We start from the raw sequence: 286983 nt of genomic DNA on the forward strand, positions 1-286983 counted from the left end.
TTTTGAGTGATATTGTGCTGGATGTAATGAAACATAGATGCAGTTTTAGACCTCTTTCAGCCAACTGTCTCCATTTTTCTTTTGCAATATGACAACCATGACCATGTGCCTTCATATAAATCATGCAGTCCAGCTGAGAGATGGTTTGGTTTTCTCTTGGCTGCATTAAAAGCGATTTTATACAGAATGAATGGAAAATAGTGTGAGCCACAGGAGGTTAAGAGGGAGTGTAGACAGTCAGTAAGTCAGTCAGTCAGTCTAATGTACAGACAACAGCGGTGGTAAACTGTCAGTCAGTAAAAACAGAAGGGAGCTTTCTTCCCTTTTTCCTGACAGGCTGCTGCAGCAGTGACAGAGGAAACCAGTATGGAGGAAGTCATCTGCATCTAAATAAAGACCGCCAATGGCTTTGTCAGAGTCCATTAAGCAAATTGCCATATTTGATGAATGTGTGCACCATCTCTTTTTGTCCTATCCATTCGTAAAAATCAGCCTGAAGCAAAAAAGGCTTTTGTTTGCTTTTCTAAACAGTGAGGAGACACAATGAGATGTGAGGAAAAAAAACCCTCCACTGAATATCCTTTTGATGCAAATTATGATTGATTCGTGCATTGTATGATGCATGAGATGTGTTTCCTCATATCAGGTGTACAATGATATAAAATCATTCAAGGCTATATAGATCTGTTTTGATTACAAATTGAAAATGTATGATTACCTTTGCATGGATGCTAAATGACACAATTATCGCTTTCTCTTGTTTAATTATTTTTCTTTTTTCTTGGTTTGCACAAACGGCAAACTTCCAACTGATTGCTCGACATTGTATGTTGAATGCAGCTAATTTGTGCTCCTTCTCCTCATAATTAAGGTGCTAAATTGTTGCTGCGACTCTGTGGCTTCATTAGAGGCAGGTCTCTTTTATCTGTCAAAACTGAAACAGCTCCAGGTTAATAGCCACAGTCACTCAGTCTACTTATTCAGCTCTGCTGCTTCCAGAAAGCCTAATTTCCCATATCTGCAGCACTTAATCTCATTCTCCAGCACACTGTGTTTGGTTAGACTGCAAAGCAGAGATGACAGTCCTTTACATATATCAGGGCTTTCCAAGGGTTGTTTCTTTCCATTATATCTATTTTACAAAAAATGTCCCTTTGTACCCAATAATCTCTGATACTGCGAAATAAATACTAATATTTATGTAGCGCTTTTAAAAAAAAAAGTGTGACAAAGTGTTTTACATTAAAATAAAGTTTCAATAGTACAATTAGTGGTTATTTGAATATAAGAAGGTTGGTTTTACAGTTGGTAAGGCAAAATAATGCATTAGATATCATTACCTTGGGTTATGGAAAAATTCTGATGCCCATTCTTCATTATTTTATGGTGATTTCAATTATAATGGAAATAGAATAAAATGGGTAAAAAAAAATGAAAATGAAAATCAAGATGATCAAGATGTTCTGCGACCGCCATGTACACATACACCACGCAGGCTGAAGGCATGTCGAGAATGACTGAGAAGTAGTTATTGAGCCCGGACCTTAACTCTGCACAAACTGATTAGATTGCAGCTTGCTGTAGTCAATGTGATGGGAGTGAGGTCTTTTGACCGAGAGTGAACTGGGTGACACAGCTGCATTAAGTCTGGGGTTCCCTTGGCTGGCTGATATTGATAAGGGATGGCTGAAGGAGCTGAACTATATCTGTGTATTTACCAGAGAGAATTTGCTGATGGTTGTTGATTATCAACATTTGATGGATTGAAACTGGTTTTACAGCTGGTCAGACAAAATAATGCATTTGAAAACATCATCTTTAGTTATGAAAAATGTTGATGCCCATTATTCATAGTTTTTTGGTATTGTACAGATCAGAAATTAATTTAGAATGGAAATAGCTGTTAGTTACAGCGAAACAAAAATCTTAAGAATCAATATAGATAACAATACTAATAAATTATTTGTAAAATATAGTGCACAAAGAAAAAAAACAGGAAGAGGCTAAATATTATTCCTGTAAATGTGCGATTAAGGTAAAAGCCAATAAACAACATTAAAAAATGAAAACACAAGCAGAACCGAGGTATGAACTGTGAATCCAGGTGTTATAACCTAACAACAAACAAAAATGTGCTCATCTCACCTTCAAAGCTGTCATCAACACCCCCCCTACACTGACATTAAAAACACTATCAGGACCTCCAAGAGATTGGCTGACATGCTATCTTGACTGTGCCTTCAATACTGATAATTCAATGTGATACCTTGTCCTGGTTGGAGAACAAAAAGCCCTGGGGCAGCAGTGGTGGAAGGGGAGAAGGAAAAAATAAGAAGTCAGATCAGACCTATTAAGTGGATTACGAGTTATCTGCTGCACAGCGTGTAATTGGTTTTGTGTTATCGTTGGAATGTCAGATAGATGCTAATTGAAAAGCCAGTTTGTTGGAGGGTAGACAGTCTTCAGAGGGTTGGGTTGTGGTTTAAAGGTCTTGTTTCAGATAGCCTCCCCAATGATTATAGATAATAGACTGCTTCTCCTGAAGCTTGCTTTTTTTTCTCAGATATAATTCCCCCAGCCAGTTTTCTGCCAATTTCATCCTCCTTTACCTCCCAAGTCTTATGAGACAAGAACTCAATGTGGTGGTAATATTATGTTTCATTCTGAATTTAAGATTTTACTTGTAATTTTTATTGGTCTGCTGCATTCCTATGTACCTGACAAAAGCAATATCTTTCTGAAGCCACAGTGAGTCATGAAGCAAACACTGGAGTCCCTGCAATCTATTTTGTGGGGCTACTGTTATTTTCATTTTTCTGTCTTGTATGAAAGGTGTCTTGATGCAGCCATGGAGTTTGAGAAATAACTGTGCTCATTCAGACAGAGAGTGCAGACTTCAGACAATAGCTGCCAAGTTGTCTGATTTTTGGCATACAGGTCTTACATGGCAGCAGTTGATTTATAACTACTAGGCTTATTTGGCCATGACCAGGGCAAAAGAATAAATGATGAAAAATGCTTCACTCCAAAACCCAAGGCACATAATCCTAAAATCTCAGATAAGGCTAAAGAAAACAAAACATCTGTGGTGGCTGCTTAGAGGTTCAGTGCCTGCGTCTCACATTGTCAAACCTCAGAAACTGCGGCTCCCCAATCCTTTTGATAATGACTGACTGCATGCACTCGGAGACACGCACAGGGATTTCTCAGAGGTCGAGCAGCCTCATAGTGAAGCTTCTCACGTTAGCTCTCTGTGTCCTCAGAGTGCTACAGATGGCACAAAATGAGCTGTGAAAATGGAGCATGAAGCTGTGATCTTTGGCATGCAAACGCAGAGAAAGCTGAGGTGCTCAACATGCAGCTCTGCCTCAGTTTTTCATCTCTCACATCTGCACATCTCTGTTGACTGCTGTAACAGGGAGTGAGTGTGTGTATATAGTGACCAAAGAAATCCTGCCAGGCTCACTGCTGACAAATAATTTCTAAAAACAGAACTGTTTCAGAAGGTAGTGCCTGCTTTATGCAAGTTGCCTATTGAGCACAGTAGGATTGCTGCTGCTGGCTGCTTTTTCAGTGTTGATGGGTGCAGATGGGATGTTTGCAGTTTGGCTGCAAGGAGAAGAAATGCCACGGAGGCTGCTGATGCATGCTGCTAGAACATGCATTATTCAAAGATTGAATGCAGTAAAGATGATGTGCCTGACTCACACTGGAGGATGGACTGCCACCACAAGCCGTTATAGTCAGCCATTTCTCTGCAAAGCTGCTCAATCAGCAAAACTTTTCATTTAAAGCTTTAGTTTTCTAAAATCTACCTGTAACCTGTAACAGTGTATTTGGTATCTATAAAAACCAAACAAACAAGCAGCAAAACAGCCTGTGATGCTGTTATTTCTTAGTATAGGCACTGGAATAGTGATGCAGCTGGGTTTCTGTTTACCCCAGAACAGAGAGGATCTATTCGCACTCCCAGCAGTAGATGTCAGCTACCATTTAGGGTGTAAATGCGGAAAATGAAGGTTAATTGAATTAGCCTCGTCTGTAAAGTGAATTGGAATTGATTGTCACATTCACTTTGATTCTGTTGGGTATGCTTTTATCACCAAATAGTGTTAGCAGCAAACCAGGCATCTGTAGGCTGAGCTAATCTTCTTTGCTTCAGTGCTGAAAGGTACCCTCCAGTCCATAGTATTACACTCACAGTGATGTCCGTCTAAATAGTGACATCCCAAAATGGAGGGATTGGCTTGGTGTGTGAAACACGACTGAAAGAATTTAGGAGTCCACATTGCTGTGTGACTTCCTTATTGTACCTGGCAACAAGCAGCTCCTAATAGATTCTATTTCTATCTGAACTGATTAATAAAACTAGATAACAAACAGGCTACCTGACAGAAGCCGGTCATTTTAAGTATAAAACGTATCAACTGCCTGCCAGCTTGCCTCTGTGTTGTATCATGTATCTGCTGGTGGAAAGGTGAAACACTGCAGCCAGATAAGGAGTCAAAGTGAATAGTCAGATCTGGTGAGAACTGAGTGATAGTGTGCAGGTTAAAAGAAGTATACACATGTAGGTTAAAACTCTGGCTTCAATTGGCTGAAATGTTGCGGTCTTAATTACATTCAATCATTTCAACGGAATCTAAAGGGGGATATTTCTATGATGCACATGTTGACTATCTCAGCGGATTTCCCTTTTCAAACCAAATCCAGATGTATTTTAGCCTGTTATTAACAGACACATGCTCATAACGAATATATAGGTCTGTGCACACTCCATTGGGGACTGTTCATTGCAAATTAATGAGCATAGACCCCTCAAAAAATTTCCCCTCGGGGATTAATAAAGTAACTACCTTACCTAACCTAACCTAACCTAACCTAACCTAACCTAACCTAACCTTTAAACTATTGAAGCAGCCTCTGACCACCATTTGACGTTTGTTGCGCACCGCAACCACAAAGCTGCTCAAAGTAAATAACAGTGAGCCTTTCCAAATGTAAGCAGAGTGCAAAGCCATGTCGGTAAATTACAGTGCCTTGCAAAAGTATTGACCCACCTTGGCGTTTTTCCTATTTTGTTGCCTTACAACTTGGAATTAAAATTGATCTTTATTTGGATTTCATGTAATGGACATACACAAAATAGTCCAAATTGGTGAAGTGAAATGAAAAAAATAACTTGTTTCAAAAAATTCTAAAAATAAATAATGGAAAAGTGGTGTGTGCATATGTATTCACCCCCTTTGCTATTAAGCCTCTAAATAAGATCTGGTGCAACCAATTACCTTCAGAAGTCACGTAATTAGTTAAATAAAGTCCACCTGTGTGCAATCTAAGTGTCACATGATCTCAGTATATATATACACCTGTTCTGAAAGGCCCCAGAGTCTACAACACCACTAAGCAAAGGGCACCACCAAGCAAGCGGCACCATGAAGACCAAGGAGCTCTCCAAACAGGTTAGGGACAAAGTTGTGGAGAAGTACAGATCAGGGTTGGGTTATAAAAAAATATCCAAAACTTTGAACATCCCATGGAGCACCATTAAAGCCATTATTAAAAAATGGAAAGAATATGGCACCACAACAAACCTGGCAAGAGAGGGCCGCCCACCAAAACTCACAGACCAGGCAAGGAGGGCATTAATCAGAGAGGCAACAAAGAGACCAAAGATAACCCTGAAGGAGCTGCAAAGCTCCACAGCGGAGATTGGAGTTTCTGTCCATAGGACCACTTTAAGCCGTACACTCCACAGAGCTGGGCTTTACGGAAGAGTGGCCAGAAAAAAGCCATTGCTTAAAGAAAAAAATAAGCAAACACGTTTGGTGTTCACCAAAAGGCATGTGGGAGACTCCCCAAACATATGGAAGAAGGTACTCTGGTCAGATAAGACTAAAATGGAGCTTTTTGGCCATCAAGGAAAATGCTATGTCTGGCGCAAACCCAACACCTCTCATCACCCCGAGAACACCATCCCCACAGTGAAGCATGGTGGTGGCAGCATCGTGCTGTGGGGATGTTTTTCATCGGCAGGGACTGGGAAACTGGTCAGAATTGAAGGAATGATGGATGGCGCTAAATACAGGGAAATTCTTGAGGGAAACCTGTTTCAGTCTTCCAGAGATTTGAGACTGGGACGGAGGTTCACCTTCCAGCAGGACAATGACCCTAAGCATACTGCTAAAGCAACACTCGAGTGGTTTAAGGGGAAACATTTAAATGTCTTGGAATGGCCTAGTCAAAGCCCAGACCTCAATCCAATTGAGAATCTGTGGTATGACTTAAAGATTGCTGTACACCAGCGGAACCCATCCAACTTGAAGGAGCTGGAGCAGTTTTGCCTTGAAGAATGGGTAAAAATCCCAGTGGCTAGATGTGCCAAGCTTATAGATACATACCCCAAGAGACTTGCAGCTGTTATTGCTGCAAAAGGGGGCTCTACAAAGTATTGACTTTGGGGGGGTGAATAGTTATGCACGCTCAAGTTTTCTGTTTTTTTGTCTTATTTCTTGTTTGTTTCACAATAAAACATATTTTGCATCTTCAAAGTGGTAGGCATGTTGTGTAAATCAAATGATACAAACCCCCCCCTCCCCAAAAAAAAAATCAATTTTAATTCCAGGTTGTAAGGCAACAAAAAAAGAAATACGCCAAAGGGGGTCAATACTTTTGCAAGGCACTGTAAGTGGCACCCTTTGGGTCTGAAGAATGAAGCCAATGTGCAGCTGTCAAAAACTGCTGTTCCCTAAATCGCCACTTGATGCTGGCTCCAAAAGCGAGTGAATCTCTACAAACCTCCATGTTAAAATGTCCAACTTGACAGCAGAAACAAACAAACTGTTTTGGTCTCAACAGCTAAACTCCCCATTTGTGACAACTACACTGGGGCTGAGTTTTTATATAACTCACCTGTTTAAATTGTATTAAGGTTTAAAGTTAAAGAATGGAGCTGCTTTGAGTTATCGGTGAGTGCTGTCACAGCCGGCTAACTGCCTCTAGGTTGCAGCAACCAGGCTACATTTGGCCCGCCTCAGGCTACACCCGTGCACCACCTCTTTGCCTATTTCTGGATTAGCTGTAAGTAAGGCAGAGCCAGGCGCTGACAAGATGCCGATGGCAAGAAACATCCAGAACTGAGCTTCAGAACTTGTGACATGAAAGTGACATCACAGAAGCTATGTCCATTTTTTTTTTAAATATATATACTCTATGCTGTAAATCACCACAGCAGACTTTTGAGGCATTGTTCTCTGTCTGCTACCGTTGCCACAACTGTTCATATTGCTTCCTTCAGCTCTACCACTACATTTCAAAACAAACGCTTGACTTCAACGTCATTACCGTTCGTCACCCCCACTGGTCGCTGATTGGTCTGCGAACCTTTATGCAAACAAGGTTTCAAGACTTCAATCATTGCAAAGACTGAAGCTTTCGGCAAAAGGCAGTCCCTCCAGGAAATGGCAATCACAATAATTAATGCAAATTTAAGCCCTCAAGCAATATTTGTCAGCTTGCAATTTTGCAAAATTCACTTGATCTTTCCGCAAAATAAATTCTAAACAGAAACTTTGCTGAAAGTGTTACGGCATAGTAATATTTTCAAAGTAGCTTTTCCAACCAAAACTAGCTTTATTAACAAAAATTACTCCCCATTTACTCCCTGCTTGCTAATCAGAAAAACTGAACAAGTGGGAAAACCGGATGTGACGAGCATTGTGGGAAATTTGTTGTTATTATTGGAATAAGGAATGTGTGTTAAATTAGTTTTATACACACTTCAAGTTGTAAGACACTGCACTTGTGCACACAGTGTATATTGAAATAATATTAATTAAATAGCATCTATAGATCTTATTGTGACAGCAGATTAAGCCTTCTTATTCTAAATTACAGTCACAGATTTTGTGTTTTGTAAAACTGTCACTTTTTATTTCATTTCTTTGTAACTTTAACTTTAAGTTTAAACTTTCTAAGTTAAATATGTTGTAAATAAATTTAAAAAAAGATAATAACAAAAATATGCCTGTGATATTCAGTATGCTTACTATCAAAGAAAGTGATTACATGAAACTCTTTATCAGGTGTTAGAAAAACAAAAAGCAGGTGACAGGATATAAAAGGTTTTGGAAGACAGCAAACCGGTTGGTCTGGGTTGTGACTCTGTAGGAAAATGGAAGAAGGCAGAGTTTTGTTTTTTGGGATTTTATTTTGGGGATTTTGTGGGTGGTCTGCTGAATTTGATTTATTATTCACTCTGCAAATGTAAAGCCAGTATTCACTCTCCTCTTAACCGAGGCTTTGTCTCCCATCTACTCGGGATGGAATGCTCTGGTTCCTAAATGTCTTCACGAGCCGTTTGTAACCTTGTCTGTCTGCTATACTGCTGGGGCCGTGTACCTCAGGTTTATCATAGCTTTTTCTCAGATACAGCTGCTTGCTGTGGGAAATGAGGGGGTCCTGTAACAATAACCCATAACAGTAAAATTGCAGGCTGTAAAATAGTTGAGGGGAACCGCATATGATTCTTTGTGGGTTCATCACTACGAAACCTTTCGCATTAAATAAAGTTATTTCCTCCATGGTTAATATAAAATATTGATTAGAACAACTTTAAGGCTATGCCTGTCACACTGCAGAAGGGATTCTGCAAATTTGTTCATGAGCTGCAGAATATTAGAGTATAAAAGGTTTTACCAACACATCACCATGACATCAAGCTTGCAGGTTAAAAAAGCAGGTTGAATTCTTTTCATGTTTTATTTGGACTTAAAGGCCTGCAAAATACCTAATACACAGTTCCCAGGTACCAGAGTTTAAACTGAACAGAATATAGAGCTCATCTATTTTTACAACACACTGTTAAATAAGTGAGCAAAGGGCACAATGAGCTTTTAGCCTGGAAATGAAGCATAAATACACAATACATATTATACTTTTAGTGAGGTTGCTGTGCACCGGATACTGAAACAATGAAATGTAATGTTGTGTATCATATGAATGCAGAGAAATTGTAATTTCTGAATATAGTGAAACACTCAGTCTTTCATACAATGTGTACTGCAGGCTCTACTGCTTGTGACGAAAAAAACACATTTATTTTGGGAAATCTGACCTCATCTAAAATCGAATTAATCAATCATGAAACAGTTCAGCAGTTGCAGAATAACTGGGACTTTTGACTTAATTATTTTATTCATTTATTCATTAATTAGTTTTTAACAAATGTAATATACCATTACATACTTACATACTGTGGTCCACAAAATAAACAGGACTTGTAGACACACTTTCCTGTGACAGTTTCCACAAAAATGCACACCAGGCATCATAATATATTGTATTATGAGACAGCAGGTATTTCTGTTGCTCTGTACTTGTTTAACCCTCGTGTATCAGAGAAATTATTTATTTATAAGTCATTTGATTTACCAATTACATTTTCTGGGGCAAGATTTATCGTGGGGATTTCATAATCATAAACAGAAAATGTGGACCAGATTATATATTGATGAATCAATCATGTATACATATGGAAAGTATATGGTTCACTTTGGTTTGATAGCCACATTTATATTTATCCTTACCACTTTTCAACATTTAGGTTTACTCCTCCCTCTTTCTTCCATTTCCTAGTTTTGGACCAATAGGAATGCAAACAGCTAGAGAACCATCAGTCCACTCAACTCACTAACGCAACACAATACAGGTGTGTAAGCCCCTGCTGCTGATGACCCTTAAGAAAACCTATGGCTGTGTTCAAAATGTACACTCGTTCCCTATATAGTCCACTACATAACGCATCAGCCATTTTATAGTGCTGTTCGAAATCTCAACGTAAAATTGTGTTCACTACATAGGGCACTTAAAGTATCCCACAATGCATCATGAATAGAGTGAGAACAAAGATTGATATTGTCTGGTGTTTCCACTGAGCTGTCAAAGCTTTTTTTGCTCACATTTTTGTATGAAATGGTAATTGCTATGTTATATTATCATATTTTTCAAGTTGAACTGCCACAGTTAAGTATATTTAGACAACAAAAACAGGTTGGGATTCAGGAAAGATTTCCAGGAGAGACTGCCAAACCAAGTTGTGAACATAACACATCATCACCTTTCGTTATGGTGAACTTCAGCTGCTTATTGTGTCCAGAAGTTATGAAGTAACATTATTATTAATTTGGAGCTGTGCTCCTGGCTGCTTGTAAATCCTAGTCCAACATTTATGTTCCTTTTTAGCTCTGTTTTAGTATCTCCTGATGAAAATATTTGGCTCATTAGCTTTAGCTTGTGGCTAACTGTGTCCACCTGGTGTTTGATCTTGGGGAGGCATTGTACTGCTGGGTTTTTACAGCTTTTTTTTGTGTGCCTGTAAACAACTTCCTGCTGCAGCCATTGACGCTCTGAAAGCAGTGAACCAAAGCAGTAAAGTTGTGAGCCCGACAGCTAATTAAGCTGAAACTCTTTATCAAGTTCTGTAAAGCTCAGGGGAGCTGTCGATTCAGGTGATAATTCTCTGTACAAACGACCCTCATTCACACTGTCACAGAATTGACTGCAGCTGCTTTTAAGTAGGTATGTCCTGTCTCCTGTCACTGTTTGGCAGTGAAACCTTAATCTTTACAGAAAATTAACCAACATGTGAACAATTAACTGATAAGTTCAGTGTTATAATTGTCTTTGACCTTTGACCTACCCATTGACTATATGAAAGTAGATGCTGCTTCCAGGTCTGAAAATGAGGCCAACGTGGAAGTGCCAGAAACTACAATACCACCGAGAGCCACTAAGGGTTGGCTCCAAACATTCTCCAGCTCCATTGACTCCTATTAAACTTCTGCTCATTATATGCAAATTTGATAAATTTTTAACAGAAGATCTTATAGTGTTATTAGCCAAAGTCTCCTTTTCCTATTAGTTTTCTGGAGGTTCATCTGAAAATAATCCCATCATTAATTAGAAAATAGGCCTCAAAAAGCTGTAGCTGGGTTTCCAATCAGATCAAGTCAGATCCACTGGTCGCTCTTCCCCAGCTCGTCCAAATATAATAATAATGAATGAATAACAGTTTCTCAGTATTTTGACCTTTTTTAGGTCACTACGAGTTTTTGCTGTTTTAAACCCTTTGTGAACAAATTTTCACATGACATATGATCTTTTTAACCATTTTACAGGATTTTAACTATTTATGAGCATGAATTGACTGTTTTAAAGTTATAACAGATCATTATCATTTCCACTTGACACAGCAGCGGCCAAAGTCGAGGCTTTATAACGGCCGTTCACAAATCAATGGGTGACACCACTATTGGTTGCCTCTTGCCTTTACCACCACATATTGTCCATCAGCAGTAATATGAAACCAGAAATAAGAATCATGGTGTCATTGTGCAAATGTTCCATTTCTTACAAAATGTATTTGCTGTATTCCTTGCATGAAAAAGGGAATTCCAGGCTACAAGAGCCTTCCTCCCCTGCACAGTTTTACACGTGGGAGTATCTTTAAGTGTGTTACTTCACATCATGATTCAACAGAACATATGGCAAATTATGCAAGATGTTCATGTATCTATTTTGTGCTCCATGAGTGATGTCCTGAAAGCCCTATTTCGAAGATTACTGGATGGCTATTTAGTGTCATAGAGAACGACAATCAAGCCTTTCCAAGAGGGATCACTAGCTGATTATCAATGAAGACAGACTGACTAAAGAGCTTGTCCTCCTCGAGGCCACCACGCTTTCCTCCCCTCCCACCCCACCCTCGTAGCCGCCTCCAGTGCTCTGAACCCTACATCCCTGAAAGTTCAAGGGAAAATCAGCCGTCATCAATCACTAATGCAAATGAGCAGCGCAAGCTCTCTGGAGCAGCTTAGCCTGTTGAACATCACACGGCACAATTAAAACCTCTGAATGCAAATCATCTTCAGTAGACTACTAAATGAAAAGAGCCTTCCTTTCAAGAGTGCTCCATAGTGGCAAGCTTTTCAAAGCCTCTTGCCCATGTGTGTAGTTTAATGATGAAAGTCAGGGAGGAGGCTGTGTCAGAGGGAGACTGCACCCTGAACGGCAAGGTTGTTACCATGACATTTAGCAACAATATTAGACTCATGAGGATGCTGTAACACGTTGTTTCAAAGCCTTTATGGTGCAGTGGAGGATTACAGTTTCATTCCCATTTAGATATTCATATGTAGCCCTGCTCTGCATCCCCCCTCCTCTAACGGTTTCAAAGTGGAACACATTAGGTAAAACACTACTAATTAAAAGAAGTACCTGTAGGGACTTTTTTGATTCTGGTGTTGTAAGTCTGTTAATTTCTTAAAGTCTTTGACCTTTTCTGCCTTTGCGGCGAAGTTTGGGAGCAAGGTAAAACACGTCTCGAAGGACTCTGGCCATAACTAAGTAATTTAAAAAGGGCTCCATAGGCTCTAACCTTATTATTCCTGCCTTTTAGAAATACTTTCAGATGTTCTTAAGCACTCAAGGATGGGCGAGAAAGCCTGTTGAAGAGAGAGAGTCTGAATAAATTTTACTTTACTGTACGCTGAGACATTTTGAAAGCTAAAAGTTATTCTTATTAGGAGTAGCTTTGTTTTGCATCCTCTGTAGCAGCTTTGTTCTTTCTAGCTTCAGGGTGCAGCATTTTTTTCATGCTGATTTGCACTCAGTGAACCTTGCTGCACATGACGTACCATACCGTATAAAACATGGTAACTGTGTTTTCCAGGGACAGAGCCGCCCGCACTGGGCTTATATACTCCAGTCCTTCCTTTCTTAAGGGGATAAGTGTAAGCGTTATGATTCTGAAATATTAACCAAAGCAGACAGTAATTTCCACAAGTCTCTTAACATCCTAGTAATTTTAAGTGGTCAATTTCTTAAAAGAATTGTTCAACATTTTGGAAAATATACATCAGTAAGATAATCTAACTCTCATGCCTCCTTGCTTAGTTAGTGTAATGTTAACTTTCCTATCTGTGCAATGACACAAGTAAAAAGAATTTGCCCAACAGCACTTCTGAACCCATATAATTAACACGTGTGTGTGTGTTTCCAAATGAGCCATAAACCAAAGATTATAAATGACAAGTTTTCCGGAAGCAGTTCCTTAGGTCTTGTTGCCTGGCAACCAAGAAAAACTTTAGGAAAATCTAAACTAAAAACAAATCTGGTCATCCATCATTAAAATCACAAGTTGTCCTCTTTTTTTTAATATCAAACAAACGTGATATAAATGTTAACTAGTGGGGATTTGATCTCATCTGCTTTTCCCACTATTAGTTACATCCTCTCAGGCACTGGGCTGCCAACTCTATATCTAGTTATAATCTAGGTATCAGATTGGTATTCAGCTCATACTCTGTGTTCATCTATGGGAATCTTTATTTGAAAATCAAAACTCTGCATTCCTGACAGTTTCCCGGTTTCCTAATATGAATAACTGAATTGACTCAAAAGAAAACATCTGACAGTTACACCAAACTTACCCTAATTTGTTTAAGGTATTTTACAGTGCTGTTAATGTCCTTCTTCATATTGATTAATAAATTGGGTGCTCGTCACATATGTATGGTGATCTGTATGTTCAGTATGTAAAGCAGTTTGACAATCCACACGGTTATGAGTGTTTTTTTAAAAAGTTGTCATTTCGGCAGCCACGTCCTTTTATAGATGTAATTTACAAAAAAAGAATAGCCTTGTCGGACACACATCTGTTAATTAATCACTGGAGTATAAAAGATAAAGTTCATCCTTGTTGTTAGAGGCCAAGTAATGAGGCCATCCAGTGAAAACTGTATTTTAATGGCGACCAAGCACAAAGTCTCCCACACAGCTCAGGACAGTTGGAAGCAGATCACCTGTAGATCTAGTCCCTCCTGTAGAGAGGACCACTGTGTATATTTATCCATCAAAAAGTACCAAGTGACTAATTGGTACGTGGTTTGTGTGGTTGGGGGGGTTGGGTGTGTACGGGGGGCATGGGGGTGCATGCATGGACACTGACATGAATTAAAATGGTCAGCTTGTTTCCCATCACTTCCATATTTAGCAAACCTTGCAGCATCTTCACACCTTGGTTAAAATGAAGGAAAAGGCCGGAGCTGAAGATGTTACTGTGATTATCTTCTTTTGTGCTCTGAAAGAATCTCTTAAAGTTGGATATTATTCTTCTCCTCTGCGGCGGGTAGAATTAAAATGAGCCCCAGATGAATTAGCTGTGCAGTTTGGAGATCAGTGGCACCTGTAATCAATACGTTTACTGCCCCGAGAGCCAGGTTTTGATGGGCAGAGACGGGCCACAGATGAGAATATAGCAGCCAATCTAAAGGCACCGATCCAACATGCCATCTGCTCACGGAGGGAAAAAGGCTGCACGGTAAATCAGAAGCTCTCATCACCTTCACAATGCCCTCAGCCTTTCCCAGTCTGGGGGAGGGGGACTGTTTGAACTTGTGGCCTGCAAACTGTGACAAATGCTGCAGCGGAGGTGATTATCTTTGACTTTCATCCATTTGGGTCAGTGAATATGTTATTGACAGTACTGGTGGAGACGGGAGGACATGAACTGTTTCTTATTTTATTTATTAGATTATTACTTTTTTGGCCACTTGACCCGGGGGCAAAAAGATGTAAACATAACTCGGACAATCATCACCCCACAAAGTTAAAATAGCAAACAGTTTCCTAGTTATACATCCAGCAGACTGGTAACAACATTATCATTCACTTGTAGTTGTGTTCCAGCTAACCTCGTTAATGCATATCAAATATTCACTATTCTTCTTTCTTTCTTAGTTTCCAACAGCACCTAAGGAAAATATCTGTCTCCTTTCCCAATAAAGGCTCTATTATTTCTCCAGCTAGTCTCTAAATTTGACCATCATTTAGGATTTTAGAGTTTAAATTGCCTTCAGTAATCAGTAGAGTTGTGGACTTTAAAACCAAAACAATGATCTGAACGGTGCTCAGTAGAGCTGATGGGAGGTACAGAGTTGACAATTCTCTTTGGGTAAATAAATAAAACTTGATTAGTCTGGCATTAAAAGCATCAAGCATCAAACCCATGCCTTCCTACACCTGCCAAAATAACTAATTAATCCCATTCTCAGCTTCAGTCACATCCATAAAGTACAATCTCTTTTTCATGTTCAAAATCATGTTTTCCTTGCTCTGTTGGCGGTCTTCTTGTAAGTCTCTTTCAGTTTGTCCCTGAAGCTTTCGCTCCGTTTCATATGGCCAGTTAGTCTCACCTGAGGCAGAGGCGACACCGGGCTTAGTCTGAGGCGTTGATAAATGGGATAGCCACTCAAACTGTCGAGGGACACTGTGTGATTCAAACAAGTACAATAATGTGGCTGCTTTTTATTTTTGTTTTTAGCTCAGGGCGAAGGGATGGGCTCAAGTTGAAGTCTGCTGCGATGATATTACACTGATGATAGTGAATAGTTATTCACTATCTTGTCAGACACCTGGGAGATTATCATCAAATTTACAATTAAAAATCCTTGAGGGTTTTTTCCTTTTTAATGTGTAAATCACCCTCAAAACATTGTGCTTCATGTTTTTAATTTGTTCTTAGCCAAAATCAATGAAAATACTTTCACTTAAAAGTAAAAACAAACAAACAAGCAATGTCGCTTTACTTGTCATGCATAGAAGAAATTGATATATAATAGCCACAGTTGTTGTTGGGGGAGTGGCTAGCTCAGTCGCCTTACAGCAAGAAGATTCAGGGTTCGAGCTTCGGCTTGGGCTCAGTTCAAACCTTAACTGGGGCATGGGCCTTTCTTTGTGGAGTTTGTATGTTCTCCTCATTTCTGCGTGGGTTCTCTTTGGGTACTATGGCTTCCTACCGCTATCCCAAAACATGCATGTCAGGTTAATTGGTGATTCTAAATTGCCTACAGCTGTGTTGGCCCTGTGATGGAGTGGTGACCTGTCCAAGCTGTACCCCACCTTTGCCCAAAAGTCAGCTGGGATAGAGCCCCCCCCCCCCATGACCCTGTTCGGAATAAAACGGGTTAGATAATGGATGGATGTACGGACAGTGATGTAAACACTCATTGCATCCTTATGCTAACCAGCATAGAAAGATCCACTATTGCAAGTCCTGATTTTACTGCAGCATAAAGTGCTCAGATTTGTTTCAACAAATAAAATAATCTAATTTATTCAGATTGAATTATTTATTTCTGCTGTTCTTGACATGTAAATAAAAGTATTATATATTTGTACCAAAATTAAAGCATAGACACTGTGACGTGGCCGAGGCCATCAGCTTCACTTCTGTTGGACTTACTCTATCCCTTCCCCTGTGCACTTCTTACTGAGCCTTTGGTAAATAATTACGCAATAATTATTTACCCAAGGCTGCGACATTCATTAAGGATCCTGTAAAAAGCTGTCAAATGCATGCATTTAGTAACAGTCCAACCTCTGTGACTAATCTCAATTTAAAAAAAAGCATCATGTGAAAATGGGAGGCAGTGATCTTACGCTGCCTCTAACAGCCGTTAGTCTCATAGAGGAAGAAAATTCATGCTGGAAAATGACTCTCCCTCCCACCCGAGATCAGATATGTTGATTTTTCTGAGGGAAATAAACACTCTGGCAGCTCGCTCTCACTCCCACGCAGCCAAATTAGCTGTCACCAAGGACATTAAGCTGTCATCTTGCGAGGTTCCTCTCAAACATGTTTGCAGCATACTGTTCACTAGTATCTGAACTGTGTATGCCACAGCTCATGATGCCATTTTAGAAGTTGATGTATAAAGGATAGTTTGTCTCTGCTCAAATAACTGATGGAATAGAGTGATAAATACATCAATATGATGTCATGTGTTGTGTACAGTCGTGCTGTCCCTAGCTGAGTGTACAACCGACTGCAGCAAAGCAACACCAAACCTTATTGTCCATCTTACACAACACCACTACAGAGCTAGTGCTTGAAGATAATTTGCTCCCTGCGTGCAAAGATGAAGTGCACCTCATTGTGCATACTAATGGCCCACATAAGGCTTTCAAAATGACAGAATAGCTCTGTTTTGGAGATGACAATTTGAAATTAAAATTAGTTTCAGTTTATAGATGGCTCTCTTCCATCATAGCACTGGTAATTATGTTGATGTATTAAAACAAAACAGTAAACAAAGCTAAATTGGTCTCAGGTCTCACCGGTGTTGGAAAATGATTCTTTTTCTGGCTGCAGAGCTGGATGTTTGTTTTACTGCACAAGTTTGTGCTCTGCGACAGCTGGAAAAAAAAACTGTTATTTCATTCCTCATAATCTGAATCATAGTGAGCACAGCGAGATGTTTGTTGTCTCAGAAGTGAAGGTAAAACAGATGGCTCTCTGCTGCTGCTTGGTCCTCATCTGTTGTAACTTTGGCCTGTCAACCAAATGTGTGGTAGTGCATACACAGCAATCACAGGTAGTTTTCACACTTGGTTTGAGCCCTATTGAAGTTCAGACTTCTAAAGGCAGAACTAACACTGTCTTCAGATGTAAAGTGTCATGTGAAGATGGGTGTATGACAGTGTGATAACGGCTTGCCATTTTCTCTGCAGCTCTGGCATGATTTTGTGTAGAGGACAGTGGCAGAGTGGCTCGGTCACTGAAGGAGATCAGATTTACGAGGGGCAATTGAAAAGTTCAGAGAATGCTCCTGTTGCACGCGAACTGTGAGGCAAAGGAGACCCATGAAATTCTTCAGAAAGCCCTCGTTGATGAAGCAATGAGTCAGGCGAGGTGTTTTGAGTGTCGTTTGAGTTTCAAAACATTCATGGAGTTGTGCACCAAATTCATCCCTCAGGGTCAGACTGTCAATCCAGAGTTTTACTGTAATGTTCTGAGGCGTTTGAGGGAAAGCACTCGGTGCAAACGACCTGAACTGGAGCACGATGGCTCTTAGTTTAGTCAACATGACAACGCTTTTGCTCAAGTGTATACTCCCCAACAACACAATCATCCCTTCCCATCCCCCTACTCACTGGATTTGGATGCTTCTTTCTGTTCCCCAAAACTTTGACACAAACTTTTATGCACTCTGCTAAAATTTTAGGTCCTTGGAGAAATCACAAATGCGCACCTACCAGTGCTCACAAAAACATCTGTACCTCAGGTGCTGATGTTGATCAGGAGATAAAACTTGGAATAACTCATGAAAGTTATAATTTCCTGTGCTCCATGCATGTCGTGGTGCTGTGCGCATACATGCTGTATGGCATGGAACTTTCTGATTACCCGTCATAAAATGATAGCAGCTTTTGTTACATTACATTTCATTTAGCTGACGCTTTTATCCAAAGCGACTTACAATAAGTGCATTTCAACCATGAGGGTACAAAACCCAGAACAACAAGAATCAAGAAAATACAATTTTCTTCAAGATAGCCAAACTACAAAGTGCTCTCAGTAAGTGCCATTTTGAGTGCTACTAAAGTTCTACTGTTCAAGGTAAAGTCTGAAGAGGTGTGTTTTTAGTTTGCGGCGGAAGATGTACAGACTTTCTGCTGTCCTGATGTCGTTGGGGAGTTCATTCCACCATTTAGGAGCCAGGACAGCAAACAGTCGTGATTTTGTAGTGTTTAGCTCACAGTGAGGGAGCAACAAGCCAATTGGTAGATGCAGAACGGAGTGAACGGGCTGGGATGTAAGGTTGGACCATGTCCTGGATGTACACTAGACCCGATCTGTTCACAGCGCGGTACACAAGTACCAATGTTTTGAAACGGATGCGGGCGGCTACTGGTAACCAGTGAAGGGAGCGGAGGAGGAGTAGTGTGAGTAAATTTAGGAGGTTAAAGACCAGTCGAGCTGCTGCATTCTGGATGAGCTGCAGAGGACGAATGGCACTAACAGGGAGACCTGCCAGGAGGGAGTTACAGTAGTCCAGACGTGAGATGACCAGAGACTGGACCAGAACCTGGACCGGAGCCTGGACCGGAACCTGGACCAGAACCTGCACTGCCTTCTGAGTGAGAAGAGGACGTATTCTCCTGATGTTGTGCAGCATGTATCTACAAGAACGTGTTGTTGCAGTAATGTTGGCAGTAAGGGAGAGTTGACTGTCAAGTGTCACACCGAGGTTCTTAGCAGTCAGGGTCGGGGCTAACACAGAGTTGTTAAAGGTAGTAGTCAGGTCATGGGTGGGAGAGTCTTTCCCTGGAAGGAAGAGCAGTTCAGTCTTGTCAAGGTTAATTTTCAGGTGGTGTGAGGACATTCACTGAGAAGATGTCAGTCGTTGTTGAAGGACATCACATAACACTTTTCAAATAAATACATTTATCATAGTTTTTCAAACCTGACAAAACTTTTATCACAGGCGGCAGACAACTTTAAAGTTTTTAGCTATTGGTGGTCGGTCCACCGCTTGAGTTGTTGAGATATTTCAGTCTGAACCACTTGATGGACAGCCATTACACTTCATTCATGCTTATAAGAGAAAGAATCCCACTGACTTTAGTGATCAACTGATGTTTTTTTTTTCCTTTTAGAGCCAACAGCAGGTTGATATTCTGTGTTTGTAGTGATGTTTCCACAACTGCTGGATTGATGATCATGGGAATTTGTATACACATTAATGTAGTTTTAAAGATAGATCAGTTTGGTCATCATTCACCTTTCCCTTTAGGGCCACTTCATTACTTGAAAAAAGTTAGATGAGAAGATCAATAACACTCATGTCTGTCATTGTAACAGTTGGTTAGCTTATTTTAGCATAACAATTTGAAAAATGCTTAATTTGAACTACATCAACTTTTAAACGAATCATCTGTAGCCTGGTATTTATTTGAGAGGCACAAGAGGTCTATCACCAATTGATTATTGATCTTCTCAAATAACAACAAAACAAATTCGCAATTTTTCAAAAGTTGTCAATTTTGTCCGTATTGTGTGAGCATGTTATCATGTTGATGTTAGCATTTAGCTCAAAGCAAAGCTGTGCAATTTCACTTAGAGCTCCATTTAGTTGCAGCTGTGGAGCTATAGATCACATGATCTTAATGGTGACTGCCCAGTTGTCAGAAAAATTTTGATGTTAGTTTCTATATTTCCCTTTTTTTTCAAGCCAACAGAGACTTTTCAAGGTTTCTAAACAATGTTTAAACATCTGTGCTCTCTCTTATATTAAATACTGAGAACTGGTGTGAAAAATCTTCAATCAACATGTAATATTAGAATATTATAAACAAAAGCAGAGTTCATTTTTAAAATGATCAATCTGATGCTGTAATCTAAACCACACAGCATTCAGCAGTAAGTCATAAATCACATTGGCTTCCTTTTTCATCTCTGGAGTGATTCACTTCCTGGAAATAATATACAATATCCATGACGTCCCACATCCTGAGACTATATTGTGTGAAGCTCCTGGTCGTTCATCTTGAGACCAGGTGGGAAAAGGTCGAATCAGTTGTGCTGGCGGCTCGGCTTGTGTCAGGCTGAAGACACTGATCTGATAATGCCCTCATTAGCCGGCCTCAGCCCAATGGAAACCACAGCCAGGAGCAGGAAATCTGCTCTGCTGGTGACAGCTGCCGCCTCAGGGCCGTCACGGGCCAGATGAGCTCTGGATGGCATCTCACGCATCTCTGGGCTCCATCAGTCATAACTTATCTGTGCAAGAGAGAAAGGCACAAAGTTAGGAGGGTGCTGGTGTTGAAGGATTACTTTGTTTTTTCTTTGAATCAATGTTGATTAACGTATAGCACATACATGTTGCATGGCATGTAACATGCACATGCATATGTGGATGCTGTGTTGTCAAATGTGATCTTCTTTCTCACATATCAAATCTTCCTTTTTACATAAAAATGGCAGGCCGCTTTCTTCTTCTCCTTTTTACAACGCCTCACATGGATTTGAAAGGAAAATCACACCAGCACATCTGGTGCTTGAGCTTGAGCTTCAAGTACAGACAGTATAATATCCAAATATAAAGCTCCACTATGGCAATAATCCAGCGGCAGCTGCATGTGTACTGTCTGGGTAAGGCTGCTTTGTTTCTTCTGTGACAAAGATCAGTTTATAGCCACAGAGTGAAACTGTGGAGGAAGAAAGTTCACTCCTACCTCTCTGACTGATGGGTTTCTGAATTTATTTCTGCTATCAGCAAAGTCAGCATGAAGCGGTGCCCCCTGAGTCTGTATGCGGACATGTTTGATGCTCCAGCATGATGCTGCCACCCTTCAGCTGAGGAGAAAAAGCACCAAAAAAAAAAACCGCAGATAGTACAACATTTTCTTTATATAAAGTGAAGTACAGATACAAGTATTTTAATAAGATGGGTTTGGTTGAACAAAAGAAATTTAAAGATGTTTACTTGGGCAAAGGGGACAACTTATTTTCTGTAATTTCATAGACTATGCCATATAAATTGTCAACAGATTGATAATGAAAATTATCATTACTTGCAGCCCTAGTAATTTATACAAAAACGTACACAAAAGTTAATTGTATTAATTGATGAACAATTTGAGTATTTTAACAGTATTTTATTATAAAGGTGACATAATGAAAGATATGATTTGGGATTTTTTTTTTTTAAATCACATTGTAAATTTGTGCTTTCATGTCTGAAATACTGGAGAAGGACTTGTCTCACTGTTGTTATGCCCTGCGCCAGTAATAGCCATAGCCAGTGGCATAATGTTTTCAGATTGTTGTTCTGCGAATCAGTTAGGTTCCCAAAACGTCTGTGATTTTCTCTAATGTGTTCAATAGATGAAGACATTTATTTTCCATGAAGTGAAACAGGTCAAAGGATGTTGAGTTGCATGCCCTGAATAGCAGACAGACATTCCTTGGCCTTACTGAGAGACAGTGAAATGAGGGTAACTATAATGCTTTCAGAATTGTCATTGCTATTGAATGTGTATAAACTCTTTTAACCTTCTTCCCATCTCAGCTGCCTGCAAGGTTGTTTTTTTTTCCTCGTCACCCACAACTAATGCAGTCTGACAATCATTCATGGCCGTGTCACTGTTGTGCCTCTTTTGGGACATCCGAGCATATGGGCAGGATTAACAGCAGTGAGCCTATACATCTGCTGATAAGCCATCCTCATCGTTTTTCAATCTTCTGCCCCTCAAGATTCCCTCGTACAGTAAAGCCTTGCAAGAAGATAGATAGGCAATTCCTGATCACCCATCTGTCATTTCCAGCAGCTATCAGCACAAAATCTGAGCTCACAGCGAAAACTAAGCTATTTCACATGAATTTCAATGATGCCACATTTTAGTAAGAAAAGATTTGTTTTGAGGGGAATACAAATATTTTTAGGGATTAATTACAATTTAAATAATAAAGTTTTGACGATGAGAGGTCACTTTGCAGAGCAATGCCCTAAATGAAGACCGGTACGACGGGGCACCCTGCAGTCTAGATGCTGGTGGTGGAGCAGAGTGAGCGATTACTGATGGAAACTTTGGTTGAGACTTCTTGTACAACCAGAGGATTGAGGTGGTGTTGATGACGAGGGTTGAATGCATAGATATAGTCTTCGGGTCTGAAAAGTGAAGCCAATGTGGAAGTGCCTTTAAGTGCAATGAGCCACCAGGGGCGGGCTCCAAAAAAAACACACTCTTCTTCAAAAAGCATAAACTTCTCTGATGAAATACAAAGGTTGTTTTTTTTCCCAGCATGTCATTATCGTATCATTAGCTAAATTCTCTCCATCTGACCAGTGTTTTGGTGATCCGTCTGAAAATAATTATTAAAATAATTTATTCGTGCATTCAGGTTTCCAGTATGGATGGGTGTAGTGTCCTCAGATTCTCTGTCATATGCATTGATTGATCCTCCCCAAACCCTCCTCCACTTCAGCCTGTAGAGTTCTCGTTTGAATATTTAATATTACCACCAAAATTTGCTCAAAAAATCAAGATGGGGATGACCAGAATACCAGAGTTGAGGCTTCAAAACATCAGTTCACAAATCATCGGGTGACATCATGGTGAGTTGCCAACTGGTTGAACAAAAGAAGGTCTGAAAACTGAAAACTGAATGACGGCAGCTCGATCGGTCCATAATTTACCCCTAGAGGAATAAAGACAGAAGAGGAAAAAACAGATCCTCCTCACTGAATTTCTGCATTAGCTTCATAATATTTTTCGTTAAATCCTAGAAAAGGCCTAACAACCTAAATGGTATGTTTTCTGTCATCTTGTTCTTTCTGAAGTACTATTGCACTAAAGAAAGCAGTAAGGCTGAGAGGAAAACCATGTAGTGAGTCATACAGTAGGCAATGAAGCTCCCGCTGGAATTCGCTCAGCCAGCTGGTTTTAAAGGAAGGTGTTTCTAAGACATCTCAAGACTCATGTATGGTTTATTTCCTTTGTTGTTTTTGCTTTCAAGCCAACAGCAGGAAAAATGTGTTGAAAATTAAACATTACTTTTTGGGGTTTTTTAATCTGTTTTGGTACTGAACATCAGTGAATTAGCATGTTGATTATGTAGACTAAACCTGATGAGGGGTTGCTTTAGCTTTTGCTGGCACACCATGATGACCGTGATTGCACACGGCATCCCTGGAGCTCTTTGCAATAGTAATTTGGCACATTTCTGACAGCTTGTAATTGGAAGTGAAGGTTGGACTGTGGTGTGAAAATTTAATTGGGTGATGTAAATTTAGTGTGGGCTGACTTTGGCAAAAATCTTTTGAAGACATAAACAACAGAGAGCTGAAGTCCAGTTTCAGCTGTTGTTGTTTTTTTTCAAGCTTTATTACATACATTTTGACATTCATTTCAGTGATCTCAAAGGCTTTTCATTCATTAGGTGGAGTCCATCAACTACTGATAATAAACCAAAAAAAACTCCTTATGGACAGATTATTTTGTTGGCTGTGCAACACCAAATTTAGCATGTTGAGAGAAAAGAAGACTGTCCTCCTTTAAACAAGCTAATAGGTTGTTCATGTAAGCAGCCTATTACAAGCCAAAGTTATGCTCTTTTGTGGCATGTCATTATGAGAGTAAAGGAGGAAATGACAAGTCATAGTTATGGAGCCACAAAATATGTGTAGGGAGGAGGTCGGGGTCGATGGAAGAGCCGACAAACCATTGGACTTCGATGCGGGAGAGGCCTGTTTGTTTCATGTTTCAAGCTGATAGGCAACTTTTAGCTTTGTCCATTCTATAACCTTAAGGGCTGAACTGTTATTGTAACCACCACAATCCAAGTCGGCTATTTTAATCCAAATGCTGCTCTTTCCCAAAACCTTTGGAGAGCATTGCTAACTTTACCTCAGTTCATTCTTCCTCGCTAGCAGTGGCAATAATGTTAGCTATTTAGTCCTGTTTGGGTAAGATTTGATTGTGGAAGCTCTGTGCTGTCATCCTCTGACACTTTTCATGTTCTCTTTGTGCGTTTTTGTCAGTTTAACATTACCGTGAGAAACCAACTGTGAGGTTGTTGGTAGAATTTCTTCCTATGCTTGAAGCCAACAGAGAATAGCAGGCACATGAGAATGGAAATAGCGTCATGTCTGGGTAAAGTAGTTTATTTATAGCCATTATCATTCACTCAAGAAATCTAATATGGAGATGGAAAAATAAGTAGGCCTACTGGCATCTTGAAAGATTTATCAGTACGCCAAGGAATAAAATGTAGAAGCTCCGGTACTGCATACCGGTGAGTAATGGCCCAAACCGAGCCCTGCCCAAAACATAACCAAGTCAGTTTTGTGTCTGAACGTAGATGCGCAGAGTAGAGGCAAATGTTGATGTGGTCATTCAGGTTGGAGGACTTTGGACAAAACCTTTTATCAACAACCCATGAAAGCTCTGATTTAATCACATTATTGTTCAAAAAGGCACATAAATGAGCCACACTGCTGTAACTTATTTTGACTTAATTACTCATTAAAGCTAATAAAGCACCTAATGTGTATTAATCTGCAGTGGAAAATCACTTGGTTATTTGTTTTTATTGAAACAACATACTTGAGACATTGTAAAAATTGTATATGTCACATATTGTAGGAGACAGTAGATAAGGCTGACTGACAATCATATGGGTAAAAAACTCAAAGTATAAAGATGATTACATGGTTGATTTTGGTGTCTTGGTTGACAATAAGGAAAATTTTCAAATAACAGAAACCTGATCAACATGACTAAAATAAGACAGGACTCCACACAAATTAAACAGTTTGTTAAACACCTGAACATCACTGAGGATGTTTGTTGTATTCTGAAGAGGTACGGTGGTTCATCAAATGCTTGTGCGCCCTAGGTTTATGTCTTCTGAATTATATGTGCCTTGGTTAGGAAATACTCCTGGGATTGAAGACAACTAAATATGAGAATAAAATCCTCAAAGCAATAAATCTGATCTTAATTTTTGTGCATGCAATATGTGTTCCCAGCAGAGATGGGAACTTCACACAACCTTATTATTGCCCTTTGCAGTCACAGTTACAAAAATATCACCTCCTATGCTTCATTTTGGTGCCTTTGTAATATTGAAACAAGTGCACCGCAGCTATCTGCAGGTGTTTTTAATGCATTGCTGTTAAATATGAGGGAGATTTTTCCTCATTCTCCATAGATTTTTACCAGCAATAAAAACAACTTCAGTGTCGGAAAATTTAAAGAGAAAATGAAGCTTCATTAGCAAATGATTTGTCTCGTATTTGATTATGTTAAAGCATATTCTTGCTAGCCAGACAGTGTGGGAGACATGTCTCTACACGTCTTTGCATTGTAAACATTCACATCAGAGTGTGAGGGCATTGCCAGAGAAACTGTGGTACTGTGCACTTCTTTGTCTCCCCTGGGTTACCCAGCACAGCATTGACAAGGCTTGTAGTTATTCCTGCTCGCTCATTCATGCAACCTCTCTTCTCCCCTCTCTTTCTCTTGCCTTACATATCTCCCAATATTCCTCTCCCCGTCTCCCTCACTTGCTCTCTCTTCTGCTTCCCATCCCCTGTCTTGCAGACCCATTCATCCATGGCTACTACATTGGTGGCTATAGCCTGTGTGCCATGCCTGATGCTCATAGGCTGCTTTCAGATCCCTGTCTCACCCCTAAGCAACAGCACAGATTAAATACTTAACTTTATTCATTTTTTTTCTCTTCCACCCTCTCTCTGGTCAGGCATTAAAAATTCATCCACTCTGTGTTGTGTTAAAAGCACATTACGCAAGACTCTAAATATACCCCCTCCCATCCAGGATCCGTTTGTCCCTCTCTGCCTTTACATCTGTGCTCTGTCTGTCTGTACCTGTGTGTACGTGTGTGTGTGTGTGTGTGTGTACGTGTGTGTACGTGTGTGTGTGTGTGTGTGTGTGTGTGTGTGTGTGTGTGTGTGTGTGTGTGTGTGTGTGTGTGTGTGTGTGTGTGTGTGACACACTGAGGGCTTTTTCATTGCTCTGATGCTGCATCTGTTATGTCTGTCAAATCCCATGGGCCAGCCAGCTCAGCAAAGTCCCTCAGGTGGCTACAGGGGGTTACAGCAGACTGACAAACACACTGGGTTAAGTAAGGACCGCTCAAATCAACAGACACACTTTTAATGCAACACACACTGATTTTACTTTTGACCACGATGCAGGTCTGCCACAAGAAAAATAGTTTTTGTGTCTCATTTAGTGTAGTGCTCTCATCTCATCCACCCCTTAAAGGTCCTGATAGCTGCAGAGTTTAACCACTCACTGTGAAGCAGTTTTATCATGTGGAGATGGACATTCAGAGACATGCCGTGTGCATCAGTCTCTCCCCAGGCTGCAAGTCTGCCCCATGCAACAAAAGCTGACAGTTGAACCGTTTGATGCTGCCTCCTGGGTGAAAGGCCTCTGTAATTGGTTGCCATTACAAAACTGTACACCAACCTCTATGATGGCAATGAAAAGAAAGAAAAGAAACATGGTCCCATCATGTTTTGAAATCCAGAGTCTGCCAATGAGCAGACACAAGAAATGAGAACCATGTATGTGTCTAATGTGTTAATTTTTCCCTCAGTGTGGTGTTCTTTGCTCTCTCAGTTAGTGTCTAATTATTTTTATCTGTGCAGTACAACGGTTTTCATTTGCACTTAATTGCTCAGTAAAAAAAAAACATGTCTACTGAACTGTTCAAAAACCTTTTATCCCCTTTTCAAGAGCTGTTTTTTATGTTAATGATTTATATACTTTGTGGTCCTTACATGATGTTGGGTTTACTGCTCCAATATGAAATATTTTTAATTCCCTTTATTGGATAAAATACAATGTGTAACTAATAAGTGTGGAGAATCCAGATTAAGCAGTGAAATGTTGAATCGTTTCACTGCACAGCTAAATACCAAAAAACACACATACTCACTCACACACACACACACACACACACACACACACACACAGTCCTCTGGTGTGCTGTGCAGTTTCTTTCTGTATATTTTGGAGTGCATGAGTTCAGTAGATCTAACCATGATGAATATCACAAGCTGGGCTTTGACAGAATAAGGGTTTGTTCTGTTTCTCCAATCCGCTCCAAATATGACACCTCATGCTTGCCAGCGCATCTCCGTAGACAACACCTGCCAGCTCTTCCCGCCAGCCTGCACTGATGTGTGGCATCCCTAACTCCATCACGATCGTGAACACAACACCTGCGATCTACAAAGTTGAGGAAGCTGCCAAGTTCCTCCCATGGTGAGTCATGTCTTTCCCCTCTTCCATCCGACCTCCTTTTTTTGTCACCTCTTGTCACGATCTGTACCAAGTGTGTGTGTGTGCAAAGTGTGACACTGGGAGGAACTGTTTCACTTGGTGGCTGCACGAAGCTAAAAAAACCAACAACAACAACAACACAGCATCTATTTGAAAACCTGCAAATACATTAAATAAGACCACCAAGCCCGGAAATGAATGAAGATGCAAGCAAAGGCAAGAGAGTGTAGGTGCTCTGCTGCAGTGCAATGCCATGAGCATTTATTAGCAAGAAGCAACACAGTAGAGGAACATCTGGTCCCTTGAGGCCAATTCGTCTGCTTGAGCACCTTGCGTATCCAGTGTCCCCTCTCTCCTCAGCAGAAACCATACTGACTGACAGTAGTTTGCTGCACGTTGGTCTGTTCCCTCTCCCCATGGGTCTAATTTGTGCAAGCTGCTTTTGAATTGTTGCAAAGAAGATGCAGGAACAAAGCCAGCTGAGGGGGCTGGGCCGTGCTGGGCCTGCTGTTCCTCTGTGCCCTTAGTTCTGTTGCCAATTCGTCTGCATTCTTCTGTTCTTCTCTGCACTCCTTCCTCTTTTCACCCCAAAGTGTCAGCCTTGTGTTCCTACTGTTTGCTGATATAATGAAGAGAAAGGTGAGCGGGTGAAGAGGTTAGTGGGGTAAATCTCAGTGCATGACTTTATGCGTCTCAAAGTGAACTACCAAAAGAATGTGAGTCACCAATAAACTGTAATTATTTTGCATTGTATTTTATTTATTTGACCTTTATTTAACCAGGTAATATCAATTGAGAACCAATTCTCATTTACAATGATGACCTGTCAGCACAGTCCTGAGGTGCATGTTTTTTGATGATGGGAGGAAGCCGGAGAACCCGGAGAGAACCCACGCAAGCACAGGGAGAACATGCAAACTCCTCACAGAAAGGCCCAGGACCGGATTTGAACCCAGAACCTTTTTGCTGTGAGGCGACAGTGCTAACCACTGCACCACCGTGCCCCCCATACTTGAATTAGTCATTAAACAGCTTCATCACGGTACATAGCAGTGGTTCAACTACCTCCCTGGTCTTTATTTGTTTATATATAAATATATATTTATATATCTATATATATTTATAAATATATATATATATATAATGTCAATTTTCAGTTGCATTGGCATGGCATTTGCAGCAGGAGCTAATGATATCCTTCAAAGGCTTGTACTAAGCCATGACTCAGAGACTCTGTTCCTTGAGGCAGGTCCCTGCTTTGCAAGTACAAGTATTACACTGTAGTTATTTTCTCTACAGGGAACAGGATGAATCAGCAACATCTGAACTCTGCAGAAAAAAGTCTGGGGAATGAGCTGAGACCTTCAAAGTGTCAGTTTAAAAAAAAAAAAAAAAGACAACCTGTCTGTTTGTCAAGTGAAGATTAGTCACCTGCAACTTTAAAGAAGGCAGACTGCAGAGTTTTTCAGCAATAAGTGTGTCATTCTTGTGCCCAAGGAAAGAGGTTTGACTTTGTATGAAAGCTTTTACACCTGAATCCCCCGTAGCAAGAGAGGGAACTTTTTCCTGACTCCCACGCCATAATGACATGCCAATTTACAACTCCCCAAGAGAGGAATTAAAGTAGTTTTAGCATAAAAACTGCCATCTTTAAACCAGGAATATGGTTTGATCAAATGCTGAAAACTCTTCACGGTAAAACTTTAGCATTTGGAATCTAGAATCATCTACCCTTTAGTAGAAAAAAAAAAAAATCACTTGTTGTTATGTCAAATTACTTCCTGATGACTATTAACAAAGATGAAGGCTTTACCTGAAGTTGTTCTGGGAATTTGATCTGAGAACTTCTGAGAATTTTAGATCCCAAATATTAAAATGGTGGGGATTGGATTTGGAGCAGCATGTTTGAAATTCATAACTGAGTGTCTGGCCTGTTCATACATTTTGAATATGACATTGCCAAAATAAATCTGTCCTCAGTGGTTATACAGTACGGAGCCAGTGGCCAGAGAGAGAAAAAATAAATAAATAGTGCGCACAAAATACTAAATAATGCCCAAGAATTACTAAATCGTGTGCGCGAAATAGCATTTTGTTCCCATGTTTTAATTAATTAATTTGCATGTTTTCATTCATTTTTACCCATGAGATAAGTTTATATAGAGAGGCACAGCACAACAGGCTTTCTCCTCTCAGTGTGACGTGCAATGCACCTGCTCCAACTGTCAGTTGACCAACTTTAAAGTCGACAGCATCCTCAAAGCCTTTTACTAACAAGAATCCTTTGCATCCCTTACATTACAGCTGTCCTTAGTTAACAGAGTTGTTGTCAGCGTAGCCACCACAGCCAGTCTGACTAATTGATGACAGATATGGATATGATCGGTATTAAACGGCATGTGCAGCTGGATTGTAAAAAAACTATCGACTAGTTTTCCTCAGGGCTCATTTCAGACGAGCCGAAGATAGATAATAGTGAGAAAACCTCTTATGATATATATATATAATCAATATATATATATATATATATATATATATATATATATATATATATATATATATATATATATATATATTAATCAACTCGGTTAACTAAGGACAGCTGTAATGTAAGAGATGTAAAGGATTATTGTTACTATAAGGCAATTAACAATGATATTGAGAGTTTGTTGATTATATTGTTGGAAATATGCTAACTTTGAGGATGTTATCAACTTTACAGAGGGTCAATTGACACTTGAAGCAGGTGCAGTGCACTTCCTACTTCGAGGCGACAGCCTGTTGTGCTGTGCTGTCTCTCTCTATGTAGCCTAAACTTATCTCGTGCGCACAAATTAATCAAAATGTGGGCAGGATACCGTAAATTGTGGCCTTGATTTAGTATCTTGTGGCCTCAATTTTCTATCTCGTGGCCTCAATTTAGTATTTCGTGCACATGAATTAATTAAAATGTGCGCATGGTACAGCAAATTGTAGCCTCCATTTAGTATCTCGTGGCCTCAGTTTAGTAATTCGTGCGCACGACTAAATTCTACGGCCACTGTGGGGCTCCATAATATAGCATGATAGAAATCTTGATACACATATACTGAAGAATTATAATTATAATTATAACATTGTAACACAATAATAACACATTATTTGCCAAAATGCTATGCTATCTTGATCTGGGAACATGTGAACAAAAATAAGTCAGAAAGGGAAATATACATATGTATAGTCCTGCAATGGTTTTAAGCAAACTCCTCTGATAAAGAAACTTATTTGAAAGCGACCTGATCCACCAGAATCTATGCTTGTTTATATATTAGTAATTTGTTTTGCCAAGTGTTGAGGAGAAATGTAATTGCTCTCTAGATTATGTATAGTAGTAACTTTTTTCAATTGCTGTCTTTGCGCAGCACATAAATCAGGATTTAGAGTCAGTTTTAGCTCCAGAAAGGGTGTAGGGTGTAACGTTTAGCCCTTTGATTTGATTTGCACTCGTTAATAGGAGGGGCACGAGTCCAATTGGACAAACTATTAATTAAATTAAACAAAAATCAGTCAAAAATAATCTGAAACATTAATTCTCATAAGAAATTTAGTGCTTTGATATAGTCAGAAAAGTATTACTGACAACATTTAGCTCTAATTAAGGATATTGAGTATTATTATTACCAGCATTACAGGACTGCTCACTTTCAGTTTTACTTCTGATCACACGGGTTTAGATAATACCATAATCTGGTTAAAGTGTTGGCTTGATAAGAGGCTGGCTGATTAACTAACTGCTATTTGTTTTGTCCTATCAGACACCAAGTATATTATTGTAAATGATAGAAACAATGGCCATAACCATAAAAAAAAAACATCCAAGTTGCAATAAACTCTAAGAGGTCCTTTTTAAAGGATAATTCCAGGGTCCCACATTTTTAATTAGAATATGATGTTGCAGTGTCGAGTGTTCATATTAAACGTCGCCAAAGTTTAAACAAATTTAGTAAACATAAAATGAATTCCTTTGAGAAAAAAACTTTAGTTTTAGAGGTCTCTGAACACTCATTTGGCAAAGAGGTGATGTCATTTTGTTACAGATTTCTTCACATACAGATCAAGTTATCTACTCCAGGCACAGCACACCATGCAGTACAGAGACACGCCCATTACACACTTAGTGTGTCTTTAATACTAAAAGCAGTTATGCTCAAGCAAAGATTCAAAGCCAAAAGTCTGTCAAACTGCAGTCTCGCACATTTGTAAACTTATTAAGAGGAGCAAATATAGAAAAAACCTTTGTATAGGACTTGTGATGCGTGTGCTTGTTGAAAGTGATTCAATCCACTGCTACGCTGTAATCTTTGTTGCTGCAGACATTCCTGCTGTCCACTCTGATGGTCAGGATCAGATTTGGGCTCTAAAGCAGATAGATTTGAATGGTTGCCATTTACAATCAATAATGAGAAAATATCTTGGTTAGTAGGTTTTGAGTTTTCCCTCAGCATGCTTCCTGGAAGTTGGCCAATGAAAACACAGTGGGCTTTTAGGAAAGCAGTGGCTTAAAGTAACAGGCGCTTGAAAGGCTTTTTTCAGACACACTATGAACTCAGGGGCTGCATAAAGGGATGATAAATAAAGTTGTTTTTTTAATGCTGCATCTTGCAACGCTAATCTAGTAGAGTCCTAAAAGAGAAATAAAAAACAACCAAAAGAGGAATTTCACCATCAGAACCACCGTTTCTGTTGTAAAAATGTGTCTGTTTATGTAGTGAAAGGAGCAGTTATTTTCAAAATCTCTGTTTCAGACCAGACATACCAAAGAGAAAGAGCATTGTCGGTCCCTGTTGCTTAAAAGGGGAAAGTCCTACAACAACCAGAATGCTTTTTAATCTGTTCCTTCGAAGGCTGCTCCTCACTGCCGCTATTGCATAAGCTTGACCGACTTTTAAAGGAAAATTCCTGCGGGTAAGGTCAATTCAAAGATGTTTGCAGGCAAATGAAAAGGGAGCTCTCAGTACAGTCACTATGTAAGAACATAATATATAAACCATATCGAAACAGTTCCCATTTTATGATAGAAAGCCTGTTAAATAATTGGTGTTCTTGAATCCTAAAAAACAAAGAATTACAGCAGATGTTTTTGATTGTGTCCTAATTTACAGTGTAGGCTGTAAATTGTGTTACAGCAGGCCGATATGTCTAGTCTTTATGTTTTACATAATGCAGGATATAAATACACCCACACATACACATCCTTATGTATTACAGAGGCTGAATTGTAAAGCACAGCAGCCCACAGGCTTATTCCTTTGAGAGCCGTTTCCCCTCTTCCTCCATTTTCAAACTTTTGTACTTTTCTTTTCATTAGTGTGAATCTAAAACAGTTGTGGGTGGTGGCAGAAAGGAAGAATAAAACAGCTGGAGCCTAATCTGTTTTTTAAGAAGTAATGTGCCTGTTGATGCCAAAAATGTCAGCAGCACAACATAAAAATTCACCTACTTTCACAAGACATGGGTGAGAGAGTAAATGAAAGCCAGAGAGATGCTGAGAAGCTTATTACAACACCTGTAATGATCCATGATAGTGCAAAATGGGGCATAAATCAAAATGCATATCCAGCTAAAGAGATTTAGAAATTAAATTGGTTAATAGAGTGTGGGAATAAACTGTGGAAAAAGTTGCATCAAATTTCACCATGCAGGCAGAACTGACAATAAAAGTAGAAGTCCTGCTGTGAAGCTGAAGCGTTTGCCTTAGAGTCTCCTGCCTTGTCTGTGAATGAAAAAAGAAGAGCATCAGGTAAAGGATGTAATGTAACTGATTTTTAATAAAAGTTGTGAGACATTTGTAATACTTAATGTATCTTATACTTATCTTTTCCCTACAAAGTCTCAGTGTTGAGTGATTGAGTGAAGGTGCTTCTTGTTCTTATTTCTCTCCTAGAAATTAGACGTATGCAGTTCCTGTTTTACCGAGGTGTCAGATGTTCTAGACTTTACACACTTCGCACTTCTGTATGACATCCCAGTCATGCTTGTTTTTGTTTTCCTACTCACAGATTTATAGCTCCAGCCTGCCTTTATAATGATTTCAGAAACAAAATGAGACATCTGCTAACAATGGTCCCGTGTGTCTGTTCTCCACAATAAGCGGATGCGATGCATGATGTCATCCACAAAACAAAATGAGCCTGACATCTCACATCTTAGTGGAAAAAAAATAACCTGGCTGCTGTGCCTGGGAAATATGACGAGATATTCGAGGGTAAAAACATATCACTCAGGGCAAATCTCCAGGCTCTACTCAAGAAATTACATAATACGGTGTAATTTATGGGATTAACGGAGACTAATTAAAACAGAGACCCTGAAGGAAGGTTGTTGTTTTTGTTGTCTGACTTGTCTTATTCCCATGCAGTGCAGCTGTGCATTGTGAAGACACCCGAGTGACACAGACAGTAACAGTTCAGTCTTCATTAAGTACTTTTCCAGACAGGGACCATTCTGAGTCAATATCTGCCGCTTGACATCATTGCTTCATGGCAACCTTTGCGACATGCCTGCATGCATCCGGAGGTGTTGAGCTGGTGAAGGTGGCAGAAATACAGACAGGATGGTTTGACAGGATGGATCCAAATTGAGAGAGAGATGATGGGTGATGATTATGTGGAGTGAGAAGGATGACAGCAGGCCCAGACGGTTACCAGACATCTCTTGACTTGGCGTTTTGTCAGTTTGAAAGGACACGCTGCCTGCCGTCACTTTGTGTATGTGTGTATGTGTGCATGCATGCTTTTGGAGACCTGGTGGTGAGTAAAACTTTGTGTCCCGTCATTTCGGATTTACATCTAATTACACCAAATTAATTCAAGTGATTTGCGTGCATGTCTGTCTTTGCAAGAGTTGAACATGCAAGTGCAGACACACCTCTGAAGGTTGAAGTTTTTCAACTTTGACAATGTCAGACATGCTGATAAATGCAGAGCAGCATGGAGTTTTTTTTATCTGGGTGTTTTGCTGGGGGCTAAAAGGAAGTAGAAAAAAGAGCTTCCCCACAACATACTGAAGTATGAATGGACCCAGGCTGTAATTTAATTTGTGCAGAAATCCTGATCATTGATCCTTCTGCAGAAGTATAATTTTGTCTGTTTGTGTGTGTGTGAATGTTAAAATGCAAAGATATGTCCTGTGGTATTTCCTCAGATAGGTACTGTGAAGAAAAGCAGACTGTATGGTTCTGCACACATGGATTTGCAGGTTGATCTGTGGATAACAAAAGATTGAAGTAGTCAGGTGCTGGGAGCAGGAGTGAGAGGAGTCCGTGATCATCCATCACTGTCCTCGGGGTTCATTTGTCACGCTTGTGGAGGGGGAAAGAAGGACTGTCACTTTCCATAGAGGAGAGGCGTCTTTGTGTGGGCAAGATGGCGCTGGCAGGGAGCCAAAAGGCAGCAGAGGTTAAGACATGGACGGAGTCTCTTTTATTTGGACCTGGCTGCATCCACCACCCAAATGCTCTTTAGTCTGAGAGAGGAGGCCTTTGTTCCTGCTTTGCATCAAAACACCTGCATGGAAACCTTTGACTTTGGTCGGCTACAACACAGGCTTTATTCACAGCAGCCTCTGAACCAGATACCAGTTAAGTGCTAAACAGCCAAATTTCTCTGCCATGTTATTTCCGGCAGCGGTGCCCCAGCTACCCGTCTGCCTCTTATGGTGCTCACGGGATGCAGAGAAGAGTCTGCTGGGTTCCCTCAGAGATGACTGCTGCCTCCTAAATAATTTAGTGCAGCCACAGAAAGCTTGGAGCGGTGAAGGACAGAGGCACTTACTGAGCAAAACTTATGGTACTGTATCTGCCAGCTATCTAAACCCACTGACCTTCTGTCGCTATGCACAGTTCTGTGTGGTAGTTTGAAAACTGTGTTTCATGCATCTGTCTGTGCAGGGCTGAATAAACTACCCTGCAAGTGGTAAATATCACAACAAATGGCTGGCGGCTTTTAAGTGAGATATACTTTGGTTTACACAAATATCTTTCATATAGGGCAGAATGTCATGGCTGCAAAAACACTCTGATCAGGAGACTGACAAAGAACTAGTTCTGGTTTCACTACAAAAACATGGTGTAACTGGGGTAGGTCAAGATTTGACTTGCACAACCTGATGATTAAATAGTGCAAGTATCACACATGCAGGAAATGTAAGTGAAAGTTGGACACCGTGTGGACACAGTCGGGGTGCATCGACTGGCCTCCTACAGTGGTGAGGATGAGGGGGTAAAAAGAGGAGGTTGAATAAAGGAAGTTGAATCAAGATGAGAGAGGATGGAAAAAAGGCAACTTTTGGCTTTTAATTGAAAATAAGCAAAGGTTTTGAAACATGTTTTCCTACTGTCTCGTTATCAATACTATATGTTTATGAGTGTTTGTCTAGGATACGGGTGGGATGGGATATTTTTTAAGTTTGTCTGTGTGACTTTTATGTGTATTCACATATGCCTTTGTAGCCCCATGCCTATTATTTTGATTAAGAGAGCTTTGCAGGGTTTGGCTAAAAATGACATCTTAGCAATTAGCAATTAATTTTAATTAATTGTAATTGTGCTGGAAATGGAGAGTAAACACAGAGAAACAGAGACAGGAAATGAAGACAAACTAGCAGCATCAAAATCAGAGGAATTAACAAGCAGTGCATGCAGAGCATCATGCTGTTGTCGCAGATGAGGATGTCCGGTTGGACACTAATGTCTTCAACATAAACAACCTTGCAGACACGTGTGGAGTTTATTACAGCTCGGGGTTCCTGCAGTGATTACAGCCTGAAGTATGTGACTCAGAACATGACTCACATTGTTTATTTCAACTCCTTTAAGAAATAGTTCAACATTTTGGGAAACGTGTCTGTTTGCTTTCTTGGCAAGAGCTAGATAAGAAGATTGATTTCCCTTTCATGTTGGTATTTGTGAAACTAGCCAGCAGCAATAGTTAACACAGAAGTGTGACCAGTTACCAGGCAACAAACAACTATTTTAGGTTATTAGTCCTGATATAAGTAAAACAGCAAATTTAGATTTTTACTCTTTATTTTATTAGTACTCCAGAAATCATTACAAGATATAACCGAGGCAGATTTTGTTACTTTTAGACATAGCCGAGCTCGCTTTTTCCTGCTGTTTTCACTCATTATGTTCGGCTAAACTAGCTTCAGTGACATATGACCCACATATGACTGTATACGAGAGTAATGAATATGGCAATGAATACACAAAGGCTATTTTCTACACTGTCAAACTATTCCTTCATGAGAACACTGACATGACTGCATCTGGGTTACTTCAGCTTGTTTGGAAAATTTACATTTCTGCTTGTCTAATTTCATTTCGACCAGCGTATCAAAGGATTAAAATACGTTTTAAAAAATTGTTTTATCAAATATGGGAACACAGGTCAATGCTAATTTCACAAAAACAAGCACATGGCTTCATATGACCACACTATTATTTTCCATCTTTCAATCTTATGAAGATGCAGCTGAACTGAAGAAAAGATTGTATAAGTTACCATGTGACCCTGACCTTGTGGAAAGTAGAGAAAGAATATATAAGGAAGCTTTGAAGAATCTCATGTGTTAGATGTTTGTCTCCCAAACTTGAAATGTCCTTGAGGGAACAGCTCTGCCTTCAGTCCAGCTTCTCCATCTATTATAAGTGGTGTCAATCTAAACAACATGCAATCTTTGACATTCATATCAAGACTCAAACCCGCCTCACCTCACAACAACCAGCAGCCACACTCCCACCCAGTAATCCCACAACAAAGAAGAAAATCACATTAATGCACCGAGGAACTGGAGGTCTGGTATCAGCCTATGACAGCTGAGGCGAAGGGGCCTGGCTATCATTTACATGCTAATGGTGTTGGGGGAGCCGATTAGAATGGGGCCGGGGTAAGGGGCTGCGTCGTGCTGCTGGTTGAGCAGCCTTTAGGAGGGGGCCGCGGCGCTGCACAGCACAGCAGATACAACCCCGCGGTGTGGAAAACCATCTGGTGGTCCTCATCTGGTCCAGCCTGCAAGGCCATTTACACACTGCTTAATCAGACGTGTCTGCTGGACGCTCCTTCTCTCCTCTGGCGCACACACACACATACTGCCGGGCCTCTTTTCAAACACAAATTAGCCCGTCTTTCTCTGTTGCTGCTGAGCTGCTGGTGTCGTGCACCTGGCTTTGGTCGACATTATTAAATGTTTCATCGTTTGGAGCTCCTGCTTGTCCATTGTCACTGACAGCATTTAGTTGAGCAGCAGCTCTTATTTGAGGACATCCTTGTGTGTGTGTGTGTGTGTGTGTGTGTGTGTGTGTGTGTGTGTGTGTGTGTGTGTGTGTGTGTGTGTGTGTGTGTGTGTGTGTGTGTGTGTGTGTGTGTGTGTGTGTGTGTGTGTATTAACATGTCTTACTGAGAGCAGGATTCAAGGCTGGAATATAAGCAACCTTTATTTCTCTTCACCCCTCTTACTGTGTGGTGTAGGTGTATTGTCCTCTATTTAGATGCAATTCAAAAGGTTGATGTGGGTGTGCTGTAACTTAGCTATCCAGAGCAAAGAAAGCCAAGAATAGCCACACAGAGCTGTGATTGAAGGACACCGGTAATAGCGGCAATCACCTGTGAAACAACCAGTTATTGTGTATGGTTAGGTGAAAAAATAAAGTCAGTGGTATTTCAGAGACTGTCTGAGGACAATACAAACATTATAACTTTTATTGTTGCTTTTTCTACTTCAGTTGAAGGATGATGTGTTTTTGAAGACCACATTTTCCTTCAAGATCTCCACACACATTAATGGATCCACAAAGCTTGTCCTCGGGTGCCATTATGGTTAAAACCTCATAATGCAATAATTCCCCCGAAACCCATGTTTTTTACGCTTGACAGGCAGCGGGCATTTAGCTTTAGAAAGCTTATCTTCCTTCTTTTTTTTTCAGTCATATCTGCTAGAAGCGATCTAGACCCGGCGTTGGCCTATTTCTGTCCCACTATTTTGGCCAATCCTTTAGAAAGTATTAAACAGAGGAGAACAATGCAATTTTTGAGAGTCAGTATTATAAAATACTCTCCCAGATGAGAGCCACATCTGTCCAAAGTGTTGCAAGAGAGGACCGTAGTGACATCAATCGTGTGAAAATAGACTGTGATAGTAATCAGTCATAGACTGACTCAGACAGATAGGAAATAAGAGTTTTATGATGTTACAGTGTCTTTATGTCACATCTGAAACTTGTCTGTAGTTCCATCATTGTCCATCATGCGGCCATACCTCCTTTGGCATGAGTTAAGTGTTACTGTGTGTTGTCATCAGAGTTTGAGTGATCATAAACCCCACTGGATACTCAGGCTATCTGATTTTGATGAATTCCTCAAGTGGTTTTAGCATGAAAAAAAAAACAAATTGCTCTCTTTCATTTAATATTCTGATAAAATGCTCAGTATCTAAAATGGCAGCACAACAACCTTTCCCTATTGACATCAAACTCAATTTCCATGACTCATTCCTTTCCAAATAAATCATGTCGTCTATTTGGCAGCTCCAAAAAAGATTCAGACAAGAGAGAACTACATCATTGATCCTGTTTTCACACAAACCTTAGAAAGTGGATGCAGCTCTCTATCTGTGATAACTGTACTTAATGTGCCATTTGTCCTGTTTGTAAAATAAAATACAACTCATGGGAGAAAAGACGCACAAATTCACTTCACTAGCTTTCAAGTTTGAAAGCCAACGGAGGCTTCCCGACATCCTCTAACTCTGTGATGTGATTAGGATGGATTCAGAGTTCCCTTCAGTGCACAATAAAAGACACAACTACTCATTTAATGGCTGCTATTAAATACCTTAAAACTGCAGAATATTAAGAGGACAATAGATCTCTTTCAACCAGAAGTATGATGTAAATGTAAACTACTTTGATTCATTCATTATTGTGAATGATGGTTGCAATTTCACTTAACAGTGAAGGGAAAGTCCTATACTGAATGTGTTGCACATTTTATCCAGTGTTTCATCCAACCACAGAATGATCAGTGAACGCAATAAACCACAACAAAGACAACTATCACCTGAACATACCACTGAGTCATTCTGCCATCAGAAAAGAAAAAAAAAACACCAGTTTTTCACCAGGGGTAATGAAAGGATGAATCACCAACTAGCTGTGAGCAACAAAAAGGGAGTACTTTTAAAAACAGCTCTGTCTATCGACACTATAAAGCTTAAAGGTGCTGTCTGCAGTTAGCAGGGAGAAAGTCAAGCTCTGTGTCTAAAAGGAAAAAGTGCTCGAAATCCATTTCAAAGACGAGGGCAGACACTGACGAAAAAAGTAATGAATATTTTACAGGCAGGGAGCCCAGCGCTGCACTCCAGGTGACACTCTCATGTTTATAGAGCTTATCAGAAACTCATCACCCACTGAGTACTGCCAAGGCAAAGCCATGTGTCTGATTGTTTATCAGCAGACTGCTGGAGGCTTCCCCGTCACCTGCACCTTCCATCAGGCCAATCACGAGGACAGTGTGCTGTAAATTCAACTTAAATGGCCCTTTTGAAATGAACTGAGTGCTGCTGTAGAAGTACAGCTTCTTCTTGGCTGTAGGAGGAAGGTATACGCCTGCTATATGCTGCTGGTTCCCTGTTGGGAGCAGATATGGATTTCTATGATGTGAACTGTCAAATTATAAATGATATTAATTCCTTAACATCCAGGTTTTGCCCATAATTTTTCCCACAAGTATTTTAAAGTTTTTTAAGGCATCTTGTTCAACTCTGTCGGACAGTGTGACATACTGTGTACATGAATATTCTTTACCAGCTTGTTCCAGCTCGTCATTTACACTGTACTGTGTTATATTCAAACTCCAGACTGTTTCTTATAGCCTACAATATAGCTCTGCCACTTGAAACAAAGCTCAACTGTTCAGCATGACCTGCCTCAGGCCACTGACCTATTGTAGGTCAGTTGGGTTTCTCCCTTGCATGCATTGCTCTTTTCCATTTTTACTACATATCAGCCATCTTTAGAGACCACATCTTTTATGCCTTTCTGAGAACAAATCTCTGACTTGTAAAAGTTATTTTTGGTGCTGTGGTGGTGCAGTGGTGAGCACTGCCACCTCGCAGCAAGAAGGTTCTGGATTCACCTCCAATTTCTGTGTGGAGTTGCATGCTCTCCTGTGCCTGCGTGGGTTCTCTCCGGGTACTCTGGCTTGCATGTCAGGCTGATGATTCTGAAAGAAAATTGCCCGTAGGCTTGAATGAGAGCATGAATGGTCTTTGTTTCTGTCTGTCTCTATGTGTTGGCCTTGTGATGGAGTGGCAACCTGTCCAGGTGGTATTCCTTCATCCAAAGTAAGCTGTGATAGGCTCCGCCCCCCGTGACCCTGTTCAGGATAAAGCAGGTATAGATAATTGATGGAAATTTTGTAGATGTTGTAATCAGTGTTTTTACACCCAAGTGCAATGGGGGTTTCTCCTTGAGACAGAAATACTAACCAGGCTAAGGGTCTCTGAAGACCTAGAAGTAGATATATTCTAATAAGAGATTATAAAAACACATGTATTTGAGAGATAAGGCTGTGAATGAAAATGATCCCAGTCCTGCAAACATGCAGTCACACATGAAGAGAACTGTTTTAACATTTTGGAGGGTTTCCTTGCTGTTCCCTGTAAGGAAATGTATTTGAATCCTTCTAATCTTTCTCTTCCTGCTCAGGTGAGGCCTTGCTGGTTCCCCATGTTTTCATTTTGTAACTTAATGTCTCCTCTGAGTATTTGTGTTCTGTTTGTCTTGTCTTCCACCCTGGAGAGAAAAGGCAATTGTTTGAAATTAAAAGGAAACCTCCTCAGGAAGGTAACGTGTTTGTGCACACATCAAAAATGTAAAAAGTGGAACTGACAACATCTCTACAGCTTGTGTGACTCCAGCTGTGCCAACCCTGCATGTGAAGCAGTCCTTGAACAAGGGCATTTTTTGATTTGGTGTGTATCTTCCTGTGTGTGGTTGTGTGCTCTCACTGCTCAAGGTGCCTGCCAACTGAATGACTTTGCTGCGAGGGATTAACAGAAACGGTGATGTCTTCATGAAATCTGTCTGTAGCGTTTGAGAAAAATCATTTCAAAATGTTGAACTACACACAACTATCTGCGTCTGCACAAACTGGCGCGCGCACACGCTCAAATGCACATGCGGAGTCGGTCCCAAGACTTTACATGTGCTTGCATCATCATCCTTTTTAATTGAGCTTCCTCTCCTCTGCCCGTCACTGCTCTTCCTCCACACATTTTCTCTCATTTTTTCTCTTTCTCCTCTTCATCTCCCACTCCATGTTGCTCTCCAGCATTCACTTGCACACTCCTCCTCATCACTGAGCAGGAAAGTGAATGTACATTTATATAAACTGATTAGCATTTCATGCCAGCCGTGGTTTTCTCTCTGCACTAGCAGAGTACAAAGAATCGATAGACACAATGCAAGGAGAAAAGAGAAGCATGGAGAAATCAATCTCGGCTTGCAGTCAAGGTGAGAAAGACACTTGCATGGTCTCTCATAAAGCCGGCTGCTAGACAAAGTGTGGAGAAGACTGTCATAGAATGAGGCCCAGAGGACATAGCAGGGCTTTGCCTCTATCGTCAGTGAGGATCAGTCGGAGGGAGCTTGTGTGTCGGAGGTGGAGGAACACGACTCGAACCAGAATTTTATATCTTATATAAAACGGAGGCACAGATCCTTTTTTTTTAAACTGTGTCCAGTCTTAACTCTTCCTCTGCAACTTGCTCACCTTGGTTTTATTTGTATTTTTATTATGTTTTCAGTGCGGCGCAAAGCACTTTAAGTACAGGTTTTAAAAGAGGGAGTGTGAGAAACAAGAAAGAGGAACATTCCTCAAGACATCTCAGAGGAGACAACCACAGCTGAAGAAATTAATCAATTCAAGTGTACTTCTCACTTTACTCTGCTATTCCACCCAATCTCTGGAGAGTATTAGTCATCTCTATGTCATGTAGAGGACATTTGAGTGCATTTAAAAAAATATTTTAATATTTTCTTTGCAGAAAATGTCCACACTGGCCACAATAGAGTTTTATTAAGATTTATTCATATGAAAATAATATAACAATAATAAGAACATAAAGCATGTTTTAAACTGCATTAAGAGGGACTGTGTTCAGTGTTATATCAAGGGCTGTATCTGAATAAAAAACACTATTTCAAAAGCTGATACAGAATTTATCTGCTTTTTGAACACACTGAATCAAAAACTTAGTTAAATTGGATTTAGGCTTGAGGGATTTCTGCAAATGAATGCAGTCATGCAAAATTACTTTTTTTTTTTTTTTTTTTTTACATCTCGTGCTTATAGCATTGCAGCAATACATATTTGTGAACATTTTAAGTGATCTTTACTGATAATTCTCATGAAAATAAATCTATAACACTGAAATAAAATTAAACAGACCCAGCCCAGCTTCATTTTACTAACTGACTAATAAGGGGCTGTCTCGTTTCCTGTTCTATCATGTCAATCACAACATCACAATACGTATTCAGCATCCTATCTCATACTGTAATCTCCTTTTTAAAAGGTGTGACAGTTTCTGCCCCGTAGCACAAAATAACTGTGACATACTAGTCTAGCCTAACTTGAATGTCTTTCCCAGTATCTCGTCAGTCACCACAAAAAGACATTTCACTATCAAAAGCCCCAAAAGCAAATAACAATGCAGGTTTATTATTATTATATAGGTTTATATATATATATATATATATATAAATTAGATATATTCCTTCTGCATTACGTGTCTTACTATTCTCTAGTGTGACATCATCCCTCCTACTTTTGTCATTGTAGCTGAGCCAGAGACACGTCCTTGCTGTTTAATTTCTTGGCTGCTAATAGAGGTCACTACAAGCCATGTTTTGCTTAACACTCAATTTAACCTAACCCTGAACAGCGCTGCAGTTCTATTCAGCTTGACCAGAAACGAGGTGGTCTGAAGAATAATGTGCTAATGTCAGATAAATGGTTTGGGAAGGGTTATGAGGGTATCCTTGGTCCTCTCTGGCAGGTTCAGTGCAGGAATGTGCTTCTGTGGTAATCCTTGATTGTCAAACACTGACCTACCTTCCTACTGTCGTGATGGTGTCACTAAAGTGCAGACAAACTGTGGGCCAGTAATCTTTTCGTTATTGTGATAAAAGCAGGTGCATCCCAGCAGCTCCGAGCTGAGCAACTAACAGGTTAAAAGGCTGATGTGCTTTAAAGGCCCATGAGAGGTAGCTGGGCTTGTAGTTATTATGTTGAAGTGTCAGAATTACTAATGTGTGGGTGAAGCCACTGACCAGGAATGGCATGCTTATCTGCCACTTGAATGCTGGATTAGGCTGAAATCTGACAGATTGACGACTGGAGAACACTAAGAAATAACTAACTGCTAATTATCATCATGAAACACACTCATACCACCTTTGTTCATACACAATTTAGCTCCAGTAATATATACCTAAAGAGAAGTTTCACCAAAAACTCTGCCATTTTTTCTTACTTTCCTCTGAAGTGCACCTACTCTAGATTAGTTTTGTATTTTAGATGTTTCACCGTATAACCATGTTGAGAAGGCCTTTTTGGTCCTCTGTGTATGTAGCTTAGTATTCTTGTGCTTCCTCCTTTTATTGTAATAAGTTCTAGAGTTTCACTTCGTGCAGGGGATGTGGACTAAGGCTGTGTGAGATTGTAGGCGTATAGTCCTCGACCACCTGCAGGAAAACAAATTCAACTCAAAACAACCCGGCAAAGCCCTGCTGACACATTAGAGGGGAGTTTGTTTCCTATTGGTCCATTGGTTCCTATTGAATCCTCGAGTTTTATTATCAATAATGCCATTCAGCTATGCAGATCTTTATCACAGATGGTGTCCGTGTCGATGCCTTGCCGGTTACACAGTTGTTTCGATCTTTTCGATGATCTCTATCATAGACTTGGAGGGAGAGAGCAGAGAACAGTCGTCCTGATCCCAGAGGCTGCCGGGGCTGGAGTTTCCATCTGTGCTCAACTCGTCATCGTCGTCCTCCTCGCTCTCCTCCTCACAGGACTCCAGGTAGTGCAGACCCAGTGCGTTGATGCCGGAGTCCTCGGAGCTGGACGGAGAGGAGCAGTGGTCCATTTTGGGTCCTTTTACCTTATCCACAGGGGAGGGGTGTTTGTGTTCACTGTACACCTGCTGGGCTGGCTGCACAGGTGCAGGTGTGTGTTGGGTTGGCGCCGTCGGCTTGACTGGTTGCAGAGGCTGACTGGGTTTTTGGGGTATTTGAGGTGTGGCTGGAGCAGGCGGAGGAGGGGTAGCAGGACGAGGCGGTTCTGGCAAGGGAGGCGGGGGGCGCTGCACGTAGCACATCTTCCCGTTGATGCGTTTGACAATGTAGTCATCCACAAACAGGTCCGCGATGACGCAGTACTTGGGCGACTCCAGGTGAGGGGGGGACTGGAAGCAGGGGGCGAGTTTCAGGAAGCGCTCAGCCAGAGAGACGGACAGGTTGATGGTGCTACTGCACTCTGAGCCAACAGGCGGCACGGTTGTGCTGGGCAGCTGGCACACATTGGTCATGGGCTGGTACACGTACTTGCCTAAAGGTGGACAAAATGCAGAAAAACATGAACTCATTAAAAACAGCAATCATATATTTAATTTTAAGGCTTTTATTATCAATATTGTTATTTTTACAATTTATCCATTGCCTAAAAGTGGTTGCAAAAATTACAAAAACCCACAAAATCTTGTCACTTATTATAACTTGAACCTGCAGTTCCCCTTAGCTCTAAAAAGTGTTGTAGCATGTTCCAGCTCATTGCTTTGGTTGTATGGCCTGAGACTTCACTGTTTACTCTCACCTGCATCTCTCAGTGCATCATTAGCTGCTTTCAACACAAAATCCCTTAAAATCTCTTAAAACCAACTGCACTTCCTGCAAAGCACCAAACGACAGACCGACAAGGTTAGCGACTCGCTGGTGTGGAGTGTCTAGCAGGTAATGATCCAGATATTTTTTTACAGGAGCTGATGAAAACCAACACAGGTTTAAAAGAAGAGAGAATATTAGACTCATTGTATTCAACAGGTAGACAGAAAGAAGAATCTCAGTAATGTCTTCAGCCAACATGGAGCAGCATTACCATTCACTGTTTGCTAATATGTTCAGCATATCAATTTAAAAGGTGATCAAATGTTTTGAAGAAGACTTAAGCTTTGATTCTGGTCCTTGGGAACTTTGAAATCTGTCTCAACTTTCAATCTATATATAAATATATAAATATATATACATATTTGTTTTCCTGTTGTGCCAACAAATCTGTTCTATTGTGTTCTGATCAGAGGGAACCTGAGATCGCACTCAGCTGTGCGCATCAGGAGTCATTTGCTGCACCTGTGATGTTCTGCCTCACCTGATGGCAATCAGCCTGTTGGAGGTTATATAAAGAGGTTGGGTTGCAGTGTCGTTTTGTGTGCGTCTCCAGAGGGTCAACACCTTCAGTTGGCTCTCTGGTTTGCTTTGTGTGTGCGCGTGTAAAGTTATTTTTCTTTTTCTTTTTCTTTATTGCAACAGTGTGGGAGGTTGCCACCTTTAGCCTCAAATCCAAATTTTGTTCCCCTTCCCAGAAATTACCAACTTTGTTTCTTTGAGTCCAATTCTTTTGTCTTTCTATCATTTTATAGATTTAGTGGGCAACTCCCACAGTCTCCTTTCCAGTACCTGACGGACCCTACTTTATTGCTTTGTGGGTTTATTGTGTTTTTACCCCTTATCACATGCAGGTCTCCTCATTAGTTTCCAAACTAGTGATCCCTGTTTAGCAAGTTTTGTGTGTTTGTAGATTTAACAGTATATAAAACAAAACACAAAATATAGATTTGAATAAATAAAATGGAAAACATGGCACCACATTGAAAAATTCCAGCAGCAGTAAATCTATTTATGCTGAAATTTGCAATTGATATTCCCATCCCAACCAATACAATCAAAATGTTCTCTTCCTGTAATACATCAAAGTACATTTTATGACTCCTGGAGACATCAAACAACAAACCTCATGGGTCATGGTGGCTAACAGAGCAACATTGTAATAACAAAAATAATAGTACAAATATAAACATATTTAAAAATGTGTTTTCAGTCAGCCAAGTACATGATCTCTGATTTGTGTGTCTGAAGTAGCGCTGATTTACATTAGGACACAATGGATCCCAGTGGTGTAATATATAGTGTCACATGAAATCTCAACGAGATAAAAGATATCAATTTGTTCTGGAAAGTGGCCATAGAGCATACACAACACGTTGCATGGGAGTGATGCCTCCCATTTTGGCAACTCGTGTACTGGTGGTGATGGTGCAAAAGAACTGCTCCCAAATGTTACTCATTGTTTGCAGCCCGCTGCCTCAAACTGTGAGCTACGCCTGAATAGCGTAGCTCAGATGTGTGTTTAACTGGCTCCCAGGAGAGGGAGAGAAACTACAGAAGATGACAGGCCTACGCATCACTTCCTCTCACTCCGTGTCCTTGTCTTTGTTTCACTGGCTGGGAGATCCATTCAATCAAAATCTTTTCCCAGGTTACACTAAAATACATAAAACTACTTCAAAGCAGGGGAGTGGCTCTTTTGTGTTGTTGAATGGACAAAGTGAGTTTAATGCTGAACAGACGTATTGTTTTAGCGAGAACTCGCAGTTTTAGTTCAACAAATCGTCTGCATTGTCGTAGAATAGCTTTAATTCTTGTCCTCTTCATTGTTAAATGACAGTGAACTGATGAAAAGAAGTTGTGACTGAAGCTTTGTGTCAGTCTACTTTTGTAAATATTGTTAACATAAAACACAGGAGCTAATGTTGATGCAGACAAATAGGAAGCAATAGAAGCCGCTCTGTTTTAATGAGACAAACTCAATGGTCCATGTTCAGACAGAGACGAGCCCATTCAGGCAGACAAGATAGCTGCAACAAATGAGAACTAAAGCTTTGGAAGGCAATGTGTTGACATTTTAGTTTTAGCATATAACATCTAATTGCATTCATCCATCTGGAGTTTCAAATACCAAGAGCAATACTGGGGGACAGACAGATGCACACTCAGGCAACACAACAGACAGACATATGGAGCTAACTCAACACCAACACCGGTTGTCTTTAGTAGCCTTGCAGAGAAAAACACAGCCTGCATGTCTATGAATTCACAAGGTGTCTGCACTTAGTTAAAAATATCACTGTTTCTGTGAGCCCTGGAGGACAGACCGTGTACGATTTATCTCACTTACGGTACTCTGGCAATAAGACGAACAAAGGATCTTAGTGGGAGGCAAATGCGTTTCTCTCTTTTGATACTATACGCTCTTAAAAAAAAGTTGTAATTAAAAAAATACAGCTCAACGTACCGTGTTAATATAAAGAAAAATGTGTACAGATTTTTCCCAGGTGTTTTAGCCCTTTTATATTGTTTTAGCTGGAGTGTTTGTGAGCATTTTTTTTAACGCTACCATTACCAGATCAGCAGGAATATTTTGCTATGCTAATTTTGAGATATCGGAAATACAAAGTCAGAATTGGTGTCATTTTCTATAGTCACTCCTTCTAAATTTTATGGTGGTATATCTGAAGATAAAGTCGTCATTATTTAGATATTAGGCCTGAAAAAGCGGATTGTTTGTGGGGGTGTCTGTTTGATTGACAGCCAGGTTTCCGCTATGGGCGGGCGGGCGGGCGTAGTATCATAGATCGAGTCATACTGTATGCACCACTTGCCTCCTGAGCTCATCCAAATGCAGTTACTTTTTATTAACTGTCCAAAGACATGGTTGTGGTTACAGTTGTGATTATTAACTTTTTCAGAGAAGAAATTTTGGTATATGCTACAGAGGACGCGCTGTAATTTTAGAGACATTCAGCTTAAGGATGAACAGAAGTGTCAGCGAGTGAAACGGAGAGTAAACTGTGTAGATTTATAGAATTTTCCGATTTAGAGTTGAGGGAAATGTCAGTAAACTTACTGTAAAAGATCCATTTTCCTATAGATTTTTTTGTTTGTTTTTTCTTGCAGTGTATAGGACTTTAGGGCTGTAAGCAACAAGGGCAGGGAAAAAGAAGACCGCAATTAAAAATGTATACAGTGCACCATTTAGGATATTGAATGAAAATAAAGTCGGTGCTGGGATGTAGACCAGGGGCTTTGGTGAGAGTCATTACATTTAAACACAACTTGTGTTTGCTCATGAGATAACTGTACTTGGTGCCTTTTTATTAATTTTAAGTTCCTGTGTCAAAATGCTGGTTGCTGCAAAAGTCTTGCAGCTATGTATCAGTCTGGAGGAACATAAATACATAAATGAACTGAATAAACAAAGCTAGATCGATGAGCAAATGTAGATTTGTGATTTTGTGTCTATATATACGCTGATCACTGAGAACTGAAAGCAACATCAGCTTACAGCCAGTGAACTATATCGGTGCAGCTTTATTGATGATGAGTTGTACCCTTGCATGACAGTGCCAGTCATTTGGTGGCCTCTGCACTTGCCCCACTGCCCTTTGTGTGCATTTTTAGCACCACATTAAACAAAGAACAGATGTCCTCACAAGGAAAAGACAATTGGAAAAATTCGCTGCAGGAGCTCGAGCAAACTAATGTTTTGGGAAGACATTTTACATTGAAGGATAATGTCAAAAAATATCAGGCACTTTTCTTTTTGTCTGTGTATCCCATGAAAAGACCAAATACAACAATGCGTGCATGGTCATTGTAATGAAGGATCGTGGCATCCAGTGTACCGTTGCGGTTCATTGATGTCTTTAAAGTTTTTGGAAAACAATGGAATGAACAACAGACTAATGGTCTACAACAGGCTGTGCCTACACAGGCAAAACTTGTCAATAGGATCAATTCCTTGCTGTGTTTGGTCTGTTTGTGGGATTTGCTTCTATAGGAAAACAGTTGCAGTGTTATTCTAACAGTGACGGTCAAAAGACTAAATAAAAAAGCATCGGCTGATGATGGAGGTACATTTAATTGGTCTTTTGTTTTGTGGTGTTTTGACTCATTGCCCGAGATAACTGGCCAAACACACGTCGTTGAAAGATATTTCTCGTCCTGCTACAAATTAAGACTGACAGAATACAAAAAACATCAGCCATCTGTAGCAGCATCAACAGTAAATGTCAGATTTTTTTTTTTTTTTATCAGCTTCGCACAAACAGACACAATTTTTTCTACTGACAGCAGCCTCCATTTAACAGCCGCAGGACACGCTGCACTTAGAGAGGAGAATGACTCGACTGAAAAACCTTTCATCACAATACAATTAAATACCTCTAAAAGCAACAAGTTCACCTGAGGACTGATGAAAGGCGTTCTGGCGCATGTAGGACAGCATTCGCTCGAGCAGTTTCAAATAAGGCAATAATGAAATAACAGCTTCTCCCTACAGAATTGTGATTTTGAATGAAGGATTTTTGTGAGACTCCCCCAAAACAATGACCCTATAGGTCTTTTGTGAAGCAGCTTATGACAACCCACAGCTATGTTTTAATGTTAAACTAGCTCTAGTGGTCATAAATAAAGACAATCCGTTCAAATGATGTCTATAGTGAGGTTTTTTTTGGAAGGAGTGGGCGGGTTGGTTGGATGGACAGATGTAGATAAAACAGCTGTTCGCTTCCTGTTTCCAACTACGAGTCTGTTGGCTACAATTTTTCAAAACTGCGTCAACTGTTGCCGTGATGAGAAGGCTGCATAACTTTAGGGAAGTAACAACTTTAATGCACAACACAAATGTAAGTGATCATTTTAATCCAAACCATCATCCTTCCCTCACCCTAACAGTGTTGTTTTTGCACCCAACCCTAACCAGTGGCGCTAATTCAAAAAAATAAAAATAAACCTCCTGTGGATCTAATTTGAGGATTGAAACAAACAACCTCTGTGTGTTGGAGGATTCAATTGATATTTGCAATTATAAAGCATTGGATATGACTCCATCCTCTACTTTTTAAGTTGTGAAATTAACTCTGTCGAGAGAAATACAAAAAGGTATCTATAATATATTAAATAGAAAAAAAGGCATCTTGAGATTATTTTCGTTCTTATTTAGTTTGATTAATATGTTGGAACAAGTCGATAGAAAATGTAATAAAAGATATTTCTAGTGAAATTCCAGATGTTAATAAGAAAGTGGGAGAACAAGCAGCTCCTATCTGGGAAGTGCAGATTGCTCTCTAGAGAATAAGTGGAGTCCTCCTCTGCTACCACCCGTCTCCATTTTGCATTCCTCCTCTGCTCTCTCCAGGGCCCGTGGCTGGCCCAGGGCTGCACAGTCTGCTATAACACAGGAGAAAGACTCTGGAAAATGCTGCATGCAGCCCGTCAGTCCCTCACTCTTCTTCATTGAGCTTCAACATTACTCTGTCCAGATATCAACTCTTCTGTCGTCCTACAGACTGTAGCTGGTTCGTTGTCGACAGGCTCAACACGTCAATTTGAATGAACACGACCAACAAAGACTTATATCAAAGCTTCAGTCCAGACTGAGTCATTAACAACCCCCTCAGTTGGATGTCTGAGCTGAAGCCAGCAGTCTTTACGTGCTCTAAATGCAACATACTAGTTCAAATCAGCTTGTTGGCAAAACCCAGCGAACAAAACAATTATTTTAGCGCATTGTTATCGTTCTTCATTACAGCTGCTGCACCCAGTCGGCCAGAGCACGGCCCGCTCTCACATCCGCTCGTCTTTGTGTTTAAATCTGTCCCACAAAGGGGCTGCAGTCGGGGCAATAACATAAGCTTCAGGTTTCAGTGAGGAGTCTGTCTGAGCCAGCATCATGTGAAACTCCTTTCCTGTTTCCTGTTTCATGCCTCCAGAGGCTGTTCCTGATTTGCAGTCACTTACAAGTCCATTGTTTACCCCCGTGATCAGTGAAAAATGCTGGTCTGATGTGGGTTTTTTTCTGTGCACAGTAAAGAGGAAAGCTTTAAGAGTTCTCCAATGATTTAAACTTTGCACTTCCTCGTCAGAACCCTCCCATTACCCAAAATGCAATTCAATTGACAGTTTGGTCAAATGGCGATTGCAAGCGCGTGGTTACAACATGGGAAGTGGTGTGCACGCTATGCTTAATGTTCCAGTGATGAAGTCATGAGAACACTGTTGCTAGGCAACAGCAGCATGGACACCGCCTGCAGGCCACGGAGGCTAACAATTTAGCAAGCTAGCGGCTGGGTAACATAATGAAGGAAATGGAAAGGTATACTGACGGAGGGAGGAGATGAGGCCGTTGGGAACAACAACATTTTCCTCAGACATATCATTTAAATTGTGAAGTAAAACTTTATATGGCTAAAATGACAAAATATGAACTGATCATCCAATGATATAAAAAAAATTTTTTTAAAAACTTCCACGGCCTCCGCCATCTCTAAAAACTTTTGCAAACACATCACAACTTGTGAACTCTGAGCTTTCAGAAGATTAAGAGAGAGAGAGGGACATTCATTTGGACTCTTCTCGTAAACAAAGTTAACATGACCCCATTTTGAAGGCAGCAGGAGATTTAAGTTTATTATTCAAGTATCCACGAGCAGCGATGAGCAGCGACGAGCAGCAGGCTCCAGAGGTTCTCACTTCTTCCTCAGGCAACTAATTCCCTCCCTGGCAGATGCACACACCAACGGCTGCAGACACCACGGACGCATAGTAATTCTGCTAAGACTACATTTCAGGATGAATTCCCAAACTTTGGGGGGAAAAAAATTCCACAAATTGTTGTACCTTCTGCTTGTTTTAAAGATTAATTGTTCACACGCAGGTAGCGACTGACCTCTTCACTCAAATTTGGCATCCATTATGGTTTCCCAGCAGGTTGGTGCCCTTGTAGTATAGTGGCTGCATGGACTAGTCGGTGCCGTCGCAACAACTTGGTGTACACGTGTATCCACACATAGCTCGTGCGTTCACCCTCTGATGAATACATTTACATCATGTGGACTCTTACTTACTCGGGGAGGCAGAAAGTATAATACCAGCGTAACTCCACAACTTCAACCGCCATTCACTCCAGTGATGTCACTGGAGTGAATCTATCAGACTTCACTCGGCTCCTTCTGAGCCACAAAAGGCTTCAAACTATTTCTTTTTCACGTGTACAATTTTATTCATCAAAACCTGTAAACACACTTTAACATAGAATTTGTGGAATTCTCCTTTGAGTCTTTTCAACGAGAGATTTGTAGTCATTTTCTTGAAGTTAGTCTTGCACATATTTGTACATTTAAAGATATACTCGCCACTTAATCCCTCTGTCAATACTGGCCGTGAATGGATCTCTACAACAATCTCTAATGATCCCAATTAGGCCATTCTCTGTTCTTCAGCAGTGATTTATCGATGCTTTATCGACCAATCAGCCAACTAAGCCTATTTCACGGCAGACATTTAGACTGTGGGAAAAGCCCAGGTGCTACCAATAACATTAACAATGGCTCTGCTCTAAGGAAGCGTTCCAGTAAGCCACAACAGAGAGACAGTGGTTCAACATGAATGACGCTCTGCACTGAAACACCTGAGCAGAATTCAGCCATCGTTAACATTTTTATACCTGTGCTGCCTGTGACTTGTCAAATTGAGTTGTTGATGAAAAAGCTTGCAGTTTTTGTCATTGTTAATGCAAAACAGAGGAAGCTAGCAAAATTAATAACCATGACATCAAACCATCTGAGAGATAATCCGGACAAACATTTTGGATTCCACATCATACATGACAAAAAGTGGATAAAAGTTCAGGTTGTTGTCTGCTATTTCGAAGGACATTACCGCAATGGAAGCAAATATTAAGTTACTACAGTTAAAAAAAATTACGAAATCATTCAAAACTTTTTGGGAAAAGTGACCTTTGATCCTGTAAATATGCATTCTAAAGTTTAAACTTCAGCACACTATATTAGCCAAATCAAGTAAATATATTTCCCAGTTAGTCTTTTCTCTTCTCTTTCTTGGACAGTGTCTCTTCACTGTGATGGCAGATTGTAACGCAAACAAGGAATGGGTTGACATATTAACATAGACTTGAGAAATTCCAAATCTTTCCATTAAAACGGAGGAGCAAACTTGCTGAACATCCGTGCTGGTGCTGCTCTGCTTTCATCAGCAACAAACCAGCAGTTAAACGGATCGAAGTGTTGTGGCTCCCAAACGTCAATCAAAAACATCCCCTCAGGCCTGTGCTGAAAATGTATTGATCCTTCAATAATAGGTGAAGCTTTTTATGATTCAGCATAGCGATAAATCTTGAACAGGCCACCAAATCAATCAATATAGGGCAATGCTATATATCCAATAAACCTCCATATTTCCCTTTTAGAAATGGTTTCAAGCCACAGCTGCATGGTGTGACTGATGAGACTGCTGAAGAAGTCTGACAAAGATCCCACTGTCTTGTATCTACATGAGAAGTACAAGTTCTAACGTTTGAAATTAGTGCTGACAGAGTACAAGCAGACTGACAAGACTGCTCAGGACTCATTATAAACTCTGTAAGACTTTTTAATGAGTAATTCATTGCTCTGCTTGGTAATTGTAATCAGCTAGCAGAAGATAAAATGAGAGAAAAATCATTCAGACCAGGTGGTTCCAGTGCTGCTGTGAGCAAAAGCTCTCATCAGACATGACATATTGGCGGTGACACTAAACACAGCTAATTACTGCTAATGAGAGGCTTGGACTGATGTTGTCACCAGCTGGGAACACTGCCTCCACCTACAACCAATTCCAGTTTCTCCCCCATTTTCTCTGCCAAAGGTTTTAACAATGCTTCACGGCAGTGGAAACTATTGAAGGACTGTCAAAGTAACAGCATCATTTTAAAGTCATTTGAGCGCTGAAAACCAAAAAGAAGGCATTATGTAGCTGTTCAGTTTGCAGAGGCAGGAATTAAGTCACAGGTAATCACTCCTACACTGCTCCACAGGTGAGATAATGGAAAAGATTTGTGTTTTGAGCATTTAAATGCTGAGCCAAGCCTTCCAACACACTGACCTTTTGTATTTGTTTTCCTGGGAATCGATAAAAAATGTAATTAAAAAGGCAGTCTAGCAAGGCTCCCTGTGGTGAATGTACAATTACCAGCCTCAGAACAAGTTTATACTCCCTCGACAGTTGTAACATTCAAAATGGAAACATGATGAGATAAAGGCGTCACAACATTTGGCTCTTTGAATCCAGCATCATCTCCAGCAGGAAGGGTGTGAGCCGAGCAGGGAGGCATTGCATGCAGACACACGCTGGGTTACTTTTCTCATTGGGTGCCCTGGTTCTGCCTGATTCAGCAGTCTAAACTGGTTTATTTTAACTGTGGTGCATGACTGTCCTGCCAGGGGAACCTGTGAATTGCAGTGGAAAGAGATGAGAAGGTGAGAGGCTCTATTATGAGGTGGCTGGTTCTTCTTCCGACAGCATAACAAGCCTGAATGAAATGATGAGTACAAAGAGCTCCATGTCCATTTTGAGGCACATTTTCAACTGGTGATTATTTCAAAACAGAAAGGAGGAGCAAGTCTAAATGTTTACAGATGATGTAACTCTCAAAGGGCTTTGCACGGAATCCCTAACGCCGTATGTGGCTTGTAATAAACATGGGAAAGAATTCATCATTTTTCTGCCACATCTCATATTTCAAATCGCTTGGCTCATTCTGGACGGAGGCGGGCATCTAAATCCAATGATTACACTGCAAAGATTACAATGTGACTTGTGCGGTTGCACACTATAAGCCCTGAGTGACTGGTGCAGAGTGGATGGTGATTGTGTTTTACACTGATCTGAGGATTTTCAGGGCTAGCCAGAGATGGGGATAAATTAGGCCAGCACAAAGAGACAGACATCCTGTCAGGTTTAGGCAGAGCCATTGGAATTCTACTGTGGTGTCAAAGTGTCAGGTCGAGAAAGGTTCAAATAGAGAGAAAGGGTCTGAGGTACACTAATGTTGGAAATGCCACCGTCACATCTCAAAGTGAAAAGAAAATTGTCCGTGTTTGAGTGGAGCTGCAGCCTGATACTCTATTCCCAACAAGGCCCATTTAACAGTCAATATAAACGAAATTACTATTCGACCACAGAGTTCAGTTAATATCAACAAACATTGGCATTGTAACTGAAGAATAGCTGCTGATTTAGACTGAGTGCATGATGGTGCGTGAGCATGTGACGATATTGTGACCATGGCATTGAAAATCGACTTTAAAGGAGGAAGCTGGTGTCGTGTAACATTTTTTCTCACTGTCAACAAACACCATGAAAAAACTAAACCAAAATTGTATTACTCTAATGCTTTCCTACTTTACCTTCCTGTCTGCAACACTCAGCCCTGAGTCCTTCCCAGGGTCTCCTGAGTGAAGATGTAAATCTTTAAAAATGGGTCACAAAGACATTGTTGTGTTTACACGCAAAAAAAAAAAAAAAAAGGCTCCACTTGAAAGAAATTGAGTAAATAGTGGATTTTGTTCGGGACTATTTTCAGCTGTGGATTAATACCCATTTTCTGCCCTAGTGAGCACAGCATACAGTGCCAGTGTTTCATGTACTAAAGGAGAGATGAGTTTTAAATAGTTTTTGGACAACAGTGGAGGTCTGTGGCACAGTAAGCTATATCAGGCTTCAGCTACATGGACAGCAATTTCCTCATAGTAGCATCAATCCCTGGCTGGTTTGGGCCTTTCATGGGAATTGTGGGTGGTGAGAAAGATGCAGACTATCACAAGACTTACCCTTCAAAACAGAAATGAAAGTGATGATTCAGCTTTGTGATGTCAAAGTCATCAATTTGACACAGCCAACAAAACGAGTAAAAATAAAAGCAGATAAATAGTAGTAAATACTCAAATCATAATCTGAAAACTGATTTCTCTGTTTATGAATTGCTCAGCCTCCATTCTTTAGACGGCATAAACTATTCATACATGGGCGTCTGCTGGAAGGTTTGACTCCAACCAAGCATAAATAAGATAAAGTTGTTTTTTATCATTTCAATAAATACAGTAAGACTTTATAATCTATTTAGAAGTTCTGTGAAACATAAAATAAAATCACTTTCTCCTGGGGCAGAAAATGTTCCCTCAGCCCGTCTCAGGTGCCAATTTGGTGGCCTTTACATAACGTGTTACATTTAATATTTTGTTTATCACTTAAATTTATCCACATCTAGACATTTCTGCAACATGTTTCCCCTTTTTAGCTGATATACAGTAACAGTGTGGTCTTAGACTGAACTAATGCTCCTAAATTCACAACATGAAAATTATATTCAACATATATTTGCCTTCATTATCAATGAGATTGTTTTTAAGTTACACAGATCGCTATTAAACCATGAAAAACAAACTTACAGTGACACCAGCCCAAGTGGCAGCACCAGTGCAGCTTGAAGCACTTCCCGTGGCTGTGCGTAGCGCAGATGGAGAGTCCATCACAAGGCAGGAAGTCTGGTCTCCCTGCGCAGCTCTTCGCCAAAGCCTGCGCCTCGTCCAACTTCTCATTCTTCGGACACTTACGTGCTCCCGAGGCGGCCATGCCAACATTTCCTGGATCAGAAGCCTAATCTGAGCGAACTACAACATACGCGTCAGGGACCGAGCCGAGGTTTACGGTCCACGCAGCCCAGGAAGCTTTTCAACTGGGTAGACAGACGCGAAACACGGTGCTGGATCTCTGAATCCAGAGGAGCGCGGTTAGTGTTCATACAAAGGGAGGCAACATATCCGGTGAAAGTAGAAAATTGCCAATTAGCGAGTTTGTAATGTCATATTCAAAGCCTCCCACGATCGTGATCCTCACATCGCTCCATCCTCCTCTCGCGTCGGGAAGCTCCTCTGTGCCCTGGTGACGCGCGTACGGAACAACGGCGCGCATCTGAACTTCATCACACAACGGGAGGAGTCCACAAACACAAAGCCAGCTGCTCTGCGCACTTCAAACAGACACCCAGGCTTTCATCAGTCCCTCTAAAAACTTCAAACGATCAAAGTCTGAATCTGAAATTGTTCCAATTCTCCAATTCACCTGAAAGTATTGCTTTGAAAAGTGGCTTTAATTCAGGAATGTCTGCTTCATAGTTAAACATCTTTTACCTTATAGATTTTTACATATATGTGGTCATGCATTAACCTGCAATTGAGCAATAAAAGGTCACAGAAATAGTGTAGTAGCAGACAAAATGGAGCATTTCGGTGCACAATCCAGCTGCTCAGTGTTGAGTCTTCACCGCTAGGTGGCAACCGTAACATCTGCTCAATGCTGGACTTGAGAATGAGCCACTGATTTATATAAAAGCAATTTAGAGCTGTGTGTCTCCCTCGGCTCTCTTCTGTCACTGCTGCAGCTGAGTCAGCAGAAAACATAAACCCAAGACGCACAACACAATAAAAGCAGCTTTTCCACTCTCCTCCAGAATATTTCCCTGATGAAATAAATGATAGGAGATGTCATCATATGAATTAAGGTCAGAATGACAAATCAAACATAATGAATGCTCTACAAAGTGTACTAGCTTCAAACAACCAATTCAGGAGAAATCACAAAGAGCACTACATGACTATATATCGTCTCTTTATTAAGGTATCAGATCACATTGCATATATAATAAATGTACAAAATTGTATTATCTACGAATGGTTTACTAAAATTTTGGTAATTTTAAAAAACAAGGCTTAAAAGCAGAATCTCATATTACAGAACAAGGCAATATATTCACATCGTTGTATCACAGTATTCATTATATTCCACTATAAAGTGAATCAACACTTCTGTACAATTTACTTCCGCCCAGTTCAACATCGTTGCAAATCCTGTCGTGTTTAGTTCTTTTGACACTGATAATAAAGAAGTGTTTCTTTCAGCTGTTACAACCTTTGCATTATACTGAAAGTTGTTTCTAGTATTTTGTCTACCCCAGTGCACAAACATAAGGGAGAGAAGATATTAGAAACAATAATATAGTCAATAGATTGTAGAGGAGGATGTTGTCAAACCTTCTCTCCATCATGAACAGCGTCTCCCGCCCTGTGCAGTGTCCTGATTATCCAGACGAGCATGTTCAGACTGAATGACTGATCTGAATGACTAAATGTGTCAGTGAACGCCCCAGAAGGTCCTTCATGTCTGTGGCCATCCAGACATTCAATTCATTCCCTTTCTACTGAAGATTTTAAAACTGAAATTACTTACATTTCTCATTCAGTTTACATATACAATTCAATGGGTGTTAATACATTTGCATGTTTCCATTTTCCACGTTTTGCATAATGCGATTCTACCTTGCATTACGTTTGAGCACTTATACGTTTTTTACTCACTTTATTTTCATTGTTGCAAGAGGAAATATTTTATTAATATTTCCTCTTTTCCAAACTCTGTATTGAGCAGCTGTAGAAATAGAAATCAATCAGCATTATTAGGTCCAAATGTGCAATATATATGTTCAGGTCATGTGACTTATCATTTGTATCAAAATCCAAAATGGCAGCCTAGTAGCCCAGAAGACCTAGTATTATTACTTTTCATATTTTAGGGGATACATATATTTTTTGGGGGGATGGATGATGAAGGATTATTTTCTTCTCGTTGAAGAATAATGAATGACATTTTCACAACTTTGATAAGCAAGCACAGAATGCCATGTATCCTGGAGGATACATTGCCCAGATAAAACAATTACTCAGATATATTTATGATTTTAGGCCTATAATCCACAGATAATCAATAACATAAAGGTGTGAAACACTGATTACTCTTTAGTTCAGTTTTTATGTGTATTGATTAATTCACCAGTGTACACGTTTTAAGTGAATTTCTGTCAAAGGTTTTTACAGTGCAAGAAAAAGGGAGGTGATTGTCTATGATTGTGCCACCTGATGGCTCATCAAATTCAGTGGGAACCAGTGAGGAAGATGAGCTGTGTATACAGGGACAGTGTCAGGATGGCAACTGCACCAGGGACAATTTGAATGCCATCTGTAGTAATCAGACAGAGGAGGGAGAAAATCAGAACAAATGAGGGAAGATGAATATGTAATGATAAGAGGAGTATTGCAAAAGATCAAGTGGTTTTGTTATGCATGTTATATAATATATGTCTGTTTGCAATTGACGTGTGTTGGGAGTGAAGGGCAGGAACCTCCTTCATCTTTTCCAAAAAAACATGGGGTCAAAGATTTTTGTGTGAGCTGGTGAGTCGGGTTTTATGTAGGAAGTCTACATTTGATGGTGCTACTCGACCTCTGGACGACGAGTGTGGGTTAGAAGCAAATGTTCTGCAGCCGTGGAGAAGCACCAGATACACCTCGGACTGCATCGTCTACTTCGACAAATCTTTCACATCGTTGAGTTTGGTAACTCGTCTTTTTAGAGTTTATGGGCCTCAGAAGTTGGAGTAAAAGAACTACTCGACGGGTCGTACATTGGAAGAGGAAGAGGCAGCCTTGACTTTTGTGTAGACAACAATGAAAAGCTCATTGCGGACCAACACCGTAAGAGTCACCTTGGTGAGCTCCGTGTTTCTGTCGACCCTGTTGGTCACTGAAATGATACTCCAAAGAGGAAAAGAGAGGAAGATAAGTGTGCCAAGCCCAAAGATTGGATCTGGGTACAACACTCACAAGAAAGGAGAGGATTTGGGTGATACAGTATGATTGCCTTTTCTCCAGCAATGTCCAACCAGCAGTAGTTGGGCATATTTTGACGGATGGTTGGCATTGCTGTCAATAACGCATTGACACATTGTCACTTGTCAAAATGCTCACAACTTTTTTCTTAGCCTCTATTGCTGATACGATATTTCTAGCGTACCACACCACAGAGAAGACTGTAGTATAAAAACAGGAATATGATGTTTTGTTTCAAAATGTAATGGCTCGTTGTTGTCAAAATATTTAAAAAGTTGTCACACGAACTATAAAAAAAAAAAAAAGGCATAAAACTGTCAAATTTATACCCTAATGCACAACGTATCTCCGGAGATGCAGAGTGTACATAATAAAGCTCTTATTGTGGAAAAATCATAAAATTGTGTTATTTTAACTTGGATAGATCAGAAAATAGCAGTTAATTAATTTTGCTGAATTAGGATTAAAGCTGGCTGTGGAGTGTCTTCATGACCTCCCTCCACTTGTTAACAGGTGGGCTGCCACTTGCCACCAGCTTCCTGAGCAGGCTGCAGGGTTGCAGGTTGGGCACGTCAGGGTGAGCCCGGTGGTAGTGCTCCAGCCTCTCCAGAACCTTGGTCAGCCCCACAATGCTAGCGTAGAACATGGGGCCTCCGCGGTGCCTCGGCCAGCTGTAGCCAGACACGTAGATGACATCGATGTCTTCAGGTCCTGCAGCTATTCCATCCTCCAGGATGCGGAAGCCCTCATTGATCAGGGCGTAGAGGCAACGCTCCAGCACCTCCTGGTGGTCTATGCGGCGCACCACCAAGCCATGCCGGGCTCGGTACTCCTCCAGAAAGCTGTGCAGCCAAGGGTCAGGCTTAGCAAGATGACTGCCGGGTTTGTCATACCGATACCATCCCCGGCCAGTTTTCTGACCAAACCGTCCCTGCTCACAGAGCAGGTCTCCCAGCGGGCTGTACCTGCAGCCTCGTCGGACTCTCGCTTGCCGTCCTGCGGTCGCATGAGGCACCACCAGCCCGTCAGCCTGCCTGACCCTCCAGCCCACGTCGAGCCCAGACAGGTCGGACATTCTGAACACACCCATCGCAAATCCAAACTCCTCCAGAACTCCATCTACCAACTCAGGCGTGGCTCCTTCTTCCAAAAGGAAGGAAGCTTGTTCCAGGTACGGCTTCAGCATGCGGTTTCCGACAAAGCCCCGGCAGTTTCCAACTGCCACACTGACTTTGCCCATTTTCTTCCCAAGTTGCATGGCAGTGGCCACAGCTTGTGGAGATGACCTGGGCCCATACACTACCTCCAGCAGCTCCATTACGTGGGCTGGGGCAAAAAAGTGCATCCCAACCACCAGCTCCGGGTTGCGGGTTTGAGCAGCCAGGTGGTCTATGTCTAGTCCAGAAGTGTTTGTGCACAGGTAGGTGCCTGGTTTACAAACGGCAGACAGCTGCTGAAAGACCTTCTCCTTCAGTGCCATGTCCTCAAACACGGCTTCGATGACCAGGTCGACATCTGCTAAAGGCTGGATGTTGTGGCTGTACCTGATCTTATCAAATGCAGGTTTCACCCCGCGTCTCTTCGCCCCTCGCTCCAACATGCCTGTTATGGCCTGCTTTGCCTCCATCAACTGCTTCTCATGGGTTTCAACGGCCACCACAGACAGCCCAGCCTGCACAAGGGCAACGGATATCCCGCTTCCCATCGTGCCAAGACCTTGAAGCACAAAATCACAATTTGACAAAAGAAAAAATGCCAGAATCACCAGTCATGCAAAGACCATAACATTTCTGAGAAACTGCAAAAAAAAATACAAATAATAACAAGTCAAACTTTTTTGTGCAGTTCTATACTATATATAGTTTTCAGTCTAGCAGCATAATGTTTTTTCAAAGCTTGCAATTTTAATGCACAAGCTGCTGAGCCTCATATCCAGATTGTCATACATCCAATCTTCCCTGCAGGGAAGAGAGCTCATCTATCAAAACTCAGCTGAACTGTAAATGAGGGCTTAGTTTCCATAGGCAACGTGAATTTGGAGATGCCACACAGATAGCTTGATGAGTCAATGTGCTTGTATTAACTGAAAGCTCAGGACAAATAGCCATTAAAATCCCCAAAGCTCTTACCAATGACAGCTGCTTTATGTACAGGCCTGGGCTCGCTGGTGTCCCAGCGGTCTCCACTGGGCATGCTCCACCTGCCGACGGCTCTCTGAGCGAAGAAGCAGTACTGCAGAGCACGGGCCTGGCCTGAGGTGAAGAGAGTGGCCATCAGCTCTTTCTCCCGCTCCATACCCTGAGCGTAGGGCAGGGTGGCAGCTGCACGCACCGCCTGGACGCATGCAACCGGTGCTATGGCTCCACGGGCAATCCGACGCACCTTCCACATCGCTCCCTCCAACAGAGCGTCCACATCAGCGGGGCGTGGGCACGGAAAAGTGCTTATACGACGAGCATCCAGTGATTGTCCTGAAAAAGAAACATGGAAGAAGTGAGGAATGACCGTTTACTTTTATCTTAGTAACTTCTGCTGAATCAAAAATCTGCTCTGTAATTACCTTTCTGTACATGTAAATCTGCATGATTATATGTTGGGTTTTTTTTAACCTAAAAGTGCCTCCTGGTTTTCACCGATACTGCTTTTTTCCACTTTCTTGAATTTGTCAAATGGCACTCTGCAAGTCTGGGTATAATTGTTTTTTCAGGTACACTCATCCACTCAATTACTAGATACCCCACTAGCTCCTACCAGCAGAATGATTTGACAAACAAACCATTTCCAGATAATGGGAGGGACCCCGGCAGTGAAGTTACAGTTCACCTTGAATAACACAGATCTGAAACTAAATGAAAAGTAACAATTTGGTTCTGGGAAAACAAGTCGGTAAATTTTCAACTCCGAGAGCAAAGCGGGGGAAATTGAAATTTTTTTTGTGATTCTCAGGCCTTTGAGCAATGGTACAATACCAGAGCAATTTTCCAGGTGAAATTACAAGGGAATATTTAATATTAGATCCAAAACTTTGCAACACGAGACTTCCTGCCTGCTGTGATTTAAGCCTGGGAACAATGAAATGACGAAGATGGCCACTCTGCTACAGCCTTGTTAAAAGCATTTTAATTCCTATTCCTGTGTCCTCTGACATGATTACATGAGACCGTAGTGAGAATTACACTCAGCTGTGGGTCCAGAGCCAGAAACTGGGTCACCACGGCAAAGCTTATAGGGACAGCAGCCACATATGATTAATAGTATCCACTTAGTCCAATAACAAACTATTTTGTCGAACACAGTATATTATGAATGAAGAGTGGATGGTGGATGGTGAAAGTCATTTTGGACCAGTTAAATGCTTATTCTGTCTATAATGTTATGTATGAGGTGCTGTGTGCCAGTGCAATGTGATTCCAGTGTAATTTAGGAGAGCATTATTGCAGCGGTTAATCTGTAAATGGTTGAGCTGTGGATTTGTTGTGCAGCGATTGGGAATCCTGGCTATCCTGACAGATGTAGAGGGCAGATGTTGCAACTACTGCGGTAAAAAAAAAAGTTAATCTCGTCACCCACGAGAGACTCGAACACTGCGTGTGTGTGCGCGTGTGTGTGGGGGAAGTGTGTGCGCATGAGGCAATACATGCCTCTATTTAAGGGCACAAATTGCTTTTTGCATTAATATGAAACCATGTGTTAGTGGTGTGGTAGACTACTTTTATTCTCATCAGCTATGCATCTCTAACAATTGCATTTGGTTTGCAAATATAGAAACACATTGACCATTTAAAGGTCCCACATTTTATATATTAATTCAAGAATATTTACTTTTTATAATATAAAACCGATCTAAGTGCTATATGAATACTGTAAAAGTATCAAGACGCATAGTACACAGAGAAATGCATATAGCCTGTATTCAGTAACTGTGCAATTTGGACTTTTCCTAAATTTGTGATGTCACAAACTCACAGTCTTGTCATAGGTCCGCCCTCAGCACAGCTCTGTCACTGTCAATTTTTTATGTTGAAGAAAACTCATTACGTCATAGAGCTAGAAAGCTACAAGACCGAAGAAAACCTGTGATTGGTCTGGATGTGCATCAGTCAGAAAAGAGTCAGCCAATCAGAAAAGAGGGTCATTGATAGCAATGTGCCTTAAAGACACAGAAACAAAACAGCCTGTTTTTGTAATTACTCCAAAGAGAAGCTTAAGGAAGGAGATGCAACATTATATTCAGAGGGTCGTTGGTACTTAAGAGCATTAAATAATCTTCTTGTGGTTTTAATGCCGTCAAATAAAACGACAGAAAATTGTAAAATGTGGGACCTTTAACGCCGCGGCTGATCAACACAAGACTGAAATATCTGTTAAAATCAACACAAATTCGGTCCCAACTCCTCAAATCTACCATCTTGTATGCTGTTGACTTCTCTGTCTGACTCACTCTACGCCTCAGCTGTACTAACAACACTCACTTCCTCACCCACTCAGAGTCATCCTGGCAGTACAGTGTGGGGGAAAAAAAAGCATGACTGCAGTCATCTTTTTGATTGTAAAATGTTGTTTTACATGTGACCCTACAGACTTCACGGCTGATTTTGTTTTCATAGATGGCGTAAGACTGTTTGTTAAAGGCACAATACAGGACACTAACAGGTTTCCTGCAAACTTAAATGCCTTAGAAATGAGCTGTAATTGACAGGAAATTTTGCAGTAAAAAGCTGAAGGGGACATCTCTGAAAAACCCACAGCCAACAGTATAGTCCTGAAAATATAATGTCACGCGGGGTTTGTTTCATGCAGAAGAATCAAAAGCTCTTGTACAACCAAGGCTCCACTGAACAAAATGCAACTTCCCCTCCTGTTTTCTAACACACAAAACCACACAGCAGAGTGGGTGGTGTGTGTATTAGTCCACAATACCAGAGGGGATTTAATACTCAAATACTCAAAACAATAAAGGGAATAGTGCATTTTGCTAAAAGTCCTTCATTGCTTCCTTGCTAGGCGTTTGGTGAGAAAATGTATCCCACTCTCACATTTACAGTACATGTTAAGTATTAGACTTCAGCCACAGACATAAAGTGTGGAAACAGGTGGAAAGAGCTCACCTAGCTTCCCAAAAAGTAAAACAAGACCTCTAAATCAGAAAATAAAATGTATATTAATGTCTACTGTAAAATTGTTTTGGAGAATAACATCACTTTCTGCATAATAGGAGCTGTGAAAATATGACATTAAGTCATAAAAGATCCAGCTGTTATTTAAAGAGCAAACTACAACCCTGTTTCTGAGAAAGTTGGGACATTGTGTAAAATGTAAATTAAAAACAGGATGCAATGATTTGCAAATCTCATAAACCCTTATTTTTATTGCAAATAGACAACATATCAAGTGTTGAAATGTTATTGTTTAATGAAAAATATTTCCTCTTTTTGAATTGGATGTCAGCCACATGTCTCAAAAAAGAAAAAGCACCTGATGGAACATCTCACAATTAATTATGTTAATTGGCAACAGATCAGCAACATGATTCTGTATAAAAAGAGAATTTCAGAGAGGCAGAGTCTCTCAGCAGTGAAGATGGGGAGAGGTTCATTACTCTGTGAAAGATTGTTTGGGAAAATAGAGCAACAATCTGTTAAAAAGAATAATGTTCCTCAACTTAAAATTGCAAAGAATATGTGGATTTCATCATCTACAGTTCATAATATCATTAAAAGATTCAGAGACTCTGGAGAAATCTCTGAACACAAGGGACAAGGCTGAAAACCAATATTGGATGGTGGTGATCTTCGGGCCCTCAGGCATTAAAAACACATTATTCTGGAGTGGAAATCACTGCATGGGCTCAGAAACACTTCTGAAAACCATCGTGTGTGAACACAGTTCATCGCTGCATCCACAAATGCAGCTTAAAACTCTCCAAAGAAGAAACCAGAAAGAAACATGATCTAGAAACACCGCAGTTTTCTCTGGACCCGAGATCATTGAAGATGGACTGAGGTGAAGTGGAAAACTGTCCTGTGGTCTGATGGATCACAATCTGAGATTCTATTTGGAAGTCATGGACGCTGCATCCTCCAGGTTAAAGAGGAGAGGGACCATCCAGCTTGTTATCAGCGCTCAGTTAAAAAGCCAGCATCGGTGATGGTACAGGGATGCATTAGTGCACATTGCATGGGTAGCTTGTACATCTGGATGGAAGCATTAATGCTGAATGATCCACTGATAAACTGGCCTCCTGCAGTCCAGACCTGTTTCCAGTTTAAAAGATTTGCCGCAATATTCAAATGAAAAATACGACAAAGGAGAACACGGACCGTTGAGCAGTTAAAATTGTATCTTAGGCAATTATGAGACAACTTTTCACTTCCAAAACTTCAGAAACTGGTCTCTTCAGTTCCCAAACGTTTACAGTGTTGTAAAATGAAAAAGTGATGCAGCACAGTAGTCAACATGATCGTTTACCAACTTTTTTGAGACGTGTTGCTGGCATCAAATTCAAAATAAGCATATATTTGACCTAAAACAATAACATTTCTTAGTTTCAACACTTGATATGTTGTCTTTGATCTATTTGAAATTAAATATGGTTTTATGAGATTTGCACATCATTGCATTTAGTTTTTATTCACATTTCACACAGCACCCCAACGTTTTTAGAAACGGGGCTGTAAATCAATGTTTTATTTTTCATTAAAGTTGGACTCACTGGTGTTGACAGTGTTATCACTATCTAGCAAAGCTGAATGGATTATTCTTTACATAGACTGAGAAATCATTCCTCCGTAACTGCAGGGATGCGGCACACTTTGACAATCCATTCAATGGTTAAACGAGTCTGATTGTTGTGCGCAGGGCGATTCTCGTCCTCCTAAATGACTGCTGGTGAGGGCCCATTATTAATATTCAAGGGAAGTTTGTCCCTTTTCGCCCTTCTGAATAATACAGCAAAAGCAGTGAAGACATCAGAGCACATCTGACAGAGCCATGAAACATTTATGGCTGGTGTGTTTTTTGCTTCCTTTGTCTTCCACAACGTAAATGCTGACACTTCTTGATGTCAGACTTGCCTAAAATAACCTCTCTATGAGGAATTTCTCTTCCTTCCACTGAGTTCATTTTTTTAACCAGCGAAGAGAGAATGTATTTTATACCAGAGCGTACTTTGCGCTGTTTTTTGGGGGGTTTTGTATCTCACCTGCGACACTGGAGGCAAACTTCACAGCTGCATCTACAGTGTTGTGATCAGTAACCTGATCTACTATTCCAAGTAGCAGCGCCTCAGCAGCAGTCACATGACGACCTGTCAGAAACATCAAGGCTCTATGTGAGTGACGTGGGAAATCTCTTAGATCATGAATAATATAAGCTCAGATGCAAACCTTATATTGACAACATCCCCTGTCTGATTCTGGCCCTCATCAGATAAAATAACAATGACACAAAATAGAATAGAATGAATTTAAAAAAAAAAAAGTTTATAAAGTTTAGTACAGTTTATATAAATAGATTTGTTACGAACATTTCAGATAATCCTGATCTGAGGAGTGCGCACGTTAAAACTTAACACATACTGACCTCTGCTGGTCATCAGTGTCTTCTATTAACTATGGTTGCATTCTTGTGTTCATGCTTACAGGGTTATGTGTAACAGACTGCTCTGCCAAAGCATCATTAAAAATGAATCTTAATCACTTTAACACACAGGGGCTTCTATATGTGCAGCTGCAACTAAAATACAAAAATGTGTGTCAGAAAGGAAGTGTTTGGTGACTTCTTCATATTTTAGTCATGCTTTCCTATAGCTGGATCAGTACTCTTAAAACATGTATTACGCAACACTACAAAAGTCCGACAAAGGTCATCTATCTTTGCTACCTGTGGTGATGAGGTCTAAAGCAGCTGGGACACCGATGAGCCTTGGCAGACGCTGGCTTCCCCCTGCAGCTGGCAACAGACCCAGAGTCACCTCTGGAAGACCCAGTTTGGCCTGCGAGGACACAAAGGCACAAAATGTGACGAATGGACAGTACTGAACAGTGTTGGTTTGCATGATATTCACAGAAACGACTTTCTATATCTAATAAATGTATTACAAGTAATACATTGCCTATATCAGTGACAAAGACAGTCAAAAAATGTATGGTGGATAAACTACAAATGAGACTGTCGTGTTACTTCCAGATGAGTACTGATGGTTATGGAGGGGAAAATAGATACCGTTAAATTTCAATTTTTTTTTTTTCTGGACTGACACAGATTAACTATTTCTAACCCCTTTGAACAAACAGAAATATTGAGACACGATTAATGAAAAGACAATTCTGCAGTCACTTTGCAACACGCAAGATAAAACTGTCAGTTAGACACTGATGCAGCTCAACACTGACATAAGAGAGACACTGACCGAGAGAGACAGAGATATCTGAAGCATGAACTAACTTTAGAGTGTGCGATTCGATAATGACAGCCAAGTGCTAACTCGAGGCCTCCGCCTAAAGCGACCCCCTCTATGGCTGCCACCACCGGCTTGGCTGCAGCCTCGATGGCATGGATCATCGGTATCAGAGGAGGGCCAGTCATGTTTGTCCCGAACTCCTTGATGTCGGCCCCTGTTACACAAAAAAGAAACGAGGAGGTTGAAACACAGACAGAAATGACACACTAATATGAAGAGCATCTGGTTCCACAAGGACGTTTGCTCCTGATTTGGTCTTTTAAAAGGTAGATTACACAGAATGGATGGATGACGATTTTCATCAATCAATTAATCATTTCAGTTATTTTGTCAAAAATGATTTAATGTCTTAGCTTCTCAAGTGCGACTATTTTCTTTTCTTTTTTTGTGTGTTGAACATGTTTGTGTTTTAGACTCTTACTCTATTTTTTGACATTTTACAGACTAACACTAATCTAATCAGTGAGAAAATAATCAGAAGGGTAATCAGTGATAAAAAACAAAAATTTGTGGCAGCTCCAGTGCAGATTATATTCTTCTTTAGCTCATGTTTATTAATATTGAATTATTTTAGTTAGTATTCCATTTGTTATTTATTAATCGTGCATTGATAAGGAACATTTCTTGGACCTCCCAGTGCAATGGTTTACTTCCTATTTTGTGGTCATGTGTTTCCATCTGCACCCGTTAATGCTGTGATTGCAGCAATTCTACATGTTCCAATTTGTTCCAGTTTCCAGTTTGTGGAACAGGTGTGTAATATCCTCTCTTGTTCCATCACATTTCCTCCTTCCATGACAGCTTCCTGCATTAAAACGTCTTTGAGTGTCTTGAAAAGTGCTATATAAATAAAAATGATTATTATGACTAAGTGTTTGTTAAATCACAATAGCACAACTTGAATTATAAAGTTGAAAAATAAACAGAAAAGACAACCTCCGGACACATTTGCTTCTGAAACTCAATGAAAATGACAGATATGCATGTGCATGTGTCAATATTGTGATGTTATGGGAAAATAAATGTCCATACCCCCACAGAAAGTTCCCTTCTGGCCACAGATGACTACAGACTTCACCTCTGGCTCCCTGAGCGCTCTCTCCATCATGTCAACAATGCCTTGCCTCACCCATGCACTGGATTAAAAAAGAGGCACATGTTTTTACTTACCTTTTTATTACTTTTATTATTATTATATTATACATTATTTAACTGTTATTAGTTCATATTACGGGACAGTAAAACCTCTCTGCTAACAGCCCTTATTCCCAAATTCAAAATTAGAATTAATAGCTATGAGATTCAGAGATATGGCAAACACTATTAACAATCTGAATTCCACAAAATGTTAAGTGAAATCAAACTGAGAAATTCAGATCTGCTTACTCTCTGTAGTTGCACCCTCGAAAAATCACAACTCATGTTTGATAAATTAATCTTTAATAATGAAAAAGTGCATCACGGAATCAGTTAAATTCATTATTTAGAATATGGCATATATTATATATGGAATAAGCCTGTAAAATGGGTCAATGGTGGCCTAAATGAAGAGCAAACTGGATGAATTTGTTTGGGGAAAGTGCTCCTCCATCACTGCATGAACTTATGTGCCCTTGAGCAAGCCAAAGTGCTCCAGTAGAGCTGCCAGTGGCCAGCAGATTTTAGCACTGTGTGGTTGTATGTGTCGTACTGCGTAGATTGGAGGTGTGAGTGTAACAGTGTGTTTCTGAAAAAGTAAACAATACTCTCAGTTAAACATCCATGAGTAAAGGATTAATTACAGCCTTCTGCTGTGGTGCAAACATATTTCAGAGTGTACAGTCGACCAGCTGGGTCTGACATGTCTGTCTGTGGACACTGTATGTAGGATGAACCTTGTTCAGGTCACTGGTGGAAGAGGAAATCTGATTTTTTTTTTTTTTTTAACTTAAATTATAAGTAAGGTTCTGCATTAAAAGTTAAACTAAAAGTACATTAAATTACTTAAAATGATCATTCATCATAAATTATTATTCATTATGCAGCCGAACGGTCACTGTCAGAGACTTAAGGCTCTGATCTGATCATTACTAATGCATGTAATCAATGTGAGCAGGTCAAGGTCCTGTTTAACAATAACATCCTTTAATCAGTAACAAAGTATTTTAAGCTATTGTGCAGTGAAATGAAAAGTGCAATACAACTCTCTAAAATGCAGGTTAATAAGTATAAAGTAGGATAACATGGTAATATTCATGTAAAGAAAAAGTATTTCAAAATCACACTTGACTACAGCTCTTAGGGGCATTTACCAAGTGACAAACTGACGCAGAACAGTTTTCTTGTGGTAAAAAAAAAGTCGAGATATTCTCTCTTCTTCTGTCTTTATTTATGTGCACGTTTTGTACAGCTACATGCATATGTAATGCACTTATGAAATATTAGCCACATCCACATTTGCCCTTGACGATCATCCTGGGAAGAATAAAGAAGCTCTGCAGCGTTGTTCTTGACTCACCTGAGAGCATTAACAGGAGCATTTTGAAGAGTAATCAGGCCAACAGACCCCGAAACACTGAACTGAGCCATGGTGTCCAAACAACACGTACAAATGTCGCACTTCTTGTTGGTGAGCAGACTGAACTTTGAAACTTGAGTCCAGCCAGCAGCAGGACTTCATCCCCTTTATCACGCTTTCTCTCTTCTTCTTCTTCTGGTTTCCTGCTTTAAAGGGCGGTTAACGGCAAACACTCGGAGCACTACCGCCCTCACCTGGACTGGAGGCGAGAGACATCTTGCTTTATCTCCTTCCTTTGTGTTATTAATGTGCATTAAAATGTTGACTATAAATCATTTATTATGGGTCAATAACATTATATCGTTCAGCTCATACATCACTATCATACCCCTCGACCGCTTCACACCGCGGTCCAGTAGGTGGCGGTAATGCACCTGTAAACTGACTTTGCCAACGGTCCTTAAAACTGAGGAGAAGAAGAAGAGGGAAGACCAAGCAGGAGGTAAACACTTGTCCCGGCTGACCAACAAAACAGGAATATGCGCTCACCACTCGTCGGATTGATCGCTGTTGTGGTCGCAGCCAGCTTGTACCTGTATTCGCTGTCCCTGTACCTCCCTGCGGGCCCGCGGACACGTCCTCTGCCCGGTGCCGAGACTGAACATGTGGATACGGCGGAGTCCGAGCAGCCCTCTGAAGAGCCAAGCAGGTGACTGACGTGAGCCGTCAGCTGTCAGCCAGAGAAGATAATACACGAAAACAAAAGAGGGCTTATAGAAGCGATTTAAAAAAAAAATAAATAAAAAAAAAAAAAAGCCTTTGTGTATTTAAATTGCCCCCTGCTGTATCTCTAGTTGGCTCATGTTAGCCACACAGAGCAGTTTTCTGAGTCCTGATACGCAGGTTATCTAATAATGTGTTTTTTTTAGAAGCATTAACAGGCGCTGAATTTAGTTTCCACCCGACCAGCCTCAGAAAGGTTCAGTATGTGGTCGCACCTCTTCAGGAAAAGTGGGCTTGTTGTGACCGATGGTTGTTGGTGTCATTCTTTGGTAGTTTCTGTCAGCTGTCAGACCTGCAGCAAGTAAAGAGTGGTTGTTGTTGTTGTTGTTGTTTGTTTAAAAAAAAAACACGTTTTTTTTTTTTGTTTGTTTTTTTTCATTGGTTAATCCATCGCTGCGTGCTTTTATCTGATGCTTATATGGGCCTAAATTGCACGAATTAAATTCAATATAGAGGATAGTTTTTATACTGCTTGGAGATACTGAAAAAAAATTATAATTATTGGCCAAGTCCTGCCTGCTGGAACAGATGTTATATTGCTTTCTGGCTGGTATTAAAAAGTAGAGCCCAACTGATATTGGATTTTTAAATCTGATACCAATATTAACAAAGAAATCGACTGAAATGAGTTTATCAAATACTTGTGACAAAGATATGTAATAATGGCAGGGTGTTTTACAGTTGTGATAATTATTGTCCAAAATGGTGTCAGGTATTTAGTTATCGACTATTTTGTTGTCAATGTTTGAATATTTGCGAACAAAATTATATTTTTCATACCATGTTGGGAAATGATGGAAGAGTGAATGATGTGATTTAACTTGAGTTTGGATGTTGTCAGGTTGAAGTTCCCTTCAGATTTGGACGAGCTGCGGGAACTGGCTGAGCTCTTGCAGTTTTACAAGACGGAGCACACTGGATATGTGCTGCTTCTCTTCTGTAGTGCCTATCTCTACAAGCAGTCCTTTGCCATACCTGGATCCTCATTCCTGGTGAGCAAAACAAAACTACAAAAATACCCTCTGTGCTGATGCTGGATGACAAGACAGGCTTTTCTTAGGTTAGATGCCTTAACACATGATTTAATATATTTAATTTCTGTGGGTCAGATTTAGTTTTGGCTTTTTTTTTTTGCATTTTTGAATCGTTTTAAAGAAATATGAGCACATGGATTGAAATTGACTAAAAACTGGTAGGTGTGAATAAAATGATGCTTGCATGCATTATCAGGGAAAAATGAAAAGGCACTTGACCTGTGTGTGTGTGTGTGTGTGTGTGTCTTTTCTTTAAAGACAAAGGATACAAATATTCAGATAATGCAAATGGCAGCGGGATGTAAGACTCCTTTATTTTTTCCCGGTGCTGGAGTCTTGACTGCTCTCCGTTTCACTTCTTTATTTGTAATACTTTAATCACGCTGTCCTCACAACTGTGTGCAGCGCAGAAAAAAAGCCCAAACTACATGCAGGCTGAAGTGGATTATTCAACGTGTCTATTCAACAGTGTTACATCACAGAGTATTTCTCTCCTTCCACATGTAGAGAAACTGTAGTTTTGCATGTCACAGCTGATTGATGTGTGTTAAACACATCGTGATGCCGTCTAGTGACGCAGGCCTTTGGTCTCGTCTTGTCTTTGTGCAGAACATTCTCGCAGGAGCTATATTTGGAGCATATCACGGACTGCTGCTTGCCTGTGTGCTGACAACTGTGGGCTCAACCATTTGCTACTTCCTCTCCCAGGCCTTCGGTAAACGTTACATCGTAAACCTCTTCCCTGAGAAGGTCTCCATGCTGCAGAGGAAGGTACATCTGTGCCACCATGTAAACAGAACTCGAGGCGACAAATACAGAAACCACATATGTCAAACATGCAAACTTGGAAAGCAACGCTGCACCAAGATAAAGTGTCAACATTCAGCCGTTCTCTCGGGGACATGCGTCTTCTCAGTGATGGAGGGAAACATCTTCACAATGTTGACTGTGTGGAATGTAAACAGTAAAGATGAAAAACACCAAACCGCTAACAAGAAATCACTGGTGTTTTTCTAAATTCAATGCAAATATACCTCTCGCAAAGAGGAGTGGATCATCATGTAGTGAACCTTTTTCATATTTAATTTTCCGTACACACTTTTTTACACATAGAATCTGATTTATTAATTTCTTCTTGTCCTTGACCAGACCCAATGGTAGATAGGAATAATCACAGACAACTGATTTTTTTTTTTTTTTTTTTTTAAATCAGCACTCATCTCTAATGTTAAGCATGTAATGCAGCAGTTCCCTGGCCAGTTGCAACACCATCAAAAGATGTTTTTTGATCAGCTAACCCACACATCACTCTTAATACAATAATCTGACATCGGATGTTTTGACGATGTGCTGCCACCAAAAAAACTGAAATTACTAACAAAAATATGCATCCACTGTGTGCCTACATACGTGTTTTCCTCTCTGTCTCTTCCAGGTGGAAGAGAACCAGGACTGTTTGTTCTTCTTTCTGCTTTTCCTGAGATTCTTTCCAATGACTCCCAACTGGTTCCTGAATATGTCTGCCCCCATTGTCAACATCCCCATCACCTCCTTCTTCTGCTCAGTCTTTATTGGTAAGCACAGATGAGCTGATTGATGACTTGTCAGTAAATGATGTACCTGCAGACTCTCCACGTTCATCCTAATGTACATCATGTACTCCGTAAGGCCACGCTCTAAATCTAAACGGTGTGGCCTGAAGTCCATCATGATAACTAGGCAGAAGAAAGGAAACTAAAATAGATTCTTGAAGTGATTAAATCACGACTCAAACAGCCACTACAAAGATTATATCACAAGTTTCAAATATTTGTGTTTCCTGTCGCACCGTATGTATATTGACTGTATCTCTGAAGATGGATTTACTGTTGGGGTTTCAGTGCAGCTCACGTGCACCTCCTTAAAAAAGCTTTGGTCAACTGTGGTTGGTCATCTTGTTTTACCACAAGTATCAATGGCAATAAAGATTTCTGATAGTGAAGCAGGTTGAAAAAAGGATCAATAATCTTCACCTTTTCATCCAGCAAAGACATCCCACCTGCAAACCTCTTTCAAGCCTTGAATGTAAATGCAGCTGTTGCCTGGAACAGTCTCATAATCAGTACTGAGACGAGAACTCATTTATTGTTGGGGAAAGAATAGAAACACAAAAAGACCTGATCATGTATACATCCCTTCTTGTTCCTGTGGTACTTATCTGTTGGTCAAATCTGCCATTCATGTATGCTGTGCATGCATCAATCCAACTGGAATGTCAACATTGTTTCTCTGACATATTAATAGTCTTTGTGCTGTTTGTGACTAGTGCACCTGCAGTGTGGGAACAAACTCATGACAGACATATTATTTAGGATTCAACCACTCCCCGCAGCAGTGTCTAAAGCCTGATTTCTATGGTGGAAAAATCCCCTAAGCACTTGTAGTGCAGCAGTAAACATGGTTCGTTTTGGAGGGACTGCACTTCCAGCTTTAGGAGACATCGACAGTAGCTTTGTCCCTAGAAAGTTGGAATGCACCTGTGTTGGACAAAAACATCTGCCAGGGGAATATTTGCATTAAATTGAATGTGTGATGGCACCAACAAAATCACGGAAAACGGGAACACATAAGTTCAAACACCAATACCATGAAATTATGTTTTTCACCTTCTGCTGTTTTCTTAGGCCTCCTGCCGTACAACTTCATCTGCGTCCAGACAGGCGTCATGCTGTCTGAGGTGTCGTCGCTGGATGACTTGTTCTCTTGGGATCGACTCTTGCAACTGTTGGCTATTGCCTGCATGGCCCTGTTGCCCGGCGCCCTCATCCGCCGCTTCAGTCAGAAAAGTCTCAAACTGGACATCCCAGCAAAAAACGGACTCGTCGCACACAAGAAGGTCCAGTGATCTGTTCCGGGAGTGACTTTGTTCATTGGTGTTTTGATTCCTCCTGAAGTGGAGAGCGAATGTATTTCAAGTTGTGACTTTATCTGAAGAGCTTTACTTTTACGGAGCCGCCCGGAAATGGAAAGGGGTCGACGCTATTTGGAAAAAGGATCAGACTGGCACATCAGGATTTGAAGAAGTATTTTATGTTTCCAAATGTTGGTGTTTCTGTGCCACAACAAAGAGAGAGGGAAGAATTTTAGAGTATCTTTGCTCTTGCGCTCGTGTTGTGCTGCAAGAAGAGTTTTGATTTTATATAAACAGCTTGTGTTCAAAGTGCCTGTCGAGCAGTTTTAGACTCCAACTTCTACCTCCAACACGGACATGTGGAAAAAATGTTGTAAATGTTAAAGGTTTGTAGAGACTAGAGGGTTCAGATGATTGCTTTGTTGGGTTTGTATAAATAATTTAATTTGTAACTGAAATACTGATTGTGTCTGCAGCATTTACTATTCAACTTGAAGTGTTTTGTCTCTTGTTTGACAATCCCATTTTACAATTTGAGTACAATCTGTAATAAAAGATAAACTGTCGGGCAGTTTTGTATTTAGGGTCATTTAGGAACCAGAGTTTGGCCTCTGACAAATCACAATTCTATGTTCACAAGTCATTTTAGCCTCTTTTCCACTAACAGTATCGGCCCAGTTGGACTCTCACAGTTTTTTTTTCTTTGGGCAAAAGTTGTGGCTTGTACCTGCAACTATTTTTGGTTTCACCTCGATTAGGGTTCCAAGCAGGCTGAGCTGATGACACCGCAGATCACTGATTTGTTGCATGGCAACCCCCAAAACCACACTGTGGTATATTCAGGGGTGAAGACGTTCCTCTGTTTGTCTGCCAGACAAAGGACCCAGCATGTGTGTGCATCATGTTAGTAATGATTGCAAAGCTTCTCTGTAGTACTGCAGTGGAAACCAAAATCCAGAAAAGTACTAATGAAAGTAGAGTAGAGTCGATGCCAGCAGTGGAAAAGAGGCTTTTAAGTAACCAGTTTTTGAGGCTAATTGTGAAGGCCTCTTTACTGTGAAGATATTCCACTCGATTCCTTTTTGTGCAGTTAATCCAGACAGTGTGAAGCATTCGTGCTGCAACAAAATCCTTCTTCCTGCCTGTTTTCATGCTCCATGTGTCTTTAAACTGCATAAAGTGTCATATCCCAGCTCTTTCTTCATGTGGGTTAAGAAGTTAAATTTGAGGTCTGCAATTATTTTTTGTTCTGTGAATTCTTTTAAATGTAATGTGATTCACATTAATCAACAGACGATAATTTTGTGCATAGCCAAGAGCTGGAGCAGGACTGTTTAAAAATGGCCAAATGTTTTCCCCAGGCGATGTAGTCCCAATGTATGAATGATGTAACTCACAGTTCTGCTGTGACATTTGTGGCGCCTTTTAATGGTGGAGGTGTAAAAGCTTTGAAATAATGAAATGTGAAACATGTGTAAACCGTTTTTTTGCAAATATTCTTTATTGCTCAGATCCAGGTTGCTCAGCAATACAGTTCACTCACAACTCAAAACAACAGCATGGCTGTTACCAGAAAGGCATGGATCCACTAGATGTGTTAAAAATGGATCATATGTCTGTCCAGTTCACAGTCACCAATTACCTTGAGGTGTTTGGGACCTTTTGGCCTGTAGGAAATGTAGGACTTGTGACCTACTGAGGAAACAAAAGGAATCTCCCAAATGGTGAAATGCAGTGAAGAAATGGATCCATGTAAAAACCACTATTCAAAGTCTAGTGCTATATGAAGTGTAGTACATACTGGATCGCCTGCAACAGTCTCATGCAATGCTTTGCATTTTCTCAGTTAACAACAAGATAGGACAAAAAAACACTGCTGTGGTTCTGCATACATTTGATCAGATTAAAACCTTCATCACCTAATCCATCGGGTTTTTTTTGGATGGTGTTGAATGCCCTCTGTTCTGTTCAGTCCCAAAGGCAGAACACGTTTTATTATATATTTTCAGACCTGGATACTCTGTCCACCTTTCTGCTTGTCAAACAGGCATATTTACTTTGCATTATTTTCCAATTCCGAAATCTGCTCAAAATCCTAGCTACGAGACTTTTCAACCACAATTTAACAGCTAGTATAATTGGTAGTGATCTAACAGGAATGAATATTAAAGAATCTCATCTACTGCTTCAGACTACATTATTTAATCAGTGTAAATGACAAGAAAACCAGATCAACAGAAAACAAAATAAAGCCTAAGCTATGCAACCACTGTGTGATATGACTAACAACACTGTACACCCTCAGTGATGTGTGTAATTGTGGTTTTCTGGTTCTGAAAATAAATGCCTAGCAACACCCCACAAAACCTAGAAACACCAATCCTTGGAAGTAAAAAGAAAAGGTTACTATCATCTCGACAGGTTTCGCACTCAGTCTGCGGTTGTCTTGACAACCGGGACGCTCTTCTCGCAACGCCACAGTGAAACCGAACCAGCAAGCGAGGGAAAACCTGCTCTTATAAAGAGCCCAAAACACAAGAGAGAGACAGAGGTCTGAAGAGTCCTCTGCAATGCAAAGAAAAGAGCCGCAACTTCAAAACCGCTCTAAAAAAAATAAAAAGACTACTCCTGACAGTCAGACAAGCCGTTAAGTGACAAACTACAATTTCCAGTGCTACTGTGAAAAGCCATTTCTTCCTAGACATGCCCTACTAAAGTGAAGCAGACCACCACAGGAGTCATGCGCTTGATTAGAAGCACCGTACTGCATTTATGTGGGTATAAGGTCAGGGTAAATCAAGTCTGGTGAGCTATATCATCATCATCATCAGTATGAGGTACTGTACCGGCTGTGGGGAGGCTTGCTGAAAACAGCCTCAGGCATTGTGTGAGTTTGTTAGACCTTTTATGTTTTAGATTTTTATTTTTTTTTAGCACTGCTAGTCTGTGTTCAGTGGGACAAAAATTATCCACCTCATCTGATGACAAAAGTCTGCCCTTCGAGAATAGAAATCAGCTCTAAACAGTTAAAAGAACTCCACAGACAAACACTAACTTTCACTAAAGTTAGTTACCCTAACCCTATTCATTTATTTAATTCCTTTGCCCTACATTGGTTTTTAGTAACTAAAGTCCGTCTTGGTTTCAGAGAGGTAATTCTGAAATGCACAGCACAACAACAAAATTCAAATAGACTGATGAGGAAAACCATTTAGAGGTCAGTTTGAGGGAAGCTGTGACGCTCTAATCTTCCCTCACAATGCAAGTGCAGACTTGGTAAGTGTTATAGAGAGACAGAAAACGATGCATTTATGTGTGACTCTATTGTACATGTTTACAGATATACAGTTATCTTGTCGTACACAGTGACATTTCAACGACTCGAGCTGTTCTACATTCTACACAGAAGACTTAAGGTTTTACACCATGTTCAAGAGTCCTGTCAGTGTACTTTTAAAATCAACCCCAGAGTATGTTATCAAATAGAGCTGGTAAGATTGGGTTGGGTTGTTAAAAAAAAAAAAAAAAAAAAAAAAAAAATTCCACAAGTGAATAAACTTCATTGCTGTTTTTTTTTTTTTTTGTTGTTGTTTTTTTAAAGTCTCAAAAAAAAAAACCTGGAGGTACAGTTGGGGAAAAACAGGAGGTACAGTTGGTTAGTTTCTGTTTATATCAACTGATTTAGTCTTTCTTTGATGGTGAAATCAGTACACAACATCCACATTCAGAACCACATCGGGCAGGTATGTACCCCTTAGATCCTGCTCTATATTTCCTTTCTAGCAAAATCGACTTGGAAATCCCTTGACGTGTATTATTTAAGAGGTTGTATGGCGTCCAGGCAAACACAATCCAACAGAGTTGACTACGGTTTACAAAGTTTCACTAGTCGGCTGGACCTGAAGAGTGTAGAGATTACTGTAGATCTTTTCTCTCTTTTTTTTTCATTAAAAAAGAAAATTAAAAATGCTCAAAATGATCAGTTAACAAGGCATACAAAATGTGGAAAAAGGGGAAATGAAAGATTGGACTGAGGTACCCTGAAGCCTGAGGTAGATCACAATACTGACATGCGCACTGTTCACATCCTGACCAAAGTTAACGCGGTGGTTCACTTTACTGTTCTCCTATTTTTTCAGGTTTTTATTTATTATATTATTATTCATAGTCTAGTTTTCAAGAAAATAAACACTTCCCTTCAAAATAATATGGCAGTGTCCCACTGAGGAAAAAAAAGAAAAGGACTTTGTTTTCTTTTTGTTTCTTATCAATAGCTCTCATCACAAAATAGGAAAAAATAGATTCATAAATATTACTCTCTCTTTTTATATATATATACACACGCACACAAACACACACACGGAGGAAGCTGTGCGTATTGGCAATAACCTTGTGTCTGATAGATGAAGCTGATGGGTGATGTCGGAAAGGTGACAAAATAAGGCAACAAGCTTCCGAGGTCTCCAAAGTATAACACGAAGGGACACCAGGACCTGCATGTCCAGCACTCGCAGAGCAGTCGGCCAGCTCGCCAAAACAAAACAACAGAAAAGTGAAAGCAACAAGCGAGAGTGAGGATGACAATCTGTGTGTCGTGTGCCGCTGGCCTGGCCCGCTGGACACAGCAGGGGGGGTTGATATTTTTCTAAAAAGGCTGCATATTGTACATTCACAGCTGTCATGCCATTTTAGAAAACTCCCTGACAAAGATTGGGTTAAAGCCAAACGCTACTGCGGTCACGTTTGCGGTCGTGTGTGTACCACAGATCATACGGTGCCTCCCTATGAACCACCCCGACCCCAACCCTCCCCCACCCTCTAACCCCGAAACGTTTCCTCACTGCCACCCCACCCACCCAAAGGTCTGCGCCATCCCCCCCCCCCCTCCCCCTCCCCCCCTTGAGCCCTCGGCTCACATTTTGTGTTGGCCCTCGTGAAGTCCTCATAAGGCCGAACGTGTGACGGTGCACATTCAAAACGACTGGTTGCCCGTTAACAAGCAAAGGTGCCTTTTTTTTTTCTTTAAGACGTCCATTTTCGCTCTGATTGTTAAGGAGAATGCCTTTAAGGGCATCCTTTGATTTATCTTTTTTTAAGGGACAACAAACATGATTATAGACATTGTCTTCTGTACAGCATGGGAGAGTGACACTGGTTTAAAAAAAAAAAAAAAGAATCCCTCTGTTGCATTTAACCTCTCTTGAGCAAAAGTGGCAGTCAGTTCAATGTTATCAAAAGGCTACGAAAAAAAAAAAAGATTCTCGACAACAAATATTTTTATCCTATTAAAAAAAACAACACAATGCCAGATGAGAGAGAGTGATGAGAAAGTGAAGCAGAAATTAGCAGAAAAGAAAGAAACAATTTTTTTTAAAAGTGTAACATCAGACATGAATGGTGAGAGACATTTGAAAGGGACGTTATCTTTTGCGTTGGCACACACACAGGCTTGTCACAAAGAACCATTCACCATATTTACTTATAGGGGTTTTCTTTTTTGGGATTTCAGTGGCCTAAACTGGGAAGAAACAGGAAACTGCTTTGTGTGGCTCTCACAGCCCGATTAATCTCTGGAACAAGCAAACTAGTAAAAACTACACCAAGTTGTACTGTCATTTTGATAGAGAAATAACAGTGCATCCTCTCTATGTGTATCAATATACTTTCCTACTCTGTGTTAATACTGCTTAGGATCTTTAATCTCAAAATCTAAACATCTCAAACGCTTGTGAGAGAAGGTGTCCATTGTCACTTGCTCTCGTTCTAACCCAAAATATCAATCACAATGCCTTGTATATGTTTGTGTTAATAAAGTTGCTGTTTGTTAGGCCTATGTTAGTCCAACTAAAGAGATAACGTTATGCAGGGCGACTGACTATTTCCTGTATTATCTTTTTAAATCGTGAAGACAAGAGTTCCCAAATTCTCTGCCATTTCCACCTGTCTTGTAGATTTATATATTTTTTTGGTCTTTTTATTTTATTGTATCAGTACGGTTTCTCCCACTCTATCTCCTCTCACAGGGCTGGCAGTGCACACATTGCCCTCAGCCTTTGGCTCTCACTTGTTTCCCCCCTAGCGAAGTTCTTTGGTTTTGATCCCGGTGCTGCTGGTCTGCCCTGCACGTCCCCCTTGACCTTGGCCTTAGTCTGGGTAGGTCTCTGTCCGTTTGGGAGGGCTACATTCATTGGCTGGTGCCCACTGGAGCCACCTCGCTGGTCACTTGGAGTGGTGCGGTGATACGGCGGCGCCCTGCTGGTGCTTCTGTTCCTGCTGTTTGACCTGCTGAATGATCTCCCGGATCTTCCTCTGTGCAGTCTGCCGGAGACATACAGTATTAATTAAGTGCCAAAATAAGGCAAGGTTTAACAGGAGAATAATGAACAATGCAAAGGGAGGGACCGACACAATAGTACAGATTTAACTAAGCCCTTTATGTAAAATATATCTAAGAGACCGATTGTGACTGTTAAGCGGTGAGGGGGATGGGCTGAACTTTGCTTCTTTTGTTCTTTCCATTTGTTTTCCTGTATTCATTTCCTGCAATTATCCCACTGTCTGTTGTATCATTACAAGCTTGTGCCAGTCTAAGTGAACAGTGTGAAACTAATTTAAACACAAGTCACACAAAAAATTAAAAGAAAAATAAACAAAATTTAAATGACAAAAAAAACCTAACTGCACATAATTTTCATCATCAGATTTTGTTCAGTTGCCATGGAGATGGAGCTGCAAGTTGCGTAGCTGCTATGATTTCACTCGTTTGTGAACAGATTCATCTCCATGACAACTGAGCAAATCCGTCTGCTCATGAAGACCAAGTGATATAGTTGAAAGTCTGGGAAAAAGCTCCCAAGGGGAGCTAACATTGTGATTTGTTTTGCAAATGCTCATGCACCTGTGATATCACCCACACAGGTGTTTTCGCTTGTGTTGCCTGATCGGAGATCCAGTCTGGGTTTGATTGACAGCTCCCTCAACTTCCTCACACCTGTTGCAGTGGCACAATTTGGCACTTTTTGTCTTTGTTTTTAGTTTATGGAATCCAGTGGCATCATATGCAGTAATTCTCAACATAACTCGGTTCACCTTCAACCTGAGCAGACTTCTAATCAGCCAGATAAATAGCAACAACTTAAAACAATTACCTACCTCAATTATGTTTTTTTTTTTTCTTGTAAGTTCTAGCGTTTACTTTCAATTTCCTTAAATTTTTGGAACTCATATACACGTCCACAGTTACACAACGTGTGTTATGAGTTTAATTTACATATCTAGACCCCCTTACACCTACTCATGTGTCTACTTTTTGGCTGATTAGGTCTCTTCTTGAGGCTCCAAGGTAGGACAGCTTTTCATTTCAGTTGGTTACAGTGAAACAAATTACAGTGCCAGCTGAAATTAACAATAAATATTAATAATTCTGCGTGCGTTGCCACCTCCCTGGGCAGGTGCTGATTGGAGGGTCATCAGCTGCAATGAGCTGCACCTGGACGCTGCCTGTGCTCTGCCTTAAAAACCCTCCTCATTGTACAGTCGGGTTCTCTGGAGGGAAGTTGCCTCACCCCAGTAGAGCAGATAACAGTTTTTGACTTTTTTTGTATTTCTTTTTTTTATTTCCTTTGATCCAATTTTTGCCGTTTTTAAAATAAATTACTTTTTTAGCTGCCCTCTCGCACTGCTCCCCTTCGCTTGTTGCAGTCTTTGAGCTGGGCTGTGACAACCCTGGCAGCCAAAATGAGCACTGACACAAAACAAAATCTAAGCATGCTGCAGCTCAACAAAGACACATGAGCATAAAGATAGTCCCACAGAGAAACATACTTAGGCATGTTCTGTGATAACGCCACACATTCCCACTCAATTAAGACTGTTGAGCCTTTTCACTACAGCGTTAAGTGCAGCCCTGCACTTTTCACTTACTAACAAACAACACCTGTGTTGATTTAGTTTTGTGTACCTGGCTGGCAAAGAAATGGCCACTGATTTTCACAAAAACCTCGTCGTTCTCGTCAGGAGTTTGGTCCCGCGGTACGATGACCTCTGCGCTCGTGAGGTTCTGCAGCTCGTTAACCTGAAACAGACGCAAGAATCCAGAAGTCAGAATCCTGCTTTGAATTTCACCACCGACCTCACTTACAAAACACAGACATTACTCACTGACAGTTAACGTATCAAATTAGGCTCAGCTCAAACAACCTTTGATGAAACCGCTCAAACAACCTTTGATGAAACCACACAAAAACAGTGACATTTGAGGTGCACCAAACATAAGTGTGGAACTGTCACTCATGTAAATATAAATGAATAGTAGCTCATTTCAATAAAAAGTTGCAGAGACTGTTGTCCAGGCAATTTTCTCCCAACAGAGTTCAAACTATAATCTTCTAGAGGCTAATAAAGAAGCTGAACAAACACCAGCTTTCTATTCTTTCCTGTTACCGTTATGTTTAACCCAAACTTTTGAAATAATTACGGAAATCCAAACTGTAAAGTGCACTGTTTGATTTAATAATAATAATAATAATAATAATAATGATCCAAAAAGGCCATGTGCTTTAGTGTCATTTAAACAGTTGAAGTAAAGTAAATGCAATGGTTCGATAAGTATCTACTCACCGTCTTGCCACCTTTACCGATGACCCTGCCAGCTGCTGCTGAGGGAACCTTGATGTGCGTCTCCAGTTTGACCTCCTCCTTCGCCGTGAAGAAGTTCTCCTCTTTCAGCTTCCCAAATATCCGACCTTGGGCCTGGAATACAGAGGAGGGTTTGAGACAAGGAGAGACTGGGAAAAATGGGGACACACAGTGTTCCACTAATATTTGCTATAATGCAGGACACAATTATAATAAAAAAAATAATTAAAAAAAAAAAAGGATATGAACTCAGTTTTTTTTATCTACATTTCAGAATAATATGCTATTTTTCAAAAATATTTCTGCACACATTGGGTAAGTGTTTTTACCTTAAACTGAGCTTCAGGGGTTCCAGTAATGATAACCATCCTCTCGGTAACGTCTGGGCTCTCAGCGGGGGCGATCTGATGCGAACATACAGATTCATTATAGAGACAAATGAGAAGCGTTTGGCCCAATTTATTTAGTTTAACTTCATGCAAAGCATTCAACCACTGAAACATCTAAGGAGGCAACAATTTCAACAATATATCTATAATTCAAATAAATTAATTTCCTCTAAATACGTTATCCTGATGCTCAGCTCACTGTCAACTCCCCTTTCCCCTTTTTTTAATTATGAAAATGGCCTCAAGCTGTGGTCCATGAAGAGCTGCTGACTCAGTCGGAACACACTCCCAACTTAATAATGTCTCCTTAATGAGTGGTGTGAGGCTTTGAAAAATGCAATCCATGTTTAACTCACATTCTTGGACTCAACCCTACAAGTCGATTAGAGACCCTTTGAGCGCCTCTTTCTACCTTCTCAATTAAGTCCACACACCACTGAGACCGATAAACACACCTTGATAGAAGCTCCAGCAAAGTGGGCAAGTTGTTTGATGTGCTGGCCCTTCTTGCCGATCAGGGCCCCGACTGCCTGAGTTGGAATAAAGAGGTAGACGACCTCCTGTTCTGGAGCCTGTTGCTGGGGGGAAAAAAACACACACACACAGGAAAGAAAGTTCTACCTTTACCAACTTGTGGTGGGAAAAAAACATTCAAAACTATTTCAAACTGTTGCAAACATTTTAATTTAAATCATCAGACACATGGAGGAAAAAAAAAAGCCCAAAACGTTGACAGCACATGCAAGGAAAGCTAAATTAAGCTCTCTTCAAGGGTTCTCTCTTTATGTAAACATTGCCCTCTGGACACGTCTGAATGGAATATTTCCTATTAGGGGTGCTGGTTGCCCTGTGTTTTTGTTTTTCTTAGCATGGTAACACTCATGTAGTTGAGGTTTATAAAGTGAATGTTTATGAGCCACGGGATAACTCTGGGCTGAAAAGTCTCCTTCCAGAAATATTTGTGGTGTTGTGGTGGGCGATGGTGAACAGGAATGCCAGACTCGCTGTCATAAACAAGACACAGACTGAGGTGTTATTTACAGCTCCCTCTCAGTTTGTGTTATCTTCCTTTGTCTGTTTTGCAGCAGGATTCATGGAAGTGGATGGATTTTACCCATGTCGCTTGCAGAATGCAAGTTTTTTTGTTTTGTTTTTTTGTTTATTTACAAAAGAGGAAGAAAAGTGTTGCACCTTAAGCGTACGGCTTACCTAAAGCTTCTCGAGTGCAAAAATATGGTTTTAACCTACCCCAAGCAATACAAATAATTATCTAGAAGCACAAACAACAACAAAGGAAAGTCTCTGATCACCAAGGCAACACTGACTGTAGTGCAGATTTGAGGGAACATACTGAGTGCTGGTGGGGGATGGCACTTGCTGGAGGAACCCCGTACAGGCCACTGAGGTGTGAAGAGTGACTCTGAAAGTGAAGTGACACGCAGGCCGATCAGATGGCATGAAAACACACACACACACACACACACACACGCCTTAAAGGACAACATGCACGTACACGACTCAAGCTTTGATTAGGGGGAATTTCAGGGCAGAAACTCACAACAGTGAATCACACACAGACTTTACTATGAAGCCCGCAAATGCATTCTCAGACACTGTCTCACACCACTTCTGCTCGCCCTCGTAAGGCAGTGAGAGGAGACTTTGTTTTACAGGCATACTGACTCATCTATGGAGATGATGGGGGATTTCTGGTTGTTTCAAACTGTGTACAGCATCATGCAGGAAGACCCGAGTCAACACTGTATTGTTTTTTTTGTTTTTTTTAAAAAAGCACTTCAGGTGGAAGCGGGTTTACCACGTTAGAAACAAATTGCTTTATCAAGTCAAAAGTAATCCCTGCATTTGAGCGGGTAAAACCAACAGTGGGAAAGTCATTCCAGAAGAAGCGTTTTTCAAAAAAATATTTTTTTCCTCTCCACACCTTTTATGGCTGTGTGCAGAGGTCTTCTGTGGAAAAAACAGTGTGTACTCACTAAGAATGGGTTGTATCCTGCTGGTGCCACAGGGGGCACTGCACCACGTGGTCCAGCAGCAGGGGGCAGCACCGGCAGACCAGAGGAGAAGATGCCCAGAGCGTTCAGGTTCAAGCCTGGGATCAGGTTGGCCTGTTGCTGTGCAGAGGAGCAGAGGCAGAGTTCAGTCACCAGAAAGTTAAAAGACATTGATTCCTTATTAAATATAAGGATCATGAGTTTTTAATAGGAGTAGATCAGATTTTAAACCTGGAATTTTTTTTTTACAACACCAGGTATCCCAACTGGTTGTGGTTCTGGCTGAACTTATGTTAAACTTATGTTTGATGTCACAAGAGGATGCTGACCACCACAGAGAGCTTAACTTACAAAAAAATCAACAGCTAATTATATGCAGAGAAAATGTATAGAAAACCCAAATGGCTCCTTCTAAGCATAATGATAAATACCAATAATTTCCCATACTGATTTAAGAATAATAATTGAGCCCTAAAATTAAAGTTCATATCAAATGTAGTCCAAGAGATGATGAGTTATCTAACATCATATATTTAACACAATATATGATGTGTGTTAAATAAGTCCTGACAAATGTAATGTGTATAGCTGAGGCTCGTAGTCAGCAACAGTTATGCAGTTATAATGACTGAGGGATTGCTCAAATTATTAAGAAAAATGGGAAACATTCTCTGCTCAGTTTCACAAATGAAATAAATAAAATAAGCATTTGCTGTTTCACTCTCATTTTGATGAAAATATTTGCGTTTTATAGGGGATTTTTTTTTTGGACAACAAATGGAACATGAATGTTAACTTACATTCTAGGAAATTGTAACAGGCATTTTTCACTATTTCATACACGTATCAAATTATCTTCAATCAATTAATAGCAAACAATTTATTTAAAATATTAGTTTGCTGCAGTCCTTGTTGTGTAAACTGTCTCCTAACAGTACCACCATTCACCATCAGTGAAAGTTTTTTTCTTTTTTTTATGTGGGCCAAGAACATGTCCAACATATTGAGCCAATGGACATTTTAAAAGCCACCGAAGTAAAAAAAAAAAAAAAAAAGAAAGAAAAACAAAGTCACATCTTGAAGTAGGGTGATTTGGATTTAGGAAAAAAAATTATGTTTTGGGGGTAGATGTTTTTTACAGGACAGTTTGCTGTTGTAATGACTCCATAACAAAAATTCTTCTCTCGAAGCCAAGTCAACTATTCTGGTTTCACGGCCATGACGAGACATGGGGTCTCCCTTTTACTTCCTTGTTCCCTCGAAGCTTTGTGTAATATCCACAGTGACACGCTAGATGGCCCTCACCACTTACTGCAGAGGCAACGTTCAACCGGACAGGTGCCGGGTCTAACTTGTAGCAGCCACAACAATTTGATCACATGCTGCGTGATACTTCTTGATGATTAGTTTAGAGCAAATATGTATTCTGTCAAAATGAAGGACAAACTGATGTGATAATGTAAAAGTAGCCAAAAGAAAAGCTGAGCAGCTACTGCAATTTTAATTCTGTGTCTCCCCACACGTTCACCATGAAAACCGTCATCTTTGTTAATACAGTCACTTTAACAGCAATAATCTTTGTATTTCTGAAGTGTAAAAGCAGTGTGTGATATCATGACTATCTCTCTTCCTTCGGAGGTCGACCTCTCTGGCTGCACAGCTAGTGATGTCATCGGGCCGGTGTGAAAGGGGAGCTGGGTGAGAGCGCGGCCTACAGATATCAGATGGATGCTGGGAAACGCAGTGTGTTACAGCAGGAACACAGACACACAGCAGGGAAGTGAGCATGAGTCAGACGCTCTGTGAAACACTCGACTCACTGATGAGCTATGTGGCGATCGTTTACTGTTATCCATTTACTGAGCCGGTGTTACTAATGCTGGTGGTTAAATGCACTGAATGGGGAAGGCGATATTCACTGGCTGTATATCATCACTCCTCTCTGTTGTTCACCTGTCAGCTTGTGTGAGTCAACTTAGGATCATCACCACATGCAAACGCGCACACACAAACAATCAAGAGGCCTCCAGATGGGAACTTTAAAGCTCACGTTTATAGCAGCAATGTCGTTCTCGTAGGCTTCCCTCAGTTTCTTCATGATCTCAGCCTCGGCTTTACAACACGCCTCCAAGCTGCCCTTCACCGTGATGGTCCTCTCAGGGTTGTAAATGGTTAAGTCTTGTAACCTAATAGGGATATCATACACACACAAATGAGTACTGTATATATGCAAATAGAAGAAGAGAAGAAAAGAAGATAATTCAGGTTCTGACTTTGAGTTCCCAAATATGGGTCAAGCACAAGAAACTCTGGACACTACACCTCCCATAATGCATCTCAACAGTTTCTTTCAATATGTTGCGTTCATGTCGTTTGAGATGAAAGGAAGAGATGGGAAGTTTCCAGTGTTAACATCTAGTGCGTTCATGTCTTTCTTTAGAACTTAGGTTGAGTGATAGTTAACCTGAATGTGCACTAACAGAATAAGAGTAAATCCATTTCAATTTGGGTTTAATTATATTGAACATAAGACATCTATGTTTGGTTAGTTTTTATCCTTATAGCACCAAGCTAGATGTATTGGAGCTTTCCTGATGAAATTATGACTGTTGGTGTGGATACTATTTACAGAAACTCACAGATATGATGGTTCGGAGTCTCCAATGTCCTAACTATGAACCCTGGTGACATCATAAGGATTATTTTCTTTTCTCCAGAGACATAGAAGATATTTTCCTACTCTCTTTACAGGCTGAATACTACTAATGATGAGTTACACCGTTTTGTATGTGTTAAATTGGTGGAGTGCACCTTTAAACAACTAGTATGTCAAGGTCAACAGGAAAATAGCAGCACAGTGACGGATGAAATGGATTCATCTATCCAAGCGAAAACACTGCAGAAAGACTTCATTTGATGTTTTAGTTTTGAGTCGGTCTGCATTTCAGAGTTTGAAAAAGTTTTAAGCCTGAACTGAAAAACTCAAAATCTCTTGTACTGACAGCTGTTGGCACATTTTTGCAAAACGCATATTTTATGGTTCAGCAAAGTTGATGCTCACTTAAATAAAGAGACAAAGTTTTGCTGTTATCACTTGTTATGGGAGACATTGAGCAGGTGACCTGACCAGAGCACTACTAAAAAAATTCAACTCCAAATAGTCTGTTACACGAATTAAAGATCCCAGTGATGCACTAATAACCTTCCCATCTTTCAGCCACTGTCAGTTAGAATCGGATGCAGCCCCCCCTGTGACCCTGTACAGGATGAGGTGGGTATCGATAATGGAAAGATGGATGGATGAATCAAAGAGGCGGTCGCTCCATGAACCAGTGAGCCTGGATGTTAAACAGATGTTAACACCTTTGGGCTTTTGAAGCAGAAACAATCTCTGTTGGTGAACACAAAGAATTTCACAGAACCATCAGCTCTGAATGTGCTGTTTGCATTACTCTAAAAGGCGGTCTCCTTTTCTCTCTCTTTATGTTTCTGGCTCTTTCTCAAGGCTCATTAGGTCCTCAGAGCGCACAGAGACAGAGCAATTCATTAGCCCAAAATGAACGAAGGTTGGTGAGCACAGTCCGTAAAATGGGGTGTAATCACCACCTCTGTAATATCATGTTCTGTCGAGAAGGAGGTGTAATCAACTCTTCACGTTTGCTCTCCAACAACTCAGTTAAGTGAAACCACATGCTGGGAGGCTAATGAGCATGCAGGAATACATGATGCAGCAGCAAGAAGCTGAAATTGTTGTCTGTTATTTGTTAATTGGTTGAATTAGTCATAGTCAAAACCTCTGGGTCTTTGAAATCATCCTGAATATAGTTGCTGCTCCACAATGACACGCATGCAGTCACCCTGTGTGGGAGCAGCGTTGATCATGTGACGAGTGTGGCGCTGGCGACTTACGAGGAGATGATTATCTTGGTCCCTGTCTCCTCCTCGATCTTCTTCAGGTTGCGGCCTTCTTTCCCAATCAGCCGACCCACGAGGCTGTTGTGGGCAAGGATTTTCAGAGGGATGTCCTCCGTCCTACACACACACACACACACACACACACACACACACGCACACACACACACGCACACGGGTTAGGTGAGCTGATAAGAACAAAAGCTTTCAACCATTTTTTTTTTCATCATCAAAGTAAAAAGAGGACCCAAACTCACGACAAAGGAGGCAAAAAAAAAATTGCCTGATTGTTTAATTCCTCGTAATGTCATACGACAGTCTTTGACTTTCTTCAGGACAGAACATGTGAATTGCCAGTAATTATCGGAAAAAGAGTGTTCAATGTACACTTGAGTTCATGGATTGAAATGAACTGCTAAACCAGCAAAACAACGACAACATGTATATTAAGTGATTAGTTAAAATAAAGTTTCTAATAATACTGCCTCTTGTCAAAGTCAACACATTGTTGCATATGAAACAAAGGTTTGACCCTGAATCACTTTGTTACATCCCATAATCCAGTCTCAGGCTGCTGATTTTTGGTAGATCTAAAAATATTCGGGAGGAAAACAATTGTGTAAACTGTGCAATCTGGGTGAAATGGAAAGTGAGGCTCATTATCTTTGGAACAGCGCAAATTATGTTTGTCTAACAGAGTTAATTTTCCATGACTGACAAAACCCTGAAATATTCTGGAGTACAAATGGGTTAAAAGAAATCAGGAAGAGGAGGGGAGATGAACAACTTAACCCCTAATAACTAATGTTTGAAAGTTTCATTGTAGTCAATAAATGTATGAATAATAAATCGATATGTATTTGAGATGAGTGAATGATTTCTTTCTGTTTTCAAACTCAATTCAACTATAACTAACTCTGTGTAGCTAATGTGTGGAGATGGTACCGTAATGTGTATTTGAAACGGGAGGAGTATAATTTCTGTATAATCTATATTTCTGCTTTGTGGTACAATTGCAGGGTGTGTATGTGGATTAAGGTTGTGGTGGGGTGTGGTGGCGGGTAGCCAGGATGCTCGGGGGTTCTTTTAGGCTGAGTCGTAGACTTTCTGGTGGCGTGTGTGTTTATGGGTAGGGCAGGGGTGCTATAATCTATAAGCATAGATCTGCTCTGTAGGGTGAAATTAACATGGGGTGAGCCGTGGAGCAAGTGAAGGGAGATGTCAGTTGGGGAAGGTTTGGAGGCCACGTTTGGAGGTTTCAGTTTCACTGGATGTAGACTTGATGAAATGACAGGGCGGCCGGGGTGACAGGTTCATTTCTGCAGGTGTGGCACCCAGGCAGAGCAGACGGGTGTTATCTAGTTGACACAAGGCGGAAGTGTGGACGTCATAGTGACTTTTGAGAGCAGGATTACTGATATAACTGAATGAGGTGCATCAGACCAGCTGAGTGATTTTTGTTACATCACACTAAAGTGACTTACACCAAGTGCATTCACACTTGATTAGAACAAGACGTAATAGAAAAGTAATGCATTTCATTCAACCTTTACCCATTTTTCTTCAATACAGTTTCTTGCTTTCTTGCTGATAGACTGATGAGAAGATGAGAAGTACATGATACCACTCTCGTCTTAATACAGCAACTATGAAACTACAGCCAGCAGCCAATTGTCTTGGCTTGGCATAAAGACAGAAAATCAATGAAAAAAGTCAGCCTGACATTTCCCACAGGTAACAAAATCCACCTGCTATTCCCTGTAAAGCTTAGTATTTAAAATGTTCAAATGTGAATTGTAATTTCTAGACTTTGGCAGATTAAACAAACTAATTTATCAATCTGGGAGTTTTAGATTACAGCACTTGTTTTCTTGGCATGAATGTCTTCATGTGGCCTTCATGTTTTAGGATGTCAAGTCATGGCACTTTGACAGGGAACAAACAGAAATGTTACCATGGCAAAATGTGACATTTTTTATTTGAACCTAATTTTCAAAATTGTTCGGACATTATGAAGCCTTTCTCATCAAACAGTCGGAAACATTTTCTGGTGAAATCAGAGGCCTGTGAATGCACAAACACAAGGCATGATCAAAAAGAGTGATGTTTACCATGATGTCTCATTAAAAGGCTGTGCAACATTTTTAGATTCAAATCTAGGAATGTAGGCTGTAACATGAGGAAGAGCAGCCGCCTTTACAAACAACACACTGACAAATAAATCCAAACACTAGTATTATGTATTAAAGGTTTCTCAAATTGAGCAGAAGTTCAAAGACTTTAAAAGGGGCAGTTAAAAGTGTCAAGCCCAATTAGACACACTGGCCTCGTTTCCTAAATGCTAAGCTGTGATCACGTATTAGCCTATGTAAGTGTGTCGTGTGCACTGTTTACTGTGTTAGTGGTCCATGCGAGAGAATGCACAGAGTGAGATTAAAAGGTGTGCAGGCAGGTTAAAGGATAGGATTACAGTCTTGCAGACTTTATGGTTAATCGCCCTGTAGGATTGTATACACGCTCCACATGAGCACGTCTGAGCAGGTTTATGAGCATGCTTGAAAATGTTTGTGGACGCCGGGAGTGCAGACTCACGTCTTGGTCTCGTTGGCCTCCTTCTGCATGATGTCCAGGATCATGCGACAGGCGCAGGAGCAGTTTTCGGGTGTTGAGTGGATGGTGATGGGTTTTTCTGCTGCCCCTGCATTTTCCTTCCGATGAATGTCCACCCTGAGAGAAGGAGTGAGACAGATATGAAGATTACAGAGCAGATTAAATCAAAATTTAATTTGTAAAAAAAAGTGCTTCACAAGCCAAAGGAACATAAAAGAAAGACAATTAAGGCAACAAAACTATTATTATGTGCTACCTAGCGTTATACTTAACATCATTAAACTTGAATGAATTCAACAAAACAACCAAAATTAAAAGCAGCAGGACCGAGGTGGTGTTGCTTACTTGGACTGTGTCTGTTTGGTGACATTTTTTATGGTAAGGCCTTCCTTGCCGATGATGGCTCCCACAAACTGAGTAGGCACGAGCATACGCAGGGGGAAGTCGTGTTGTCTGGGGCGTGGAGAGCTGAAGCCTCCTGACGGCCCGGGCTGAGGGGTGCCCTGGTCCCGGGAAGACCGCCCCCCACGCCGTGTGCGGGGACCCTGGACGGGTGGAGCAGCATCCACGTCCATGATATATGACACCTTGAAGGAGTAGTCGTCGAACTGGTGTCCTGTCAACTTCTCAATGGCTCTGGAAGATGAAAGAAAAGGAGGAAGTGTCAGGAAGAGAGAGAAAAATAAATACATAAATAAACACAAGGATTTAGAGATATCAGTTACAAGTTTTATGATTTTGTGAGAAGTGGATTGCGGATTTAAAATACTGACTGATGAATTTAAGCCTCTGATATACTTGCTTTTATTTACGTTATTTTACACATGATGGGGACCTCATATATCTTGCTTTCCTTCATAGCGGAGGCTATGTGCATCCAAATAAAATCTACAAAATGCATTTGATCATTGGAGATCTCAGTGTCTCAGGATGTGAAATATGGCCAGCAGCATACAAATCAAGCAGCAACAACAACAGAGCTAATACTATGTCCAAACTAAGGAAGCTCATTTTTTTTTTAAACGCAAATTTCCAAGTCATTTTTGCCCAAATCTCTGCCCACACTGGAACACCTGAGCAACAGTTACCAAAACTGTACTACACAGGCGACATCTGATTAAAAGCAGACAGAAACATTAAAAAAAATAAAAATAAAAATAAAAAAACTATTTTTTTTTTCCCTCATTTATATCTCATATTTCACTCACTGCTATTTGATGGAAAATACTGATATTTACAATGAGAGATCACAAAGAAAGCTAGAGCCTGCCTTCTTGACCCGAGCACTACACACTCACCAGCAGTGACTGGGTTAGCTTACTTCATTTAGGCTCATGTTTTCGTCATACACACACCAGTGCCAGACATTTCAAAACTACTCAACGCGAGGATTGTTTTCAAAATGCTCAGTTTCTAAGTAAGAAAAGGTGCGGATGGACGACCGAGGTAGAGAGGAAAATTTTGCCAGCTTCATGTGGATATATTGTTGCTACATTTTAATGCTGTCATCTCTACAGCAACAATGAAGTAACCTCTTTGCGTGTCACCATGTTTACACATGCTTACGTTATAATCACAAGTTCTTACGGAAGTTATTCCTGTTTTGTTCCCGAGTGAATCGGTCCTGCTCAGACCTTTTTGGAAATACTTTTTAATCCTCCAGGTACACACAGAATACATGTGCAAATATGTGAACAATGCTGCTCGAATTGCAGCTTCTTGTCTGTGCAAGTATATCATGAGTCTTACTCTTGGTACTTGGCTGCATCAGTGTCATTATTTGTGCTGCTTACACTTTAGCTTCCTCCTTGGTTCCGTATGTAACATTCACCACAGCTGTTTCTGTATCAGTGTTCACTGTAAAACAATGCAGAGAGAGAAAGAAAATGTGAGATACGGTAAACAAAGGTTGGGCCACATTTACACAAGCACATAACAGGTCTTTGTTTCTGCTGTAGGTGAGTCAGACACGCGTCCAGGTTCCCGTGGTGACCCAGGGACCCACTTGTCTGTGTGAATCCATTACAGCCATCACCACACTGGCTTCCCTCCAGACCCTGCTGCTTCCTCTACAGACAGGAGCTGCTCAGCACAATAGCCTCTCTGCCACTTGCACAATAACAGATTTAGGTTTGACACGACAGCCTCAACTAAGCAAGTAATCTGTGACAAAGTGCAGCGCACAACCAAGACACACCGTGGCAAGATTTGTAGTCCTGTATGGCTTAGTGAGGAAAGAGCATCTCGGAGGGTTTGATTCCTGCTGGGATTCTTTAAACGAGTGAAGCGTAAGGTGTCTTTGACTGTGTCCATTGTAAAGGACATGCAATGAAACCACAAACTTACAATATACCAAATAATTCATTTGTCGATCGACAACTATTTTGATACCGGGTTGATCATCTTGATGATTTTTCAAGCAAAAGAAAATTTAAAGCTTCGAAATTCAGGTGGTGAATTGTGGGAATTTGCTTCTTATTTTCTTATGATACGTAAAAACTGATAATTAATAATCAATGGTTAATGAAATAATCAATAGTTGCACAGTAGCTACAGGTTTTCAAAAGACCTGCTGGCCTCTGAGTACTGAGACTGAACTGCAAAATTAGTTTAATCTCTAGTTGTTTGTAAGAACAAGGAAAAATGTTGTCATGTCAAATGTTTTGTATTTTTGTTATTTACTTGAGTTGTGCGTACATGTTTCCTCAACCTAATATATCTCAGTTTACTTCGGTGTGTATTCTCCTTCTTTAACAACATAATACCTGTATGCAAATGTGTAATGCTGCTTGAGTTAACTGACAATGTCAACTTAAAGCCTTGCTTTGATCTGCAGTTATTATGAACTAATAAAAACGCATTCAAATTTAAAAGCCCTTCAGCGTTTCAGTAGACTGAAACTCTTTTTCTTCTTAATAAGGCTTTATTGTGCAACATTTCCAGAAACTTCTTGATTCAAATCTTACAATCCCACTTTAGATAAGTAAACCACAACAACCATTGAAAGAGCAGAATTATATTGTTGAATCTATTCAATTAAATTGATGGAAATATACAATACTGACTATTGCATCTAAACTTGCCACCCCAGAGGTTACACAACCTTAGAAACAGCAACAACTTAAGCACATCGCTGGCTGTAGGTGAAGAGAGCAGCAGTGATAGTGATAGCAAAAGAACACGTTTTTAGAAAGCCAGCATTATTGATGAAATGTCCTGTGGTCTACTAAGGCTTCTGTCAGAACAGACAAAGGCATCTCTGCTCAGTCAATGATGGATCTCTGTTTGTCAAAATGCTATATGTCAAAAATTAGGTGTCTTTAAAGCTTCGTAATTGTAAGGGCAGTTGTTAAAGTTTACAGAAAAGATGTTGTCTGCGGATGCTTTAGACAGACGAGCTCAAAAATCCCATTGCAACATTTAACAATTCAACCACAAGAACAAAAACATGGCAATCATCCGTATAAATTAGTCAAGAGATGCCAAGTACATTGCCAATATTGCAGAAGTAGTCCAAATATTTCAGAGGGGACTGTTTTCTCGGGAGCTGCGTCAGAAGTAAAAACATGTGCCAGCGAGTAACAATGAAAACTTCCAAAGCTGCTGGTGTGCAGCCGACAGCAGGTTCGGAAGGGTTAACTCCAGTGAGAGTTCCCAGCTGGCTCAGAGAGGGCGAGTGGGCAGAGCCTGGCACGGTGCCTGGCACCGGCACTCACAGCCAGCTCTGCCCCGCCCCTGCCCTGCCCTGCCCGGCTACCGGCAGCCCTCACCATGCCACACAGGAACATGGGTCTTCTCCAAAACCTCACCGTCTATAACCGGAGCACACGGACCAAGGCAGAGGAAAGTGACAGGAGGTGGGCAGACAGTAAGCCGGAAAGAGACCACAATTAAGAGGGGACAGATACAGAAGCGAGGTGGCTCCATTGATCATTCTCTGTAACTAGTGATGTCTGAAGATCCGGGCGGAGAAATAAAGGAAGAAGAGGAAATGCTGCTTTAGTGTCTGGTACAGAGTGAAGTAGGCTGTTTTATGGCAGCGTTTGGGGAACTCTGTGAGGGAGTCATCTCTCCGCTGGGTTCTCTTTCAGCGCCTGTCATGACAACAGTGGGTGGTTTTTGGTCTTGGCTGTTTTGAAACACAGAGACAGTACGAGTGTGAGTGTATCTTTTATGTGTTTGTTTCTACCCGAGCAAGTCTCTACTACTCATGCATGTGCGTGTAGACGGCAAAAGATTTGTAGGGATAGGTCTTGTGCTGGCTACCCTGTACACACACAAACACACACTCCATCAGACAGTGCAAAAAGCCTCACCACAGGCGCCTACAGCGTCCTCCCCCATTACCACGATGCACCTCCCCGAAAGAGACGCAACACGCAAACACGTACAGGCATAAACACACACGGACACATTACTACTGAATGTCTGCCATGTCTGCCCACTTCAATTCATACGCTGAGGCCAAGGGGACCCGTGGCAGTACACAGTGCTTATTATAGAGGCTGCATGTGATTCAAACGCTCGTCTCCCTGGGTCAAACTTATAAGACGCATGCACGCACACAGACAGACAAGATGATAAAGGCTGATTCATATCCAAAGATGGGTTATGTTTAGATAATGGCCGTGTGGGATGATGGTAACGAGGATGAGAAGTCACACTGGGAGACTTGACTCACTGGGAGGTCTGTGTGTGTCTTGCTAAATAGACACATGTGCATTGAACAGTTGGAGCCAGAGGAAGATGACATGTGCAGCAAACGGGGGAGGAGAAGAGTTACCTTGTTCCACGTTTTCTACAGTACCATACTGAGCTAGAAGGCCGTCCAAAACCTAAAGGGGGGGAAACAAGAGTGTGAGTTAAAGACACAACTACTGATTCAAAAGCAGTAAAACACACACACACAGGTCTGGTGCTACGAGAGTTAATGTGGGCCAATGTTCAAGTAGCAAAGTAGAAAGACGAAGTAATAGAGAACTAGAGGACTCGTTGATCTTTTGTAATGAAGCAAATTACAATAAATCCGAGTCTGGAACATAACTTTTAACCTCTCACTCTTTTAATCATGTCATTTTGTTGCAGCTTATTCCTTCGCAATGCTTTGATGTTACAAGACCTGAGAATTAGTACCACTGTGTCTAGCTCCTAATAATATTTATAAAACAGTGGTGGAAATGCATAGTCTTTCTGGAAACTCGACTGGGTAAAAACTCGGCTAATGTCAGTCGAGTGACTGGAGCTTGTGCAGACTTGCTGGAAATAGTAGGACAAGGAGAGAGCTGAATGGCATCTGAGATCACAGCTCAAAGTTGGGTCGGTGCATATTATAGATATCATGAGCTGCCATCACGCAATATTGGTAGAACAGAAAGAACAAGAAATACTTCTGTTTTTCAGACTGATCTGGAACAAAGCATGAACATTGCTTTGTTCCAGATCAGTTGCTGTGTTCGGAGATGAAAAGCCTAAATTTGTGATGTATAAATTGCAGGTGCAAACAAAGTACAGCTGCTTTTTAATGAACAGAATTCAGGTAAATTAAGATGAAGATTGCAATGCCAGTGTGAGCATTATGGTGTGAATGTGGCATGAGGGAGAAACCAAAAACGACAATAATGTAAACAGGTGCAGCGCTGGTATTCTTTGTAGAATTTTGAATGATAGTTATTTCTGGCATGTAGTTATGATCCAATGAGAAACACAACATACAATCACTTACATTTAAAAAAAAAATGCAGACTGGAGTTTTGCGTTTAAATCAAAACTCTTTGGCTCAAATGCATGTTTTGAAAGAAGGTCGTATGTTTTATTATCAAACTTTTTTTATATGGAAATAAATTGCAAGAGCTGTCAAATAATTGCGGTCAAAATTTAAATAAAAGTCCAGCGCTTTGGTTGGTTTTGGACCACGGTTTGCCAGGCTGCATTGAAATTTTATGAAAAAAAATGATCTGGTAATTTGGCATAGTCTGTCAAAAACATATAGAAACTATTTTATACACCAATGTTGATATTTTTAATTCCCATGCCCAGTTTTGTGAGTCTTTCTGGGAGCCTGCAGACATCCTGCAGATGTATAAACCCAAAGAGACATTCGAGAGTTGGCAGGCATGAAGACGGGGAGACTCTCACGCAGAGAAAACCAACATGGACCCCAGCGAGGTTACAGATGTTGACATACATATACACACACACACACACACACACACACACACACACACACACACACACACACAGTAACAAACACTGACGTAGATGTAAGCACACATTCAGATGTAAACACAGACACTGAAGTTTAGAGAAAAAAAAAAAGGCCGGTGACTCATTGTCAGGAAACTGGTTTATGTGCTACCTGGTGCTGCTCAACTGAGCTGCACGCACGCACGCACTCTCTCTCTCACACACACACACACACACACACACACACACAAACAACTGACCTCCCACTGTAGATGAGGGGGAATGTTCCGGATCTGGATCTTCCGACTCCTGCAGAGATGAGAGACACAGACGGAGTGGATTTAACAGACCTGAACCACAAACTCACAGTCGCTTACAGTTACAGTCATCTGTTGTCTTTACAGCAAAGGCAGCGAACTTCACTCTATATATAGAGCATGTTTATATCTGTACACAGTACATTTGCCGAGTCAGCAGCTGAGCAGCAAAGACATTTATTTTACGAGGGCAGAAATGCAGAATCAGAGCTGTGTTATATGTACAGTATGTAATTTCACAGTTAATGCAACGTTAACTTTTTGCAACGCCCACAGCTCGTTAGACAGTATCACCAGTCAAAGGACTGCCGTGGAGGTGAGGGCGTTTATTGGACAGCAGATAGTGATTCTTGGTAACACCCTCCTACGAGCGCTATTCTTTCTGCTCTCACTGCGAGAAGTGAAACTGACACAAATGACGTGAAAAAACTAAATCTCATAGACCACACGGACGAGCTTCCTTCATCCTAAGTGAAGCAATCGGCGGCTCAGAGGATGTGTTTTTGGTTTGAATTTTAGAGAACAAAGGAAACAGAAAGGAGCCACACCAACCAGTATACAATATTCATTTATTCCTTGCAAATTTATTAATTTGTTCCTTGACAGTTCATCACTAAATTTTGTATTCATATGCATTTAATTTGTATCCCTAATTTCTGTTGTCCACATGGCAACTGTTTCCTTGCAATTCAGTTTTCATTAACAATTAACAAAGATGTTCGGATCCAAAGAGGATTTGAACAAGCTTAAACCACATTTTCTTTTGTTCTTTACAAAAATCTATCGGTCATAAAGGACAGATCCATGGATATACAAATGGGACAGAGATCCCTCTCTGCCTGGTCGTTTTGGGATCCTGAGCTTCCACACAGCGTTTCTCTGCCTCCAGTGAGTGTGTCAGCTCAAACAGCAAAGCCACACAAACCGCCCGTGACCACAAGCTGTTAACAACTACATTAACGTGAGAGAGTCCAGCTATGCAACGAGGGCTGCTGATGAGGGGCTGGAGGAGGGAAAGTCTCACTGCCGAGCTAACATATTCCAAAATGTTAAATTAAAGAAGTATTTCAGTGCTCAAATAGGAGGCATTAGAGATTAAAGGTTGCAGATATAGAAATGAAGTGGAGGAAATGTAATAAGATGCGATAATAGGGGGTGGATTAAAGTTCAGGAAGATTCTCCACGCAAAACACAAACAAACACCCCCGTCCTACATCGTTGCTGTGCCTTGTGCACACATGCTCACGCACTGACACACAGAGAGGAGGACAGACAGGAGGACAGAGAGGAGGACAGAGAGAGGACCACGCTGGCAGCTGGACATGAATGAATGAATGAATGAATGACTCTTTCTGATTGTGCTTCTCAAGGAAACACAGTGTCTCATGGGTTTGGGACAAACTCTCTCCTCCTCTTCCTCTCCTCACCCCTCCTCTCCTCTCCTCATCTATAAATCCAAACTTTAAGCAGTATTGTTAAAATACTGGGAAGTAAATTAACAGACTGCTATTACTGACCATAAGCCAGCGACATAAAACACAAACTTCAGGTGTGCATTAATTTTAGTCTAGAAAGTGCCAGTATCCACATGTAAACTACATAAATACATCTCTCACTATAATGCCTCTTTATCAGTGACTTAACATCAGTTTAAAAGCTGAATACTTTTATACAAGTGGGAAAATGAATGAAGTCTGGTTTCCTCTATAAAGTGTCTCCCCCTAGAAACCAACAGAGGACACAAAAGCTCAGAAAAACAAAACAAAACCCTGACAATTCCCAGCATGTCCTACCACACAGTGGCCTGCGAGCTCTCTGTCATTGATGGCAGTTTAAAGCCAGTTGCTTGATGAAAGATCTCTCTTGGCAACCAGTATCCAAACACGGGTAAACCAAAAAAAAGAGAAAAAGTCAGTGTGTCCCACGAAAACACATCACCTTCTTCAGCGTAGTAAACAACCCCCTGCCATACAAAAGCAGCCAATAACTGAGAAACATTTAAGACCAACTCAAAACCTCACAACAGCCCCAAATCCTGGCAATTCTAAGCTGCCAAATAAGGAAACTAAAAGCTCCTTTCATTCAGAGTCGTCTGCTTAAATAGCCTGTGAATTCTGAGGGCCTGGTTCTCTATTGTGTTTTTGATCATTAATTATGTCAACTGTAATCTTGATGTAATGTTAGAGGCTGAGCTGCAGCACAGTAATGCCGTCTTTTTAATGGTAATAGGCACCTTTGTGAGTTTGCTGATTCCCTGACGACAGAGCAGAGTTTGGTGTAAACTCTGTATGTTCTTCAGTGTTTTCTAAATAACATAAAGTCACTTTGACACATTAATAAAGCTTCCAAATTAAGCTGAACCTCCACATCTTTTCTTGTGTTTTCTTCTCTCAGGCAAACTCATGTTTTAAAGGCCACATGCTCGTCTGTCATTCTGAAATATGCAGCAGCTTGCTGAAGGGACGGCTCGTGGAAAAAGTGACAGTGCCTCCTGACAGTTCTTCAAGGTCTCATTTTCAGCATGCTTGTGGCCAATGGCGAACCATAAGATCACTGCTTTCTGTCTGTCTGCCTGCCTCCAGGGCAGGGAGAGGCCCACAATACATGCCACCCTGCAACATATACTGTTGGCCGTCTGCAGTGTACCAGGTTTAGGTGCCGACTTCAGCTGTACGTCCTCAGGTCATACGTGTTGCTTTATAATCAGGGGAAAAACCCAGTGGTAATATATGTAGCGGCAGGCATTAGCTAATGTCTCCTGTTTGTTTGCATTCAAGGTGAACCCAGTGCCCTTTCTCAGCTCCTCCTTCCCCACGTCCCCAATGCACTGAAGTAGAAGATACAGACTGAAGTCAACGGTTACTTAATGTTTGTTGAATGTAACCAAGCCGTCTGCTGTTGGTTTGGAGTGGCCTGCCAAGAGAAAAAAAAAGAGCCTCTCAATTTCGGCCTTTAAATACATGAGGTTGGCCACGTTCATTTGAATAGCTAATATTTACTGCACCCACCTGTACAAGGTAAGAAACCGTGTCTGCGCACAGGCGTGCATACTAATACGTACATGCATGCAGACCAGTCGGAGGAATTTTAACCTCTGAGAGGGCGGGCGGACAGAGGAGTGAGAAAGAGAGAATTCACCTCCCGCTAGAAGTTTGCAGGGTTCCTAAAGATGAAACTCTGATCACCTACATCAAAAACTGAGGATGAATTATACATTTAAAACCTATTTCTCTTTTAAACCTTTTGCAGTGTTTTTATCCCTTCTGATGTTTCCTTTCGATTAACATTTTAACACCTCTGTGTCTCAGGGCTGCAGCGGCTCATCTTACTACCTGTCGAGATCATGTGGCTGTGACTAAAGAACTGTTAGGAACAGAGAGGCCACGATCAGTTGATTTATCTAATAGTCAGCAAACAGAAAACTGATCAGCTATTGTGATAATTGATTAATTAGCAAATAAAAGTGTAAAAGTGTGAGACTTGGTTGTTTTTCTATTTCTTACAATATAGAAGCCAAAGTCCAGCATGCATGAGTCACAGGGCTGCATGTGGACAGCACAGACTGAATAAAGAGCGCATGTCTGTCAATGCAAACGGTCGAGGGCTTTGAAATTATACTCTCTTTGGTGGAGGCTAAGAAGAGTTGGACAAGACGTCGACGGCAGACTGGAAAAAAATTCCACCACAAATGATAGATGTGAGATTAACATAAAACATTACACAACTTAAAGTACAGGCTGCTTTTACAAAATACCATTTTTATTTTTTAAATGGGAGATTATCAATCAAATCTCGACATATAACAACAAACTACCACATATAGCCAGTTTTTCAGAGTTCCAGACATACTGTATGTACAGCAGCATTTCACTTGGATAAAAGTAGTAATGTAAACAAAAATACTTTTTGAGCAGCGAGCAAAAGAACTCATAATGCAAAATAGCTCCAATTACTACTTTTTGTATGTTTACTTTTAAAATTGGTATTTAAATAAATTAAAAAAAAAAAATGCATTAAGTTTAATAAGCTGGTCATATTTTTTACATGTGAACATGCATTTAATTGATACCATGGATGACCTTTAAAATATAAAAGGTAATGGGAAAGAAACTTAATTCTTCTTGAAAATCTTTCACACGCTCAGTCAGTATGAACAGGACATGATCGCCACAATTCAATTTGTCATAAACTCTGTGTACTTTGTTCCTGAAACGCCCACACAAAAATCAAAGTCACTCATGTCATTAAAAACTCCCTAAAACACAGTAACAGTGTTGTTTTTTCCAGGCAACTTTTGGAGTTCCTTAATTGAGGGCAAAACCTTTTTTTTTTTTCTTTTTTTTTTTTTTTTAAGAGAAACTTACAGGAGTGAATAATTAAACATTTCCCACTCTGCTCAAGGATTCTATCTAATGAGGCCTTTAAAAAGCCTTGTTTACCTTCCTCTCCCCGCTCCGTGCGGATGCCCGGCCTGTCAGAGACGGTTCACAAGGCACGCTGTCCTGCGCCCAGCGGGGAGGCTCTCTGGACGAATAAAAAGACATCCCAAATAGCCTTTCAGTCAGGCTTATCCGCAGCATGCTGCCTCACAAAACTCCCACAAATGTCTTTGCGCACACAGCCACTCCTGCAACACACCTCACACCTAATTGTGTGCAAAATTCACGTGAATGAAGTTTTTTTTTCTTCACTTAACAGTCATTTCCATCTCTCTTGCATCCATTTATCTGTCAACGCTCTAACTGGCTGATTCTCCGTGCCAACATCTTTTATTACAAAGGCCACACCTTTGTTTTCCACCAATATAGGAACATATTGGCTGCTTAATGTTTAAAGATATTATTTGAGACAAGATGAACAATATCACTGAATCCCTTTTCTGACAGAAAAACTAAATCCTTAATTTTTTTTTTGTCACCTCTCTTTTCTTTCCTTCTTTATCTGCCAGACAAAAGGCTTTGTTACAACTGAAGGCCATGCTTGAGGACACAACAGACACAGGAAGTTCCCATCAATCCAGAAACAGTTTGACAAAAGACTTCATATTACACAGAAGACACCTGATAATTTTCAATGCGAAAGACGATCTGGCCTCCATCGCGGCCATACTATGCGGATAAAATAGGAAATGAAAACCTCCGCGGTCATAAATCACACTGCAGGCATGTGATTATGCACCTATTACTTGCTCATATTACAAATGCAGTGGCATATACTGTCGATGCAACACTAATGTCTCTGCTTCTTTCATGTGTGGTAGTGTAGTGCTGAGTGCAGCATAATGTGATCATCTAACGATCAGCTGCATTTGCAGCTACAAGTGTACGTATGGGAGCTCCTCTGGCTTTCACATCATCAGTCTGCGCTGTAAATCTTAAAATAAACAGTATGGTTTTTTTCACTTCATTTATAACAGCTCAAACTAACAAAGACAAAACTAGAAGTGCTATATTATATGGGTCAGTGTGGGTGGGTTGGTCAAATAGCCCGGTGGTCCTTCGGCACCAACCACAGACTCGTTTAATCTGAATTAACCCAATTTCTGGTCTTGACCCTTAAGCTCTTAAGCGCCTAAATGCCCTGAAATCTCAGCGAGGAAGCAACAAGTCAACAATATATTAGGAGACCCTTCTGTGCGGACCCTTCTGATGTCCCCCTGCTCCTCTTTTCAAACTCTGGCGGTGTCCCACTGCGTCCCACTCTCTGCTGCTGGATTACGACCGAGCTCAGTCCATTTCTGTGTGGCGCTGCTAAGCACTTCTCTCAGGCCCATCCACTTGTTGTGGAGCAGAGATAACAGGATTTGCATGAGAGAAGTGTCTATACATTGATATTGCCCTTCAGCCTGAAATATTTGCTCCTATTTGTCTAGCTCAAGGACAAACAGACTCTGAAGTAGCACATATTCAGTGGAGCATCCAACCTACAATGTTGTTATTTTTCTCCATTTATGTATCCTATTCCTGATTGTGTGTTGGGTCGTGAGCACTGTCAAAACCTATCTAAAAGTACAGACATTTTTTTATGGAGTGTACACAATGACTGGATGAGGCCAAATAAAACATTTATCGTTGAATTAAAGATTATTGTAACACTGCATGTTGTGAGTCTGTAAATTCCAAATAATTTTCAATTAATACTATAAGAAATGTCCCTGAAAGAATGTGTCATTTTGTAGTAATTAGAGGAGGAAGGAGAGTTCTGATTAATTAATTCAAATGAATTGCTAACATAATGCAGATTGTTTTTAGTCAGCGCAGTGACAACAGGTCTGCATGCAAAATGTGAAACTTGTCTCCAGTCAAGCTAACAATTCAAAAATATGAATAAATAATGAATAAAGATTTTCTTTCTAACTGAGCTTTTCTTTCAAGGACATTCACATGTCCCCTCTAATTGATAAAAACAATTATCTAACTCTTTCCAGGAAACTTCTAGGAAATTATTGATACTGAAGTTAAGGGCTATTAAAATAATGTGTTATCAAGATAGATATAAAAGGTATATTAAATACGTTTCAATTAAATTACTTTTATTGAAGGTCAAAACTCAGACTGACCTTTAACTTGAAAATAATAACTAATGAAACAATAACAGTTGAAAAAAAAGCTCAAACTGATTCAGGTCCGCCTTTTATCAACCCTCACCCTTTACCAGTGGACAACCAGCTGCCTGCGAGACTCAATCATCAATGTTATTGACAATCTGGTACAATTACACTATAAAACCAGGATGAACATAAAATATGCAGTAAATTATTATTTATTTTTTTTGCCCCTTTTATGGGCAGTGAAGCAAGCTGTAGACACAACATTGAATATGATCAGCTTTTACGTTTATCTAAAAAATAGCTTATTTCTACATTTTGCAGCTACAGGAACATTAGCACTTAGTGTGTCTTGCAATCTGATGACTTTAAGTCAAATATTCACTCTCCTTTTAGCTCTAGTTTGGTCTCCAACAGCTCCTCCAGTGAAATTAAGACAAGATAGGTTAATATAAAAATGACAATGACACGAGCATCAAGACTGAAGCAAAACCGCAACGTTATGGACCAGAAAACCAAAACAATGAGCTGAAAGATGCTACAAACTGAAATTGAGTAAACTCTGTGGGTTTTCACTCCAAGAGGCTCCTTTTACATGACGTTTAACCATTTGTTCCACTGTCACAATAAAAAAAAAAAAAAAAACATTGATTAGAGTCACTTTAACTCATGAATTAATGATCTCCCCATGTGGAGATGTCATACTGGCTTTTTTTTTGTTTGTTTGTTTTTTGGTTAGCAGAAGAGGACCCGAAGCAGACAACAAAAAGAAAAGCCTTTGATTCGTCTCAAAGAATTTACTGAGATTTGTAAGGTATTAATAACTGTTACTAGTGACAGTCTCCCTTACAATGAGTTTCATTAAATCCTCTTTGTTTTTCCAGGCAATAATATGAATTCTTTAAAAAATCACTCATGATCTTAAGTACAAAAACAGTTTTTGTATCTGCTCTTCTCCATTGTTCCCTAACCACATATTTTTCACACTGATACTGCGTGGTGAACAAAGCTGCTGCTCCACGGTGCTGCTAACCATCTCATCTCAGTATGGCGCACTCAGGTGCCTGTTTCTGTTTCCCTCCCAGACCTCGGTGGGTGAGAACTCATCAGAATTCAGCAGGCTCACCTGCCTGCCGGTTTCCCTTCACGCATTCGTTTTCACAGGGCGACACAGGCCGAGAGGCGGTCAGGTCGACACATGCAGCTCTAATGGAAGCCACAGCCTTCCTGTTGACATTTGTCTGTTGACTCTCACTCAGCCGATTAATAGAAAGGTGTAAATAAGGAAACACCGCATGTCCATTTTTCATCAGTTGCATACGTAGTACAAAGTTAATTGGGAAGCTCTATTGGTACGCAAGGAAATTTCAAATACATTCATTTCTTTTATCAGGCAATCATTCGGTGTCACATAAAGGGGTTGACTAAAAAATTAGGTTTACGTGACAAGTAAATGGATAATATCAATAAAAATGAATAAATAAATGTTTACCAAAACACATACAACACTCATTTTAAGTCCAAAGTTATTTGCACAGAGCTACAGATATACAATGATTCTCAACTCTCAGGTGTTATCGTGAAAAATGTATTTTCTGCCACTGCAACAATGCCACAGGGTGCCCAGCTGACACAAAACACATTTTCTCCCGTCATGTCTACTAAACCGTAAAAATTATTATTTTAAAATGTTTCATTTGTCCATCATTGTGGCACAGTACAATTCTATTTAAATGAAAACAGTTTGATCCAACACAGTGAGTGGGCCCTTCAATACGGCTCTGAACATGAATTCACATATTTTCAATCAAATTCAGGCATTAACATTTGGTGCAAAATGCCTTCTTGTCTTAGTTCTCTGTCTAAATACATCTTTTGCTAAACTTTCTTTGGGCCAGCGTGGCAGGTGACGACAACACATGATAACTCTTCAGTGGAGTAAATTGTAACAACAAGTAACAACTGTTTTGGATGCTCTATCTTCTCATTGGAGAAGAAAGTACGACAGTCTGATACTACCAGCATGACATGGACGCTCTTCGCCATGAAAAGAAAATCTTAAGATTAAATATCACTAAAACTTAAAAGAAACATCTGAATGGCGAGCCTCCAAAGGCCTGCGGATAAAAAGAACACCTTTTTTTGTTCAGTCTAAATTTCCATTGAACATGTTTTAAGACATAAAACTAATGAGAAATTTGCGTATGATATGTTAATTTACCACAAAAAGTAAACACTCCAAACAATATCTATACTTCTTGTGAAAAAAATCCCAACTCCAGAAATATGGAGATAAAAGTTTAACTGCTGGACACGTCTCCTGATGCTTTAAAAAAAAAAAAAAAAAGTTTCCTAGTGTGTAAATCACACATGGGATCAATACTGGCTTCCAAACATGAGATGTCACAAATCGTGCACTCATTAACGCAATAACCAACTGTATGAGGGACACTTCCCAAGTGAGGGACAAGAAAAGTCTTGTACAACCCTGTCATTCCTGCTAATCATGCAAAATGCAGCAAACCTTCAATCAGCTGCAATCACAGAATTTACATTTTAATCTGATGGTGTTAAAAAAAAATTTTAAAAATACATTTCCCTTGCAACTGAACCATGAGTGGCAGAAATAATAATAAATAGAAAGCTCAGTCAAGAGATGATTGAAAAGGACTTGCAGTCATGTGCTGTGCTGTCCTGTCCTGTGCACATCAAATGCCCGCTGGCTCCTCCACACTGCTACTCCACAAACGGAGGACTCCTCTGAGCCCCTGTCACAAAGCACCTAGTCAGCACAGCCACTGACAGACTCCCAGCCAGCACCACAGGGACACGAGTCGCACGCAAGTCGCACACACACGTCCAACACAAACACTGATGTATAGGCGACTGGTGTGCCTACTCTCCTCTACATGCGGACGTTAATGTATTTCCTGTGTCTGTCTCTCACACACCTCAGAGTCCAGACCTATTGACAGGTGGATACCAGCTCATACTGCGGTGGTGCAGTGTGGGTCCGCTGTTAGCTGCTCCTCATGGATGCTGCTGTTGCTTTATGTTGAGTTGTGCAGCTTGTTCCTTAGGTCTCATCCTTTAATCTGCCAACCATAGGGTATTATACTGTAGCTGGAAGGTTGAGCCCGCCTGCCATAGGTGTAGGTCCCAGCAGGGTTAACCAGGATCAATACCGCACGCTCACCACTCAACATTACGCAAAGCCCTCAAACTGTTTGCCTGCCCGCTCTCCTCCGTTGTCTGTCTGCTGCTCGTTTACAGTCTGTCTCTCATCGTCCCGCTCTCTGCCCGTCTCACTTCTCCCTCCGGCTCCCTCTGGAGAGCGAGTTTTACTTGTTCGCACACACACACACACATGAACGCACTACCTGCTCTCTTTCCGCCCTCCCCCCTGTGTGCTGGGGAAGGTCCTAACAGAGAGGGAAAATACGCGCAGAAACTAGCAGGAGGTGAGTGAAGATTCATCCTCGGAGAAAAACCGAAACACTGGCCAGAGTGGTCAGTAAGCAACATATTTCCAAACACCCCTGCCAGTCACAGCTGCTGTCGCTGAGCTGTCCTTCTTCTCCAAACAGCGGCAGAACAAAGCTTTTGGAAACAGTGAAACACACGGAGCGTTTCTCCAACACAGGGTCAGGAGCCAGCGCCTAAGCACGTAGCTTTCACTAACGTTGCCTTGGTGCTTGTGTTTGTTTATTTAAATCCATAGTTTTTACTTTGTTTTGAATAATTATGGAAAATTATACCTCTTTGTGCATTTTAACTGGATATTGTTTGTATTCTTCTAAACTGTGCATCAGTTGTTTCAGTCTGTTTATGATGTATTTTAGGTGAAACTATGTTTTAATGCCGCAGATAAATAAATTAAAATGACTGTAAGGTGCCACTGTCTGTCTGTCATCTAACAGTATTCACGTAAGTATTTAAAGATGAAACTAATTAGCTTGAAATTGAATTGCCAACACTTGATTATTGAAAAATAATCAATAAAATAATCAGAAGATAAACTGATAATGAAAAAAGTGTGAAAACCGTATGCAGCCCTGAAATATGTATTTTTGCATCAGTACAGTTGATAAATGTAGCATCACATGATTTATATAAAAAAACAACAGAAATGACCCCCATATTAACAATGATTATTTACTAATCAGTTCATTATGATTTCATTTTACAAGAGCCAATTTAAACATGTCAAAGAATAAAAAAAATAAACATGCGTGTGAGGGGAAACGAAGCAGCTATAGGTGGGAACGGACTGAGATTAAATCAGTCCAACAGCAATTTTACACAAGTGAGTGAAGTGTGGTAAAGTAAATAAAGTGCGGTAACTCCGATAAGCCATCGAGAGATTAAGAAAGCGGTGGGATTATGTATATAGGACGCACTTGTGCGAGGTTGGGGGTTTGAGGAGGGGGGAAGGGGTGGGGGTAGGGGTGGAGGGGTACAAACAGGTTTATGGTTAAAATTACAGTAAAAGGGAGCTCTGGGCAGAAGAGAGAGTGGATTGTATTTACTGTCTGCAGAGTGTGAGTGTGAAGGGTTGCTAAAGGGAGGGGCTGGAAAAGAGCACTTTTTAATGGTTATGGGCTTGCAGCTCTAAAATGGGTGGAGTCAAATAGATGAGCACCTCCAATACATTAATTACATTATGCTCCTCCCAAAACCTTAGATCATCTTGTGTCACGTGACTCACAAGTGGCTGGAGTGGCATTATCCCTGTCAGACTTTAATCCTGCGGCTAAAATGGCTCCAAATCCTGACCTACTCTGTGAATTGAGGCAGGGGGCTCGACAGGAAGTGAACACGGGGATGGATAGGATCGGAATGGGAAGCGGTCGATTTTGGATAAGGAAAATGGTAGCTAGAGTTTGGGAGGACGCCTGTATGCTGTGTGGGAATGTAATATGTAGACTAATTCAATTATCGGAGTAGCTCACGGGGATGTCGGCCCTGATCAATATGCGATAAATACTTGAGTAAATATCCGAGGTTGACATCGATATCTCAAGTTAGGAGCCCGATCTCCACAGCAAAAGGGGAGCGGGTGGAAATGCCTGTTGTGTGGACAGCATTTAAAGTGAGACAGAGAAGGCGAGGGAGAATTATTGGTGATTGAGAAAAAGCCAGAAGGAAAGGTTTGTTGTTGCAGGCTCTTATATATGTGACTTGAAGGCACTCAGCAGAGCCCAAACGTCTGCCAAGCAGCAGCAATTCTTCAACTTACAAAAGTAGCAGCCAGCGTAGCAGTTTATGTTTGTTTATTGTTCATCTTCAAGGTTTGATTATGTAACAAAATGCTCCACTATGCAAATATAAAAACACACACATACACAAGAAAACAAAGCATGCGAGGGTGGAAACCTTGAATCTTTGTTCGGACCAAAATTTAGAGACCAAAAATCTATTGTGTAATTTTGCCGCCTTTAAATGCACCTTGCTCAATAAAAAATAAGAATATTCAAGGATTCAGTCCACTAACTTAACATTTCAAGCTCCACTCAAGCTCACCTCCTCAGAAACGCCAAAACAAATCTGCAAGCATTTACAGGCCGGCTGCTTTCATCATTCCTGGCAGAAAACACACGAGGCTGGTTCCTCTGTTGAACTTGAAGCAGTTATTAGGAGCGAGGGCTGCTCCGAAAACCCGGCTGCTTGTTTTTTAAGACAGCCACAACAAGTTGCTTTGAAAAGCACTGACTCAGCGTGAAGGCCTGAGAACGTCACAAACACCAAACGCTAATAAGATCATTCACCATAACCAGACCTCATCGTGGGTAACATCTACGCTGGTGGACTGCATTTCATAAAGACGAGCACACAAATGACTCGTACATCGAAAGGCTGTGTTTTATCTGGTGGCATTTCGCTTATATGTGCTGACGTTTGATCAAATCAGAGCACATCTGTGTCCGTGAGAGCGATCCTGGCTTGTGACTCTCGTGCCATGAGTGCAGGCATACACCAGCTTTGATAATGTGACGGGGAGGAAACAGCGATACTGTAAATGCTCTACGAATGCCTGAGGTGGGCGTGCATTCATCGAACCAAAGGAAGACCATACATGAGTCCTGTTGTGTTCGACCTTTCCTGATAGACAGCATATCTGGTGTATCATCTTCAGTGGCTCCACGTTTCTATCACTGCCTCTTTGACGTCAAACTGGCCTTTGAAGCTTGTCATCGTACTGTACATCTCTGTAATTTATTGTCCCGCAACGTCAAGCGACCGGAAACCTGGAGTCACTCCTCACACCACTTAAAACAAAACCATCTTAGCTACCGTCCCTGAAATGAACTGTTGCTTCCCTTGTGGGGAATGGCAAGAACACGGAGGCACAGTAGACAGACAGACAGACAGACAGACAGACAGACACACACACACACACACACACACACACACACACACACACACATACACACACAGATGCAATGACATGGACACAAACACACACACACACATGCCTACTGTTGTTAAATAATCCAAATGACGGTAACCATAACTCTACTAAGAATAAACTGCCTGTCTCTATTACACTATCTGATAGGGCGGCTCACATTCAGCTTACTGTACATAACATACAGTTGTACGCTATTTACACCCACTCACGCTCACACATCACAGGCTTCTTTCTGCACTGCCACTCTGTGCCAGGGGACCGGTGGCGTAGCGAGCTAGAAGGAGGCAGTGAAAGACAATGCACACGCAATCTAGGTAGTACGCTGACACAGAACATGCACATGTGAGGAGGAGGAGGAGGAGGAGGAGGATGGAGGGGAAGACATGCACAGAATGCTGCAGTGGAAAGAGTGTGACAGTCCCTGGAGTGCGGAGGTGAAGTGCAGCTGCATCTTGAAGAATTTACTATTAATAAAAGTGAAAATCACCTAAACAGGCGCAGAACGAGTGTGTTGAAAAATAAAAAAAATAAAAAAGCGGCCTTGGTCATACTGTGCTTAAAGGCAAAGACCCCATCAACTTTTGCAACCCCCACGACAAGAGCACACGCATGGCTGCCTCGGCATCAAATATTTACTAACCTGGTGAGCGGAAGATGCCCGCATTTCTGCCTTCAGGTTCTCTAACTGTGCTCTGCTATGGCCGCACTCTTCAATTTTAATTGGATTTGTGTCGGCGTGTGCTTCATTTAACCTGACAGGGATGGGAAATTCATCAATCAGTGTCATAATGTTGTTTGCATGCGTAAGACACCAAGGCTGCATTGCTGGATGTTTGAAACTGCTGAAGACAGATGGCAACAAGACATATCAAGCTGCATGCTAAACACACACTTCCAATCAATCAATCAATCGGCCGGTATCCTAGCAACTTCCACGTACATTTTTGTGTGTGCTGTTTTACTCATAAATAAAATAAAATATGGGAGCAGAACAGCTTTAAAAACCTCCGGACTGACATAGTGCACCTGATGTACAGTAGCCCAGCGACAGCAGCCACTGCACTCACGGGAACCCCTGAGCGCAGACTGTTTAGTGAGACACACAAAGATTGAATCCTTCGAGATAAAATATTCTGCTCCTCCAGGAAATATTATCCACGGGTCAGCAAGACAACAAACTATTTACAAACAGATTTTTAGCATTCCGCTCACGGCTCTATTTGTGCCGCTCGGCAGCGGCCGTTATAAAACACTCTCCTCCTCGCAGCTCGACGTTCGGTGTGATGAAATCAAAGGTACTCCCATTGGGTCCCCCCTTTCCTCTGCAACGTTCCACTCTTCTCTCTCTCTGTCCTTCCATTGCTTCTTCACTATCTCTGTCTTTCTCTCGCTAAGCGACTGACTGGTTATTGGCATGTGCTGGGTCACTTGGCAGGGAGGCAGATGGAGTCGTCCTACTCTCTAGCACCTGCCTGGCCACCATTACCCGACTCATCTCTGGGCTCAGGAAATCTGAGTCAGGATCAAGCACAGCTGTGCAAAACAACAGGCTTTATGGTACAACACAGTTGGCAAAAACAAAACAGCACTTCAGCCGAAAATATTGGAGAGCATGCAAACGCTGTCACACGTGTCCACTTACCAACAACGAACAAATATCATCAAAAGAATAGTTAGTTCAACAAACTGGGAAAGACTTATTTGTTTTCACGGAGGTTGGATGAAATTTCCCCACTGTCGGATTAATAAAGTCTAATCTAATCTAATCTAGATGAAAAGACCAATACAGCCAGCAGCCAATTAGTTTAGCATAAACAGCCAGCATTGCTCTGTATAAATATGGCAAATAAATATATTTTTCATGATATGAACTATTCCTTTAAGTAATTCACTATCCACACGCTTTAGATCGGATATCCGAAACAACATTTTTATTTTCCACCCCAGTTCCCACTTCCTGCATTTTATTTTGGAGTAATTGAGAGAATTGGAGAATAGCAATGTAAAAGAAAATCTCAAAAACAATGCTAATTTAACGCCGCGAACATTGAATGTATTTTCCTAACACTAAAAACAGTAAACCTGGGGGACAGAGCGTTTCAAATGAGGCTGGAGTTTAATCTGCGAAGTGAAACCTCCAGTTGTTGAGAAAAAGATCGGGAAAAGGCATCATCCTACTCAATATTCAAAGCAGTACGAGGGAGATTAGAGAGAAGGATAAGTTGCTCAGCTTTAATGTGTAAACAGCTGAAATGTGATTTTAGAGATTCATCTTTGCTTAGTGTAGGTTTGGGATGTTTTAAATAATTTATTTAAATGTCAAGGGGGCTCTTGATATAAGAGGAGGAGGTTGTCTTGCATTCAATCACAGTAAAAACCCATTGAGGCAAACAATACGAGATGATAGGTCCAGAGAAAGTGATACATGGCTGTTGTACATGATTTGCAATTCTATGTCAAACCAGCAGCAGGAAATCCTTCTGTTTGTGAGCAGACCACTCGCAGCCTGTTGAGAGGAGACACTTCACAGCCTCATACAGCCAGCCAGCGAGACGGGGGGAAGAAATGCTGCCCTCTATCAGCAGTGTGTTTCTCCCCAAGCAGGAGCAGCAACACACACACCGAGAGGAAAGCATCAGCATGCGTGTGGGACATGCTCGTCTCTGACTCGGAAGTCCTCTCCCTGTCTTCCTCTTCCGTCAGAGACAGTGTGAAACAGAGGAAGCACAATGGAAAGACTGTGCTCCAGGTTGTGTCGGAGGCTCAGCTGTGTGCCGACCTACTGTAGATGACTTGTTCTGGCGCTGGTGGTGGTGGAGGGGTACCCAGCTTCCGTCGCATACATATGGAAAAGGATGGGAATGACGGCTGAGAGTGGGCTCATGAATAAGAAAGGTCACAAAAGGGCTGCGGCTGTGACATAGATGGACAGCCCATTCAGCATTTTTCCCTGCTGCACTTGTGGAAAGAAAATGAGCACTTGAAGGTCTCAGTGAAGCAACAGCTTTACGCAGGCATTTTTTTATCGAGGCACCTTACTAGGCTATGTATGTGCTGTCATATAAAATCAACTTTGACCGCTGCTCCGCCCATAGCGTGAGCCACCGACACACGGCTGGACTGCAGTCTGGGGCTTGCAGCTATAACCGGGAGGCAGTCTCCGCTCTCCTGGGAACGGATGGAAATTACAAGATCCCTAAACTGACAGCATTTCATAACAAACTTAAGCTGTAGTCATACAATTTAGACAGTGACATCAAAAGCTGTCATAACGATCACTTGTAGGGTGAATCTCCGGGTGTCTCTTCAGTTCACTTAACTTTTGTATTTTTTGAGGGGGGGGGGGGGGGTTGTGCTGCTTGCGAGGTGTTCTGTGCACCTGGAGCACTTTTTCCTGAAAGCCTTCATCGTTCAGGCTCTCTTTCTTTAACTAAGCAAAACCCTTAAAAATGGTTCCCATGGCAACTTGGTGAATCTAACCTGGAACAGTTGGAACTGAATACAGCGCGACCAGCAAACACACATGGACACACACACTCACGGGCACAATGGCACAGTCTTGCTCCCACATCATGTTGCTGTAAATGTCAAAAGACTTTGTGTTTCGACATTTGCCTCCTCATGGCGATTCAACAACAAAAACCTCTATATAAAAAGATTTTTCTGCAGCTACATGGGAGAAATGGTGTAAAAAAAACAAAACCAATTCATATTATTTCTTCATTACACCATATCTGGATGCTCTTGGAACTAGACATGGGGTTAAAAACTATTGATTTAGGCGACCAGACAGGGGCTCGATTTTATGTAAACTGAGTGGAAATTTGTTAAGATAAAAAAAAGTTGGTTATCTTCAATAAACTCCATAATATCAAGATAAATGTTGTTGTTTTTTTTTTTTTTTGAATGAATGCCAAGGAAACACCTTTAAATTTTCTAAAATGAACATATAAACAAATAAATAGCTGCTATTGAATTCCAAAATTATTTAGTTTTGTTCCAAGCTTAAGATAAAATTTCTCACTGTTGACACTAGTAAGTTGCACAACTTCAATAACAAATTTGTATTATCTGAGAAATGTTCGCAAATTCCGTTACCACAAGGTATGAGTATATTGATGAAATTAGAGAATGAGGTTTATATAAGATGAATTGCAACACAGTTTCATGTGGAGCATAGTGTAACACTTTTAGTCCCAGGAACTACTGTTCAAGGACATAAAAGGTTTCTTCAGCCTATTGTTTTCTGCGATTCCACAGTGTTTTTAAAGAACTGCACATATCAGGCAAATTACACTGCTGGAGGGTTTTCAGAGTTGACTGAGCTGATATATGCACCGTACACCCTCCAGAATACAACTGAGGCTTTGTTGTTGATCCATCTAGGACTTCCTCTGTACCTCCATGTTCACACCAAAAAACAAAACACAAACTGCTTTGCATCCACAGATTCTTAAAAATGGCGGTTGAAATGAATGCTGCAAGTATTCAAACCAATCAGATATGTTCAACAAACCCCCGCCTCAAAGCTCATGTGCTTTGAAAGATTCGACGTGGCGAGCAGGGACTTTTGAGGGGATAAATGAATCTCCCTGACTACAGACTACAGACAGATAGACGGGATCCCTGGTCAAAATGAGATGTTTTTGTGTTTCTTTGTGGTCGTTACCTACAGCAGTTCTTGTCCAGGTGCTCTGGACCATAGCTGGTAGGCCCAGTAATCAGTCTATGCTAATAGACCATCTACCTTTCACACTGAGGCAATCAAATTAAGGAATTAGTACCACCTCTGACCCAACCCTCTGGCCCCGCCCCTATTTTAAAGCAAGGTAAGAGACTGAAAAATGTCCGAAGGGCAAAAGTCAGATAGAAGAGATTTGACCTGCGGGAAGCTTCAGACCGACAGCATTCGCAGCTCACAGCTGTAAGCCAGGAGCGCATAGCCTCTTCTGCATGTAAGCATTTCCGCCCCTGGCTCCCTCCATGTCAGACTCTGACTGCCTCGTTAGAAATTTTCACCTGTTCAAAACCCATCAGAGCTCTAAAGTTGTACCAGTGCAGCACTTTTATATGGTGATGATATGGGACAAGGACGGGGTCTGCCTGTGTGAGAAATGCCACCTGCTGTGCGCCTCAGCTGCCCACCCCTTCATGGACACCACACCCTTGTGTGCCCACAGGGAAGACCAACCCAGCGAAGGGTGAGAAACACTAAACTTTACATCCGGCATGAAGCTTTCAGCTGGGATTCACCGCGGCTTACCTGCCTCTCCAGTGTCATCCTCAAGATGCATGTGAACATGTCTACAGGAGCATAAACTCCTTCCACGACCAACAACCATTATATATTTACATGCTGCACACACACCAGAGAAACAGACTGGGCGACAGAGGGACATCGAGAAGGAAGGAGAGACAGAGCAGCTGTTACAACTTCAAATTACTTTCCCAAAAAAAGAACCTGGGTACAAACTGCGCTACTCATAATCATGATTTATAATTCATTAAATATTCACATCCAGCATATTTAGGATTCCAGCGATACATCAAACTCTGCTTGGCAAAGCAGCATTCTCAAACAATCTGCTCAAAACTTCCTACTGAGGATTGAGATGGTTGGCGTCACACTTATCTCTGTGCAAACTCTGAACTAGGTTTTGTCTAGTACTTACATGCCTGGTTAACAGGTGTCACCGAGCACTGAGCTTTTTACAAATACAACTATCTCGTCAATTCAGTGCTGACGCAGCGCTGCAATGCAACTTTTTCTATTTGTTTTCTACAAACAGAAACTGACTTCAGCAAGTCAATGAGAGTCGTATCATCAGGGACAAATTCTCTTGCAGACAGTTTGAAGAAATTGGAAACAGTTGCTCAGTTCAAGGAGACTTTATAGCTCACATCTCCAATCAATGAGGGTTTATTTTGCTTCCAACAATGGATGTCTCTCCATTACTCCAATCATTCAATGATTATGAATTTGGGATGCTTATTGGTGAGGTCACAAACAGAAACACACATGGAGGAATCATCCCCTTCATCTCCTATTTGGACTGACATAATCCATGAGCAATTCCCATTGTGTCACTTGCCTCCAGGTGAAACCATTTCCAAGTGGTGAAAGATCCCATTTTACTTCTCTTGTTTCTAATATATTGCAGTGGCTTAGTCAGAGACTAAGTCATCAAGTCAGAGCAGTCCTCCTCATTCCAGCCACGCCTTGCACACCTCCTTACTACTGCTCTGAAGAGTCATCCAGTTGATTACCTAAATCCTGTCTGTAATGAGTGTAATGCTGTAGTCACATCATGCAGTCATACAACAGGTAGCAGTGGAATGTGAATGACAGCTCACTGAGAAGTGACTCTACAGATGCAGCTGTGATGCACGTGCAAGTGTCTATATAAACAGAAAAGGTGTTTCCAACTCTCCAGGAGCTTAAAAACAGTGATCCAACAAGTCTGATAGATACACAATGAATTTACAATTCTCTCACATCTAATCTCACTGCTCCCTCAAGCTATGTATTCTGTTGCATTAGCCAGTCTGTTATCAATTCAGGAGAAAATATACTGTTGCACTTTGATGAAAAACTTAATAATTGCTATACGAATTTAGCAGCGTTGGAGAAGGGCTGCAATTTAAATGCAGCTTCCTGAACGCATTCAAAGTGAAAACCATAGGCTACGTAAATAGTTATTTTTTTCTGTAAGTGCAGATGAAGAACAATCATATTTGATACTCATTTTACAACAGAGGGTCTCCATAAAAGATAAACTCATATAAAAGTATAGTCTATTTTTCACCCGTTGTGAGTCAATAGCCTGAGACAGAATAAATGCAAGTTAAGGAAACATCATCCATGCTCTTTAAAGTAGAAAACAAACATAGTTGAGAGACACCATGGGCATCTGCTCTATAAAACAGATCGCTCTGTGCGATCCCTCCTCACAGACAGGTGAGGGGAGACATGAGGAGTCAGGAGGAGGGTGCAGCGGATGTGGCTTTAGAGGAGAGCAGCGCAGCGCCTCCTGCTATCACTCCGGACAAAACCGGAGCCTGAATTGGAGAGCTTCCCCTTCACCCAGGATCAACTGGGGAGTATTAATGGATTCGGAGTGGATCAACTGATGGCTATCGTATTTCGCTGTTTTGACTCAGAGTGCACTGACAACCCAACACACACATCTGCATGGGCACCACACTGGTGCAATGCAGATGTTTACACCCATGTCTTGGTTTGCATCCTTTTTCAAAAAAAGAAAAAGGTCTTGAAAGCGATTTGGCTTTGTTAAACAACAGTAAACTGAACATTTAGTATCTATATAAAGAGCATAAAACAGTTCAAACTGTGTTTGCCGTTAGATATCCAGGAGTGTAACACAAAATTCAATCACAAGTTTATCACCTCTTCATTTAGGCATGTCTTCACTTCAGGTTTAAGCCTAAGGTGTAGGGAGATAATTAGGAGGAGAAGAGTCTGGATTTATCACTATCAACAAACAAGTAAACAAGCCTGTAAACTATGAAGGAGGACAGCCTTCATTGTGTTTATCCAACTACGACAGTGTTCCCATGCTTATTATTGAGAACTGACTATTGATCAGGCTCACAGCGAGAGCTCACACTAGTCGTTTTGCCCACACCTCCACTGCTTGTTTGATAGTCAAGCAACACTGCATATCGTTTATATCACACCAATATCAATTAACACAAAGCCCCTCTTTGCTTCCTTGTGCATTGCAGGAGCTTTGTGAAGAAATTAAACGTATTAATTGCAAGAGAAAACTATTGTTTTTCTGATTTCTTGTGTAAAAATAAGCCACCGCTAAGTACACAATTTTAAGCAAAAAAACTAAATTATCTTCTGAAGCTCATTTCCATTCTTCCAATCAAATTAAGAGCATATAAATTAAGTCATAATAATCAAAATAATATTGCGAACAATTGTTCTAGATAACAATATTGCTTTTATCTACTGTTTTCTCAGTTCTGTTGTATTGATTATTTCCCCTCAAACGGTCATTATTCTAAACCCATAATTATACACATTATATAAGCTCATGTGATATAAATCAAATTACACAGACCAGAAATGTGATTTTAACTTTGAGCTCACGAACAAAAATATTCAGTTAATTTGGACAGCTGTTTTAACCTTCACTATTAAATACTGCTAACGTGACCAAAACAATACATTTTAGAATAAATAAGCTTGTAATTTAAAAAAAAGTATTTTTTGAATATGACAAATAATGTGCTGCTAATTATTCTGTATTAATCAAGACAAGAGGCTTCAAAGCTTTTTACAAATAAAAGCAAAAATCTTCTTTATGTCTTATGAAATTGCTGATGCCTCCTAAGAAAATTTACAATATCAAAATATAAAATGTATGAAGATGAAATAATATTTAAATGATAAACAGAGCATAAATACCACAACAAATCACACCTTTATCTTTTCCTAGATATTCAAAACCGCATTTTAAAAGGCCCAAGTCCTTCATGTAAAAACTCACTAGCAAACAAAATGTTACCTCGAAGACACAATCGTGATCAGTCCGAATTTTTGTCCTTAAAAACTAACATAATTTAATTGTTAATCCAAAAAAGCCTATTAGCTCACTGAAGACAACTGAAATATATAAACAAACGTTGAACACAGCAAACAGAAGCTGAAACTACAGCAGCTTCACAAAACTAAGAAATGCCAGCAGGCCTGAATATGAGACCGAAAGCTCACACAAATGACTAAACAAAAACTGATGATTGGTTCACTCTTCAAGCCCTGTTTAATTAGGGACTCATTACAGTTGCAATATAATTTTTTTTTTAAACCATAAGAAATAGTTGTTTACATTATTATTTAAATACTAGATTTAGAAAATACAGTAAATAAAGGAAATATTATCTAACTATTCTGTGGCTGTTTAACTAAATATACATTTAATTTCTCATTATGTCTGAGAGACCTAGGACAAATTAAATCATATACTAAAACAATAGGGCATTTGCATCAGCTAACTAAACCGCCATAAATTATGACAATTAAATCAGGCACTGCAGGAGCAAAATAGGCATTTTAATCTTGAAAAATGAAATCAGTGTGAATGTTTCTGCCATGAAAGCTCTGAACATACACTGGGAAACTTTTGGGAGGTGACGAAATTAAATTAAATTCTCTATGTGGAAAAGAATCTTCCCGTTAAAACGATGTGGACAAATAAGTTCCACCTCCGCATGTCCACTTTACACGGGCTCAAAATGAACACCTGTACGTATCATACGCTGCACTCAGAAAGATCTCGCTGACATGACGAAGATTTCGCTTTAAGGCCTTTTTCAGAACATACACGCAGGTCCGGCAGCTGCACACACTGCCGATTGGACACATGCAGGCACATGTATGGACATTTGCTCTATCTGATTCCGCCTATAGCCGTGCAGTGTGCAGGGCCATCATGGCAGCCATTATGAGGCTCTCCAACATTGCCATGGCCTACGTGCACATTAACTGTGGGGAGTGGCGCAGGCTTTAACACCATGTTGCGCCTTGTAGCTTGCAAAACGCCTTCAGATCGAGCCATTAAGCGAAGAAACAACGCAGCAACTCGATCACAGGACATTAAAAACATGCATTATTTTCTCTACAGAGAGAACAAAAAAAAAAAAAAAAAAAGCGTGAGCTGTTATGCAGGAAAGAGTAGTCTGCAATAAAGGGGGAGGACTATGCTGGAAGCGCATAAAGTATGGGTCACGTGTTCTTCCACAAGGGGCTTGAATATTTACCTTTTGGTCACGCAATGTAGTCTTCCCCTATAGCTAAAGGCCTTGTTGTGAAAAAGGGGGGCTCTATACGTGACGAGGGAGGGAATGGCTGCATTACTGCCACAAGCGAGTGACTTCATGCATTACGAACACCCAAAATTGTGCTTAATTTTAATTCTAATTTCCAAACACTTCCCTCACATGCATCCACACACATGCACCGTAACAAGAGGAGAGGCACAGCTGATTGGTATGCAACTCATCGTACATTGCAGTGTTACAGTCAATAATGAAACCTAACTTTATCGCCTTCATATCGGGAAAAATAGCTTTGCGGAGAAACAAAACCTACATTTGCTTTTTATTCGATATGAAAGTTTGATGACGAGAAATTCAATTAAGACACAATTATTACACGTACGCACTGAGTGTACGTGTGTATCCATGTTCTACAGTGGGATAGGCCTCGCTGCAGATCACGCGGTATGGCAGCAGCCACCGTGTGTTCTGCGGATGTTTGGACTTAAAACTGTTTCTTTGTCGCTTTCTGTCTTTTGTTTAATCAGCACACAATCACAATTTCACCGCCATGAAATAAAACAACAACAGCCAGGCGGAAATCACACACTGCAGCCGAGAAAAGAGGAAAATCCGCTTGCTATATTTCTCAGCGGAAGCCTACAGGTCACACAGTCTGCCATGGGGCACAGTATAGGCGTATGATACAACGTGTGTGCGGGAGTGAGTGTGTGTGTGTGTGTGTGTCAGATTGTAGGCCTACCTTAGCTTTTTGGGAACAGAGTAGTCTACCTCTATCACCTTTCCGTGTAGTTCGGCTTTACCTGTAGGGACGAAAGTTGATAGTGTAACGTTAGCTGTGCGTCATAAAAGTAACAATGCAAGCTGGTAGGCCTACACACCAACACTTTGAATCACTTCACCAAGTAGGTGCGTCCCCATTCAAACAGCCAGCCCCCTCAAAAAGTACTCTGCACGAGTGCGTTGTGCGCACGGCGGTGGATAAACTCTATATGTTTACATTAATGCAAGCGCAGTGTGACATTTTGTGGGTGACAATTGAGTGTATCGGCGCCAAAATGAAGCTTGATAAGCTTATATAGTATGGGGAAATGGGCAGCCATGCTTTCCACTCCCACAACCCTCAGTGCAATGAGGGATCTTTTTTTTTTTTTTTTTTTTTTTTTTTTTTTTTTTCTGCTCTCAGTAAAGAATGCAACATCAAAGAAGATATTTGAAAGGAGAATGACTTGTACTCTTTATGTTGTAGGTAGGTGTTTTGTTCATTCTGCGCGTTGACCCAGCCCGGGGGTGAATTTGAAGCGCTCCTCGGCGAGGCTTGAACACGGCTTTTCGTTTACTATTATGAGTGGCCTGGCGCAGCACGGAATTAGCGTCTCACCTCGTCCCCCCTCAGCTACCTGTTTATTAGCTCTTTCCTCCGGACCCCCATGACCCACCTCCAAGACACCTCGTAAAAACATACCCAGACACCACAGGAACATGGATCTGACAAGTTTTCCGCGGTCGCTTCGCGCTGCTCTCTTCAATAAAATCAAGATAAAAAATAAGTGAAAAATAATTATGCCTACCCGAACCATCAGACCATCCCATACATTCCAGCGGGTGATTGCAAAGTAGCGCCCAGCACTAACGGAATCTCCAAAATATAGGTTCTTGTGCGCGTTAATTGCGTTACGACGGCTCGTGTTTTCTTTATGGGCACTAAAGCCCCGAGTGTGTCCTATGATCGATAATTTATCCAATTTTTTGTTGGAGCGTGCATGACTGAGCGTTCATCTCAACTCTGATGGCACACGGATGTGATCGCAAACACTGTCCCGAGCAAAAAAAGAAAGAAAGAAAGACCGAAAATAAGACAAGCAATGGTTAATATTTCACATTTCGTACAACCTGACCTATTGTGTTTTTTAACCTCCTCTTGCAGTTGGACTCGCTGTGAAATATCCCTGTCACCAGCAGCAGCATCACTTATCAAATCCACACTTACCAGAAAGAGTCTCTATAGCCTTTATGGCCGAGTTCTGATCGGGGAAGTCCACAAAAGCATAGCCGGATTTCAGTAGGACCTGCTCGGCCACTGGCAGCTTCCTCTCCCCAAAAAGCTGCTTCAAGTCCTCGACAGTGACCGAAGGACTTAAATTCCCGACATATAGTTTGTTCATGATCTGAAAGGAAAAATCTCGAAGGGGTATCAGACCTTTAGAGTGAGAGAGTGACGATATTCAGAGAAGTAGAAAAATAAAAAAAAAATTTAATTAAATTAAAATAAAATAGAAAAAAAATCTGCTGGGATTTAAACAACGCAGCAATTAACCCCCCAGGATATTACTAAGCTATAGACGACCCCCCAGCACCAACTCTGGCCCTGGTCAAACTCTTTTAACAGGGACTGAGGGGGGAAAAAAGTGTCGTTACGACGCTACTCTGTAGCCAACAAGCACCGCCTCTAAATAAAATCTCCCTTAAAAATCACAAGAAAAAAATGTTTGGAGGTGCATGTGTGGGGATCACCGCTGCTCTTCCAGCGTGAAAAGTGCAGTAGGGTATGAAAGTGGCATGATGATCACTGGGTACGTTCAGCAAAGGGATGGGCTTAAAGGAGGCAGAGAGGGGTTATTTCATCAAATCATAATAAGGGCCGTGCCTTGGGTCCCTCCAGGCTGAGGGGAGTGAAAAAGAGCTACTGTGTGGAAAATCAAGTCGTTGTCACTGTAGGCTACTTGTCGACTCAAACAGTGTCACTGATCAGCCCACAGTTTGCCTTTTATTTATTTATGAGCGACACAGAAATATGGATTTGTGGAGCGTGTGGGCAAAGGGGTCCAACTCGCCGTTAGAGACACCTGTTTGAGATATTACACTGTAATACAGATCATATTGGATATTATTTACGGTTTCAGTATTCGGCTACAATTTTAAAACCTTTAACAAAAGAAGAAGAAGAGATCTATAAATAATCAAAACAGCTTTGTCTTTGCATAAATAACAGTGAAATGCTTGCATTTTGTTGAGAGCCTTATTAGTGTTGAAGGGGAAAGAGCTGCTCCGTTCACTTTACACGTTGCTATTGAAGGTTATGACACTTTTACTTCTAACCTGCAAAATGTAAAATGGAGCAAATATTTATTTTTAGCCACTGATAAGGAGAAGTGAGGGGATTCCAGGCACTCACTTGATCTGTGCTTGGAGGAGGGCAGTGACACTCAGCCAGTCTGAGCTCATACACACATGGTAGGCCTATAGCATGTTTTATTTTTTTATTTTATTTTTTTTATTTTTTTTTTGAAGAGCTGGTGATGTAGGTGTATGCAGATGGGTGTGTTTGGGAGCAAGGCGGCATTTAAACAAAATCTGAAATGTCAGTGAAAGGCTGTGGTTGGCTGCAGTGGTGCTCACGCATGGAGTGTGCAGTCTTGTACCTACACTAGTTACCAAGGGGAGGAGGAGCCTTTGCCTACAGCGATTGAGTGTTTCTACATGTGACTCGCCTGCTCCTTGGAACATTACTGCCACCCTACTGTAGTGGAGGGAGTGCCAGCAGCAGGAGTGACCTGCCGCCGTGTTTTACGTCAGTGTGTGAACAGAGGAATGTCCAAACTGTGGCCTATTTACAAAACAGCTCTTTAGTTACACTCTCCTGATGACATGCTCACACAGTTGTAGTAGGCCTTTCTGCTGCCAGCTGACAATCAGCGTTCAGACAAGTCACCCATTCATTTCAAATGGCACTAAAACGTCACTATATTCCTTTTACAAAACTTGGTGTTGAATACATGTTTTAGAAATTAAACAATGTTCAGTTACTGCATTTACGTTCGACCTCACCTTCTTTTGAATTCCCACGTAAGCAAACACTCAGCAGGATTTGTTTACATGCACCCTCTGTTATATGTTATTAAAATTAGGTCAGTGTGCTGACAAATCATGCAACCAAAATGATTTCCACGCTCAAAGAAAACTGAGCCAGGGCCGGAAGGGATGTGACATTTGGAGGAACGTGGAGAGAGCTGCTGACCAAAACAAGCAAAACACGTAGAGTACATGACGACTTGTGGTAGAACAGGGAAATAAATAGGCTTTTGCAGTTTCCAAGGTGTGGTGAGCTAGGTGACCGGTGCTCACTGGGAGTTTTTCACTGGTCTCCCCATCTGTCTAACAACTCAATTAACACGACTTATTACTGAATACTTCCGTAACACTACTTCCTATGTTTTGTCAAAACATTTTAATGTTATTTTCTTTCACATTCCTTTTATTCAAAGGTTCAAACCTATGAAACATGGACAGTACATTGATCCTTTCCAAAGCAATAATTGCTGATTCCCAAAATCTACAGGAAATATTTACTCAAATTTAAAACTAAATATAGAGGCTACATAAAAATCCATATTGAGAACTGATAAAAGGCTGTTGGGATGGGGTAAAAGAAGTATTCAAACAGCAGCTAAAACAAGTCGGATTAAAAGTAAATTACAGTTTACATCCTCCTCACCAGTTCCTTGCTGCGCCGTCATGCCCACTGTGGGATAAAACGGTAAATGTTCAATCTGCTGGTATGTTGTGCAATAAACTAAAGTCTAAAGTAACCACTGACTCAAGTAGCTTTGAGGAACTGGCAGTTTAACTGATAGTTTACTTTCTTTTTTGCTCGTCCTCTTGTTCAGAGAAAAACGCGTCTTAAAAAACTTACCAAACACTACAGACAGAAAATATTTTCGACCTTTTATTTGCAGCAGCCGATATCTTCACTATAGAAAGCAAAAGCTTTTTAATTGCTAATACAGATCTTCTTTTACTTAAAGGTTAAGTCATCCAAATTATGGACAAAATAACAAAACACCCACTGTCAATGAAGTCCATTCATTTCAATGGTATTGAGGAGAAGAGAGGAATCTCAGAACGGATATTGCAAGGCCCGGACAAGTAAAACAGAAATTATCTGCATGGCTTGATCCCACTAGAGATAAGTGAAAGAAATGTGTTTTTTAATCATTTGTGTGAACCGAACCTTTGAGTAAAGAAACAGCCTGATTTTACTTGAAGACTTGAGCTGTTTTTTGTTTTGTTTTGTTTATACCACTGGCAAAAATTGAAAACGTACAATGAACTGAGATTCCTCTCACAAGTCATGCAGTTTTCCATGTACTGTAATGTCACGGATGCTGGAGCGGGTTTGGACTCTTCTGTGACCAGCAGGGGTAGATGTTGGACTTCAGTCCCTCAAGCCAGATGCTGCTCTTGCTTCACCAGGTAGTGAGCGCTAGTTTAAAGAGAGTACTTGGTGGATTATACTTGATCACGCTCAGCCTGCTTCACTGCATTTACTCATAAATCAATTATCCTCATTCATTAGTTCAAAGACTATGTAGTGGCAGCAAATCACCACTTAAAAGTGAGGGATGTGTATTGGCCAGAATCTGTCAATACCACGTGAATCATAGCCTATGATTCAATGTGATGCAATATACTGCGATAATGTAAGCAAGGCAATATACAATGCATTGTCATTTTTAAATCTTACTTACTTTTTTATGCAATCGGAAGAGTGCGATCTGCATTTTCATTGATCAGTCTGTAACCATGGTAGCACCTCTTCTTTTGCAATCTTAACAAAGTAATTGCCACAAATCTTTGCACATACTCTATTAATTAAGAATCTGTCACTTCCACACTTCTTCTTACACACCGATTTAAAACACTTTATATTGCTACGCAAGGTGATACAACGTGCCATGAGTCAGGTTAGAGGCAGACCGACGAACGGTAGAAAGAGTTTTTAACCCTAGAAAATGCAATCACTTGATACTAGCTTGGATGTATTTTGTAGATATATTGTAATTATGATTATTCAAAAACTTTACCAGGAGCTGAGAAATATTTTGTCTCTGTTTGTACAGTTTATAAGAGACAAGCATTTGAGACTCAATATGTGAGCTCAAGTTTTGCCGTCATCTTTATTCATTGATTGATCTGACAGTTTAGAAAGCCCTCCGGAAATAAATTGCTACAAAGACAGTAAAGTTGAGAAAACTCAAAATGTTTAGAAATACCCCAATAACAATATGATAAGATCAAGGCTTTAATACATGCCAGCCCTTAAGACGGCAACAACAACAACGTTGTAGGATGTAGAGGTGCTGCAGGGATGGACATGAGTCAAGGTGAAAAATACGCATTTCCATTTTAATCTGTTCAAAGATGAATTGTCACTGAATTTGTATACAAGAAAAATCAAACATTGATATAACATTTACAGCAAATGTTAACTGTACATTTCAAATTAAAAGCATGAGGGGTCACGACTGACATCAGTATAGTTTTACTGGTCATGTATTTTAGCAAACTAAAGTGTGGTGATCACCTTAAGAAAGAAGATCTACTCTGAAGTCAATCATATCTCTGCCAAACATGTCCCGCCCATGCTCGGGAGGAGAAGGGTGGTTTTGCCTGACAGAAAGTGTCAATATCGACCTATGAAACAAAACACACTCATGAGACAAATCCAAACACAATGCAACTTGTTGAATCCTTCAATGAAAAAAATTGGAAATTTATGGGTAGGACTTACGGGGAGAATAAGATCGTGATCTGGACCGAGACCTGTAATTCCCTCTGTAGTATGTAGGGGAAGGAGACCGCCTTCTGAAACAAAACACGATTTACTTTTCGGCAGCTTCACATGGGGATAAAAAAACGGCACAGGAAACCAAAACGGCGTGAATTTAGAATAGATTACACAGATATCAGTCTCCAGAATCCCAGCAAACAGATTGAGATAATCACCTGTATGATCTGCAGTACTCCCTGTCGTCATAGCGCTCATAGTGCCCGCCGCCTCTGTCGCCGCCTCTTTCGCCGCCTCTTTCGCCGCCTCTGTCGCATCCGCGGTCGTATCCGCGGTCGTATCCGCGGTCGTATCCACGGTCGTAGTCACGGGAAACGCGTCGAGGACCGCTGGGACCGCCGCCACCACTACACCAAAGACAATAATAACAGGAAGTTTAACTTCAATTTCCCAATTCAGAGGCAGATGTACAGTTATGTTATTTTACTGTTATAATTCCAGGCGAGGGATGGTCACTCCTGCTGCTGGCACTCCCTCCACTACAGTAGGGTGGCAGTAATGTTCCAAGGAGCAGGCGAGTCACATGTAGAAACAGTTTCCATCTCCTCAGTATCCTGCAGGCTTCTCTCTGGGGTAACTGGATGACTTCGGTCCATTTTCCAAATGGTTATAATAGATTAATTATACTGATTTCCAAATGAATTTCAGGCACGAAAGCATTTCCCAAGAAAGTCGTAAAAGACTTTACCTAAAGTGCTCAGTTATCTGAAGTATTCATCTCTCTCTTTGCTAGATCAGCTCTAAAATGAGATCAAACACAGCCCTGCAGATCAGAACTGTTTCATTTCAACACGTCTAATCATCCCACACAAACAGCCAGCATGCTTCAGTGGGCTCACTATGTGGGTCGTCCCATGTAGATTCCAGGCGTTGGGGTGTGAGCTCTTTTTGTGATGGAGAAGTCCACCCTGATTCTTCGACCATCCAGCTCCATGCCGTTGGCTCGATCTTTTGCCTGACAGTGAACAAACATACAAATTACCTCAGATGCAGAAGTTTTTTTTGTTTTTGTTTTTTTTAAACCGAGTCTGACATAGGTTTTTCTTAACTCATATTCTTATACCTCTTTAGCGTCAACTGTGTTCTCAAAGTAAACAAAAGCAAAGCCCCTGGAGCGCCTCGACTGCTGGTCATACACGATAGAGACGTCCGCCAGCGGGCCGTATTTAGAGAACACTTCCCTCAGATCTCTCTCTGTGGTGTACAAGCTCAGGCCAAACACTCCCAGGCAGGCGTTTGGATCTGGGTTAGTCTGGAGTTTGAGAGATATTACAGTTCAGATATTATCTTTTCTGATACCATCATCTATCAAAACAAATTCGTTTATATTTTTAGATTTCATGCACAATTATAGTCAAGCACACAGCAACGATTTGGGACCAAGGAAAGCCATGACCGCTGATAGAGTTTGAGCACATACGCGGTTGCCGACGTGCCTGCGGCGATTGGACATCGGTGAATGACTATGGCTTCTGCGCCGTCGCTCTCCACTGTAGGACCTGCTGTGAGATCGGCGATGATACGACCTTGAGCGGGAGCGAGATCGGCTGTAGTGTCTGTGTGAGCCACGATGGGAACGGGACCTGCAAAGACAGAAACGACACGTCCATTTTAACATTCGCTCTCTGGCTATTCACAGCCAACTCCTCAACAACTGCTTCACAAGACACACGAGTGTCTTCATATTCAGTCAGGAAAGGAGGAGCGACAGAAGACTCTATTTTCAGTGAAAGTTTCGGTCTTTCGATGGACGCAACAAGACGCTGGAGATCTTCTACCAGTCTGATCCGCTGGGGGAGCAGCGTCAGCACCAGAGAGGCATGGTCGGAATAAATACTGGTTAAAAACTTGGAGACGTTTGAGTCAGTAAGGAGCAGAAGGTCACTGAACAAACTGCTCTTCATCAATGACGATCCACCCCACCCCCCTCTTGTGACACACTGTAAAGACAGTGGAGCTCATTTATACATTCATTCAGCTGCACTGTCCAGAAGAACATTTTAAGAAGTCATTCTTTCACCATTGTACAACAAGTTCCCTCTTTGTGACAAGTGAACACACTTTGATCTGTACATACTGTTGTTATCAGACTTATATGATGTATGTATCACTGACTGCCATTTTTGCACACCTGCATTTATAGCTTTTGTTACTGTTACTGTTTTTGATGTACATATTGTACATATCTTTAGTGGATACTGAGTCTGTCTTGTCAATTGTATTGTTTTTATTGTTGATTATCATCCGTCCGTCCGTATATCTATGTCCTGTGAGTTGGTTGGGAAGAGTTTGATGTCGCCGCAGCTCCAACAAAAAGAATTCTCACTCACCCAGATTTGGACCTGGACCGCGACCGAGATTTGGAGCGGGAGCGGTGGGAGCCATCTTTTGAATGGCCATGTGAGCGAGCTGGAGAGCGGCTTGCTGACTTGCCAGAGTCCCGTCCACTCACGCTCCTGGATGCGGAGCGAGACTCCTGTACGAACCACAAACACGTGTTTTCAACACCAACGACGTGATAAATGGTGAATTGTACCAAAATGTTTATATTTAGTTAGGAATTAAGACTATCCTATGAAGAGTACAGAAAAGAATCAATTCACAATCCCAAATTTTAACACTGCAAGTAAATGTTTTCTATAATGTAATATGATAACATTGATCAATTTAAATAAATAGTTATCATGGTGGAAAAAAAAACAGAAATTTGTCTGTTTTTGTTATAAAATTGCAATAATTTGAAACAATGTGTTTTGCATTCAATGACAAGAACATGCACGCATTTGACAAACAGACCAGAAAATTACTTAGCGCAGTGACCTTATCCAGATTACTTCCTTAACTTCATTTCTGTAACTTCATTACTTCACATTATTCTTCTTTCTTCAATTGTCTGACTTCTTCTTACTTCCCCCATCTCACACACTGCCCATACTTCTTCCCTCCTCATGATTTAGCATGCATTCAACAATTCAGCTTCACACATCTGAGCTTCATATTATTGAAAATAAAGTGGACATGAGACTTCTTCCGCATTTTCTTCGTCCAACTTTAACCTTTATGAAAAAGAAAAGGATGAAGAATATATGACTACAATTAAAAACTGCACGCTCATTCAACTTATATTATGTTATAAGGATTTCATGACATGAATGTGAACGTTTAAACCACATTATACAAATAGTCAGTGTTCAGTTTTATAACTATTTCACTTTCAGTGGTTCTACAGTCACCGTTGAGTCCTAGTGGCCTCTTTTGGTTAGAATTGTTTTAAAGCATCAAACACATAATCAAAAAGGAATAAAGGGAGATGTAATAACATTAAAAACTAGATCCAAAACTGAGATGAGTAGGTTGATCAAAACTTTCCATCTTTAGCAGGTGTGTCTGTGTCAGAAAAACAGATCAATACAGTATACTGTAAAGAGTATATTTACAAGATGGTACAGGAAAATACGAGCAATAATAACTCTTCATTTTCTACCTGCAATTTACACATTACCCGAATCTTTCCTGTTGACTTAATTTCTGCAAAGTCTAAAAACAAGACTAAACTAAGCCAAACAATGTTGATTTTGTTTGTTTGTTTGTTTGTTTTTCTTTTCTCAAATGATCTCAGTTAAAAGGCCCAAACGACCTCAAGATGCAGATGCCAACTAAATCCTGGGGAGCACCATCTTTAGATGTAGTTGTAGCTGTGGCCAATAGAGAACAACAGCACACCAACACACCGATACTCCTTGTAGCTTTGTGTTGCACCAAACTACCCTGCAATTGTAACCCATGTCAATTATAAAGTGCAATTATTCTGCACGAAGCACGTAGGCGACACACGTGAGGTCGTTTTGAGTTGATAAAAGTGATAAAAGTGATAAAAGTCTTGACTGACACATGTTGCCGCGCCCCAAAACAGATAGAAACCCAGAAGGGAAATCACAGACGAGCAAACGTGAATTTACACCATTCAGTCCAAATCTGCTGCCTGCAAATGCAGTTAATACTCCAATTAAATGAAGGAAGTTTTGACGACATTATTTTCTTGTTGAAGAGTTTTATGAAAATCGTTTTCCCTCCTGTTTCCACACACGGTTGTTTATGTCCCAGGTGAACAAGGCGTCGCTGCTTTTACAGGGTAATGCGTCAACGTAGCTGAATCGCATCGTTAAAAAGATGTAATGTCAGCGATCAGAGACGTCTGGCTGGTTAAAGTTGTGTTCAGAGGTCTCAAGTCTTTGTGCTGCAGTCCTCGTGTGCAGAAACAGGCCCGGGGCCTCGCTAATCACTCGTGAGCTAAGCGGTTTAGCCAGCGAGCTGAACATTATTGAAAGACGCTGTTATTCATTGTGCATACAGTCTTTTAATGTTAGCCGTGGGAGGGGGGGGGGGAAAAAGAAAAAAGCACACGTTCATGTACAGGAAAAATAAATCAGCGGGTTTTTTTTTTGACTGGAGAGTTGAGATCCAAAGCTAAGCTAAGCAGCATTAACCAACACAGTGTAAACACGGTTAATTTTAGTTACGTTCAGCCGAATCTACTCTTCGTTGGGTGCGTTTACATGTTACAATCACGGGCGTAACGGAGCTCCTACTTACCCGGTCGTTATCGCTCATCTTTAGTGACACTGTTTGTATTGAAATACCAGCTATTATGCCGCGATGCTAACCTGCTAAGCTAACTACGAGCCGGCACAGTGGGCGTGTTTGTGAGCCGCTAGCCCCGCCCCCCCAGGGAGTGGGTGTGGCTCTGATGGGGGGGGGGGTGACCGCCGTCCTAATTAACACTCACTGTATATGCTTACATCGTTTACTTCAATGAAGCTCGTTATAAAACCGTCGCAAAGCACAAATTACACTTTCTGGCTTTAATCAAATTGAAAACGGTTCGTCTTGGTTTCAAGTGGCTGTCAGATGAAACAGCATAAGATATTATAAGAAATATAATGTTGAAATAATGCGTCGAATTTTACTCAACTGGCTGAAATACTTAGTCAGAGATGTATATTTATATTTCCAATCTGTTTATATGCAAAAACAATTACAGCCTACCGTGAAACTAAATGTTTCGGACCTTGTTTAGGAGTAGAGTTTGAAAGTGCAATATACTGGTCAATAATCAAGTTTACCCTGTGTGAATTACAGTAAAGGAACTGTTAATAATACGTACTGCTTATTTTTACGTATTTTAAGTATAATATGTGAAGAAGTTTGTCATTTCCAAAAAAATGTAGGACTGAAATTCAGCATTATTCCACCTGAAAGCAATAAGTGAAAACCCATCAACAATGATGCTAGATCTCATTTGTTTGGAAAACATAGATAAGACAAACAATATGTAAAACAGGCCATTAGTCATATTGTTGCATTTTCTTTATTTAAAGTGAGCTGAAGCAAAAAGGGAGGCAGAAAATGGAACAAATTGATTCAGAGATTAGTTGCAGTGATCTAAATGGCATCAACAGGAAGGTTAAAACTGGTCCGTCTTGCCTGGCAATATTATTATGCAGCTTTCATTTTTTTTTTTTTTTTTTTTAAACCTGGTCATTAATTTCACATTGTGACGACTAAATGGCAGTTTGGTAGATTGTATTTAAAGGTGAATACACACATTCTAGAAATACAGACTAGACTTTGTGAAAATAAATTATATTGCTGTAGAAGAATGAATTATCTTAAATTAATATCATATGTATTATCTAACCCCCATTATCTACTCCAGACCAGAAGTTTTAATGAGCCATGTCTGGTGGGACCTGACAGCAGAGTTGTCTGGATCCAGTTACTCATTGATACCTGTAGTAAGGAACAGAGAGAGAATTCAGTCAATGATTTTCAATCTTTCTTTCATCAGATGTCAGTAAATGTGTAAATTAATTAACCTACCACAGTTATACAGGACATTTATTTTATGAAGATCTAGCGCACTGGGTCCATCTCGCTGGCCAATGGGAATGTAAGGGTCTGGTTTAGGGATTATTGTTGGTCCACCATCTTCAGAGAAGGCATATCTGGATCAAAGATGCATAAAGTATGGTACGGTGATGCCCCAGAATAAACATGGAAAACAGAATTATGTTGCCTCAAAGAGCTGCTCACCGTCCGTAATGCATGATAGAGTTGTAGTCATACGGGCTGTTAAGATTGTTGGTCACCTGTTTCCTGAAGTTATGTAAATGGTCTGTCAAAACAGAAAAAAGGACATTGCACTCATTTAGTGAAAAAAATGGCCATCCAGTAAAAGAAAAGGCTTTATCGTTGCAATCGACATAATGTTGGGATCATTTATCCTCACCTGGCATGATGTTTTTCCAGACAATCGAGACGTACTGGTCTCGGTCTGAGCGGGATTGCTCATGTACAAAGCCGAGGGCATGCATGAACTCATGGGCGGCCACTCCTGACCACATGCACCCAGGAGTCTGCAGCGACAGCGTCTGGCTTCCTCCGGTCTGCCCCAGAAATGACCAGCAGCTTGGGGTAGAGAGCGAAGCTTGTACAAGTCATCACAGTGGAAAATCATATCGAAAGAACTGGAGTCATGCTCACCCATATCTTGGCTGAATATCAAGGAAGCTGGCTTCATGAGTACGTGGAACAAATTTAATACATGTTCCAGAGGAAATGTCTTGCATCCCAGTTTCTATGGTGATTCTGTCCATGTCATCTACCGTAACAAAAAAAAAAAAAAAAAAAGAGGAAGAATTTACTTAAAACATACTTCAAGCTTCTTTGTAACTGTCCGAAGTCTGAAGAGCCATACCATATAGAGGAGAGACGATGAAGGGCACATAGACAAATCCATCTACAGATTTGGGCCACATACAGGCGTTGCCAGGGCAGTTTACGGCACTCCGTACATACGAAGTGGCAATATCTCCCTCTCTGAGGGACAGTCCTGTGGGGGGGCGCAACCCTGACGAGAAAGTAAGCATTTAGTTAAGTTCAGTATGCAGTAATAAACTTTATTTAAAATGTTGTGATTCATAGCTAATAATTTACTTACTGCTATTGACCTCCAGGATCTGATCCATCACGTTCATTTCATCACGGTCTGGAAGTTCGTCTGAAAAACAAACAAACATTGATCTTCTTCTACTTTCCAGAAACAGAATAATCATAATGACGTAGAAAGTTATTCATTTGAATGAAGAAGAGCATGTAAAGGTAAATTCTTCCAAGAACCCACCTGAGTATTCCCTTCTCAACCTCACTTTCCCCTCGTGGACTCCAGTCGAGTTCTGTCATACAAAGGCACATGTTAGAAATACGAAGCCCACGAGGGTCATTTCTTTTTTCTCTCAAATATCTTGTGGAGGTACCAACCTTGACGGGCAGCGTGGTGGCCGGGGTCAGCAGGCCAAACAAGACAACCAGCAGCATCATGGTGGGATGCATTGTTGCGTTTCAGACTGCGTTCTTCGAGTGCAGGCGCTCAATGACCTCCTCACCTACACTGGATCTTTATACCCAGTTCTCCTGCCCTGCTCGGTACTGATTGGACCTCAGTTCCATGATGAAGCATGATTAAGACCGCTCATCATCCAGTGGGTGTAATTTACTCAAGTCCACTACTGATCCGTAACAGGTGGTCCTCGATGCTGACCTTCACTTGAGCCCTGTACTTATCGCATGTAAGATTCAGCACTTTCAGAAATGAGACATTTGCTGTTGGACGAGCAGCAGCTGAGCCGTTGCTATCCAACGTCCGACAGACCGACAATTTGTGTCTGACTTGAGGTGGCAACCAGTGATTTCGTGACACGCTGTCTGTCTTGACAACAATCATTTCGTCAAATCGGTAAATACATAAAAACAAAACTTGATCCTTTTCGAAACGTTATATCTATCTTTATCAAGGCGTCAATTTTGTCGGGCAGGGACTCAGGGAAGAATCACATGTGTGAGCAGTTTGTGAAATCTCTCCGTGGATACTGCAGGTGTGTTTGTACTATAACATTGTTGTATCGGAGTCATAGGTGCAGTTTTAAATATGGAAACGTTCATGTCTGTTCATACCACAAACGGGTTCTTTATAACACCCAGGTAAGTGTTTTCTTTTGTCTTTCTCAAATCAAAACAGATTTACAATTATCTTTACTTCATCTCTCTTGTTTCACGTGATAACATGACGGAGGCTCTAATTCTTCTTCATTACTGTGGCATCCTGGAAGTAGGATTACAATTACCTCGTATTAATTCATGACATCACTATTGATCACATTGGGTGAATGGGGAATTTTGGATGACGACTTGAAACCAGACTATATTGTGTTCAACTCATTGTTCACTTTTCACTCTCAAACTTTTCAGTATAAAGTGACATGACTGTAATACATAACTCAATGTTCACAAAGGAGGTGCTGATAGAAAGCTTAATCTTTATTGAAATTGTTCTCATGAATTAACAGCAGTTTATTATATTGGCTTTAAGTGCACTCCTGCTTCACCTCAGTTCGTTTTTTTTAGTAATCATCCGTGTCGCCTGCAGAGAGAGAGAGAGAGAGAGAGAGAGAACGAAGTCAAACATTTGACAGTGAAACACATCTCTAGTGTTATTTGCCCTTTAGGCAATATGGTTTGTAGTTGTGAAATCATTTCTGGAGGTTAGTTCTGGATGTTTGCTACCAACCGCATTTGTAAAGCTTGTTGATTTTCAGCTTGTCGATGTGGCTGAGAGCTGATGCCTGACCCAGCTTTATGTCCTTGCTGTTCTTAGGAATGATGGTTGGCTGCCCACCCTGAGAGTAGGCGTACCTAAACATATGCACATTATATGTTACTTTACAATACATGAACCAAATGATAATGTATACGAGTGATTGACACCAGATTATTACTTACGTCCCAAAGTGCATGATTGAGCCGTAGTCATATGGCAGGTCCAGACTGTCGGTCTTGAACTTTTCAAAGTTCCTCAATCGATCTTTAAGCAAAAAAAGTAGATCAATAAATAGGTTGTTTTTATATTTGTAAGTGTTTGTTTTGATGTTATTTACAATTTTAAATCTTTGTTTTGACCGTTGGTATAGACATACAGTTACAAATATTCTGTAACTTACTGTTGGTGGAGATCTCATTCAACATTCATGCTCCTTTTGAAATTACCTCTCCAAATGTTCGGCCACATGATGGTGACATAGTCGTCCCGGTCAAAGCGGGACTGCTCGTGCACAAAGCCCAGGGCGTGCATGAATTCATGGGCAATCACTCCAACCTGGAGGCATTGAGGGGTCTGCAGGGACACGGTCTGTCTTCCACCACGTGCACCCAGGTAGGACCAACACCTGGATCAACACACACACAGTGAGACACAGCACACATCATCAGAACAACTTCAAGTACAGAGTTTAGTGCAGTACAATAGAAGAGGAAAGCAAAAAATGTACGTTTTAGCTATTTCACTTCTACTCGTTTCTTTTTTCTTTTTTTTTTTTTTGCCAAAGGAGTAATATTTTCAAAATAAAGACTACCACATTATGGAGTCAAACTTTTCAGCAACAGCTCTCACCCGGACTTTGGCTGGATGTCGATGAAGTCTCTCTGGTGAGTCCGAGGAACAAACCGCACACAGGTGCCTTTCTCTATGTTCTCCATTCCTTTCTTTATCACCTTCGTCTCTATTTCAGCTGTTCATTGGTTTACGCAGGGTGGATGGGAGCAAACAATTCAAATCATTGAATACAAACTCGGTATGTATTGAATATATTTATACTTCAAACATTGAAAGAACTTACAGTAATTAGGTGAGAGACTATATGCAATATAGACATGTCCATCCACTGATTTAGACCAGAGGCAGCTCCGTGCAAAGCAGACTTTGGCGCGCCTACCAGAGGAAACAGCAATGTCTCCCTCTCTGAGAGTTGTCGTGCCATCTATGATTCGGGAACCTGACACAGGAATCAGGGGAAATTAAGTCATTTCAAAACAGGGCAACTGGAGTACATTTTTTTTTTGTTTTACAGTATATTGTGTACACTGATATAGCTAAAGTTAATTACGTGCACATTACCTTGAAACTCATTAGCTTTGATGATTTCACCCATTGCTGTTCCATCGCCGCGCTCTTCACGTTCTTAAAAAGGAGAGATAGTCAGTTGTGTGTGATTTTGCTGCTGTCACATCCACATTAACACCAGGATCAGATGTAAATTGTATTTACCTTTATAGCCAACGGGAACCCATCTTGGGCTCAACAAAAATTTCTGCAAAAGAACAGACAATTGTTTTGGCAGTTCTGTTCTTGAATTTGGTAAAATCCTAGTCTCACTCCAGTCCCAATCCCATACATATTTACCTGAGGATGCACAGATGAGAGACAAGTGGAAAGCAGGCATAGGAGGATAATCCGTTCCATCTTTGCCAGTCAGAAATGTCTTCAGTGTTGCCATTTCACCTACACTAACACCTGGCTTTATAGGTGCTCCCAGTCACTGTCCTGGGATAATACCCATGATTATCTCAGGTAAATAACAGGGTAACTGCTATTTGTTTGTGAGTGAGTTTAATCCCCAAATTAGTTTGATTCTTTCATAAACAACATCTCCAACAGCGGCATAATGTGAGGTCTCGCAGTGCATAATAACAACTCAACTTTAATGACTAGCTTTAAATTAAAAGGTTTTAATGTTTGGCGCAGATTTGGTACAATTTTAGGCTTTAGATGTCGTGTACATTTACCAGGAGTGCTGTTTTCTTTCTACTAAAACTTAGCTTACACATACTCCACATGCTATGTTGCGCTGATAATTTCAGGTAATAGGTAACTCTGGCAAAACCCATGCGTAATAGCATAGTCTCCACATTTCAAGGTGACACAAAGGAAAAGTTAGCGCCCGAACAGGGACTTGAACCCTGGACCCTCAGATTAAAAGTCTGATGCTCTACCGACTGAGCTATCCGGGCTCTGCAGACGTCATATTACATTACGTCACATTACATCACAGTACTTTCCATTTCATTTCGCTGATGCTTTTATCCAAAGCGACATACAATAAGTGCATTTCAACCATGTACGTCACCGGACGTACCCTTTAAAAACCCGGAGAAGAAGCACATTCTCCACGTCTTTTAATTTGAACTGGAATCATGAACGTATTTTCTAGCATTGCATCCCAAACAGAAAACGAAGTCGCTGCGGTAGGTTGCCATTAATTCACGTTACCAAACTGTTCATTCACAAAGCCAGTTAAACCTAGTGTGACACAACTAAATACGTCGACACTAAAGTTACAATTATCAGAGAAACTAACGGTAATTTCTGCGAGTTTGAGGTCTTCTTCGGCTGACCAGTTGAACTATACATCTTGTCCTCCGGCGTTAATTTGCAGGAGCAGATAACTAATTTGAAGCATGCTGTGCAGGAAAACGTTCGCAGACTGATGGAGGTTCGGCGGCAAAGACCGCGTGTTGAAGAAGAGTTAACTCGGAGGTACGGTCAGTGTGCTGCGCGTAGTTTGGTTGGCTTGAGTTGAATTTATTCCTTCGCGTTTAAAATGTTTTTTAAAAAAAACACAAGTTTTTTTGTTTTGTTTTTCTCAACCAGTGTCCCCTCTATGACGTAACAGTACGTACGCATGGGGGTTATAGTCGTTTGGTTCGTGCGCGCCAACACCCTCGGTTGTAATTCGCTCATATTCACTTTAGGAATGTCTTCGTTAAGTCAAGGGACCACCAAATTGTTGTACTTGTTTTTCCAGTGCACATACTCATCGAGGGATGTTCAGATCTCTGGCTTTCTTCCGTCTCTCGGTTCACCCAGGCCACTAGTCATTTTGTGGAGATTTCCATGAGTAGTGAGCAGCTGCATATTCTTGACCATTGATTGCAGCTTCCCCAGATTCCTGAAACACTAAACGACTCGTTGCCACGATAAGGCCTCTGGCCAGTGTTGGAAAGTAACGACGTACATTCACGCACGCATAATTTAAGGTACTTGTACTCTACTGGAGTACTTCCATTTGATGCTACTTTATGCTTTTATGCATTTCAGAGGAAAATGTTGTATTTTCGAGTCCAGCTACACTTATTTGACCGTTTTACTTTTAGATGAAGATTGGATACAATACACAAGATAGAAAGCATTTAAAATACAACATATTTTGTGAAAGATTAAACCAGTGGTTTCCAACTTTTTGGGCTTCTTACAAAAAGCATCATGTAGTCGGTCACATTTCTGATGGGAAATGATGAGTTCTTAACAACTTCACCAAAAGACTTCGCTCTTTTTTCCCCCCACAGAATTTCTCATATGGTTTCAATTCAATGATCAAATGTTTTACCCAAAACCTAAAGATTAAAGAAAAAGTCCAAAACACTGAAAAGAGATTAGTATCAGAACTTGTTTTTCTTCTCTCCCAGTAATCATTTGATGACCCCCCCCCCCCATAGCCAAACCAGTTCTTTAACTTTCATACTTTAATGACATGTTGCTGCTAATGCGCATGTAGTTTTATTTAAGTAGAATTTTTAATGCAGTGCTTTTACTTGTTATTGATTATTTTTCTTTTTATGTTTTGTTACTTTTACTTATTTGAAGGATCTGAATAGGCCCTCTACCACTGGCCCACTAAATCATTCACCTCTAGGGAATTAAACGGGATCAGTTTAAATTAATGCATAATTTATCATTTGGACCAATGAACAGTATCCGCATAATGTGGCATTGTTTAAAGCAACAACAAAGACACTACCGTTGTAAGTGATTGAACCAAATCAAACTAAAGATCAAAAGAACAATCAATCACTGTTTGAAAAAGTTAAGGAGCAGCCGATCGCTTTAACCTACCACAAACTGCCAAAGTCACAGGAAGGGTGGAAACATCAGTTAGATCAATTTAGACTTTTACTCTAAAAGAAGTTGTAAAACCATGAGCCAAATGTTAGTGGACAAAACTCATAAATTAAGCTTTTATGTCAATTGATGCGTGAAATGAGTTTGGTTTGAGTGCAAGTGGTCGTCTACGCAACATACAAGGAAGGTTCGATTCCAAATGTAAACATACAGCCAAGTTTGGATTTAAACACCTTGTAAAAGGTGCTGTGTTTTTGCCCCTTAACGAGCGTGACCATTTTCAGCCTTATGCAAGTTTGGCCAAACAATTGCCACAACCAAATATGTCGTTGACTTTTGTGAAAAAGTGAAGCATGTTGACTTTTGTGCATTTCCTGAATGTGTAATGAGTTCTGGTCTCCCTTGCAGGACCCGGGAAATGAGCGAGAGGCTGAAATTTATATTGAAAAAAAGTGCAGTCGTTGACGCGTTGGAGCAAATGGCTGAGCTGCTGCAAGAGGAAACGCATCTCTCCGAACAGCTGAATGGTCAAAGTGCCGCAGACAGGTATTTTGCAGAAAGACATAAATTCCAGAAAGGAGAGAAGACATAAATGGACAAACCTGCAGTGTATATTTATTATCTTTCAGGGATCAAGAGAATTTACAGGAAAAAAGTCAGCGTGCCATGAATAAGAAGAGAAGCGTTGAGGCAAAAATCCTGGAGGTGAAACAGCGTCTAGCAGAGGTTGAGGCTTGTACAGTGGCAAGTATGGAAAATATTGAGGGTATCTACATCTTAGTAAACTTATATTTATTTACTGAAATGTAAAACCTGTTGTCTTTCTTTGTCAACAGTACAAGCTTCGATCCTCGCGTCAACCAGCAAATCAGAAACAAATCAAGTTGATCAATAATGCAATGTGCTTTGTAGATTACAGGCACATCTGTTTTTTTAATTACTCAAAGTAATTGCAATTGAATGTGTTTTTATTTTGTCACAACAAATAAAAATCTAATGAGACCGGTGTGTCAGAGAATGTTCGGGACATATATTCTATTGTTTTTTTTCAGATTACAGTGTAATTTTCATAATGCTCTGCGCAAATTGTTCCTGGGGTACAATAACAAAATGCTCTGATGTTTGGAAGAAACCTAAACTAACACATTATCAGGCTCTTGCCAAAACAAATTTGTGTGCACAGTTTGATTTGAGTATAATCATAGTTGATGGCTAAAAAAACAGCATGCCTGGTTTATGTGTAGGTTTGCGATATAACGCAAGAAGTTGTGCTCATTTCTGAGAAATTCATCACCACTGAAACGGTTTTTTCTTGGTGTCTTTCCAGTCGACGGGGGTTATCATGTATAGCATGTAAGGCCAGAGTTTTGCTTTAAACCGCCTAAAAAAAAAAAAAAAAAAGATTTTGTCCAACAAGTCTGATAAAAACAGATTTCAGCATTAGACCGTGTCCAAACTAAAAATGCTCACTTTTAGGTTTGTTACCAAAAAAAGTGAAGGGTTTTACTGCAGTCAGTGGCTGTACAATGCAATATAGATAGGTTCATATAGACAATACCACTATACAGGCTTGTACATGTATACATATACTATATAAAGAAATGGACAAACAATTCAATAAAGTGAATGAAATTATAGGAAATATATAAGTACAAGAAATATTGATGGGTTAGTTTGAATTTTCAAAATCCATTACAAGGGAAAATATAATTACAATAAATGTTGTTAATACCTTATTGAATTAGTTGATTTCGGTTGAACTTTTAAAAGTCCAATTTTTATTTACCATAACTTAGCAAGTAGTTGTTTTTAATACCTCTGTTTATAATTTGGCTTCTCATATTGAATAAAGTGGTATTTATTGTTTCAGAGAATCCAAACATACAGATATCTTTCAGGTAAATGTTTCGGTGAAATGTGCAGTATTCCCGTCTAAAACGTGAGTTCGTGTTGGACAGCGTGGCTGGTTTGCAGCTCACGTTTGATCTGTCGAAGCACGTTATTAATGACGCTCTTGGGTTTCCGTAGACACGTGACACGAGCGGCGGAAGTACAGGCTTGCATTACGTTGGCTCAGCTGCTTTTTTTTTTTTTCTAGCACCATCCCCTTCTGAGGTACGTTGTTTGTTATTTATAACTTCGTTAATTGTAACTTGTCTCGGGTGTAATGACCCTAAAGACCTGTTAGAAAAGGTACACGGAGCCGCGTTTTGAAGAAGTCACCACTGCACGTGCTGTTTAAAGAGCAGTTCCTCAGGTTTACGTCAGTAAAAACACGGGATAACGTCGGTCCTCACGTCATCGCAGTCATGTCGTCACGTCGGGCTCAAAGACCAGCGTTTCATTATCGATGACACGTTTGAACCAGAGATATTTCAGGAAACACGAAACTCTTATCGGGTTTGTCTGTTTCTGTTCCTCTGACCGGCAGTGAGACACGACGACGGACGCACTCATGGCGGCTGCTGCTGCTGCTGCTGCTGCTGAGCGCCGCTGCGTCTTTGACTGGTGCTCAAACGAGGACACGTCTGGATGGAAAGAGGTGAACTCCGTCCTGAAGGAGGCTGCGGACACGGAGCCGAACAAAGACCGTATGTATGAGCTGCAGCTGCTGTCTCGTGTTTGGAACAGAGACGGTGTCCTTAGTTTCTTCTGTCCAAATCACACGTGTCCAACCTCGTCCTACATGTGTCCCCTCAGGTCTGGAAGATAAAAGTCCAGAGGAAGACGGACAGGGAGAGTTGAACGCGGTCAGAGAGGTGTCGGATAAGATGGTGTGCTCAGCCTGCAGGAGCGCCTTCATTAACCGTGAGGAACAGGTGACCCCACCACACTTAACTCCATCCGCGTAACTCCATCCACATAACGCCACCCAGTGCTGATGTAATGAAGACCGTCCCTGAGTGTGCTGTGTGTCGCAGAGGGAGCACTACAAACTGGACTGGCACCGGTTCAACTTGAGGCAGAAGATAGCGGGACTGCTTCCGCTCACAGCCGAAGAGTTCGAGAGGAGGACCGGAGCCGGTGAGGAGATCCGAGTCCCGCACGTCCACCGCGGAGATTTAAAGGGAAAGACGGGGCCACCAGAACGAGTGCGAGTGTAACAGCTGGTTTTATTTCGGGTGTCATTTCACAGGAGACCTGTCAAGTATCTCGGGGTCGGACTCGGACTCGGAGGACGAGGACAGTGACGGCGGGGGAACCGGCAGTAACGTCGCCGGGACCGATAACGAGAGCTCGGCGGAAACCCGTCTAATTACCGGACGGCTCTCCAGCAAGGTGGTGTTCCTGAATTCAGCGGGGGAATATCTGTCAGTCTACCGCTGCATCCTGCAGGTAAAGGAGCAGGAGAGTACGGCGTGGACAAAGAGGATTTAAAAAGAGCTGTTTTTTTAATTTGCGCTGTGTTCCTGTGATGTGTCAGTCAGATGGTGGGCGTGATGCAGCATCCTGCCTGCAGGCCGTCGGCAAGAAGACGGTGTGGGTCCTTCTCATGACGGGTGGAGGCCACTTTGCTGGTGCTGTATTTGAAGGGTGAGTGAACAGGGTTTTGTTGTTTGTTTGTTTGTTTGTTTGTTTTGCTTGTTTGCTCTCGGCGCTAAAGATGACACGTCACGGCTGGAATTTGAAGCCGCCAACTCAACGGCGTGTCGGCACCTACTTAACACGGGCTGTTTCTATGTTGCAGAAAACAAGTCCTCCAGCACAAGACTTTTCACCGGTACACGGTGCGAGCGAAGCGAGGCACTGCTCAGGGACTCCGAGATTCTCAGAACCGCAGTCACACACCGAAGTCCGCAGGAGCGGCTCTGAGGCGACACAACGAGGCCGCTCTCGTCAAGGCAAGGTCACGGTCGCGTGCTATTCCGTTCACAACGACGCCACGGTCTCGGTAGCAGAGGGCCGAAAGTAATACCGCCGTATTTTAGGGTCTTTCTGCGATAATGATTTTCTTGACAAAGTGAAAAAGTATTGGAAATATTTTATTATTGCTTTCAAGAACATTCAATTGCAACAGAATAAGTGTCACGATTTTATATGACAGCATGAATGAAGAAGTTTGCTTTCCAGTATTATGTAACACTGTTGTTGGTTGTGCATCTGATCACTGCAATACGCTCCTTTGTGGAACTAACTAACTCCACCATGAAGCCACTTTCAGACATGCTTGTTGTTACTGCGTGTAAATTACACTGTAAAGAACATCATGCCGATGTGCTTCCAGTGTATGTTTTTATCTTTCCAGTTTAAAAAGAAGCCTTTTATCACAATGCAAGCTCAGAGGTCATTTCTACACATTATTATATAAACAATTTGCAATATTGTGATTATCACGATATTAATTTAAAAATATATTAAAATTAAATAAATATTATCGTGAACGATACAATATGAAAGACTCTTACTTCTCAAGTAAATGTTCTTTGAATGTAGCTTATAAAGCCTTATGATGCCTGATGACGCCTCCAGCTAATTATTATTATTTTTTTTAAAGTGAGTTTTTCTTAACCAGTCGAAGCTTTCGGTAGAAAAAGAGGTCTATGTACTTTTGTCAGCTTGTGCTGAATCGGCGTGCTTCTTTAATATAAAGACAGTTGTGCTTTCTGTGTTGAGATTACTAGTTTTATGGGGTGAATTTAAGTGCATGCTGTCAGAAGACGACTCACAGAAACTCACTGCACCTCTTGTGACGTCAAATGCATCGTGATGTTTTTATTACTACGCGCTTTACAATTGAACACCAATTGTAAAAGCTCCAAGTAATTAGTTTAAATGGTGTAACTGTATTTGTCTTTGGTGTGTTTTTTTAATGTGCAGTTTCTTTAACACTTCTGTAACTTTCTGCAGGAAATTCAGGATCTCCTTTTAGCCTGGGCCGAACACTTGAAAGAGGCCTCTGTAATATTTGTGCGAGCCCCAAGCTACAACAAGACCATCTTTTTTGGCGGCCGTGCAGCTCCGCTCGACAAAAAAGATCCCAGGATCCGCACACTTCCCTTTGCCACGCGCAGGGCAACATTTCGAGAGGTCCGGCGGGTACATGAGGTGCTCTCCACTGTTCACGTGTATGGTAAGCTGAATTACATACCGGGGAGTAATAGCATGCTGTCGGCGCATTTTTGTACAGCGAGGGTATAATCATTGCATAATCAAAAATCTCTTCCTGCAGGGAAAGACACAGACATGTCTGGAGTCTTCGGTCCTTCTCAGAAAGCTTGGAAAAAGGCTGTCAAGCCCACAGCACAAATAAACACAGATCAGAGAGAGGTAGAGAAAGGTAGGTTCAAGAAGTTGAAATATTTGCTGTGAGCACTGTGTTGAACTCTGTGGATAAAATATCATGGCAATTTTAAGCTTACTAAAATAGCTGTGAATTTATTCGCTGGTTTCAGCAGAAGAAAACCGTGATAGCTCAGATACAGAAGAGGGTGGGGACATCCAGCTGGAGATGGTGGAGCTGACTTTAGGAACCCTGGACCTCAGGGAGTTTGAAATCTATCCCTCCAGGCACAAGAGGAGGAGGAGGAGAAAAAAGGAGGAACCTAAAATGCAAAATGAGGGTAGGTCTGGTCCAGTCTGACATTACATAGGTGGCTATAGAAAACCCAAGGGAAGCTGGTATATCACACTAAAGTTCTGCAACATTTCTAAAATCCTTTATCCACGTGGGACAGGATTAGTTGACGCAGAGGCAGACAGTCAAGAAGAGGCGGCGCCAGAGGCTCCACCAGCAGAAGACACCTCTCAAGAGATGCAATCAAAGACCAAGAAGAGGAGGAAAGCAGAGAGCAAGAAACAACTGGATGGTGAGTCAGGGTTTATATCTGTCTCTTTGTTAATCTGTTAAACACTTCTCTCAATCTAATAAAGCCCTATAATGCACGATAATCAAGACGCTCATTATATATCTTTCTGTGCCTGACAGACGTTGCTGCTGAGTCCTGCGAGTACGGCCTGAGGGACGCGCTCTTTACAGCCTGCAAGGTCGGGGATGAGGACGCTCTATGTTCGCTCCTGCAGCTACCTGGAGGAATAACGGAGAGGACAGAGCAGGTGGAGAACAAAACCTCTGATGTCTCGGGTCCTCTAACTCTCCTCAATAAGCCCATAGACTCATCAGGGTTCACTTTGCTGCATGTGGCCTCGGCAGCTGCGCAAAAGGCAGCGGTCGGGCTCCTCCTCGACGCAGGAGCAGACCCAGCCTGCAGGTAGAAACAATAATGAAGTCGGGTGCATCACCTATATCGCCCAGACTTAAACCTTTTTCTCTGCAACATTCCTTTCCAGGGATAACAAAGGGCAGACCCCGTATATTGTCGCCCCTGACAAAGACACGAGGAATGTGTTTCGCAAATACATGGGGGATCATCCTGACAAGTATGACTACTGCAAGGCACAGGTACGAGTGGACGGTCAAACCTTTGATATGTCCCGCATTAAATGCAAGCGAAGAACTTATGGTTTTATACCTGTGGAACTGCAGGTCCCGGGGCCACTAACGGCAGAGATTGAAGCCAAAAAGATGGAGAAGAAAAAGGCCCAAAAGGCCCAGAAAAAACAGAGAGAAAAGGAGCTGAAGGAGGAGAAGAGGAAACAAGAGCTGGAGGAAGAAGAAAAGAAGAGGTTTGCATCTCTGACTGATCGTGAAAAGGTGAGTAAATGGTGATCACTGATACTCGGCAATTATTTACTTTGGAAAAAAGGAGGAAACTTTTATCCTTTGCTTGTTGATTGTAGAGAGCTCTGGCAGCAGAGAGGAGGTTAGCAGAGCAAGTAGCTGCAACAGGCAAAGTCAACGTCTCAAATGTCAAGTAAGTCCCTCAAGAGCCATCGTTTTTTTTTTTTTTTTTTAATGCGATAAAGTAAATGGTTATTTATTGGAAAGTTCTGCTGAAGTTTGGTGTGATTATTGTGTGTATTTGTCAACAGGAGATGCTGGTTGTGTGGAGAATCTCTTCATGGGAAGATCCCATTTCAGTACCTGGAGTATTCATTCTGCACTCCTGCCTGTGTCCAAGCACATCGGAAATCAAAGGCTCTTCCAGGCAAGACTTAACGCCCATCTGGAAAATTTTTGGAAATTTGGAGGGAAGCTACCTCCTTAAAATTTTCTCGTGATTTTGGCTCTCTAAGACTCTGAATAAGGCTCCATCCAGGCAGTGTTTCATTTTCAACTGTAAACACATTTTAAATATCATTCTATTATGGCAGATTATCTTGGACATGTACTGTATCAAAATGACTGACATAATGTACAATGTATTTACAGTATGTGGAAAAGCTCAAATGAAATTCAATAAAAGAAAAGAAATAAGGTTTGACACTGTTTATATATCCCAATCATTTTTGTCCACAGGCCTAGTGAATATTAAAACTCAAGACAAAGTTATCCCTTGATCACTGTTGGATTGTGGAGCTCCTGCGTCGATAGTTGAAGTAGGTGACATTGGATTGCATCCGATAAAGAAATTGGCCATATGTGAGTCACTGACGTTGTTAGTGACTAAGAATGACGATGCCATAGATGTAAAAGCGTTGCTTGCGAGAGATTTCCTCACGAGAAGTCAGTTGTTCGGAGGACGACATCTACTTTGCTTTAGTCAAACCTTTTGAAAACATTTTCAAACAGATGCTTAATTTGAACAGTTATCGGGATTAAGTATTTGTTCAGTTGATAGAGTGGGACAATTTCGTACAAAAGTCTGTGGGCTCTGTCAAGATTTTCCAGCTGTGATGTTGAGCAGTGGCCGGTCCATAAAGAGAACCCGCAGGTGTGCCGGCGCTCCCTCCAGCTCCAGCACTACGATGCTGTTGGGAAGGCTGGTGCTGAGCAGGGGTCCAGGGACATAGAGAGTCAACTGAGGGCCCCTGGCGGGCCAGTATCGTCCCAAGTTCACACCGTTAATCCAAACCTGACCCTGATGTATAAAATAAAGGATACAATTATTTTATATAATTTTATCCCTCCCAGGGAACATGAGGTAAACCCACATAGGAATTACGTGTGCTGGCTCCACAATGTACACAAATAAATCAGCATTACCTTCGTCCATTCATTGAGCTTGAGAAAGGTGTCCATTGCCAGGCCGTTGGGCTGTAAGGTCCCCATGTAGAAGGCTGGTCCAGCTGAACGTTCTCTCTGAGTGGGACGGACAGACTGTTGGTGGTTCGAATGAGGCCATCTGCCAGCAATGGCTCCATCAATATCCAAAGGGTAAATCATCCAGTCAGTCAGTATGTCTTTACCCAGGATCAAGTTGCTCAACAGGCCCTGGAATACACACATTGTTTACCAGCTAGCACGTATTCTGTGTTTGTCAGTAGCTATCAAATACGAGGAAATAGTATTACTTTTTCATATTAGTTTCAAAGTTCTCTGGTTGTTTTACCACCTCTAAAAAGTATGTTGTTGTATCGGCCACTATGTTCTGTCTGTCTGTTATTCAGACCCTAGTCTGCAATACTCCATAGGGGATTTGACATCATTGCCTTGCCTTGTAGTCATTGATCCTGGTGCCAAAGTTAACCCTGCCCATGTTCTCAATGAGGATGTCCACAGTGTCCCCTTTGTGTCCAGTGACATTCATAACCAGGGCAGTGTCTCTTTCCAGCAGGCCCTGGTAAACCTGTTCGTACAGACACAAACTCTTTGTCATGATTATAAACATTAAAAAAAAATATTAAAAATAATGAAGTATTTAGAAACTGTCCCAATCGGACATGAACAAGCAAGCTTGGCCCTAACCTATGATGTTTTTTTCCCTGACCTGAAAAGCTGATTGGCTAGACAAAAGTTCTCTGTAAGCCCTTACCCCATTGACTGACACATATGCACGGTCATGAACCCCATTCAGCGGAGAGATAAGTGGCGTGGGCTCCCAGAGGTCCCGTGGCAGCGTGGTCCGATACAGCATGTATCCATAGTACTGAACACAATAGACATAACATGACTGCAGACACAACAGTCTAAAAGTTCTCCACGTTTCAAGAGGTTTACTGTCACTACAATGCCCGTCTCTCCCCTGTTGCTGCCCTCAGACACACACACCGTACCTGTTTCATCTCTTCAAATGTGAGAGGGTGCTGAGATTTCACTGGCCCCAGCGGGGAGAGGGTGTTCAACAGATCGCTGATGTTTCCAACCTGAAAAAGGACATCAGTATTAGACACCCAGAGGAGGTTTAAAAATGTTTAGGTCAACTTACGTTTTTCAGGGTCACAAAGCCATAGGCAAACTTGGGAGTCGCCGGTGGCACGGGGCCGGAAGGAACCTCTCTAAACTGATGAGAAACAGTGACGGATTAATCAGATCTTAATCAAGACGTCAGCCTTAGTGGGTGGCTGTTCAATCAGTTGTACCTGCGTTATGACATCTCTGATGGCCAACAGCTTCTCTGTGGGGTCTCCTGCCTCAGTCAGCGGGGCGTCGTAATCATAACTTGTCACTACTGAGCGGAACCTGGTGTCATGATCAGCACCTTAGCGAGAACAGTAGAGAGTTAAAAGAGCTTTTATCTCCATCTCAATCGTGTAAACAGGGTTATGATGGAACACTGAGATTATGAAAACGAATGACTTTACCATTCCAGTAACCAAAGTTTGTTCCTCCTTCAAACATGTACCTGACAAGAACCGGGGGGAGACTTATTATTTCAGGGAAAGCTACCATTCGTAAAAATTCAAAGTCTTAGTGGAAGTTTTTATAAAGCTTATCAAAACAAAGACTTAAGACATTATTGTACTCAATGACCTTTGTTGTGATGAAAATATTACTTCACTGTGTATATTACTCTGCAGTTGAAAATAGTTCCTAGCAAATGCGCTTTTTCTTCCTGTTTGAAGATTTCCTAAAAACAACAGCACCCAGTTGTTTAAATTGTAAAGCCTTACTTAAAAACTCGAAATAAACTGTATTTCTGTGACCTGATTCAAAGATCTCTAGTGGGAGGAAATGGGATTGCTAAATGTTCCAGATAGGGCAGGCAGGTTTAAGACAATTACACGGGAATTGTTGAATAGAAGAAAACGTAAAACAACACCAACGGCATCATTTTACCAAATTTGTACAGAGAAGAGGAAAAACTTGGGAGGACTGAGGGTTTTGGGGAGACATACATGTTGACGTTGGCCCCCATGGTTAGCATTTCTCCAAGCACTCTGCTGACCTTCTGAGCATCAACCACGACGTGCGGATCTCCCCAGTGGTCCAGCCAGCCAGTGTAGAACTCTGAGTTCACCTGGAACATCGTTTAAAACACGGTTCAGTCAGGTTCTGCATTTCAGCATTTAAAGATTAAGACGAGTGAATTTATTTGTAACAAACCAGAGGTCCTTGAGGTTGAAATCGTCTTTGCCGCTTGAAGGCTTCAGTTATGTTGGTGTCTGAGTACGAGAATAAACAAGAGAAATGACAACTTCCTTATCTTCTTGACGCACTATCACGCGATACCAACCTGTGCCGAAGTCTACTGTGGCGTACAGTCCTTCCAGAGTCCCGCATTTCATCTCCTTGTCTGTGTTTCCATCAGTGGTGAACAGGACGGTGTCTTCACCCAGAAAGAAGCTGAACAGAGTTCGCAGGTGACGCATGTAGTTGTAGTCACAAGCGAAGTAACTTCCATATTCATTTTCAACCTGCGGTTAAGATTATTCATTAAAGCAATTATCAAAACACTAACTTTTGAAAAAAACAAACTTCACACCGACTCAGAATTGTACCTGGACAGTGATGATGTTTCCCCCGTTGGTGTAGAGCCACGGTCTCATTTTGGGGAGCAGAACAGCCAACCAGTTGCTGACTGCCTGCATGTAATCTGGAGTACAACAAAACCTATTAGTGGCATAGTACATTTAAAACGAGACAAACACACGTTGGTGCATGTTTTACCTGCGTCCGCTGAGCGAAGTATGATGTTTGGTTTTTGAAGTAACCACGCTGGCAGTCCACCCTGAAACAGAAAATATCAGCAAGGGAGTGTATCTCGATATAAAGTTTAGGACGTCAGAGCGAGATGACTCGGAGCTAAAGCAAGTTATCATATGATCAGTCAGTCTCAGTACATTTTGGAGTGGACAGTCACTGTAAGAAGAAATTCCTTAATGTTGGTATTTTCAAATATGTGAAATACAGGTTGAAAATATACAGATGTAGTAATACAGTTGTCTGGTCAGCTGACATTACATATTAAATACATTTTACATTTACTATACACATACTAATACAATAAATGCAGTATTACGTAGGTGATACAATTTTATGCATATAGTTCATTAGACATTGTTGCTTACTTTAATTAGAAATGTCCACAAATTTGAAGCTTTTGTTCGAATGCGGTGGCGAGATCTGTAATTTTTCCAAACCATCGGTGATATTTTGTGGGTTGAAGATGTATACCTGATCATTCATCCGCTCTCTCTCCTCTCCTTTAGGAGGTGAATTTGTAAACGAATGTGTTGTACAGTGGAGTAAACAAAGCAAAGTTTCTCACCATTTCCCACTCTGCACAGATGTACGGTCCGGGACGCAGGATGACCAGAAGACCTGTCTGGTTGGCCAGATCCAAAAAATGCTCCAGGTCTCTGTCCCCTGTGAAGTTGTAGATGTCCCGTACTGCTTCGTGGAAGTTCCAGGGCACATATCTGTGTACAGGAGGAGTTCATGCAGGAATCTCGTTACAGAAAGGTAAGCAGAACGGTCCCCAGTGAAAAAAACATATATTGTGATCATCTTACACTTGGACAGCATTGAGTCCAGTCATGTACATCTTCATGAGCCGGTCCTTCCAGTAGTACTGTGGTATTCTGGAGTAGTGGATACTGCCTGAGATGTACTGAAACGGCTTCCCATCTTTCAGGAAACAGTTGTTTTTGTAGTCTATAGAGAAAGATCTCTTTCCAGCGAGCTGCAAGGAAATCATGGGAAAAGAAGCAAATAGTTGGAAATTGTATGTAATTTCATAGTTTGGCCGGATGTTAATCGCTGTTTGCTGTGAGCATGTCTAAACGTGAAAATGAATTTGAAAATGAAAATGAAAATGAATAACTTCATTTTCATCATCTTTATTAAAGATAAGGGACTGGTTTCTCGTTTAACCGGTAGAAAACATTTAAAGAACTACAGACACACATTATGAATGATCACCTGACTGAACTATTTTAGTAGTAAACTTTTAGTTCCCCTCTTACCAAGTTTCCACTGACAGCTGAACAGGCAAGGCTCAGTGCAACGAGGAGTAAGACAGCAGCCATGTCTGCTGCCTCCTTGTAGCGTCTGAACCTAAAACATCCACATTACTAAACTGTATTACTGCATATATGTTATTACAGCCTTATGTTGTCCCTTACTCCAGCAAGTTTGCTCACACGGGAAGCAGCATTACAGTCAACGTACTAATCGCTTCACAAACACCATCATGTGATTTTTCACGGGGCATCACCCGGGTCCTAAAGCCTGTCAGGTTCACCGCCGATTCGGCTGGTTAGTACTGGTGCTCTGGAGACTGATGGACCAAGTATTTTCAGATCTTTTACTTAAGTGCCAATATAACAGAACGAGAAAAAAAAAAATTACATTCCAAATAAAATTCCTACATGAAAAAAAACCTCCCCCGAGTAAAAGTGCAGTGGTATTCACAGAAAAATGTAGTTAAAGTTTTAAAGTAAAAAAATGGTTTGGTCTCTCTGAATGATATTTTATTTGGCCTTTTCTCTGATCTTAAATTTTTGGTGAGATATCGGATCATTTCAACAATTCTTGAAATGAAACCATCTGAAAATTTAAGAGGGAAAAAAAAAAAAATCACTTTTTAGTGGAGCTGTCAACAACTTGAGAATTTGAGCATTTCTTTCATTAAATAATGACTCAAAATTATTAATCAATTATCAAAATAGTGTAGCAATTCATTTTCTCTCAGTTAACTAAGTGATTATTTGAGTAATTGTAATGTTACATAATAATACCCCAACAACCTTCCAGCATGGTATACAAACCATTTAAAGCTGGGCTGTATCTAGACACATCAGCATACAAAGCAGTTCAAAATAAAAAATAATTAGCAAGTAATAAACCAAGTATGAAACTAGACTAAGGGAAAACACAGCCACCATATAGGCACCATATGCACAACATGCAGTCGTCCTATGCATTATGCAGGCTGAGAACAATTCCCATTGTGTTTGGATGACAAGATAACAAAGCAGCCGGTTCAGGAACGGTTTGCTTTATTATAGCTTTAGGACTCAGCTCTGCGTCTGTGCATCTTTTCATGGTGTTTGAATTGTAATTACATGTCAACTGTCCCTGACATGTTTATTATAGGATTTGTTTTGATGTAAATATGAGTTTTTTTCCATTTCCTCTGGAAAAATGCTGTGACACACATTTAATTTTGTGATAACACTGTGATGTTGGTGCCTCTATAATAATTCCATATAAATTAAACCCTCGAATAAGAATTATATATCTGCATTATAAATTTATGTTCTTTTAAGGACACTAGGTGGCGCTTCAATACCTTGGCGAGAACTGAGCTTTACTGGGTGTCCTGACAAATGTTTTTTAGTTACACAAGATAATGAATAGTGTTTGATTATCATTATTACCTATGTTATATCCTGAAACCTGGGAGGAAAAACAATTACAGTTTTGGTCACAATTTACCTCTAAACACTAATTTATTAGCACTGATCGTACTCAAGCTGATATAGAAAATAATTTGTATATGCAGGTCTACATGAATACAGTTTACCTATATTGTGTCTCCTAAGTCGTCATGATGGCACGTTTTGCACTTATTTAATTCCACTTTTCAATACAAAAAAAAATGTTCTCTATATCTGAGACAGCTTTTTGCTTTCAAGTGTGTTGAGACATTTAAAGAAAAATCCAAGTTGTTTTCAGGATGCATTTGCCGCTGGTCAGTTAGAAGGAGCTTCTAAGTGGGATTGAAGTGGCTACTGTTGTAATGGAAAAAAAACTTTTATCTCTCTGACATGTAAACACAAAGTAGTTAATCCTGGTAATTTGGGTTAATACAGTAAATCCTTCATCTGCCTGATGGCCCATCACTGTGTTCAGATGCTTTTGCTGTTTTTTTTTTTTTCAGTTCCTTGCACTAATGACTGTCTAAACTGTAATCTTATTTCCAGCATCTTTATTCATCAGTCTTCAATTTTAAGGAAATTGAAGGGGGGATGCTCATAACTGCTACTCGCAACTGATCTCAACTGCAAATATAGGATGAACTCTGTGATCATTAGGCCACTGTTAGATGCAGTTAATTGTCCTGGGAATGAGAGGAAGAACGACATACAGGCTTGTAATTTGGTTACTTGTGTGATGGTGTCTGGCTAGAGCTTGTCAGTATCCCATCTTTGAACCCCCTGAGCTTATGCAAAATGGATGTTCAGGACACAAAAAAGACCTACTAGACTAATGCTCTGAGGGCAACATCAATTACTGAAGTGCAGACACTCATCTATTAGATGAGATCAGGTTACATTCATCACTAAAAACTCTTCACTTCGAGGCTGTGGTCCCCTTTTTAATTACTCTACAAGTTAAAGGTACAGAGCAGATCTGTCCGCAATAATTGGAGAGGCCTGCCCCTGATGTGATGAGACGCAGCAAAACACTCACCCCAGGGCTGGGCGGCACCTCAATGAAGTCATCTCCCCAGAGTCTGTAATTAGATTGAACCATCCCCTCTGTCCCACCAACCCCAGAATAAACCCTCTTTGTTGTCTCTGGTGGGGCAGGTGTATTCAGACACCCCCTCACCCCACATACTCCCACCGTTCCATAAATATACCGTTAATTTAAACAGCTGATGTTAAAGGTGACCTCGTTCGTTTTTACTGGATATTTCAAGGAAAACTGCACATCTACGCTGACTTATAAAACTATAACTTTGATTTTGTTTCAATTGTATGTTCTTGAAACCCATGAATACTTAGAATATCAGTTTGTTGTCACAGAATATCAGATTTTTGTCACATATACTGAACTCGTCTAACTGGTTTGAGGAAACAAACATATTATTTGTATTTTAATTGCCCTCCACTGCTCCCAGTTATTTTTAGAATTGATTTAAAAAAAAAAAAAATGTTAATATATACACAACCCTTCATGCTCTGACCCCAGCTTGTGTTAGGGACATTTTGACCCCATGTGTACCTGCTCATAACCCGAGGTTCTCTATGGCAGCACTCCTAGTCGTGCCTGCAACAAACGCTGTGACACGAGGTGACTGTTCGATTCTTTGCAGTCAGGGCCTCGAGGCTGTGGAACAGTTTACCAGAAGATCTCAGGTTATCTGACTCGGTGCTGCTTTTAGATAATTTTTTGAAAAAAACATTTTTATAAAAAAAACCTTATTTGGTGATCTTTTGTGTTCTTGGCTCATTTAGTGTCCTTATTGAATGGTACTGCTACTTCGACATTAAGCTACACCTTCCACCACTCATTGAAATAATAGCTTAATTGTAGCTTAAAACGTACGGCAGGCAGAGAAGTTTGGTTTTTAGACTGATTATTTTTGCTGACTTCTCGCAGACCAGTCTTTGCCAGCTCTGAAAATATGTGGTAAATGTCATTGATTAGTGATGTAACAGTCACAGGGGACCTCTGAATGCTGAGCTGAACTGTGATTCACACAGTTGAATCATATGGTGCGAGACAACAGTGCAGAATTCCCCACACATCGTCATATCAGTCCTGAGCTCAGGATACTGTGAGGAACGTACCTTCTCCGTTTTCTCAGGCTCTGAATGACCACTGAGTCACTGCTGGGCTCATTAATGCTAAAACTATGGTCTCTGGGAGGAACTAAACAATAAACAAAAACATACCAGAAACATGATTAACATCCACTGCTGTCGTTGCATTTTAGGATTGATTTAACTCAGTTGTTTTTTTGCGTCCCTGGCATAATTTTCCAGGTTTATAAAATAAATTAAGCACAGATAAGAATAGGAAGTAAAACTGTGGGAGGATGGAAATATGAAGCTCTCTAAACAAACAGGAAGTTTACAGTGTGGGGGAGCATGGGAAGAGTGTGAGCTGGCTCTCGGTCTGCAGTCTCGAGGAAGGTATGGTATGTCTGAGGAGGAATGCTTGTGGTGAGATATATTGTGACTTCCTGCTGCTCTGCCTTTAACTCCACTAAACCCACAGAGGTCCATCATGGCTGATGGAGAGGCTTTTTTTCCTCACATTAATCACGTGATGAGTGGTTAAAATTCTTTAGGCCTCCTTTTATAGTGTTATGTCAAACCTGAAGTTCTCCGAGGTTATTTGTTTCTGTGTTTAAGCCACACCGGCAGTCATTCAGTGAGTTCAGTTCAGTTAAAAGGGTTTTATTTACATGAAATTAAAAAAATAATAATCTTGCCAAAGCATCAAAATGTAGTTTGTACAGCTAGATTATTTTTGTTTTGACTGACAAATCAAACCAAGAAATTGATTTTTTTTTTCTGTTTGACCACACTTGTGGTCCCTGGAGGATTAATCAATGAAATGTCTCAACCGCTAGATGAATTGCCATGAAATGTAACGACTCCCTTGACTTGACCATCACTCACTGGTCCAATGCTCTCATAAAACCCAAACCTTGCGTTTTACCTTAATTAGATTAATGTTAGCATGGTCACAATCTGAGCTAAGATGATAGCCACATTTAACATTATCTGATAAACATCCGCATGTCATCATTGTGAACATGCTTACATTCGCATTTAACTCAACGCACTGCTGTGTTTCATACAACCTCACAGAGCTCACGTGGTTGTAAACCCTTGCTTTTCTTATTTAATTGATTTAATTTGTTTAGATCAGAGCTTGAGGGGATATGGTGCCACAGAAAAATATTTTACTTAATAGTCGTTTACCTTTTTGCTGAAATAAAAGGTAATATACAATTAATATGTAATATAATTTTTTTTTGCTGCGACTTTTTGATCAAGTACTAACTGGGAAAAGCTTTTGTGCAACTGTTTATGAAAAAAACAAAAAAAACCAGAAGAAAGCAATAACATTTTATTGAAACAAAATCATCTGTAATCAAATCCATTGAATCGTTGTCATTTCCAGAATGTTTTTGTGTTTTCATCATGTCCCAGCTCTTATAAAAACAAGAGATTGTTGGCATATAGGTGTGAGTAATGCTTTCAATTGGAGACAGGTGGCTGTGTGATGTTCCAGGATCAGTCACATAATTCAATAAATGCTGCACCCGCATTTATCATCGACACATTTAATGCGATGCTGCCTGCGAGACTGATGCAATAACAATTGAATCCCCTTTGTTTGATGATATTGTTAGATGATCCATTTTTACTTCATTGTTTCTCTACTCCTTTTTTCAATCCATGTCAGCTAAACTATATTTGATTCAATCAATTTGATCCCCCCACCCTCTCCCCCCTACCCACCCCACCCCTCCACCATATCTGTTTGCTTTGTTCCCTACATATGTTCAATAGTAGTAATACAAATCCACTGCTCCTCTGACCCAGCAGTCCCTATCCTGAAACGCAACCACATCAATCTCACTCTTCAATATTACCAATAAGAAAAATTACATCACTCTCATAATGCATAATCTTAACTTTATATATTGTCCTCCTTCTATTCTCCTCCTATCTATTTCACATCTCCCTGCTTTGTTGATTTTCACTTTTTTCTGTTTGAGGCTCTTTTGTGGAGTTTTTACTCATGTAAGTGAAGTGTCTAAGGATATAGGATGCTGTATAGATTATAAATCCCTGTGGAAAATTGGTCATTTTTGATTTTACTGTATGTATTGACTATAATACTTTGGTAATTGCTGTTTTGGTATTCTTATTAATAGTATATTAGAATTTCAGTAGTTTGTCATTATCATATTCATATTTACTGTTTCAATGTTAGAAATTTCAAACCAACTCTTAGTTAACATCACAATCAGTATTTACAGGTCAGACATCAGGTGCGCTCCTGTCTATCAGTGCTGCCGCTGACTTTAAGCATATATCATCAAAAGCAGCTGGTACCATGATGATATAACTCAGGGTGGATCAATGCTAGTGCTTGTTGTTCAGCTGGCACCCGCTGTTCACACAGTTACACTCGGAAGGGGGCTTTTTTATATCATCAAACCACCTCCAGTTAAGTGATTATCGTGGTTTGGTTGTGACTGACAGCCCGTGGCTAAAGCGAGACTAATCGGCCACTCCCAGTCAGTGGGACCTCCATCACACGTGCTCAAGCCAGACTTATCCATTATTTGACATGAAACCGCAAAAGGGTCCTTCACCCGACCTGAATGACTTTGCCCGAGGTGTTGTCTACTGATAGGGGGGGTCATCACAGACTCCCTTTCTCCATTACCCCTCCAAACACACAATTGCTCACTTGTCATTCTCTATTTTCATACTTAATGTCTATATAATAGAGCCAGTAGATTGATCAGAAATGGTCACATGACCCCCGTTGGTACCTTGTTTAGTGGAGTCTATTGGAAAAAATAAAACAAAAAAAAGCCTTTCACGCATGAGGTATATGTTTTTCTGGCTGTGTCTGCTGTTGCCACCGCGTGTGTTCGTATAGAGGCCATTTCTGGCCACAGAAATGGACCACTTGCTGTAAGAGTAGGATGTGGGGGCAAAGATTGCACAGTAGATCTGTGCTGCTTTGAGGCTTTTCATTTTACATCATGTAAATTGAAACACTAAAGATGTTTAAAACAGTTAGTTTCCATTATATATTCCTTATAGCTCCTTGCTGGTTCTTTCTTCTGCCGTACGTACATTTTATTCATATGAGACGTACTGCTTGCCTTAGTCACTATTATTGTCACCATTTCACATTCAATGCAGATGTTTAAACCTCCCAGAGATGAGACTGAGCTGATCATTTGTCAGGCTGTGGTATGCATAGTGTTTCCTCATTGGTATATACGGTCACAAATTGGTTTTTCATTTATAGTTAAGACACTTTTGCAAAGTACGACATAAGAACTTATTCAATTACCTCCCTAAAAAAACTGCAATGTGTTGAAAATCCTGTAGATAGCATGACAAATAAAATGATTTATTAAAAATATCTGATGCACTCATTCTTGGAGATCATTTTGGTTGTAAAACCAGTTGAGGTTTTGTTGACTGCAGTGATGAAAAAAAAGAATCCTCTTGGCTTTGTTATATTTTTGGCTTTTGCTTTGAGTATCATTAGTGGTTCCCATTTTCCTGCCTCAGTGATCATTTTTTTGGACCTGCTTCAAAACATGGACAGACTTCAGACACATTGCTCACACTTCACCTGCACAACCTCAAAAGGCCAAACCTTCATCTGTTGACTGGTTGAAACAATTGCAGGAGTCCAGAACAGCGGGTCTTATGATACCTGTCCTCTTCCCCCGGTCCCTCTGCGGATCTTGATGACCAAATGGATATTTTGTTCTAACCCACTTTGTCTTCTTGCTTTGCTCCTATGCACATTCTACTCTCTGTCAGTTTCACAATGAGGGATTGAATTCATAAAGAGCACCTCTTTCACAATTGTTGTTAAGTTTTGGCAAATGTGAAGTAGGTAGTGCTGAGCTAGTACAATGCTGAATATCCTCATCAAGCCCCAGAACTGGCTTTCATCTCTCTTTCAGGATTAAGGTCAAATTACCTGAGACATGATGTGGACTGTTTTCTGCACAAAGCTCACACTGTCCTATATCACTCACAAATCCTTAAAATTTCTCTGAGGACACAGCTGATGTTTTGATACTTAGCTGATGTCCGTGTTGGGCTTTAAAACTAAATATGACTGAAATTCTAAATTATTGTGTTAAATAGATAGTCAATAGATTACGTCTCATTATGTATTTACTTCTAAGAAATTTTAACCAAGCTCCCTACTTGTACACGTATCTAATATATTTTAAATCCTATATAATATAACTACTGTATACTATGTGTGTTTTGTGGTGATTCGGCAGTGATAGAGGGTTATTTCCTAGACTGCTTTTCCATATTTATGCCTTTATTTGACAGTGCAAAGTATAGATAGGACAGAAATGCGGGAAGAAAGAGAATCGATAATGATGTAAAGGTCTGGCATTGCCAAGAATTGAACCACAGATTCTGCTGTCTTAACTGTTCTGGCATCGGTATATATATATATATATATATGGAGAATATTTATAGAAAGAAGTAACCAGACAGGGGAGAATCTGTCTGGTCTGTACTCTCTGCATTAAAGTGAAGCATACATATGACTCATCTGTGCAGCACAGCAGAATCAGATAGCTGTTTGTCAGTTTTGTTCTCTGTCAGCAATGCAGGCAAAAGGTCTCTGAGTGGTAAACTAGCTTTGGCACTGCACAGGAATTGTTCCAGTATTACTCTCCTAAAATCTTTTTTTTTTAAATCCTTAAATCCATAAACACGAAACAATGATTGGACTGTTGTAATTAAAGCTGCTCCTGTAATCAGGAATTACCAATTTACCAAAACAAGTTTGTCCAGTCTCATACTGACAAAAACACTAACTAGACATTTGTTTTTATATTGACAGTCAGTATTGACAAGAAGCAAGAAAGTCAACTCTTTTTATAAGTCAAGGTCAACTTAAATCCATAAATTTAATGTAATGCGATTATAAAGGCAATCCCCTGAAAAATGCTGAGTTCCCTGAGAGTCCACATTAATAATTTAAGGAGAAAATTGAAGAGGATTTACAAGATTTAGGGATTGTCCTTTGAGCTACTTAGTATCAAATTAGGTTGTGCCTTTATTTTATTTATAGTTACAGTATAAATAAATTCTACAGTATAAATAATATTGTAATATTGTACTATAATAATATATATAATAATAATCATACAGTGTTGATTGGGGTTTAGGGTACAAGCAAGGAAATTGGTTCTAAGAGAGGTATTGTGTGATAAGAAACATATGGCTAATAGTTACTGCAGCATACATCCACAATACAATATTTAACTTGACACAATTTAAACCAAATTCCTGAGAGTTCTTATAACATAAATTAAGTAGAACACGAATTGGTTTCGCTGTAAAAAAAATAAAATTAAAAAAAAAATTAAAAAAACACTGGCATTTTAGTTTTGAGATTTTTTTTTTAAGGTATTCAGATGGGAGGGCAGCATTTATCAAAGCCATATACTGAGTCAAATATTCTGCCACACAGTCAGCGCTGGTTACACAACCGACCACACACAGTTTGCCAGTCTGGATCCCTTGCGCGACTATTCAATATAGATTAATATGTCAGCGTATCCACTGTTATCCCAGATCATGAGTGGAGGGGTTGATCTCACTGGCAAAAGGTCGTAGATGAAAAAGATTATGCCTTTCCCATTGTTCACTGGAATTTATTGTATAAGCTGAAAAGACAATTTATCATCTTTTGTGTCCAAAGAAGACTGTTTGTCTCTGTTCTCCATGCAAACATCCCACTGCATGTACAACATGTAGGACTTGTAGCTTTTTTGGTTAAACAAAACATAATTTGACTTGTAAACTTGTAATCGCGAGCTATCAATTCGTTTTGGACCCTGAAGTTGCAATATGTAAGATTTAAGTCCTGTTTTGTAATACCACTGTCAAATGCAATAGTAAGTCACCGTAATGTGCATCTGCCTCAATCAGAGTTTGAGCAGTTGGGTCAAATTTTGAGTTGAAACTACATGGACTCACTATTGCCTCTTGAGATGCGCAGTGGTATGATGAGGTGGGATTGGAAATGACTTGCTGGTTAGCATGCTAACTTCTGTAAACATTTTTGCAACACAACATTTGTCTTTGACATAACTTCAAAACTGTTTGGCTATTTCCTCATATTCTCTTGATCATTTGAATACATTTTTAAAAGTCAAAACTGAAAACCACAATGAAATAGACATAAACTAAAAATGCTGTCTTCCAACTGGCTGAACCTGCCTACTCATACGGCGCAAGCAAAAAGTCAATTAGTGTCAGTACCTTTAAGAAAAACAAGCAAACAAACAAACAAACAAACAATCTTTTTTTTAGGGACTTCTTCCACAAAGTAGGCTAAGTCAAACTTCAGAGTTTAGTTTTGCCTAAAACCTAAAACAGTATAGAATAAAAAATATATTTAGTTGAATTATAAAAAAAAAAGCAGTGAAGAACAAGCGAACAAAATTGATAATGTCTGTAAATTTGATGCCAAACTTCTGTACTTGATGCTTTTTGATACCGTCTCACTGTTCAGTAAAAATATACATCACAAAATGACTTTATTACCAGAAAACATTTGACTGCACCGCACATTTACAAAGAATCAACAATCACCAACCAAAATAAATCAGACCTACTCCCTCTGATCTGCCTTTTCCTCTTCCTTCCCAGTTTATTTTTCCCAAAGGAGGAAGTCAAAATAAGGATTTAGCTCATCCCCTGTGTTGTACATGGGCTTCTTTACAACATGGAGTAAATGCATGCTGAAGCAAACCCTGCTGTCTTTCCTTCAGGGATAGCTCCCGCTTTTTTTTATTTTCTTGCCTTACATATTTCTTCAGAATAAACATACTTGTGTGGAATAACAGGGGTAAATGTGCACATCCTTTCAAATCCTAGACCCTTTGTGGCAATAGGAACAAAGAGGGCGTATGCTGAGGGGAGGTCTGTGGCCGCGCAGGCTCCTCCCCCCTGCATAATGTGCCGGCTCCATTGAAACCAGCAGACAGCAGCGGCACCGCAGCGGCTGGTCGGGACACCGAAGACGCGCACAAGAAAACAACTAATCCCAAGTCTCCTGCAAAATGGCTCTTTTTCTGACTGGCAGAGTCTTGTGAGCAAGTGGCCGAAAAAGAAAAGCTTGAATTAATCTTCACGAAGCGGATGGAAAAAAATTGGGAATTACTCTCCTCCTCAACTGTGGTACCCTGAAGTCAGACTACAAAGAGACGAGAGGTCGGGCTCTGATAAAGATGGATACTTTCTTTGTAGAGGTACATTTGCTTACTTTCTCCACAAATGAAATACTTTTTTAGTTCGCTTTGTACTTTATCGTGCGTCCGAACTTATTTCGGGACCTTCCCGGTCTTGGTTGTGTTTTACCGTGCGCTGTCTGTGCGTTTCTGAATACGACCGGCTTCAGTTCAGTTCTTATTTTAGCCTCTGTAAAGTGTTGCCATTGAAAGCAGCGCTTCTCCCACATAGTTTACGGTGTTTGTGGTCTTTCCGATGTTGTCTCAGCCTCTGATGCTGAAGGCTATATCCCATGCTGGTGTGCTGGCACTGGACTGGTCCACAGGATGCCGCTGGACAGCCAACTTTAATGTCCCAGCAAGCCTAAAACCAATTGAAAAATCTCTGCCCAGATCATTTTATTTCTTGCAAACAAAGATAAACAGCACTCATGTGACAGCCTCATATTTAAGTTTCTTTCCCCTCCTCCCTCCTGTAGTTATAATTTGTGGCAGACAATCCAACACGAACTGCCTGTACATGCTGAGTGCGCCCATGCAGGGTTGGATGTGTCACCTGCCAATCAGCCCAGACAGGCACACACTTAGAGGCCATGTAAGACGGCTGTATGGGTTTGACTTGTCATACCCCTCTGACTCAGAGGAGGGCACACACACACACACACACACACACACACACACACACACACACACACACACACACACACACACACACACACACACACACACACACACACACACACACGCAGACAGTGTGTAGTGATGTAAATCTCCTCCCCTCATTCACCTCTTCTACCTCTGTTGGGAGGTGCAGCCCTGTCTGCCCCCCCACTGACGTGCTGTGCTGTGACTCACTGTAGGTTCAGTGTTTGAGTGAGGATGACTCCTAGATTATACTTGTACTCTCTGCTCCGTACGGTTTCCTCTCCAACAGCTTTGCAGTGTCACCGTAGCATAGCATTACGGACTGAGGTCGTTTTTTCCTCAGTTTCCTCTGAACTGTGAAGATCTGCTGATATATAGGGATAACATTATAGACTAAGTGAAGTCATTCATCTTTGACATGATGAAAATCTTTGTAAATGTTGAGGCAAAAAGTTGTGTTTTACTATTTAATTTTTTAAAGATAATTGAATAACGTTTACAATTCTCCCTAATCTTGAAAATTCAGAGTTTTACAAACCAGTTGTCTAACACTGTCAAAATTACTGAATTCCTCAAATTTTTTTGGGGCAATAACGTGATTAGACTGAGCGGCATTTCTCTAAAAATCACTATCTTTTGATGACTTTGATTTTAAAAAAAAAGAAAAAAAAGGGGGGGGGCATTAGTCCTAAAAAGCCACTACTTTATGATTTGCCTAAAACGGTAGTCTTTAATATTCTGTTGTATAAACCAACCGCGTTGCGAACAGATGGCGGTGAGCTGAATTCTGCTTTATAATCTGAATTCATTAGAGTGATATGCTGTGCAAAGGTTAGTTATTATTTCAGCTCAGTTGTAATTTGGTGCGTGTCCTTTGTCCTCTACCAACTGTGTGAGATTATCCCATAGACTGATTTCAACCTGGCTCAGTTTTGTTTTGCATCTAATGTGATTATGTGGTATATTGCTTTTCATCCTGCAATATCAACAAAAATAATTTATTTGAAAGGAAAACAGCTTTTGTACATGTAATTCAGTCAGAATGAATTAGTTTCGTATTTAAGTGGAGCTGTTAGAGATGTATTGCTTGATCCGCTGTCATTCCGTGCTTCAAAGCTGTTTTTTGTTTGCATGTTCCAAAGGGATGACCCATTTCAACCATATCATAGTGACAATATTATACTTGGAATAGAAATATTGACTGAGAAAGATCATACAATATAATTTAGCTGATAGTGAAAATTCCGTTGTAGTTTCTGATGCTATAGTTTGTGGCACTGTTGTATAATGTTTTCTCTTAATTCAACTGAAATAAAGTGAAACCTGTATCTCTGCAACTCAAACAAAGCAGTGAGACAGTTGTATCTTTTTGCATCTCTAATGAGAACTGCATTTTAATTGAAAAATGAACTGTCCTGAATTTAAAAGGGAATTTCGGTGTCGTGGAAAGAAGCCAGCCTCTTGAACGTAACAGTGTGGATTTAATTAAGCAGGAATTCTGGAAGTGAAGTGGGACAAGGATTAAACTCTGTGAAAACAAGTGTAGCAGAAGAAATCGCCTGCGTGATTCATTACTGTGAATGTTACAGTCTGTTTTTGACAGCTTGCACAACGTAGATGTCAATACATGAGCAACATGATTGACCCTTTTTAATTTTTGCATATAACTAATTTAACCCAGGTCCAAATCTGTGTTGGATTCCTCTGCAGATTTTTTTTTTTTTTTTTTTTTTTAATTAAAGTGAACCTGCTTTCATTAAGTGTGCACGTCTTCCTCTTGCATGTGACTGTTCATGATAGTGAAGATGGTGACGGGGTTAGATATTGTGCCAGAGTCAGAGGAGGGGCAGGAACAAGGGCGTGTGCTTAAACTTCTATCCTGAAAGCCCATCCTGTCCGTCATTGCGGGCTTGACTCTCAGGAGCGGACAAAACTCCATAAACCCCTCAGCACTGCTGCCTTTACTCCCCACCCACCTCACCCACCCCACCCACCCCACCCGACTAGATACGACCCAACAAACACACACAGACACTTGGAGTGTGTCAGAGATCTCGTCTGCTTTTTATAACTGCTGGATTTGGAAGACTTTTGTAGGTCAGGGAACGTGAGCACTATATGCTGCATATTCTCCCACCGTGTGGCTTTGTGTTTGTGTTTTAAGAAAGATTTATCTCTCATTGTGAGATCACACTCACAGACCTAGATATTTTATGCCTTTGTAAACCATCCTGTTGATGAAGTTGAATCCCGGCTATTTTCGAAACTTGGTAATCAGTTCCTTTATAGAAGCAGCTGCTACACGCAGTAAAGCCACATGAGGACCTTTCCACACCCGTTAACTCCTTCCTTGCATTACACACCGAATTCCTTCCTCTCAAAGATACTCTGAAAGAGGGAATCCCAAATTCCCAGCCCTGACCCCTCAAATTCCCAGTCATGGCTGCCTGTCATCCAAGCATTGTGGAGCTGCGGTGGCCAGGCTTTAGGTTTCACACCATCATCAGCCCCACCCACACTCGCAGATGCATTCTTCCCGTCCTAAAACATCCCTCGCTGCTTAATGTGCTGTTTATGTCTGGCTCTCTGAAGCCGGAGCCGTGGATCGGCATGCTCGGTACAGGTTCTGTGGTGAAATGGGTAATGTGAGTAAAGGCCAACCTGCTGTAGCCGGTGGACTTTTTTTTCTCTTTTGATGGCGGAGTCTCCTCTTCCCAGTTGTCACTTCCTTCAGCTGCCACTTTAAAGAGCTGAGAAACTGAGATCACTGCTCTGCACTTCCATGCAGATGGCTGGAGTAAGGAAACGTGTCAGGAAGTAAAGTTAGAATGTGAAGAATGAAGTAAGGAAGGAAGGAAAGGGTCAAAGTGGCTAATGGATCTTGCATTCCTTTGAGTCTGTTCTAAGCAGATGTTTTATTCTGGAATTAAACTTGAATTAAAGTTGTTGTTGAGAGCATTATTGCATGAAATTAGGGGATTTTCAAGCAATGCTGTTGACATGGTGGGGAATTAACAGTGTTGGTTGTTTATGAGCAAACAGAGGGAGGTATTATTAAAGCAGTGGTTTGTGTGTGCGTCAGCAGAACTCCTGCAGCTTTGATACAATCTGGAGGTGCTTTAATCTGTCACAAGGGCGCTGTGGCTAATTACCAACAGCCATTGTCTGACCACGTACCAGAAAACACGGATAATCCTTTCCCATAATGACTCAGATTGGCAGTTATGGGAGCTGATTTGGGTTTGAGACCGAAGCTTATTAAACAATGTGGAATTTGTTGCATTTTGATTTTCCATTTTATCATAAATAATTTTACAACGTTTTATCTGTGCTCTGAAACCACAATGAAACCCTTGTATGATGTTGTGAGTCTAGCCTTTTCACCTCTCCAGCTTGTGTTTGCATTTCTTGTGACTCTATCAGTAACCTGAGCCCGTCTATCACAGCAAACTCAGCGCTCTGATAACTTCTTGCTGGCACCATGCTGTTGGCTTTAGGTTTATCTGCTACATCACCAAACTCTTCAGAAAGAGATGTCTGTGTTTGTGCTTATAAAAGGAAAATATATTCCATCTTTCCACTGTTTATTTTCTTATAAAGAATAATGCTTCCTGTGTATTAGCTAACGATGAGTGGCAAACAACTGTTGTATGGAAGCTCTTTTTAGCTTGTCAGCCAGTAACAGTGAAGACCTAGTTAGAAATTTTAGAAATCGATAAACCTCTCAAATCTGTAGGCTAAATATAAAGCTACCTTTATCATCTGGTGAGTTTAGCTTGGCAAAGAACTGGACAGCACCAAGCTAATGCTGACTAGTTAACAAAAAACATAGTATAAAGAGAAGAAGTTATGGTTGTACATGAGGTTATGCAACTTGTTGTTTTAATCTAAAATAAATCAAATGTTTTAAATAATGAGCTGTAGATGTGATGGTAGACGGGTAGATTTTTGTTAACCTTTGGAGAAAGCCAGGTTAGGTTATGGGAGGGTAGAAACGAACGGCCTCTGCAGTGGTCTGGGTTGGAGGAGCTCCTGGACAGCCGACCTGCTGGCAGTCTTAGACGCTGCTCTCAGTATTGAACAGAAGACAATCACAGGATTTTATATGTTCACATGATACTGCTTATAAAAACATACTTCATCTTATCTTCAACACCCATCCTTCCTGCCCTCCCAGTGTGTGTGTATATCTATCAGTGCAGTTCTGGGTGTGTCACTCCCTGAAATATAAATCTAATCAGAGGGAAAAGCGTTCACATTTGCCATTTGAGTAACGCTCTGATGAGAAGAACATCCTCAAACATTTTCTGCTAAATGAAATGAAGAATCCTTACACACATTCAGTTATGTACTCACCATTTTCAGTGTTAGACACGTAGTGACCTATTTGTTGAAATGAACTGAGATATAAACTTTCTCAGACTCAGACTCAAACTTTCATTAACTTTTTATTTTCATTTTCAGTCTAGTACATTATAAACACTTTGAAAAGGGGGCAACAGGGAACCAAAATCATCGAGCATCTCTAAAGCTCACCAATTAACATTTCACCTGTTTCTTCAATTATTAGAAATATTTATTTAATGAGTAAAAAATGACATTTTACACAGTTTTATGGGGCATTATGTGCTCAGTTATGTCTTGCTGAACTAAGATACTTGTTTGCTCACTAAAGACCTCCGGCCAGATGTCATATCAGCCGTATTTCCCCAGATTTCAAACAGTGACATAATACTGCCTCTCTGTCACCGGAGACGTTTCTGAGTGAGAAGTTGTTCGTCTTGTCGGCTGACTGGATGTCTCCGTGTTCTGCTCATGTTACTAGTGTGCTATCTGTGCGTACAGTGTTAGTTGAGCTGTCCTGTCTCTTCTTCACATCTCACAAAGATTTTCAGTACATCTCCAGCAGATCCATCCTGCCAGATCTGGGTCAGCTTATTTGTCCAGAATTTAGAAAATTAAAGGTGCCAATTATTGCCGCTTACTCTCACACACACATAAAAAAAAAAATTAAAAAAAAAAAAAAAAAGGTTGATTGACCTTCACCTCGGGTTACCTTACCTGACAGACACTGAGTTGGTAATGAGTATCGTTCAAATCCTCTTAAGTTCAGAGGCGTCGCATGGCAGCTTAATAACAGCCAACCTGTGATTACTGATCCCGGCCCAGATGTTGATTTTCCTTTTTTAGTCCCCTATGATTACTCTGCACCGAGCTAGCCTATTATGGGATGGAGCATGTGTGTTGCTAACGCTCACTATCCTATGAGTGTAGGTTAAACACTCCGCAACAACCACGTGGGAATATAGCCTAAGGTGAAAATATATTTAAAAAACTGAAAAAATTGTTGGCTCTCTGGTGATGAGTGTACGGCTGCAGTTGTAATTTCAGAAGTAATTGTCCGGGCCAACACCGTGCAGGGTTTAAGTACACACCCCACTCCGCATGAGCCTCGGCTGCTGTGGACTGAGGAGTCCAACTCGAGCAAACACAGCATGGCACAATCCACAGTCATGACACGTTAGCTTTCCCATCCACTCTCAGGCTGTTTTATTACAGATGAGTGTGTGGTTAGGCCTGAGGCTGTTTGGGCGATGATACACTGAGAGGCTGAGACTCACATGGGCAGGAATGTTCCGTGTTTTTAAGACTCTCCGTGTGTTTATCTCTCCTACTTGAAACCGTTGCAAAACATACTTCACATCCTCCTCATCCTCAGTTTAAAAAAAAAAATACACTGCCCACATTCCCGGGCCAAAGAGCAATTTGAGGAGTTTTATTTGGTCTTTGTTCAGTTATTTTTGAATGGAGGTACTCCTGCACCATCTGTATTGTTTGAACTCCAGTGTGTCTAATCGTTTTGGCCACCATTACGTCATCCCAACCATCAGTGATCCCTCCCTCCCTCCTTCCCATCATTAATTATCTATGAAAATATTCAGATTCAAATATAGTGATGTATTTGTATGTGAGAGCTCCTGTGAGTATTGTAGAGACAGGATCGGCTTTAAGAGTTTTGGAAGTAATTAGAAAATGTTTATCATTTTCATTATTGATTAAAATGTGGATTCATTCCTTTAAGAAATGGATTAATCATTCTTGGGTTCTCCAACATGACAACACACCTTCTCACAGTGCTTTGAGAAGTTCCCCACTACCACCAACCCTTCTCACTGGATTTGGCTCCCTGCGACATTTTTTCTGTTCCCCAAAAGTTTGACAAGATTTGAAATGCACTCTCACTGGTCACAAAAACACATGTTGATCAAGTGACAAAAGTTGGAATACTTTCTCACCAAAGTTCTTGTTCCCCTCCTGCTACGTGAACATACTGAGCTGCGCTCCACTCATTTGTAACGGCAACTTTTCGATCGCACCTCATACAAACTAAAATGATATTAAACACAGAAAAGGAAGCTCATCAAGTATTTACGAAGCTGTAGTCAGCACATATAATTTGACCTAACTAAATTGTGAAGGTCAAAGGCGGTGTAACAGAAGCCCGGTTACCTTGTGATGAGTCCCCTGACCCATCCTGACCACCACCCCACCGACCATGTCTCAGATGTCTCACAGTCAAACACGCATCCCAAGTCTCTGACAGTCCTGACTGAGAAGCATTCCTGAAATATCTCAGAGATTCCTGCTGCGACCCCATACAGCCAGTTGACTACAGAGAGGGTTAGATATGGAGATGCCAGACAGGACGAGGACTGCCAGGTGGCTCTGTAGATATTCTAAGTCATGAAGCTTAGCTGGAAATCCAATCAAACATGCAGAAATCACATCATTTGCCGCCTATCCGCATCATCCTGCAACTTATTCTGTTGTTAAAAAAAGTGTCATAATCAGCCAATCAGGATGAAGTCTTACACTCTGATCACACGAGAGCAAGTAGAGGAATCAAAACATGTTCACACAGGATGAGGATGTAAAACAAGATGCTGTGCCGGGCGTCTGTGGCACAGAATCAAGTGTGCCTCCTCTTCTTTCTGTTGTGCTCCTGAAGATATAATTTGTTCTGCAAATTCTCTTCAATACACTCATTAGCAACACAATCGATGAGCTCTGTCAGATGATGATGAGGAGGTGCCTTCTAACACCCCCCCCCCACACACACACAATAATCCTCCCCAGACAGCGTGTGTCTGTTGCCAAACACGTAAACACACACTTATGATCCTGCACAAACGTATACTTTTACTCCCGATAAATATCATGATGAAAATGGCTGAAATGACAGTAATTGCTGTTGTGTTTGATTCCCATTGAGCCAGGGACACAGTTATATTTATAACTTAATCATTCTCAGTCTCTCTGTGCTAAAAAATAAGTCTTTCAATATGAAAATGATGCATGACATCATCGGGCCACATGTCACGGTGTCTCACAGTGTTAACCGATGAGGCTGCTGCCTCCAGGCCATCCGGCTTTAAGTCTGTTTATAGCTTCCTCTGCAGGGGGCTCAGGCTGTTCCATGGAGTCAAGAACAATTGATGATTTTCCCCCACTCAGCCCCTCCACCACAGACTGGGGAACCCCTGTTCCCCACGGGACTCCTCCTTCGCCATTAGCTAATTTCTGATCAGCTGCTCTCTCCATCATTAATTCATACGTTTTCCAGCACAGATGCTAGAGGTTGCCTTTAATCATCTGATTTCTCCCCTCGGTCACCCGCCCTGCCCTGCCCCGCCCTCACCCCATGCTGCCTGCAGGCTCTGGCTGCACCATGTGCAGCAGGCAGACGGTACAGTGGCAGCGAGGAAACAAAGAAACAAGAAAAGCAACATGCAGAGGCACACATTTAATAAATCATTGTTAGTTATTGTTGACTTTTTCTTCACAGTGGCCCAGTGGTTGTAAGCTGTATGCATTCATCTTTGGATAATCTGTGCAAAAAAGTCAATGGAACATTTCTCCTTCCCTCAACAACCACTGCTGAAGATCCATTGAGAAATGGCATTAAACCCTTCATTTGCCCTGTGAAGCTACTCAGCAGCACAGCAGAAACATTTCATATGAGCAAAAAGCATATGGAAAGATTTAAATTCAGTTGAGCCTTTTTCATTTTCAATTCCATTTTGTTTTTTAATTCAACATCCTTAGAAAACTCAAGATAAGTCAAAATGTAATGCGATGATAAAAAAAAAAAAAAAAAAAAAAAAAAAAAAAAAAAATGGTGTCCTGTGCTTGTCACAAGACATTATATCTAGCTGAGATTTTGCTGTTTGTAAGACGAACAGCTTTCTGGGAATCTTGTGGCAGAAACCCAGAAGGACCTTTGCCCAGATTCCCCTCCCAGCTGCTTTCAGCCTACTTATTTAATCTCACCAGCTACTTGGCAGATTTGTCCTCATTTATTCACTCAGCGCTCAGGAGATACCGTTATAGTCCCTGAATCTGGATGTGCTCCCTTTTGCCGGATAAAGCAAAAAACAACTCCATTGTTACCTTTTTTTCTTTTCTTTTTTTTCCAATCCTGCTGGTTACAGATGTACCTTGTGAACAAGGTACATTGTTTGAACACAGTTGTTCAAACTCATTTCCAAACACCCATATGTGGGAAATGTTTTTTTTTGTCAGCAAAACAAAAAAAATCACATCACATTATGATGTAAAAGATTAGTTGTTCATTATTTGAATATTTTGGAAATAAAATGTTCCTGTGCATATCCACCTTTGATGACAGCATGCCACCTCTGATATAGCATAATGCCAATGTTAGCTTGAAGCTATCAGATTCAGACGTCCGAGTAGTTGATTTTGGCAACCAGAATGAAACAAATCTTCAATGCTGAAAAAGGAGTTCTAGTCTGCATTTCAGCTGTTGAATGGTACCTCTTCTAGCAAGAGATGGAAATGTGTTATTTTCCATTTTATCATAAATTTCTGAGTCTATTACATGGTTATTATGGGAATAATATTGATGATTATTCCAGTGCTCATAAATTTTGGTTTGGTAGTTGCACATGGGACCTCTGGTCTGTGCAATAGATGCATGGTTTTCTATTCACTGTCCAAAGTCATACAAGTAAGTGAAATTTAAAAATGTCACTGGATTTTGATACTTAAAAAAAAATTACTTTTTTTTTCAGTTTCACTTGAGATCATTTTATCGACAACAGACTTATTAACATGAAAACACACAATGGCAACTTGCAAGTGTCAATATTGCTGTTTGACCTTATTAAATGCAGGTCATTCACTCAATGCTCTGGACTGCACGTCTGTCTGCAGACTGGTAGTAACTCTGCATTATGTCTCTATTGTTATGATAATGCTTTCCTGGTATTTGAGGTGAAAAAGGACCACAGTCTATGTATAAAAAACGAGATGTGTTGTTGAACATCTGCTTCTCAATGGGATGCAGTCGGTCAGTGAGAACTTGACAAACATGATGACTGCAAACCGACTAAATATTCAGCATGAGGGAACGCATGCAGGAAATGTGAGGTGGACAAGTGAAAGCAGCGACAGCTTAAGTTGCCTTTGGACGAATTTGTTGCCACTGGATACGTTCCTGTGTTAGAAATGATACGCTTGTCAGGAATCCAGCTGGATTAACCTGGGCATCGGCCCTACCTGCAGCACAGACAGCCGCTCACTGGTGTCCGCTTGGCAGGCATTTATGCACCACTCCCTGAAACCACACTGAGATCCAAGAAATTAGCTTATCATAACTAACTGTTCAACCGTGTCCAAATCCAGCTGAGTTAATTAGCTTTCTTTTCTTCTGGCTGATACGATCACCTGATACCGCCTGCACTCACGCCACGCCAGACGGCAGGGAAAGAGCCAATTGCACCTTGTTCTGTGTATGCGCTTAAATATTTAACGGACGTTCATTAGCAAATCTTTGAGCTGGATGTCCTTATGCGAGCTGCTGAAACTTAAGCCTCCGACTCGGCCCGGGTGGTTTCTGTGTCAGAAAGCACGATGGGACGTCGGCCTCTTTTGGTGGCTCGGATAACTGTTGTCGGCCGGTTCGGCCTCAGCACTGCTCCACGTGCTCAGTGACATGCAGCATTAAGAATTTGAAATGAGCTTGAGCTGGAAATGTCACGGCAGCAGTTCAGCTTTGCTTTTTAATGGAGGTAACAAAACATCTGTTTTCTAGAGGCACAGGAGTGGAGTTAACTGACACCTAATAATCAGATCCGGTGACAACTGGGCTTCATTTCCAAATGAACACTGTGCTATTCAGTGGTTACTATGCAAGAAGTGCTCACTGTTTCACTTAGAATGGTTAGTTGTGCTGCAGCAGGTAATTCCAGTCTGGGGGACTTTACACAAGCTGATGCCCGTTCCCCTTTGTGTCCCAGCTGGCCTTTGTTTGGGATATTTCTGCCTGGTTAACTTCTGAGCCCTCAGTCAGAGGTGGTTGCCTTTGTCCTAACTTAGTGATGGAGCTCCTGGACAAGGGGGAGGAGTCTTGCTTGGACCATCTGTTGCTGAGACAATTCATCTTGACTTTATACCCTCCGTCTTCAGACTCTTTAAACACACGCAGACTCACAAACAAAGACGCAAACAAATGGACAAATACATCTGATGTTGGCTTTATTGCGCGCTCCAGGCCCTGGAAAACTTCTCACAACTTGAATAATACTGACTGATAGGCACCCTGTCAACTCTCAGGGGTTATTTAAGACATCAAACTTTTGTTGAGGAAAATATTGTATATATCATTTAACGATTACTCACAGCTAGTTGTTTCATTGCTGACATAACATGACATTTTGAATCTATTAGTTTGATAAGATTTTAAAGCTTTTGCCAGGGTTCTTTCTCGATTGGATCAGCAGGAAGGATGCCCTGCCTGTGATTGGTTGTTATGTTTTGGGAGGGTTAAGATCAGGTTTGTGTTAGGATTAGGGTTAGCCCAAGTGTCCTGTTGATTGACAGTAAAACAACACAGCAGCTTACACTTCACAGCCACTCACAGTATCGTAGTTTGCAGCGTGCTTCCCCCTCGGATGATACAATTCGGCTAAATTAAAACCATATGAATGTTAAATAGATATGGGCTTAAATGATTGGGAGAATCCAATGCATGTGCAAAGTAAGAGTTACTTGTCTTGTACAGTATCCCTTTGGATTATTTTTGCCCAGTTTAGATTACAGTGCCTGGTGGGTAGTTCTCCAGAGCACAGAAGCTGGCGCACCAAGCCAAGCCAGCATTAGTGTCTTCATGGGCCAGCTTGTCAGCTGACTTTTGGTTTAACATATAGTGTTGACTTATTAACTTATGTTAATTTTCAATTATTGTCTTCATTGTTGTTTTAAGAATGAGAACTGTGTGAAAGCGAGCATGCTGTTTTGAGAGTTTTATGTGTTTCTATAAGATGGTGACCGGGCATCCTTTAAAGGAATTCCTTGTTTGTATGAGTGGGAAAACCTGTAAAGCTCTGACTCAATTGAACCATTCAAGACTTGAAAACAGTTCCTTTGCATCACTGAAGTTTCTGTATTGCAGTAATACTGGATGGGGTTTCTCGGAAATTACAGTATCACCAGCCATCCCAGTGTCTTCCATGTCGTGGCATGCCCACTGTCTTAATCTGCTGTAGATCTTATGTAATCTACATATATTACAACACACTCCTGTTTCATCTCTCTGTCAGCTTCACTGTTGGAGACGTGAGTACAAAGAACCTCTACAGGATGAAGAGCAAAATTCTGCTGAATTCAAGCCTCTCTGATTTCCAGTTACATAACAGCCACTGATCTTCTTAAAATCTATAGAGTAAACACTATTAATCTGCTCAGTGGACCTCAGCGAACTCACGTGAAGCAGCTTTTCCCTGAAAAGGCCATACATGCCAAGCTGGTACCAGGCACACACAGTCGGTCACTGGTATGGGAGTCACCAATCGTCTCATATTGAACGGAAAATGTTTTAATGTGTGGCCACGTGTTGCAGAATACCTCTGTTATATATTTAAGTCCTGGTGCTTCTGTTTGTCTGCCTCGTTTTCCACACAATAGGACGCAGGACATTATCAACTGCCCGCACCCTTCCTCTTTCCCCTCAGCCTCCTCCTCCTAATTTACACGACCCCCTTTAGCCCACTCACCGTGTCCCCAGTGGTTCGAGAGCCACATTTAACTGTGCTCCATTAGCCTAGTGAAAGAAAAAATAAATCCACGATGATGGAAGTGGGTTCTTTAGACTGGCTGGTGAGAGAGCGATGCTTTGTCCAAGAGGGAAGGCTGAAAGACAAAATAAAGAACAGATCAGAGACCAGCCATCTGTCTGAGCTGAGTTAATTTAATAGAATCTATAATGTCCTATTTCTATATTTAAGTAATTCTCTCTTTGACTCGTTGAGGCAGATAGGATTTCACATAAATATGAACAAAAGCATCTTGATCTTTGCTCTGACCCTGCTGGCAAACACATTTGTGCTCTGTGGATGAGAGTGTGTGTGCACACGTGGCAGCCTGTTGTTAATAGTTAATGAGGATTGATGTCTGGAAGTGGTGACCTTGTATAAGGTTTCCTGGTGGAATCCATGCATATTGATCCCTTCAGTTTTATGCTCTATTGGATACACAATTCGCTTATGCTCCATGTTTCCATGACTACCTTAGTGATGCACTTGTGATGCTTAATGTTTAGTTGGTAAAAGATAAACATCCTGAGAGAGTAGGACTTAAGGGCCAAATGTCTATAAAATCCAAGTGCTGTAGGTTTTCTACTTAAAAACTAAATATTTCATTTTACTTTAGCCTTAGGAAATGTACTTTCATACTTTTTACACTGTCTTGCAGAGACATCGTATCACCCTTTGTGAAACCACAAATTGTTATTTTTACACTTAAGTTTTGATGAAACAAATGACCTATAAGATGTTAATTGAGCTTTAAAAGTGAAGGCCATGGGTTCACCATAAGATTGTTTTCAATAATTTATTACAAATGTGGATTGAGTAATCCTGAAAGATAAACTATTTCGACCACAGCATCAGAGTGCACAACCGTTTGCTCTCATCTACTACAGTCACTCAAACGCAGCCCAATCTATTCATGTATCCTCCACCACTGTAAGGAAATGATGTCTCATCTAAACAATCAGCCTCAGATTCCTGTTTTTGCTTCTGGTTACTGAGCTTCTAACAAACACGTCTGGGAAGGTCAGTGACTCTGCATGGATACACAAACACTGGAGGCCAGGCAGCCCAGATCGGTTGTAATGCTGGTGTTAATCTCTGTCTGGAAACCAGGATCTGATCAGGAATAATGGCGAGAAGTGTGTTGTGGTTTGCCTGACTGAAATGTAGTAAAAAAAGAAAGGATGGTGGGCAGAGAAATATTTGTATTGATTGATTTGCTGAAGTGGCAAAAGCTCATTGGGACCATAATCTCTTCTTTTATGGAGCAAAGCAGCCACACAACCGAAGACTGAAAGCATTTTTGACAGTTTTACTGAGTGTGTATGCCTCTGAGTGGTAGTTTGAGCCTCTGGCACGCCCTTGGCATGCAGGCCTGGCAAATAACTTTTCTCATCTAACAGGCAATCACAATTCAATAGGAGGATAACTGTGCCAGTCCAGACCTGGTAAGGCTGTTTCTCACATAGTGGTAAGCAATGCAGGATAAAAGACAGAATGGATAAAGACAGTGTAGAAGAAAAAAATGAGTGTGAAATTATTTTTCTTGTACAAAAACCTCTGCTATTACTCATCCAGCCCTTTTATATTATACCTAAATAAGATATTGCTCTTTCTGGATTGAACTTATTCTTCCCTGGTATCTAATAATGGTCTACGTAAACGACAAGAGCTTCATTAAAATGACTGTTTATTTAAAATGTGCACTACTTTTCTGTGAAACATGTAACTCTAATAGAAGCTGTGTGTCCAGATGCTAAGCTTGTTGTGCTGCTTATTGTGTTGTAGGGGGACCGTGTGTGGCTGAGACACAAAGAGCAGCTCCTCCCCTCAACTGTCAGCTCCTGTGATGATTCCTCCCTGGTCCTCACAGTCGACTACGGGAAGGTAAGAAGACTTTGTTTTTACTGATGTTACCCCTGAATCGCTTTAGACTGTCCCCAGTGTGTCTATAACACCGAGCAGTATCCATTTGTTTAAGGATACAAACTCTGTGTTTGGAAGCCCAACCTAAAAGCAACCAGAGTGTTTAAAAAAAAATCAACAAAGTTAAAAGTCTCTGATGCATTCATCAAAAGTGGCTTCATCCTTACAGTGTTTCATAGACCGTAACTGACAGTGAACATGTAAAATCCCCCAAGTTAACATGTCCAGGGCCGTACTATCATGGGAGTGGAAAGCGGGCCATTGTATATATGTGAGAGAGTTAATTGTTTGCACACGTGTTTCATCTGAGGTCTCTGCATGGGGATCAACACCTTTTGTAATGAAGTATGAATGACAGGAATGGAGTTCCTGTGACAAGTCATTGGCCTGAGCTTATCTGTTTGGCAGTGCATAGGGGTCTTTGTGTCTGGAGGAAATCCTGTTAGAGAGGCAGCGAGAGAGAGAGAGAGAGAGAGAGAGAGAGAGAGAGAGAGAGAGAGAGGGAGAGAGAGAGAGAGAGAGAGAGAGCGAGCGAGAGAGTGAGTCAGAGAGAGAGAGAGAGAGAGAGTGAGTCAGAGAGAGAGTCAGAGAGAGAGAGAGAGAGAGAAAGCGAGACAGTCAGAGGGAGAGAGCGAGCGAGAGAGAGAGTCACAGAGAGAGTCAGAGAGAGAGAGAGAGAGTCAGAGAGAGTGTCAGAGAGAGAGTCAGAGGGAGAGTCAGAGAGAGAGAGAGAGAGAGACTCAGAGAGAGAGAGAGACTCAGAGAGGGAGAGAGACAGAGAGAGAGATAGACTCAGAGAGAGAGAGAGAGAGAGACTCAGAGAGAGAGAGAGAGAGTCATTGTAGCTTCATTTCCAAACAGCCTCTGCTGACATCATCTTAACCATAAACCCAGACCCATAATTATTATTCCTGTACTGGAGTTCTTCTGAAGAAGGGTGCCTTACAGTATACAGTGGAGGTGGCCAGGCGTCTAAGGAGCGGCATTTATTTCATTTGGAAATGAAGCTGCATGCATTGATATTTTGTATAAACAGGTCAAATGATTCCTTGAAATGTGAGAAGTGTTGCTTGTTGTGACAAATGCACAGGGAAGGATCGTACAACTCTGTGGTTCCCCTCAGCTCTGTGGAGCGTTCTGGTCTGCAACATCCCCACCACTCTCATTACTGTCCATTTGCAGTCGGTTGTTTTCAGCAGAAAAACTCTTAAAAAGCTCGTAAACGTACACAACAGACAGTTAGAGACTCACTGGTGAGCAGAAAGAAGTAATTAACAGCTTAAGAGTCCGATGTTTCCCTGAAGAGTTGGTGGAGTCACACAGGGCTGAAAGGAGAGGGAAAACTACAGTTACATTATTCACAAGGAAACAAACAGGATTCAAAATAAATGTTGTTCCGTGACTCCCGGATATACAAATATTCAAAGGTCTCATATTTTACACTTTTACACTATTCTATTTTGCAGTTCTGACATCCATAAGAACAATTTTGTGGTTTTAAGTAACAAAAAACATCTCAAAATAGTTTTACATCTTCCTCTCTTAAGCTTTTTCTGAAACTGTACAAAGAACATTGCTAGAAGGAGCCCTGATATCAGTGGTTGTTTTTTTCCCAGATGAAAGTCGCTGAGGCCAAAGAAATGACATGAATGTGAGTTTGTGACATCACAAGCTCGATGCCAACCTTTAGTCTGTTAAGTTAGATAACCTGCATACCTGTTCATAGCTCTGACATCATGATCAAGTCTGCAGATGACATCATGGTGGTTGGCCTGATCAGCAGCAACAGTCTACCTGCAGGGAGGAGGTGCAGTAACAAAAATCTAATCTTGATCACCAAAAAATCAGAGAACCTGAAGCTGAGAACTCACTCCCATCCATATACAAGTTTTAGAGGTCGAACGCATCTCTACTTTCAAATATCTGGACATTTAGATGTTCAAGGACTTATCCTTGACCCTCAACAACTCCATTCAAGACACATCTGTGACTGTACTTCCTGAGGAAACTAAAGAGAGCCTCCTGGCCCCCTCAGGTCCTGGTGAATTGTTGTCCCACTGAGAGCATATAAGAAGTGTCTGGTATGGTAACTGTTCAAAATCTGAACATAAAACACCCCAACAGGTGGTGAAAAACACCCCTCACACCTTTGGTGTTCAGCTACCTCCCATAGGAAACCATGTATTCCCAAAGACACCGCCCCAAACACAGACTTTTTCCTCCTTTCCCACCTGGAAAGCAATGCAGACTACTAAACAACTGCTTAGTTTCTGCAGCACAGTTTCCCTGGCTGAAATCCAACCTCAGACTGGGAACCATGACTGCACCACTAATCTGGACGAATCTCCATTTATATTCTATTATCTCTTCATATCACCCTGTTGGCAGTGAGTCCACATGCACCACAATTCATGGATCCCATGAGTACGAAATTACAGAGTAGTTGTATATTTTGCATGGCTTGCTGAGTTGTGGCTCTCTGTGGAACTTCTCGGAACCAGAGCAGCGTGGCGTGTTAAAGATGTGAGACGGAACATATGAACTCATCCATGTGCCCTTCTGCTGTATTCTGTGATGTCCCTGTGGTCAGTGGTGGGGAGGCCTACAGTGCGAGAAGTCTGATGAAATATGACTGGAGAATGCACGGTGCTGCTGTCAGTCTGAAAACATTTCACCTCACCACCCTCGGTGGGAGTTAAAAGAAATAACATTAGGTTAACGTGACGCCGTGTTTTTTTGTGAGTGGGAGTGGGACCGCAGCGTTGCAGCTGCTGACCTGAAGCTGGACTGCCTCATGTGAGCTCAGGATGTTGCTCATTGGTTCAGGCATATGGGTGTCTTCTGTGCTTCCAAGTCCTACGACTCTGCTGCCAAAATGACAGGAATGCGAGGAACAGATCGTCTCCACCTTCAGGATATCTGGCTGACCTCATGTGACCCCCTGATTCGTGAATGCCATATTTTCTGAGGTCTATTGGCATTTCCTGATCCACTCACTATCTTGTATTTAATCCAGCTTCTCTATCAATCTCAGGGTATTATGTGTGTGTGTGTGTGTGTGTGTGTGTGTGTGTGTGTGTGTGTGTGTGTGTGTGTGTGTGTGTGTGTGTGTGTTGTCTGGCAGTCTGTCTTTGCCTGCTTCCTGGTGTTTTTGTATTGATGCACCATGTCAGAGGATGTTAGCTAAATGTATTGTGGCAGCGCTCGGGCAGGGGGTGGGGGGAGGTATCATTATCCGTCGCTTCGGTGCTCCCACCAAGGTGCAGCTCCTAGCGTGAGTGCTCAGCATGACTCCAGAGAGCAATACCAGAGTGTCTTTACTCACATGGCCTCGCCTTTATTAACGGGCTGACCTGGCTCCTGTCATATTAACCGTCATATCAGCATTCATCACTGTCTCAACTCCGCTGCACCGCAGACCCGAGTGGACAAATAAAATACAACAGACACACTGAAACCGAGAGCTAAATGTGTTGTGTGTTCGTGTGTTTGAGTGCTTGTATCCGTCTGTGTGTGAATGTGTGTGTTTTCTGTGGCCAGATGGCACCAGCTGGATTAACGGTGTGTGCGTTATCCCCAGAGGGTTGTGAACATGTAAAGAAAAGCAGGAAGAGGATCTGTCACCTGAACTCACCTGCTGCTGGTGATGTCATCTTTGCTTTACTGAACACTAGGCGGATCTTTAACTGTGTATTTTCCTCCTATAGATATAGGTTGCATTTTATATTTGCTGTCAGGTAAAGTTCTTTGTGGTTAGTAAAATTGACGGATTCCTCACAGCCTAAATTGTGAGGATTTGTTTAGTTGTTTTTGGTCTTATTAACAGTAAACTGAAGATCTTCAGGAACCCACGTGTTTGGTTGATCAAAACAAGCAATTTGCACTTTGAGAATTTGCGATGGGCCTTTAAAAAAAAAAAAAAAGTTTACCTTTTATAGCTCAAATAATTACTTGAATAATCAAGAATGTAAATGGCATATAATTTCATCAGAAATAAAAATGATTATTTGATATTGTCACATTAAGCAGAGGGTTTTTTTTCTTGTCATTTTGTGCACAAATAAAAAAGAAAGTGAAAGAGATGAAATGTGACTCCCACCAAATGTGAATCCTGACGTCCCGAGTCTGTAGATATAAAGTCTGTGTGGTTTAAAATAGGTCATTGATGGCCCCTCAGTTTTTTCTGGATAATTAGTCAATGGAGCCATTATGTGAGTGACGTGCATTCATGAGTGAGTTCACACAAACATTAAGTGTGTGTGCTAAACAAAATATTTTATGTGTGGGTTTAAGCCATTTTAGGGAACATTAATATGAATATTTTGCCAGATTTTTGCCATGGTCATAATTTCAAATTGTCTCTGCTATTTGTTTTCACAGTTTTTACCATTGATAAGCCTTTCCCCCTCTGCCCCCCCACCCCACCCCCACCCCCTCCCTCCATTTCTCTGGGGTCTGGGCGGGATCCCCCTGCAGCAGATGGATTCGCTGTAAGACAGAGAGAGACAGAGTAGAAAAAAAAAATTTGAAAAATGAAAAGGGAGGCATAAACAGACAGTGTTCCTTTAAACAAGACTGTGTTTGTATCCACAAGCCTGTGATTTTATGTCTGTCCATGTGTCACTCCTAAAAGCCTGAATATATCTGAGGGTAAAACACAAGTCCTCTGAGCTACAGACTCCACCTATATCTGAATATTCAGTAGGGGCTGGTGGAACAAAGCGCAGCAGCAGCAGGGTGTGGTTTCAGTGAAGAGGAAACAAAAGGAAAGAACCTTACAGCTGCAAGAAAGTTTAAAATTCACTTTACTGACAAACTGTTCCCGCTATTTAGTCTCTAATTTTTCAATGGCACTTTGCATTTTGGCATTGTTAGATGCATTTTAATTTGTTCAATAATTTCTGTCTAATTAATTCAACTGAGACATTTTTTTATTTATTGGGATATAATAGTAGTGCTGCAACTTAATATTTTCATTCTCATTAATTATTAACTTATTATTATTAATCAATTGCTTGATTTATAAAATAGCAGAAAATTATGAAAAGAACATTCACAATCAACAAATTGGTTGTTTTATTTGTTAAAATCTAAACTATATTCAGTTTGTTATTAGAAATGACTAAAAAAGTGGTGAATCTTCACAACTAATCAATTAGTTAGTCAACTAAATGTTCCAGCTTTATTTATCTTGAATTCTTATTTCATTGTGTATTTTATTTTCTATTAAATCCTTGAAATTTTTACTTGTGTAGACTGTCTTGCACACATATTCACAAGGAAGATAAAAGAATATAATAAAAAAAAATAAAGATACCAGCAGAAACAACTCACTCAGAAGCTTCAATAGCTTCATCATAGATTTCAAGAAAGAAAAAAAGTTATTTTTTTATCAACAGAATAGTTTAAATTCACAGACGTTTTTCGTGTTTTCTTTTATTTCCCAGCCTCGTGGCCACCAGCGTTTCTTCCGAGTGTCAACACCAGACTCCATTTGGAGAGGATTGATCTGTCTCAGCGAACAACTTAGCTAATCAATCGTGAATCACATGCTATTGTAAGTGGCATGAAATAAGTCTCTAGCCATCATTACACCACTCGAATCATTAACATTGATGAAGCTCTGTCCTCTTGTGGAACAAGCGTTGCGATAATCGTCGAATGGCTGCAGTGCACTGACTGCAATCCACATTAAAGTGGAAGTTATTTAATTATATTTACATTGTGGTCAAAATATCATTAACAGTTTTGACTACAAATTCAAATTCACAGATTCAAGCTGTGATTTCACTTAGTTTTTGGAGGTTGGGGACACAGTGTTACACTGCTGGGTCTGGGTAGTCTGGCTGTTGTTGTAATTTGTTGGTTGCACCATGTGGGACGGAGCCACTGCTCATACAGGAAAACTGGTCCAGTATGTCTGATTGTAGTAATGGACACTTCCACAGCATTACTGCATCTCACAGGGCTCGTAGGGATTGAACTGGAAATAGCAAACATGTCTGTGTCTAGACCTTATCTGCTCCCATCTTCAGTTTTCTTTCATTCGCAGGATGTTGTTCAGTCAGAGAATTATTTGGAAACATCTTATTAAAGAGATGAATAAGTATTGATGAGAATACTGTGGCTGTGAGGACGGAGTTCAGTGACTTGTCTTACAGGAATGTAACCGGCAATGAAACCAAGACCACAGTTGGGCAAAACAGAGGAATGTGAAACCTCTTTTGATGCTGAAAACTCCACCTCAGTTTCTTCTCAGCGTCTCTGATGTTTTGGGCTTGAAAAAGTCCCTGAAGCTCGCTCTGTGAAATCTGAACAGCATGTTATTTAAAGAAGATCGTAGTGTGATATAGAGACAAACACATAGCATATGTACACACGCAAGAAAATATCAACATAGAATCTTTCTCTCTTGTGTTTTGTGACATGAGGGTGCTTCCCAACTACGCAGCTCATTGTGTTTGGCTGCGGCCATATTGACTTTCCTCCTTTGAAATCGAGAGTGTAATCTTGTCTTCCCACTGCTTCTCGTACTTGTTTGTTAACCTGTGTTAACTTTGCTCTCCTCAATGTCACTTTGAACTTGTGCTTTGGGAATGTAAGGAATGCAAACACAGGCGGTGGACGTGTTGCAGGTTTCTGTAGTTTGTTTCAGTCAGTGTTGGACAAGAAGTCCTGTCATCAGTGTCAAAATAAAGTGAAATCAGACCTGGCAGGTGGCTGATATTTAATATTTTGCAGCAAATGTTAATTGATTAACTAAGCAGATGAGGAGTTGAAAACGTAATTGTCTTTTTTCTCTTAATATATATGAAAACATAAAATATACAGTCTGATTATAAAATACACTGCAGGGACCTAATAAAAGCAGATAGGTTTTTTTTTTCTTTAATTCACAAGCAATAAAAAAAACAATGCTTATTCAGTTTAACACACTCATAACTGGTTTTACGGTGACATATATCAACTGATGTTTGCAAACTGACTGTGTAAGTGACATTACAACTCTTCTCTACTTGCCCTACTGTCAGTTTTTACCATTAATCCATAAGTGCCACTTGCAGCCGCAGCGGTTGCTGTCGAGTTAAAGTGACTTAGTTTAATGATCACTCTTCATGAGAAGGATCCAATAGATGCGTTTAAAAATTCTAAACACTTAAAGTCATGCTGTTCACATCCAATATGTAATGTTTCTTATTTGTAGTTGCAAATCTTATTTATTTTACAATCTCACTAATAATCAAATAAAAAAAAACATATTTGGTATGACAGCATTTACAGCAGTAATCCACTAGAGCCAGGTCTTACAAATGGCATCAACTATATTACATGTCTGATGTAATTGAACATAAAATGATAATGCTGATTAAGGATGCATTACAAGTGAAAAGCTTGCTTAATTTATTAGTCACTTAGGCCCTTTAGTGAATTTCAATTTCCTAGAGGAGTGAGTGGTGTTAAAGCCGAATGTTTATGGACATCTGGCTGTCAATCGGCAAGCTTCTGCTCGATGATGACATCACCGCACGTGCTGCTTTTCTCCTCCCAGGTCTTCACCCTTTTACAAACCCTAATACCACAAAAACATGCAGCAACCCACAATGACTGCGTTCTTATTGTGCTCCTGTCTCCACATATGCTCATTCTCTCACTTACTGTACAAGGCCTTTTCAACATTTTTACTCAGACTCACTTTAGTTAATGCACTGCATTAAGATGAAAGATAAAAAAAAAAATCACACGATGCAGTCATTATTTACCACATTCAGTTTTTCAGCAAAGCAAACCTTGTGAGAGCTTTATAATATCTATAATTAGAGGATAAGACAAAGATGCACTCTAACAGAAAGAATGTTTTGCAGACTTTTATTGTTATGTAGCTGACTCATACATTAAATCTATTGAATTATATGCCCTATAAAAATGTCACATTGAGATAACAGTGCGAGAAGAAGAGTTTGCATAACACATTGTAGCTTGGTGCAGGGGGTGTCTTTTGATTTGAGAACAATAAAGAGTAAATTAACATCTTGAGAATTTCTGATAACCCCACAATCATTATTTAAATGTGACACTGACAAGTTCATCTTCATCTGATGCTGTTGTTCCCCTCAGCTTGAGAAGGCGTTTTAGTGTCCCTTAGTTCATTGTTTTGTTTTCACAGCCAGCAACTGTTCATCCAGCTTCATTTTTTTATTTTTTTTTTTATTTTATTTGTTGGTTTGTTCAGATAAAAAAATAAGGATCTTTTAAGTCCACTGTATGCATCCTACCCAGCAGCAAACGACAGCTAGTCACTTGCTAACTTGTGCATTTTGTAGTGATAATAGTTCCAAATTTTGTGAAAATTATGAGATTTTAGTCAAAAAAACTGCCCACTGACCCCCACCCCACTGCTACAGCCCCTCAGCCCTACTGAAACCAGGGGAAACCGTGAATAAAGAGCTAAAATGAAAGTTTTGGACTATGTGGTGTCCAGAATCAAGACATGTTGCTCCATGTCTGCTGGACAATATTTATGTATGAGACATTTATATATCAATCCTGTGTTTACGGCCTGTTCTGCTGCCACCAAGTGGCCAAAAAGTCTTTTGAATGTGTACATAATACTTTGAAAGGCTACATTCCAACATATTTGTCCATTACTGAAAGTTTTCAGTCTATCAGCAGATCCCACAGAGCCTGAGCAGCCAATCTGTGCTGAGTCAGCAGTTCTCTGAAACCCGATGTCTGCTCCCAACTGGGCCAGGAAAGTCATCAGTAATGCACTGTGACGACGCCACAACCTCAGCCTCCTGTCCATCAGTATTGATCTGGACACGGCTTCCCATTAAGTGACCAAAAGGAGTTCTGATAGCCAGAAAGTCTGCGAGACTCTCTGTGGGTCTCTGACGGTTTATCAGACTGTTTCTCTGTTTATTTTCCTTCATTTTTCACCCACTAAAATCTTCTATTCCTCATCGCATGAATGACACTTGATGAAAAAGGTCCAGACATGAGTTATAAACAGGGGCTCTTTTACCAGCCAGGAATGTTGGCAGCAGGCACAGACAGGCACAAATCAGGGTTTTAATCTGTCATTGTGTACCTCAGTTAGTCCTGTAGGATCTGCCGTTCACCAATGCATGCAGTGAAAGACAGATGTTGTGCCAGGAGTTTGATTAACATCTTTAACGTGTCTACCCATTGACTTCTGCCTAAGTGTTGTTCAAACCCTGAAGTCATCTTTGTGAGCCGTGTTCATGAAAGTGTTTCTGAGGTAATTGGTTGTGTAAACAAAGTTACTGTCAGTTCACCTAGACCAGGGGTGTCAAACATACGGCCCGCGGGCCAAATCCGGCCCGCCAGGGGGTCCAGCTCAGCCCGCTGGATGACTTTGCTAAGTGTGAAAATTACAGAAAGACATAAATTGCATTTCTATGAGAATATGGAGGTTTATGAGTACAAACGTTTTGTACGTTTTTTTTTAATCGATCCAGTAATTGCTTCAAAAACAGCGTAAATGCGACGTCTGCTCCAGAGGCAGCAGCGCTCGCTGCTCGCTTTGTGACGCGTTTGACGTCAAACACGTCACAAAGCGAGGGAATCTGCAGAGGAGAGCCCAGCAGATAAACAGTCGGCTGATGTCTGAGTTTTTGGTCCTTATGTTTCCAGTTTATTGTAGAAAGACCTTAAAATAGGGTTTATCATCCAAAAACCTTCATCAATGATTTTGTTATGTATGCGTTATTATGCTATGATTTTATTGGTCTGGCCCACTTGAGATCAAAGTGGGCAGTATGTGGCCCCTTAACTAAAACGAGTTTGACACCCCTGACCTAGAAGGTGATGTGTTATAGTTGTGAAAGAATTTGTCAGTTAATTGATTACTTGATCAGCACAGTTTATGGTTTATGGTTGGCTCATGAACCCCCATGGCCACCAAAACTTCTTGTCAGCACAAAATTAACCAAAGGTAATTTTACTATGTGCAATGTTTACACTAATCATGAGATAATATGTAATATGTATAATAATGGTAAATTACCACATTACCACTCGCCACACTATTTGTAAATCCTAAATTTTCATTTATCAAATAAATGAAATGTCAAATGTTAACGGGTCCTAAAGATTTGTGAATATTGGATGCTTTTCTGTTTTACTGTAACTTAAACATCTTTAGGTTTTTTACTTTTAGTCAGACAAAACAAGCAATTTTAAAATGACATTTGAGATTGTAGTGGATGATCTTCTTTTTACTATTTTCTTATATTGTATCAACTGAATAAGTAATTCACAAATCAAAAACTAATGACAGATCAAATGATAATGAAAATAATGCTGTATATTGTCTATTTGACTGCTGATGTCTGTCCTCACTTTTGTTTGATTTGATTAATCCACTTTAATTTAATTCACACACTGAAAGCACCACGTCGTTTCAGACAGAAGGCAGTGAGCATGAAATACAAGACACTTTTCAGTAGGCTAATAAAGTAAAATGTGACACACCAAACCACAGTGTTTACGCTCTGCCAGCTCGTATTTATTCTGACATTCAACACTGAGCATAGAACAATGCTTGAACTGAATATTGTTCCATTTGATTTCTGTAGAAACTGTCATTTTCTTGCTCAAACAAACCAAAAGCAGCGCCAAAAAATGAGTGTGTTTTGTGTGAGGTGTGTAAGGGTTCACATTTCTGATTTTTTTTTTTTTTTTAAATGTTTTAATCTAATTCAGACACTGACATAAAATGATGTGTTGTTGCAGGTGATCTGTCTACAGAGGGAGGAGGTGAACAGAGAGACGGTGTGCCCGATGCACCCCAGCAGCATCCATGGAGTGGAAGACATGTCCACACTGGCCGAGCTGCATGAAGCCGCCATCATGCACAACCTCTTTCAGCGCTACCAGAAAGACAACATCTATGTAAGTCTTAATACGTGAGCACATTAGTCTGTACTGTCCCACCATGACCTTGTGTTTTTCTTTTTTTCCTGAAACTGTTAATGATAGAGAGAAATTTCAAAGCAGAACAATCATGAACATGGAAGTTCAGTATTTAGTGTAATTCTTTGACATAAAGCAACACAAGACAAAAACAAAATTTGATGTGTTTTCAGTAAGAAGCATTACTTCCTCGTGACTGGGAAAAAAACAACCCTTCAAGCTGTTGCTATTTCTCTACAATTACTAGTGTTCCCTCTCTCTCCACCAAACCCAAATACCATATACACATATTAATAAAGCAATATTAAACAGCTCTTTGTTGTTTTCTCTGGAAAATAGTCAGACTCTTAAACAGAAACAAACAAATCATATTAAAAATGGTAAATCACACCTAGAATACAAATAAACCCTGAAATAAAGTGAGCCTCTGTGAGAGTATTCAGTACTGGATTCCTTTGTTTGTTTCACCTGGTCTCCCTCACAAGATTGCTTTTGCAGTAAAGCGCTGAGGCTCCACTGAAACACTATCCAGGCTTTATTAAAATAATCACTGCCCCGAGACACATGGTAACCATGTCTTTGGAAATTCCATCTCCTAATCTCATCTCAAAGCTTCGGCCCAGTCTGTCTGCATGGCATCACTGAATGATATCTTTGTGGAATGATGACCCACAAACACACTTTTGTGAGGCACTTTTCCCTAAAGCGCATTACCCGAGCAAGACCAATGGATCCTAAAATATTACTGCAAACTAGGCCGTAGCAGTAGTGTAAGAGTATTACCAAGTACAGGTACCGTGACAAAGGAAGGCACCGGGTGAATCTATTGAAGTGATAGTGTTAGGTAATTATACTGTAAAGGTTACACTGAAGTTCAAAGTGTAATAGTTGCAAATTTCAGTGTAAAATACCCCAAAAAATGTTGTTATACAATGTGTGGTCTGACATCTTTCACCAAGTATCTTCTGTGTCTTCTCTTAGTTTACTCTCCTCACTCATAATATTCATTTCCCGCAGAACAACATAGGTTCGATCCTGGCAGCTGTAAATCCCTATAAGCAGATAGCTGGCCTGTACGACGGCACTGCAGTCGATTTGTACAGCAAACACCAGATGGGGGAGCTGCCTCCTCATATCTTCGCTGTGGCCAATGAGTGTTACCGCTGCCTGTGGAAGAGACACGACAGCCAGTGTGTTCTCATCAGGTGAGGACTTCTTTCCAAAATACAGAATCCACTTTTAACAAAAAAATTAATGCATGAGTCCTCTTTGAAACTTTGCTGTAAATCTAGTTCTGGTTCTGATATATTTTCTTTAAAATGAAATTAATATGGCATTTACCCCCTAAAATTCTATGTCTAGACATACAGTAGTTGAAATGAGTTCGATAGATCCATTCATGTATCTACTTTTCCTTGTGTCTTTGCGCCTTCAGTGGGGAAAGTGGTGCTGGGAAGACGGAGAGCACCAAGCTGCTGCTCAAGTTCCTCTCAGTGATGAGTCAAAACTCTGCAGGTACTCCTCCGTCAGAGAGGACCACCAGGGTGGAGCAGGCCCTCGTCCAGAGCAGGTACTGTGTGACCAACCATCCTCGGACCCAAGTTTCAGAGGTCTTATTTAAGATTTGATGCCTATTATGTTTTGCCCTTTTTTTTTTTTTTTTGAAAGATCAACAGCAATAAACGTGTTTTCTTTGGGATTAGTTTTGGTATTTTGCACGTGAATATGTTTTGGTTGAATCTTGAGTCATAAAGATTTTTAAGGTGTATTTTGTAGTAGACATGTTTTTTTATATTTATTGTTGATATGGTTTCTCCAGGAGCATGTTGTTTTAATTCTTTCCCTGTCTTCTCCTAACAATCTTTGTTTTAAATCAGCTCAACTCAGCACCTTGTAATTTGGGTTCTTCTTGATCTCATTGCAATGATTAACAGTCTCCACCAAAATTGGATTATTTGCACAGGGGGGTCATCACAAATCTTCCGATCGAAAACCACATAATTTAAGGAATTAACTCAACGCGTTTATTCAGTTAGGGGCTCATTGTAACCACGTACAATACTGATGAATGGTAGGGAATCCGTGGTGCGGTGAATTTCACTGAAATATCTCAAATATTTTAGACATCGTTAGCACCGTAGTTTCATCGAGGCTGCAAGTAATGTTACGAAATGTTTCACCTGCATCTGGATCTCGATCAGCATCAAAGTAGAGACAGTAATGTGCAGCCACAGGACACATTTTAAACGCTTCTATGGTCATAGTGGATTTGTGGATTTGGTTTTGGCTATTCATCCCTCTTCTGTCTGCAGTCCCATCATGGAAGCGTTTGGTAATGCTAAGACGGTCTACAACAATAACTCCAGTCGCTTCGGGAAGTTTATACAGCTCCACTTTTCCCAGAATGGAAACATCCAGGGAGGCTGCATCATTGATTGTATCCTTCATAAATGTACTCACACCTGCTGTAAAAAACATTGATATTTTTATGGTTTTGTACAGATGATTTATTCACTGTGATTTTTCAGTGTTCTCCTTGACTGTCAATATCAGATTTGCTGGAAAAAGTAAGTTTTTGTTGTTTTAAAAGTTGAATATTAACAAAGTTCCTTACTAATTGACACAAACATTTAATAGAGACATTTTCAAGACCCACTCAGTTATGAAATCCTTGTCACATTTTTTCTTCTAACCATCCTCTCTTTTAAAGAACCGTGTGGTTCGACAGAATCCTGGCGAGAGAAACTACCACATCTTCTACGCGCTGTTAGCAGGAGCAGACAAAGACCACAGAGGTTGGTTTACTTTTTTGGGTTTATTTTGTGAGCAGCTAAAGTTAACATAGTAAAAGTTTTTCCTGAATGCTACAGTAATGCTTTAACCAACACCAGCCCCCTTTTTAGTGATTGCCAGTCACGAACGTGTCAAAATTCCAACAATTTCTACTGTCATGCAGTTAAGCTGTAAATAATAAAACCCTCCACAAGTACTGTGCAGAAAATTAATCCAATAAAAAAAACCAAATCCTGCAGTTAAAAACAGAACGAACAACTCTTTCACAGAAAATGATTGTGGTTACTGACAGAATACTTTATACATCTAAAAAATACTTCCTCTAAATTTAATTGTGGTTGTTCTTTCATTTGGAAATATGTATAATAACTTTCTCTGCATCTATAGTTCATATAATTAACAACTAAATGGGTTGTGCTCTTGTTTTGCATGTTTAAGAATTAGTAGCATGAAGTAAAAGAGTTACCAAGGTAACCTGAAACACTTCTCCCTGTTGCAGACATGTACCTGGTGTCTGAAGGTCCTGAGTCCTATCACTACCTGAGCCAGTCAGGCTGCGTGAAAGACAGCAGTCTGAATGACAAGCAGCTATTTTACAGTGTCATGGTAAGGAGAGATGAAAAATATTTTACTGTACATTGTTTGTTTTACCCCCAGGGGGCGCTATTACCCCTTTTCATAGGTGAACTATTCATAATGCCATCAGACAGAGCTGACTCCCAGAAAACAAAAGCCTTGGGGAAGCATGTTGTTTGATTGTGTCATGTTAGCTTCGGAGGCACATTTAGAATTATGTTCAAAATGATGTGTTTTATAGCTCAAGGAAAAACTAAATTAAGTTGATCTGCTGTCATGACTCAAAATGATTTAGCTTTTCTAGATTCCTTCATTGTGACATCTTGTGTAACTTTGTGTTGTGTTGCAGGAAGCACTGAAAGTGATGGAATTCAGTGAGGAGGAGATCAGAGATGTGTTCAAGTTGCTGTCTGCCGTCCTCCAGATGGGCAACATAGAATTCATGACTGCTGGTGGAGCTCAGATCACTTCCAAAGGAGGTAGAACGAAGAATCAAGAGTCACACTTAACAAATCTGAAACACAGAGTGCGTTAGATTGATATTGATGAAGGTCGTACACACACTCTCAATGTGTTCATGTCGCTGAAACCTTGAAGAACACAGAGAAGTAGCAATATAATATGTCAGATCTCTGTAATTTCTAATTTATTTCTTAAAGATTTCCAGGAAGTTTCCCAAAATAACTGTAATTTGGCAGTAATTATAGGTAAAACAGAGACAGCTGAATTAGCTGAAAATGAATTGGTGAAATGCCTGAAGGCATGCAAATCATTTAGTGTACAAGAAAGTTTCTAATATTAAATGGGTTTAAACAAGGCAGCTCTTTCAAGGAAATCCCTGTTTTTCCGATAAAATTCATAGTTATTTCTGATACTTTCTCGGAAATCATTAAGAAATGATTTGGTAATTAGAGGCCCGTATTATTTAACTGAATGAAGTTACTCTATTTCCTTGTAAAAAAAATTTTGAATTATGATAGCACAGTGCTAACCAAACCAGTTGTCCTTTTGAAACCAGACAAACAGACAAACAAACAACTTTTTCAGCGTCATGAGTTCTTTGGTGAGACCGTCATTACTAACAGTAAAAGTCCTTACAGCTTGTTTTATTTTTTATTTTAGGCAATCTTTTTATTATCAAAACCTATTATCAAACACAACGGCAGTGGAAGGAAAAATTGTGTATGAGAACATGTTGCAAACAACAACTAGAGCTAATAACAAATAGAACATGTATGCAATGTCAATCAAGCAGAGAAAAATATGTGACTATCAAGCTGGTTCAGCTCAGTCTTGTTAAAAGTTGTTTCTGATGGAATTTAGTGCGGAAACCTTTGCACAGCAAATAACAGGTTCCTCAGTGATGCTGGAGCACTCTGCAGCGTTTCTTGTGGCTCTGAGTTTGGTTGACATTGTACAAGCAGACAGAGCGGTGAACAGGCTGTAACATGAGCTCAGGACTCCTTTGTTCGCTGTGTCTGACCTCTTTTCCAATGAACCTGTGAACTACAGCGACTGCAGAGCACTACGGCTACAGCGCAGCCGGCAGAGTAGAGTTCCCTATAGACTCTATGGGATCGCTGTCTGAAGTATATGTCACATCTGTTGTTTGACATGAATAGGAGTCACCTGAACTGTCTGTGTTCTGCTTTAGTTATACATACACTACAATATACATCTGTGTGTGTTTCAGTGGTCAGTAACGTCAGCGAGCTGCTCGGTCTGGACTCCTTCCAGTTGTCAGAGGTGTTGACCCAACGCTCCATGATCCTCAGAGGAGAGGAGATCTGCTCCCCCCTCACTGTGGAGCAGGTAACAACACATCCAACCCAGCTTCCTCCTCTGCTAGCTCCTTACAAGAATCACACATCTAGCCCGACAGGAATCCTGAAACATTTCCACTCTTATTTCCCACATTTCAGTGTATTTGGTACAGTGTTTGCATATCTGCTGTCCCCTATCCTCACTGCTCTCCCTCTCCCGTCCTGGTGACACACACTGCCTCTCTCCATCGCTCTACACCACATGCCTCCCCAGATCCCTTGCGTGACTCCCAGCCATTTCCTGCTTTTTGTGTGCCAGATTCCAAGCACAATAAAGCCATCGTGATAGTGATCTGACTCAAAAGCACAATAGACCCAAAGACTGGGGGTGAACTAAAAGTCTTCTCCTCTGGAGGCAGTGCAGCCAGCCACCGAGACGCTGGCGTAATAATTCACTGGTGTCTCCCTCAGCTGCGAATGTCCGTGCTGTAGTCTGTAATTAATGTGAATATTTAAGTCTTTATCTGCACGTTATCCTTTTCACCATATGCCACAAGAACATTCTGACACATGACACAATCCTTCTTGGCTGAGCTCAACCCTTCTTCCCACTCAAGCTCATAAATCTCAGCGAATATGCAGGATGGACCTTTACTATTATCACAGGGGACACGAAGGCCACAAGAAAGCTTTTCATCACCAGACAAAGAACTTGTGCTGTCACCCTGCTGCTGCTTGTTCTGCTTGGCCTTTGAAGCAACTTGTCTCTTAATAGACTTCATTATTCCAGTCCTGGAGTCGGCAAGAATGACTTCTTCTCACAGCAACCAGGGGTCAATCCCCCCTCACGACTGCCTGCGGTAGCCCCCCCCCCCCCCCCCCCCCCTCGCCCCCTTCCATCCCGGACAAACAGCCATTCTTTTCACCCTTGTGACGGAGATCCTGGAGCCACTAGCTCTCTGTTCACACCCGCTAGTCGCAAAGAGGTGACTGGGTATGATGGATTACTCAAAAGCCGAAGAGCATTGTTGCCCTGAATACAGTACACGCCGCCACGCTCTTGTTTTGTTTTAATTTCAAACACAATACCTGTGGAGGAAGTGTAGCTGGCAAGCTTAAGCTTTTTATATTCACACACAAATGATGTCTGGACGAAAGGTTGACTTCACGGCAGCTGCAGGAGTCAGGCTTGAGTCAAATGGTGATTAGGAGCAGAGTTTGTTTCTGGAGTATCACAATTGATACTCTGATGTGATACTCTGCCAATCAGAGAAGTAATGTCTTCATCAGGATAGATGACCAAAAAAACCAGAAGTAAAGGACCACGTGACTCCTTCCTATAAAGCTTTTGTTTGTATTGCATGGTCTTCCTCAGCAAATTGAATTTGCTCAGATCCCAAGGAACTGTAGTTAAAACTTTCAATTATTTCAAGCACCTTGAAGAGTTTTTTTTTTTTTAATCAGTTTGAGCTCAAACATTGAGTTGGCCGGTTTCAACCATCGCCATTACCAGAATTTTTTTTTTTTCTTGTCGGACACTCGTATCCTGCATGAAACAGTCCCACCTGTTGGACTGTCTTGTGTTCGTATGTTTTCTTTGCAGCCTTTTATTGAAGACAAGGTACAAACACAACAATTGAGAAATATTCCATGCTCTGCATTCAAAGTTCTACTTAAATAAAAGCAGAGATGTAATATTTTTCTTTGTAAAATCTTACTCTGAATAGTAACTATGTCTGACAAGAAAATAAGTACAGTAAAAAGTACAGCAGTTCTCTATAAAATGTAATGTAATAAATTACCTAAAAATGTTCTTAGATACTCACCAACACTACTTTTGTCTGCCTTCTGCCACTGTGTTCAACCTCTCTGTCTCTGCGAGACAATGGAACTTAATAGGTGTCATTTCCTCTTAAAAAAAAAAGACAGAATATAACACTGGAGGGAATCATAAGAGTATATTTCTGCATTACTCCGATTTGTCTTTGTTTTCTTTGTAATATATGAAATATGGCCTAGCAGTGCGTCACTCTTGAGATATGTAAGTGATAAACGATGGTTTCTGTTGTGAAAACAAACATTGTCTTAACTGCAGACAGACACTGTGACATAACACACCTTTGTCTTCAAGCTGCTTTTTGTTTTATGGACACACTGCCGAAGCCTCGCACGCACACACACACACACACACACACACACACACACACACACACACACACACACACACACACACACACACACACACACATCAGTCCTATATAGCATATGGTAAATGGTGAATGGTCTGTACTTGTATAGTGCTTTATCACCTTATGGTCTCAAAGCACTTTTAAATGGTTTTTCCATTCACCCATTCACACACGCGTTCACACACTAATGAGACTGAGCTGCCATGCAAGGTGCCGCCATCAGGAGTACATTGGTTTTAACCTGCAACCACCATCTCATACATCTGATGAAATGTGTGCTGTGTGGTGATATATGCTGTGTTTAGGATACAGTCTGCAAAGTTTCCTCTCTCTTATTATTGATGCCTGACCTCGTTTCCATGGTAACCACCATCTCCTCGTGTCACGATTGGCAGGCTGTGGACTCGCGGGACTCTGTCGCCATGGCGCTTTATTCTCAGTGTTTCTCTTGGATCATCATGAGGATTAACCAGAAGATCAAGGGGAAGGACAACTTCAAGTCCATTGGCATCTTGGACATCTTCGGCTTTGAGAACTTTGAGGTGAAAGTCCACTTGTTGAATTTTAGCATCACTGAGCAAAAAGAAAATCTAATCCTCATTCAAATCTCTTGATAATTTATTTCCTGCATCCGTTTCTTATTGAGATTAATGGGTTCCCAAACAAACACAAAGTTTTCAGCCCCTCATGTAACACTTTTTTGTATCACTTCCTTCTCTTGTCCCTTTTGATTGCTTTGAGAAAATCTGGAAAAAGATGACGTCTCATACTTCTGTGCATAAATCAGGATTCAAACCATTTCAGTCAGATATTGTGATAAAATATTATACAGCTGCACAGACACTGACTGCTTTAATATCATGATACCTTTTTCTACTCTGATAATAGGATTTATCAACATTTGAATCAGAATTAAATAACATTTGGCCCTCAAATACTAAATACCATGTTTTGCTTATTGTTAGTTCATATACATGATTAAACTCCATTCTGGAGAATATGGCCCAATGTGCAACTGAACACTTGAAACTTTCAGTACACAGACCGTTTAGTCGGATAACATCTTGTATGTATCAACTGGAGAAGAAGTTTTGACAAGTTAATTGAGACATCAGATACAAAATATTAGTCAAAGCAGAGTGTTTTTATGTGTCTTATTGTCTTGTGTTTTATGTGTGGAAGGTATCTTTGAGCTACAGAACTGATGGTTTTGAAATTCTTCCATTTTGTAGGTGAACCGGTTTGAGCAGTTCAACATCAACTACGCTAACGAGAAACTGCAGGAGTATTTCAACAAGCACATCTTCTCGCTGGAGCAGCTGGAGTACAACAGGTCATAAGCGTACACACAGATACAGAGCCACTGAAAATAAAACTAGACTTTGCATGCGCTTGAGACTGTCCCGCAGACAGATAGGGCTGGGGGTGGGGGTTGAGCCTCCTCATGACGATTCAGGCAAACCGCCAGACGTTTGGAGTTGGCTCGGTTTCTCCAGCAGCCAGTTGTTTTCTGGTATAATGGGCCAGCAGCCTGGACATGGCTCATTTCATCACATGTTCATGCTGGATAATACAGCCATTGTGTCTTCCTAGTTGTTTATATATACATGGTGTGTGTGTGTGTGTGTGTGTGTGTGTGCGTGTCCTCACAGGGAGGGGATCCAGTGGGAAGCCATAGACTGGATGGATAACGCAGAGTGTCTGGATCTCATAGAAAAGGTAACAGACAGTCAGACCATGAGAGAGCAAAGTCATCACAAGGATCAACCGCTAACCACCAGCCAGAACTGACTGACCCAGACACCACACTGTGCTTACACTGACTCCCATCTCCCGGTCTATCATTATATAGTCTCATTTTGCATGTTGTTTGCACAGTAATGTCCACCAGTCAGTGGTTAGAGGTACGGTTGAACCAGAGCATGAGGACAATTTGTGTTATTTTACCACCATAGTTGTAATGATGCTAAAACTGAGCCCCTAAAAAGGTGGGCTTATGTCTGGAAGATTTCTGGTTTTAAAATCACAAACTTGGAAAGTGTAGAGGAGGCAAAAACACCACACCACTGCCATTCTATCCCTACATATACTTGATTTTGCTTTATTATCAGATGATTGCTGTGGCATTAGTGTGACTGTGTGACTGTGGGAACGTAAATCCAAAGGTCTGCCAAACACCGTGCCTGTTCTCTGAACCCACTCTCTATAAATAAAAAAGAAAATTTTATTAATTACTTTGCTGTTTCCTGCACGCATTGTTATGATAAAAGCTGCCAGATGTGCCTCAGTGGGATTATAACTAGTTCCATCATGACTGCTGTGTTTTACCCTCTCTGCTCCTCTGTCCCTCGCCCCTTTAGAAACTGGGCATGTTGGCTCTTATCAATGAGGAGAGTCGCTTCCCCAAAGGCACCGACTACACCCTCCTGGAGAAACTGCACAGCCGACACGCAGTGAGTGCACACACAAAAACTTACAGGGCTCTTTCATACATGTAGCCGCACACCCTGTTGCTCCCAGACAGACGCTCGCAAAGCCATAAAAATGACCCATATCCGTCCACCAAAGCTCCTTAACCCCAGTTGAGGAAATGCCTTCACCACCCACCAGCTCAGACAGCGTCAAAGAGTTAAACGTCTGTCCTAGCTGATGAATTGCCTGTTACATTGAAACGTCTTTGCAGGGCTCGTACACACCCCCGAGCGCTCTCAAATACGAGCACAACAATGCTGAAATGTGATAAGCCATTCTCCGCGTCTGATCAGCATTGTGTGCAGGAGAAAAGAGTGTACTCAGAAAACCCAGCACAGTTTTCTATGACTGATGGAAAAATACAAGAGAGTGAAACTGAAGAACTGCCTGACCTCTCCCAGAGGTGTTTGCCTTCACTGCTGATCCATGTGTTACATTTTAAAGTCGTGGTCAGAGGATTAGAGATTATTTGGGACTGAAACAACTGGTTGATTGATGTGAAATTAATAAAAAAAAAAAAAAAAAAACACTTTGATAATGGATGAATAATTTAAAGCTATATCACAGGATTTTTACACATAAATGAACGCGTGTTACAACCAAGTCCTCATCAAACCAGTTTACACGGTGCGGATTAGAAAATATCACTTCTAGGTAAATCTCTGTATTTCACAGTATATATAGTTTTTTTTACATGGTGTCTGTTGAGACATTCCTGCGTTGGTCAGGTGAATGCATACTGGCCATTTCCTATGAGCAGAACATGCACACTTCAGACTTCTGCTAGCTGAGTTAGCACTATGCTAATGGTTGAATAAAATAATAATTCCATTATGCGGCTCTTTTTAAACGTTATCTGACCAAATGGATCAAGGTCTGATAGAGTTGTTTTGCTGGAGTAGTGAAGCCTTATATTTCATTCATCTACCATTCATCCACTGTTTTACAGCTGCAGCAATAGCACCAGAGTCGGCTACACGTCTCGACAGGGTTTTAGTAATTACTGTCACTGGCAGAGGGGGGAAATAAAGCTTCTGCTCTATAGGTTAAAGTAATTTATCAAGCAACGATTCTGGTTTAACCTTCTAAAATGTGGTTTTATCTATTTATTCATTACATTTAATTGGCTGTTTTCCTGAGCTTTTGATATTTTCGCCCGTCAGCAGACATAGAAACACTCTCAATACAAGCAAAGTAACCTTTGAAAACAAAGTATTATTGACAAAAATGAAAGAGTTTTTCCACATGTATGACACAAACCAGTTCTTGTAATCATCTTTGCAAACAAAGTGAAATTGTTGTCCTTATGTAGTGATTATTTTTTTTGGATAAGAAACCATTGCTCTAAAAAAACCACCAAGACATCAATCAGGCTCTGAAAAATTACCTGGGGCATTTTTTTTTTACTCTTCAATTTCAGTTCAGTTTATTTGAGAGTAGGTGTAAAATAATCATGTGTTGCAGGCCGAGACATTTAACCAACCACTCAGTAGTTGTCTTCTGACCTTTTGAGTACTCAATGTCCTATGTGCACTGCTTAATTCTATTAGACCTAATTAAGTAGACATGAACAGCATTTCTAAAAATCTGTGATCTCTTTGTGCTTTCTCCCCAGACAAACCCATATTATGTGAAGCCCAGAGTAACTGACCACCAGTTTGGCATCAAGCACTACGCTGGAGAGGTTATTAACAACACACACACACACACACACACACACACACACACACACACACACACACACACACACACACACACACACACATACAGCAAACCCAGTTCCCTTTGCTCCCTGAATTAATAGTTTGGGGAAGTGAGGTAGCTGTTGGATGGGTATTGGGATCTTCTTTGCCAGAATCTTTTTGGGATGTCGATGCCTCACCCCCCCACCCCCACCCCTCCACGGTCTTTTTCACTGAGTCAGGAGAAACAGCTTCACTGTCATCTTCCCCTTCCTTTGCTTACATGATGACAGAGATTGCTCCTGATGGAAGTGTAGGAAACCGGCAAAAAATGGATCAGGACAGAGGGACAGACACAGAGATTGAGTAGGGCAGAGGGGGGATGGGACGTGGGGCAAGAGTAGAAAGATGCAACCTCATAAAGAATGGCTTTATGAAGCCTGCCTCAGACAAGGTCTCCTCAGTGTGACTGTGGCAGCTCAGTCACAAGCCTGGCATGGATGACTATGGTAATGACCTGGTCCAGAGAGGGCAGGCAGGCCAGCCAGTTGTTCTTTCTTTCTGTCTCTTTCTCCAGTGTGCCTCTCTAGAGTGCATAGTCAGTTCTCTCAAAGCACTTTCTGTTAGTTGAAATGTTACTGTGAGTTTGGGAGTGAAATCGTAGCATCTTCCCATGGATTTGATTTTCTGTGTGGTGCCAGCGAAATGCAGTTCATTCTAATTGGGTCCCTTGTTTGTCAGACATGAACTAGTACAAAAAAAAACTTACGGGGGGCATCTAACTATTTGAGTCTCAAGACAATAATGTGAAGAACCAACTGTAACATAAGTTCCAGTATTCATACTTACTGGACCAAAGTGTGTGTAATTCTTGACAAACTCCTTTCACTGTAGAATCTCAGATCTTCCTAGTTCACGAACCTGTGACTGACTGACACAGAGAGCCTTTTGTACAACTCTATTTCATTGAAAGAGCAAGGGTGTGTAATTGGTGTGTCAGTGATTTATAAATATATGTGTCATCAAGTTTGAATCTCTGTGCTCCTCATGAGCCTGAAGGCTTGTGGATGGGGATTTTTTTTTTTTGTGGATTGTAGGATACACACAAAGCTGTGAATACAAGCTCACTCACACATATACAAATGTGCTTGTGTTTGCCTAAAGACTCAGATTAGAGGATATATGTTTTTGCACAGTTTTTTTTATATGCGTCTTTATTTTCAATACACGCACGCACACTAGTGAACACACAAACTCAGTGTAATACTGTGGATCAGTGTGAGCGCAGGAATGCTGTGTTGCTAAGGCGAAGGCTGAACAGAACTCAACAGGTGACTGCATTAACACAGACGTGCTCTGCTGTTCTGGACGAGGCCCGACCCACCCCCCCCCCTCGTGTTTGTTAGCACGAACCCTCAAACATGCAACCGCAGTCATTGCAAATCACTCATGTCACACTTAGTGCACATATGTGTTGATGCAAAAGAGAGATACACTGTATATCTATAGATGAATTGGCTGTATTTCCAAATAAATGGTCCCTCACTTAAAGACATCTATGAACACTAATGAGACTGACATTAATCCTCAAACGAACCTGTCTTTAATGAAACTTTGTATACAAATAGTTACATTTTAAAGTTGTATTCATTTATTCATATTCTGCACATCTCAGTAACAAATATTACTATGGTTGTAAATTCTGACCAGAAAATTCAATTGTAAATAGTTTTGGCTTTATTATCACCTGTAGATCTAGGGTGATTAGCCAGTGATTTTTATGACTGGCTGTGTTCTATTGCTAGACATTTAACCAGGTTTATTGCTGGGTAATGCAGCATATTCATTACTTATGCTCATACATATTTGCACAGCTGTGTTTATTTTGTTGTGATAATGATTCAAGATAGTTCTTCGTCTGTTTCCGAGCGCTTGTGACCGTTTCAAAGTAAACACACTCTGTTATTGCTTTTGATTTGTTTTCACCTGTTCAGGTGCTTTATGACGTGCGTGGAATCCTGGAGAAGAATAGAGACACCTTCAGAGACGACATCCTGTTTATTCTCAAAGACAGCAGGTGAACGCTGCGCACTGTTATCTTCTCTATGCTGAACATGCACCTAATGGATGTGATTTAGCTCCTATGCAAAAGTGTCCACAGTTACATGACCTGTTCTGCACTGTTTGTCTGCAGGCTTGACTTCATCTACGACCTCTTTGAGCGCGTTGGCAGCAGAAACGGAGATGAGACGCTGAAGATGGGCACCGCCCGACGCAAGCCGACCGTCAGCTCTCAGTTCAGGGTGAGACTGAAGCTTCTATGACCTCAATATCACTCTCAGTTCCACGCTCATGACTGTATGATCGTGTCATCACACAAGTTGATCGTCTCCCATGTGCTATTGCGTACAGTGATCACTTAACCCTTAACGTTATGCCTGTTATCGTGGCATGATGAGTGTGAACGCAGGGGAATAGATAGAAAATAGAGGATAGAAATCATGGCGACACAGGGGACGCGGGGGGGGGGGGCTGTATTTGATCTGCAGACAACGATGGGTGATGTATGTTGGTGTGAGCCGGTGTGGGGTCGGAGGAGGGGTTGCAGTAGAGGACTTAGCTTAGCATGTCCCAACTGCAGCGTGGAGAGAAGGAGCAGGGGAGGATTTGGCAGGCTGTCCTGGCCTACAGTCCCTAAAGACAGGGGATTAGGGTTGATGGCTGGGCAGAGAGGGGCCAACCAAGGGCCAATCACGCTCAGCTCTGCCAGGCCAGGCCTCGCTGGAGACAGACTGTCTGAGGCAGAGAGGAAAGCGAGGCTGAAAGACTCTACGGGGTTCAAGGGTCCTCCGAGTGTGTATTTGTACACGTGTGTCCCATGTAGATATGGGATGAGTAATCCTGCAAAGAGATGGAAAATAACTATACATTAACTCAATACTCTTACTTTGATACCCAATTTTTGCCCAACACTACTTTTACTAATACTTACTAATAACGTGTTATAGTTAGATAAGGTACTGAACAAAAAAGAAAAGAGCATTCTCTAGAATTCAGCTATTTTTTTTAACTTGATCTTTATGCTATTTTTTACAAGGTGAGAAACACATTAATTAAAAACTCCCTTCTTTTCAAAATAAATAAACATGAATACAAATACATGGAAATAAACTGACATGTTTGGCCTCTCTGTTGTCTTGATATGTATCCTCTTGTTGCTGATGTGTTTCAGGACTCTCTCCATTCCCTGATGGCCACACTAAGTGCCTCCAATCCCTTTTTTGTACGCTGCATCAAACCAAACATGGACAAGGTAGGTCATGCAAATTTTATTGCACAAAAGAAAACAACCCTGCCAGGTCTTGTCAAGGTCAGCGCCTGCAAAGTTAAATCTCCTTGGTGCTATTCATAGCTCCGATTGCTCAGAGCTGATATTTAGTCTTGTTGTTTCAGTGCTCCCATGACCCCAACCAAGAAGAGAGTAATTTTACAGTGTAATGCAACTCATTACTACAAAGTCATTCAAATGATTCACTCTGAAAAGTAACTCCTTCCTTTCACTTTCACAACACATTTTCACCAATAAGAAACTGATATTGCTCTCCTGCTTTGGTGCAAAGACTCTCATTGTACTTCCTCAAATAAAAGGGCTGTGTACCAGCACATTCCTAACACTTTAGCCTTTTTAACCAGAGGTCAGAGGTCACTGCTGGCCACTCCAGCTGCAGCAGCTTGGCTGATGCTCTGCTGATCTGGCTGCATCAGTGGAATGCCAAGATAAGACCACAGTGCTGTGGGTGTGGTGCAGCCAGCAGGACATTTATTTACTAGGTATCTATTCCTCCACTGCTCTCAACCGCAAGACTGCAAGCCATTTCGAAAATAATTGTTATCCAGTATTGGATACTTAAGAGTGTTGGTTATATTACGTGTGTTCTATGTGAATGGTTGCGTGTAACCCAGTGACACTGTGTTACTGATTATTGTACACAGTATGGTGATTGTCCTCCTCTCTCAGCTCCCACTCCCTACTTTCTCGCCTGCTTGTTAGCATGGAAACTGTCCTGTCCTCCTCTTCCCCTACTTCCCCTACTTCCCCTTTACCCACCTCCTTTTATCCTGCCTTTCTGTCTCGTGTGTCCCCTGCTCTCATTGGCTCTTCACCTGTCTTTGGCTGGTCAAGATGGAACAAGCCGTGCCTCTGCTAATCCTGCAGTATGACAGGATGGCATGCACAATCCTCTGACACGATTACATGCGTGCAAATACACGCAGACACCCACACACACAAGCAATTTATTTATGTGATATATGCGCGCCTACTTTTCTTGGAAGAAATGTCACTGAGGGTAGGGTCGGCTCGCTTTTCACTCAAACAAGTCAACATATCGTCGCTCTTTCAGCTGCCGGAATCCTCCGCCAAAGAGCAGAGGTCGGCGCTCGGCGGGGTGCACGTTCATGTGCGTTTGTTTGATTATGAACATAAACACATGCAAGCGTAGCATTAGCCTGTAATTCGATTGACACATTGAGGAATGCTGTGGTCCTTTATGGGGGCTTATCCGGCACTGTGGGCCCTCTGGGTGACAAATAGCCTTCGTGTGGACCTGAGTGATCTGGCAGCCTGTGTAGAGAGGCGGCAGACATCAAGATCTTCACTGATAAGTAGGCCTGCTGGATTATTGGTAACACAGAGCTGTGAACAATGCGGCTGATTATTCAGGAAAGAAAGGCCTCCCGGCTGGCAAGGTCTTGCTCAACCCCGTTCAGGTTTCTCTCTGATGGTGTGTGTTTTCTTTTTAGTAAACTGATTGTTAATGTAAAATGACAGCGCTCACCATGGTAATTTACATTTTAGTTCAAGTTTAACTTGACTCAGCAGTAAAACTATTTGAATAGGTGTGCCCGCAGTGTTTAGCTGTCTCGTGTCTTTCACTAAAGTGCAGTAAGGGAGATTATATTTTAAAGAACACATACTTCACACGTGGAGGTCCACCTTCAACGGCACAGCTATTACAGGAAGAAAATGACATAATCAAGTATTTAAACACTCAGCTCTCCGTGTGGTTATCATTTAACATGAATAAAAAGGCATTTTGGGGTCTGCGGTTCTTATTTTGTTCTGTTCTTTATCACCTACAGAAGGCCAACCAGTTTGATCCTGATGTCGTCCTGAACCAGTTGAGATACTCCGGGATGCTGGAAACTGTGAAGATTCGCAGGGCTGGATTCCCTGTTCGCAGAACCTTTAAGGACTTCTACAGCAGGTTAGAAAAATATGTACACACACACCAAAGCTGGAGGAAGTGGCTGAATGTTGTTGAAATAAACAAATAAAAGTCACCCTCTAAAGCGCAGTAAAAAAAAATGTTTTGCTCTGAATGGTTTTATGCTCTGCATATCTGAATATGTCTGTTTATTCTGTATTTATGTATGTTTGTTTGCACAGGTACAAGACCATCCTGATGATCAGACTCCACTCAGATGACGAGAAGCAGAGGTGCTCGGAGCTTCTCACACTTCATGACAAAGCCAAGAAAGAGTGGCAGCTGGGGAAGACAAAGGTGCAGCACGCATACACACATGGATGCATACACGGGTCCAGACTTGTTTTTGTCCCTTAGGAGGACTTTGTAATGATTTAGATTCATGCCCTGGATACTTTCAGTAACCATAACCACGACCCTGATCTAGCTCCAACCCTTAAAACTTTCACTTGCATCCCCAACAGCTTTTGGGATAAAAAAAAAAAAAAAAAAAGAAGAAGTCTTAACCCTAAACTTTAATGTTTTACCTTGTGGGAACCATCTTTTTGTCAAGTTGGTGAGTTGAGTCCCTCACATGTGTCCGTGTGAACAGATATTTTACCCCGCAATTTAATTAATACAATAGAAACACACTAGAGCAGGATAGAAGTTGCAGGCTCGAAGCAGGCAGGAACACAGCTGCACAGGGTGCACAGGCTGGGGGATTTGGTGAAATGTCCTGTAAGATTGTCTCTGCATTACACCAGTCACGCACCTAAATACTCTTGAAAACATTTTTAATCAAGCAAGTTGTTTTTAAGCTTACATTTGTAATATATAGCAGAATGATCTGCAGAAACATTGTCCAAAAACCTTCAATCTATTATCTTTGGGGACCAAATCTGTTCTCAAGAAGTCAAGCTGCTATCATTGCCAAGCTGTTAATGTGTACCACAGTTGCTGTGAGTCATGCACCAAAGATTTTTCTGACCGGTTGTGGTCAATCCGTTGCTCTTTTGTTGACAACCGCAGGGTTACTTGGAACCTCCTAAAATCCTGACACTGTCACTGTAACTGTAACCCAGTGCAGGGGCTTACAGTGATCCTGAGGCAGCCTTATTGTAGCTGGAAAAGTGTAAGCCTCATGACACTCACTGAGCTGTTGATTTAATAAACTAAAACTCTCAGCGAGTGCTTTGGAGGCAGACTGCCGAGATGAGATGTTGCAGCCTAGGAGAGGTTAGAGGAAAGTCTCACCTTATGCATTAATCTTAGAAAACTTATAACATTATGATCTTCATCTGCTGCAATACAACTCTTGGTGGAGCTTATCTCTGGTGGTCCCTCTTCTACTTATTCTGGCTCCTAATTTCAAACAATCATCAATTCTCACTTCCAAACTTCGAATGATTAACTTTTAATGACATATTTGATCTGGACAGTAAAACCTCTTTGCTCTGTGTCCTGCTCAGCATTAAGAGGTTTCCACGAAGCCGAGAGAGGATGATATAAACAAAACAGGTTTTATGGAGTTCTTTTGAAATCAGCAAAAGCCACATTTGACCTGCTGTTACTTCCTGAGCCAAGTTGTGGTTCCTGTGTGGATGTTAAATCACGTAGACATTTCAGATTCGTTAGTTTCCTTTTGGACTCTTTTGCTGGCACACTCTTGAGTAGTGTCAGCTGCTGTCCAGTGATGTCCAGACAAAAACTGGTTGATGTGAGCCACATGTTTGGTTCCTTTTGAATACATGACTGGTGCATAAGCGCTAATGTGCACATGCCTATATATATTCAATTCCTCACACATGCACACAGTGTACATGTCTGGAGTAACTGTGTATTGCTGACTTAAGAAAGGAGCCCGTAATACTTCCTCTGTATCGGTACAACTTGTCTCTGGGATCAGGACTTTGACCTTTGGTTGACTGTGCTGACTGCTCAGTCTACTCAGTGTGTACATCGAAAGAGACCGAAAGAGGCTTTTTCAAAGCGAAACCTAAAAATGCACAGTGAGGCCACGGGCTTGTGTTTTTGATGGCAGCACAATATTTTGGGTTGAGGCCAATGCAGTGTGGGTTGTGGGAAGGGGGCTGAGACCCAGAAGGAGCCTATATTTCCTTTGGAGAAACAATCTGTGTGTAATTATATACGTGCTGATTGTGTGCAGAGGAAGTGTGTGCCCAGAATTAGGGGCTTGGGTGATGGTGCATGGATTGTGTGTGTGTGTGTGTGTGTGTGTGTGTGTGTGTGTGTGTGTGTGTGTGTGTGCGCGCCATTTGTTTTACAGACGAGGGAAGGATGTGGACGAAAAGGAAGCTTCCTCCTCTCTCAGACTTTACAGAAGCAGGGCTGCAGCTGTGGGACCCTTTGATTAGTGGAACATCTGGGACACAAACACACACAGCCAACAACCCCCCCCCCCCACCCTCCCACCCTCATCCGCGCCTCCCCCCCCCCCCCCCCCACCACCACCACCACACCCCCCACACCCACCATGAAGCTCCTGATCCTCCTGCCAGCAGTGTCGTATAAAAACTAACATAAAGAGTCCGACGGGCAAAATCTGACTCTGTCTTATAACGTCATGTTCCTGCTGTACGTTCACTTCTCGTAAGGCTTTTCAGGAGTTGTCGGCTGTGGCCCTGCGGAGACAAGTATACCCATGTTGAAAAGAAGTCTCCAGGAGCAAGGGAAGGGTTAACTAGACTCTTTCTCCTTCTTTCATAAGAGCGAAAAGAGAGGTGTGGCCTCCTCTCTGGACACCAGCCACCATCCCTCCCCCCTCGTCCTCCTCCCTCCCTCCCTCCCTCCTCTCCGTGCCTCTCTCTCTCTCTCTCTCTCTGCCTGTGCGCGTCAGTCGTGCTACCAACGCAGCGGTAGCAGCGGTAGCAGCAGACGGGAAACGCTCAGCAAGGACGCCTGCACACAATGAGGCTCTGCAGCAGCAGCATTAGCAGCAACACTTGCGGTCTCACTGCCAGTTTTCCCTTCTGCTCTGTTTTGCAGTCAGGGAGAGCAGCTAGCCTGCTAGCCTCAGCTGCACCACAGCTTCCTCCGCAGTGGGCATAAGGCGCTGCCAACTGACAACAGGGGGGTGGGGGGGCCCCCTTCACATCCCTGTGGGCCCTCTTTTACAGCCTTACAAAGAAGAGGAACTAACACATCCCGTTTCTCACCCCCCCCCTTCCCCGCCCTCCCAACCTCCCCTCTCTTGTGTCTCTCTGCCTCTGTCACTCCTTGTCGGCCGTGGCGCTGCTCGTCCCGCAGGTGTTCTTGAAGGAGGCCCTGGAGCAAAGGCTGGAGAAAGAGAGGGAAGAGGTGCGGCGCAGGGCTGGCATGGTGATCCGCGCCCACATCCTCAGCTATGTGGCAAGGTGAGTGGTGGAGGAGGGGTGGGTGGCTGAGTGGCAGCGACAGTTGTCTTGTGTTTTGTAGCAGAGGTCTATAGTCTTGTGTGCATGCCTGTGTGCATGCCTGTGCACATTTGTTTACCTCTCTGTCTGTATGTGCATGTGTTGTGTTATGTTGGCTTCAACCTTGCCGGCTCGCTGGTCGGTCAGTCATTGCAAACTATGCATCCAACCGCTGTTCAAAGTGAACAGAGTTTTATTTATTTATTTATTTTTTTAAATTCTAGTGTAGAAACTAATGTTGTGTCCTGCAGAACTGAGTATGTCACGCTCTTCACAAAGTTCTTCAACTCCAGAAAGTCTAATGTCAAATCATAAATTCCAAAACCAAAAAAAAAAAGATCCCAAACTGCATCATTTTTAGTCACTTTATTTATGAAATTTCAATCTGCAGACCATCTCTAGGTCACTTTTTTTCTGGTAGAATTTCAGTTTGAATCCCTGAGGAGGGACAGGTTTTTAACAAAGTGAATACAGGAGATGGACAGCGTGGAGGATTTTTGGGTTCTTTCCAGAAATGTGTCCAAAATGGCACCTATAATATTTCCTTATGATCTGCTGGAGCACTATTTCACTTGTGTCACTGGTCCTTTAACAACTTTAAGCCTCTAAAGGAGATATTGTATAAAAAGTGTGATCTTTTACGATTTAAATGTCTCGTGCACTTGACTGGTATATCTTAAAAAGGCAGTGTCCTTATGTCCCTTAGTTACACCACTGTTAGAAAGACACAATCATCTTTGAGCATGAACAAGGTTTTAATTTATCGTTTCACAATGAGCAGTACAGTTGATGCAGATTTCTGTACCATATAAATCTGTCTTTTTAGGCTAAGCAACAGGTTTTTCGACCCTCTGCTCTGCCTGGTCAACAGAACATCCATCATGATGATGTTTTAAAAATCTGCACACGCATCCACCCATAGGCATGTAATCTAACTGTCCTGCGCCTGCATGCTGCCACATATACGGTTACATACAGTCCTCCGTTGGAAGATTATAATGGGACTTCCCTTCACAGTCGTTCATACTAAAGACAGACCCTCCTGGAAGTTCCCTTAAGACACAAGTGAAGCCTTTGTATTGTTCCACGTAACATTATCTCTGCTCTGTCTTGAGACCAGCCAAGGCCATGAAGTGCTTACTGTGGAGACTAGGCCAGGCTAAGGGTCAGGGAGTCAGAGCGCTGTGTGTGGTCCTTAGAAAGTCACGTGTATTTATGTGTTTATGTGTGTGTGTGTGTGTGTGTGCGTGTGTGTGCGCGCGCGCGCAAGTTTTTTTTTGTTGTGTGTGTTCAATGCATGTGCAGTGTGTGGGTGATGGGGCTTAGTCACAGGGCTAAACACAGCAGCCCACACCACCACAATGGAACAGCACAAGCTCATCAGACTCTAAACATCGCGCAGTTCACAATGTGCAGGCTTTTTTACCCGTGTGTTTATTTAAACAGGGAATGCCAGCGAGCGTCAGCGGGAGACCACGTAGAGCTGTGTCACTTTGCAGATATGTTTGTGGTGACAGAATATTCCTAGATAATGTTAGATTAAGTATGAGACTGTGCTTTAAGCTTGCTACAAGTGTGTGTGTTTGATTTCCTCATCAGGAAACAGTACAAGAGGGTCCTGTCCAGCGTCGTCACCATCCAGAAGAACTACCGCGCTCACTTTTGGAGACGTGTCTTCCTGCGCCTGCGCTTCGCCACCATCGTCCTGCAGAAACACCACAGAGGCCAGCTGGCCCGCTCCCTCTATCGCCAGCTCAAAGACGAGAAGAAGAAGCGAGAGGAGGCGGAGGAGCGCAAGAGGAGAGAAGAGGAAGAGGAGAGGAGGCGAGTAGAAGAGGAGAGGAAGAGGATGGAGGAGAGGAGGCAACGGGAGGAGGAGGAGGAGAGGAGAAAGAAGGAGGAGGAGGAGGAGAACCAGAGGCTGCAGGCTAAAGAACTGAAGAGGAAGGCAGAAGAGGAGGAGTCGATGAGGAAGGAGAAGCAGAAATTAGCGGCAAAGGGGGAGAAGACAAGGTATACTGTCTTTTATTTTGGTGATTTACAAAAGATGTGTTTATTAGTATCACAATATTTAATTATTTCTTTAAATGCTCTTCATGTAATGACTAATGCATTAATATTTCGTCTTCAGGAACTCGCTGGTGAATGGAGCTTGTCAAAAGGTAATTTCCCTTCTTGTGTACAAAAAAAAATGAACTCACATCCAATAAAAGATGAGCTGTGAATGCAGTTGTATGAAGAACTTAATTTAGCTCTTATTCACTCGTCTGGTCCACAGAAGGAGCTGTCCCAGACTCTGTCCTCCAGCCACTCCTCTGAGGAGGAGAGCCGTCAGATGGAGGAGATCCTGCGGCTCGAGAGGGAGATCGAGCGGCTGCAGAAGCAGCAGGAAGACGGCGTGTCCCTCCTCGGAGACGTCTCCCATGAGGAGCTGCGCCAGATGAGGGATGCTGAGATCTACAGACTGGAGAAGGAGGCTTCCCGTGTGGCCACTGAGTTCCTGGAGCTGCTGGACTTTGGTGGTTTAGAGCCATCCCTTTCAAGTGAGGAGAACCTTCATGACCCAACGGAGTCTACTGCTCCTCTGGCTGAGGAGGAGGTAGACGAGGGTTTCCACGCTGAGGACGAGTGCATTCCTTTACCTGACTTCCCTCCTCCAGCTGTGGTTCCTCTGGACAAGGAAGTTTTCCAAAGTATTCCCCCTCCTCCGCCTGCGTTTGCAGAAGGACTAGTGGTCTCTCCCTCTTCAGCCTCCTCTCCTGCCCCGAGAAAGCTAACCACAGTCACCCCTAATGGACTGGGTCATGCCCCTGTTCTCCCAGACTCCCAAACCCTTCACCCTTCTTCTCCTTCCTTGGTCACCAGTGGAGAAAGGGAGCCAAGGACGAGCAGCAAGGGATCAGGCTTGGAGCCTGCGAACGAGGAGCCGTCCCCCACAAACCTGCCAGACACGGAGTCAGACTATGACCAGGAGGAGTTTGAGGAGGTTCACGGGAGCTCAGGCGCTAGCACTAATGATGGCCATATCACAGACGAGGAGGTGCTGCGAAAGTCCTCCTGCACCCAACACAGCCTGGACTCCTTTAGAGGCAGCTCAGACTCGGTGAGAAATAACAAGCTGAGAGTCATTATTGTCAAATGCTGTCGAGTTGTTGCAAAATGTGCAAAGCTTTGCATTCTCATGATATAATCCAAATCAGTAGGTGTGTGGAGCAAAATCTGAGGTCCACTGGAAGTAGAACTAGTAAATTTGAGAGGAAATCCCCTAAATGAACTAGTTAAAAAAGCAACCTTCTTTGCCTTGAGGTTCACCTAAAAATTGCATCACTGACTTTTTCCTTTCCATGTCAGATCCAACTCAAGCCATTGTTCGCACATACACTGACACACACCTAGATTTCCTCTGTGTTTGTTATACTTCCCACACATTTCCTCAAGACAGGCACTCCTGAACTGCATACTCAATTGCAGTATGCATTTGTGCAAGCCTGGATCTTATCAAAAGGCTTAGCTCATGTCAGAATCACAGTGAAAAACTGCTGGAATTATTTGTTTTGGCTGGTGAGCATGCGAATCTGTTCGCAGATACTGCAAGTCAAGCAGAGTGCAGGCCGAACACTGTCGGATCAGCAAAATGTCATAGGGAAAGAAGGATGGTGTGTGTGTTGGCATGCGTAAGAGTGTGTGTGTGTGTGTGTGTGTGTGTGTGTGTGTGTGTGTGTGTGTGTGTGTGTGTGTGTGGTACCAGTTTTCAGGGTGATTGACAACATAATGGCAACAAGGTCAGACAGATTTTCGGCACTGAAACTGCAAAACGAGGACTTTGTCTTCTCTTGACCTGCTGTTCTCTGAAAATGAAAAACAAAAACCACTACCTCTTTTTTTTTAATTTTCTTACCAAGTGTTACAATATATAAATATATGTCCGACTTGTTGCTTATTTAAATTGCTTCTAAATTCACCTACTTTTTTATGTGTTTTATTATTTTTTACCTTGAAAATGGCTGCCAAATGTTCTTATGATGGACCATCTTAAAATGCTGGTGTCTTTGTTGCAGTTCATTGACAGCGATGAGGACAACGATGGCTATGTGGACACAGATGAGGAAGTTTCTAATGGCAGAGTGAATCTGCTGAACGGCAGCGGGCCCCCATACTTCCACGGCTACCTCTACATGAAGAGTGAGTCGCTGAGCCAAATCTCTGCACAGTCGGCACGCCGATGATTTATGCACAGCTGAACACAGCTTGTGTTTCAATCTTTTTCAGTTTTTGAAATGTCTGGCAGATTTTCTTTGTTTCTTGCTCGTCTGCTTTCTCTGTGACAGTTCTAGTAGTGCTTATACCGTGTATTATCCTTCTTTGATTTTGATTAATGTCCTTTATTGAGGTAGGTTTGTATGTGCTGTATGTCTTCTATCCCGTGGATGCTTGTATGTGTGTGTAGATGTCTGTGAAAACATGTATGGGTGTCGATAAGGTGACTTAAAACTGTATAATTTGTATGTCTCTTGTCATGGTGACATCTGATATGAAACAACATAAATCATATCTGCGGCGCTCCCTCTCCCAGGCGGTCTGATGATCCCATGGCGGCGGCGCTGGTGTGTGCTCAAAGACGAGACCTTCATGTGGTACCGGGCAAAGCAGGACTCCCTTAAGTCTGGCTGGCTTTACAAGAAAGGAGGAGGAATGTCCACTTTGTCTCGGCGCAACTGGAAGATGCGCTGGTTCGTTCTGCGTGAGTCGAAGCTCATGTATTTCGAGAATGACAGCGAAGAGAAGCTGAAAGGAACCATCGACGTCCGCACAGCCAAGTAAGACTCTTGTTCTCAGTTTGAGGGGTTTTAAATATATCTCTATTTATTTTATTCAGTTATTTTTAGGTTCTTAGATTTGATTAAATTCATTTTTTCCTTGAGACAAACAGAGCAAATATATGTTCCACTAATTATTGGTTTGCTCTGGGTCTGTAGGGAGATTGTGGACAATCATGAGAAGGAAAATGCACTGAATATTGTAACTGAGGAGAGGACCTACCACATCTACGCAGAGTCCCCTGAAGATGCCAGGTACGTTATGTCCACATAATCTATCAAACTAACTGCTGCTGTTCTGTAAATAGTGTTTTACTTTGTCATTAAGTCACTCTAAAAGTGATGTGTGGAAATAAAGTTCCCCCTTGTGGTTGCCAGTGGAAGTTCATGGTGTTATTTTTGATTACATGTTGGCTGACCTCTACTTTCTGAACTCCCTCTGACCCATTCAGTGGTTGGTTCAATGTGCTGAGTCGGGTCCACAGCGCCAGCCCGGAGCAGCTCATGGAGATGCACCATGAACAGGCCAACCCAAAGAATGCAGTGGTTAGTGCTGTTTTACCTCTCTCCTGCCTGGGCCCCAGCCTCAGCTCCATACTCCAGCAGCAGTGAAGAAGCCTGTAACTGAATTGGATCTGGGTCATAAAGTGATTTAAGCTGACGAGGCGAATTGCACACACTGATGTGTTCATTGTTCATTTTTTGGACATTAAAAGAATGAAAGTTAGTTAACAGCATTTAAAGATGTTAAAATTGTAACTGCAACGGTGCATATTTTTGAACATAATATGAAAGGGGTCGTTCATTGTAAACTTTCAGTGAATTATTACCTGAACCTGCAGCTCCTCTCAACGTTTCAGAGCTCTATTATGACTCTCAGCTCATCGTTTATCTTTCTGGCCTCCAACCTTCCTGTTGTGTTTCACTCTCATTGCTCTTAATAGGAGACAAACACTGTTAGCAACTAGCTGGTGAACATAGTGGAATATTAAAAAGACGCATATTTCCATTCACACCTTATTTCTCTTTCCAGGGCACACTAGATGTGGGCTTGATTGATTCTGTCTGTGCATCCGACAACCCAGACAGGTGAGGGAAGACTGATAAACCCAACCCGTTTGATTAAAAAATGTTTTTAAACTACAGTCTGTGGTCTGACGACATGTACATGGAAGAAAAAAAATACGCTTGTGTGATGTTTTCTGTTTCCAGACCAAACTCGTTCGTGATCATCACGGTTAACCGAGTGATCCACTGCAACACGGACACTCCTGAGGAGATGCACCACTGGATCGGCATGCTACAGAAATCTAAAGGAGACGCCAGGGTTGACGGACAGGAGTTCCTAGTCAGAGGTCAGTGGGTGGAGACACGCACTCTGAGCTTTGTACAGCTGATTTTTAATTGATTTATGCATTTGTATTGATACAGCCCTAATTCGCTCCATAATTGTCTGATAGCCTGAAGGTTGAAAATAGTTAAAAAGAAAATACAATAAATGAAAAAAGAGAAATGTAATTCAGCCTTATAATACTATTTTCTCCTTTTTTTTTATCATCACAGGCTGGCTTCATAAAGAGATTAAGTCAGGAGCCAAAAGCACTTCTCTGAAGCTGAAGAAGCGCTGGTTTGTTCTCACCAGTAACTCTCTGGACTATTACAAGTCACCTGAGCGCAGCGCCTCTAAACTGGGAACTCTGGTCCTCAACAGCCTCTGCTCTGTGGTGCAGCCTGACGAGAAAGTCTTCAAGGACACTGGTCAGTAAAACATCATTCGCAGTCATCTATCCATGCTTGACGGGAGATAAGTTCATAGTTTTAAGCTTCTGTCTTGTAAAAATTTTTACAACAACTCCTGTGTGTGGGTCATTCACCGTTTGTATATTACACCACTTCTTACCTGCTATTTTTTTTTTTTCACAATTTACCTCTTACGGTTTACTTTTGCAGGGAGAAATATTTCGGATTGTCTCAAGGAATTGATCTTGTATGTAACAACCTTCTTTCCTTTTCATCCAGGTTACTGGAATATAATTGTCCATGGGCGTAAACACTCGTATCGGCTTTACATCAAAATGCTGAATGAAGCCATGCGCTGGGCGAATGCCATACAGGGAGCAATAGATAGTAAAGTTCCCATCGAAACACCGACACAGCAACTCATCAGGGACATCAAGGTATTAAAGCACTCACTGGACTGTTTGTTCCTGCTTACTGATAACTGCTGTGTCATTGTATGTCTGATATTTAATGTTGCATGCGTCTCATCAAATGTGCATAACATTTCATTAGCATATGGACATTGATATTATTACTTCAATTCTTTTCAGTCATGCAAACCTTTGGCAGGAACACACACGGTAGTAAAGTGAGGTACTTGTACTCACTGCCTGTGTGCTGTGATCTTTTTTTTTTAAGTCTGGGTTTTTCCTGCTTCAAAACACTTGTTTATCTTTTTCTTACAGTGCATACAGCCATTCCCTTGATTTGCTGCAGTGATCATTAATATTGCTGCTCTCTTATTTTCTTATCAGACTCACTGAAATATAAAATTTCCCCCATTTATAGTTAAAAAAAAAAAGCTGTCTTGATAAAGAAATAATGACTAGAGACTAAGGGTAAGATCACAAATCGGATCTCCTCTGTGTCCAGGAGAGCAGTCTGAATGTGGAGGCTGTGGAGCAGACGTACTGGAGGAACCCCATCCTAAGATATACCCAGCATCCTCTGCACTCCCCTCTTCTACCTCTGCCTTATGGAGACGTCAGCATCCACTGTGAGTGCTCTGCAGCTACTATTAGCAAACAGTTTCCATTGATAAATTTACTTGCTTGGGGTACTAGACTAGAAGTACTCAGCTTAGAAGTATCGATCGGTTTTATGTTGTAACATGTACGTTTATACATGCATTATTATTTTTCTTCCTCAAGTAACAGAATCTGCTTGAATATTTACTTTAAGAAATAAAAGAAATATGTCTTTTTTTACAAAGATGAGAAGGTTTCCAGTGTAATATACTTCCATGTCGGACAATGTGGATGTACATTAAATGCATGTGAGAAGACTACAACTAAAAACTAAAAGTCCCTGAAAGATTTCTAACAAAGTAATTTGAAATTTAAAAAATACATTTGGGATGAAATAAGTAGTTACTTACAGTAGAGCAAATAATTAGATAAAGCACCTAGTTTGACAATGAATTTGACCTCTCTCTATCTCTCTTAGTGCAAAAGGAAAAGGGTTATACCAGCTTGCAGGATGAGGCGGTGAAGATTTTCAACTCACTGCAGGAGATGGAGGCTGTCTCAGACCCTGTGCCAATCATCCAGGGAATCCTGCAGACCTGTCAAGACCTGAGGTCATTACGGGATGAGGTTTACTGTCAGCTCATCAAACAAACCAATCACGTCCCGCACCCCAACAGTCCTGCCAACCGTGCTCACTGGCATCTCTTGACCTGCATGAGCTGCACCTTCCTGCCCAGCCGAGGCATCCTACGCTACCTCAAGTTCCACCTGAAAAGGTACGGGCCTCTTTTGGACCGGGGCGTTTAATCATTAACAATCCAGTAATAAATGATTAACAGCTGGTTGAAACTTTTTGTTCTTGGGTCCGTGTTTTTTTTTCAGGATTAAGGAGCTATTCCCTGGCACAGAAATCGAAATGTTTGCCCATTTCGTTGGTGAGTCTCTGAAGAAGACCAAGAGCAGGGAGTTTGTTCCTTCTCAAGAGGAAATCATGGCACTGCTTACCAGACAGGAAATGACCACAACAGTCTACTGTCACGGAGGAGGCTCCTGCAAGATCTCCATTAACTCACACACCACCGCTGGAGAGGTAAGCACGCTGTAGTCATCACTACATAGACTTTTTTTTAAATGTTCCTCTGCAAGCCATCTCTGTGATTATTTGATATTTACTTTTACTCCAGTTCTTTGTTTTAGGAGCCATGCTAATAGATACTAAACATTATGGTTCTTTGTCCAGGTGGTGGAGAAACTAATCCGGGGTCTGGCTATGGAGGACAGCAGGAACATGTTTGCTCTCTTTGAGCACAACAACACTATTGACAAAGCTGTGGAAAGCAGAATCCTTGTGGCTGATGTTTTGGCTAAATTTGAAAGGTATGTCATAAAACACGGGTTATTTTATACCGGATCATGTGTTTTATTATAGTTTTTTAATCTGTGTTTAGTTGTGATACATAGGAATTCGAAATTTGTGTTCGGGACATGATCACGATGAGAAGATTTTGAAGTAATATAAGACAAAAACTGAGGTGACATTTATGGTTTTCCTCCCCAGACTGGCCGGCAGTGAGGAAGCTCAGGATGAAGGCCAATGGAGACTGTATTTCAAGCTCTACTGTTTCTTGGATGTTGAAAGCATGCCGAAGGAGGGAGTGGAGTTTGCGTTCATGTTTGAGCAGGTGTGCTTACCTGATCATGTTCCATTTTTATTGAGAGTATTTTAATTAAATATACAGTTGGTGTTAATTTTTAGTTGTTTTACTCCTCCCTCAGGCCCATGAGAGTTTGACCCGGGGCCACTTCCCCGCGCGTGAAGAAACCCTGCAGCACCTCGCTGCTCTTCGCCTGCAGTTCCTCTATGGAGACAGAGCACGGGTCACATGGAGCCTGGAAAATGTCTACCCTGTAGGCCGCCTGCGCAGTCGCATCCTGCAGTTCACCAAAGTAGGTGGAGCCTCGGGGTCCGGCCAAACTCTGGAGCGTCGGAGGACGAGCTTCCTGGATGGGACGCTGCGTCGGGGGCTGAAGACGGGATCGATGAAGAAGCAGCGCATGGAGGAGGAGCAGATGTTGGAGATGTGGGTGAAGGAGGAGATGTCTGCCACCAGGGCGAGCATCCTGGAGAAGTGGTCCCGCCTCACAGGTCTGGACCAGCACCAGGCCATGCTCAAATACATGACCATCATCAAGGAGTGGCCTGGATATGGATCCACACTGTTTGATGTTGAGGTAAGTTTACCGAGTCTTTAATCCTTACATGCCAATGTGGCCAATATTAGGGCTGAATATCCCCAGACGTCCCACAATATAATATTATCACGATTATATGGCGATTGTAAACATCTTGCGATATGTTGAGTAGTGGGATAACGTATATTGGGATTTATTACCTTTTTAAGCTGTAAAGGAAAACTTTGTCATCATCTGTTTTATCCAATAAAGGTTTCAGTCTCTTCATCTTACTTTAATCATTTTTATTGATCCAGTACGGATCTCTGTTTCACAAAATATGAAGAATTCATATACAAGTACCTCACTGTGTGGAACTCGGCAATCATTTTTATGTCAGGTACTGCAACATTATTTGCTCTGGAGCTGAAAACCCGAGTTGGCTGGCTGTTAACTGAAATACATCATTTTATAAAGATACTAATGAGGACACTGTTTCAGGTGGATCAGTCATGTTTGACCTGATGTCTGATGAGAGTACTGTGTGCGTGTCTTTACAGTGCAAAGAAGGAGGCTTCCCACATGATCTCTGGTTGAGTGTGAGCGCTGAGAACGTGTCTGTCTACAAAAGAGGGGAGCCGAAGCCTCTGGAGACTTTCCCATACGAGCACATCATCTTCTTTGGTGCTCCGCAGCCCTGCACCTACAAGATCACGGTGGATGAGAGAGAAATGTTCTTTGAAACACCACAGGTGCAAACTCTTATCTTATCTTTTAATGAATTTTGTGTGCGTTTGTAAGAGGAAGCTTTGCTATTAGTAGAAGTTTAAAAAAAAAAAAAGACTTTGTTGTGAATGTTTTCCCTCAGAGGTTACGACTAATGGAGTGATATAACTGCCCTCACATTTGGGGGTGAACAGCGTCAGCGGTTTTATCGGTTCTTTAGTTGTAAATACAAAATACCGGAGTGTTTTTTTGGTTTTTCTCTTAATTTGTATATATTCCTGTATTTGTTTCTTTTACAAAAGCAGCTTTGCTGACTATGTTTTCATTGACAGGTTGGAGAAATCACAAAGATCATGAAAGCCTACATAAACATGATTGTGAAGAAGCGCTGCAGTGTGAAGTCTGTGTCCAGTTATGGAACCAACTGGATCAGGTGATTTTGTTTTGGGGACGGGACACAATATGTACTCGGCTACTATACACCTGACAAATAACAAGCATGGAGAGAAGATGTAGAGATGAGAAGATGAACAAAGTAGCTCAGCAGAGATTTCATCGCAGCGTTTTTTGAGTAGCTATGTAGCAACACGGACAATCTCCATCCAGAAAGCTTCCTTTCTATAGAGACACAGAAATGTTCATTCTTTACTGCTTATGGCAAATGTGGCAACGTTCAAGCATCTGCATCTTTACAGTTGTCCCGGCTGTTGCTTCCCTCATTGCAGTCTCCAAACACGTTACTTGCTCTCATTTGTTACACTGGTCATTGCTCATGTTACTTGAAAAGTAATTCAGGTATCTTTTTGTGGATTTTATTTTAAAGTCCGGAGAAAGTTGACAGAGCTTGCATGCTCTTTTTCCCCGAGAAGCTTGCATCACAATTTGAACCACATTTCCATTCAAACTTTGACTTTTTCATTTCCAAAATGTTAAATGTCTTTCAAACCTACATCTCAGAAAACTTCTATGAATTTGTTGCAATGGTAAACACACACTGACTGAGTAACCACCTTTATTTGGGTGGTTCTTGTATAAAATATTGCGGCCCATTGAAATGAATGTTTTCCTAAATGGAGGTTCCCTCAGGTTACTGTGTAAAATAACTGTCCCCCTCCCTGGTGAGATTAGCTCACCTTCTTGCCTTATCTAAGTATTGTAGCTAATATGAAGTGTATATGTGGCCTTGCAGGAGAAGAATTTTACAGGGTGAGTGGTAGTTTCCACAAAAGCACATCCCTAACTTAAAAAAAAAGAAAATTCTCCTCTTATAAGTTAAAGAAATGCAGAAAGCAAAGAAATTCAATGTGAATAACCTCTGCATCACTTGAGATGCAAGGTCTATTATCACTGAAATCAAGTATCTTCTCAAAAGAAATTGATAAAATCAGTCATAATATTTGTGCTTCTATCTTCGAGGAAGTGCTGAGCTGATTTAATGTATGAGCTGAGTGTATGTTGTTGAAAGAGCCAAACCTGATGTTCAAGGATGTGTTTTAAAGTGCAAGCATGAGAACCCCTTTTCAGTGCGTCTGTGGCTAAAGAATGAGGTTTTTTTTAGTGATGTCAAGTGGCCATGTGAGGGTGGGGTATTTATTTATTGAAGTATCGATGTATTGGGAGAATAAGCTCTGAGAAGTGAACAGTGTGCTTTAAATGTAATGCAGTTTTGTTAGAACTTTGTCATTTGTGCATTCAGGGACACAAATTTTTACAAGATGTAGAAACAGACGAGCTCGTCATGGCTTTCTATTGATTTTTTTTTCCATTTTGTGCCCTGTTTCTGAGCATTTGTCACTGCTGAAATAACTGTGTCCCCGTCAGCACCCAATGTGCTCAGTTCCTGTTACTAACCAGAGGATATTTCCTCTCGGGCCACTGTAAATGAACACAAAAGAATCAAGCCTATGCCAACCACCCTACAGTGTAGTTGATTGATAGGAATAATATGATCTCAACATAATGAGCTTAGTATTTACCTCACATTACATCACTGTCTTCCATTGCTCTCAAATCATACTCACTTAGGCGCTCTGGTCAGCTGCCGGCGGCCGAACCAGGGACTGATCTAGCCATCGATGATGACTGTATTTCTGAGATTTCTGATTGTTTTGAAGAAGAAAAATCAGAAAATGTTTTATATCAGAATTTAAAGATGCTTTAATAAATTATTGTATTTCAAAAGGTGCTTCTTGTCTCATCTTCTACCCTAAATTTAACTAACAAAGTAGTACCATTGCAGCACAGTACACTCAGCCAGTTTAGTTGAGTTGCATGTCTCTATGCAACATGAACACATCATTACAAAATGCATCATATAGAGACTGTCAATGCCAATTATATTGTGGTTGAAACAACAAAGCTGGAATTTGGTTAAGTGCTCATATGTACTTGCAATGGCTGACCAATTGTTTTGTAGATAAAATGAAAAAACAAACAATGACATCAATGATTTCTAAGTTGTGCCACGGATTATTCTAAACCCATAGAATGATTTATTGCATCTGAAGTCACTGTCACAGGTCCCAAACATCAATGGTGCATCAACACGGGTGATGTTGCCTGCATGATCAAACCTCTACTCAAGCCTTAAACCATAACTGCATCAACGCCTGCAACCCCTTGCAACAACTATATAATGTTAATAAAATATTCACTTGTGATTTGGAAGTCATTTAGAAATTGTGGCTATAATCATCCATCAGCCCTGCTTTTAAAGATGTCCTTCCTTTCTGATAAGCTGTCAGCAAAAGTTCTGCCAGAAGGACATTAAGCCCCCCCCCAAAATAAGGTTTTTTAAAATAGTCTGGCTGTAAAAGCCTGCAGGTGTAAAAGTTATTAAACTGTTAATAAATATTTTTTTCCAGATGTGTAAGTGGTCCAATGGTCTTTTGAAGGAGTCTGTCAATTCAAGCACAGGCCAAAAAGACAAAATAATGTGTAATGCTGAAAGAGGCTACAAATAAGAGATTTTTCACATCTTGCCAACCTTAAAAGCTGTCCTATAAAAATGTCCTTTCTTTAATAGTTCTTTCATAACAGAGAATATTGAGTAGAAACTAACAAATTCGGGATAGTATTTGTCTGTAGTTGTGTGCTGATATCTTTTTAAAACTTTACACCAGTATATCATCTTTGGGGTTTCACATTCATACTATAATCCAGGGGTCTTCAATATTTTTCAGGCCAAGGACCCCCAAACTGATAGAGAGATGTAGCAGGGACTCCCTACTATATATATATTGTATAAAATAGTGTTTTATATTAAACTGGAGGAGTGCAGGAGGCTTGGAGGGACATGTCCAGGCTAGTCTCATGCTGTGAGTGACCAGGTGCACAGCTTGAGAGAGCTCCTGTGTGTCGCTGAATGTGTGCATTTCTAACTGAAAGATAACATCTTCTGCCTCCATTTATCCATTCAATACAATATGTTGGATTCATGTTAATGTGTATTTAAAGAAATTGAAATTTGTGAAAAAAAAAAAAAATTGAAAAAGAAAAATGGTCTAATCAACCACAAATTTCACGGACCCCTGCAGTACCTGCGCGGAGCCCCTAGGGGTCGCGGACCCCCTGTTGAAGACCTCTGCTATAATCCATACATGAACAGATATACAAAAAAAATGACTAAATTAACAATAAAGTTTACACATCTTATATCTCCTTCCCTCTCTCGCTCATCAAACCCCATGGTTAGTGCATGTCAAAGGTTCACGTAGTATAAAATAGACAATATATCAACAGACATTTTAAAAGATCATACAAGTGAAGAGTTTGCTGTCACGAGTGTGTCCTCTCAGGCCCCCAGCACTTCCTGTTTAAGACTGTTGATCCAAGAAGTCAGCTATTTTAAGAACAAAAAAACCCCCAAAAAACACACACAAGTTGTTCATTCAAAATATACTAAGTATTAAAAGAAAGAGTGTTCGTTATGCAAAGTGGCACATTTCAGATTGATGACTTCTGACTTTCCTACTGAGCTATAAAGTTTTACTTTAGGCTATAAAAGTTCGTCCCTATATTTTCTGTTAATCTGAATTTGCAAAGTGAACAATGTTATAAAATAAAGCAATACATACTATATATTGTTTACAGTGAAGTCAAATGATCAGTAAACAAGTAGAGTGCATGGTTAGTTTCTATATCCGTGGCTTAGGTTTGTATGTGCATTTTCTGGCAATAAAACATTGTTTCCTGTAAGATGTTCCACTCTGCAGCTTTTTAATAACACCAGTGTCAGAAGACAATGACGTCACCACCTCGTAAATCGAGGTCCAGCCTTTGACTCCACAAATCTTTTCTCTGTGCAGTCGCGGGTTTTGCCTCGTATCACCATGTCCAGGGTTCACGGAGCGTCCGGCTCCGTTTTTGCCTTCATTTTCTGCGGTATCGTTTTAGCGGCAGAGGCGCAGGCACCGACTCCTTCTCCTGCTCCAAGTAAGTTTCTCATCTTTTTTTTATTTTTTTATTTTTTTAATTTTTAGCTGCTGTGCTTTGTTCTGTTCTGCCAGAGTCTGGTCAGGAGGCTGTCACATGACATCAGAAAAATGGATTCATAGTAGTGGTAGAAGCAAAGCTAATCCTCTCGATTCTCTCTTGTTAGTTTCTGAAAGGACATTTTGTTGTATTCCACAGTAAACAAACTTCTCCCTATTCTTTGAAGTGTCTGCCGTAAAGTCTGTTGTTTCAAATATAATTCCTCTAATGGTTTGTCGTTGTGGGCAGAAAGTTAAACCCTAAGATTTGATTTGATTTGATTTCCTTTATACACCCAAACATTTATGTTCCAGTTCCTTGTGCCTTGAGATCCAACACCAGTTGTGATGAATGCCTGCAGAATGTGTCAGTAAGTGTCCTACAATTAAGTATACATGTATCTCCGTACTTATTCCAGCTGTGTTAGTGAGGTATTGCCATGAGCACCAAAGATAAGAGGGTCACCGTAGTATTTGTGGCTGTATTTGTTGCAGTGTTTGTGGTGCAGCCCAACCAACCAATGCCTTGACTACCCAGTGAGGAACATCCTGCCCCCCAGCAGTCTTTGTCCACTGAGTGATGCACGATGGGGGCTATGTTGGGGTAAGACCGCAGTGAGAGAGTGGCAAAGTGGCAACTATTATGGCCATTCATTAATTATTCAAAATGCCTAAAATTCTCTCGTTTTAGCTTCTCAGATGTGATGACTTTGTGCTTTTCTACTTGATCATAAACTGAATATGCAGGTTTGGATTGTGAGTTTAATCTGAAGATGTCACTTACAGCTGTAGGAACTTGCGAAGAGCATTTATCACTTTTCTTCTGAGATTTTGAAAGGTCAAATAATGAATCCATGGAAAAAATAATTCAGCAAAGTAATCAGCAATGAAAGTTCATATAACACAAGCCTTTCCTGAGATGAAGAAACTCTTAGTTGTGTAATAGTCATCAGATCTAATACTGACATAATCACTAAGTTTGATGCATATTCTCCACAGACCAACTTCTAAATGGGTCAAATGTCTTTCACTCATAACTTCTAACAGGATCTGCACCACAAAGTAGTTCGTCAGAGGGAAATCATCACTGAGTTTATGTAATAGTGGGATTTGTGCCTGAAAGGCTCATGATTAGGTGACTTTTGACCTTTTCTCTGTATCCGGCTTTGATTCCCAGTCAACTTCCTGATATTGATCATCACGATGTCAGTGCTGGCGGGCATCATCGTCATTGCCATCCTGGTTTGCTGCTTCTGCTGCTGCAAGTGTGAAAGAATTGGGTAAGCGCGAAGTCACATAAAGCACTTGCTGTGAAATCGGGTTCAACATGGAAGCGGGAGGAGGAGGGGAACACAATGGGTTGTTATTCTGTACGGCCAGGCTGATACCGCTATCTCCAAAGGCCTGCCAGAATTTGTGGCTGCAGTTAAGCTTTGACAATAACTTTCATTTTTCTATTTAAGCTATGCTCCAGCCTTCTCTAATAATGTTCATTTTGGAAGATCATTTTAAAAAGGGCTTTTGTGTGAAGTGGGGCAAAGCTAAAAGCAAAGCACATCCCACTCCAGCAAACAGAATGACATTCTCTCTTTTGTTGTTTATATTTCAGTATAAGTTTAATTCACAAAAACATATATAAATATGATTCATTATTATAATAATATCTAAATACATGTCCTTATAGCAACAAGAAAGAAGATGCAAAGGTGCAGCGACAAACCCGAGCGAGGAAGTCCCGTCAGAAAGCAAGGTGAATGGCTGTTGAGAAGGTGTCTGATGAGCCAATTTAACCATTTACCCAGATAAATAAATATACTACAAATGTTTGACAGTTCTCATAAGTATGTCGATTATTTATCAAGTATGTATTGTGTTGGCCTGGATTAACAACAAACAAGATATTTGATTATACACAGCACATACCATTTGCTGAATTAAAATGTGACATTGTGGTCAATTCCATGAACATATGAAAGCAGTACTTTGTGTTGATCTCAGCCATAATTCAAACGCTGTAGGCGTGAGTGCTGCCAGTGTTCTCTGTTGTCTAACAATTTGTCTTTGTTTCCTCCGGTCAGGAGAACAGAAATACAATTGAGGCATGATGAAATCAGGCAGAAATATGGTGAGACACGTTTCTTGTTTGTGTGGTTTATGTGGGTTAATACACGCAAATCTGGACTGTCTAAGAGAGTTGTTTTGACGATGAAGAGTTTACATGCAGTAATCAATCAGCAGCAAAATTAATAACAAATTTCATGAAATTGGGACGAGGGCAAAATATAATTAAAAAGATAAAATAAAGACAATTAAATCTGAGCAGATGAATTAAGGCAACAACATAAAAAAAAAGTTGACATAAACTAAGAGAAGCCAATGAAAAACAAAACTAAGCAAATATGATCCACTGGTGCCATCTAGTGGAGGAACAATACACTGTTCTTACCTGATAAACGAGAATTCAATTCCAAATCTTTTCACCTCTGTGATTTTTGGATTAGGAGGAGGATTTTGGAAGTATGTTATTTGCTTTTGACCCACAAAGGTCGTTATATATTGATCTGAGTGCCGATATTCAGCTCTACAACCGTGCACCCATTATGGCTCTAGATTTGTGAGTTGTGCGGGCTATTTGTCTTTATATTTAACCCACAAATGTTCCGTTGTATGCATTCATCAAAACACAGCTCATCTGAATTATTTATATTCCTATTTCTTCCCGAATTGTTTATTGATTTCATGATTTGTTCTGTGTTATTTTCAGGTATGGCAAAGGAAAATCCATACGCCCGTATGGATGATCATTAAGGAGAATCTCAGCGAGGATTCTTTTAAATGATCTTGTTGATGCCAGTAACTTTGAGAGGCTGCCTACGAGTAGCTTTTAATAAACTGTGATGATCCGGATTGATTTCAATGTGACAGTGTTTCCAAAACACCTTCTTTAAAGAAGGTTCCTTTTTATAAATAAGCAAGGCTTTCTTCTGTCATGCTAGATTAATATTTCTTATGCCTTTATGAATTTAAACATTAATTAGAAGACTTGTTTAGCTAACATGGTTTTCTGTCCACAGAGGAAACTAGATGTGAGGACAAACCTGTCAAAACATGTTGTACAACATTCTGGTATCATTTTGTGCAAAATTTAGTACTGTAAAATTTCCAGTCCAGAACTGGTTAGTCTCTGTGGGGCTTTTTAGAGCAGTTTCACATTTGTAATGCAATAGGAATACACATTATTTTACAGTCATTCATGTCCGAAGAGGAACCTAATTTGTCTACTGTAAAAAGTTCATGTAACATACTTTTACTTTTTTACAGTTTTAGCTTTTGATAAATATCAGAATTAGTTTCATAAATGTATTGGATAAAAGGCATGTGTGTTCTTGAACTACATGTGAATCATCTGCTTTTTGTGCAGCCATTAAAAAAAATTGTGACCATAAATTTCAAAAATAAATAAATGAAAATGTTTTCCTTTTCTTTAATTTAGTTGTGACTTATTTTTTGCAATATAACAAAAACATCATCTTATAATTGTCACTCAATCTCCAAATTCGCAACCAATTTTCCCACCACAACTTAAAACAAGGAAAGTATACATGCCAGCCAAACTACAAAAGTCTTTGGACTTTTTTGTAACAAAAAAAAAGGAAAAACGGTGAAACCTTGCAATGAAATCACAATCATCGCTGTGCTTCCACCTCTTCCTTGCACTCAGCTTTTTGCTTTTAAAGTACACACGCCTGTGGAAGTACTTTTCTGGCCTATTCACGTATCACACATGACATTTTATCATATGAAACTATACAGGCCTACCTTTCCTTAATCTGTCTCCCAATCCTGGAGAGCGGGGCCATGCATCTCTCAGTTCCTGAGACTAATATGCAGCTCAGTCATTATTGCCTTCTGGCTTAGCCTTTCAATGACCATGAAAAACATCATACAGCAGTCTTCTGCACATCTGTAACGTTCACAATACCACTCGAACCTACTTAAAGAATTGTTGGATTTCATGGCACATTTACATGGCATTAAGAGCCTATTTTTCCAACACATCTGCAGCTGTAATGATACAAAATGTTGACATTATTTTATTAACCATACCCCAAGTGAAACTTTAGGATTTCTTAATGAGAAATGATAATCCCGAGACCATCTTTGGGTAATAAGTTGAATCCCAACTAGTTATGAGAGGGTTAGTGTCTCTGACTGTTGTTCTGGTCATTTATAGAGCCCCCCCCCCGGTTCGCAAGACGTCCCCCCTTTTGTTTCACCTATCTCGCGGGAGTGCGCAAATTATCTTACGCGTTCACGCATCCGCGCTCCCGAGGAAAAGTGGAACACGTGACATTTTTGGTCGAATTACATTTTAAATTTCAGTGCGCGCTCCCGCTCCAAACGACAGAGCCGGAGGAGCTGACAGCCGTCTCAGCACTCTCAGCCGGACTCCCACGTTATTAATAAACGCCCGAGGAAGCGGCAGAATGTCCGAAGAAAAGCCGAAGGTCAGTAACCGCGTTTCTACCGCCCGGGCGTCCCGGTCCCGGTCCCGGTCAGACGAAGGGAAGACGCCGGTTGCGAGTTAGCGTTAGCATATTGTGCTAAGCTAAGCCCCGTTTGAGCGGGCGGAGAAAACAAAAGGTTTTTTTTTTTTTTTTTTTTTTCCAGTTTGCGGATATTTTTCGGCTTCAGGTGCAATTTTGCGTCTCCGGTGCGTCGACGTGATCAAATGTCCGCTGCCGCTGCTCGTCACTTCACCGCGCATTTAAACTACGTCTTCCGACGTCGACACCGGAGACTGCCAGTGAAATGAATGATTGGTGTGGTGTTTTTTTTTTTTTTTCTTCTTCTTATCATTTGCGCCATTGTGGCTTTTCTGCGCCAGTTTTTTTTTTTTTTTTCTGGACGAGCCTGCTATGCTGAAACCTTCCTCCGGGTGCTACGAAGCTCACCGAAGTTAGCCAGCCGCCTCCTCTGTTGTATTTATGGGGTCGTGTTATACCAGCGGGGCGCCGGCGTGATGTGATGACTGGTTGTTTTTGTTTTTGTTGTTGTTGTTGTTGTTGCAGGAAGGAGTGAAGACGGAGAACGACCACATCAACCTGAAGGTGGCTGGTCAGGACGGCTCGGTTGTACAGTTCAAAATAAAAAGGCACACTCCGCTCAGCAAACTCATGAAGGCGTACTGCGAAAGACAGGCAAGTTCCTCCTGACGGAGAAACCACACGACGCCTGTGGTGATTGTTGTGGTGATTGTTGTGGTGATTGTTGTTTTGTTTTGTTCTTTGTTAAGCTGCATGCAGCAACTCGGTCATTTCCTGTTTCTGTTTATTCTGTCTCTTTACAGGGATTGTCGATTCGGCAGATAAGGTTTAGGTTTGATGGACAGCCAATTAATGAAACAGACACACCGGCACAGGTTGGTAAAAAAAAAAAAAAATCATATATGATAGATATATATATCTATACATATATATATATATGTATCCCCTTTAGTCTGTCCTTGTTTTTTTGAAGATGCAAATTCGTTTTTACATCCGTGTTTTCAGTCAGTCAAAAATGTTCATATGTCCCAGCTGCATAATAAAGCGTGGTCATTCAGATATAATGCCACATTTGATTCAAAAATAATTGAGATCAAAAGTATGATAGAAGAGCTCCTGAAGTTGAAGCTCGGTATGAAATTCAGGCCAATTTATAATGCATCTAAACTTCACCAGGAAGATGACGCTCAGAGGTCCCTCCGTGCGTAATGTGGACATTTGAGGTGTATTTGTAAATGACATAAATGGTATGAGGAATTGCATACAAGTTGAATTGTCTTTTGTTGTCTTTTGTGCATAAGATTCAGACTGGTGATGTAAAAACGTCTGTCGCAGCATCACTTGTTGACGGTTAATGAGCTGATGTTTCAACTGTTCATATGCTGCCTGGTGTACGAAAATGACTTCAAACTGAATTTAATTTAAACAGTTTGTAAATTAATTTATCTACTTGCTTGCTCTAATCCAATGTGTCAGAAGTTGAGGACAGTTTGGGACTGTTAGTACGTAACGTTGAAATGCATTGGGCTCATTTGTTGTAACGAAGAAGCAACATGTCCCCTCCACCCTGTTATCCTACTCTGATATTTGCTCGTAGATCATTCCTCACAATCTACTGTCTCAGCTGGTTCTAACAATATTAGTGTTCCCCAATTGTACTGCAGGGACACGTGACCGCAACAATGCACTCACTACCTGCTGTACTTTTTTTTCTTTTATTATTATTGAATTTTTCCAGGTTGAGTATTAAAACGTTGGACACGGCTGTTTTTAAGCCTGCATTTTGTCTTACTTGGTTTAACTGTTGAGATTATTGGTGGTTTTAATTGCTGATGCATGTTATTTGAACATAACCAAACGTGCATTAAGTATGACCAGTTTGGTCTTATCAGAAAATAGATCTTATTTCCACTTTTATAGTACGGACTGAATTGCTTGGATAGGTACCAAATTTCGATACCTGAGGAGTGAGTCTAATTAATGTCAGTGGGCCGCAACAATTCACATACATAGGATCTTGTCACTATTTCAAACAAGGTAAATCTTCCATGAAACACCCTCTTTTAAAATGTGGGTACCTCTGCGCTCACGGCCTGTATGTGAGGCGCTGAAAGAGGACATCTGTATACAGAAGAGTCTACCTGTTGTATGCATGCAAGACATTTAGAGGACATCTAAACGTAAAAGCTCGGCTTCAGGGAATAAATAGCAACTTTTTTTCTTCTTTTTTTTTTAAATGAGTAACTAGAAGGAGGAAAAAAAAAAGCCAACTATATTTTGAGTACTTGATACTTTACTTGTTGCTGCTGCAGTTAGAGGGCTCGATACGAACCCAACTTTGACAAATAAAAAAATTTGCTGCAGCTTAATCATTTTTTTTTTCAAGTGTTCTTCGGTAGATTAACGTGTAAATGTGTTTGTCCTTACAGCTGGAGATGGAGGACGAGGACACTATTGATGTATTTCAGCAACAGACAGGAGGAGTCTTTTCTTAAGTGGGATGTGGACTCTTGGAAGAAAATCAAAAAATGTTTCATGTTGTATTCGTTTATGTCCGTTTTTACTTAACTTCCCCCCCCCTAGTTTGCTTGGCTAAATGTCAGACTATTCACAACAAAAAGCAGTTTTTTTTTCATTGGGAGCCACATCCAGACTTTGAGATGCAGGGTAACTTTTTTAAACATGTTTTATTCACATACATGGATGATATGAAATTGTCCAAGGCAGGGACATGGCTCAAATTAAATATGGCTTCTTATGAAAAAAAACAACAACAACTCACTGCGGTCCTGAGGTTGAGATGACCTCCTTGCATGTATCATAAATCATAAAACGCATTACATTTTTTTGTTGTCGTTTAAAGTTTGACAGATTGTAAACAGTCAAATCCAGAACGGGTTTAGCTATTTTAATTTGTGTACTTGTTAGGATTATATGAGGAACGCTGCTGGGTTAGAGCAAATGGTAATATGTCCATAGACGGAAAAGACATTTAAGACCGATTTCTCACTCTTTTCTCTTTTGTTTTTTAAAGGAATATTCAAAATAATTTGTGTCCACGCCAACAAGAGAAATGTTTGTGCTGAAAGGATCCATATGGATTGTTTACCTCAATACTGTTACCCTGAAAGCAGATTTTACTGAATGGTAAATAAAGTGTGGTAATGTTTCTGGACCAAAAAAATTTTACATGGAAAAAAAATATTTTATTTAAAAAAAAAACAAAAAAAAAAGAGAGGGCTCGGGGCGGGAGTTGGGTTGATGGATATAAAAATAGAAAGGTTACTGTAAGTTAGGGGTTCCTATTATTACACGGCAGGATAACTTATCTTCATGTGTAAATTAGTTTGACTCACTGGATGTAGAATGTTAGTGTCACTCTGCCATTGGTCGATCATTTCAATCGACGCTCTCCTCGTCCGCTATCTGTACGTTAGTATTCAAAATCCGCATCGCAGTTGGAAACGACAATCTCTGCGACTACATATTGAAAAAGACAAATTTTGACAAAGATTTGGATCCTGCGATGAGGCAAGCCTGCTTGGTTCTTTTCAGACTTTTGCAATGATTTCACCATTTTAATGCTCGTGTTTTCCTCCCCGTTTGCAAATGTTCCACCAAAACAAGTTCCCACAATACTATTATAGCACCACCCAAAATAATTGTCATTCGTTTAATGATGTAAAATAGGCAGATTTTTTTTTTGTTTTTTTTTTCAGCCAGACCGTTCTCCAGTGCTGGCACAGCGTGGTGGAGAACGGGCTGAATAAGCAAAACTATGAACTTTAAAAAAAAAACAACAACAAAAAAACAACAACCTCACCTTACCTGTCCATTTCAGTCTGTATATGTACCGAGTCATGCTGTTGCCAGGTTGAATAAATTCATAAAAAATTATACATTTTTTTTCTTTGATGCTTGTCCATTAGCAGAAGTTTTGTAATGAACATTTTTGAATAATTACACATTGACACTGGCAGATATTCCTCCATTTTTAATTACTTCTATTATTTTTGTTGTACATTATTTGTTGTCCCTATACTGTATACAATAAATATAGTTTCGTACTCAGACTCTTGAATTACGTAGTAGCTTCCATTTCTGTGAAACTGCTGTGGCGTTAATACTTAAACAACATAGGGTATAGATATTTTGAAATATTTACAACTTGTGTGTAGACAAATATGAAGTCATTAAAAGGAGAACCACCAACAGATTCATTTGTAACCTGTATGATGGTCTGATCTGTAGTTTTGTTTCATGTTACCAGACGTGCTAATAAATATTCTGGCCACTAATTTATTTTTATCGTAGGAACTCTTGGAAAGTCATTGTTTCCAGATGTTCGGTCCTTGGTACAAGATAATGATATGGTCGTTCTGGTCTCCTTTGAAAAGGGTTGTGGATCCAGAGTGGGCAATATACTTCACATACATTAGAGGGCACCATTATTCTGAGGATGAAAAGACGTGGCGCGCTCTGCTAAATCTGCATCGCCACTTGCTTCAATCGCTGAATCCTCCAGCCTTCAAATTAAAATACAAAGACACGTCTGTTGCTCCACTCCAGCCTTGTGAAGGCCATAACTTCATGATCCTCCTCCTCTTTAAAGAGAACTTGATTTCACAGATGTTACTAGACAGAACAGCCAAGTCGGCTCCCTGTGAGGCTGCTCACACAGTGGTCTGATTGTGCTGCTTTTATTTTTGGCACCTCTTTAGCATTTTATATTCCCTCTCGGAGATAATCTAAAACCAGGCATATTTCCGCAGACCTGTCAGAAATGCAGCTGTGAGGTGCCCCCTCCCCTCCCCTCCCCCCCTCCTCCTCCCCTCTCCCCCTTTCCCCTTCCGCCCATACGTTCAAACTCCCGCTGGTGTTTAATGTGGTCTCTTGGAAGGCTATACGTGTTGTGTTTGGTGAGATGCAGAGCTGCTGTACTGCACTGATTACAGTGACAAAGATAAATATTCCAGGGAGATGTTTGTCTTAATTATCTTCCTGGTACATCTCGCTCAGACTTCAACTTATTTTGAGACCTGCTGGTAAGAAAACAATCGTAGAAAGACACTAATAAAAAACCTACTGTATAACAAAAGCTGCAAGAAAACACAGACATTTATTGTAACGGACAAGAATGAATCCCATCAACTTATTCACTGTTTTGTTGTTGTTGTAATGTCACCATCAGCTGTGTCAGGAACGTTCGGGACTTCAGCACACAACCTCATTTGTCTGACCCCGCAGTTAATAGAAAGACATTTGTATTATTGTTATTGTTTTAAAAGTTCAGTCATCATCTTGTGTCATGTGCTGGTCTGCTGTCACTGTAGAATGAGGACTGTCTATTATTTAACATAATAGCTGGAGTGCAGCTACACATTTATGTTTTAGAAGAACATATGGGGGATTATTTTTATATCACAAGAAATGTGTGACATGCCTACAGGCAAGTTTAACTCTGGGCGTCCCTATCAGGCTTCTTTGGCCATGTCCCTTCAGAAGTGAGACACTACGGTGTCTTCCTCAATTTATGATCAGTCACTCATTGAGCTGCAATGTGTACCACCATTCATAAGGAAAAGCATGCTGTAGAGATGGTCTGCTGATAGGTTCAACTGCCTTTTTAAAGATAACGTAATTGAATATATACTCAATAGGATTGAATTATTTGACCTTTGTGCAATTTCGTGTAATGAATAATAGTTTAATAACATTTGAAATCCCACATCACGATGGACGTGCTCTCCATATTCATCTGTTTATATTTGTGAGCTGACCCGTAGGCTTTAAACATGTGCTACACAGAACATAACGTACACATCATGGGGGAGGCGTCGACTTCACTTGGAACACGTGATGATTGTATGAGGTCAGTCAGCTGCGTGCCGCGTCCTCAGTGTGTTCAGCCAGCTAACCTCAGATGTGACGCCCTCCCCTACTGAATCAGTCCAGCAGCCTGAATGAAAGCACTGTGCATCTGGAGAACCTCTGGATCATCTCCAGAGCTCTGCATGCTGATGTCACCTTCTTGTGCGTAGATTGGGTCTCCACCCTGCCCAGATCAGATTTCATTTTAACGCATAAAATGTTGAAGGGGAAATAGCAATGACTGTGTTTGGAGTTATGAATATTAAATTTTTTGGGGTTTTTTTCAACATAAAAAGGCACAAGCATTGTTAAGTGTACAGTGATTTTGAGTGACTGCTCTCATTCATGGCTTCTCCAAAGACCCTCAGATACAGCCTGGAATAGAGGCTTGTATTTCCTGAAGGTTTTGTCCCAAAGATTTTTGTCTCAGGGAAGATCTGAGACAAACATGGGAAGGAAAAAAAAACATAAAAATTAAATTACCACCAAACAGAGATTTTTCCCTTCTAATCTTCTCACATTGATTCTTTTCAATAAATCATTTAATCCAAAATCTCTCCAAAAATCTAAATTGAGAGAAAAAGTCCAAAAACTGAAAACAGATTTGTGTATCAGAACTTTGTTTTGTTCTTGTTTTATCTCCCAGTAATCATCTCTCGTCCCCTCACAAATGTTCTAGATATAAAACTGGATATAAATGAGTCCACACCAGCTCCACCTGTAGCAGCTACAACAGTAACATGCTGCTTACGCACTGACGCTTCAGTAATTCATCTTATGCTGTAATATATAATATTATCTCATGTCAGCAGACCGAACCAGGACTTTTACTTTAAATACTTTAAATACATGTTGTTGCTAATGTCCTTTTACTTAAGAAGGACTTTTTTTTTTTTTTTACATTCTTGTTATTTTATTCTTTAAACTTCGTATTTGTACTTTTACTTAGGTAAGTAAAGGATCTGAATCCTTCCTCCACCACTGCAGGAAATAATGAATTCACTCTGAGGCCCCTTTGATCGCCCCTTAGTTGTATGAGGGGTCCCGTGCTTAGGGGCCCCTGAGGGGCAGATGGGGGGGGTCGCCATGGACTCGAAGTTTGTTGTCTTCTGCAATGAACTCAAATTACCACAATGCAACACCGAAAAATATCATCTCCTTAGCTACTGCTTTGGGAGCTACGCCCCGAGAAGAAGTGGGAGGCTTGCCCCCTGAAAGGTCTCATTGTAGAGAGGGATGAGAGTGTGTGCAGCCGGTAGTGTGTGTGTGTGTGTGTGTGTGTGTGTGTGTGTGTGTGTGTGTGCTCTGAGTGAGTGAGTGCTGGTGTGTGAGAGAGAGAGAGAGAGAGAGAGAGAGAGAGAGAGCGTGTGTGAGTGAGTGAGTGAGTGTGTGTGGACCCCCCCCCCCCCCCCCTCCCCAGCCCCCTCCTCCTTAACTAGCTGGTCAGCAGTGGAGGGATTAGGGAAGCCAGCTCCGCTCACTCACTACCAACAGACCTTGCAATAAGCGTGAATCATGCTCGCCGTCATTGCTACCGGCTGGGAGTGGAGCCCAAATTGTGCAAGATACGGATAACAGCGAGGAAAGAGGTCCGTGTGGATCGAGTCACGTTTCTTCCAGGTTTCTTCCTCCCACTGTGAAAATGTCTCAGCAGGAGCTGCGCCTCCACCGCCGCCGCTGCCGCCGCTCGGACCTGTCGCGTAACGCTGCCGCCCTCACGTGTGTTTCACGCTGAAGAAGAAGTGACCTGGATAAACCTGAAGAGCCTGCGAGGGCTGACTGAGCAAAACCAAAGGTCGTACGGATAATTCTCCCCCCCCTTTTTTTTTTTTTTTTTTTTTTCTTCGCCGTGCGGAGGTTTTTCTTCAAGTGGACAAGGAGGGGGAAAAAAAAAAAAAAAAAAAAGTTGTGCTCGCTGGTCAAAGAGGAAACATGGGGAACGCAGGGAGTATGGATCAGCACACTGATCTCAGGGGACACAACATGCCCCTGAAACTGCCCATGCCGGAGCCGGGAGAGCTGGAGGAGAGATTTGCAATCGTTTTGGTAAGAAAAATGAGTGGTTTTCACGCGTGTGCTCTTTGTTCCCTGCAATGCCTCCGTGTCCTGGGACGGGACAGCTGTGTGTAGGTTGGACCTGTGTTTGTCCAGCACGCCTGATCCTTTCTTTGTTGTTCACGGGGAAAAAAGGGTCACTCCGAACAAACAAACAAACAAAAAAAAGCAACAACAAAAAAAAACAACAAAAAAAAGGGCCTGTTTACTTGTGTCAGAGGAGTTCTGCATCTGTTTCTCTGACATCATATTTTAGGGTTTGGGCAGAAGTCTTTTAACCCTAATCAAAGAAGTTGCAGGACTGTGAATCTATTTAATCCAAGTCTGTCCTTTTATGACTCAACAAGTTTCTCATTCAAATGATCAGTATTCTGATCTGAAAATAACCATCGGCCATTAAACTTTTCACCACACAACATCAAACATCACGTGTTGGCTTCACCGACACTAAATACAAGATATTAAATGTTTGTCCTCTCGTGTATCAGCCTCACTGCTCTTGTAAATTTCAAAGTGTACACACGAGACACCTGCAGTCTTAACATGGCAAATGATTTTTTTTTTTTATTGCCCTGCTTTTTTTTTTTAACTTTATGAGCCCAGATGCCGGACTCACTACTGAAGTCTTAAGTGCCCAGTATGCCATGTCCTTTGAAACACGTCACATCATAAAGTGTCAACAGATCTGTCAACAATTATGTTACCAGGGGAGCGAACACCAAGTGAACTCTCCTGGTAAAGTATCCTTAAAACTTTGAGCTTAAACTTAAAGCTTATAGGTTGATTAATAGATAATGATGCAGAAGGGACACTTTTATGTTGCTGTGAGTGATGAAGACTGAAATCAAGAGGAAGGGTTTTATTAGTTTAGACTGGCCACACGTGTGTACATACACTTCCATCACCAATATGTGGGTGTACTTAGGCTCTAAAGTGTTATTTACCACCTTCTCTTGTGCTGTAAGACATTATTATTTAAGCTGTGAATAACAAATAAGTTAGTGCCTTCCACTACACTGCCCCCCATTCAGTGAATACAGACCTGACAGAGGAACAGTCAGGTGAAATTTGAGAGCTGGCAAAAATGTGGGTCAAACATGATTGTCGCCTGGCCCGGTGCTCTCGTACACATCAGCTGCTCAGGAGAAATAATTTGGCTCGAACAAGCTGACGGCATGATTGTAAACTTGTCTTGGAGACCAGTAAAGGTTTAATTTTCTAGCTTTTACGTTTCTTTTTTCTGGTACAGAACATGTTTTTTTTGTGTTTTTTTTGGTGTGTTAACGTCGGTGGCGCAGATCTCGTAAGCCCATTATAAAAAGCGGATCAAGTTCAGGTGGAAGTTGAATCAGTGTGTGCCACCGTTGTGTTGGGGGTGTGATTGCTGCCTGTCAGACACGGATGAATCCCGTTCTGTGCTGCTGGAGGGAGCAGCAGACTTTTGGGAGGGGGGGGGTGAGAGAGGCTTGAGGTGACGTCACGCCACCGATGGATTTGGACCTTCTTCTTAATCACATCTGCTGTTGGACTCGCTTACTTCCTAGGTTTTCTGAGCAGCGAGAGTCTCTCTCTCTCCCCCCCCCCCGCCCCTCAGACTGTATGTTGGGTTTATAAATGAGTAAATGATGAGGATCCATACAGTTTGGTTTACAAACCTAATACAAAAAAACCCCAAAAACATCTACCCGTCTTAACTGGAGGATTTCCTGAGCTGGCTGTCAGAAAAGCCGATCCTCGCAGCATTTCAGGAACTCCCCCGCTCCCTCCCTTCCTCCTCCCTGCTGCCAGCATGATGCCTCAGCTCTTGGCGGGATGGAAGCCTTCCAGCATTAGAAGAATTTAGTGCTATAATAACAGCAATTAGTGTTATTTACTACCATTTAAACCCTGATATGTCTCCGCCGGGGCTGATGGCAGTTGGCTCCATCGAGTGGCACAGTGTGACTCTGATGACCTCACTTTTACGTAGTTGGTAATTAGGATGATCATTCTCTGTCTTTTTTATTTCCTAACATAGAGGTAATGAGCACTGATGAGTCAATATTGAAGCATACTTAGCTGCTGATTAATGGCCCTTTCACACAATCATGACTCATTTCCTGTCACTGAAACACCCGCAAAGTTTTATTAATCTGATTTGTTTCTTTTAGCGACCACTTAAAAATCAAACTAAAAGACAAAATCGTATTTTACAGTCCAACATATTTTTGACTTGATATACTGTAATCTTCCCTCAGCACATTCTCAATGTACAGGTCAAAAACTAGCAGCAGGACTGTTTACGTGCCACTCCTAATAGGTTTGATGAAGAGGTAAACCCCGGACCACAGAAGGGAGCCGTTGGGATTAAAGGCTTGTGCTGTGCACGACCACATTCAAGCAGTCACCTGAATTCCTTATCAAGGATGTACAGTGTTTGAATTTTCATGCTGCGTGATGTGAAAAAGGCTCCATTCAAAAGTTGACTCGCGACTCCCGTCGTCTGAGCAGACCACATCTGTGTGTAACCGCACTTATAAAACAAACCTAAGAATTTAATATGGCTGTACGAGTAATGTTGGCTTGTGTTGCACAGGAAGTGGTTCCATGGTGTTCTATGAAACGGGCCACCGAAGGTCCAAAGCTCCGGGACACATGGCTTCATCCACAAGATGAGTTAGGGGACCTTGAGTGGAGGTTGTTTTCGCAAATGCTGTTTTCAAGGTCGAGAGGAAACTACAAAGCTCAGTGAAGAGTGTGGTTTAGCTAAAGTTGATCATTTCATTATGTCTAGATTTAGTTATTTTTGTATGTAAATGCGTACTACACGCTGCTTACTGTCAGTTACCTGATAACAGTAAGAAATGCAAATCCCCACTGCGAAATAACTTCTTTACCATTTCCATGTTTTCTCATTTATTGGTTTGCCTTTTTGCAGGGAGTTTTTTTTTTTTTTTTTTTTTTTTTTTTTCTTTACGGAGTTTAACAATGTATAGTTAAAATGTAAAAATAAGACAAAAACTGTCCGTCTACATGTGAGATGCACCTCCAAATATGTGAACTGAAAACATCTAAATATCATTTTAACTGGCCTCAGCTCCTTTAAAGCAGCATTAAGTTACATTTTAACCCAGCTTTCTTGGCTAAGGTTGTGTTTGTGTGTGATTGTAGTGCCGGTGGTTTATTGCCAGCTGAGTTTGCAGTTTCTAATAAATGAAAAGCTTCCTGTTAAAGTTTCTGTCTCATGAAACGCTGTAACCAGGACCAGATCTTTGAAACGGACTTAGGCTGAGTGTTATGTAGAGCCTTTCTCATGATGGTAATGGCTCTGATTAATGTGCAACCTTGGCCATTTGGTGGTGATTAAACCCAAATATTCATTGTTTAAAGTACTGAAAGGTTGGTCGATTTCCATAAAGACATAAACAGGAATTCATTCACTTTTTTTTTTTTTTTTTTTCATGAAGTGATTTGCTTTGTGTTGAAGGCCAGAACTCTGCTTTGTCTGGTCGGTGTTACTGGTTGTAGTTACTCTTGGAAGCATTTTTGCAAGCCTGCGCCTCTCCTGGTTGCCATAGTTTCAGTGACACAAGTCCACTGCAGATGGGTTGCACATGATTATGAGTTAGCCCTCTGGATGTTTACTCTGCACAGCACAATGCTGTTACCCCGGGGAGTTTACTTTATGGCCGGTCATATCAACACCCCGGTAGATCCATTCAGTCTGCACTTATTGCCCCATCAATCCAATGGGATTTGGCCAACTACTAGAGGGTGTATTAGGGCCTAAAAGTGTCTTTTTTTTTTTGTCACTTGGTCAATAAATGCACAAAGACTGAAAGCATGTGAAATGACTCCAATCAATCTTTGTGAGTCACATGTACACTATTAACCAGTCTACATGCTTCACAGTGAACCAAAGGAAAATGACTCTGTGGAACAGGAATGTGGCTCGGGCCTCATGTCTGCTCCTCTGCCTCAGCTAACCACAGAGCTGGAGTCAAATGAACTCGTACCCACATCCAGGATCCCGTCCACTCGAATCTCGGGGCCTTTGCGCGAGCTGGATATCACGACTGCCGTCAGGAAGGCAGAGACGTTTGGTATTTTATTTTATTTTTTTAAAGCCATCTGGAGACTATAGGCTTATCTGTTGTTGTTGCTGCTCTTCTCAATAGTCTGCCCAGATTACATCTAAGCTGCTTTGTTTAAAGGCTGCTGAGGAACAACGAGCTGCTGTTATTTGTGCTGGGAGGTACTTCATGTGAAATCTACTCTCCAGATTTAATCACCAGACGCAGCCTTCACATTCAACTGAAGTCTTAATTTGTAACGTCGTCAGGTCCGGAGTGGGCGTGTTTCTCACCTAGGTAGTCCTAGTTTAAACCGTTGATAGAGGTTTCTGTACTTAAATTAATTGAGTTTTGGAATTCAGGCTGAATGTCTTATCTGAAGCTGCGCTGATCCATATTGTGATATGAACGATGGGATCAAGAGATGTCTTGTGTGATGGGTATCGCTCACAGTGAGAATTAGCACACGTTTCTGTGGTTACTCTCAGCTCTGTGGAGCTTTTTAGCATCTTTTTAGGTCATTTTTTGGGGGTTTAATGGCCCACTAATTTTGGTTCAGTCTCACTTCTCTCATCAACTTCCTATTCAGCCACAGCTGGTAGCTGTTTTTAGCAAAAAAAAAAAAGCTCTGATAAAGCCACCTCGCGCTAACTGCTCAGCACAGACGGACACAGTCAGCGACAAGTAGCTGAGCATAGTGGAGTATCGAACAGCTGAAGAGCAGATACCTTTCCTCAGAGCTGACGGGAGATTGAATATTGGATTTACACATCTCCTATGAATGCTAATCACGTTTTGTGATTTTTTTTTTATATTTAAATTTTTTTTTTTTTTATGTCCATAGTATGTCAAAGGTGTGTGTGACACTCAGATTATGGAGTTTCTATAATAACCTGTCACTTATCTGCAGTTAAATGAGAAAATTAAAACGTGAAAATGGATGTTAGATCAAGTCAGGTAGTGGTAACTCATAAATTGGGGGCTGTCGTCCCCTTGTGTGAAGACACTAACCCCGCCCCCGTGTCTTAACCCAGGAAGTGACTAAGCTAACCCTCTTAGTTTTTCCATGTCGACTCGTCTTCATTAAAAAGCGGAACAATGGGTATTGTCTGAGACGCAGAGGGTGAACAGTGGCTAAATCCCCCGCGTCAGGCCCACGGAACAGAGATGCTCTTTATTCTGTTGGGGAGCCCAAGACGGAGCCTGGCACCGAACCCAGACCCGGCAGGCTGAGAGAGGCCACCATACATACCTGTGTGTGTGTGTGTGTGTGTGTGTGTGTGTGTGTGTGCGTGTGCGTGCGTGCGTTGGATCCCTCGGATGCCCACCCACCAATTAACCGAACAGACTCGAGCACGAAATGTTGGGGAGCAATGAGATCCGGCAGCCAGCGTTGCGGCCTTTGCAACCTCTCAGAGGGAATTTGAGGTGCTGTGGTGTTCAGCGATAATGTGCTGCTCAATGCCCTGAAGCACAGCCTGAAGGCATCTTGCCTGGCTGGCAGCGGGTCAGCTGTTTACGCGGGAGCAGGTCTCATGGCTGTGTGCAGGCACCGCTGAGTTGAAACCACCGAGGCTCCCATCAGTATTGTTGCTCTCGGTTCAGTTTTGACATCTGCACGTTTGGGGGGGGGGGGGGTTGGTTTCCTGCTCCGCTTGGGTGGGTGGTAGAGACCGCTTTGAGTACCAACCAGACAAAACGGTATTGACTTTGGAATATCCCTAAAACCTTCCAGTGGGCTTTCAGTGTGATCACACCCGGTTAGAACACTTCTTCAACCTGCACTCGGTGTGTTTTGACTTGGCCATCATTATCTTTGCTGTAGTTCTTTTTGCATGGGGAGCAGGTGTACAATGATGTAGCCTGGAAAAGGCCAGCATGGTCCTTTCAAATGGGTCGCGGTCCACTGCCAGTGCTGTCCAGCAGGACCGGTCCAAGGCTCACACAAAAGAAGGAGAGAGTTACAGCTCTGTGGTGAAGTTGATTATGGTCAGGATCTGTCCAGGCTTCTAAGTGGCAGCTGCGCTATGAACCGAGATTGCCCGGCCAAAGTGCTCCACAGGACCGGGTGTATGTTGTGAACTCTTAAGAATTAGTTTATGTTCATGGTGTTCAGTTTTTATCAGAAACCAAGCCCAGCAAAGCCCTCCGATGTCTGTGTCACTGTGACCAATGAGGTGGTATGTTGTGGCGTTGTGGCCAGCTTTATCTTGTGGCATTGAGGTTGTTGTCATTCTTGTTTTAGGGGCCTTGAGCTTTAATTAATATGTTTACCTTTTTTTTTTTTTTTTTTTTTTTTTTTTGGGTGAATTTCAGAATCATCATAATGGTTTCATGTGTTAGGTCAATCACCCTCATTATAGCCTAACTGAATAAATTCAATCTGAGAGGAGAGGACACATGTTCTACTAGCTAACACTTCGTAGTTGGTAAAATATCTTATCTTAGTTTTTACATTCTTACAACAATATCTGTACTGCCTTTGTGTCTTTCCCTCCATTGTGTTGGAACACATGAAGACAGAGTTTTACTATTATTACACTATCCTCAGCTGTAACTTGTACAGTAATGGTTTAGTTGTTGTCTTGGTTTACAAGTTAACTTGAACATAGTCTCATTTCTTTGTAAGCTTCTTGAATAGTCTTTGTTGGGACATATGTTGCTTTTGAAGCTGCCACAGTCCAAAAGGCAGATTTTTCCGGGTAAAGACTTGCCAGAATTAACATCTGCAGTGCAGAATGGGAGGTCCTGTTGCATTTTAATGTACTTCGGTGCTCATTGCCAGGGTTTGATATAGGCCCCGTCAGACCCTTAGACAATATAGCAGTCTGCTGTTTCAGGCTTGATGGGGCAGAATATGTGCCTGTTCCTCTCTCATGAAACCAAAGCGTCTTGGGGTAGGTTATAAGTGCTTGTCTACGTCCAGAAAAACTTAAAGCAAAGACTTGGACTTGACAAAATATGCACTTGAAATTAGCTAATTAATTCAACCTGGTATCACACCAAAGCATCTAATACACCCGTCAGTCCACTAGAGGATATTGTTTCAGTGTCACATCTTGCCTCGCCTCGGCATAAAATGTAGTGTGCCATAGGTTTAAGCACCAAAACCCATAAGGTTAGGTTTATCATCTTTTAAGTAACGTCATGTACATTATGGACATTAAATATGTTGCGTTATGTAAGTGATTTACTCATATTAGTAAATTCAATTTATGTTGACTTTTGCATTTTCAGGAATCAAACATCGGTCTCCTGAGTGAAAGTCCTGCATTTACGTGACATGTTGCCCAAATTTTAAATGTTGTGTTATGCAAGTGGACTGACGGGTGTATTAAACGCTTTGGCGTGATACTGGGCTGATTGAACTGAGAGTTTTAAGGTGCATCACAGAACAAATGACACTTGGTCTATGAAAATTAAAAAAAATATAAAATAATTCTCTAATATAAATTTGAATAATGCATCAGTCAGCTGAGCAGGTAATTTTTAATGAAAAGCCTGTATTAACTGGCTCATGAGTCATTATGGAGGACAGATGAATAGATGTATCGGTTAATGAGTGAATGGGTTCAGCAAGTGGCACTCAGACGTTTCAGCTTAGAATAATTTGTTCTAAATTGCTCAGCCTGTAGGCGCTGTGTCCGTGTGCGGTGCACATCGCTTGATGCACTCCTGCAAAGGCCAGTAGGATTGCTGCTTGCAGCTGTTCCCTTTATTTTTTGTTGACATAAATGTAGTAACGTGATCAGCGATCAGGCAGTTTCAAGCTCCCAGTCACTCTTTCTTCACTGGATTGTGCAGAATCACATTTCTTTTGTGGGCACCTGCTGTTCAGACTGCACATTAGAACTGCACTTCTCATTAGAAGAAGTGACTATACAGCTTTTTGTGATGAATTCTTCAGTGTTTAAGGGATAATGCTTTCAGATCAGTGTGGTAGGACTGCAGAGTGAAATTTTACTTTTTACTTTTTTAAATTTTTTATATTGGTTATTGATTGGTTCTTCATTCTGTCAGAACAGATAAAGCAGAGCAGAAACCAGTCCTGTCATGCCGGCTGTGAGTGGAGTCAGCTGAAATGCTCGTGTTTTTTCTTTTTTTTATATTCTTTGGTTTAGATAAACAACTTTCCTGATTCAGATTAATTCTATTGTGGAGCTGGAACATGGACTCCACCTCTGTCCAGACACTTTCGCAACCTCACAACATCTGGTCTGGCCAGAACTCCTCTGTGCTCTTGTATCACTTGTTTTATTTGGACAGCTTCCTGCTGCTCCAAACCATCTCCATAATGTTTCCGGTATGTGGATCACATCCAGCGTTGAAGCCGTTCTATCAGTCCAAAGGGATTCTATCCACAACGTCAACATTGCTCATCATTTTGTGATAGGCTTTATATTTGCCCAAAACCCAACCAAAGTTTTATGGATTTTAAATGTTGTCCCTTAAGGAATACAAAAAAAAAAAAAAATGTATCAGACATAGCAGCTTGGCTTTACACACAGATTTTAAGGTTGTGCACAGGAAGTTCAATGATTCCTCCCACTAGCAGCTGCTGCATTCTGTGTATGTTGCTGTGCTATTAATCATATTATGATGTATGTTCGGGGTAAGGATTGTTGAGGGTGTTTTAGAGAGTAGTAAGTAGACAGTGCGAACAAAATTACACCAAAGAGGTGCCCTCTTTCTGCCAGAGTAGATGGTACAGACGCTTGTTAACGAATGTGAGGCTTTTAGATGGTAAATTAAGTAAAGTATCTAAGATGATCACATTGAGGTAAATGGATGAAATGTCACTGGAATGTGGAAAGATGAGAGGCACAAACATTTGAACTCACCATTTGTTCAAGTTGCATTCCAGTGAACAGCTTCACAAACATGGCTTGTCGTGTTAGGGGGTCCCGGGGATTACAAAGATAATCTGAGGACAGACAGGGGACACCTGTGTCCCTGAAGAATGCAGAAGATTACAGATCCACGCTGCGCTAATGAGGCGAGGAGCACAGCTCTGTTTTGGATAGCACGTGTCTCGGGGCTGTCCGTCTCCTTTCTCCCTTGAGTAGGCACTTATCCCTGCTAACCAGCACTACTGATATGACAGATTTGAATTCTTATGGGCATGTGTGAGCTGCAAGTCTCCTCCACTGCTCTGGGGGGGTAAATGAGAAAAGAAGAAGTGAAGTGTAACTTGGCACTTACTGATACCACTTTGTAGTTTGGCTTTCTTGAAGAAATTGTATTTTCTTGATTCCTGTTGTTCTGGGTTTTGTACCCTCATGGTCGAAATGCACTTATTGTAAGTCGCTTTGGATAAAAGCGTCAGCTAAATGAAATGTAATGTAATGTAACATATACTGTATGTGCAGCTGTGCAGTCACGTATTGGTACACCTGGGGAGGTGTTTTAAAACTCAGAGACTCGCCTGCAGTGCAACGCTAACCTCATTTTTTACATAAAAACACAAAACACCCCAGCGCTTGATGAAGAAAGTTGGAGAGAACATTATGGCATTCCCAAGTATTGAGCAATTTGAAAATATTTGCTGTGACTAGTTGTTAATAACTGAAGCAATCAGAGGTTTTCTTGTTGTGGCATGCAGCACGGCATCTGTGCGCACATTTAAAAAGGAGGCGAGAGGTTTCAAAGAACGGAAATGAATTAGAGGTTGGGACATCGCTTTGAATGATGCAAAAAAGGGTGTTAACAAGAGACAGAGATGCCGTTTGTTAGGGTCATGAGTTTGAGTTTGCCTCGTGCCGTTTTGCTCACGGCAGAGCTGAGAAAACAGTGTGGGTGATGCGGATCAAATGCTGCATCTGTTGGCTCGATGAGACAGACTGGAGTTGTGTTTAACTGTGGTGCGTTAGCAGGAAGAAAAAGTAGAGAGACAGGAAAGAGGAGAGCGTGGGTGTGTCTCAAACTCATTGCAGCCCAAGTCTCCAAGGACAAATCAATTACTGCCCTGAAAGATATCTGAGGAGGCTGGGTGGCTGAAAGGCGCTGCACTGCACACATTTGTCAGGTTCTGTCTCTTGCTGTTGTGTATAATCGGCACATTTAAAGGAGGTGAACACAGTGAAGCAGAGTGTCTTGAGATAAATGTTTTAAAAACTAGAGTGAGTTTGCAGGACATCAATCAGGGCTTCCTACGTTTTCTAGCTGTATTTGTTTGCATTCACTCAAGTGGACATGGTTTGGTATGTGAGATCACAGCAGGCAGCGTTCCTCAAAAGTCAGGCAAATATGTGAAAGCAAAAATGTGGATTTGAAGTGATGTACAGTTAATGTGTTGTAGTTTTGCAGGGTATTACAGAACAGTCTAGTCCATCCTGCCATTTAAATTCAGGAAAACCTGCTGTGAGCCGCAGCTGCGTTTTATAGCCGTAGTTCATTGAGAAAAAAAAGTTGGCCTGGTTATTTTTTTTTTGCTTTGACAAACAGACTTAATGGAGAATGGTCATCTTTTCTGTCATCACACACAGTGGTCAGTTTGCACACTGAGGCCTGTAAAACTTAATTTAAGACAAAAAAAAAAAAAAAAAAGGCTTCTGTTAATATATTTTTCACTGCATTACCAACTGAAGCTGACGCTTTATGTGGGCTGTGTGTTTGCTTTCCTGGCCAGCTGTGCTGTGAAGGCCGTGGCTCTGCAGACCTCCTGGAAGGTGGTGGGTGGTTGGTGAGATTTTAGCCAGCTGTCTATTTTTATTCCTTTTATGACTCAAGCTGGCTAATGAGAGGATACACGGACGCTAATAAGTTCTTTCTATTTATATGAACCTGAAGACCTGATGTGAGTTAAACATGGACAAATTCATATTGGTAGCAGTAGTTAAAGCTGACCATGTCGTGGTAGCTACATGTAGCTTTCTTTGACTGGTACAATAAGGCATACTGTAGCACTTATTGTGTGGTGAGACATGTCTTATGGTCTTCAGGGTGCTGTCGGTTATTGACGAAGTACTGTAGGAATCATGTTTGGGCTCAAACTCTTAGCTAGCAAACTCTAGTTCATTTTTTGTTTGTTTTTTGTTTACTTTTTAAAAACAAATTTCTACAAATAAAGAAACTCTCTCCAGCAGTACAGATGTGGGACAGCTGCTTTGGAGATGAAATGTGTTTGGCAGCATGACATGAGGCAGGAGAGAGTTGAAGCCCTGCATTTTACAGAAAGGGGGTCCAGCACAGTGAATTCCACAATTTCCCCCCCCTTGTCATAATACTTGGATGCGACAGCTGTAGTTATCATGTGATGTGTCTGCCTTTTATAGCAGGTTGCACAAAAGAGCTTTACCAGTATTTAAAATGTCACCATACATGTGTCACCACTTTATATCACACATTAGACTGAGTATTGGATCAGTGCGTCCATCTACCGTGGTAATGCTTGAAATTGTAGTAATACTTTAATTACTGAGGGATTTACTAATGAGTCAAGTTTAGGTGTGTGTGTGTGTGTGTGTGTGTGTGTGTGTGTGTGTGTGTGTGTGTGTGTGTGTGTGTGTGTGTGTGTGTGTATGTGTATTTGTCAGGGTGGTCTGCCATCAGGTGTTGGCGAAAAGCTGCCCAGCCCTTCTCAACGGCACCACATTAATAACACAAATGCACAGATAGTGTGGTTGTAGACATGGGGTAACCTGACCCCAGCCAGCTGACGGCCTGTCACAGCTCATTAGCACTGGGATGAAGGGAAGGCTGGTAGAAGTGGTTCTTTGCTTTAGTTGGAGCCTCACCAAGCAGGAAGCCCACAGCTCAGTGCACCCACAGCGACTCGGCAAACCACCCAACCACCCAGGCCAATACTCCTCCTTTATATCCACACAAAACAAGGTAGAAGTCTAGAACTAGCTTAATGGTTTACCCTCCTTTAATTTGAGGTTGCCATCTACAAAATGTGAAAGCACTTCTGTGTGTAATACAGAAAACTGCAAGTGGTTTTCTGTCACTTAACGTGACCGTCTACTCAGGTGTCAGATTGTGTTTTAATGTGTTTAGGGAGAGGAAAGTAGGTAGGAAATCTAGTCATCTGGTTTGCAGCCAGATTGAGTCAATAGAGACCTCCTGACTCCCAATTCCCTGCAGTCAACACAGTCCACTTGCAGCTTCTGCTGAATACTAATTTCATTTCCTGGTTGATTTCGTAGAGGAGTCTGTGTGTGCTACAACCTGCGCTTCAACCTAATACAACCTAATTGTTGCGTTTGAAATTGTTTGTCGTGCGTCGAAAGACACAGATAAACATTTAGAGCAGATTGTACTCTAATATCAGAATTTCAATTCATGTTGTTGGTTTATTGGCACTCCTGTGAAAGAAATCAATTCAGCTCCATCAGTGTTTATTTAGAACTGCGAAGAGATGTCGGGACAGACCATAACACAGGCTAATGAACCTAAAGGAATCATTAGGTTGCAAAAAAAAAAAAAGGCATTTAGCATTCATTCTTCTGTCCGTGTCCTTGTTTGTTGTTGCTATGGTATTTAACGGTTTAGCCTCGTGCTGTTTGTGGACATATGCTGTTTTACTGATGTGACGCACTTAGTGATTTTTATATGCGGAAGGTGCTAAACAAATAATTGTTACTTACTTTTACTTACTTACAAAATTATACAAACTGGTGAATTTGTTGTGTTATTATCGGGATGAGCCTCATTCGTCCAATCTTGCTGTTTGTATTAACATTAGTCTTCCTCTCTGTGTCTGTTAGTAGGAGATACCGAGATGCTTAGAAGCCCTACCTCCGCGCCTCCTGACCAGCTCTCTAAATTGATTTGTGCTTACAAATGCACTCTTTCAAAATTGAAATGCTTGTAAAGATCGATAGCCTTGCTATACTATATTATAAACCACTGAAAAAGAAACATGACCCTCATGCAAAACAACAGCAAACCAAAGTATGTTCGTAATCAGACTACTCTCACGGTCTGACTCCATCTTTGTATGACTCGCTCATGGAAACAGGTCCGATCTCAGGGTATTCCTCATCCATCTTCCTCTCAGTCCCCCTTTGAGTTCTACTGGAAAATCCAGCGGAGAAAAAGTGGAGGCTGAGTGCTGAACGCACTCTTGATAAATGATCCAGCCTATCGAATGAGGAGGGAAAAGGATCCCCAAGCTAAGCGGTGCCCAGTCGGCATATTTCCCCATTTTCTCCCTGTGTCAGTGGAAAATATCTTTTATGGCTGAAAACAACAAATGAAACATTTTGATAGATTTTTTTTTTCTGTAGTAGTTTAACCCGTCTCCAACTGTGTCACACGCTGTATTTTCTTTGCCGAGATACTTGCATGCTCTGTGCTCTCCACATGGTGATTATGTGCTGTTTAATTGTTCGACACTTTTCTGAATCTCATCAGGGCAGGGTGAATCATGCTTGTGTTGGACAGAGCCACATTTTGGACAACTGCGGAGGTGTTTGTACATGAAGCAGATGCTGATCAAGTAGAGCAGGGTAAAGGAGTTGTGCAACAGTTTTTGGATGATCAAGGCTTCTTTTCAGCTGTAGAGTTCCCAAACACATGGGTTGGATCAGATTTGTTAGAACAACACACGGTTCACAGGAAATCGGTCACATCATCAAAGAGCAATATCTAGTGTCTAATTCTAGTGTCTGCAGTTGGGAAACAAATAATTATAGTAAAACTTTATTGGATATATATATATAAAAACACTTTTCTTTACACTGCATGTCCAGTCCTCTATTAACACAGGATAGAGATTGTAGTGCAAAATGTAATCTACTTTACTGATCACAGTCAGCATTACGTCACTTACGTCTTTAATCAGCTGTTTTAGGGTTAGGGTCAGTTCCAGCTGGAGATCTTTGTGCCTGTCAGCCCCTTCCTGTTTTTGCTGTCAACTTTTGGAGAAACACCCAAAAAGTCTTAGACAAAGAAAGAAGGAAAATAGGCCGGGGTCGGTCTTGCGTCTTGATTACCTCAGCCAAGGATGAGGCTGGAGCATATGTGAACACTTTTGCTCTATTTGTTTGTTTATGAGTGGTCAACATACTGTAATTTGAAAAGTTCTGACATCAAATTTGGTTTGACAAAATTGTTTTTCCACAAAAACAACACTTTTTTTTAAACCATCACACACTTTGGTCAGTAAAGGTCTTTAACCCACTGTTAAGGTTAAAGTGTCATTACCTAGTTAGCAGTCTTAGATATGCCTTGAGTGCTGGAGACACCTTCATATTGTGAGTTGAAATAATGTGTAATAGTACTGGAAAAATGTAAAAGATCAGTTGTCATATAGAACCTTCTCTTCTGTGTTTGGCCTCTATGATGTTGTTTTATTATCCACATCAAATTAAATCTGACTTTTCTCCCTTTTTCAGAACTCAATGAATCTTCCTCCAGACAAAGCGCGGCTGTTGCGGCAGTATGACAATGAGAAGAAATGGGAACTAATCTGCGATCAGGTGGGCATCAGTCACTCATCTGTATATGTTCTGATACTGTAGATGCTGTACAAGTCACACTTCATTAACCGTTGCTGCATAATTACCAAACATTGAAAACACAGCTGTCAATCAGCCTTCTTTATAACACAGAAAACAAAGTGATCTTACATGAACTGCCTGAACTATCTGCTATATCTATATATTGTAGCTAATCCTAGAGAGGGTCTGTCTAGCCTTGTGTCGTGGCCACAGCACCCATGCTGTATTGGCCTGCCTTTATCCAATAAGCCTCACCCCATTTTTACACACCGCCCTGGCTTCCCTGGTCAAGTGGGTTAAGTGGCACAGCAGGGAGCACACATCAGATAGCCAGTTAAAAAACTTAGCCTGTCATTTGGCGTCAGCGCTGCATGTAGGAAAGAACACAGGGTGCACGTTGTGCAGTGAGCTGTGGTCTGAGTGCTTCACTCAGCCCGCAACCTCCATGCCAGAGTTTTTCTGCCTCCTTGAGCAGAGGAGAAAAGCCAAGACTAGATCAAGACCACCACCCACTCAAACTGTATTGATGGCTACTGACCCTGAAGGGAACTGTGCCAGAGAGAGCCCACCAGGCTGCTGACCAGCAGTCAGAGATTTTCTTGGAGAGGAATCCAAACGGTCAGACTTGAAGTGAAAATAGTTGGTCTTGTCAATGTCAGTGAAGTAGTTTCCAAAGACATTGCCCAGTGATTTTGCTGACAAGCATCTTGGGCTCCTTCATAGTCACTCACTTAAGAAATGAGTGATTACCATGTGTAGTCTGTCCATGTGAATCAGTATTATCCATCTTCAAAATGACTGGTATACAGTCGGTGAAAGGTTTCTTATTTATAGCATTGCAGGCTGTTTATGGTGTAAGATGACGTATTTTCCTCATAATCTGAGCAGTCAAGCGTCAAAGAATATTGCTCAACTAGTTCATTTATTCTTCTCTCGTTTTCACAACAAGTCTATACCCATGACAGTGCAGGCCGCTCTGGGAGTAGAGTATTTTCTGTGTCATGGCTACAGTGAATTTCATAATGTAACCACGGCAACAGTGATGGAGGGGGGGGGGGGGGGGGGGGGGAGGAAGAGAAGCAGCGATGACAGGTACATCCCTTTTGAAAAACAGGCCCTGCAAACGCCACCACAGGTTGAAATATTAAAATTGAAATGAAAATCAATTATGAGGATTTATGAAATATGGAGGATGCTCTTGATGTGAACACAAGGGTCAAACATCCAGACTACAGAAAAAGAGACATTAGGAACTCCTCACTGTCAAAATCCTAAGACTCTGACTTCTTTCAAACCAATGGAGCATTTTCCGAAGACATTGTTCATATTGAGCCGTCATTTTATGTACTTATTAGCACCCAAAATATCTCCGTTTACCACAAGCTGCAAACAACTGCATGCCCACTGTTCGGTCTCAACTCTCAACTTTAATTTAAACCTGCTCTCTCAGACTATAACCACCATAGAGCATGTTGGAACCAGTTTATATATGCTCCTAAAAACCAGATGCGTGTTCTCTATAATATAGTCTCTCTTCATGTATTTACGACCCATTTCCATTCCTCACATTTCTTTGCAGGCAACGGGATATGTACAGTACTGTGTCAACTCTTTTATTATCTCGCAAACTCTGAAGATTCCTGAGCAATGAAACTCTCAAACCCAGCTGAGCTGTCTGTGATCCTGTTGCCGTCAGCTGAGAGCCAACTCCGTTTCCTGACGCCGCGCTCGTCTTTCCTGTTTTTGTGTCACTGTGGCAGTGATGTATGTGATGGCGATGAACCGATCTCAACATCTGTGTACAGAGGGCGGACACCTCTTGCAGGATGTGATCCACTACAATAGCGTTACAACATGTGTGTTTGAATGAAAGCACGAGTTCTAGCTCTTTCTTGACACTCATGAGTCAAGACTGTTTGAGCATTGCTGGGCTGAAACTGTCAACCACCTCTTGAGTGGCTCAACGGTTCAGTATAGAACCTTTGACTCGTGTGATCCTTTTAGGAGACCTGTCTGTTCATTGGAGGAAAGCCGTTCAGGGATCATGTTCTTGTCACTGCACTGTCAGCTCCTGTTAGTTGGTTGAGGTGCTTGCAGGACATTGACAGGATATTTGAACCTCTTTCTGGAGGAATTTCCTTGCTGGCAGGTGGAAATAAGCAGTTTGGGGACTCGTGATGTCTCGCAGAGGTGTCTGTCTACATCGACCCCAGATGAAGTGAACTAAGACAATGAAGTAGAGTAGAACATTTCCTCCAGGAATTTGTTCACCTGAGGTGGTCAACCACAGAGATCCTGATGCATCTTGTCCTATGATTGATTTAGGTAATAAATAACAACCTAGGCAACATGTAATGTAATCACTAATTACATGTTTTCTGCTGTGTGAAACTGCATGAGTGGAGATGTTCTTTGTTTCAGGCTGCAGGCCACACCGGTGTTGTTTAAACCACAAATAGAAGTATCACTGACATAAAACCATGAAGCTACTTCCTGACATGTTGACGTAGCGCCATCCTTGAGCTGATTAATGCTTGTGGGACTTCCTAATGTGTTTACTGGGTTAAAGAGCACGTTTCATATGAGGAACAAATCAAATAACTAATGCGGAGACCGATTCTTATAGATGCAGACTTTGGTATGCAGTGAAAAGATGGCTGATATATAATAGAGGACGTGTGGACTTTTGAAGGCTGGTGAATCAGTTGTTCTAGATAGCTTGCAAAAGTGAGAATATGTATTCTTTGCCTACATTGTATGAGGAATTCATTTCCTCAATGATATGCCCTCCAGTCTCATACTCTCTGATGCTGTGTGTTAAATCACTAAGCAGAACCAGTCACGCTGTTGTGGTGTAGTGCTCAGCTTGATCCAAATACTGTTTCCCGTTCAACACACTGATCCAAATCCAGCACTAATCTCTTGTATTTATAGTTAGAGCATAATGGTGTGACCTGAAACCTGTTGCTGGTTGAATTTGAGACATGTACACACACATCCTCACAGTTTTGATCACAATCCCCATGCAGGTTATGCTTGTGTGACACATTTCAACTCAGTTTTCATGACAGTTATTACCAGCAAAAAAAAAAAAAAAAAATCATTTTATGACCTCTGAGATTTGTTTTGCTGAATATTTTGCTCAAGTACATTTCCTGTTATAATCATGTGACAAATTCCTCCCTCTAACAAACACAACAAATAAAGCTAATGTCCTGATCTGCAAGAAAATCTCCCTGAAAAACCGATCCGCTCATAATTTAACAACTGTGCAATCTAAAATGGTTCATTACACTCAAGATTGTTCAAACAAACCTCATGTGACCTCATCTAAAGGTTTGTCATGTCCAAAGCAGGATCTTTATTCTGGAATTATCCTCTTAGTGTGGAGTATAATCAGGGGTTCCCATCACTTGAAGGATGACTCGCAAAGCATTTACTCAAAACCCATTGAGCTTTAACTGAAAGCTTTAGTGTCACCAACAGTTTACTGTATACTGTATACTGGATACGTGTTCAGACTTGTGAGGGTGTGATCTGTCTCATGTTGTGTCTGGTCATCTTGAGTTAACAAATTGATAAGTCCTAAAAAAAACAAAAACAACGATGGATCTGCACGACATTGAAGCTAAATTCATAATTTTACTGTAAATGTAACTTCTGTTTTTGTTGCTGCAAAACTTTCCAAATGGTTAACTTTTTCTCTGTGCTTTTATTCTCTTCTTTCTCTCATGTTTCCTTTCCATCTGCTCATCTGTCTGTTTTATTTTCCTTTCTTGATAGGGGCGATTCCAAGTGAAAAACCCGCCTCACACGTACCTCCAAAAGCTGAGGAGCTATCTGGACCCGGCAGTCACACGAAAGGTGAGCGCCCTCGCTAACATCCTATCCTGTTCCACTGGTCTCGCGGTTCCAGTGCTGCGGCTTTTCCTTCCCCTCTGACCCTCTATCTCTTGTCCAGGATGTCCCTACCGCTGAGGAATGATTGCACAAAGGTTCTGGAGGAGACAGCTTGGGAACTTTAGTTACAACAGTGTGGCTCAGTAAGAACGGAGACAATTGTTTATCTGGAGCTCCCTGGTTGGAGAAACCTCTGGCTAATTCCTTGTTGTGCCATTCTGTGGTTGACAGGAGGCTCTGTGAGAAAGAGCAATGGAAGACAAGTACAAAAACAGTTACTTGAAGGCAGAGAAAAGGAATAATAGTGCAAACGGGCAAATTGCTGCATTGACAGTGTCCTGCAGCACAGCAGGCGCTCAGAGAAGATATCAGAAGTGTCTTGGCTTTATGATAAGAACGGTCTGATGTCATCGGAGCAGCCAGTTCTGGCTGTTTCCTCGGCTTCTTGGAAGGGAGCAGGAGGGAGTGAGAGGAGGGGCTCCATGAAGATGAGTATCAGCCAGCTCTCAGGCTTTGCCAAAATTCAGTCCTTTTGGCCGTGGTGAGAGAGCTGTGGGGGGAATGCTGGGAGACCGGCCTCTGTGCTAAACAAATTAACCAGTAGACTCTGCCAGAATAACAACAAATCGCTGAATAATTTAATTTGCTCTGACAGGACTTAAAATTTGAAATCACAACGAGCTACCTAGAGCAGAATGAACAAAGCTACGAGGTGGAGAAATGGTTGAAGTACCTACAGTTTAATTTTGTAATTTGATCATTAATGATGCTATATTACAAAGTATACAATAATGGCAAACAAATACATTTCGAACATTGCAGATGGTGTCATTAAAGGGTCATGAGTTCATCTAATGGCCCTGTGGGACTACTACCTGTCTAGTGGACTGCTGCACCCCCGTGGTTCTGACGGCTGACGTAATGCATGGGAGATTACACGTCTAGGAGATCTGATAAAATCAGGGAGCAAGAGGAGACTGACGCAGGTTAAAACAGACAAAACACTGTAGGGGTTCGAGCCTGGCAGTTTTCGCAAGAGCAGTCTCAATGTTAGAGATTCCAGACTTGTTGACAGCTATTATGAATCTGACTCTATATTTATAGCATGTTATAGCTTTCCTCTTCCTTTTCTCTACAACTGCTGTTGAATTGCTTTTGAGTAAGGCGTTTACCACACGACAGCCCTTGGGAAGCGAGTCAGTGACCATCAATACATCTCTGTTGCAAATTTCCAATCTCATTAATCGAATCAGGGCATATGTCCTGCATATACACATTTATATGGTAATATAAATATGTATATGGTATTTATGTGGTGGGGATTGTTGATTGAAAGCTTAATACCGCATTCATATCTGACTGTTAAATATACGGCTACAGCGAGCAGAAGGACAATTTAGCTCAGACTAAAGGATGGAAACAACCTGCCTGGCTCTGTCCGAAGGTAACAAAATCTGCCTACCAGCACAGCTGAAGCTCACTAATTAACTTGGTATATCCGTACAAAAGCTGAACGGAAAAAATGACAAGTTAAATGAGCTTTAGAGGTGCTGGTAGGTGGAATTGTAAGCTAAGATAAGCTGTCCACCTCCTGATTGCAGTTTCATAACAGACTTGGTATCGACCTTCTCCTCTAACTCTCTGAGAAAAGTGAATAAGCAGATGTCAAACTATTCCTTAAACGTGATAGAGACCTTGTTTAAAGCTCCCTGGGTGTAAACACATTCATGGTTGGCGGAACTCATCCAGATGAGACAGCCGCCAATGTTTGTCTCGCAGATCTTATCCAGGTCACACCCTCCCTCTCTTTTTATTTTTTTTATTAAACTCATCTGCGGCTACATGACTAACTGGTTGTTTGGTCTATAATCCCCTCTAGATGAGACACCCTCTGAAAAACAAACCTCTTATTATTTACCATCTTGTTTTTAACATTAAGTCTGATGGGATGTTTGGAAAATCAGCCTGATGTGAATCCTGTGACTATTCTTCACCTTGATCAAAAACTTCAAGTGGATTGGCGCACAGGAATTGAATGAAAGTGTAAAGTGAGGAGGGCAATGGAGAGGGAGGGAGGTATACTGAATAATAAAGAGCGGGTAGAAGGGGAGAAAGAGATGGACAGAGAATGAGAGAGAGAGATAAAAAAGAAGCACAAGAGAGCATGGAGGAAAAGAAAGAGTTATGGGCTTCTTTCTACATTCCTGCTCCATCCCCCTTTTCTTCAAACTCAAAACAATTGCCACTTTGTACCACTGTGAGAGAGCTGGAGGTCATTGCCTCTGCTTTCCATAGGCAGGCTCCGGTGCATTCCTCTGGGCAGCTCCCAGCCAATAGGCAGCCAAGGAGGAAGAGCTCTAGTCCAACTAGTCCCCAAGAATGTATCACCCAATGATTTGTTTCCAGGATGACCCCTCCTGAGCTCACACTTCCCAAAATCTCTTTTTTTCCCCCCTCCTCTACACTTTCAGTGCCTTCTCCCTGCTCTTTACTTTCCGCTTTCGGCGCTGCCTCCTCATCTCCTCCTCTTTTTCTCCTTTCGCCTCATGTCGTCTTCACCCTCTCTCCCCACTGTGGGCTCCTCTCTTTCCCTGCTCTCTCTGTGTTGCAGCTGGTAGCACTTAAAGTGTGGAGTGTGGGGTGTTCGGTGGGGGCTCTGGGAGCCTGCGCAGTACCCCGAAATATGCTCCGCTTTCCACACAAGCACACAAATGACTCCTCCCTAATAAAAACACTCTGTTTCTCATCTCCTCATGTTCCAAACACACACCGCCCAAGCCCAAAGACAAGAGTAGTGAGACCCTCGCTATGGGAACAGCGCTCTTCTCTGTCAATGTTAATAATAGGTTAACACAGGGTTGAGCCCTGTTTCCTCCCTGTTACAAACACATCATGGAAAGTGACCCTCCAATCCTGGGTGGATCTCTTCTCTTCTCTTCTCTTCTCTTCTCTTCTCTTCTCTTCTCTTCTCTTCTCTTCTCTTCTCTTCTCTTCTCTTCTCTTCTCTCTCTCTTCTCTTCTCTTCTCTTCTCTTCTCTTCTCTTCTCTTCTCTTCTCTTCTCTTCTCTTCTCTTCTCTTCTCTTCTCTTCTCTTCTCTTCTCTTGCAGAAAAGTTTAGTATACCGGGTTACCCATTCAAAGCATTTCCAAAAGGCAAAATATTTGATGATTTGAAACACCTTTCAATTTGGGGATACAGGTTTCCCATTTGTCACCTTGAGTGAATTTTGATTGTTTCTGCTTAAAGATTACTTGAATGATTAATCATTTTAATCAATTAACTGATTATCAAACAGCAAATCAATCAATTGACTATTTTTGTTGTTACTATGACTGTATTTTTGTGGCTTGAGACTCTGTGCTGGTTTTTATTGGAAAAAAGTAATTGTTAAAACATTTAGCTATAAAAATAACATTTTTCTGTGGTTGTTTCCTCAAAGTTGATAGATTATTGACTATAATATAAATTTTTACGATTTTTGGTGTTCACTAACAAGACAACAACTACACATGAGATGGTGGTGCTTTTCTCCTCGTGTACATATTTTATTATTTTGAATAACCGGGATAGTGATTTATTAGAAGGAGAGGAGAAAATTAACGTCTTCACTTCTGATGTAACAGTTTCACTGCCTTTCATCAGGGATTTCCCCTCCATGTCACAGTTTGATCATCACCGGTTATTCACTTTGTTTGTTTTGTTCCTGCGGTTGTATAACAGCCTGACGGGCCTTTTGTGTTTGGTTTTGCACATCACCTCCTGCCAGAGGATGAAAGCTGAGAGGAACCCGCTCACGTTCTCTGTTCTGCCGTTTTCTGTCTCATTCACAATTGAGATCATACCTCCATGTGTGCCGTTCACACACTTCTTCCTTTTAGCTGTCGCCACAGTAACAGGACCAAGAATGTGTGTGTGTGTGTGTGTGTGTGTGTGTGTGTGTGTGTGTGTGTGTGTGTGTGTGTGTGTGTGTGTGTGTGTGTGTGTGTGTGTGTGTGTGTGTGTACAGTTGTGTTCATGTAGCAGCTGGGTGTTCCGGTTAGCCTTGAGAGGTAACCAATTAGGTCACTTGATTTTATCATGCTGCTTCCAGGAGGGATTACAGCTATTTGCAGAGGCAACATGAGCAAACAGCATCAACATGAGCAGATAAAACAAGTACTGCAGTTGTATAGTTTCCAATGAGTCTGCTTTTAAGCTAGTTATTAGTTACTGGCAAATGAAAGGCCCATTTAAGAGTCTTATGAGAACAACTCCATCCCATCTTTCATTCTTTCATTTAGTAATCAGTGCGCAGACCGCCTGCTTTTACATTTAAATGTCACTGCTGTTGCTTCTTTGTCTGGTTGTCTGACCTTTCTGTCAGACAAAAAAAAATCATCCAGCCAAAACATCTCTGTGCAACCACATGTTGATTTATAGGCGTATGATGAAATTTTAACTCCCCCCTTTTCTTTCCTCCCACAGAAATTCAGACGGAGGGTACAAGAGTCCACCCAAGTCCTGAGAGAACTGGAAATTTCGTTAAGGACCAATCATATAGGGTGAGTCACTGCAGCTCTGTGTGCAGCTTATTGTAGTGTTGCATGTCCTGGACTTGGTTATATTAGATTCAAGGGGGAAAGTCTGGCATTCCCGACACCCAGAGACGCAGACGTTGACTAACCACCACCACCATCCCCCACTCCTATCTGCGCTCTGACCTAATATTACACCGAAAGCCATGTGGCAATGAAGAAAAGATGAATCGATTGATTGTTCGGGGCAGCTGACACATGAACAGCCTCGGGAAGGAAAACCCATTTTTCTTGCCGTAGTTGGGCTGCACAACTTCAGTGTTTCAGCCTGACATCCCAAAGAGATATTAATGTGAACATTGCCAAAGAGATCATGATTTTACAACAGTGAAAACACTGGAGTATTCATTTGAAACTTCAGGTATTCCAGGAAAACAATCAGCCTCAAGGAACGATCAACATCTCTGAGAGTCACACGATGTCTCAGTGTTTCGTCTTGTTTTAGATCGAAGGGTCTGTGTCTCTAACGAGAGACCCTGAATTGTAAGGAAATTAGTGAGGCCCAATGCATTCTGGGATCTGTAGGATCCAGGAGACTTTTATTATGGCAACTTCTTGATAAAACAAATGCAGCATAGGAAGAGGTAGGAACAAGATTTTTTAGATGGTTAAATGAAGAATTACAGTTTACATAAGAGAGACTGGGCACAGCACGAACTGTAATTTATAGATGACAACAAATACAGTTTGTTTCACTTGTCAACAGTATCGGGGCAATAGTTATCAGGGACGTTCACACAGAAACCACTTTAAAATGTGTATCCACTTTTAAAGGGGTTGCTTGCTTTTATATTTGAAAACCGTTGTGTAAAGCCCTGTTTGGCTGAGATAGAAGTCTAATGTAGGTAGAAAAAGGGAGAAAGATTCTGCTCCTCTTTCCTTGAGGCAAGTGGCTCGTGGGTTCATCAGCTGCTACTGGTACATCACACCTGAATCTCTCACTGAACGGCTAGTGAGCAAGTTGCATTGTGGGTAATGGAGGCGTCACAAAAATAATGGTATAAAAATGATGACATATGTTTTTCTACTATTTCTCTACTGTTATTATATCTGGCTACAGTAAGTCCAACAGTGCCATAGAAGTGCAGTGTTAAGTCATGAACTTTTCTTTTAATGACATCATTTCCCAATTGCCTTGCTCTCCAAATACCAAAAATGTCACTTATGCGGATATGATGGACAGTTGAGCCACGTCGTAGGTGGGTAGTCACAAGAGACAAGACCCTGTCAAGGACAGGAAGAAGCAATGAGAGCATTCGCTGGCCACAGACTACTGAAACGGCTAAAATAATCTAAACTACATCTATTAATCCCTGTTTTTCTCTTTTCCTCCCTCCTACACACATATTACTACCTCTTACTCAAATTATCTCGTGTCCGCCAACACCGTCTCGCACTCCTACACAGTTTACACACTGATCCGGTTCGGCGCTTAAAACCAAAATATACTCCAACCACAGCCAGAAATGATGTCTGTCTGGCAGAGCAGTTGAAGCATTTGTTTACAAAGAATTAACTCTTTTTTAGAGACCTTATGCTGGTAAACTAGATTACATAAGTAATCTAGCTAATCTAGATTATACAATGCAGCATCACTATAGTGGAAGAGGTGGAGGGGGTGGGGGCTGCTGACGACGGGGGAGCACAAGGTCACCGACTCAGACAGTGAATAATTACTGCTTCTTTTCAGAGGTGAAAACAGAGAAATGTATCAATCATGTAGGCTGTGTATAATAGGCAGATTGTCCCTGTACGAGCACTGCTGATGCTAACCCCGGCTCCCGGCAGCCCGTTTCTGACATATTGCGCCGTGGTCATCAACATGTGGTGAATGGGAGGATTGTTAGTTAGTGTCCTGTGGTAATGATTACCGTGTGGCCTGATGAGGCCACACCTCCGGGGACTTTCAAAACACAGCCGGCCCCGCTAGGCACCGCTTTACTGGACACTCTTGTTGGTCTCATTCAGCCCCATGCAGTTACACCACAGGGGAGCTAATAAAGAAGCAGCTAGTGGATTTTAAAGCAGTTAAGCCTTTACATCTTCATCAGCACAGTACCCCTCCAACGACTTTTTTATGCCCTGCAAATGTCTCTAATCGCTGAGCAATCAGGCCTGTTGAAGCAGTTGTGACTCCAATAAAAAGAAATGGCACCTTTGTAAGATGTGATTATATAAAGATTCTCTGTGATTAATTTACAGTGCTTATAAATAGGAAGGGACAGCAGCACATAGAGACGGGAGCGGGAGCTTTCCTGTGAAAAGCTCGGCTTTTTTTTTGTGCAGAATAAGGAATGAAAGCGTGTGCAGCGCTGAATGGGTGGCCCACTTCAGTGCCTGTAAGGAAAGTGACAGGGTACTTTTGATCATTCTTTGGGCTTGTTGCGTTAGAAACTGTGTGTGTGGTAGAGAGATAGAAAAGAAAGGCAGACTTTAATAATGAGATTCTGTTTATGCATGTACGGATGCTTCTGCTTTCGCAAACACTTGCATGTGTGACGTGTTTTGCTGGTCTGAGCCGGGAAGCTTTGAAGTCTGTCGAACAGTCTTTACAATTCTTCTTGGCAAAGTGAAGCAGAGAGGCTGAATAATCTGAAAACATTTGTATACCAAGGTCAGGTATGGTCAAGGCCCACAAAAAACGCTAGAAAAGAAAATTACATATTACAAATTATCCAAATATACATCTTTAAAATGGTCCCACTGCATTTTTTTTGGGCTTTGAATATACAAAAAAAGAAAAAAAGAAAAAAAAAGGCGTTCGAACACTGAATTATGGTCCTAAAATGTCCCCTTGACCAAATGATTTTATGTGCAAGAGTTTGTCTGCTAACAAACTGTCGTTAAGTTAACTTGCCCTCTCTCCACAGGTGGGTGAGGGAGTTCCTAAATGAAGAGAACAAAGGCCTGGACGTGCTCGTGGAGTATCTTTCTTTTGCACAATATGCTGTCACGTAAGTCGCTACTGGCCCTTTCTCTCTGCACCACTGTGGTCTATAAGCGGAACTGGTAATCAACACAACGCTGCTCCTCCTATACAGCCGCGCAGCGCCAGCACCACCATCGCTGCTGCCTGGTCGTCAGAAACACTGAGTCATTGGGGCCTCAGTGCTGACACATTGGCACTGTGTGTTATACCAACCATATGCTTCTATTCATGGATTGACTGTGTGATTATTAGTCAGTCACAAAGTCCCCCGTTCAGGGCCGAAGAGCCACACAGTTAAATGTTTAATTCACCCCTCTACTTCACCATATGTGATTATAGCCTGTCCACATTATAAATGGCTCGCTCTAAAATCATGTTTTCCCCAGTACCACTGCAGCAGCACATTAAAGTCACGGACAAGACTGAAATAGATCATAACACGTATGCTTTAGCCAGCAGCTTCTTGCCAAATACAACAACGTCTCGACTTTTTACATGTCACGTTTGAACCAGCAACTGTTTTTAAAATACATATCATTTATTTTAGAAAATCTCCAAGCCAAGTGGATTTGAGCAAATTCCCCCCCCCCCCCCTGCAAGGGCTCATACTAGCACCTACCTTACTACATATGGACTTATAGGAGTTTGTAACATGTGTTTGTATGTGCATGTGTGGCTTTTAGTGATCTTATAAACAGCAGTGTGTTTGGTTTATTAGGAAGTGGTTTTATGTTGCAAGAGTTGATGACAGTCTGGTTAGCTTAGCATGTTAGCCCGGTTAGCTTTGCCAAGTTTGTCACGTTAGTGTTTTACTGACTGTCAAGGAAATGTCTTTCTAGCAGAAGTCATGTGTGTTTGAGAGACCGATGTTTAACCAAACTTCGGAGTGTTTTTTTTAATTTTTTTATTGCTATTGTCGCGTTTAAAAATAATTGTTTTCGGTTTTACAGACTTACATTTTAGTAAATTATATGCATCCTTGCAAAAATGGGTACGTATTTAACAAAACGGATAATGGTTGCTGGTGTCAGATTTGTATCATTCTTAAATAATGTTAATGATAATTAATTATTAATAAGACAAAGTTAGATCGGAGTAAATGTTGACGTGCGCTCTGTGCCTTATTTTAGTCATGTTTCCATCATTTTACAACAGTTTTGATGGCGACTGTGTGGAGAACAACCCGGAAGCTGCGATGGATAAGTCGAAACCCTGGAACCGCTCCATAGAGGACCTGCATGGAGGAGGCACCCTGCCGTCTCCCATCACTGGGAACGGTATAACCCGAGTCGGGCGACATTCCACGTTACGGTACGACACACACACACACACACACACACACTCATACAATATATACCACGCTCACTGATGGTTAAAAAGATGTTAACCTTGTGCCTTTGCAGCTTTTTACAGAGACTTCTACCATTCTTTCTACCGTGTCTTTGGCTGAAGCAATGTGATTATTTTGAGAAGTCATACATTTCATATGATGCCTCCGCCACTCCTTTGTGTAGTCATGAGATCTGTAAGACTTTAAATGGCTTAGGACACATGCAGGAGGAAAATACCATTTGTCTGAATTTTTTGGGCTTGTCAAATGCTCGACACATGATTATGACACGAGTGACAGCAATTTTTCACGCCACCGACAACAAATATTTTTCTGGAAAAAACAAACATTTCTGTTGTCATTTTTAGAAATACCAAAACAGACCCTTTTTTTTTTTTTTTTAACTCTAAACCTACTGTGCAGAGGATTTCACAGCAGTTTATTCATAAGCCCCGCTAATATATGCTCTGAAGCACAAATCTCATTCATTTGTGCTTTATTTCTCTAATCCTCTTTGTCATTCCATTAATGTTTCGGCACAGCAGTTGCGCTGACTTCTGTGACCTCTAATCCTTTAGTTTGAAAAGGTTAACTTCAACACATTATACACAAAGAGCACTATTGATTCAATGAAGCACATGTCTTTTTAATATAATCCTTACATGATAATCAAGTCAACACATTTTTTTTTTTGTCATTCTTTGGGTTGTTTTCTGTTGTTTATCTTGAATAGAAATTCTTGCTTAATATGCAAAGTAATTTAGATGCTAATCTAAGTTTGCCAGTATGGACAGTCACAGACTGGTGTGTGTTCTGTGTAGACCACACCTATATGGTAAAAATGTACCTGTGAAAATCGGTGCAAAATTGGAAACCTGCCATGGGTACGTCCTGGACTTATCTAGAAAATCATAAAATTCATGCTCTACTTTAGCTTGCGATAGTCACTAGGCAATCATGTCTTGTTTTAATGTCATTTGCACATATTCTATCTGTGCTTTATTTATTGATACACATGTCAAAAATCAATTTATAGGCCATAACAAACTTTGTACTACTACGGTGCGTCACCTTCTTGTGTCAACACTGTCGAGCGTGTGCAGTGTGTGAAAGTGGTCCGAGTGTCTTCACTGAGGTTGACTGTCTCTTCTCTTCCTGTCCCGGTGTTCCTCCGTAGTCATCTGCTCTTTTGTCTGCCAGTCTTCGACAGCAGGCAGGTCTCAGCTTCGCTCTGCTGGCTTACAGTGAGCTCTCTGCAGCCTTAACCCTGCATCCAACTTCCTTTTCAAGACACACACACACACACACGCAATGCTGTGGACAGACACACACACACACACACACACACGACACATGCACACTCCCCCTGCCTCATTGTAGTTTATGCCTCCCTGCTAGTGCTGCCCAGTTTATTTGTCCTACTGTCTGTGTTGGGGATGTGAATTATTTGTACTGCCAGCCCACCCCCTCCTGCGCTTCAGACTGAATTCTCCTTTCCTTGGAGCAATTTTTTTTTTTCTGCACTCATTGTTCCTGCCTCTGTGTCTGTGTGCTGCTTGTGTGGCTCCCTAAATGCCATTCTGTGCAGAAGCTAGCCTAGTTTCTACACCAGCCATTTCAAAGCCAAATGCTAGGCTACAATCAGTTCAGATAGAATTGTAAGCTTCTAAAAATCTTCTGTATTTTGGATGCAATATTGTCACATTAATTATGAAAAAAAAAAAATTCTGATCTGATAATGATTTTTATAACTCTTAATGTCCATAATACAGAATCTTTTGCCCTCATGCTTCTTAGATTGGCTTTAACCTAGCATCATCAAAACTCAATATCTGCCAACTACTAGATGCCAAAACTAAGTCTTGTCTATGTGTCTTCTGTAAACTGCCATCTTGAAGGACATCGAGCACACTGAGCTGTCCAAAGTGTTCTCAAATAAGACGGTATGGCTGAAGAGTTACATGGAGTTAACTAGTAGCATGTAGCTGTGTGAGACCTGTAGTTCATAGCCTATAGCTATTCAATTCAATTTTATTTTATTATTTTGTATTTTATAGTTATAGTAGTAGTGCTTAATGTTGTTCTGTGTTGTTATTTAAATCATGTTTTCTTTATTCTGCTCTTGCTGTTTTGGTGTCTGGATTTCTAACCAGAACATCAGATTCTGGGTGTCTCCAAACTTGTTCCTGCTTTGGTTTAAAATCTATCAGATGTGATTTTACTCAGTCCACAGCATGTAACCTCTAGTTTTGGGCCAACTTTGATCACCTTTCCCCCATAGAATAATAAATGTAACCCTATTTGACAGTAGCGTGTCTTTTAAATTGAGCACATTATTCCTCCCCTTCATATCTCATCACTTTACCAACTGCAGTCATCACCATATTACTTTCGATGTTATTTTAACTGCTGTCTCTGTAGCGCGCTTTGTCCTTACAGTAGATTTAACTTTTAATGTTAGAACAATTTTTCATTACAAAACTGAGCTGCATCAAATTTCCCTCCCACTTTCTTTGATCTGATTACGGTAACACTTTATTTAGGCTTTCAAGCTTTTTTGCTTGAAAGCTGCATTGTTAGATAATGAGTTTGTTGTCCTTCAGTACAGTTTCTTGAATAGTTTTAGTTCAGTGTCTGTGTACTGTAAATCCTTCTGGATCCGCTGTGTTGTGTTTAATGCGTTACAAAAAAATTTAGTTAAATCATTTGAGACGTGTCGAAGCAGATCAAGGTATTTTCTGGTGTTGTGTCATCATCTATCATCACTTGGCTTTGTGATTAAGAAACACTGTTTACTCATTTCCTGCTAAAACCTAATTTTTGGATGTTGATTAATCAGGAGAAGAAAACCCCAGGACAGAAGTCCTTTAAGATTATTCTTCCTGCTGTGTGAAGCGGAGCGCTCCAGTTCTGTCAGAAAGAATCTCATGAATCGACTGCATTTACGTCAGGGAGCTTGTTTTGCACTCGGCCGGCACCACAGTCTGCTGAATGCAAAGTGTAGAAATACTCGGAATTAAACACCAGTTCTCATTGCAAACGTCAGATGTGCACTTGTGTGAGAACAAAAACAACGTGCTTCAAGTTTTCTGGTTTATTTTTATGTTTATTTCAAGATGAGTTATCAACCATCTTTGTTCTGAAGTTGCTGCATCTTCCTTAAAAGCTAGTCTCGTCTTTTCCAGACACACACACACACACACACACACACACACACACACACACACACACACTGTGTTGTGACTCAGTGGAGTCATGCCTTCAGGCACGGGAACTGACACGAGTCGACGTGTCTATCAGTACCCTGAAGACACATTTTTCCCCAGAACTCTGGCTGGTAATTGAACCGTGTGACAAAAGTCTGAAAATATACTGTTTTGCTGTGACTGGCTCTGCATATTATACAGTAATACTGCTGCTCCAGCATTTCTCTTATTGTGAGAGCTGAACCAGGAGTAGAGGCCTTGCTTTTGTCCACATAAAGCTGCACAATCATTGCGCTGCATGCAAATGGCTGGCTGCCATTGTGTTAGCTGTAAGTGATATCTTTGTGAAGGATGGTAAATCAAAACAATTGAAAGAAGGCATCCAGTGGCCCCGTGTGTGGCTGTAGATTATATGGCCTGTGTGTTTGTGTGTGTGTGTGTGTGTGTGTGTGTGTGTGTGTGTGTGTGTGTGTGTGTGTGTGTGTGTGTGTGTGTGTGTGTGTGTTAATGTAAGGTGGTGTGGCAGTTTAACAGCCTGCCTGTGTGAAGGAGACGGTGTGTGACGAGGGCTCATTTATAAATAGCATCTGTTTTCTTATTTGTCCGGTCCTTGTGGACTCTTGTTTGTGTTCAGACACTCATCGACTCATCTATTATTCCTTCGTCACTGATGTGTTTTTGTCTTTTCTATAATTCATTTTTTAGTTGCAACACACTGCCGAGCCGGAGAACGCTGAAAAACTCCAGACTGGTCTGCAAGAAAGACGACGTCCACGTCTGCATCATGTGCCTGCGTGCTATCATGAACTACCAGGTCCGCCCTCTGCACTCTACACGGAACATCCGCACAGACTGCATGTCCCTCTGAGCTAAAGCCAACTTATCTAAGTGAAGCCAAATTCAATTTGCTCACTGCTGGCTCTCCATGTTTCATATATTATGTAGAGGAATGCCCTCTTGCTTTTTCAGTGCCCTGTCTTCTCTGTTAATTAGCTTATCTGTCTTTGTCTTTCTCCCTCATTTATTTTTCATCTTCCAGTATGGCTTCAACATGGTCATGTCACACCCACATGCTGTGAATGAAATTGCACTAAGCCTCAACAATAAAAACCCAAGGTAAGTTGAAACCTAAAGTTTAAAACAACTTAGAGCTGAGAAAAACTCAGAAAGTCAACGTGTGAAGCTCCAAAACTCAAGTTTCTCTTTGCTAATGAAAAAGACTCTGTCATTAAAGATTCAATAACATTGTTTTGATTTAGAGCTCTATAAATTCAGTTATTTACCAACTTGGACTCAGATCCATAATGGACATTAGCTTCAGTGCACCTGGACAGTCCGATCCAGACTTAGTGTCGTTGTTGCTCAGGGCCACATTTCATCCTAACAGACGGGCCAGGGCACCGCTGGCACACTCCACTCCACTGACAGCTGCTTACAAAGAAAGATAGCAGGACTTGTGTTGTGTGTGTGTGTGTGTGTGTGCGCGCGTGTGTTTTCACTTCGTGCCCTGGGGTTTCAGGACTTCCTGAAAAGTGGACATGGAGTCACTTCACATCACCTGTCATATTTTGTCTCATCCAGACAGAGAAATCTTGCGTGAATGAACTGTAGACTGGGTTTTCAGGATGTTTCTGTCCTGTGTGATGTAACACACACACACACACACACACACACACACACACACACACACACACACACACACACACACACACTCTGCACAGGCCTGAAGTATTCATTTTTTATGCTTGCCTTTTTAACCAGTGGATAGAATGAAAATTTCTTTTGACTTTGCAAAACTTTTTAATACTAACTGAGTTAAACCAGCATTCATATCCTGGGTGTTTCAGCATGATAAGGATTTTTATAAAGTTGATTAATTACATAATAATGTGCGCTTCACTTAAAAAGACATTAATTGTGAACATGTCGGTCCATCCCACACAGATGCTTCAGTGGTGACATGATTGCAAATTACACTGTTTTCCATTTTGTCTGCTCCATGTTTAAGTACAGGTTTGCTGCTGCGCTGGCACTTGTCATTTACTAACTATTCCTGACATTATTTTCTCCCTGTTTCACAGAACTAAAGCTCTGGTCTTGGAGCTCCTGGCGGCAGTTTGTCTCGTGAGAGGAGGCCACGAAATTATTCTCTCTGCGTTCGACAACTTTAAGGAGGTACGAGCTGCATGGAGGAGGCGAAGTGGGGTCTGAGGAGACGAATATGTCATTACATTTCAACTGTGCAGTTTCAAACAGTGACTCAGCCCTGGAGGAATGTTCCTCCTAACTCTTATGAGACCAGCCGATTCCTTGTTGCTTCAAAGGGATATCGGTTAGAAATGAGCTCTTTGTCAACAGATAACAGACACCAATTTAGCTGCATAGCACAGGATGAGCTGCTCAGCCCTCAGAGAAAACCGTTATGTGTGCAGATTTGGCAATCGCATCAAAGCTAAAAAAAAAAAAAGCAGGGAGACAGATGTAATAGATAGCCTTGACTTGACCCTTTGCCTGTCTGGTTGAGGTATTCTGGCTGCTGGAGAAAGGAGTGGGGGGTTAATGATTACGTGGGCGCTAACAGCAGCCCCATTTTGTAGCATATGGCCCACAAACATGGGCCGACTGCAGTTAATGTAATATTTACACCCCTGAATGAAATATTGAGTGTTGCTCTCAGCGGCTCTGGCATTAGTGGGAGGATAAGGCTTAGAAAGAACGTAGCTCATCTAATGAGATGAGGGCTGAGAAATTATTATGATACTAAAAGCTGCTGGGAGCATGTGAGGATAGATTTTTTTTTTTTTATAGCGTGATGTTGACTCCATCATGCCTGATTATGGTTGCTCTGGTTTTTTTTTTTTTTTTTTTTTTGCTGAAAAGTGCCACTTTGTTACGTAATGTTGTTAGACCTATTCTGCTGAGTGACTTTGATATGTCGCTGGATGATGGGGCTTCATGTCGAGGCTTGAAGCATTACACTGAGGTTTTTGGATATGCGCTCCTCTTCGTTCTTCCTCCCCTCCTTTATCATGCTCTGTCTCCCTCATTGCCCTGCAGATGAACTCTGTGAACTGCAGAGCATCTATTGCTCCTCTCTCTTCTTATCTTTCTGTCTCCGTCTCAAATTCCACTCAAACTAGACTTTACTGGCAAAACAAAAACAGTACACTGTACAATTATCATTGAACACACTGTCAGATGTACATAAAATGCAAGAAATATTCGGCAGCGCTTCATACATAATTTATTGTTTTTAGTAATGTTTCCCTTTTTCTGAGATTCTGCTAAACGGTGAAGTATCTATTTATTTTCACCTAATATTGTGGATTATATATGATTTAAAGCTCCATGAGGTACCTGTCCCAGCTAAATTTAAAAATAAAAGCATTTTTCTTGTGTGACTGTATACAAGTGGCATTTAAATAAAAGCCTAAATATCTTATGGGTCACCTTTTATGCTCAGCATAAATCACAAGGGGTGGATTGGATTCATTTATACAAATCACTGATTCCATCCATTACTGTGGGTTCCTATCTATACCTTCTCTCAGATAAAGGCAGTAAAGTGACATGTGCTTTGTTTTCGCAGGTATGTATGGAGACGCAGCGATTTGAGAGGCTAATGGAGTACTTCAAGAACGAGGACAACAACATTGACTTCATGGTAAGTCCATAGACACTCTAATGACTATTGATTGTGCTGCAATCCCTCGAAAACCCCATCACTGGACAAACCGGAGATGGCTTGTGAAGTTTTTTTTCCAAGCCAAAGAATACCAGACTGAATGTGTTCCCGTTCATTTTTCAATGCTGTCAAGAGAAAGCAATTTGAAATGTAATCTGTGAGTCAGACAGATGTCCTTACATATTTTTTTTAAAGCTCATAAATAATGAAGTTATTAATGGGACGATCAGTCTCCGTGAGAGGTTTCTCATCACAGCACAAACTACAAATGTGTGGTGCAGTGCATCAAACTGGAGTGGCCCAAAGCAGAGAACTCCTGCCAAGTCTGTCATTTCCAGGCTGAGTAGTGCTAATTAGTCTGGCAGAAAAGAAAAAAAACAAAAACACTGAACAAAGTGCCAGTTCATACAGGATTTTTTTTTTTCAAAGTACGTATCCATCGTATCCATACCTATCCACTCTAATGGATTCAAGTGAAAACCAACAGATGCTGTGTTTGAATAGGGTTTAATGAGACTTTGAATAGGACTTCTGTCGCAGGTTTTGCTCACGGTCCCCCGGTGGGGCTTCGTCCGACAGCAGCACTAAAGCAAACAGACTTTGTCAAAAGCTGCCATGTCACACCGAGACAACTGAGCTTCTTACAGGAAGTTCATTAAACCATTGTCAGTGTGAGGAAGAGTGTGTGTGCGCATGTGTGTGTACATCAGACAATGTGAGGAGATCCCACTTGATCTGTTTATGCAAGCTCGCATATGGCAGCCAATACCGTTGAACCGGCTGATTTTGCTAATTTGTTTTTTCAGATCCCTTTAATCTGCCAGATAAGCTACTCTGCCAGCTAAGCGAGCAAAATAACGAGGATTTATTCACACAATTTCAAGGGAGGGGATATAAAAAAAGGCAACAGATATGATAATGAGCATTGAAACAAACCATGGAAGTAGCAGACTGTTATATAAGAACTGTAAATCTGTTTATTGGCACACTTTGTATTGTCATCAGACTGTGTTTCATGCTCACAAAACATTTTTAAATATTTCTAATTACAACTGCATTTAAACAATGTCTTAAAAACCTGTACTATAAATCCTACAGTATATGCTGTGTATCCTCTCCCTCTAACTTTACCTGTTTATGTTCCTTAGGTGGCATGTATGCAGTTCATCAACATTGTCGTGCACTCAGTGGAGGACATGAACTTCAGAGTTCACCTACAGTTCGACTTCACCAAGCTGTGTTTGGACGACTACTTGGAGGTGAGTTGAGACGTAATGCTGCAGGAGAAGGAGACAGACAGACGTCTCTCTGAACATTCCCAGTCTTACAGTTCAGCTCAGGCCAGAGCATAGGTTTTCATTACAGCACTCCTGAGACGGCAACCACAGAAAAGCAGTCAATAATGGCTTTTCCATTACTTCAGAAAAGAAAATCAGTCAGTTTTGTAGACCCTGGTCTGCTGCCGCTCTGCAGAGACGAGATCGATGTTGGCCTCCGAGGCTGTGATGTCGTGATGAAGTGAAAAAAAATGAATTCTCCTCTTCATTCACTTTTTGTGTCCTTTTTCTAGAAACTAAAGCACACGGAGAGCGATAAGCTGCAGGTCCAGATCCAGGCCTACTTGGATAACGTGTTTGACGTGGGAGCCCTTCTGGAGGATGCAGAGACCAAAAATGCTGCCCTGGAGCGGGTGGAGGAGCTGGAGGAGAACATGTCACATGTGAGAACTCTCGTGTTGATTTTATTTTACTCGCTGACATCAGGCAACGGACTCCTCCATCTCATTTTCTTTCTCCTGCAAAAGGCTACATGATAACGTCAGGAAGCTGATGACAAAGTGAACGGATGGAGTGCACAGCAGTTTGTTCTATGATTTACTGTCAACCCACGTTTTCACTTCCCTGTCAGCCACCAGAAAACACACAATCTTTTTTAACATTCATAACATGAACATGTTAAATGCTTTATATTACTGCCCCGCTGGAGTTCTACGTCAATATATTGAGATAAATGTTGTCATTGCAATCAGCTCACATCACCTTTGTGACCTTTTTCCTCCTGGCTATTGTTTTCATAGATGACAGAGAAGCTGCAGGACATGGAGAACGAGGCCATGTCCAAGATTGTGGAGCTGGAGAAGCAGCTGATGCAAAGGAACAAGGACCTGGAATCTATCAGGGTCAGAATCTCTGTTCACTGACATCTATTCTTTAACTTGATGATAGTTGGTTATTAGGTGTCCACACTCGTGGGAGAATACCATACTTGAGCATCCATCATTACATACACTGCATACCCATTTTTATATGGATTAACTGTATACATGTGTACCTGTAGTATCAAAAAAATTGTGTCAGGGAAAAACACAAAGCACTTTTAACACTGCCGCAAAGTATAGATAGTTAGAATGTCTTTATATAAAGCTTGTCCTTATTATACATTAAAATTGTGAAATGATCTACATCAACAACAAGTACATTTTAATATTTATTTTTCTGTTGCTCCTTGGTTGTTCTCGTATCTTTACAACTCTTAACTTTTTTCTTCTGTCTCTCTTTTTTTTTTTTCCACACAGGAAGTCTACAAAGACACCAGCTCACAGGTGCACTCGCTGCGTCAGATGTTGAAGGAGAAGGACGAGGCCATCCAGAGACAGAGTAACCTGGAGAAGAAGATCCACGAGCTGGAGAAGCAGGGCACCATCAAGATCCACAAGAAGGGAGACGGAGGCATCTCAATCCTGGCTTCGCCCCCCTGCGGTGTGGAGGGTGTGCCCGGTGTCATGCCTGGAGGAAGCGGTTCAGCTGTCAGTCCAAACCACGCAGGCGTAGCAGCGAGTTCGTCTGCGCCACCTCCTCCGCCTCCTCCAGCACCTCCACTGCCAGCGAATGGCACATGTAGGTTTAACATTAGCACAGCTTAATTAGCTGAATAAGAACAAATAATAACCACAGATCAGTGATTTTCCAAATATCAGGATTTAAAAATGTTACAGATGTGGACTTCTAGGGACTTTTTATGTAAGATGGTTTTATTCGCATTTACCTATATTATATTATCAGTTCAGGAAATGCTTCATCATTTACTGAAACATGACTCCTCTGTTATGTTTCCGCCTGACAACCTCCGCTGTGTCTCTCCCAGTGCTAAATGGACCATCATCGATAGTTCCAGCAGCAGCAGCTCCCCCACCTCCACCGCCACCTCCTCCACCTCCCCCTCCACCTCCAGGACTGGCCTCAGAGATATCAGCCCCGCTGCCTCCTCCACCTCCTCCTGTAGCCCCCCCACTGCCTGGATGTGGGACACCCACTGTCATCATGAACTCTGGGTTAGCAGGTAAGATCACCTAGTGCGAATCATATTTGTGGCTTAATGCTAATGTGTAATATGCAATGTAGTGAAAATGTACACCTCAGCAGCTTCTTTTTAAGTAAAATGTATTGGGCATATCTGTATGTTAAAGTAATACCGTTAATTATTATTACAGAAATTATTATTATTTTTTTAATACACATCACAAGGGGCTGCAATATCAGACAAGCAGATAATAATTCAGCCAGTAGCTCCTGCTGCAGCTTTGCTTTGATTTGTCACAGATGTAAGAAAATTTAGCTTTATTCCAAATACTTTCCTCCACTGCAAATTCAGGTTTACTTTAAAGCCGCCTCAAAGAGTGCAGCAGCCGTATCACAGTGAAGGCCTTCTTGTTGATGGGAACCTAATGAAAGCCTAGACCCGAGGCTCGGAGGCTTTTAGTATGAAGCAGCTGCATACATGTGATGTACAATGTTGAGTTAGTAACCCCTGACTAGCTTCTTTTTGTTCAGTACAATTTATATAGGTACATATTGGGACATTTCTTAGCTGTATTTTAGTCAGTGGGCCTAAATAAAATATTACAATGATATATATATATATATATATATATATTATATCTAAACTATATAGACATCTGAAACTATGGGTTCCCATCAGGGTTTAGTGGACACACTCGGTTTCTACGGTGAAATAACAGCTAAAATGCTGCCCTGAGCAACTAAAAGCCTTTTAGTCAAAAAATACAACAGTACCAGTTTAATAATATTATTAAACCCCTTCAGTATTATTTTCAGATCATAGATCCTTTACTGCACTGTGTGCTGGAGATGTGCGTGTGGAATCATTCTCCCTAACTTGGCCAATTTCTTAATGATAATAATTGTCTTTGAATTGTTTCTTTTTTCTGCCAACCAGAGGGACCCATCAAACTTTTCTGTAGGTCCTGCTTGTCATGTTTGGTGTCTCAACTCCCACCCCCCAACCCCCTCACCCTCCCACACTGTTCTCTTCCTTTCCCACAAGTTTTGATAATGGTATTTTCAGTCTCCCTGTTGAAAACGCAAGAAAAAGGTCCCAGTTATTGAATTAAAGCTTCTTTATAATCATTGATTTTCACATTTCTCACAGACAATTTGTCTTCTTATTTCTTAATGCCACATCTCGCAGCCATTTATTTACCCTCATGTTCCAAAACATGAATTTATGAATTTTCTTGCCATTTTGCAGTTTCCCCTCTCACTGCAAGATTCACTGTGAAACTTTTTAAACGGCAAAGAAAATACCACTTTTCAAACCTTTGCATGGTTTACCTTCACACCTTGCTGTAGTAGTGATATTGCCACATCTTAAAGAGTTCATTGCATGTTGAGATGCAACGACCTGCCGTGGCACGTAGACGATTGAAGCAATAGGCACAGTGCAGAGCTGGAATCTTGTTCACTTTTCCCACGACAGCGTTATCTCTCCTGCACCGCAATATTCAGCTTCAATGAAGAAGCTCTGGTGGCTACAATTAGCTTTAACCTGTCCAATTAAAAGTGTGTCACAGGGCATGGCAGGAAATCTTTACCATATGCACCATGTTCTGTACAGGTATACCCTTTTGGTCTTATTCTCCTGTCAGGCAAGGAGGCTTATTTCTACTTTAAAAAAAAAAAGAAAAAAGACCACGTTTCTGTTTAGTTTGAAGGACTTATATGGGCACAGGAAGTATCCAGTAAATTTTAAAAGTGTTGAAAATAAAGTGGGATTGTATGTTTTTAGAGATTAGTCGTAGCGTCTAGCCACCAAGGGAGTCATCCGTGTGTGTTACCAGTCCCAGATACCTATCTACCCCTACACCTGCACGTGTGAATGTATGTTTGTGTGCACCCTCTGATCATAGATAGTGACGCTGTGCTAACTTGTCTCTGTCCTATTTAGCTGTTAAGATCAAGAAACCCATCAAGACAAAGTTCCGTATGCCCGTCTTCAACTGGGTCGCCCTGAAACCGAACCAGATCAACGGGACTGTCTTCAATGAGATAGATGATGAGAGGATACTTGAGGTAAAACTCTTCCTCCCACTAAAAAAACTACTCATCGGTTCCCTGCCTCGTTCCCAGGATTACAATACATCAATTGATTGGTTGTTGTCTTGTAGGACCTGAATGTCGACGAGTTCGAGGAGATGTTTAAGACGAAAGCCCAGGGTCCGCCCGTCGACCTCACTGTGAGCAAGCATAAGGTCATCCAGAAGGTGCCCAACAAGGTGACTCTGCTGGACTCCAACCGGGCGAAGAACATGGCCATCACGCTGAGAAAAGTGGGCAAGACGCCTGAGGAGATCTGCAAGGCCATTCAGCTGTAAGCCTTTAACATAAAACGATCCTTCTGGTGCTCTCGCGTGTTTTCGCCGCACGTTATACATTTTTCCTCAACAAAACAAGATAGTTATGAATCAACTGTCAGCTGGTATTTAATGAATGTTCTTAAATTGACCAGAGATTAATTACAAATTCAACTTTGATTGATTTTGGTATTTACAATTTAATATAGGTTATATGACAAATAGATTTTTATAGTTAAAAAAAAAAAAGGTTCAAATTTATCTCTCCTCCTCCAGGTTTGACCTTCGAACTCTGCCGGTGGACTTTGTGGAGTGTCTAATGCGCTTCCAGCCCACGGAGAATGAGATTAAAGTCATGCGGCAGTTCGAGAAGGAGCGCAAGCCGCTTGAAAGTTTGACGGACGAGGACCGCTTCATGATGCAGTTCAGCAAGATCGAGCGGCTCATGCAGAAGATGACCATTATGGCCTTCATCGGCAACTTCACTGAAAGTGTGCAGATGCTCACACCGGTCAGTAAAGACGCTACGCTCTCACGCTCGTTGCTACTGGTTTCACAGGTGGTGATCGCAGAAAGCAACAACTCTCGACTGAATTTTCTTCATTCTCACTTTTTTTTTTTCCCGCAGCAACTACATGCAGTCATTGCAGCATCCGTGTCCATCAAGTCATCACAGAAACTAAAGAAGATTTTAGAGGTAACTGAACATAATGTTGAACACGTGCATGGTTCTCAATGAATATATTTACACAGACTTCATTATCCCAGTTAAGATGTTTATGCTAGTTTGGATCATATTCCAGATATGGCTAATAATGTACATAGAACACAAAGGAATCTGGTTATTCATATCCCCCCCATACGTGATAAGTATTTGTATCCCGGATACCGATGACTGCTACTTGCACAGGTCCCTGTGTTGTTTACAACACGAACAGGCAATGTTGAAATCGTTAACCTGATTTTACTTTTGAAAATGAGACCAATTTGTCTTATAGCATGCTTGGAACTATTCAATGCTGACATTGCGGAGCAGTTTTGTCTTCTCCATGTTATTGCCAGGGCTTATCCAGGTTTCAGAAATCGGAATATTATCTTTACATGTGCATACTTTAAAAAAAAACGCATTCATAACCAAGATACTAAAGCTCGCGTTCTTTTTTGCTTCTGTTCTTTAGATTATCTTGGCACTCGGAAACTACATGAACAGCAGCAAAAGAGGTGCAGTGTATGGATTCAAGCTGCAAAGTTTAGACTTGGTGAGTTGATTTCTCGCTTACCTTTTAAAGCTGAATTTTAAAGCTTTTTCTTTGTAAATGTTTCAACACATCTGTTTTCTCTTTTACTTTCACCCCAGCTACTTGATACCAAGTCGACGGACCGTAAGATGACGCTGTTACACTACATAGCCAACGTGGTAAAGGAGAAATACACACAAGTGTCTCTCTTCTACAACGAGCTGCACTATGTGGAGAAAGCTGCAGCAGGTGAGTCAGACAGTGAAGCTGCAAGTAAACAACACGTTTAAAATCCGCATCTGAGAGTCCACCTGTTTTTCATGTCGCGCAAACTAAGTGCCTCCGTGTTCACAGTGTCGCTGGAGAACGTCCTGCTGGACGTTAGGGAGCTGCAGAGAGGCATGGACCTGACCAAAAGAGAATACAGCATGCACGGCCACAACACCATGCTCAAAGACTTCATCACACACAATGAGAGCAAGCTGAAAAAGCTGCAGGACGACGCCAAGATTGCGCAGGTATTATGATCACAACTGTCTTTGTTGCTGGAAGTCACCTGAACGTTTCCTAAATAGAACTGCTGCTGTTTCTTTGAAAGGATGCCTTTGACGAGGCAGTGAAGTTCTTCGGGGAGAACTCCAAAACCACGCCGCCATCTGTCTTCTTCCCGGTGTTCGTGCGATTTGTTAAAGCTTACAGGGTGAGTTGGATAATGGTGTCAAACACACACACACACACACACACACACACACACAACAAGGTGAAACAACACACCTGTCATGCTGGCTGGCTCTAGACCTACTGTACGCCCTCTGGTGTTTTCAGTACTGTGGCAGCGGCCTCGTAGCCACAGACAGTTCAAACACCATTGAAGTTAATATAACTGAGAAACAGGTTTATATTAAAAAAATAAAAACAACATTAAGCATCAAAGAACGGGTTGGTAGACATTTAACAGAATTTTAAAAATCCCACATTCACCATCTGACAGCATCCAGCAAGGGGAGTTCACAATCTATATTCTGATCATTGTACCAGTTTAGAGCAACATGAGGTGGCGGTAAAGCAAGCAACTCGACAAAACAATAAAACCAAGAACAACTACCAGGCAGTGGGTCCCTGGCTGCAAACAAAACAGAACAAACCTTAATAATTCATCAATATTTTCTTCTCTACCAAAACTAATTGAACAATTGAAGAATTCTATAAATAAATGATCACATTTGACAAATTATAAACTTCAATACCAGCACAAACAAAACACAGAGTTTTTGCTCTTTAGAGTGTCTTTTTATGCGGGTATTATGATGACTCTGTTTAAATACTCTATATTTCACTCAAAGCCACAGTTTAATCAGATTTGAAGAATGTACACAAAGTGGGATTTAATCCAAGACTTGTTGGAAGTGTCTCGTCGCTTTCGGTTGTTTTCCTTTCACAGCTGCTGTGTGTCAACTCTGTTCAGTGGAATCCTTTTTCTTCTTAACTGCTCCAAACCACATCCGTGTCACTTCATTTACAGCACATCATGATACTGCAGTGGAATCTCAGCTTGTGCAGCACATGCAGGGAAACTGTTGAATAAGAGTTTCTAATATCATGACAGGAGTTTTTACTCGTTAATCTGTGAACACGACGTGAATATGTATTCTCCTCAGCAAGCGGAGGAGGACAATGAGCACAGGAAGAGACAGGAGCAGATCATGATGGAGAAACTTCTCGAGCAAGAAGCTATGTTGGAGGAGGACCAGAAGGTAAGTCCACCCTCCTCTTTTCCTCCCCGTCCCCTCCTGCTCTACACCCTCCCCCTGACTTTCTAGGGCAGGAGGCTACAAAGGATCACAATGAGCAGAAGGTAAGTCGGCCCTACTTCCTCCCCTTCCGCTTCATCCTCTCTTCCTCCAGACTCCTGATCACAGGATTAGCTGGGCACCGGCTGCCTGCTGGGTATGCTTGTATGTAGTTCCACAGTCTGACACCCTGCTGAGACACATCACATCAGCTCATAATCCGCGATTATACAATTCAAGTTGTTCAATTAACTCACTACATGCACAGAATAAAAGGATGTGTGAAACAAAAGCATAACTGAGCTCAAAGAATTTACGGACGGTTGACTCCTTTATTGGTTTTATTGTAGTCATGATTTACTAATACTTTCACGTAATATCTTGGTTTTTCTGTGTCTGTGTCCTCCTCAGTCTTCATCCCATAAAAACAAGCGGCAGCAGCAAGAGCTGATCCAGGAGCTCAGGAGGAAACAGGTGAAAGACAGCCGCCATGTCTACGAGGGCAAAGACGGAGCGATCGAGGACATCATCACGGGTAACGTCACCCGGACCTGGCTCCAGTCTGGGGCCACCCACTCACATTTACACACACACACACACACACACACACACACACACACACACACACACACACACACACACACACACACACACACACTAGGCGCTCTGCATGAAGGTTTCCTTCGGCTGTAAATTCAGTCTTTAACAAAGGAATCCTAAACCAACTAACACAGTGACTTCGGCTGTCGGCTGTTTGAGAACCAAACTGGAGTACAAACATGCTCTGACAGCTAATCCAGTGCCATTCAGCTAAAAATGCGTCTGATGATCATTTGCTTATCTTATCTGCTTTGTCTTTGCTTTGTAACACCGTCTGTACGTAGACAGGGCCAGCAAATGACTATTTTCTGCAATGTTAATATATCAAAAAGGAAATAAATACTGTTTACTAAGGGGAGCTAAAACTTACTAAAGGCAGTGGTCGAGTGTAAAGGAATACATTTATTCAAATACAGTACTTAAGTAAACCTACATGCAGTTTTAAGGTACTTTAAGGTTTTCTTTGCTATGTTATACTTCTACTCAACTACATTTCAGAAGTAAATATTGTACTCTTTATTCCACTAATAGTTTTTTGTGACTGTGGAAAAATATTTTACACACAAAACATAAAACACAATGGATTTTATTAGGAACAACCCAGTTACGATTGGCTGATAATCAAGCAATTGAGTATCAGTAAAATGCTACTTGCATATTAACACGTCAGTATTAGACACTTCTATTGATCCACATTTTGGTACCAGTTGAACTTTGATGTAATCCAGCAAAAAAAGATGAAACATTTAACAGGGAAAAAAAGGAAGTCTTTGTGAGGCCTCCCAGTAGAGCATGAACTGGACCTCAGACACTCTTTTGAGATATGTTTCCTCAGACTCTGATACAGTTGTTGGGTATTTGCTGAGTGCTAACCAGTGCTAAACCCCTGTAGAGGTCTGCTTTTCTTAAATTGTGTTTGTCTTCTTTTGTCCTGGCTGTTGTCCCTGTCGTTCTCAATGCAGTGCTGAAGACCGTGCCCTTTACCGCCCGCACAGCCAAGCGTGGCTCTCGGTTCTTCTGCGAGCCCGCTCTCAATGAGGAGTACCATTACTAAGCTTATAGAACTCTCTCTCTTCTCAAAGGTTGCTGGAACAAAACATTCTCTTCTTTACGTCCTTCTCTCCTCCCTCCTTGCATGCCTCCCCCCGCACCTTTTTTTTTTTTTAACTGTCACACTCAGCCCTCACACTTCGAACCAGTGCATGTGCACCGTGCCTGATCTCATTGCTCTCCGAAGGCGCGCACACATGCCTGAGTGTGCGTGTTTGCGTGCGTTTTCTCCCTTTCCTGAGCACGACGAGATGTTGGGGGTAATGGTTTTCTCTGCCTGCCATGCATGAAAGTGTGACACCTACATTTATCATCATTATTTTATCGACCACTACAAACCACAATATCACAAAGAGAACGGCCTTCCAGACTCACCAGTATGTGTTCTGACAGGAGATTAAAAGTGGTGAGGAGTGTACTTTTTCTCATCAAGTTAAACTGGGTGCTGCCATCTAGTGGCTGTAGACTGAAATTAAATAGTGAGCTATGAATGGTAATAGTTTATCTCCTCTGTCTTGAGTCTCAAGTTATGTCTTAGATTCTGATTTAGTCAGTACATTCCAACATATTGCACTTATTATACAGTAGTATATGTATGTATATACATATATAAACGCTTCAGTCATCATCTACACTGCAGGTGTGACTAACGTTATGATGTGTAAGTGTCTGTGCCATTATAACTTGCTTCTGTGTGTTTCAGTCATTGTTATAATTATAAATGTTTGTGTGTTTATTGTCACATTATCATTACTGCTATTCATACAGTCCTCGCATGCTCACAGCTTCGTCCGTGCTGCTTTCCCATAATGCAACCCTGCTCTCCCAGTTAGGGTTAACATGCTGTTCTTGCTCCTGCCGCCTGCTGAACAGGTCACCTCGTTCTGCGGTCTAGCAGGCTCATTAATACTCTGCATGGCGTGTATTGATAAATAGTCTGTTACATCTCAGCAGTGTGTTTGCGTGTGCGCTACTGACATGCAACAAGGTTGTTTCACTGAAACGACATCTATTTAGTGGTCATTCATTCTTCTGGCTGCATGCATGCTTTGGTTGTTTTTTTTGGTCATGATGCTATTAAACATAACAATCAACACAGTTCACACAGTTGCTTGGTACTGGAGGTTTGAAATGTGCTCGTCTCCTGGCCTGCTGGTAGCCACTTTGCAAAGCAGTCTGGGTCTAGTAACAGAAAAAAAAAAATAAAATCTTTGATCCCTTCTCCATCATCCTCTGCCAGGTGAGCCAGTTAACATCCTCTGCCCCCTCTCACGCCCATTCCCTATTCTGGCCTTTCTACATATAGCCTACCCCCACTCTGCTTTTGCTCTCGCAGCGCTCTCTCGGCAAAGCCAATGTGAACTTGTTGGGCTGACATGCTGTCGTCGGCCTCCTCCCTCCATTTTTAACCTTCATTTTGTCTTCTCTTCATCTAGCCCTAAAGAAGAATAATATTACAAAATTTCCTAATGTCTACTTGAGGGTAAGGAACTCCTCCAGTAGCACCCCTGTAGTGGTGGATGTGTCCCAAACCTGGCAAGCATCTCTTTATTTACCTCCCTTCCTCTATTCATTTCTTTATGTATGGTTCACTGCCTGTCCCTTCTCCTCATTAGTGCGCTTTTATAGCAGTAAATTTCTGTCTGATGGTAAATAGCCTGCTCTTCCTCAGTAGTTTCTTATGGAAAAAGCCTCCTCTTGGTTTCACATGATGCATCGAAGGTTACCTAGATTTCTGGCTGAAGTTTACAAGTGAAAACCATGTGCCCTGTCTCAGACGTAATACCCAGAGACAGCTGACCTGCGGGGATTTTTTTTTAATTTTTTTTTGTAAAGACGTCATGCTGCTTTGAAAGACAGGCTGCCAGCACTCCTGAACATGTGGGCTCATCAAAATGTCCTGACAAGATGACTGACAGCTCTTTTGTCCACCATCCCACACCTTCCCTTCCAATCCCTTCTTTCCATCCCAGATTTGAGGAATCAGCCTTACAGGCGGGCGGACGCTGTGCGGAGGAGTGTCAGGAGACGCTTTGATGACCAGAACCTGCGGCCGGTGAACAATGGCGAAGTGGTCATGTGACGAGGGAACAGTGCATGTGCTGGGGACGGAGGGCGGGGGGTGGGGGTGGGGGGGGGACGTGTTACGTCCAGAGAGAGGGAGTGACTGAATGTCTGATGCAGAGTGAAGGATGACAGGTGAAAGATGATGGTTGTTAGTAACAGCCATTGTGAGGAGTATGTATATATATTACATAAGAACACACAATATTCCATGTCTGTGCTATAGTAGCAGCGTTTCACTATGAAAGACTGGAACATGTATGGGACTGAATTTCAAGTGTCTGAAAGGTTGATTCAGAAACCTTAGACGAGCCAAGTGCCTGAACTTATTTTTGCGGTCTCATCGTTTTGTTTTTTTTTTGTCTTGATGACTTTTCTTTTTCTTAAAAAAAAAAAAAAAAAAAAAAAAAAAAATCCCACTTTGAGCAATACAACTTGACCTGGCTTTAATTTTATGATGTGTAAAACTGGACATGCAGTGGCCTTTAAGAGCCATGTGAAAAGATGTTACCTTGGAAAGATATTGTCGATTGTATGGGACGTGCTCCCTTTAGCTGTTACAAATATTACATCTTGTAGTGTTGACTTTGACACTTCTGTAGTTTCTCGGTACATTCCGGTGCTCTCGTCCATTCCTCTTACAACGCAAACTTTTTTTTCACATCTCATGAGGCTACTCAAGTTTTACTAAAAGGGCTGATGATCTAGCAGGAAGACAGTGATCAGAAAATAGTTAAAACTCTATATTTGTAAAAATATTTGCATATGGTAGATAATAAACAAAATATAAAAGACCAGTCTAATGTGAACCGTATTTGTAACAGGACTTCTTTTATCATGTCCCACATGTTGGGTCAAGCCAAGATTTGTAGCTTGTAATAAAAAAAAAAATTACTTTATGCTTGAATGCAAAACTCGACTGTCCATTTAAAGTTGAGCATTTCTGTAGCTGCGCAGCAATTGATCTGTTTTTTGGGAGCAAATTAAGCAGAGTAAACAAGCCTTTGAAGCATAATGAATACATTTTCTATCCAGTGTAAAAACTGCATGAAAAATACTAAACCCTACTGGATGATCTGACGGTCAGAACTGGACATAACTTAGCATTGTATTTCTGTGAACGTTTTACAGCTTAATAATATTCCCGGCTACCGGGTCTACTCACTTTACTGTAATTTTAATGTATAGTATTTAACCACTGAAAAGATCCATTTAAAGTCATTTTTTTGTCTGTGTCCATTGTCATTAAAAATATTGCAAAACAAAAGTACACAACACGAAAGGTTTCCTATATGTACAGATATTTTGCTACAAACCATGTTTTTTTTTTGTTTTGTTTTTTTACTTAATTCACATTACCAGATGGTTAATATTGTACATATTGTTTAAACAAAAGTTTTCATTGCCTTGTGCTATACAACTTGAATGTTATTTTAACTTATAGTTTTTGTTTCCATTTTTGTATATTTAATTAAGCCAAATGCAGCCAGAAATCTACAGCAGTGTGTTTAACCGTAATGTGTCACAGTCGTGCAGGAGGCACAACAGGATCACTGAGTTTGCTTGTGGGCGTAACAGGTCCATCAAAGCCAGCAACATGTTCCGATTTGCAATTGTTCATGCGAGCCAATTTGATGGCCACACTAACAATTAAAACAAGTGTCTATTAGTTGACCTGTAATGAGCTGCTTTTGTGGCTGAGTGATTCACCCTCCTGCAAGAGTATCCACTGAAGCATGTGATTTCGTTCAGATTTTCTCTCCACTTCACCGTCTGAATAGGAAAATTTCTTTAACTGCATAATACTGATGTTTTTTTTGTTTTTTTTTTGTTTTACCCAAAATTTATTTTAGGCAGTTTGTGGTTATTACTAAAAAAAAAAAACGGGCTTTTTTAAATTAGGGGATCTGAGATTTTCAACGAATATGATCAAATAAACTATTTACATTGAACATAAAAGTGTGTTGACCTTAATTAAAAAATTTTGTCTGACTGTAGTTGAAACCTGGTGTTATGTGAATGGGGGAATGATGTAAAATTTTAAATTGCAACAGCGCTTTACTGTATCTACAT

General features: G+C 41.1%; 13 protein-coding genes, 1 long non-coding RNA gene and 1 other non-coding gene across 26 annotated transcripts; 7 read left to right on the forward strand and 8 right to left on the reverse strand.

The window, feature by feature from the left end:
- Window positions 1-42771: 42771 nt before the first annotated feature.
- Window positions 42772-57620, reverse strand: LOC138201292 (UPF0524 protein C3orf70 homolog B). Its single transcript, XM_069154661.1, has 2 exons — window positions 57109-57620; window positions 42772-45317 (listed from the first exon to the last, which is right to left on the reverse strand). The coding sequence occupies exons 1-2, from the start codon at window positions 57290-57292 to the stop codon at window positions 44629-44631; spliced, it is 873 nt and encodes a 290-aa protein (XP_069010762.1). The 5' UTR covers window positions 57293-57620; the 3' UTR covers window positions 42772-44628.
- Window positions 57621-58325: 705 nt separating this feature from the next.
- Window positions 58326-71604, reverse strand: ehhadh (enoyl-CoA, hydratase/3-hydroxyacyl CoA dehydrogenase). Its single transcript, XM_069154662.1, has 7 exons — window positions 71340-71604; window positions 69875-69978; window positions 68827-68996; window positions 68263-68374; window positions 67583-67687; window positions 62511-62852; window positions 58326-62097 (listed from the first exon to the last, which is right to left on the reverse strand). Exons 1-7 carry the CDS (start codon window positions 71408-71410, stop codon window positions 60845-60847), a joined length of 2157 nt encoding a protein of 718 aa, XP_069010763.1. The 5' UTR covers window positions 71411-71604; the 3' UTR covers window positions 58326-60844.
- Window positions 71605-71808: 204 nt separating this feature from the next.
- Window positions 71809-78870, forward strand: tmem41aa (transmembrane protein 41aa). The gene is made up of 5 exons (XM_069154663.1): window positions 71809-72048; window positions 72964-73114; window positions 73766-73927; window positions 74592-74730; window positions 75820-78870. The coding sequence occupies exons 1-5, from the start codon at window positions 71879-71881 to the stop codon at window positions 76038-76040; spliced, it is 843 nt and encodes a 280-aa protein (XP_069010764.1). The 5' UTR covers window positions 71809-71878; the 3' UTR covers window positions 76041-78870.
- Window positions 78871-80953: 2083 nt separating this feature from the next.
- On the reverse strand, window positions 80954-125349 carry igf2bp2a (insulin-like growth factor 2 mRNA binding protein 2a). Of its 4 annotated transcripts, none has more exons than XM_069154665.1 (16): window positions 124863-125349; window positions 123615-123675; window positions 100050-100098; window positions 98390-98441; window positions 95400-95463; window positions 93952-94242; window positions 93589-93723; window positions 90994-91116; window positions 89135-89270; window positions 87067-87198; window positions 86424-86492; window positions 85528-85650; window positions 85013-85087; window positions 84666-84797; window positions 84007-84120; window positions 80954-82364 (listed from the first exon to the last, which is right to left on the reverse strand). In XM_069154665.1, the coding sequence occupies exons 1-16, from the start codon at window positions 125035-125037 to the stop codon at window positions 82266-82268; spliced, it is 1830 nt and encodes a 609-aa protein (XP_069010766.1). In that variant the 5' UTR covers window positions 125038-125349; the 3' UTR covers window positions 80954-82265. The 4 variants fall into 4 exon arrangements, with proteins under 4 accessions (XP_069010766.1, XP_069010765.1, XP_069010767.1 ...); XM_069154664.1 differs by having other exon boundaries at window positions 87067-87204; XM_069154666.1 differs by lacking the exon at window positions 124863-125349 and adding an exon at window positions 124444-124773 and having other exon boundaries at window positions 87067-87204.
- A 3688-nt stretch (window positions 125350-129037) lies between these two features.
- tra2b (transformer 2 beta homolog) lies at window positions 129038-134204 on the reverse strand. Of its 2 annotated transcripts, none has more exons than XM_069154670.1 (8): window positions 134094-134204; window positions 131831-131976; window positions 130921-131083; window positions 130564-130752; window positions 130340-130455; window positions 129659-129847; window positions 129444-129514; window positions 129038-129346 (listed from the first exon to the last, which is right to left on the reverse strand). In XM_069154670.1, exons 1-8 carry the CDS (start codon window positions 134109-134111, stop codon window positions 129336-129338), a joined length of 903 nt encoding a protein of 300 aa, XP_069010771.1. In that variant the 5' UTR covers window positions 134112-134204; the 3' UTR covers window positions 129038-129335. The 2 variants fall into 2 exon arrangements, with proteins under 2 accessions (XP_069010771.1, XP_069010770.1); XM_069154669.1 differs by having other exon boundaries at window positions 129444-129517.
- A 683-nt stretch (window positions 134205-134887) lies between these two features.
- On the reverse strand, window positions 134888-136899 carry hce2l1 (high choriolytic enzyme 2-like 1). Its single transcript, XM_069154675.1, has 9 exons — window positions 136821-136899; window positions 136684-136735; window positions 136501-136560; window positions 136258-136410; window positions 136044-136161; window positions 135790-135968; window positions 135594-135675; window positions 135381-135505; window positions 134888-135290 (listed from the first exon to the last, which is right to left on the reverse strand). The coding sequence occupies exons 1-9, from the start codon at window positions 136890-136892 to the stop codon at window positions 135277-135279; spliced, it is 855 nt and encodes a 284-aa protein (XP_069010776.1). The 5' UTR covers window positions 136893-136899; the 3' UTR covers window positions 134888-135276.
- A 1219-nt stretch (window positions 136900-138118) lies between these two features.
- On the reverse strand, window positions 138119-139854 carry hce2l2 (high choriolytic enzyme 2-like 2). Its single transcript, XM_069155255.1, has 8 exons — window positions 139795-139854; window positions 139660-139702; window positions 139510-139572; window positions 139232-139387; window positions 139006-139123; window positions 138603-138781; window positions 138339-138420; window positions 138119-138251 (listed from the first exon to the last, which is right to left on the reverse strand). Exons 1-8 carry the CDS (start codon window positions 139852-139854, stop codon window positions 138119-138121), a joined length of 834 nt encoding a protein of 277 aa, XP_069011356.1.
- A 475-nt stretch (window positions 139855-140329) lies between these two features.
- Window positions 140330-140402, reverse strand: trnak-uuu (transfer RNA lysine (anticodon UUU)). Its single transcript has one exon. It is a non-coding gene; the product is annotated as a tRNA-Lys (tRNA).
- Window positions 140403-140534: 132 nt separating this feature from the next.
- Window positions 140535-143290, forward strand: LOC138201301 (uncharacterized). 2 transcript variants are annotated; one of them, XR_011178484.1, is made up of 4 exons: window positions 140535-140636; window positions 142699-142836; window positions 142920-143038; window positions 143127-143290. It is a non-coding gene; the product is annotated as an uncharacterized lncRNA (long non-coding RNA). The 2 variants fall into 2 exon arrangements; XR_011178483.1 differs by having other exon boundaries at window positions 142920-143034.
- Window positions 143291-144342: 1052 nt separating this feature from the next.
- Window positions 144343-149612, forward strand: ankzf1 (ankyrin repeat and zinc finger peptidyl tRNA hydrolase 1). Of its 3 annotated transcripts, XM_069154672.1 has the most exons (16): window positions 144343-144405; window positions 144722-144881; window positions 144991-145109; window positions 145212-145314; window positions 145427-145626; window positions 145715-145824; window positions 145979-146132; window positions 147139-147361; window positions 147461-147568; window positions 147684-147851; window positions 147966-148097; window positions 148217-148499; window positions 148579-148690; window positions 148775-148942; window positions 149029-149102; window positions 149221-149612. In XM_069154672.1, exons 2-16 carry the CDS (start codon window positions 144746-144748, stop codon window positions 149345-149347), a joined length of 2217 nt encoding a protein of 738 aa, XP_069010773.1. In that variant the 5' UTR covers window positions 144343-144405; window positions 144722-144745; the 3' UTR covers window positions 149348-149612. The 3 variants fall into 3 exon arrangements, with proteins under 3 accessions (XP_069010773.1, XP_069010772.1, XP_069010774.1); XM_069154671.1 differs by lacking the exon at window positions 144343-144405 and having other exon boundaries at window positions 144432-144881; XM_069154673.1 differs by lacking the exon at window positions 144343-144405 and having other exon boundaries at window positions 144432-144881; window positions 147687-147851.
- On the reverse strand, window positions 149603-154688 carry glb1l (galactosidase, beta 1-like). The gene is made up of 16 exons (XM_069154674.1): window positions 154477-154688; window positions 154024-154193; window positions 153780-153930; window positions 153179-153239; window positions 153010-153104; window positions 152745-152925; window positions 152615-152673; window positions 152407-152528; window positions 151873-151913; window positions 151651-151769; window positions 151497-151571; window positions 151345-151434; window positions 151104-151217; window positions 150786-150917; window positions 150335-150562; window positions 149603-150209 (listed from the first exon to the last, which is right to left on the reverse strand). Exons 1-16 carry the CDS (start codon window positions 154537-154539, stop codon window positions 150006-150008), a joined length of 1905 nt encoding a protein of 634 aa, XP_069010775.1. The 5' UTR covers window positions 154540-154688; the 3' UTR covers window positions 149603-150005.
- Window positions 153935-223636, forward strand: myo10l3 (myosin X, like 3). Its single transcript, XM_069154676.1, has 41 exons — window positions 153935-153973; window positions 179780-179878; window positions 190673-190831; window positions 191870-192057; window positions 192288-192422; window positions 193165-193289; window positions 193406-193419; window positions 193563-193647; window positions 194145-194251; window positions 194571-194700; window positions 195915-196033; window positions 198569-198715; window positions 199406-199506; window positions 199826-199892; window positions 200534-200626; window positions 202261-202329; window positions 204322-204404; window positions 204522-204630; window positions 205560-205640; window positions 207470-207594; window positions 207777-207891; window positions 210844-210950; window positions 212589-213002; window positions 213121-213151; window positions 213268-214092; window positions 215048-215171; window positions 215563-215806; window positions 215966-216061; window positions 216259-216352; window positions 216840-216895; window positions 217019-217161; window positions 217370-217564; window positions 217826-217983; window positions 218459-218582; window positions 219032-219329; window positions 219436-219643; window positions 219794-219930; window positions 220112-220235; window positions 220330-220785; window positions 221286-221477; window positions 221784-223636. Exons 1-41 carry the CDS (start codon window positions 153950-153952, stop codon window positions 221886-221888), a joined length of 6306 nt encoding a protein of 2101 aa, XP_069010777.1. The 5' UTR covers window positions 153935-153949; the 3' UTR covers window positions 221889-223636.
- A 2124-nt stretch (window positions 223637-225760) lies between these two features.
- Window positions 225761-229411, forward strand: pttg1ipb (PTTG1 interacting protein b). The gene is made up of 7 exons (XM_069154687.1): window positions 225761-225885; window positions 226239-226294; window positions 226419-226527; window positions 227101-227203; window positions 227608-227673; window positions 228002-228048; window positions 228688-229411. The coding sequence occupies exons 1-7, from the start codon at window positions 225783-225785 to the stop codon at window positions 228729-228731; spliced, it is 528 nt and encodes a 175-aa protein (XP_069010788.1). The 5' UTR covers window positions 225761-225782; the 3' UTR covers window positions 228732-229411.
- A 910-nt stretch (window positions 229412-230321) lies between these two features.
- sumo3b (small ubiquitin like modifier 3b) lies at window positions 230322-234551 on the forward strand. The gene is made up of 4 exons (XM_069154678.1): window positions 230322-230431; window positions 230996-231124; window positions 231274-231345; window positions 232900-234551. Exons 1-4 carry the CDS (start codon window positions 230411-230413, stop codon window positions 232963-232965), a joined length of 288 nt encoding a protein of 95 aa, XP_069010779.1. The 5' UTR covers window positions 230322-230410; the 3' UTR covers window positions 232966-234551.
- A 3038-nt stretch (window positions 234552-237589) lies between these two features.
- On the forward strand, window positions 237590-284957 carry LOC138201303 (formin-like protein 2). Of its 5 annotated transcripts, XM_069154680.1 has the most exons (28): window positions 237590-238387; window positions 252789-252872; window positions 256677-256757; window positions 261259-261335; window positions 264239-264322; window positions 265453-265608; window positions 269539-269647; window positions 269873-269949; window positions 270915-271008; window positions 272423-272497; window positions 273667-273777; window positions 274089-274238; window positions 274596-274697; window positions 275094-275415; window positions 275663-275857; window positions 276755-276775; window positions 277763-277887; window positions 277983-278185; window positions 278445-278679; window positions 278797-278865; window positions 279347-279427; window positions 279526-279655; window positions 279761-279924; window positions 280005-280106; window positions 281065-281160; window positions 281608-281731; window positions 282759-282878; window positions 284820-284909. In XM_069154680.1, exons 1-27 carry the CDS (start codon window positions 238274-238276, stop codon window positions 282848-282850), a joined length of 3273 nt encoding a protein of 1090 aa, XP_069010781.1. In that variant the 5' UTR covers window positions 237590-238273; the 3' UTR covers window positions 282851-282878; window positions 284820-284909. The 5 variants fall into 5 exon arrangements, with proteins under 5 accessions (XP_069010781.1, XP_069010780.1, XP_069010784.1 ...); XM_069154679.1 differs by lacking the exon at window positions 282759-282878 and having other exon boundaries at window positions 284820-284957; XM_069154683.1 differs by lacking the exon at window positions 276755-276775.
- Window positions 284958-286983: the final 2026 nt, after the last annotated feature.

Source organism: Embiotoca jacksoni, unplaced genomic scaffold, assembly GCF_022577435.1.
Source record: "Embiotoca jacksoni isolate LCO1_2020_lvr unplaced genomic scaffold, fEmbJac1.0.p SCAF_2, whole genome shotgun sequence".
Classification (NCBI taxonomy): Eukaryota; Metazoa; Chordata; class Actinopteri; family Embiotocidae; genus Embiotoca; species Embiotoca jacksoni.

What these genes read in the sequence shown, in the direction of transcription:
- myo10l3 (XM_069154676.1), top strand. Translation starts at nt 153,950, where the DNA reads ATGCAGGAATCTCGTTACAGAAAG. An exon ending in AACTGCACAGCCGACACGCA is followed by an intron (nt 200,627 to 202,260) that starts GTGAGTGCACAC and finishes CTTTCTCCCCAG; the next exon opens with ACAAACCCATATTATGTGAA. An exon ending in TTGCGTTCATGTTTGAGCAG is followed by an intron (nt 220,236 to 220,329) that starts GTGTGCTTACCT and finishes CTCCTCCCTCAG; the next exon opens with GCCCATGAGAGTTTGACCCG.
- LOC138201303 (XM_069154679.1), top strand. Translation starts at nt 238,274, where the DNA reads ATGGGGAACGCAGGGAGTATGGATCAGCACACTGATCTCAGGGGACAC. An exon ending in ACAACAACATTGACTTCATG is followed by an intron (nt 272,498 to 273,666) that starts GTAAGTCCATAG and finishes TATGTTCCTTAG; the next exon opens with GTGGCATGTATGCAGTTCAT. An exon ending in AGGACCTGGAATCTATCAGG is followed by an intron (nt 274,698 to 275,093) that starts GTCAGAATCTCT and finishes TTTTCCACACAG; the next exon opens with GAAGTCTACAAAGACACCAG.
- sumo3b (XM_069154678.1), top strand. Translation starts at nt 230,411, where the DNA reads ATGTCCGAAGAAAAGCCGAAG. An exon ending in TGTCCGAAGAAAAGCCGAAG is followed by an intron (nt 230,432 to 230,995) that starts GTCAGTAACCGC and finishes TTGTTGTTGCAG; the next exon opens with GAAGGAGTGAAGACGGAGAA. An exon ending in AAACAGACACACCGGCACAG is followed by an intron (nt 231,346 to 232,899) that starts GTTGGTAAAAAA and finishes TTGTCCTTACAG; the next exon opens with CTGGAGATGGAGGACGAGGA.
- tra2b (XM_069154669.1), bottom strand. An exon ending in TACATGGGACGACCCACATA is followed by an intron (nt 129,848 to 130,339) that starts GTGAGCCCACTG and finishes TCTTTGGTGTAG; the next exon opens with TGGTGGCGGCGGTCCCAGCG. An exon ending in GAGTACTGCAGATCATACAG is followed by an intron (nt 129,518 to 129,658) that starts GTGATTATCTCA and finishes GTTTTGTTTCAG; the next exon opens with AAGGCGGTCTCCTTCCCCTA.
- hce2l2 (XM_069155255.1), bottom strand. Translation starts at nt 139,854, where the DNA reads ATGGAACGGATTATCCTCCTATGCCTGCTTTCCACTTGTCTCTCATCT. An exon ending in GACATCCAGCCAAAGTCCGG is followed by an intron (nt 138,782 to 139,005) that starts GTGAGAGCTGTT and finishes GTGTTGATCCAG; the next exon opens with GTGTTGGTCCTACCTGGGTG. An exon ending in TCAATCATGCACTTTGGGAC is followed by an intron (nt 138,252 to 138,338) that starts GTAAGTAATAAT and finishes GCATATGTTTAG; the next exon opens with GTACGCCTACTCTCAGGGTG.
- pttg1ipb (XM_069154687.1), top strand. Translation starts at nt 225,783, where the DNA reads ATGTCCAGGGTTCACGGAGCGTCCGGCTCCGTTTTTGCCTTCATTTTC. An exon ending in GACTCCTTCTCCTGCTCCAA is followed by an intron (nt 225,886 to 226,238) that starts GTAAGTTTCTCA and finishes TTTATGTTCCAG; the next exon opens with TTCCTTGTGCCTTGAGATCC. An exon ending in TGCAAGTGTGAAAGAATTGG is followed by an intron (nt 227,204 to 227,607) that starts GTAAGCGCGAAG and finishes ATGTCCTTATAG; the next exon opens with CAACAAGAAAGAAGATGCAA.
- igf2bp2a (XM_069154664.1), bottom strand. Translation starts at nt 125,037, where the DNA reads ATGAACAAACTATATGTCGGGAATTTAAGTCCTTCGGTCACTGTCGAG. An exon ending in CAGGATACAACCCATTCTTA is followed by an intron (nt 86,493 to 87,066) that starts GTGAGTACACAC and finishes CTTCACTTTCAG; the next exon opens with AGTCACTCTTCACACCTCAG. An exon ending in GCCATTTCTTTGCCAGCCAG is followed by an intron (nt 82,365 to 84,006) that starts GTACACAAAACT and finishes TGTCTCCGGCAG; the next exon opens with ACTGCACAGAGGAAGATCCG.
- hce2l1 (XM_069154675.1), bottom strand. Translation starts at nt 136,892, where the DNA reads ATGCATCCCACCATGATGCTGCTGGTTGTCTTGTTTGGCCTGCTGACC. An exon ending in GATATTCAGCCAAGATATGG is followed by an intron (nt 135,969 to 136,043) that starts GTGAGCATGACT and finishes CTCTACCCCAAG; the next exon opens with CTGCTGGTCATTTCTGGGGC. An exon ending in CTGGAAAAACATCATGCCAG is followed by an intron (nt 135,676 to 135,789) that starts GTGAGGATAAAT and finishes CTGTTTTGACAG; the next exon opens with ACCATTTACATAACTTCAGG.
- LOC138201292 (XM_069154661.1), bottom strand. Translation starts at nt 57,292, where the DNA reads ATGGCCGCCTCGGGAGCACGTAAGTGTCCGAAGAATGAGAAGTTGGAC. An exon ending in CCACTTGGGCTGGTGTCACT is followed by an intron (nt 45,318 to 57,108) that starts GTAAGTTTGTTT and finishes GTCCACCTTTAG; the next exon opens with GCAAGTACGTGTACCAGCCC.
- tmem41aa (XM_069154663.1), top strand. Translation starts at nt 71,879, where the DNA reads ATGCGCTCACCACTCGTCGGATTGATCGCTGTTGTGGTCGCAGCCAGC. An exon ending in TACCTGGATCCTCATTCCTG is followed by an intron (nt 73,115 to 73,765) that starts GTGAGCAAAACA and finishes GTCTTTGTGCAG; the next exon opens with AACATTCTCGCAGGAGCTAT. An exon ending in TCTCCATGCTGCAGAGGAAG is followed by an intron (nt 73,928 to 74,591) that starts GTACATCTGTGC and finishes TGTCTCTTCCAG; the next exon opens with GTGGAAGAGAACCAGGACTG.
- glb1l (XM_069154674.1), bottom strand. Translation starts at nt 154,539, where the DNA reads ATGGCTGCTGTCTTACTCCTCGTTGCACTGAGCCTTGCCTGTTCAGCT. An exon ending in GAAACATCATCACTGTCCAG is followed by an intron (nt 152,926 to 153,009) that starts GTACAATTCTGA and finishes TCTTAACCGCAG; the next exon opens with GTTGAAAATGAATATGGAAG. An exon ending in CATTTGAAGAGATGAAACAG is followed by an intron (nt 151,218 to 151,344) that starts GTACGGTGTGTG and finishes TATTGTGTTCAG; the next exon opens with TACTATGGATACATGCTGTA.
- ehhadh (XM_069154662.1), bottom strand. Translation starts at nt 71,410, where the DNA reads ATGGCTCAGTTCAGTGTTTCGGGGTCTGTTGGCCTGATTACTCTTCAA. An exon ending in GCTCCTGTTAATGCTCTCAG is followed by an intron (nt 69,979 to 71,339) that starts GTGAGTCAAGAA and finishes TTTTTAATCCAG; the next exon opens with TGCATGGGTGAGGCAAGGCA. An exon ending in ATCGAATCGCACACTCTAAA is followed by an intron (nt 68,375 to 68,826) that starts GTTAGTTCATGC and finishes GTGTCCTCGCAG; the next exon opens with GCCAAACTGGGTCTTCCAGA.
- ankzf1 (XM_069154672.1), top strand. Translation starts at nt 144,746, where the DNA reads ATGGCGGCTGCTGCTGCTGCTGCTGCTGCTGAGCGCCGCTGCGTCTTT. An exon ending in TCATTAACCGTGAGGAACAG is followed by an intron (nt 145,110 to 145,211) that starts GTGACCCCACCA and finishes TGTGTGTCGCAG; the next exon opens with AGGGAGCACTACAAACTGGA. An exon ending in GCTGGTGCTGTATTTGAAGG is followed by an intron (nt 145,825 to 145,978) that starts GTGAGTGAACAG and finishes TCTATGTTGCAG; the next exon opens with AAAACAAGTCCTCCAGCACA.